The sequence below is a fragment of the Columba livia genome, chromosome 3 (assembly GCF_036013475.1).
Source record: "Columba livia isolate bColLiv1 breed racing homer chromosome 3, bColLiv1.pat.W.v2, whole genome shotgun sequence".
In the NCBI taxonomy this organism is placed as follows: domain Eukaryota; kingdom Metazoa; phylum Chordata; class Aves; order Columbiformes; family Columbidae; genus Columba; species Columba livia.
Window position 1 is genome coordinate 105,223,858 of NC_088604.1, and position 268,789 is coordinate 105,492,646.

Below are 268,789 nucleotides of genomic sequence, written 5' to 3' on the forward strand. Positions count from 1 at the left end.
CTGCAGGCAGCCTGCCACACGGGAGGCCCTGAGGCGCGCCAGGCCCTGTGCCGGCAGCGGGGAGAGGGAGGGCGGGCAAACACGGAGGCGCGGCAGGGAGGGCTCGGGCAGAACCTCCGCGGCCGCGGTTCGGGCTGCCCGGCGGGCACGGCCAGCACCCGAACCACCCAAGTGCCGCTCACGTGCCCCCGCGGCGGCGGGCAGCGCGTGCCGGGGGGCGGGCCCGCGGGGTGGCCACGCCCCAGGGGCGGAGCGTTCGGGGGCGGATTTGGCGCGCGCTGGCGGCGGGCCGCGCTTCCCGCCGTGGCCATGTCGCGCCAGAGCACCCTGCACCGCTTCTTCACCAAGGCCTCCCCGGCACCGCCGCGGGCGGCAGCGGCACCGGCACCCGCCCCGCCGCAGGCCGGCGCGGGGACCCGCCGCTGTGCTCCTGGGGAGCAGAATGGCCGCGAGGCCGCCACCATTTCCCCCGGCCCGGCGAGCAACGGCACACCGAGCGGCGGCGCGCCGGGCGGAGCCGCGGCCCGGCGCACGGGGGTGGCGGAGAAGGGCGGACAGGCCGGCGGGGCCCGAAGGTGACGGGCGGGGGGAGACGAGGCCGCGGGGGGCGGGGCGGGAGCGGCAGCGCGCGCGGGCCGCGAGGAGGGGGCGGGGCGGGCGGAACCCGCGGGGCGCCGGTGTCGCCCCGTTCCCGCCCCCGGGTGTCAGCGGCCTTCCCGACGCGGGGGGCGGGTTGCGGCGAGCCCCGCGCTGCTGGCCGCCTCAGGGCGGGAGCGGGGGTGCCTGAGCCCCCACCGGGGTAACGCCGGCACGGGTGAGAGGGGTTCTGAGATGTGGTTTTTCCCGTTCTGACACCCCGGATTGCCCCGTTGTGTTCTGTGTCGTGGGGGTAGGGGTTTGAACCCCCAGTGGAGGGGGTGTCGGCGATGGTTTGGCTGCAGCCCACGGGGGTGCAGAATGTGGGGGTGGCTGGGCTGAAACCTCGGGGGAGGAGGAGACAGCAAGTGAAAGCTGCATCAGGTGCTTTACACTGGTGACAGAGTGTTTATTTGTTAATTTATTTTGTGTAGCTTTAGGGTTTTTTGCAATCTGTCCCTTTTCCTTTAGGTGCCATGTTGAGAATTAGTCTGTACAGGAAAACTTGCCTTAGTTATGTAGGTTGACTATTCTTAGTCGTTGTGGTTGGAAGAGACCCTCAAGATCATCGAGTCCAGCCATAACCTAACTCTGGCTCTAAGCCATGTCCCTAAGAACCTCATCTGTGTGTCCCTTAAACACCTCCAGGGATGGTGATTCAGTCATTTCCCTGGGCAGCCTGTTCCAGTGCCTGACAACCCTTTCCATGGAGAAGTTTGTCCTAATACCCAATCTAAACTTCCTCTGGTACAACTTGAGGCCATTTCCTCTCATCCTGTCACTTGCTACTTGGGAGAAGAGCCCAACCCCCTCCATGCTGCAACCTCCTTTCAGGTAGTTGCAGACAGCGATAAGGTCTCCCCTCAGCCTCCTTTTCTCCAGGCTGAACAGCCCCAGTTCCCTCAGCCGCTCCTCATCACACTTGTGCTCCAGGCCCCTCACCAGCTTCATTGCCCTTCTCTGAACTCTCTCCAGCACCTCAAGTACTTATAATATGCAGTCTGCAATCTTTTAGTTACCATCTGGTTGGACCCAGTTACTCTCTCTCCCTCCATTAAGAAATCAATGAAGAATCTCTTTATACCTGGATCTAGGTGGCACTGCTGGGGCAGGAGGTTGGGACAAAATGAACTTCAGAGCTCCCTTCCAAGCTCAGCCAGTCTTCTGTGACTATAAAACTCTGTGGGGACCCAGTAGAACTTGGATTAAACATTGTTCAAGAGAAGTGTTGATTGTGGTAGAGGAGGACTGTGTAATCCAGGATGCTCCACCTAGGAGCCTTCCTTCAGAAGCAGGGAGCAGTTATGCTTACGAAGAGAGCTATTCTAAATGTTCATGTTCCTTAAATTGCACACCTGTTGTCTTTGCAGTGTCTCCTGTGAGTATTCACCTGGTGACCTGGTCTGGGCCAAGATGGAAGGTTATCCTTGGTGGCCATGTCTCATTTACAACCATCCGACTGAAAGAACAATCATCAGAGGAAAAGGGAAATCCACTCGTGTCCACGTACAGTTTTTTGATGACAGCCCTACCAGGGGCTGGGTCAGTATTAAATATCTGAAGCCATATAAAGGTAAGAGAATGTTAATAAAACTTTTTGAAATGGAAATATGCCACTTGTTTTGGAAGAATAGGCATGGAGTATAGGGTATGCTATTCTCCATAGTGAAAAGCAGCAAAACAGAGACTAGCATTGAGTGGGGAAGCATGTTTGGTATTGAGGGTTACAGGTGTGTTAGTGGTTATGCAGTTCTTTAAACATAAAATACTAAGCTCTCTTGTTTATTAGATTAGAACACAAACCTAAAGCTTGCTTATGTTTTAGAGTTTTTTCCTTCATTTTTCTCATCAGTATAAAAATACCTAAAACATAAATCCACTATTTCAATTTTAGCCCTGATACCTTTAAAATATTAGGAATGTCAGCCCCAGGTTTTAAGCAGGTATTTAGGAACTGCAGTTTGTCCAGAATCAAAAGACTTGGCACAGGATGTTGGATAACACCACAGCAGAATTCATTTTAGTTATTTCTTTTAAACAATGCAGTACATTTTGATTAATAAAATGTATGACATGAGAATTCAGAGCTCTTGTTAGGGTCGTGCTTGTAGTTACAGAGCAGGGTTGGTGTTTATCTTGAAGACATGACTTGACTAACTAATGAAAACCAAACGTAATCAAGAATTAAAACAACATTTTGCATAACATATCTCAGTTTACTAATAGTTATGATCTGGTTTCTATTCATTGTATAATGTCACTGTTGCTGGAAACTGTAAATCATTGTCTGTACACTGCCAGGTGTAAATCATGTTGCTGAAAGCTGTCTTGTTAGACAAACAAGTATTTTGGTTCTAATATGGTATTTTTGATACACTGTAGGATTTGCTTATGATGTCAGTGAAACAACTGAATTTAAACAGTTTCTTCCCTTTTACAAGTTTGAGTTCCGTCTCGGGATCGTGTAGTTATCTTGTTTTGGCTTCTTTATACTTCAGTGTACTGCACTTAAGCCAGTTAGTTTTAAATTAAAAGGGTAATATTATTACCATAAGCATTAGGATAATTTTGTGCAGGTTTATATGGTTTATATGTATCTTTCCTGAAGGTATTTTTAAAAGAATCAGGTATATTTTAGCAGCTTGCAGTTGTACTTAGAGGCAAATACAGGTAAGGAGAATCGATCTGTTTACTAAAGAAAACTGAAAAAAAAAAAAAAGTATTTAAAATGTTTAAGCACAGAAACAAGGAATGTGGTTAAGAAAATGTGTTAAGAATGTGGTAAGAAAATGGAGAAGCTTCTTACATTGTGTTATTTTTTTAACTGAGTGAGTATGGAGAGTGCAGGGCTCTAGCAGTGAGCGTGCAAGCAGTGTTACATACCAGTTGGTTAAGTGAATATACACGTGTTGCACACTTGAGTATGCAGTTAAATTATACGATGAGATTTTTCTCCTTCCATTGTTAAATTGTCAACATTAAATGCAAAATATTTTTAGATTGTCTCAGCGCATTTGCGAAACTAAGGTGGAGATCTGGTTTGTTAACGTGTTGCACTTGTGCTGTGGAAGCAGCTACTTGTAACTCTGTGCTTTGCTACTGCCAGCTCAGGGCAATGAATGTGAGGAAGAATTCCGTTTGGCTTGTTTCTGCGGTAGTGGGCAACCCACAAGTCGTCTGCCTTTTGTCTGCTGCTGACTTGGAGCTGAAGGTTCAGTTCCAAGCAGCTTGTGGAGGGATTCACAGGAGCAGGTGTAAGGACCTGTCAAGCAGATCGTGCTGTAGCATGCAGACAGCTAAACTTAGAAGAGAGAAAAAGGGATCACCCTTCCCCATCTACAGCATCCTCTTATCTCCCCCTGCTTTCTTTCCCCAAGCTGAAGATTATTCCATTTTTATTCCATTCCGTTATTCCATTATTATTCTATTTACTTTTTGAGCATGGCATTAAGGTGAATCTCAGCACCTTTGGGGATCCTTTCTAGAAAATCAGTCTGTAAGTTGGTTGGCTTTGGTTTCATCTTTGTTTACAGGTAGTGGAAGGAGGAACTGCGTTGCTCAAGGGATACAAAAGAGGATGAGGGAATGGTGAGGTTATTTATAGTGGGCTTTGCTTGATACCTTGCGGAGTCGGGGTAAATTGCCAGCGTGATTAATGGCCAGCTAATTGGCGTTGGGTGTGGAGGCTGTTCTGCGCTTACAGGAGCAGTGTGAGTGGCCAGCAGAGCTTTAGCCAAGAAGTTTGTGTCACAGATGACTGATTCCCATAACTGGAAGATAACTTTACGGTTGAACTTACCTGTTGTTACTAAAATAGCCAAGTGTTCTCAGGTCTGCTGCACTGCTAGTGTAGAGTGTTGCTTTTCCATAGTGACTATAGTTAGTGTGAGGGTGTTTAGAGTTTAGCTCAGAAGTATTCAGATGTGGTAATGAGTTACAGAAATAGAAGCAATTCTTCAAGTGTTCATGTCCTAGGTGGGCATTTAATTTGTGAGTGTTGAGACTTTCTCTCAGGGTAGTTTATCAGGCTGAATGAGTGATGGGTTGCTATATTTAAGATGTGGTGGGAATAACTGATAACAACACAGAATGTTAGGTGATTATACTAGATGTCTGAATACATTTAAAAGTGAAGTATGAACCCCAACTAAAGGACTGACTAAATACTAGACTAACTTCAGTTTCTGACCAGTTATTTGCGGTTTTACAGGTTCATCAGATGGGGAGACGCTGAAGGGAGGTATGTTTTATAGCACAAAGCCTGAAATCAAAAAAGCCATGGTGCTAGCAGATGATGCAATGAGTAAAGATAAGACTCAGCGGCTTGAACTGGCAGTATGCAATGAACCATCAGACACTGAGGAGGAGGAAGAAGTGGAGGTAAAATTTTTACTACTTGCTGTCATTTTCAGAAATAGTGCTAGAACTCAAGCTCTCTCTTGCTGATAAGCATGGAATATCCTGCAGTTCTCTGGTACAGTCATCACAGCTCTTTTAATCGTGCATGCATATGTATCCCTTTGTCTTTTTTTTTTTTGTACTGCTTCTGTGTTGTTTGGTCATACACTGGTCTCTTACTTTTTCTAGTTGGAAAGACAAGTCTAGTTTCTCTGGTGTTCTGTATAGTAAGGACTGACCTCAGAAATTACCTACTTTCTCTAATATGTATACCATCTCTTCATTGATTACTCCTGGTTAGCCCAGGTGTCCCACTTACTTGCTCATAAAATAATCTTTTTTCTGGTGCATCTTTTTATCTTCTCTATCTGCTATTTGTATTCCAAGTTCCCCCTGGTTCTTAATCTGGAGCTTTCATTTGTTGTAATGTCTACATTTCTAACTTTCTGAGTGCCTGTCTTAAGGTGTTAAATTGGATTTTTGGAGCCTGCTCTCATCTTGTAGAACAGCACTAAAATACAAGTTCTTGTACTGTTAACGCTAACCTGTTGGGCAGGTAACTAAAATGAGATCTTTTATTCTATTGTATTCACGTATTGTGAAGGATTCAAATATTATTTCATAGCACCACGTGCATTGGAAGAGATTCCTTTGGAAAGGAATGGCGCGAGGAAGCAGTCAGTGGGACAGTTGTTTTCCTTGTCTCCTGTCGCCATGGCCCATTTGCTCTTTGTCCAGTGTGATGTTGCCCTGAGGGACAAGTGCCACTCCAAGCATGGTGTCATGTTTGTGGCAACAGGACGGTGGGTGCCAGCACTTCGTACTCATTGCAGCCCCTCCGCTGCTGTTTCTCTCCAGCACTGGTGCTGCAGTTCTTCAAGTTTCAGGCTGAAAAGACAAATACTGGAGTTTTGTTTCTTTCTCCTACACGTGTGTGATGTTCTTGAAGGTTACTATAAGTTAGTATGGTGTAGGTGGAAATAGGTAGTTAAAAAAAAAGAGGGAGAGGGGCAGGGGACAAAACTCACATAGGCTAGTACTAAACAGGCTGCAAAACGCAGTCACATTTCTGACATAGGTCAGCAGGAAAAAAAAATTGCAGCACAGAGCTTATGGAGGCGTTTCTCTTTTGTGCTGAATTTCTTGTACCATATTCCTTCTGTCTAGTTTAAATGTTTTGTTCATCAGTATCACTTATGCAAAGTAATGAATGAGGCTGTAAAGAATACAAAGAGGATTAATTATGCCACTGGCTCACTCGCTGGTAGCAGTTCATTACCCAGAAATAAAGTATTTGAAAGTAAACAGAATTGGCTGTGGCTCTGTTGTCTCTTGCTTGAAGCAGAATAGCTACTGCGTTATTGCAGTTTTTGCACTTCTTTTTGCAGCAGTGATACTTTGTTTTGTAGCCAGAATTTCCTAAAGGTAAAATTATTTCTCTTTCCAGCAGATGAGTGAAAGCGCATCAGGCAACAGCGATGACTGCAATAGCGAGGAGGACGTGAAGAGCAATAAGCGAGTCACGAACAGGGAAAGTGCCATAAAAGCCAAAAGAAGAAGAGTGTTGGATTCTGACAGCGATCACGATGGCTCTGATGCGGAGTTCAAGCCTGATGTGAAAGAAGCAGCAAGCAGTGAGGAAGCTAGTAGTGGGGTGGATGAAAATGAATCTACCAACACAGAGACAGATGAAGAGAGTGTCGCCGAAAGTCCTGTAAAAGTCCCTTCAAAACGAAAGAGAAGAGAGATAAACAAGCCCGCTAAAAGGAGTAGCTTAGAAAATGAACGCTCTGAAACGCTCAAGAGAGCAGCACCAGTTTCTTTGGAAGCCAAGTCTAAGCTGACATCATTTGCAGCGCCTGAAAGTTTTGAATCTCAAGCAAATGCTTGCAGTGGAGGCAGCAGTGGCTTTGCCGTGTGGGAACACGAAAAGCTCGAGTGGCTGCAGGAGGGGAAAAAGAAGGATGCACACAGGAGACGGCAGAATGACCCTGCTTATGACCCGGGTACTCTGTACGTACCTGAGGACTATCTCAACAAGTGTACACCAGGAATGCGGAGGTGGTGGCAGCTGAAAAGCCAAAACTTCGACGCTGTGATTTGCTACAAAGTTGGAAAGTTCTATGAGTTGTATCATATGGATGCAGTCATTGGCGTAAATGAGTTGGGCCTGATCTTCATGAAGGGTACTTGGGCTCATTCAGGTTTTCCAGAAACTGCGTTTGGCAGGTTCTCGGATGTTCTAGTGCAGAAAGGCTACAAGGTAGCCCGTGTTGAGCAAACAGAAACTCCCGAAATGATGGAAGCGCGCTGCAAGTCAGCGGCCCACCCAACAAAATTTGACAAGGTTGTACGCCGAGAAATATGCAGAATCATCACCAAAGGAACTCAGACTTACAGCATTCTGGACTGTGATCCCTCCGAGAACCATAGCAAATACCTTCTGTGCGTTAAGGAAAAAGAAGAGTCCTCTGGACAGCGTGTTTATGGGGTCTGCTTTGTTGACACGTCGGTGGGGAAGTTTTATGTCGGCCAGTTCTCAGACGACCGGCACTGTTCGAGGTTTAGGACATTAGTAGCACATTACACTCCTGTGCAGGTGCTGTATGAGAAGGGGAACCTGTCTGTGGACACGCAGAAGATACTGAAGGGCTCACTTGTTTCCTGCTTTCAGGAAGGACTGATCTCTGGTTCCCAGTTCTGGAATGCATCTAAAACACTAAAAGTCCTTCTCGAAGAAGAATATTTCAAGGAGAAACAGAACTCTGAAAATGGATGTTCTCTGCCCCCCGTCATCAAATCTCTGACTTCAGAGAGTGACTCGCTGGGATTAACTCCTGGTGAAAACAGTGAATTAGCTTTGTCGGCTCTTGGGGGTTGTGTCTTCTATCTCAAAAAATGTCTGATTGATCAGGAGCTGTTATCGCTGGCAAACTTCAAGGAGTACGTCCCCGTGGATATCGATACTGCCAAAACCATTAGTTCCCGTAGTTTCTTTGTCAAAACTGACCAGCGGATGGTGCTGGATGGAGTCACCCTGATGAACTTGGAAGTCCTGCAGAACGGGACCAACGGAACCACAGAAGGAACTTTACTGGAAAGGATTGACTCGTGTTGTACGCCGTTTGGGAAGCGACTGCTGAAACAGTGGCTCTGCGCTCCGCTTTGTAACCCTAAATCCATCAACGATCGTTTAGATGCTGTTGAGGACCTTCTGGCGGTGCCACATAAAATGTCTGAAGTTAGTGAGCACCTGAAGAAACTTCCTGACCTCGAAAGGCTGCTCAGCAAAATCCATAGTATTGGATCGCCACTTAAAAGTCAGAACCATCCTGACAGCAGGGCCATCTTTTACGAAGAAATCAAATACAGCAAGAAAAAAATTGCTGACTTTTTGTCTGCGCTGGAGGGGTTTAAAGTAATGAATGAAATTGTCGATGTCATGGAAGAAGTTGCCAGTGACTTCAAATCTGAAGTCCTCAAGCAGCTGGTCACCCGTAAAGCCAAAAATCCAGACGGCCGCTTCCCAGATTTGAGCGCAGAGCTTAAAAGATGGGATACTGCTTTTGATCATAACCAGGCTCGAAAGACAGGAGTGATTACTCCAAAGGCGGGTTTTGACCCTGATTATGATAAAGCACTACAGGATATTAAAGCTGTTGAGGAAGATCTTCACAAGTACCTGGACAAGCAACGCAAACTGCTTGGGTTCAAATCCGTGCTGTACTGGGGGGCAGGCAAAAACAGATACCAAATGGAAATACCGGAAAGTGTAATATCACGTAACCTGCCTGAGGAATACGAGTTGAAGTCAAGCAGGAAGGGGTATAAACGTTACTGGACCAAGGAGATCGAGAGGATGCTGGCTGCAATGGTGAACGCCGAGGAGCGCAGAGATGCAGCACTCAAAGACTGTATGAGGCGTTTGTTCTACAACTTCGACCAAAACAGCAAGGACTGGCAGACGGCTGTGGAATGCATTGCTGTGTTAGGTGAGAGGTTTTCTTCTTTTTGACATACAGTAAAGATACCCTTGCATAGTAAATTATGAAATCTCATCTGGATAAGCAAATAAGGCTCGTTGCGAGCTCTTAATTTGTAGTTTAAAAACTCCAGTTGTGATAACAGCGTTGATAATTGACAGTGATCACTTGTTTCCTTCCTGTTGGTAAATGGCAGAAGAGTCGCTGGGTCTTGATGTTTGCGAGCTCTTTCTTCGTTCCTGCCGTGTGATTTGTGGGTGTGCAGCTGAGTGTTTCCCACAGTTCAGCATAGCCTGGGTGGGTCTCTCACTGCCTCCCGGATTCTCGCATAAAGATTAGCAGCTTTTTATTAAATGAAAGCAGTGATGCAGGGTGGAGGTGTGAAAATCTAACCTGCTAGTCATCTCCTTTCCACCTGAGTGCTTTCTCAGCAGCCTTTAAAAACAATAAAGTGATCATTTTCACTGCATTGAAGGAAGTAATCTAGTAGGAAGACTTCCCCAAATCTTCCTTAAATTTCTGGGGTAGAACAGTCTCTTTATTCCCTTCTCAGGACCAGCGTACTCTGGCACTGTGACTTTTCCTTTGTTCCGGGGACAAATGAGAGCGCGCTCTGAGTGCCCGCGGGGCAGACAAGGGAGGACAGGCGGGCCGTGATTTTCACTAGGAACTGATTTTCCGAGGGAGCTGGGAGGGCTGGGAAGCCCTTACATGAGCCCACCACCCTGATGCCAGCTGAGAGGGCTCAGCTGTAATACGCGTACATAAAGGCTCTAAAATCGCATAACATGGTCTCATTTTGTAGGTAATCGGTTTAGATCCTTAGAGCGAGGCTAATGGAGGGAGGGAGTGCTGCTGCTTTCTGCTAGGCCAAAGGAATTTTAATATTTAGATAAATTCATTCTGGCAACTTTCAAGCAGTATTATGATTCTTAACAAAGTCATTCACTGTCAGAAAGGCTGATTTCCTCTTGTTCCAAATTAAAAAAAAATGCAATAAAGTATTATATACATGTACATTAAAAAATAGCTTTTGGAGTAAAACAATGCAGATTTTAAAGACCTTTAAACTGTAGAGAGGAGGATTTTTAACCCAACATCAGTAGAAATCTGGAAGGAATGAGGAAAGACATTGTGAATATCTGCACCTTTTGTTTGTTCTTCCGGAGTAGTACTTGGATGTTTTCCTTAACAGGAAAATGGAATGGAAATAGAAAATTGTGTTCACAAAAATGCTGTTTGATGAGTAAACGCGTTCCAGTGAATGAATATAAAAAGGTGAAAGCGTCGCTTACTGGAATTTCTCTTAATCTTATAGATGTCTTGATGTCCCTTGCTAACTACAGTCAAGATGGTGATGGACCACTGTGCCGACCTGTAATTCTGCTGCCTGTGGATAGTGCTCCTCCCTTCCTGGAACTTAAAAACTCACGCCATCCGTGCATTACAAAAACTTTCTTTGGGGACGATTTTATTCCTAATGACATCGTGATAGGCAGCAAAGATGAAGAAAGCGGTAGTGAAGCTTCCTGTGTGCTCGTAACTGGCCCGAATATGGGCGGCAAATCTACACTCATGAGACAGGTGATTGACCATCTATGTAAGATCAGATGTTCCAGAGCATCTCTGTGTTTTGCATACGGGAATTACGTGACTGGCTGTAAATGTTAAAGCAGGTCGCAGCAGTGGCCTTCAGGGTGTGCAGCACTGCACAGCAACTACACTGTAAAGACAAAATGTAATCTGGTAGAAAATGCCCATGTCTGGATAGGAGATTTTCTGCTTTTGCTTGTTTTAGTGAGGAACAGATTGTATTTCTCTTATGAGAGATAGTTGGGAAAAAGGGGTAGAGCATCTTATCCAGGGCTTGGCATCATCTGGGAAAAGATGCTTCTGCAGGTCAAACAAGATGAAAATAGCAAGAGGGAGTTTGCTGTGGTAACTGGTGTGTTGAAGCTTTCAGAGTAGGTCAGTCCTACTCGAGACTGTGATGCTGCGGCCTGGAGCTGCTGAAACAGCATGAAGCTTTATGTACTCTAGTCTTTGTTTTAGGGGAAATGAAGTTCCATTCCCTCGTTCTGTGTGTGGAACTGAAGCTCCAAGCACGTAGTAAATATTTACATGTTTTTACTGTTTGTTCCGCAGGCTGGTCTACTGGTTATAATGGCTCAACTGGGATGCTACGTACCTGCTGAAGTCTGCAGGCTTACGCCGATTGACAGAGTATTTACCAGGCTTGGCGCCTCAGACAGAATTATGTCAGGTGAGTTTCTGAAATCCAGCCGTCCAAAGCGCTGTTGCCACTGAGGGAGTTTTTGTTGCTTCGAGTGTCAGGTCGGAGAGGGACGGTCTGCTGATTTCTCAGGGAGAGCTTTGTTGTCTCTCATTGTTCAAACAGGATATGCTTGATTTGTTCGATATGCTTGTACTCCACTATTTCTGACAGACACACAGGATTACTTTTTAATGAATTTTAACATTAAAAGCCTGCCTTCCAGCTGGATGCAAGTCTGAGGAATATCTCTTCGGATATTGTACAGCTGATTGTGTATCTTCTTGCAAGTGCTCTGGAATAGGACACGGGTGGCTGTTGCAGAGTTGTTTTTGTACCTTCTCGCAAGGACCAGAGCGTCCTTGTTTCAATCGCAACCCCCACCTCATGTCTGAAATCCGATTTCTTCAGAGGGGCAGGCTTCCTTCTTGGAAGCAGTAGTTGAATTTTTGGAGTATTTTATGTATTCCGTGGAGAGGAAGACAGAAGTGGAGGATGACACAACTGAAATGGGAAAGTCTGCCTGCCATGGGAGGCAAAGTGTCATGGGACTAGAAAAACAAAGTGGTTTTTGGTGTGAAGAAGAGTAGTATCACAACTCATTTAGGGAGGGTACAGATTTTTTGTTGTCTTTCTGCTGGAAAATGTGGGTCAGTGGATATGAAAGGAATCAAGTCGACTGAACTTGTTGCACAGAAGGAATTTGGAAATGAATCATTCTGAGTTCTTAATTTAAAAAAATACTTACACTTCCCCAAATCAAGGCTTCTCTTTGCAGCTAGAGAATTTCATTAAGGCTTTCTTTGCCCAGCTATCTTCCATTTAGTTTAAGTACAAAAGTCCTAAGAGTGGAAGAGCACTAAGGTGCTTATGGTAGAAATAAAAACTCCCCTTTCTGCAGGGTAGAGGTGGTCTAGAAAAAGGCAGCGTTTCCAGGTTTTATTTTTTCTATCAGCTGAGAGTTGTTCTTTTCCAAATATCTGCACAAATGTTTTAACATTTCACATCACGAGGCTGAATGCTGCACAGCAGAACGAGCTTTGAAATATGTTCTTGATACAGCAGTTTCCACACTGTGTAGAAATGAAGACACAGTGGAAGTTGTTCCATGGCAGGAATTTTGTAATGGATGTCAACAGGACTTTCGTGAAGTAAATTTTAAGTAATATAGTTTTTAAATTGCCTGTGACATTTTAGGGGTTTATTTTCTGAAGTGAATAGATGGTTATTCCCAAACATTGTTGAAAACTTCTCCAATCCTGGAAATATCTTTAAATAAATAGAGGAAAAACAGGCTTGCTGGACACTGCTTAATAGTTCACGCTGAAAAAACTTGTTAGAGCACAGCAGTGCTCGTGCAGCGTGAGTACAGGCAGTAAATACTTGTATCCTCTGAAATTACATTAATTGCTGCTGCATGTGATTATTTGGAATGAGCCCTACAAAGAACTAGTAAATCTGGACTTCATACGTGTTTATTTATCACATGCAAGGGTCTGAATAATCGTGTACTTCTGCTTGTAAGCTGCTAAAAACCAATTTCAGGTCTAAATTTCAGGCGTTGTGTTATCTGGGTTGCTGGGAATCCTGTGAGATGTTCAGTCCTCATCAGCAGTATATTTCATTATACTTAAGTAGAGTACATATGAGCACAGCCTTAATTATCTGAATAATTAATTACCTTATGACATCAACAACCAAACCAATAAGTCCAGTGTCTTGGGTTTTTTTAAAAGATGTTCTGTTTGCTTTTTCATACGGAAAAGCTGCACACCTTAGGCCTGCGTTTAAGAGACAGGGCAAAAGATTTCTCCCCGTCTTGTCCCCTTTGTGCCCCGGGTTTTGTCCAGCAGGTACATCTCACCAGTGCTATTCCAAGTAGACACATAAGGTGGCCCTGAAATTATTTCCTCAATTGGTTGTACTTGTGTCCATGTCTGTATTATTAAGCAACCAAACCCTGCCTTTTCTAGCAAATGGAACCTCACTGCTTCCATGCTGTAAAGAAGCTTTATATTTTGTTCATTGCTGTCAAGCTTCATTTTTAGCATGGCTCTTTTTTCTTTTAAAGGTGAAAGTACCTTCTTCGTGGAGCTGAGTGAGACTTCCAGCATTCTCCAGCATGCAACAGAGCACTCCCTTGTTCTTGTGGATGAACTGGGTAACGAGCCTGTTTTGTAATAGATGGAAATTAAATTTCAGATTCAAGACTAGGTGTTGGGTTGTCCAAATGGCAACCAAGTACACAGGGGTAACTTTATCTTAAAATGTTTCTAATGTTTGACTGGTTAGTATACGTAAATCTCGCTAAAGCAGGGGTGTCAAAATCATTTTCCCTGGGGGCCACAACAGCCTCGTGGTTGCCTTCAAAGGGCCAAATGTAATTTTAGGACTGTATAAATGCAGTAGTTACATCCATACAGTCCTAAAATTACATTCGGCCCTTTGAAGGCAGCTGTGAGGCTGATGTGGCCCCTGGAGAAAATGAATTTGACACCCCTGCTCTAACCCATGTATTTTTTAGGTGCCCTGGCAACTAATACAGTACCCACCCCACCCCCAATCATTAATAGCCTATTTCTAGCAGAGTTTTCCTGCTCTACTTTGCATAATTACTTGCAGCAAACCAGTAGCAAGTCCCAAGAGAGCAGAAATGTGTGGGTTTGTGGGTTTGTGTTGTGTCTTTCCCTGCGGTGCAGAAGTGTGATTGTCAGAAGGCAAATACTGATGTCGCTTCGCCCTGGGGCTGGTGGCTCTGGTTCCTCACTGCTGTGTGTCAATCTTCCATGTACCAAGCAGGGAGAAACACCAACAATCCACATTGACACACAGCAAGCAATGCATTGCATTTGTCTTTTGCTTCCCAATTTCTCCTCCAGGCAGAGGCACAGCTACTTTTGATGGAACAGCTATAGCGAGCGCAGTTGTGAAAGAACTCGCGGAGCGAATCCGGTGCCGGACTCTGTTCTCCACGCATTACCACTCGCTGGTGGAGGATTACTCGCACAACGGGGCTGTGCGCCTGGGACACATGGTGTGTATAAGCTGTAACGCACAGGATTTGTCCTTGTGGCTGGCGGAGCTCCTGCTGCGTGTTCTTTTCTGCACTCTGCTGCCCAGTCACAGAGGCATCCTGAGAAAAGAATGTGATGTTTCTCCATGCATTTGTAAGTAAGCAGTACATACCCTAACTCGTAACTTATGCTTTCTAGGCATGCATGGTTGAAAACGAGAGTGAAGATCCCAGCCAGGAAACAATTACGTTCCTGTATAAGTTTATTGAAGGAGCGTGTCCAAAGAGCTATGGCTTCAATGCAGCAAGGCTGGCTGATATTCCAGAGGAGGTTATTCAGAAGGGGCACAGAAAAGCAAAAGAGTTTGAAAAAGCAACCATTTCACTGAGAATATTTAGGTAAGGCCTTGGTTTTTCCATTTTTAACTTGCACGTTGCTCACCAGGCATCCATTTTAAAGTTTGGGCAGTGGCTTTTGCTCGTAGTCTCCCCAGCAGAGGGGGAAGTTAAAACTGCTTTTGTGAATATCAGACACACCTCACAAGCAGTGAGGGAGAGAAGTACCAAAGCCTGACTCTAAGATGGCAGATTTAATCAGTAAGGTGGTATTTTAAGCCTTGGGTCACTTCACCGTGCTAGTCTCTAGTGCTGAGAGCTCAATGGGTAGAGAGGTGCTAGGCTAGCTGAGCCAAGCAGAGGGAATGTGTGAAGAAGCCCAATGCTACTGGGGGTGCTGGAGGGTGTCACAGTCGTACTGGAGGCCCTGGCTGCTGCCCCATCAGGCAGTGACAGCTCCTGGCAGCTTCTACCCCGTGCACAAAATGGCATCTCTGAAGCTGTGCAAGAACAGGAAGGTTGGGCTTTGCTGACTTCGTTATTTCCCTTAGGTATCTGTGCCAGGTGGTGGATGGTGCAGCGAGGGACGCAAACGCTGTTCAGAAACTCACCGCTATGATCAACCATCTTTAAGAACACAAGTGTTTTTGTACTGGCGGTTTCTCAAAAAGGTGGTATCAGACAACGTTATGATCTAATAAACTTTATTTTTTTAAAAATGACCATTTTTCCATTGTCTTTCCTAGGAAATTAAACCCTTTAATTCTTACCTACCCTCTACATAATGGTTATTGAGTACTCCACAATATATTAAGTCTAGATGTTATGGTACATGCATACACTTTCAGGCTGTTGATTACCCACTGTCACCAATACACATAAATGGAAAAAAGCTATGAAACTGTATAGGGCTGTATATATACTTGTCTCAGCTTCATTAGAGCAGGAAATTGCTGTGATTTCCAGCAGGTTACATAAGTAATGTCCAGACTGTTCAAAAAAAACTATGAACAGAGTAAAGTACAAGACTGTTTTGAGGAGACTTTCTACTGTGTACTTTAAAACATAGTAAAATTTCATTCACAAAACTTAGTTACATGGGTACTTTGTTTTATAGTGCATTAGAGTCTAGGAAGTCTCATTAAAACACTCGCTTTTTTTGTTAGGGTGGTTTGAGTACAGACTATTGCTGGGGCAGGGAAGGAGATTATTCTAACTTCAGAGGACACCAGAAAAATTGCTGGATATAATTTAAGATTAGTGTTTTCTCTTTCATAGAAAGAACGTACATACTGGGACATGAGTACAGTTACAGCAAGTCTAGGTGTGCTAACAAAACAGGACACATTCAAGTACAATAAGATTTTTTTTGCTTGAAATTAGAAACAAACTACATGAGATTAAAGCATTAAAATCATATTTCTCAATCTGAATAAATGTTAAAAAAAATCAAAAGAAATGCAGAAGTGCTAGCTCACATTTTTTACCATGTTACAAAAGCAATTGGTACCCATGTCCATAAAGGCAGCAACAAAGAATGCTGCTCGTCTACAGAATAGTACTACTGCAAATTGGACTGCGTTTCAATGCTACTTGTAAAAACACCAGCTTTCAGAAGTTGGTATCTGTACAAAATTGCAGCTTATTTTTCTTCACTTCTGTCCCTTCAAAGTCTTTGTTTACACAGTAATGCTAAAACGCCCAGTTCTGTTATCCTGAGTCAACATATTGCCACTTTCTTTTTTGGTAGGTTGAGCTCCATAGTGTCAACACCTCACACATCCGCTTTAATACAGTCTCTTTCTGCAGAAATGGGCAAGTATAACTTCCTCCAAAAAAAAAGTTAACAGTTATGATATTAGAATGGCAGGACTTTCTTTCTGAAAGGAATTCAGTTGTGCTGCAATGTATTAGATTCTATAGGTGGAGCAGAGTCATATAGTGTATCTGTATCATGTGTAGGTTCTCCAGCAAGCGTACAGGGGTTAGACAGTGTTCCAGCACCACAGTCACAGAAAAACCTAGGACGAAAGAAAAGCTCTTTAGTCTCTGCTTTACTTGTGTTATCAAAACCACTCAAGATACTGCTTTGAAACGTACCTATCATGTCTAATGAATTCTACGTCATGTCCTTGATGGCACTTCTTGATGCAGTTCACGCATATGGCATTGCGGTCTGTGGTGTTACAGGTGTGACACCTGAGGTAAAACGCATCACATTAGGCACAAATCAGAAACTGATGCGCTGAGTGAAGTGCTCGGGGAAAGCGTGGGGGAAAAAGACCACCACGGAAAGGATGTGTGCAAAACACGAGAACTTGGTAATTGTACATGAACTAGGATTTCACAGCACACTTTCGCTGCTTGTTTCAAAAAAGCAGCTCTGCTGTGTAATCCCTCAGGTTCAGAGTAACAACAGATTTCCCTCAAGCCCACCGTAAATTCCAGACAATGGGAACTTGTTTAATCCCCTTCTGCTGCAGCTGAGGAAGGGCACACATTTGTGTGTTAACAGACAGGATAGGAAAACTGTTTTAGGGGTCTTGCTAAAAAGAAAAACCGTGTTTGTTTGAAAGCACTGCTGTAGGCGACAGAAAATAACCTGTTACCTGTAGAAGTCATGCATCGGATAGCTGGTGTAACTGGATATCTTGTATAAACACTGGCCTCTACTGACAGCTTTTTCTATGGCATCTTGATTGTTCATTATTTTGTTATCTGTTCGGGAAAGAAAAAAAAGCCAAGAACTGATCACACCTGGATCAGTGACTTTTTATTTCTTGAGGTGGTAAAGCAGAGAGCCCTCCCCACGGCTTTTTAAGAGCTAAACCTATTAGGAACAGTTCTATGCCTGCACTTTAGTTCTGGCATTTAGGCATATCAAATCCTCAGAGCCAGAGGACAAGGCAGATGCCCAGACAGCGCAGTGCACTCAGACCAGAGACTGTTCCTCTTTGCATGTGCATAAAATACCCGATCAATGTTTAAATACTCTTTGTGAACTGGTTTTTGAATAGATGGTTAGAGAAACAAGCCTGTCTCTTGGGCTTACGTTTTCTTTTGAGAAGTTTGAAACCCAATGTTTGAAAGCCTCTTGCCTACCGTTAGGACTTTTACACACCCCTCCCGAGGCAGAAAAGCCCATCTCTTCCCCCTGGGGAGTTTAAGGCACCTTCCACCACAACAGAAGTGGGCATTAGGTCTGACCCCCTCCAGCATTTAAAAGGTGTATCCAAGCCACAGCAAATTTGATAACCCTCTCCTGCTATTCAGCTACTGGATCGTCTGTCGAGTCCCAAAGCGCACCTCAAACTGGTTTTGTCTGCACCCAGCAGCATCACACAGACTGACCCAGGAGCTGTGAAGCGCAGAGCCAGGGCTTGTGTTATCAGTGGTGTAAAGAACTATCCAGGTAAAGGCAAACACATGCAGCCAAAACCTCTGCAAACCAAACCTTTTTCTTCTAGGATAACCTGCCAGAGCTGTCTGGCGTTCACAACCATCACTCCAACCTCCTCCAAGAGGATCCTGTTGAGGATCCTGTTTCATGCATACTCCCTTACCAGATGTGGGCATTTTATGCATCTAAACTGTTCCTATTTTCTGAAAAAGTGGGATTGTGGATATGCAATGCTTTTACATCCCAAAAGCCAAGTGAGGCATGTTTCTTTACTGGACACTTGTTTTCAGATATGTGACAAGACTTTCCATTATACTGACTTAGAACTGGAATTCAAGATGGGCCAAAGACCAGTACCCAGTTCAGGAAAAATTCTGAGACAAAAGAGCTACTAGTTACAGAGCTGAAATATGACAGGAACACCTGAAGTTACCTTTGAAAGTGTCTGCCTTTAAAAAAAAAAAAAAAAAACAAACTAAAATAGCTTAGCCTTCAGCTGAAACTCTTAGTTACACTTCAGCTTAAGGTGGTAGCAAATCTGAGCCAAAAATGGAAAAAAGTGGTATGATAAACCCATAAAGCAGCATCAAATAAGAAAAAAATGTAAAGTGAACAAACACAACCAATAAGGGCTCCGGCTCACCTTTCATCGTGACATTGACACCAGATGCTAGAAATAAACCTCCAAAGCGGTTGTTGAAAATCTGATTGCCTTCTAATGTTGCAGTCGCATGATTTGTTATTTCAATGCCTTTATTGGGAAAGAAAAAGGGGAGGGAGAAGGGAGAGTTAAAGCCTTAGTGATTGTGCAGTTGTACCTTTCTCATGAACTATAGTTTGTTTATTTTTTTAAACCATCATAAACTCAGGAGAAAAAAGGAAAATGGCATCGCTAGGAACTGCGCTGTAATTTGCTATAAAACTGAAGTCCAAATACTTCTGTGGAATCCTTTCAAAGAGCCACAGCTGGCATGCATGGCTTCTGGCAGTAGCAATATACTACTGGTTTATCTGATAACAAACCAGTACTATGATGAGGTATTTTCAAGGGGGATATGATTTTTGAGTGCTTAAAGGTGTCATCTTTACGTATACTTGGAAGTTCTTGTGCACATACCTTACCCTTTTTAAAATATCTTTTTAAAATGTTCTCAAGATGGGCACCTAAAATTCATTTCTTTAAACCTCAGCTTTTATCAGTAACCCGTGTCTTCCAAGTCATTTGTCCAGGGCTGCTCTTGACAGCAACCCATCCTTCCCCCCCAACACACTGAAACAACACCTTTAGAGGCTCTTCTCAGAAAACTTGCTTCTTCTGAAAGAAAGACGGGAGAAAACTCAAGAATGCAAGTTTAGTTGAAATGGGATGGAATGCAAGTTGGATGGAACTGCAATCATGAAACAGTAAATTGCACAAAAATCACTATTAAGCATTCTTTATCTCTTTTGGAATAAGAAATGCTCATCTTAATAATTTTTCAAGTTTGTGGAGTGAGAAAGTTTAACTTGAGATGCAATCCAAATCTCTCTAGTGTATCTGCTCTGCTTTCTAGGTTTTAAAGCAGTGATAAAATATTCAAACCATCATCCAGCATATCAACTATAAATATGTCCTAGACAGCTTTATCTATTACTTCTAAAATAAAATAATTAAGAAGCATTTCAGAGAAAAATGAGAAGGCAGAATATGTGTTGTTTCTCAACACGTTATAGTAATTCCAGAGACTGCTGTAAAGATTCTGGCTACAGTTCTGAATTCTTAAATGATTTCTAGAATACACTGAAGGATGTCTAAATACTGTGGGGTAAAGAAACTCAGAGTTAGCTTTGTGAAGAGCCTACTCTAAGCTCTAACACTTCAAAATTCGATTTAAGCAACACAAACCTGCAGCAAATCCATCAAATATTCGATTTTTCCTTAGCACAGGGTGGCTGTTGGTGCTGATAAGAACACCGGCTTGAGCATTCCTGAAGATATCATTCTCTTCCAGAAGACCTAAGACAGACCAAACACAACACGTCAGCTTGTTCACATTTCTTGCCTGTAACCATTCTGTTAAATATTTTCAAAAAATCTCATGTATCGTCATCCTTCTAACTCCCTTAATTCGGCAAACACCCACCCATATCACTGAAGTTTAAAGTCATTCTCAGTGCATAATCACGTAAGCGTATTTTTTCAGTATAGAAAACAGAATTTGGGATTGTAGGTACCATTACAGAAACCTCAAGTTTTATTTTTGAGGAAACACTAAGTCTTTCCATTTTCCAACCTTTTCCTCAATTTTTCTAACATCTTTCTGTTCTCACCTTCTAAAACAAGCAGCCTGCCAAAGAAAAGCTTAACTTGCATTTTTGTTACTGCTAGACAGGATTACTTTAAAATGCTTAACTTAAAGCTCATTTCCCGCAAGTGATTATCTACAAAATATCAGAAGCTGGTATCAGGACATGCGACAGTTGGGACTCCAGAGGAAGAATCCTTCTAAATTTACAAGTGCACAAGAGATTCCTTAAAGACCTGTCTTCTTTTCCCCTAAATCTGAGACACCAGCAGAACCTGAACTGTTGAGATGCACGATTTTGGCTATACGACTTGAATTCAATACTGTCTTTCAGTCCAAAGGCAAAGCTTACAAAAGCAGATGGGATAAATGGACTGTCCTAAGCAGCAATCTAACAGTCTTAGATGAGATTATAATTACCTCTCTGCCTCCCACGGAGTTCAGCATTACTGATCTAATTAAGGCTAAAAAGCATCGCTGTATGTTTGTTATAACTACTTTATTACTTCAAAAGACAAGATCTAGGTTTCTAAAGAGCACTTTGAAAAGGACACTGCTTAATCTGAAATTAAACCCTTATCCAGAGTATTCAGTATATGCCAGTAAGGGAAAAAACTACCTCTTCCCCCATTAAATATACAGATGCCTCCATCTCTTCCATCATGGATTTTATTTCTTCTTAGTGTAGGATTACTGTCTGTTTTAATCCATACACCAGCCATTGCATTATCAAAAATTTCATTGTCTTCTATAAATCCAAGCCCTAAAATTGAAGGAAGGGTGGAAAAAAATAAAATCAAAAAAGGATAATAAATGGGAAAAGATAATATAGCAGAACATAAACAATTCTGGATAAACGTGTAAAAACCAAACCTACCAGAATTATAAACAAGAATACCACCATTCTGACCACCCCAGATCTTGTTGCGTCTAATTTTGGGGTTGCTTCCAGTTCTAGAGAGAAACGCAAGCAAATAAGTAATTTAAAAGTTTACTATCTCCCAAGGCCAAACATTTAAAACACCTCTACCTCTTACTAAAATACAGTTATTTCCAAACAGGCAAACAGATTTTAGGTTTACAGACTCCAAGGACCACAGATTCCAGTCACTATCCAGGCTGCATTAGTAAAGCCTTCCTTGTAAGTTGAAGCAGGGGATATTCAGACATACTGGATTTCAAAAAAAAGGTATTTTTAGAAATAAAATGACAGGAACAGTTAAGAGAGACATAAAAGAGCACAAAAGCAGCTATGTCTGTTTTGACATAAAATCAGAATATGTTTTACCTTATCTGAACCCCCGAGTACATGTGATTATAGATGTCGTTGTCTTCCAACACACCATGTCCATTGTCGTAAAAATAAACTCCGACCTAACAAGTGAAGAATTAAATTATTAGTTCCAAAACCACAGAAGAACTTCCTTCTTTATGGCCCCCTTGTAACCACAGAGCAAAACTCACCTGTTTCCCACTGTGTATTCTGTTTCTCCTCAAGACTGGAGTGCTCCCTGTTGTCACCCAGACTCCAGCCAAAGTATTGCTGTAAACTTCATTTTCCTCGATCACACCTTGTCCTTTCTCATGCTAAATACAGACAATTTAAGAGTTGAGAAAACCTGCTACCTGTCAATACTGTACATCCAGCCCTCCCCAACACAGCTTCCTTACTGTGGCAAAGTAATTTTTTTCTATTTGAGTAAACACTTTCAGAGGTGTTGTTTGTCCGTTTTAATAACAACACATGGTGATTTTGAATGTTTGCCATGAAATGAAGGACCAGTCCGCATGTAAATCGCTGCATTGCAAGGCTCTGCAGCAGTATTTGCACATCTCTGCTGGCTGCTGGTGGCCGAGGCGCCTCCGCAGTGCCAGGCGAGCAGGTGAAAGCTGCGGCACCCAACCCTGCCCGCCAGACTGACAAAAACCCAGCACGCCTCTTCACTAACTCTCTTTACCATGTGTTTGTGCTTAAAGATAAAGCAACTGTGTTCTTGATCAGGGTAAGCTGTTCTGGTTAGATTTACAGAATGAACTGATGAAGCTGCACGCTCGCAGCATCAGCTGAACCTTAGGTGAATTTTGGCAGAAAGATATGCAAGTATTTCTCAAAATCTAATGCTGGTTAAGGGAACCTGACAGCTCTTTCAGTTCAATTAGCAGAGCCCTTGCGCATGCTGGAAACTGCGTTTTATTCCTCACTTTTACAATACACAACTGTACGGCAATTGTAAATCATCCTGAAAGCAAAGAACAAAAAATTTCTGAGGTAAGTGGTAAACACAGCACACTCCAAAAAAAGCTGAACAAATTACTAACTTTTAAACATAATGACAAACTACTACGAAACATAAACCTTTAAGAAGTTTTTCTCCAAGAAATGGTGAAATTCTATCTTCTATCCCATTTTACATTTTTTACTCTCTAACAGAAATAATTTAGCGACATTCCTAAGAGACTTAATATTTTAAATATCAGCACCAGCTTCAGTCTATAACAATTAACCTAGCTTATAACATAAGAAATGCAGTCATTGTAAGTACAATTAAATATTTTACATAGAGTGGCCTTTTCCAACGTTTATATGAAAAGAAAATAAGTTTGCGTGCCTGTTTGTGGGTAATACTCACCACATAAATTCCACCATGTTGGCCATCATGAATCTTGTTGTGTCTAACTATGGGACAGCTGTTTGTTCGAATCTGTATTCCTGCTAATGCATTACCTGTTAACAAAAATGTTATTTAATACAACTTAAATACACATTTTACTCTGAATTCAAGATGCAATAAGCAAATTAGCTTACCATAAATGTCATTTCCTTCAATAAGGCCTCTTCCATCGCCAAAGATATAAACACCACCTTGATTCCCATTAAAAATTGCATTGCCCCTAAGAAACAGAAGTATCCACATTACAAAATTATTATAATACACTGTGCAATCCTATATGTTTATGTAGTGTCTAGGACTGTACCATATTCAGATTTAAAAATAAAGAATTTATGTTCCGTCGCTCTGAGAAATACATACTTCCAAGTATACAGGCAAATTAAAAATACAGTTCAACGGAACACAGAGAGCAACTTCATTTTTACATAGACAGGAGCATTTACAGTTCATTATAAAAAAATGAAATAAAATTGCACTTCTCCCATCCCCATCAAATCTCTTCTTCTAAGTAATAAAATATCAATGAGGAAAATGATACCTTATTGTTGGGTCACTGTTTGAGGTAATCCAAACACCTGCAAAATTGTTTGCATAGATTTTGTTCTCTATGAATTGTCCTCTTCCTTTTTCATGAACGTAGATTCCTCCAGTCTGGCCGTGATGGATTTCACACCGAACTACTGTAGGATTGGCATATGCTTTCACTTCAAAACCTGCTATCCTGTTTCTGTGTATGTTGCAGCTTTCAAAATAACCCTTAAGACACAAAAACATTCAGTTTACTGTAAAAGTCCTTTTTAAAGTGAAAGTTATGCCCCTACCTTCCCTCCCCTCTCAACAGAAACCTCATTTAAAAGGAAACAGTACCAAAACTGGCAATATAGAACTTACATAGCTAATTAAAACAGCTACTGATGCTACGTGATTTTTTTTCCTCCTGGAGTTGTAGTGGCAGAGCGAACCCGCCCCGGGGGATGGGGCTGTCCAGCCTGGCTGAGACGTGAAGCCAGAGACAAAAGAAACTAAAGGAGCACCACTAGAAGGTAACAATGAGTGAGCAATCGCCGGACACACGCGTGCAGAGCGCGTGGACAGTACACGCAGCCCATCACGTTATTGTATAGCACGAGTTACAACCAATCACATTGTTGTAAGGCGCGTGGACAGGGCAGCTTTGCTATAAAGCTAGCCCGGTCCGACAATAAAGCGAACTCTGTGAACATCACATTGGTGTGTCAGGTTCCGTGTCTCGCATGGAAAAAGCAACATTTTGGTGACCCCGACGATATACTTCGTATCAAAGCAAGATCGTTCGGAGGTGAAGACGGGAAGAATGTCACCTGGTGGGCGACCCCAGCCCAGCGCTGGAAGAGAAGCAGAAAGTAGGCCTATGGAGAAGCAGGTGGCGTAGGAAACACGGCATCCGTGGAAGAACAAATAATAATGAGGAGTATTCTGCAGCTGGCTGCACGAACAGGAAGGTATTTTGAAAAAGACGCGCTAAAGCCTCTGCTCCGATTCGCCCAGAGGAAGGGGTGCGTCCGTTCGACGGACGAGTTTTTTTCTGCCGGTACACGGGAGGACATAGGGACCGAACTATAGGAAGCGGTCACAAGGGGGAGCCGCGGGGCTTGCGACCTCGCCGGACCCTGGCGGGAGGTCAGGCAGGTGATGCAGAAGTCTCAGAGGAGCCGGAGGTGTGTGCCGTCCCCCGGAGCCGCCCCCCCTCTGAGGGCTCTGAAAAATCGATACCGCTGGTATGTCCCGGATCAGATTTGGATTTCTGGGGCGGAGAGCAAATTATACCTTCTGCATCCTTTGAGCCATCGCCTGCCTCCGACGACGAACGGCAGCGACCAGCAAGTTTCAACAAGCCAGGACAAATTAATCCAGCTGAAGTGCCGCTGCCGGAGGACCAGGACTCTTCTCAGTGGCAAACAATGATAGGACAAGGGGTAATGGGATCAAGCTGGAACACAAGAGGTTCCGCTTAAATTTGAGAAGAAACTTCTTCTCAGTAAGGGTAACAGAGCACTGGAACAGGCTGCCCAGGGAGGTTGTGGAGTCTCCTTCTCTGGAGACATTCAAAACCCACCTGGACATGTTCCTGTGTGACCTCACCTAGGCGTTCCTGCTCCAGCAGGGGGATTGGACTAGATGACCTTTTGAGGTCCCTTCCAATCCCAAACATACTGTGATACTGTGACCCGATGGAGCACGAGAACACAGCACCGCAGAATCGCCCTGACTTCCAGGAGGAGACCCACGTGCAGACCCCGAAGGACTTACTGAGACGGCAGGAGAGCCAGATGCAAGAAGTTCTAAATGCTATGAAGCGACTAGGTGGTGGTAACAGTAAAAGTTCTCAGTTAATAGCATATAAAAAGGCATCAGATGCGATTAAGGACGGGCTGGAGGCAACTGGCACGGAATGTGAAAAACGGGGAAAACAGGAAAGGGAGGGGGCGGAATTAGACCTCACTCCTGAGGAGCTCCGTATTAAAAGGGAGCGAATACAAAAATGGGATAGACAATGTGTTGAAGATGGGACGTGGTCTGTAAGAGAGGCAGATGAATATTTTTGAGATCGCAATATGGAAAAGGGCTGGAGACTGGGTTAGCTCGGTTTGCAAACACGTGTCGACTTACTGATCCACAGGGAAACACAAGAGAATTGTATAGCAGTGATAGTAATGATAATTTGGGTGCTGCCCCTGTGCATCAGGGTAGAGATATTCCTCGAGATCATTCTTATAATGCAGGGCAACATTGGCAAGGGGTAATCAGAGATGCAACCATTGAAGGGATCATGTTACCTGGTAGTATTACAGCAATGCCAGTGCACATAGATAATAGAGGACAAAGGCAGTGGTCGCCCTTTGATTGGAAAACCGTTAAGCAATGGCAAAGTGCAGTTATGCAATATGGTATGGATAATAAGCACGTGATGCAGCTAATTAATTCATTTTTCAAGGGGCAAGTACTAACTCCAACAGATATTAAGGCACTGATGGAGTTATTGCTTCCTCCAACAGGATATTTGCTGTTCTTGGACAAGTGGCAGCGGAAGGTGGAATTGGCAGTGTTAGAAAATGTTCATTTACCAGCTGATGATCCATTGCGATTAGCCAGCATGGACCAATTACTGGGTCGTGGGCACTATGCGGATGGTGCCACTCAGGCAGCACTTCATCCAAGGATGTTGCAGCAAACACAAGGTCTTGCTCTGGCAGCAGTGAAAGAGTTGCCAAATATAGGTAACCCTGTGCCACCCTATTCTACAATAAAGCAGGATCCTGGGGAACCATATATGAAGTTTGTGGACTGTTTAAAAGAAGCTATAGATGCCTCTCCTAACCTGACTCCAGAGGCAAAAGCTGCTGTGGGAAAAGATCTGGGCATGATGAATGCAAACACCCAATGCCAACAGATTAGCCAGTTTGGGAAAAACTGTTTCTCTAGCAGAGATGGTGGAAGCTTGCACACGGGTACCAATTACGCAACAGGAGGGAGAAAAGGCAAAAATACATGCTCAAGCCCACGCTGCGGCCTCGGCTGCAGCAATTAAGCCTGCAATGAAAGGCCGAAGTCCTTCTTCTTGTGGCCTAGCATGTTTTACTTGCGGACAGACAGGACATCTTAAAAGAAACTGCCCTCAATATGCTTAGCAGCATTACAAAAATGGCATAACTGCCCAGTTAATCTGGTAGCAGATTCTCTTTATGTTGTGGGAGTTGTACAAAGAATACATAGAGCTCTTTTGCAGCAAGTTTCCAATTCCTTGTTGTTTGAAGCATTGTTAGATTTGTGGAACGTGTTAGATTATAGGACAGCGCCAATATTTATAATGCATATAAAAAGCCATACTAACATACCAGGTGGTCTGGTTGAGGGAAACAACATTATAGACAAACTTGTGGCAGTAACAGATATATCTCCTTTTTAACAAGCCAGACAAGCTCACAAATTCTTTCATCAATCCTCAGCATCACTGCGAAAACAGTTTGCACTTACCAAGGAACAAGCCCGAGCCATTAGTGCACCTTGTCCTGATTGTGCCCGCATAGTGCCTCTCCAACAAAAAGGAGTAAACCCTCGGGGCTTGCAGCCAGGTCAGTTATGGCAAACTGATATTACTGAATTTGCACCATTTGACCGACAAAAGTACATTAATGTGTCCACAGATACCTGTTCAGGACTGCTGTGGGCTACAGCTTTGACCTCAGCAAATGCAAAAGTGGTAAAACATCATTTATTACAAGCTTTTGCTGTCATGGGTGTCCCTACACAAATCAAAACAGATAATGGTCCTGCATACCGCTCTGACAGACTTGCAACCTTCCTCGTCCAGTGGAAGGTACAACACCTGTTTGGAGTCCCTTATAATTCTATCGGCCAGGCAATTATTGAGTGTGCACACCGCACACTGAAAAATCTTTTGTCTGTTTTGAAAAAACAAGGGAGAATTGGTGTGAGCCCAGAAGAGGTATTGATGAAGGCATTGTATCTGCTGAACTGGCTTAATCCTAAAAGTGAAACTTAAATGGAACCGGTTGTTATGCACCATATCAAAAATGACAAAGATTTTTCCGAAAACGTGCCTAAGGTTAGTGTGTTTAATCCGACAACACAACAATGGGAGGTCCTATGTCACTAATAACCTGGGGAAGGGGATATGCTTGTGTTTCTACAAGTAATCACAAAAATTTGTGGATCCCAGCAAAGTGGGTGAGACCTTGGCTAGCTAACAGAGAAGAAACCGACTGCAATGATGACAACCCTTAACCTCAGAGGTGTTATCACTTTTAACAATGGATGTAGCCAATGTTGAGAATACCACTCTGTAAAAGAGCAGCAATTTTTTGTTATTGGCCATGGTCACAATTATGAAGAGTTTGATTGTATGTGTTGTTTGAACTTAAAAGATAAAAAGATAAAAGATTTGCAGAACAAGAAAATAACAGAAGATGTTGGGTTGGGGGGATGGGGTTGTCGCCAGCCTGGCTGAGAGGTGAAGCCAGAGACAAAAGAAACTAACGGAGCACCACTAGAAGGTAACAATGAGTGAGCAATCGCCGGACACACGCGTGCAGAGCGCGTGGACAGTACACGCAGCCCATCACGTTATTGTATAGCACAAGTTACAACCAATCACGTTGTTGTAAGGCGCGTGGACAGAGCAGCTTTGCTATAAAGCTAGCCCGGTCCGACAATAAAGCGAACTCTGTGAACATCACATTGGTGTGTCAGGTTCCGTGTCTCGCATGGAAAAAGCAACATCAAGTAAAATATTTTCAAAGACACTGTTTGCATCACTATTCATCACTACCCATGGAATTAAAAACAAAAAAAGGTAACTCTGGATACAGCACCTCAAAGAGGACTGAATATCAGGTTTCCTCAGCAGCTCCTAAGGATCAGCCCACAGGTCCAACAGAAAAAGGACAGTGCTACGGAGAAGACTAGCTACTTTCAGATACAGAATCACATATATTTGGTAAGAATATGATTTATTTAGGAAGAAGTGTCCTAAATTTCTTGGGAATAACTAGTCAAAATAAATACATATTGACATAAAGATGTGGGAGACAAGTAACTTTTCCAGGGCAGGACTGGTCTGAGCAGCGAAGTGGCAAACTTTTTTCCCCCTCCCCTTTTTTTAAAATGAGGTACACTTCCATTTAGGCACTGCAATAGTAATAGCAGGCCTACAATAAAACAGTATTTAAACGAATGCTTTATAAATAGCATAGCTATGGAGGAAAACAAACAAACCAACCAGCAAACCCATCCCAGGCAACCTCCTTCTGTTACGCCAACAAGCACTTGGGTAGCAGCACGAAGAACTGATCCACCTGAAAATTCATCTGGCAAAGGGGTTGTTTTCTGCCCAATGATTTATCTGATCCAGTTCATTCAAGAGCCATGCAAAGAAATTGCATCAGTTCTTGCAGAGCATTTTTCTGACAGAGTTTTAGAATGTTTTGATACTAAAATTCAACCTAATGCTTTGAGGTGAACTTTAATGGCATTACATGCCCATTTTGTCAAACTAGAAGAACAGAAACCAGACTGAGAGGATGCATCTCTTACTGGAGATGGAAGACAATCACCAAGTGATGTTTGTTACTTTGTAGAAAGCTTGAATGCAAGGCTCTGGAAAGCTCTAACCCAGCCTGTCCCAGCTGCAGAAGGGAAAACTGAAAACAGAGCACAGGACGCTGAGAGCAGGACTCTGCTGCTGACAAGCCACCAAAATTGCGCTGTCCCTTATGTCCACGAACGCACCGTTGAAAGATAACGTGAACCAATCTTGGTTCTTCCTTTTCACTTGGATCTCTCTCTGCACTCTGCAAAGCCATCTATAGCGTGAACAATCTATATGATTGCAGCTATAGTTTTAGCAGCATCAGTGCTTGTCATGCGTAAGATTGTTTAATGACCTGATACATTTATACAGCTAAAACATTCGGCGCAAAAGGAAAGGGCCTAAACTTTCACTCATCTTTGTCACCCTCAAAGGCATCTCCTCCAAACGCTGTTTTTTCTGCAGCCACCTAAGGTAGTTACTTAGTCTTGCTAATCATGAGACTTGTTTTACTTGCAGAAAGCACAATTCCTCCTACTGCTCAGTGTAACACAAGACCTACTACCAAGAATACTTCAGTCCTGGAGTTTCTACTACCTACTGCATGGAAATTACTCAAGCTATTGCCAAGCTAGGTAGAAAGCACGCTGTTTCACTGTTGTGTTACTTACGTGCTGTGAATTGCTAAAGGACTTAAAACACTTTGATTACAAAAATGCAAAAAATATCTACAGTTCAATAAGGAAATCAAGACAGCACACACTTCTCCCTACTTGGAGGATCGCAGCCAGGAAAAGCACTGCGTTGGTTAAACATTCTCCAAAAAAGTGATCAGTGCACACAGCCTGGCTCCCCAGGCCCTTTTGGGTGAAAAACAGAAGAGTCAAATGGAAAAAGACTACTTTTGTAAATACTCAGAATATATTTCAAGGATTTTGGATTAGCCTTCTTCAGAGTAAGCTAAGATGTCTTCAGAGATCTCAAGGAAGCTACACACCAACAAACAGGGGAATGTAAAGGAGATCTCCTCAGAAATACACCTTCATGCCAACAGGCAGTCTTCAGGACTTCTTATCCTAAAAGGAAACACTTTTTTCCTCATCTTCACTTAAAATGAAGCCATAAGAGAAACTTATGTAAGATGACAATTTGGCACAAAGTAAAGCTTAATCCTCTTCAAGGAATACATAATTTAAATTAAAATACTATTATACATGGCCTGGTATCTTCACACATTACAACTACAGAAACATGGCAAAGGAAAAGAAGTATTTCAGATGCACTTCATCACAGCCCTTTCAGATGCCATGTAGAAGCTGCAAACCAGCAGAGCCTTTATCATGTGGTCAGCAGCATCTTTGTGAGCTTCAGCAAGCACCGTTATTCAGTAGTAAGGAAATTTTGGCACAAATACTTTTAATTCTTGAAAACAATACTATATACTGTCCAACTTTAAAACTTGCTTGGAAATGAAGTGAAAGAGAAGTGTCCTTCACTTCTGCTTGCTGTTCCAGTGTATATACACAATATGCAACTTCAGAGAGGAACAGAAGAGGTACCTGCAGATGAACTGTACTTTGCCCACTATGTCCTAGAATCCCATAACATCACTTGATGGCAGGGTACAAGTGTCATTTCTTCAAATGCCGAAAATGAAGCCTTCAAAATGATTGCTCTTCTACCTTCTTGAAAAAAGTAGGCCCACTGATTCAGAAGAAACTGAGAATTTGTTGTAAGCTTCTGTGAAGAAAGTGCTCCCCAAAAGGAGGAGAAGAAAAACAAATACTCTGCATCTTGGATTCCTTTATAAGGCTGACTGCTGGGTCAGAAAGTCAAGGCCATCTGCTAGGTAAGATCCTATAATATTCAATATTCATAAAGAGAAACTGCATTAAAAAGTCCAGTCCACCTCAAGCAGAGAAAGCTTAAGCTGAACTGCTGACTTTGAGCTGATGCAGTTAAACCCAGCCTATTTCTGCACTTGGTTGAGATGCTGTAATTATTAAACTGAATTCAGTTAAACCAAGAGAACTGCTGTTTGTCAGAAAGACGTGCTCTTCCACAGTCCTGAGCATTTCCCAGACTGCCTATTTCCTACACCATTCTCTGTCGAAACCAACAACTTCTTCGGCCTAAATTCACCCCCAAAGGGAGAAGGGCTGAATTTATCTGTCTCCCAGACAATCCTTGGTATCTTCTCCAGTCACCACAGCTGCTCCCCTTCAAAAGGCATGGTTGTTCCTTTCAACTATGTGATTTTTTTTTTAGTGATGAACTTATGGATCCAGCAAATCACATATGGGCTCAGACAACATTTTCTTCTTGTAAAGTTAACAAATATTTCGTTAACAAGGAAATAACAATGAAACTGTGTTTCTAAGAATAGATTTAAATCATCTATTATCCATCAGGCCCAGTAATAGTGTTTGTAAAGCCAAAGGCTACTGCCTCCTCCAGGTATAACCAGTAACACAATCAGAAACAGCCTGTTCCTAACACTTGTGTCTAACAGCACAGACAACCTGCAACTCTCAAGCTCTGTACATCTGTCAGGCAGCTCAAGACCAGATCCTTCATGAAGACTCTGTCAGGCAACTATTAAGGTCAGGAAGTTTCAAATATTCCACCTCTGCACAGAGGGATTGTGTTATATCGCCTCCACCTCCTTCTAAGAAGGATTTTCAAGTGTGCTGGGTATTTTACTTGTGGTTTTTGATGGTTTCTGGCTGTAATTCATCAACTAGAAGAAGAACCTGGAAGATGCAGCATCTAGGAGTGCCAGGACTACCTTGTAAGAAAAAGAGGTCACTGTGAGTAAGAAAGGAAGTAGGAATAAGGGATGTGCATGGAAAAAAATACTACAATCTTACACAAAAATACTAAGGAGATTCTAAATATCCTAGCAGTAGCCTTCTGCTTGAAAAATCCTAAATCACAGAATCACAGAATATCAGGGACTAGAAGTGACCTCAAAAGATCATCCAGTCCAATCCCCCACTGGAGCAGGAACACCCAGATGAGGTTACACAGGAAGGTGTCCAGGTGGGTTTTGAATGTCTCCAGAGAAAGAGACTCCACAACCCCCCTGGGCAGCCTGTTCCAGTGCTCTGTTACCCTCACTGAGAAGAAGTTTCTTCTCAAATTTAAATGGAACCTCTTGTGTTTCAGTTTGTACCCATTGCCCCTTGTCCTATCATTGGTTGTCACAGAGAAGAGCCTGGCTCCCTCCTCGTGACACTCACCCTTAACATATTTATAAACATTAATGAGGTCACCCCTCAGTCTCCTCTTCTCCAAGCTAAAGAGCCCCAGCTCCCTCAGCCTTTCCTCATAAGGGAGATGCTCCACTCCCTTCATCATCTTTGTTGCCCTGCGCTGGACTCTCTCCAGCAGTTCCCTGTGCTGCTTGAACTGAGGGGCCCAGAACTGGACACAAATACTAAGAAGCAGCTCTATACACCAAAAGTATCTGAACTACCAGGCAAAACATTAGCTGTGGGCACAAGGTGACAGTTACAGTAAGTGTGGGCAAGAACACACGCTACAGCCTGTTGAGATCTGAACAGAGACAGTAAACGTGAACAAACACCACAGCAATGGTAGTGTTGGTGTTTCCACACGCTACTTTGTGTACAGAAAAAACTAATGCCACGACAAAGAAGGGTTCCTGCACAGCTGGACAAGCTCAGAGGACTTCTTAACACATCAAGACTAATTCAGGGTTCTTTCTTCATTTTATCTAGTTATCTAATCTAACAAATACTGCTTAGAAACAGATTAGGGTTAAAATTTGTAACTGATGGGATCTTGTTCACTGCTTCTCTTCTCAGAGGAATTTTTCTTCCACGTATTTCTAAAAGGGCTTCTTTCCCTTCTCGGTCTCAAAGATCACACCATTACAGAAACACAGAGGTATTTCACGTATTTCTTGAACAATACACGTATTTAAAAAAACCCCACGTATATATAGATATATATACAGAGAGAGAGCGAGAGCGAGCAAGAATTGTGCAACCTTTAAAAATTCCTAAATATTGATATTTGTATTCCCAGCAAGGCAAGAGGAGACTAAGATATAAAGAAATGAACTGCTAAAGAGTTTCTTTCTCTGTACCGACTTAAATAATAAGTGTGCCTGACAGCATCAAAAAAATTATGTGTATAAAAATTTGCCTACCAAAGCCTGGAATGGTCTTTATTTGAGAATTCTTGGATTTTATAAGAATCAAAATGCAACATAAAGAAAACCACACTCAAGATGCAGAATACTTTTTAGCGCAAAGGAAAAAATTGCTATTGCAGCAGAAGGCCAACTGAGGTTTTTACGTTGTCTGTATAAAACCTGGAATAAGCTTCATTTCTATTTTTTGGACTGTATATACACACTTCTTGAAAATTATCTGATTTGTAGTATTCAAAAGACTGAGCTGCCAACCAGCCACCATCATCCAACTGAGACACATGCTACTATAATCTTCTTTCATCAAAAAGAAAAAATAAGCAATTGTGCTACATTTCTTATTTGGGAGCAAGGAAAATGAAGACTTATCGCTAGATCTCAGCTTTAAACTGTAAAATTATGTTTATTCTGACAGTAAATCAGAACTGTGGTTTGCATACAGCTACTAAATAAAATTTATGACAAATGTCTGGTAACTCATCTCAGGCAAGTGACGAGAGCGGTCAGCATAAGGCACGAGGGCTGCCAATGCCACGCTGCATTTTTAATGCCTGCTTGTCAAACATTTGGCACAAACACTATGGTAAATGTCAGAATATCGCCAGTTCAGAAGTAAGAGGTTAAGTTTCTACAAGTATCAAAACACAAAGAACATTCTGAGAGCATGAAACTGAAAAACAAAGTACTCTTGAACCTTTCAGAGCCAGCACAGAAGCCCACGGGAAAAGAACGTGTAGGGTTGGAATTCAGCACTGGAATGTACTTATCCCACTTCACAGTCATAAGCAATGGAAAAAAAAAAAACCCAACCAACCAGACAACACACCCCCAAAAACAACAGAAGGGAAATGAGAGAAGTGAACAAAGAAAATACATTGATTTGTTTAGGTATTTATGATTTGTGTCACTGGAAGAGTATGTGAATATTGCCAATGTGGTCATTTCATCAACTCTATTACTGGCATGATACACAACAGAGGATGCTGCCAAAAGCAGACTTAGAGATGGAAGGGGAAAAGTCTTTCAAAGGAGTTTATGACTAAGAAACATCTTAATAATATTTGCAGCTGAAATAAATATTATTCACATGTTCTCTTTAATGTGCTAGAGTTTCCTTTAAAGAGAAAATAAAAAATTGTTTCTCTTTCATTTTGCTTGTAATATCACACTGGTCAGAGCATTGGAACAGGCATTCCACCAGTAAGAAAACAGATCAAATTCATTTGAAATATATCAAGTATATAAAGAATTCAGAGTCTTTTTTTTTTTGCTAGTATTTCAATACTCATATTTAATATTTTTACTCCAGTACTTAAACAAGAAGCAGCTCTTAGCCATGATTTCCAACTAACCCTCAAGCCCACAAACAGACATCTCTCCTCCAGGAGTTATTAAAGCACTTCTCCTTTACCAGCTTTTCTCCAGCTGAAATCACTTCATTACATGTTTCTGAGCCTGTTTAAGTCTTGGAGGGATGCATGGATATACACACCCACTGAAGATTAGGAGTGTTTATACAATATGTTAATACAGCTTAACTGAGGCAGTGGCAGTGTCTAAACAGATAATACAAAACAAAGACATAACATTTTAAAGTTTGTCACCATTCTTTGCAAAATGGACAAACAACTACATGTCTAGAGAATAAAAAAATGACATAAGAAAATTTGTCAGAAAAATGCTGGAAGGGCTGGTATAATCTTGGCCAACACAGAACCAATATGCTCCTCAGGATGTAACTAAGAGCAGAGAAGAGGCACCAAAGAGATCAGAAGGCCACCACGTTTGACTTCCCAGTGGCAAGAAGATTTTGTGCCAGCAGCAAAAAATCACAGCACTCCACGACCTGTTTAGCACCCACTGAGACCAACTGCACATGCAACAGCTGCAACCAGCACTGCGCTGCTGTCTGACCCCACAGCTCCCCGCACCCGGGCTGGGAAGGAGAAAGGCCTCACTTGTTTCTGTCCACAGTGGATGTTCTGGTAACGCTGGTTCCAGGCTACCAACACCATTCAGTTTAGAACTAAAGCATCAGAACAAGAACTAGAAAGGGAAAGAAGGCACCTAAGCAAAACGGAAACAAGATCCAGAATTCGGTGAGCCTAAAAACACCCAGTCAGGGATCAAAATACAGATCTTCAAAACTACCTGCTTCTCTTCTTCCTCTTGCCCATGACAAATCATGGATTTCTTTTTTCCTGAGAGCTTGCTACATTATACATTAGCTATAATTGCATCAATCATTCATCAAAATTATGGAAATTTATTTCCCCAAGGAAATGTCTTCTTATGAGACATTATTATTTTATTCAGGCATCTGAGACCCAGCCAACAGTACCCCAACACATCACACACAGTGTAGAAAATCCTCATGTAGAACTTCAGTAGGATAGATAAAGCAATTTAGTGTCTGAATTAATAAACATTTTATTTAGGAATAAGACTCCTTTAAAATGTTGGACTATAGGTTCCTTGTAGCAAGCACTAAATGAGTAACTTAAATTGATTTCTATTGTAGCCAGATCTCTGAACATTCTGAATCTGGGATGGTGGCGGTGACAGCAAGACAAAATACATGAGGGATATGGGAAGAAACAGTGGATCCGAAGGTCAGAAGATAACGTGAGACAAATAAAATGAGAAAACAGAGGTCCAGTCTACACCCAAGCTATGTCTGCAAAAGCGGGACTTGGGACTTATTTATCTGTCTCAGCTAGTCAAAGCCCTTAGTGTTTAACGTCTGCCTTTTAAAAATTATTTTTGCAAGCATTATTTATCTTTCTCAAAGACTAAATAAGATCTACCAGCAAAACTGCTACTTAGGTGATAAAAGACATCTACTTACAAAAAGCATGTGTGGATAAAACACACCGGGTCTAATTCTGGTCTTCTTGCCAAATAACAGCCCTAGCACATCTTTAGCCATAGCCAGGCCAGAGGTGTGTCAGGCAGTAAGGTTAGAACAAAAATGTATGGAGGGGAATATGCACTGGTATCCACAGTACATGACGTGTGCACCAGGCTGGCTGACCTCATTCCTCAGCAGCCTTCTGAAATCAATCCCATCCCAGCCAGGTTTGCATTACAGCAGCAGCACAGCACCAGAGAAGAGGCTCCTGTTATCTACAGAACCTTTAAAAATGCAACCCCCAAAGCAACTGACTATATAGTTTGTTATTCCATGTCACCAAAGTTATAGGCAATGCATGCCCTGCAGTATCCAACACCTATGGCAAGATGATCAAGTTCTGTGATACCCTGTGAAGGCAAGAAGGAATGGGAAATCACTTTGATTTTGAACATCACACTTGATCTGACAGTAAGCAGCATTAACTTCAGCACCCCTTCGTTTGACATTTAGGTAACCATACTCAGATCACATTTTGTACTTTTTTGGTGTGTATAATTTTAAGATTGACTAGAAGAAGACTCTTCATTTTGCCAGCTGGGTGAGGGGAATTGGGACTTTGCCACTCAAGCAGGAAAAACAGTGATGCGGCACTTCTTGGAAGACATGCAGAATATTTTGTTAAAATAAATAACCAAATAATATTTTTTTATTTCAGTGGCAAAAATCCACCCTGTTTACTTCAAGGACTACGCATGCTTATTACTCACTACTTCACATGAAGTTATCACCTTCATGCCACAGAAGCAAACAGTTTTGTGAAAGAAGGCCTAAATTCTACAATGAAATTCTGTGTTAAAATTACACAACTGCAGGCTAGGAAAGTCCTCTTCCCAGAGAAGATGGACATACCCTGTTTCAGATATTTAACATTAAAATAAGACTGATTAAATCTGCACAGAGCATTTTATTTAATTCTTAAATCTTCTAGCATCTTGTTTTATGTTCTGTTTCAAATGAATAAGAATGAGGTGACAGTGTAAATGTAAGCCTACCATTTAGATCCTATTTCAAGATGTATTTTGTCACTGCAACATAATTCAATGTAACAGGCTGCCAATCAACTGCAAAAAGCTTGCTTAAACCCCTTTTAGCTAAAATTGTCTTTAAAGTGAAGTTGCCCACTGAGGGGCAAGAGAAGAATAGTAGGCATACTTTTAAAATATCTGTTCACGTGTAAAAACATGTATTTTTTTTAACATTTCTTCAATGATGGGCAAAACTTTAACTATGCAACACCTGTATTTCTTTCTTCAGAAGAAAACATATACATTACCATGCCATGGTCAAAAGTGAAAACACCAACATCACGTCCATGGTGAATGTGATTCCGTCTGATAATGGGATTTCCATGGTTTTTAACCCAAATCCCTGCTAATGCATTATTGGAGATCTCGTTGTCCTCATATATTCCCTGGGAAATAAAAATGTAAATTAAGATGGGAATCAAGAACAGTAAACATTTTTATTAAAGGAAAGAAATTGATATTAAAAAAAATACCTGTGCATGGTCTGTAATATAAAGTCCAACGTTTTCACAGTCGCTGATGTTACAGTGTTTAATAGTAGGACAAGCTCCCTGGCCACTAACACATACTGCAGAGCCAACTGGAAGAAAACAGTACAGTTACCATAGCTTCAAAGCATCGCGTATTTATAAATAGTCTGGCAGTGCTCTTGCAGGAAAAGTTACCGTGAACTGATATTTAAAAAAGATTCAGAGCTCACAGTGCCAACCCATTGCAAGCCACAGGCAGAAAAAGACTAATGCCATCATTTTGCAGATTTAAAAATAAATAAATAAAGAATGAATCTCTCTGCCAAGGTTATGCAGCTGCATGTGATTGCCAGAATAGACAATAGTTTATATAATAATTCATGCTTATGAAAGTTTTCACTCATTTACTTTCCTATGTTAGGTCCACTGCATGCTGACTGTCCACAACAGACAAAAAACAACGGAAATATTAAAAAATTCTATGCTAATTATTGCCGTATTTTACTTCCCTTTAAACTTTCATAACCCAGTACTTTGAAGAGTCCAAACAAATCGTAACTTCACGGCAGACAAAGACACACTAACTAAAGATGAGCAGGAGACCGGCAGCACAATCTCGAGTACAGAATTCCACATCAGAAACGAACAGGTCTGTTCCCAACTGCATTACAAAGCTCCGTGCTCTGGCTCCTTGGATGATTTCAGCTCCCACACCATTGCCCCAAAACACAAACACTATTCAGGCAGCTGGGACTCAAACTGCTCAGGACCCCAACAGGCCAGCTCCATTCCCTGAACTCCACGAAAAACAAAAATGTGAGATTCTGAGGTCACCACAAACCAATGACAGATCCACAGTGATTTCAGAGGGTGAGACCTCACCTCAGGTTATCTGCCCTTTGTAACGCACACCCTCCCCGCAATCAAACATCACTACACGAGCAAGCCAGCACACGCTCTGTCAGTAAGCTTTCATATTACCTTCTAGCGTAATACCACAAAGACTATACTTCAATAATTCATAGACTCATTTACAGAGCTTTTATTTTTTTAATCCTAAAGAAATTATTTTAATTGTCTAGTCTGACCTTATGAATAATACAGGCTATAATAATTCCCTGAATTAATTCTTGCTTCAATTCTAGTAGCAGGAACTTCAGCACCTATCTTTTAGAAACACATTTAATTTTAATTTGAATATTTCCAACAAGTGAGAAACCACCATACAGCTTGTTAGCTGGTTACAGAGTTGTCACCCTGTTAATTTACACTTTAATTTCTCATCTGAATGTCTCCAGCTTTAGCACCCAGCTACTGGTTCTCTTTATACCAGCGTATGCCATACCCAACGCATGCACGCATTCAGTACAAGCAATTTACTCCTTCAGTCTCCTTTTGATAAAGTAACAAGTTGCAGCCAGTATGTTTTTCCATTACAACTGAATTTTTCTGCTTTATCTTCTATGACTTCTAATTGAACTGTTTCTATATTTTCAACATGTTGCTATGGACACGAGGAAAAAGTACTTTATTCTGGAGCAGGAGGAAGCAGAGGTGTAACACAGCCTCTCTACTTCTGCTCAATATTCCCACAAGTATAACTAAGGATCGCATTAGTTCTTTTGGCCACTCGACTACACAAGGCCTCATGTTTAGATGTTTACCCATAGTGACTAAGCCTTTCCTAGAAATCCAGCCTCCCAGGAGATAGGTTTATCACGTAAACTAGGAACCAAAGTGAGTTGTGTGTATAACTTCATACCTGTTCACACTACTGTGAATATTATTTGAGAGCCCATCTTCCAAAAAGGGCAGAGCAACCCATCCTCCTGGTTGCTGATAATATCCTCACATCTACAAGTTTCATTAATATGCATATTGCTTTTTTTCTGCAAATCATTGATAAAGTGGCTTAAAGTCAAAAAGCCATCTTTGAAATAGCCACAAAAAAGCTGTTTATAATTAGCTTGCAGGTTATTTTTCATCTGTGTGTGCTCTGGTAATTCTGTAAGATTCTAATGTTTTAAGGCACTGTAGGCTGAAGTCAAATATTTTTTCAAGAGTCTGTGATTTATATTAGGACTGCTACCTTCTTTTAGTCAAAGGAAGTAATAAAAAATGCTAACAGTGTGATGCAACCATTTTAGCTCTCTGTAAATACACACTAATTTGCTTCAATCATAAATTTTAAATTCCTGATTGACCAAACCCCCACATTTACCACCTCATTGATCTACCCAGGATCAATAGCCAGTACTGCTTGCCATACTTCATCCTGTTTACTCTGTTGCCCCCCTCCCCAGGGCCATACACCATCTCAAACAGGTTTCAAGTTACTGTTGATACACAATAGGAGCCCAAAAGATTTCTTGGCCAGTTCTTTTTAAACTCCTGCATGATTTTAGAATGTCTATTTTTACAGCTGTTTAACCTCATCCATGGTTACTGTCAGGAGTGGAACGTATTTCATTTTCCCTCTAGGGTATGAGCACATTTATCATTCCTGCCTATTCTCATTAAATATGGAACAAAAATTACACAACACTTTGCCATTCAAATTCTTCCATATCTATGATGGATCAGCATCACTGCTGAAACTCCTTTTGTTCCCCAAGTTAAGACACAATCACTGTCTTTTCTAGACAGATGTTATATCTTGTCTTGTTTTTCAAGTTCTCTTGCAGGGTGGTGCTGGCACTTATTGGGGTGCTTGTATTTTTGTGGGGGGAGGGGGAGAGTTTCCCACAGTTTCCTATGATTCCTAGTTTTCTATTTATATTAACTGTTAATAGCTTCTCATTTCTTATATTTCATAGCTGCCTTCACTCCCCTTTCCTCTACCTCTTCTGGTAACACTAAGGATTTTTGGGATCCCAGTGTGATGTTCTAAAAGCATAACTATCACATTTTGCATATTTAAATGAAAGTAATTTTATTCTGATTCACTTCACTGGCCTTCATTATCGATTGTGTGAAATTGGTCATTTTTGAGCACCAAGCATGTGTATTACTGGTTAAGGCTTTATTTGTTTACTCAGAATATAATGATTGCACACACTTATGCAATACTTTAAAAAGGCACATTTCCAATGCACTTACTGTTTCATCTATCAAGGTGCAGACTAATACAGATTTCCTCTACAATGTATGCAATAGAAGCTCCAGACTCAGGATCTTGCCATTTAAACTTTATTTTAAAATATTTCAAAGATGCTTTGGATTGGCAGCAGGAGACTTCCAGCTTAAATCACTAGCACTTACATAGCTCCCACCTTTACATATTATATACATTAAGAACTTTACATATGACATAATGTAGAAATATGCTTTAATGCAATTAGGAGTTCTAAAGAAAGGGTATCAAGCATGTTCTAGGAGAGAGATTTTGAATGCTTTATGGAACAATATTTCAGAGATGTCATTGACTTGGAAACACTAAATGCCTTTTCTGGCAGACTGCCACTCTTCTTCCCTTTTTACACACACTCAGGATTTCCTGAGGTTACAGCAAGGCTTGGTAGGATTTAAAAAGTCAATAAAAATTAATAATCAATAAGTGATGATAGTACAGCCTACATACAGCCTCCAAAATCAACCAGAAATTTTAACTTTGGAGAAAGAGAAGCAACAATACAATGCAGCAAAACCACAGAAATCCAGAGTATTTAAAGGAAAAAGTACCAAATCCTCAGAAACAGTCTTTCATAATTAAAAGTAGTAATGAAAAAAGTTTAAGCTTAATTTTAATAAACAACTTTCACTCACCAAAACATCAAGACCTTACTAGCTTATCTACAAGCACCTTTCAATATGAAGCCATGAAGCACTTCAAACTGCTTTTACAACCAAGCTGAACGTGGTCCAAGAAATTAATCTAACTCCTCTCAGTTGTTACCACAGTCCCCAATATTGGTAATATGTTGGTATATAGAAACTTCAAGAACAAATTTTCTTCATTTATTTCAGTGTCTCAGTATTTAGCATTAAACAAAGAAGCCTAGATACTGAGAGCAGTTACCTGTCCCTTTGTTCCTCTTTTTTTCATTTTTAACACTTCCACACATTAGCTGATATGTCTCCAATAAAACAGATGGTGATGTGAAGCATAGAGCTGCCTTGACCAAAAGTGAAGTTGTGTTTTATAGTCTGACACCTCTGAGAAGGAGCAGATCTTCCTCTACAAGGCACAGACAAGGAATCCTTCCACTGTTCTTATTACATTTCCCTGCAGAATTCCCTCCTCCATAGTTAATACCTGAAAAGTGTAGTTTGTCTAGCTGAAGATCTTGTTTCCTCACCTTAATACTGAGCTGAGCAACCTTTACACGCAGCCTGCTGTAAAGATCCATTCTGTTTCACTAGCTGAACTTAGGTACATGAAGTTCATACTGCCATTTCCACGCTAAGGCTCAATACCTTAATTCTCCAGCACCTCTCTTCTGACACGCCAACTCCATTTCATCTGCTTGTGTTCAAACACATTAAACTCGCCATGTTTTGTGCCGGTGAGCTGTCACGTCTTCCTGCCAACAACTGAATTACCATTCATGTTCTCACTTTCACTGCCTCTGACCCTTTCCTTCCAGAATCCAGATTACCAGTGTTTCCCAAATCAGGCAGTATAATTTGCTCCTTATTTCTGACGGTGAAATGAGACTAACTTTCCACACTATGCATTTCTTCTGACTGTATAGCTAAGAATTCATACTTTGAGTATGTCAAATCACTCCACTCTTGACAGGAAAGTGAACTTAGCTTAGCAGTTACAGCTCATGACTGTTTTAATGCCATCAATCCCAACACTGCATCTTGTAATGAACCTAATGTAGAAGTCCCATGTGTGCCCCCTTCAAATACATTCTCCCGCAACTACAACTATATAGATGAAAACCAGGTAAGTTTATATAAACTTTCACTTTTCAGGTTTTAAACTAACTGCCCGGAAAGTCCAAACTGATTCAACCAAGAGACCCTTGGTTATCACAAGGGCCTTGTACACAAAGATATCATTGTAATAATGCCATTTCAAAGCACTAAGGCTTGCAGACCTGTATTATACACCTGCATCAAATATGAAATATGGCAATATTGATAATAAATTTGTGTGCTGCCTCCATGTATCCTGGTTAGTTTAGTAACTTTAAACAGTGTTAATTTCAAACAATAAAAAGCCCACTAACCCGTACAAGTACTTCGAATAATACAGTGATCTATAATTGGACTGCAGTTCACGGTAATCTCTAAGCAGTGATGTGCATTGTGGTGCTGAGCAGATTTGTCATCAGGGTTGAACTGAAAAAGGAAGACAACACAGAAATGCAGTATTTATATAATTGCTTAGGCATTAACATGAGATTAAAAGCTCTGCTCAAGTTTGAGTTTCTTACCCTGATTGTCATATATCCAACATAGGCATCTTCAGAACCCTCCATAAAAACGAAGGTGGAATCTCTAGTGTTTTCTATTATAACTTTATCTGCTACTTTTCCAGGTGCTGTAAAGAAGACATTTAATAAGTCTTAGTTTATGCAGCTGAAAAAAAACTTACAGAATTATCTTCACAGTAACAAAGGAAAATGAACACACTTCTTTACACATAGTCTTTATGTCAAGAATCTTAAAACAGACAAAGAAACTAGTCTTTAACTAAGCCAATCTTGCACCAATTGAATATCTAGCACCAATGAGAAAAATCTTGACTTGTACAGAGCTAGTTTTTGACTAATACTTATTACAAACTGAATGAACAGTTTAAATACAGATTCCAGTCGAGACACTGAAATTCTGTTACTCAGTACAATTTATTTTGGTGTTCTAAACCCTTTTATTAAAGGTAAATACATAAATTCCATCCCTAATTCAAACCAATTTAAACACTTTCTTAGTAATGTGCTCGTGACCTACAAGTAACCTCCCCACACTTCTCAAATGTAAGATTCATAGTTTTGAACTGATGTCTTCATTAATCTTTAGAAGAAAATGCTTTAAGATTGGATTGAACTATCCTTCTTAAAGTATGTACAGAAGGTTTCAAAATGGTTCATCTGCAAGTTGTCATAACCTGCAGTTTGATTTCCCGTGTTACAAGCAAGGCTCTGCTCTATCCTTCATCCTTAGTCGGAGGGAAGGAGATGTCTACATTGGCCTGGCAACAGCCAGCAGAGGGAGCACAAGTTAGCAACAGGTTTACATGGGTATAAATTCAACAATACTCATTCGCAAGCCAGATAGTTTGATTCAAAACTGCATTTAAAATACGCAAGCCAGAAGAGGCCTTCCTCAATTTGTGAAATATAGATACGGAAGTTTCATGTACTATAGCAGATAGCTTAGCTTACCTGACAGCAATTTCAAACCATTCCCAACTCCAGACACACAAATGTGACCAGGTATTTGCCCTAAATTCTGTATTTTATTGAAGAGCCTACACACAGGATTTCTCAGGAGCAGATCTTTTTCTGTTGTCTTTTGACACCAGTACAGACAAGCGGTATCTCCTGTTCTTTATCACTCAGGTAGAAAGGTGCCAGGCAGAACGAAGCAAGATTTACATCATTATCCAGCTTGTTCTGACTATCTAAAAGCCAGATCTCTGCTCTCATTACTGCAGAGCTGCATATATTTTAAGGTAGTCTAGCTTTTCTTCATACCCCTATCAACTCAATACTAGATAATAACTAAAAGAGGCTTTGATGAGGACATAGGTATTTTTCTGTGGCCTGGTAACGTTTCTATATAATTCACTGTTTTTCACCATGGTGCAAATGCACTGGCACTCACACTTCAGCATCTGAGAAAACAAAAAACAGCACCACAGGATTGCAGGTGAGCCAAAACCAGAAAATAAATGGATCACTTAACACAAAATGAAAATGAAAAATAAATGAATATCAGAATTGTGTTCTCCTCTTAGGGAGACAAAGAAAAAAACTGCACTTCACACTGGATGCTCTGAAACACTATCAAACACAGCGGAGAGTTTTGTGGAGCTGTGTGCTTGGAGGTGTTTGCCATGACTTGGATGATGTTCTCCTGTTCTCCACACGGGAGTTACTCTACAGGTCTCCAAGGCTGGGAGGTCCCAGGATGCCCATTATGGAACATGTCAATTACTAAGACCACTGCACTTAGATCCCCCCTAAGAAAAGACAAGAGAGGGAAGGGAACCTGCTCAAGTATTGTTTTCATTCTAAACGCATCACTGAAATTCTCTGCAACATCCATTCCACTTTTGGCTTAAACCACTTTAGAAGAGAGACACCAGTATAAGAAATGGAACAGGGCCACTGGTTTTGTAATCAAGCAAACCATAGCCCTCAAGAACAAGAATTTGCTGAAGTCTAAGGGAGTCATGGTCCATGGGACATGAATTCATGCCCAATTTAAGGACCAAGATGAGACCATTTAGAAATAATTAGACAGAAAGTCTACCATAAGGATCTGCCTAAAGAATTAAACGTTATCTGGATATTGCTGCAGAATTCTTTTGTTCCTCAAAAGGAACAGAACAATTTCACTTTTCAGTACATTAATAGAAAAATAACTAGAAATAATTGTGACCCTAGTTCAATCGTATCAGGCAAAAAAATGCAGAGGTCCTTTTAGATCTTGCAGTCTTTAAAATCTGCTAAGAACACAGCTCTAGACTAGTCTAAAGTATAATTTTCAATTCAAAGACACAGAATTGTTATCTAAGGAAGAGTTCAGACATGCTAAAGTTCTCTTGCACTCAAAAGTAAAAAAATACCCAGTTTTTCTACCCTTAAAATTACTTTTTTTTTTTTAACAGATTTTTTTTTCTTCATTGGAAAATCCTTTGATAATCCTTTTTTCACTTACTTGCACATTACTTAAGTGGAAAATAAAGGGAAAAAGTGAAAACTGTATCTCCTAAAATAAAGAAAAAAATCCCAACGTATTTAGTGAAGATTCTGAGATCAGGACACATGTCTGTACAACTGCTGAAACTCAGCCATTAAGATGAGAGAATTCAGGTCCTGAACGAGAAGAGTTCTCCGTGGAAGGCTTGTGTTTCTGTAGTAATCTGACACCCCCCTCCTCAATCCTGGAAAATTGAATTATTTTAAGAAATTCATAGGTATTTCTGTACACCGAACCAGATGTATCCATCTCCCTACAGTACATCAACTCTTGCTTCTTACTTGACATTTCAGACAAGCCACAGTACTAATAATACCTCCCAAGGCTTCCTTCTTAACCTGACTCCTTCCCCTAGATGTAAGGAAACAAATTTAAAAAACCCAAAATGAAACAGAACTAACCTAGAATGCCAGATATTATTATGTAAGAATATTTTGCTTCTATGAGAAAGCAGAATCTTCGTGAAAGCTCAAGGTATGTAAAGCTGTGTTTCTAATAATGCTGTGCTACTTCAGAAGTCAGCAGAAAAAACTATTAAAGAAATTGGAGTAGAATTGCAGAGAGATTTGGTGCTGCCTTAATCCTGCCATTTTGAAAAGCATGCCAGACTGAGCAGAGAAGAGGTAGTTCTCCAAGGCTTAGTGGTTCACTTTAATTTGTTTTCTTTTCCAGACAAATGAAAATTGACTCTCTCTACAATGTCACTGACCATTCAGTGGAGAAAGTCTGAGGAAGTGAAGAAACAGCAGTGCCAGAAACCAAAATATAAATACATCTAGCATTTCTGGATTCTTCTCAGAGCTTTTGTTCCCCAAGACAGATATTTTGTTACAAAAATACACAAAACAGATCCTTTGCTTTTAAAGAACTGTAGTTAACTTTTTTCTGAGTAACTTAGGTTAATTCCAGTAGAAGGGAAAGCAGAGGGACTTTCAGAACTTAAAAGGAGCCAGAGAACATGTACAAGTTTAACCAGATATTGAAGTTGTCATCTCATGAAACTTAGGACAGTGCTGATCCAGCTTCTCCTAGATTTTAAACACTTTATTAATATGTACTGGCATTTTTACTGCCATCTATCTGAAACAGAACTCAGAGGTATTTTGTTATTTGCCTGAAGCCATGTCTGCATTAGCAGGCACTGCAGCAAAACATGAGTGGTACAACAGAGTGAAACAATGCTGAGGATCAGAGATCCACACCATGTATATTGCAGGATAGGGAGCATAGAAGAGACTGATTTTGGACTAGTCCTAGCCTGGTCCCTCAGACTGAACACACACCAACTACTACAGTGCAGTAAGAGTATTCCAGGAACATATCTGTCAGTCTCATCCAAAAGGAATCCAGTTTGTGCTCCAAAACCTCTCCAACAACACAAACCAAAGCGCTGTTAAGCGGGGATGTTTAGGATGTCAGCTTCAGAAATGCAGTCACAAACCAACAAACTAACGTACCAACACACATGCATCTCGCAGATCTGCAGGGACAAGTTTTAAGGCTAACACTGGAATAATGTGACTGCATTGGTCCAAACCACTCTCACTGCCAAGGCTGTAAAACCCAGGCAAGAAGTGCAAGAACAGGTTAATCACTCAAGAACAGAACAGCTGGTACACAGAACAAATAGATACTTGAACAGAGGGACTTTTTCCAAAAACCAAACAAAAAGCACAATCAGCCCAGACTGGCAGTATCTCAGAAAAATCATCAGAAGCAGACAGTTCACTTCTGGGTCACCGCAGGAACAAGATGTCTGAGACATCTTAACCAAGATCTCTACCAGGCATTAACACAGGCTAAATTCTTCCCATTCTCTCCTGCTACAGGGGATTAGCATGCTCACAGTGGGGGCAGGAAAAGCAAACAGTTCCACAAGCACCACAATTTGCAGCCAGGTATATTACTTTATATTAACTTTCTAAAGCTTTCCTATTCTGAAAGTCGTCTTCTCCATAAAGGTTCTCCTTTACAGGAACAGCTGGGAGACAAACAGAGAAAGAACCTCCAGCCTCAGAATCTTTCTGCTGGATGCTCTCATTTACTTCCTCATGATGGAATTACAATGCTGACAAAAATGGGACAGATACTAATTTGGGCTTGCTCCCGCTGCTGGATTCTACTCTGGAGATAGGTTATATATAAACAAATTTTATAAGAACCACCTGAAAATTTCAACTGCAGTCCTGTAACTGAATATGCTTTCTGACAAATTTGATTTTTTTCTTCTAACAAAATAAAAAGATAAATAAGTTATTCCAAGAACTAACAAAGCAGACAACGGTACTTCAGTCTGAAGCATCAGCTGTTTTTTAGTTAGTGCCACTTGTACAGAAAACACTTACTTAATAGGCTGCTGAAGGAAGACAGGCATTTATACTGAATATTTAGTACACCAGAATATCTTTGTAATTAAGGTAGCAATTAACACAGGTCATACTTTAAGACAAAGATGCTCTCAGTTTAAATACCTGCACCGATCATGGTGATTGGAGATTCTATATATATCCATTCATCTGTATATATACCAGAGTGAACAAAGATAAGTCCATCAAAATGAGCTTCTTGAACTCCACCAAGAGCGTCCTCAATGGTATCGTAATACTAGAAGAAAAGGGACAAGTTTAGAGAGAAATAATCATGCAGATATATATCCTTAAGAACTGCTTTAGAAACATACCAACATATTTTCTCTTCCTTTATATCTTGCAGGATTACTGTAGAAGTGTTCAGCAAAACCTGGCTTGACATGTGCTCCTTTGTACTGAAACAAGGAAAAAAGTTTATGATAAGCTTGCAGATAGGTGGATCTGAAAGCGTACACACAAATCCCCTAATTAGCAAGCCATTTGCTGATACTGGTTTGTTCCAGGAACTAAGGATCATATTCTGATCTCCCATATGAGGCACCCAATTTGAAATGGCAACACCTAAAAACATCTGAGGCTAAGAGAGTGATCAACTAAACCAAGAGGCTAACCTACAGCCAGAAGCCTCTAAACTGACTGAAAAGCCTCATATACCTTACACACTCCCCACAAAGGATGTTTTTTTTATTTTCCAGCAGCTTGCCACAAAACAAACTGCATTTATATGGTGAAGAAAACAGAATCCTTTATCTTCACATGCGAGTACTGAACAAAAAAGCCAAATCAAGTATTTGTCCTCAACAAGCTTCAGAATTTCATCAACCAATTGCACACAGCATTGTAAAAAACACTGACCTTGGTATCTATTTCTCTTACTTTTGTTTTTCAAATATCATGCCCAGCCATTCTTAGAATACCTTTGATGCTTTGGATTAGAGGTTCAATTACTTGTGTAGCTCCAGTCACATCAGCTGAAATGGTGATATCAATATATACTGTTTGGTTTACTAGAGGAGTATGCATATGAAATCTGACAACTGATATGCACACTACCTTAACATATGATGAAAACAATATATTTCAAGTTTATTTGTGAGTCACAGGCCATTACTATCTCTCTCACGGAATTTCAGGAATGCAAAAAACATGAGGAAAGCCCAAGACAAGAGCCAAATGCTCAAGCACTCCTCTTTCCCATGATGTGTCTGCCTAAGGTGGACAACAAAACAGGACATAACATCACATCCCTCTCTGTTGTGTAACACAACGCAAAGATGTCTCCCCACCTCCTCAGTCCTGTCATCTTATTTAAAGTCTAAAACCAAAATTACTACTGTCAGCCACATTTCAGAAGTTGAGGTTTTTACTGTTATAAACCATCTTTAAATTGGAATATAAATGAATAATACTGTTACCAGTTGCTGAAAGCTTTCTTTCCAGGGATTTGGATGTTCATATTCTTCTGGATTAATCTGATAAAATTTACCAGGTTCGGGATGCATCATTGGACGAGTGTACTCAAATACTTCCATATACAATCTTTTCCTGAGCAGTGGCAAGTAGAAAATAAAATTAATGTATTTCTGACTATTCTTCCATTTTAATGTAACACACCCAATGTTGAAAACTGGGGTTTTTCCAACAGTATTTTCCAGTCTGTGACAGTAAATTTGACCAAGATCAGTACCAACCACTTTAAAACATTTCCAAAACAATTTTTCTGTTGAACTGACTTCTGTGTTTTTCCAAGAATAATTTTGACACATTTCACAATCCAAGCAAGAGAGTTCTCAACATGTAACTTCCATGAAGACATTCAAGCTTCTACTTACACTGTTTGTGGAATCAAAGTGTAATTCTACATTAACTATGGCATTACCTTAACACTTAGGAAGCTAGTAGCATAAGAACAACAAAACTTCAGACAAAGTGTCCCACCAGCTCTTCCCCACCTTGCCAAAAAAATGCTGAAAAATGCATTCAGAGAACAAATTATGTACTGTATTTCCAAAAGAGTTACTCAGTGGACAGATTACAGTGCCTTAAAAAGAAGAAAACAGCACATGAAGCACACAATTGGATTCTTTTGATTAGTGTCAGAAAACAAATAATTGCAGTGTCTGAGCCTGCTGATACTAAGCCCAGACTTACATGACGGCACTGAATCTCGGCACTGGGCACTGGTGAGGCCTCACCTTGAATCCTGTGTTGAGTTTTGGGCCCCTCATCATAAGAGGCACATTTAAGTACTACAGAGAGTGCAGAGGAGGGTGATGAAGCTGGTGAGGGGTCTGGAGCACAAGTGTGATGAGGAACAGTTGAGGGAACTGGGGCTGTTCAGCCTGGAGAAAAGGAGGCTGAGGGGAGACCTTATCGCTGTCTGCAACTACCTGAAAGGAGGTTGTAGCATGGAGGGGGGTGGGCTCTTCTCCCAAGTAGCAAGTGATAGGACAAGAGAAAATGGTCTCAAGGGGAGGTTTAGACTGGATATTAGGACAAACTTCTTCACAGAAAGGGTTATCAGGCACTGGAACTCCACACTGGTGGAGTCACCATCCTTGGAGATGTTTAAAAGGCATCTAGATGTGGTTCTTAAGGACATGGTTTAGTGCTCGAGTTAGGTTAGGTTATGGTTGGACTCGATGATCATGAGGGTCTATTCCAATCAAAATGATCCTATGAATCTCAGTTGTTGCAATTCATCTGACAAGACATCCCCAAAACTGTCTTTAGGACAGGAAAAAACCACATTTTTGTCATGTTATACTTAATTTTCTTTTAGTCTTAATCTCTATTAAAAAAAAAAATAATAAATCAAAACACACAAACAAAAACAGCCTAAGAAACACATGTTATTTTTTCCTTTATGAAGTAATGCAAATTTAGATCCCATTTATCCAAGCTCTCAATAACCCTGGGTAGGGTGGATTCACATGGAGGAAAACAGCCTCAGTATCCAACCATTAAACAAAACAAATAAAAATCAAGCCAAACCAACAACAACAAAATCAAACCTGTTAGTAACTCTAGACAAAATTTGCATTTAACGTTAAGAAATTTGTTTCTTCTTTTGCACAAAGGAACACAATCCCCAAAGAAGTGTGAAAAAGGTTAAAGTGGGGAAGAAGGAAAGGAATGGCTACTAAAGGAGTACCTCATTGATTTTTAAACTAGCAATCATTTAACTGGTATCTCTACTACTACAGAATCAAAAGTTTTACTATTTAACAGATATAATCAGAGATTTGTAAGTAACAAGTAATGCTTAAATAAACCATGCATATTAAAATACAATTGGTTTTAATTCAACTAAACGGCAGCCAACATTTCAATTTTTCTATTGTACTGGCATCTTGTGCAGCACATCTAATATTTCTCATGATAACAAGGAATAGCTTTTCACTTACCACAAAATTGGATCATTAGCCAGTTCACTGAAGCGTTTACACACACAAGCTGCTCTACAGAGATCCTGCTCCAGCAGGTAGGAAAAGATCTTCAGAACCACTTCATCTGGCAGCTTCTCCTGAAGATATTGTTCTGCAGGTGCTGCTATCAAACAGTAATCTATATCAGATTATTGACATACTTAACCAGCCCAAATTGTGACTAAAATAGATCGCCAGCTTGTCACTTGAAAGATTCGCATTTAAAATACCAATGAATTCAGAGAAGGTTTGTTTGGTTTGGTGGTTTCTTTGGTTGTTTTTTGTTTGGTTTTGTTCTTTTGTTTTATTTGGGCTTTTTTAAAGTACATTTCATCTAAATATAAAGGAAAAAAAAGTGGTAAATGGTTGACTCTGGAGTCAGGTAGAAGCTACAGACTTCAAGCATTCTTTCAAACTTTTTAGTTCACATCTCTTTTGTTGGAGGAATATACAACGTACATACAATTTACAATTGCAATTGTATATACAATATACATAAAATTTACAATTGCAGATATTAAGTAGGCTACTGCACGTGTTCCAGATACCCTGGCTCCACACTGCTATTGGCTTCATTGCGGTTCAATTAAGCCTCATAATAATAATCCAGTCCCAAAGTCAAAATCTCTGCAAATGTTTTCAAACACAAAAGAATTTACTCAGAAATAGTCACTGCCTGGAAAAACTACTAGTAAAGCTTCCTTGTTCTTCCACAATGAACACATTAGGAAAAAGGACATCTGGGATGCAGGAAATCAGTAGCCAGCAGCAATTTCAAAGTCTCCTCCTTCCACTTACTCCCATTTACGCTCTTCCTTTTAAAATGAAAAGGAATCTAAGCCAGAAGAAGTGTTAGCCTTGCCAGATGTCGTATTTCTTGAGAGAGATTGGAGAAAGAGACATTCCCCTGTCGCTGTGTGGAGATGCGAGTGCACTGGGTCAAACCCCTGCTCTGGGGCCCGTGCGCACCCTACATGTGACAGTTATTTGGGAAACCCCATCTGCAGGTTGTGCTCTCACGAGCCCCCTCTGCAGCAGGTATCTTCACCCACGGGAGTTCTGTTTGCACAGCTTGCTTGCTTGGTTATTGCCTTCAGGATCCTTTCTCAGGCAGAAACATAAAGAATAGCTTCCAAGTGTAGAGGATTTGTATATGCAAGGCATTAAAAGCTCCTGCTGCATTCACTACACAATTACATGCATGCAATGCCCCTTGCATTATTCATTTTTTCCTAGAACATTTGAACCTAGGGAGCAATAGGATCGTGATTCTGGCTATTACAGGAAGACTACTAAAGTGACCCTTAGAAAGATGAACTACTAAATTTGATGGAATAACATCCTGAAAAATAGTCTTCCCTGGGCAAAGCAGCACAAATAGCTACATTATTTCCAGCTAAAAGAGAGAAGTGGAGAACTGTGGCTTTTACAAAGATGCTAAAAACTGTGGTCTACAAACTGTATCACCAGAACCTGTGTGCAAAGAGAGAACTGATTAAAGCTGTTTTTCCAGGGTGTCATACTTCTATCTGTGGTCAGACCAGTTAGAAGAAATTCTGAAATATTACTGACTTTGCAGTGACTTTCCCTGAACCTGTTCCTTGTTGCACCACTGTACGAATATCACCTCGGTGATTCACAAATGCTGATTTTCTCTAAGATGCCAGGAGGGCATTTATACAACTGATGGCTGCTTTTAAGAGTAACACAGATTAGTCATAAATTATAGCTACTTGCCACTTCATTCCAACAACAATCCATGCTGTACAAAAACAACAAGTCTCGCCATTCCACATATCCATAGCTATTTGTTCCTAAACTATCCTTTAGGTTGACAGCACTGATCATGTACAGAACAGAATTTTTGTCCTCAACTTTACCGATCCTCCTCTAAACTACTTTTTTTATGGATCAGCTTCTTGTAGTTCTTTGCAAGGTACAGAAGTGTGAGCACAGGCACAGGAAGGAGATTGGAATGAAGGTTCAGAAGCTGGGCAAAACAGTTCATTTTTAATGCCAGATTAAGAAACTATTAAAAAAAAACCAACCAAACAGAACCTAACAAAAACCCCCAAAAAACAACCACCACCCACAACATAAAACCAAAACAAACTAAAACATAAACAAAACAAACCCACCCCCCAAAAAACCCACACGAAAAGCATACAAACAAAAAAACCTCACACACACCCAGAACCACAAAATCTTACAAGCCAGGCTGAAGCCAGTAAGTTATGAGATCTGGTGAAAAGCAAGGAAAACATCTGGAAGGGCCTTATGCTCAAGAGGCCTTTGGGGAGCACAAAGCGTGGGGAGCATATACCAGTATTCTATAAGGTGAGCACTGCTGGGCATCACCAGAAAACGTTACATGCACCATCAGTGCTATTTTTTAAAAAGGTCCTTTTCCATAAAGGTTCTTTCCTGTCTGTCAGGCAAGCAGTAGCAATTAATTCTACAGTCCTAATTACCCTTGAAATGTATCACAGGTTAATTGGACGCTGCTTTTGAATTAATATTTTTCTGGTAGCTTTCCAGTAAAACGCAGAGATACAGTCTCCTACTGTCTTTCCAAGCCAAAACGCCACATTGTGAACGCAAGGCAGTAAATTGTCATAAGCCTTCCATGACCTGGCTTCCCCTTTTAACACACAACCCCCGAGGCATACAATTCGATCTTATTCCCAAGACAATCAGTTACTTCCCTAAACAACCTGCAGAATTTTTTCTTCCTTTAAGTTTATGTATGTTAAGACCTTGACTAATATTTTACTGAAGAGGGAAGTTCATCAGCACAAGGCCTCCCATTGCTCAACAGTTCACACTCTGATTTTCTTCCCTAGGCCCCATCTCAAAATGAAAATTCAAATCCAGGTGCATTTCCTTAATGCAAGCGGCAGGAACCAATTTGAAAGTGACAGAAAACTTCTTGCAATTAAGAAAAAGGATGATTTTACAGGTGTTTGCTATCCTCACCCACCTTTAGCCATAATTCTGTAGAAGTGAGAGATTTAATTTAAATTGCCCTTCTACTCAATTACAAAGAAGGGGTTGATTTAAGATTTCTCCACTCAAATCACTGATTCAGTGATTACTAGATGGAATTTTCTAGTATAATTTGAAAAAGATAATTCACTTCTTAATGTAAAGACTTCAATATCTCTGGGTCCAAGAGAGAACTCCATGGTTTTGTTTTATAAATTCACACTTCACATTTTGGGTATCTTCTCGTAATCTGTCAGAGCAAGGATACATTCAATATGTTGTTCTTCCCAGTAGACAAAAAACAAGCTAAAGCAGTTTAAGAGGTTTGTCTGGCAAACCAGAAACATTTGTGTGCTGCTACTCCCAACAGTTTTACACCTATTGAAAAAGTGAAGGTTCAGTGCAAAACACATTCTCTTATGAAAAAAAAAAAAAGAGAATTTTTTAAATAAGTGTTAAAAATAGACAAGAATAAAAATAAAGTACAAGAGGTCATCACCAATCTTTATCTTTGCCCTAGCACAAGTTGACAGTTGAACTATTTATAATTTTAGTGAAGTGTTAACTTACTAGACAACTGAAAACTAGAAACACAGCTGGTTAAGTCATTCTGTTTCCACAGGATATGGGTGAAGATAATTCGGTTTCAATTTTGATCGTTTAGCAGATAGAAACTAGTATTGTAATACCAACACAAAGGGCAGGGAAAGCTGCCTGAAAGTGAATTTCCTTCTTTGTACAAAGCCCAAGAATGCCGTCACATGAATCCCAAACTGTAAATTACGTCTTGTATGGATACCATTTTTGTCCTTTTTAGTGAAGAAGATATAGACAAATAGCTTTTGCTCTGTAAGGAAGAACTTAGTAAAAATATTTTCTTGCTAAGAAGTAGAAATATGTCAGAAAACACAGCATGCAGTGTTCTTGGAAAGATATCTTACAAAATCAGTAAGAAAAGACAAAAATAAATTTTAAAAGGCACCGAGTTCTGTGAACTATGAGCAGTACATGTACCTAATGTACAGAATGATGGACTGATCCAGCAAACTAGAGTCACAGGAATCTACTGCAACTCCAGAGTTCAGTCAAAGAAATAAATCACTTGTCTCTGAACTGAAGGCTTCTGAAGATGGTTAAAAATGAGCAAGAACTGCCCAGTATACAACGGATATGCAAATGTAGTAATCTTAAAGCAAGAGAGGAAAAAACCTACACGGTAATAAACAAAAAGGAAGACTACGTCAAACGATTAAAACCCTGGATTAAATTATGTGAGTGGACAAGTGGTACTAAAGAATGTGAATATCCCAATAAGAAGCAGCACACACAGTTAAGGTAATGTAAGGAAATATATTAAATTTAAATATTTCTGTAAATCAATAAATACTATATCGGTATAGAATACCGATTTGGACTAATAAAACTTGGACTAATAAAATCTAAGAGCTGTAAATGTTTTCCACAGATGTTAAACAAATACTGAATTCGTAGGCTGAAGTAATTTGTCACATAAGCAACACAGCTCCATCATACCTTTTTCTTACACGAATTTTTGGTTCCTTCATTTTTTGTATTCCACTGAAGGGTTTAAGTGAAAAATTATTTACATATTTTCTCTAATGTTTTGCTTTCCCATCAAGATTCTTGTATATTCATTAACCTTTTTTGTCTCAGGATTGAACAACTCATTGTCCATTGTGAAGACCACTGGTGGACAGGGTTGCAAATAACAGAAAGAGACATGTCAATATGTCAAAATCTTGATGTGTTCTGTTTGATAATAGCTGAGACTGATGTTTTTTCCCCTTACAATTTCAAATAACAACTCTCTCTCAGCAACAGTAATTCTGAACTAAGTATTAAAATAAGGAACAGTCTTCTGTTTTTTCAGCTACTGGCTGCACTCCAGTTGAAACTCTAATTGACTGGCATTTCTCCTTTCATCTCCACCAAATTTTCCTCAAATCAGAGCCCATACAAGAAGGAATGGTCCTCCCCCAAGACATCTTCCTGTGTTTTTAGTCATCCACACTTCTAAAATAAACAGCTATATGTTCCAGATGACAACATACTGTCTCCACTGATGACATTCCAGAAAGTCTCATGGTTACAACTCAGTGAGAAGAGCTATCATTATCTATGCCAGCAAAAACCAGGAAGAAAAAAAAAATCTCACTGCAATCAATACTTGTACAAATTTAGAGGAATATCTCAAACTCAATGAGGAAACTAAAAATAACCATCATCCATACTGGAAAAGAGATTAACAGAAAATGAGTTGAGAAGGACACTCCCTTGTTAAGACTGCGACTGGTTTGAATACAATCCTTAGGAGTACAATTATAAAATCATTGTTTACAATTCCTCTGGTAATTCCATGCTGGAGAAGCTTCCACAATCCCCATACTTTCCGCACATGGGCACAAGAATGTAACAAAAGGAATGCACAGTGAAAGTGTGGAGAATTCTTTTGGAAGTTACTGTTGTTCATACATAATCTTTAGTACAGTACTCAGTAGATACCTTCACTAAAGCAAGGAGGTGGGTAAAAGTGTAACAAAGAGCATACTAGAAGTAAATGACCTTGAAGAAAAACTAGGAACTGGCAAGACAAACAGAGTCTATGACAAGACGATTTTGCACAAGGCTTCAGATATCAAATCAGGAAATGAAACTGGAAGCAGAATGACACAGGTTTATGTTCAGCTGGTTCTGGCTACTGCAAGGATACAAATCTGAGGTTAACTGATTCTCAAACAGCTGCTGAAATTAAGAGCTAATCAAAGGCAGGGGGTGTGCAAGTGGTGGAGGACACAATAGAACAGAGGGGCAAGAGACAGAGCACTTGAAAGATAAAACTCACGCTATGGAAAAGATGAGCAAACAGAAAGAGTAGACTTCAACAGAAACAACAAAAATGGACGAAAGTTTTACGCCAGCTGCTCAGTTTTAATTCACAATATTAAGAGAGACACAGACTGGGAAGAAAAAGAAAAAAAAAGGAAAGAAAATAAAAAAGTTACAAGAAAAGCAACATAAACCACATAAATGGGAGTTGGCAAGCACCAGTGTTGATTTTACAGGAAAAAGTGACAGCGGATCTGGAACTAGAGAGCGTGTCATGAGACAGAAAGGGGTAAAAGCAGAGAGCCTGAAAAGTGACGTAGAGGAAAGAACAAGCAGGATATACGCGCCTATATATGCGTGTGTATGCGCACATAGGCATATATATCTACAAATAAAGACACACACAATATATATATTATATATAATGTGTATATAATTATCATATACACATGTATTGCATGTATGTCTTTATTATACAATGTACGTATACTGTATATGTGTGTGAAATAGATGTACATATGCATGTAGGCACACGTATTTTTTACTTCTGAACACACACAAACTATGTCCCTCTCTCCACAACAAAGTGCTATAATGGCATACCAAAACTACCTCTACACAGATACTGGAACAACACATCAGTGTGAGAAATGCTAAATAAGCCCAGTCAGAGTGCTGCACCACTGCGGCATGACCACTGCTAACAGTAACTTGGATACAACTACACAGCACTTTGAGGAGAATAAAAACAAAAACAACACTAAAAAAAAAAACCCACACCAAATGAACATCCTGCAGTGAAGCAGGCAGACTAAAGGACCAGACTCTAAAAATCAGATTAAAATCATGCTTCCAGTTCTGAAGTTCAGAACAAGTTTGCAGTTCTTTTTAACTACTGTTTCTTAGTAGGAGAACAGACAGCAAAAATATGTTTGGGGGTGGTGTGTGGGGTTGTGTGCGAAGTCAAAATGTCTCGACCTCTTCTCCCCCACCTTCTTTTTTGTAGAAAAAGTTATTACCTGATAAATCCTGGGATTTTCCAGATACTCTGGCACGTTTAGCTCGGTGACCAAAGTTTTCAGTAGCTGAAGTAGAGGCACCCTTTAATGAAATACATAAGAATTAGTTTGGTCATTAGGTAACTTACGAAATGAATTAGCTTCCTATTCTTGAAACAGTAGGGTTTATTTTACAATTAAAAACAAACACATGAAAGTTACCTCCATACTGCTCTTTGTAGGGCAAGCTGTTCTTTTAGGAAGAAGAGTTTTTCTGCGAAGTTGGTATGGACTATTTTGTGCACCAGGACCTGACTCTTCTGCAACCATATCTGCAGGTACATCATCATCTGTCAAGAAAAAAGGAAATTTGCTAATTAGAACTGTAGTTTGGTTTTATACCACAAAAATACTACACAAATTTTCTGATAAATACACTCAGTCAAGAGACTGGGGAAGAAGTGCTCGAGTACAGTGAACTTTTAGTGAAACATCAGAATATACCCAGAAATACATAAAATTACATGAGAAAGTACATAGTAATTAACTTAGGTTTCTCTATATGTACACAGGAGCTATACCAAAAGCTGCGTTAAAAAAAAAATACATACACACACATATCTAGGCTTTCAGTTTCTCTGCAAGCACCATATTCACTGTGCTAACTCCAGCATCTTATTGCTTCAAATTTTTCACCTAATGCTATCAGCATGACGATGAACACTGAAGTTTCAATTATTAACCAGATGCTATCAAGAAGTCCTTTAGTAAACACAGCATTTAGTACAAAACTCAAGGCACAATTTTCCCAAGACATTTCAGCAATAGCCCAGGCCAGCATACAAATCTTCTGCAGAATGGAGGTAACTTTAAATACACATTCTGTTTGCCCAAATTATACTTAGAAAAACGTACATTCTGTCCCTGCTCTTAAAAAAAAGTGCAGAAAGTTTGTGAGTATAATTTTTAAAGGTTTTAATTCAAAAACTGATTTCAGTTTCAATTTTCCATGTTCATATATTCCTGGAACATGCTCAAAATAAGCAAGGAATAACTACATATCACTGCATGCCCTACAACTAGCACAACATAAAGTCACAAGAATTTTTAAGAATTCAGAACAAAAACCATCTAGAAAATAAATTAAAGCCCAGCTCTACTTAAGTAAAAGGTATACTTTTGCAGATGGTCGACTGTGAGAAGAGAATTTTGTGCTCCCTTTTCATTTTAACTGCTTTTTCACTTTTAAACTGAGTAAAACATGATGTAAAAGCGATAGCCAGAAAAGCAACACTGTAGAGTAAGCAGTTCTCCTGAATATATTAGGGTAAAGAAAGACCAATGTCAAAAAAACCCAATCTACCCTTCAAATATTAAACCAGCCTGTTCAAAATAGAAAGAAAAGCAATTTTTAAAGTTCTAAAGACTTCCTTACATTTCAAGATCTTAATGTCTTGATTTTCTTAAGTTTTAAGTTTTTTCCTGACATGAATTACAAAACATTGCATTTATATAGGATTATGCACGTGATCATAGCACAAGCTGCTATATCACTGACAGCTAACCAATAAAATTCTGAAGAAAAAGCTAGTTCAGTGCTGTCCTGCTCTTCTCTGGTTCTAATTTTTCCTCCACCTTGGCAGATACTTAAAAATGGCAAACAGTGCCATGTATCATCAACAGATCACAACACTGCCAGGCCACCTAAATAGAGGGCAGAACTGGCAAAAAGATGAAGTTAGCTGGAGGAATGTATGCAACCTCACACAGCTCAGGGCAACCAGAAGAGCCTAATCAGCTGGCTAATGCACTTGCACACTAACCCTGCAAGAAACACCTCCATGCAGAGCCTTTAGCCAGCCCGGCAGCCAACCCAGCCCAGCCACAAGGAGGGGCCAAGGACCACACCACTGGGAAGAACCATCACCCTTTTTGCAGCAGCAGTTTTTGAGGACAGGAGTGAACCGTGAAACTTCTACCAAAAAAAACACCACTTTTTTAAAACAACAGAGCAACCTCCCTAACTTCAGCTAAAAGCTACCTCACCACACCTGGAATATTGTGTCCAGTTCTAGAGCCCTCAGTTCAAGCAGCACATGGAACTGCTGGAGAGAGTCCAGCGCAGGGCAACAAAGATGATGAAGGGAGTGGAGCATCTCCCTTATGAGGAAAGGCTGAGGGAGCTGGGGCTGTTTAGCTTGGAGAAGAGGAGACTGAGGGGTGACCTCATTAATGTTTATAAATACATAAAGGGTGAGTGTCACAAGGACGGAGCCAGGCTCTTCTCAGTGACAGCCAATGATAAGACAAGGGGCAATGGGTACAAACTGAAACACAAAAGGTTGCACTTAAATTTGAGAAGAAACTTCTTCACTGTGAGGGTGACAGACACTGGAACAGGCTGCCCAGGGGGGCTGTGGAGTCTCCTTCTCTGGAGACATTCAAAACCTGCCTGGACACCTTCCTGTGTAACCTCATCTGGGTGTTCCTGCTCCACCGGGGGGACTAGACTTGATCTTTTGAGGTCCCTTCCAATCCCTAACATTCTGTGATTCTCACTCTTCCCCTCTCTGTCTGCTACTTGCATGACACACCTCACCAGCATCCGAGCACTTCTGTACCTGTGAACACTAAGTATTCATGCATGACGCAAAAAACCTCAAGGACATGGACAGACTAACTTCAGTGCATTTCCCTGTGAAGAAGCATCCAGCCCAGCGCTGGCATCGCATGCCTGCACAAGGTTATAGACCCCAGAGCAGACCCACTGCACGCTCATAATGCAGTCACCTAGTTTTACCTGTTTCTTTCAATCTCCGATCGAAAATACCCTACCAATTCAAGAAGGTATCGGAAGGTGGAAGAGTTAAGCTGCTGTGGGTGTTCCCAGCCTTCCCTCGCATGGCAGAGCAGGACAGGAGCTGCAGGTCTGAGGTGTCCCTGCCAGGAGGGGCTCAGGCACCAGCAGCCGGGCTTTCTCATAACAAAACACACTGCCACATGTAACTACTCAGCACTCCTTTCTCTTTAAGGTCTGCTACAGTAATTATTATTTCTGTTGCTAATATCCCCCAGAAACATGCTACTCAGGGATTTCTGAATGTCTTGCCTTAATCCTGCTCACCTATTTTGCACTGAAGATCCAAAATGACTGCCAGAATGGCAGGGGTTTTTTTTGCCCCTGTTCTGGATGGTCAGTACAGTAGTTCAAGATTGCCACATGGAACACAGCAAAAGCATAATAGGCAAAGAAAGCTGGGGAAAAAAAGGGAAAAAAGCACAGCATTTTGATCCCTTGGTAGGCAATGAGAAGGGCCAAGACAAACCCCAATCAGGTCCTTAGAAGTAAACCCATGGAAGCCACTAAGGATAAAACATATCACTGCTGGAAAGAGAAGGCAGAAGCCTGTGGGGGGAAACAGAAGTAAAGGTCAGTTTGGCTGAAACGCTGAAAGACTAACTAAGCAGAAAATAAATGCATTCACTTTCTTGCAGTAGATCTAGGAAGATGGCAGGAGTCCTGCTCAAAGATCACTTTTCTAGCACAGATGACATTAAGGGATATGCATGTATTCCCTCAGATTCACAGCAGGTATCAGTCAAATTTAAGATCTTCCTTTTTTCCATCCGAGCAGTAAGGAAGATGAGAGAATGGCACCAGGGGAAAGCAGGAACCCAGGCAGCACACGGGAAGCAGAAGGTGCCCAGGGCGCTGCTGAGCAAAGCGGGCCCGGAGGCACCGGTGCATGGGGAACAGGTCACGACAGCGGCTGACGTACCATAAGAGCAGCTCGCAGAGAGGCCTTCAGGAACCAAGAGCCTCCAGTGCGGCCTTGCCAACAACCTACTAACTGCACACAGGTAACTCGCTAGCTCTAGTATAACCAGAGGCCAGCAAGCCACATCGCTTCCTTCTCACCAACAGTTCTGCCACACTCCTGAGGGGCTGGCCAGCTGCTCCGTGGGTTTTTGACATTTCAGGAGCAATAACAACTGATACTATTTTTCCAAAGTAGCCTGTGTAGTTGCTGTCAAGTGTGATCTGTTACACAAGTAACCTCGGTGCTTGTTTTCTGCCCTCCACATGCTCCATTTAGCTCTCAACAGGCTAAACCAGCTACAGTGCCAGCTTTCAGGTAAAAGCTTCTCAGAAAACAGTATTTACTGAAGACTCATGTTACCCTTCCCAGAGCAATCAACATGACAACACTCATAATACAGACTGGGTACCGTTTCTTGAGCTGTTTTTTGAAAATCTTCCTCTAAACAAAACAAAACACACTCATGTAACAGACACATGCCTGCTTTAAAGCAGAAAAATGGATTTTAAAAACACAGAACCTCAGTGCCTCCAAAATATTTTGAAAAACCCTATTTTAAAGCACAACAGCATCAGTTACTGCATCTAATAACATAAACAGCATTTAATAACATTTGTTGATGGTACAAGCATAGAAGCCAAAAAATTTGGGGGAGCGTGTGTCTGTGTAATATTAATACTCTAATACAAACACCTGCTGAAATGACTGCCAGATGATACCACTGTTTTAACCAACACAATATACTTGCAGTTTTTAAGATACTAAATTACAATGAGTCGATTCTCAAATAACCATTTACCTGAATATTTTACACCAGCTACATATTAAGATAAAATATTTTCAAATAAAAGAATGTTTACTGAAAATTAAAAACCTTAGTGACACTGACAGGTCAAAAATCTAAATTAAGTTTAAAAAGTGCCTAAATCTGATAGTTGAAAATGGCTCATGACAACTGAACCATACAACTACAAGCTTTACCTCTCACAAAGTCAAGACCACCAGTAAAAGCACAAATATTTCCAGAAGAGGATCAAAAAATTAATCCACCACTCCATCAACTGCTATAATCAAGCCTATCTTGCGTTTCCATAAGCGCTATGAAGTGTGTACATTAAAGAGTACCCAATTAACTTATTTTATTTCATACACATATTGTAGTTTATTTAAAAAAAAATACACAAATTACTTCTAGATAAAGTTTATTGAGTCTGTACCATCTTCATTAGAAACACACATGCATATAGTTTCATGTCCACATAGTATTTCCAGAATTTGTCTTAATATTAAGAACTGTTGTGAAGACAGTTAAGGCTGACATAAAACCTTTTTTTAAACAAATGGAAGTAGGTCCTAGAAGAACACTTCTAAAAAATAAAGTTAACCCACGCTGAAGCTATTTGAATGAAGTGATGATTCATCTTGCCTATGAAACAAATTTCAACAGTAACAAGAGTTCATCACTGATTATCTTAATTAGAACTGGTGCAATTTTGGAATGAAATAAACAACTATTAAGACAAAAAAAAAACAACAAACCACCACACCCTACTGTCCATCTTCAAAATTAGAAGAAAATCAGAGAAATGCAACTAAAATGTGAACTGATAAAGCTCCATTGCTTTGGGTAGAGTGAACCTTGCCTAATATCTGGCAAAACATGGATAAGGCACATTGCCAGCCCGTGACATGACAGCTCCAACTACCACACTGCTGGACTAGTTTAGAATCACCATGGAAAAGAAAAGACAACACAAGCCTCAGGTAGCAGAAAAGGAAGCTACACACAAGAGAGAGAGATATAAAGGCAAAATAACTTGTAGAACAGAAATACAAGGCAGGAGTTCTGTATTTGCAGGTACAATAACTGCAAAACCATGAACATCTCAGTAACAAATTGTCAAACCAAAAAGCTAGAACACACCCACCCATTTTTCTTTAAAAGGCAAAAACCCTGGGAATGAGCTGTTAAATAAATCTAAGTATCAACAGTGTGACTGACACTCATCCTATGTCCTTGCAAACACTCTCGACAAGTGTCTAACACTCCAAAGCAGATACAGTACCAAAATCTGAAAGATACCAAGTATAGAAATGATACATTCTACTGCAGAGTATAGAAATGATACATTCTACTTCCTATCTCAGCTTCTTCTGGGGTGAAAAAAATGCAGCTCTTCCTCACTGCTTCAGAGTAGCATTTCAGGGCTGGTTTAAATTATGAATGGCAGGCTGCTTTTGAAACAGACACCATTTTGCTTTGAGAGCTACCTGAATATCTTTGTGAAAGCCACTAGCTATGAATTCCCACCACCACAAAAAACAAAAGGCAACACCAACAAAAGACCCCTACCAAACAAAACCAAACAACTCAAAAACAGAGAAAAATGACATGCAGAGTTCACCGAGCCCAGATCCAACGCATCCTAAAGACGAGAGCATTCTGGTAGTATTTCACTGTCAAATTCCACTTCTTCAAAGGGGACTTCAAAACAAACAAACAGAAACAGTAGGCATATATAGAGCAATTGCCTTCATTCTATGTTTAATATTAAAAAAAAATAAATTATATTAGAATAAGAATTAGCTGCAAATTCATCTACTACTAACACAAAGAGACTTTAATAAAAACTGTAATATATTTTACTTATCATTATGGAAAGAAACCCTGCAGTATTTTCCAAGCAATATCCAAAGCAGCTTGACTCGCAGAGATAAAATCTACGAGGAGGTATTTTTCTAAGGTTCTGATGGCACAGGTCAATGAGAAGGATTGATCTCTGACAGGAGTCAGTGCTGTTGGGAACTGGAAGAGACCCAGCCAGAAAGATTCAGAGACAGATCTCCAGTCAGAGCAGCAGGCTTTCGGCTTGGAAAAGGGACAGACCTGACATTAAAAATGTACGCTTCCCTAAAGACTACAGAAAGATCAGACTTACTGAGCACCATATGGAATAAAGAGATTCTGCCTTCTGGGAAGCAACAACTAGACACAATAACCATTACTGACTGCTATTTAAAATACACATACAATTTCTTACTGATAATAAACCAAAGATATATAACAATATGCAAGCGTATTGAAATTTGAAACAGTTTGATAAACAAAAAGTATGTGGAATACTTAGAATTTTTCCTGTATGGAAATTATTTCTTAAATTGAGAGAGTAAAAAAAAAATAGTTTATGTTTCAAACTAAAAGTCTTGGTACTTACACAGAGCAAAATAAAAAACACACCACCCCACACCCCACCTTTTTGGAATTTACATCCTAAGCTTTTAAACATTGATTAATGAGACAGCTTCTTACTCTTTGGAAATAGGTCGTGCAGTCACGATGGCCTAAAAAGAATAAGAATAGATCAGATGCTCATCTCCATCTGTATTTGCTCAAAAGCTCATGTTAGTTTTAGAAGACACTTAAATATATTTTCTACAAGCAGAAAAGCAACTACTACTTCTATCTACACAGCTTTTCTTAAGGCTCAGATTATTTTTTGTGTTCCTCACAAATTTAACAGAAATTAACTTATCTAAGAATCTTTTCTCCTCCTCAGCTCATCATGAAGCCCACTACAAAAATCCTTCTTACATAGGTTACTTAAATCAAACAAGAGAAAAAAAACAAACCACCCCCTCAAAGGTCTATTATGTCAAGTAGCACCCTCAAAATACTGCATACTAAATACAGGCAGAAATTTGAGTTCTTAGACCTGGCACAAAGCAGACAGAAAGGAGACAACTGGGAAGGATAAACTGCCTGCAAAGTCCAAAACTTGTCCCCAACTATTTTTCTTTAAAAGTTATCAACAGCCACAAACAGCTGCTCACATCTCTGAACCTTGTTCACTAGGGAGTTCATAGTCTAGAACTATCTAGTACAAACCCCATGTGTGAACACTAGTTAAAAAGCTCTCCAAGTACTATGAAGAACATTTTCCTTTCCAGAAGCCAGGAGCAAAAAATTATAACCAGGATTTGATGAAAAATTCTATTTCCACAACCACCTCCCCAGAAAAGGTATTTAACACCAGGACTGAATTAAGAAAAAAATACATTAACACGCACATTTTTATTAAACATACAGAATAACTGTGCAAATACCTGCTGCTTGAGCTACCTGATAACTCATTTTGGAGAGTGAAGGAAAACTCTTTCTTAAAACAAGGAGCTCTAATAATCAGTGCAAGCAGGTTTCAAACAATATACCAACAAAAGAGTATGAAGATATATTTTTCCTTTGGTATTTTTTTAAATTATGCTGTTTTCCCAAACTGATGATAAATGTATTACAGCATCATCTATAACATTCAGCAAACTAATAAACAAATCTCAAGGTGGCTGCTTTGGAAGTATTTTATTAAGAGAATTTCCCTTCTTGCTTAAGAGGCAGCTTTACTTTGCTCTGACAAGCTTTCATTGAGAAAGGACAAGGATCCCTTTTTGGGTGCATTCTCATTAATAAAGCAATACTTCCAAAGCTGTGGCCTTCCTGCATGGTCCCTTGACGCTACAGGGAAAAAGCTCACCATGTAGATTTTAAAGGTTTGGGAATATACAGTGCCTTTCCTCTGTGGTGCCTTTCCTCAATAGATTCCTGAGAGATAAAGAAAATAGACTTGATTACTACAGTCTGATTTTTTTTTTCCTGTTTTGACTATTAACTCAAGTTTCCAATTAGGACCAATTTAATTAAAATTTCTACCTGGTCAAATTGCTTCATTTGTTAGAGCAGTCAAGTTACCAGTCTCAAAGCTTATCCCCCTGTTTGGCTGAAATACAGCAACTTTCATCTCACTAGAAAAGCATAGCTAGCAACAACAATAAACACACAGCAAAAGAGGTTCAAGTATTCCCGTTTTATTCTATATCAGAATTGACCAGAAAGACGTCTCTCATCAACAACCACACTATAATTTCAGTCAGTACTTCGGGGTGCCTGAACACAGGCAAGAATGCAACCCTGTCACCACACCCTTGGAGCTACTGCGATGGGGAAGAAAAAATTAAAAAAAAAAAAAAAGAAAAACAACACACACCAAAAAACCCCAAACCCCTTCCTTCTCTTTTTCCCTACAAAATGCTCACCTTACCAGGAGATGGTATCTTAGATGGTGTCGAGGGTTAAGATTGCGGGGTGACAATAAAACCCTCGACAGATAATTGGCGCCCAACGTGGGGCACGAGAAAGGGGTAAATTTGAAGATTTTTGACTTTTCTACTGCTCTGATGTACCTTTCAGTTTTCTTGGCACGGTGCCAACTCAGAGTTGTGATACTCACGCATCCGTTTGCTTTGAATATTACTTAGTTGTATTAAGGCAAAGTGAATTACACTGATTTAAAGATGTTATGGCATAAGTTGTATCAGTTATTTTCTACATTGTGCTCACTGATTCCATATCTGTGTTGGGCCTTCTTTTTAAATCGAAGTATTCATTATATAACAACAAGGAACTGATGACAATGGTCATGATGATATTGTGTGGTTTGTCACTCGTTTATTTCATTATACTGCAGCTGCTAATGAATTTCTACTCTCTTCTGCTTTACCTTGAAAAGCCTCCAGGAGAAATTAAAGAGCAGTGTGGCTCTGTGTTTGCTAATTGGTCGAGCGAATCTTTAGAAAGGCTGAGTAACAATACTTTTGTTTTTTTGCTAGGACAGTTTGCAAATGTTTTAGAGAACTTTGAATATCCTTGGAGTTTTGATAGAACTGTGATGGTGTTATCTGGTTTGCTGAATGTGTGTCAGTTTGTGCTTCTGTTAAGAGAAATGGCGTTCAACAGGAGGTTTGCGTCTCTTTGTTGTCCTGAGATTTGCGGTGTGTCTTCGGAAGCTTTAGCAAAAAGCACTCCGAGCCGCTCGAGAAAGAGCAAAACAGCAAAAGCTGCCGCTGCAGCCACTGCCCCCACAACGGCGGCTTCGCAGGCTGAAGCTACAGCTCCTCCGCAGAGTTCCTCTGCCAAGGTCGCTGCAGATAACATTACTTCTCCAGCCTCAAAGGCTAACAAGGCAGCCCCCGCTTCTTCACACACTGGGCACTGTTGTTGCTGTAACCACTGTGACAGTCATTCAGACTCTGGAAATGAATCAAATGATGGTGAACCCATATCAGCATCAGTTGACGGTTGTACGACAGTCACTAGAAAGACTACCCGTGCAGCAGATGATGGCACAGGGCCAACATCAACCCAAGGGGCACCATCAGGACAGGGAGGAGATGAAGTGACCACCACTCGGTCCTTTTCTCCAGGTGAGCTGAGAGATCTGCTAAAAGACTTTAGTCGTCATGAAGGCAAGAATATTTTAACCTGGCTGCTCCGATGCTGGGACAATGGGGCAGAAACAATTGAATTGGAAGGTGGTGAAGCCAGGCAGCTGGGATCTCTGTCAAGAGATTCCACCATTGATAGGGCAATTTCAAGAGAGGCTAATGCCACTAGTCTCTGGACCCGACTCCTGGCAGCTATGAAAGTAAGATTTCCGTACCAGGAAGATTGTATATCCAAGTTAGGGAAATGGAATACTATGGAGAGAGGTATTCAGTTCCTGAGAGAATTAGCTGTGCGAGAGATCATCTATTTTGGATCAGACAACCAACAGGGGACAGACCCAGACAGAATCAATTATACACGACCTCTGTGGCGCAGATTTGTACAAAGTGCACCCCCTGCATATGCTAAGTCATTGGCAGGAATGGTCTGGTCAGCTGGAGGTGTACAAGATATTACTGAAGTGATTGAGCAACCCCGGAACTTTGAGGACAGCCTTGCTGGTTCTCTATGGGCTTGTGTCTCTGCTGTAGAGAAACTGTGTGAAAAATCTGATGACCGGTTTGAAAAGATTGCAAGAAATCAAAGAACTCAGAGAAGACACATACCATTCACGACCTGCACAAACCTATGTTTCAGCTATTAGGAAAAGGCGTTTCCAATCTCAAGAGAGGACAGAGGCAGCCCACAAAAAGAGGTTCACTGTGGTTCTTCCTACATGAGCAGGGAGAAAACATGAATTAGTGGCATGGAAGGCCTACCTCAGAACTTCAAGAACGAGTACGTGAGATAAAAGGAAAAACTCCTAGGAAGGTGGCTGCTCCAGTTTACAAAAGGAGCAGAAGAGACTCTGATGCTCTCGAAGGAACCTCTAATTCACACCCAGAGACTGTGCAAAACAGAAATTAGAGGTGCCCTGCCTCCAACCAGGTGGAGGAAAGGGATAACAGAGTTTATTGGACTGTACAAATACAATGGCCTGGTACAACACTCCCCCAGGAGTACAAAGCTTTAGTGGACACTGGTGCACAGTGCACAATAATTCCTTCTAATTATAAAGGAACGCCATCCATCAATATTGTTGGAGTGACTGGGGGATCCCAGGAACTGACTGTTGTAGAGGCTGAAACGAGCCTAACTGGAAAAAACTGGCAAAAGCATCCCATTGTGACTGGTCCAGATGCTCCGTGCATCCTTGGCATAGACTACCTCAGGAGAGGGTATTTTAAAGACCCAAAAGGGTATAGGTGGGCATTTGGTATAGCAGCTGTGGACACTGAGAAAATTGAACAGCTGTCTGATTTGCCTGGTCTTTCAGATGATCCTTCTGTTGTAGGACTGCTGATGGTTGACGATCAGCAGGTGCCAATTGCTACCACAGCAGTGCATCGCCGACAATATCGCACCAACCGAGACTCTTTGATTCCTATCCAGAAGTTGATCTGTCAATTGGAAAGCCAGGGTGTGATCAGTAAGACTCGCTCACCTTTTAACAGCCCAATCTGGCCAGTGCGTAAGTCTAGTGACGAGTGGAGACTAACTGTAGACTATCGTGGCCTGAATGAAGTTACGCCACCACTGAGTGCTGCTGTGCCTGACATGCTAGAACTGCAATTTGAACTGGAGTCAAAGGCAGCTAAGTGGTATGCTACCACTGACATTGCTAATGCATTTTTCTCTATTCCTGTAGCAGCAGAGTGCAGGCCGCAGTTTGCTTTCACCTGGAGGGGCATCCAGTACACGTGGAATCGCTTGCCCCAGGGGTGGAAACACAGTCCTACCATCTGCCATGGACTGATCCAGACCACGCTGGAGCAAGGTAAAGCTCCAGAACACTTGCAATATATTGATGACATCATCGTATGGGGCGACACAGCGAAAGAAGTCTTCGAGAAAGGTGAGAGAATAATTCAGATTCTTTTGGATGCTGGTTTTGCCATAAAACGAAGCAAGGTCAAGGGACCTGCATGAGAGATCCAGTTTTTAGGAATAAAATGGCAAGATGGCCGTTGTCAGATCCCAATGGATGTGATCAACAAAATTGCAGCAATGTCTCCACCTACTAATAAAAAGGAGACACAGACTTTCTTGGGCGTTGTAGGTTTTTGGAGAATGCATATTCCTGACTACAGCCAGATTGTGAGCCCTCTCTATCGAGTGACTCGTAAAAAGAACCAGTTTGAGTGGGGCCCTGAACAACGACAAGCCTTTGAACAAATTAAGCGTGAGATAACTCATGCGGTGGCCCTTGGACCAGTTCGGACTGGACTAGATGTTAAAAATGTGCTCTACACCGCAGCCGGAGATAATGGACTTACCTGGAGCCTCTGGCAGAAAGCACCAGGAGAAACCCGAGGTCGACCCTTAGGTTTTTGGGAGTCGAGGATACAAAGGATCTGAGGCCAACTATACTCCAACTGAAAAAGAGATACTAGCAGCATACGAAGGAGTTCGAGCTGCTTCAGAAGTGATCGGTACTGAAGCACAGCTCCTCCTGGCACCTCGACTGCCGGTGCTGAGCTGGATGTTCAAAGGGATGGTTCCCTCTCCACATCATGCAACCAAAGTTACGTGGAGTAAATGGATTGCATTGATCACGCAACGAGCTCGAATTGGAAATCCCAATTGCCCAGGGATCTTAGAAGTGATTACAGACTGGCCAGAAAGCAAAGACTTTGGGATGTCTCCAGATGAGGAGGAAGTAACACGTGCTGAAGAAGCACCACCGTGTAATAATCTTTCAGAGACTGATAAGCAGTATGCACTGTTCATAGATGGATCCTGTCGTCTTGTAGGAAAACATCGAAGGTGGAAAGCTGCTGTGTGGAGTCCCACACGACAAGTTACAGAAGCCACTGAAGGACAAGGTGAATCTAGTCAATTTGCAGAAGTGAAAGCCATCCAGATGGCTTTGGACATTGCTGAACGAGAGAAGTGGCCAATACTTTATCTCTACACTGACTCATGGATGGTAGCAAATGCCTTGTGGGGGTGGCTACAGCAATGGAAGAAAAGCAACTGGCAGCGCAGAGGTAAACCCATTTGGGCTGCCACACTGTGGCAAGACATTGCTGCTCGGCTAGAGAGCCTGCCTGTGAAAGTTCGTCATGTAGATGCTCATGTGCCTAAAAGTCGAGCCACCGAGGAACATCTAAACAACCAACAAGCAGACCAAGCTGCTAAGATTAAAGTAGCTGAGGTGGACTTGGACTGGCAACATAAAGGTGAACTTTTCCTAGCTCGGTGGGCCCATGATGCTTCAGGGCATCAAGGTAGAGATGCAACATATAAATGGGCTTGCAATCAAGGGGTTGGTTTAACTATGGACACTTTCACAGGTTATTCATGAATGTGAGACTTGCGCTGAAATCAAACAAGTGAAACGGTTAAAGCCTGTATGGTATGGGGGGTGATGGTTAAAGTATAAATATGGAGAAGCTTGGCAGGTTGATTATATTACACTTCCACAAACACGTCAAGGTAAGCGTTATGTACTTACAATGGTGGAAGCAACCACTGGATGGTTGGAATCATATGCCGTACCTCATGCTACAGCCTGAAATACTATCTTGGGCCTTGAAAAGCAAGTCCTTTGGCGACACGGTACGCCAGAAAGAATTGAATCAGACAACAGTACTCATTTCAAAAACAGTATTATAGACAATTGGGCCAAAGAACATGGTATTGAGTGGGTATATCATATTCCATATCATGCACCAGCCTCTGGGAAAATTGAAAGGTACAATGGTTTGCTAAAAACTACACTAAAGGCACTTGGTGGTGGAACCTTTAAAAACTGGGATTCACATTTAGCAAAAGCCACTTGGTTGGTCAACACCAGGGGATCAACCAATCGAGCCGGGCCTGCCCAATCAGAAATTCTACGGACTGTAGAAGGAGATAAAGTCCCTGTAGTACACATGAAAAACATGTTAGGAAAGGCAGTCTGGGTTACTCCTGCCTCAGGCAAAGGCAAGCCCATTCGCGGGATTGTTTTTGCCCAGGGACCTGGCAGCACCTGGTGGGTGATGCTTAAGGATGGAGAAGTTCAGTGTGTACCTCAAGGGGATTTGAGTTTAGGTGAAAATATTCAATACTGAACTGCAGGATGTGAATTGCCATACTAACAGTATTTAATAAGTGTTTTTCAGATTAAAACAGTGATGATGAAACCAGAGCTAGCTTCTTCGAGTGGCGCCTGACAACTTCTTCGAAGTTGATGTCTTTAACCCACAAACAGTGGTCATGAGATGCACTTGTACCATTTTTCCTGCCCTGGGAGACTGTCATGACAAAATGAACTTAATGAACCTTTTAAAGGATGGTCCACTGACTAATTACTCCAGTGTATATATGTACATATGTATATATATAGTAGTAGTGATTAATTAGACTGTATTGATAGATTGTATTGATAAGGTTTAAGTATTCAGTGAATGGCATATTATAAGGGGTGGAATGTCCTGGTTTTGTTAAAAACAAGTTTCTCTTTCAGTGAATTTTACCTGTCAGCTAAAGCCTTCATATTAACTGTGTTTTCCTGGAGAACCAGACACATGTTTTGGTAAACCTAGCAATGGAACACAAACTTATTGATAAGCACGGATGGACATCTCGCAAGAGGGGCAACGAGAAACAAGTGACCAAGAAACTGACCAACTGTGTATAACATTCCATTCACGTGAATACTTCTTATAAAAGTGCAAGATCACGAGGATCTCGTCGCTTTTTCCCTTTTCCCTTATGGCCGACATTAGGAGAGGACCTTGAGAGTTGTCCCTGCGAACTGAGGCCTAGTGACAGACTGAATCCAGCTCCGGTTGGCTGCAGAGTCCAATCCAGGACTCTGGTTGCCGGCTCTGCAGTTGCTGAGACTTTCAAGATTGGTTTTGTATATTTTGTATTATTTTCTCTATTCTTATTAGTAGCATTAGTAAAACATTTTTAATTTTTCCAACTCTCTTCTCTCTGTCCTTCTTTCCCTCCTGATCGCCTGTGGAAAGGGGGAAGAGGGAGGGGCAAAAAGGGGGAAGTAGGGGGGAGAGAGGGTTAACAACCTGCCAGGGTTTTATTGTCACCCCGCAATCTTAACCCTCGACAGATCGGAAGAAATTATAGAATCTCCAGTAGCAACACCAAAGTGACCAGAACACATGCACTCTGGTGGCACAGAAGTTTGTTGAACCAAGCAGTCATCAGCATTAAATAAAACCAACCAAAACCAACCAACAACAACCCAACAAACAAACACAAAGAAACAACAAAAAAAGCCCCTTCCCCCAATAGAAAACTTGCCTCCCTGAACCATGCTGTTCATAAAGCATCTGGCCATTGAAAGGATGAACAGCAGCTTCCAAAACTTACATACTGGGTAGAGGGTAGGCTCTGGTTGGGGTCAGCAGGGACAATTAAGTGAATCAGTTTTATAGGATGGTCATTAAGACAAACCAGTATGTCCATGTTTTCCAACAGCCTGGCTCAGGCTAGATAACATTTTTCTGAGAAAAATGCCATAACTAGCACATGTAAAATAAATGTATTTGTGAGGACAAGTTATTTCTAATAAGCAGAGAATAGCTGAGCTAAAAGCAGAAAAGCCTTCATTCCTTATTAGAGAAAGTCTGGATATTCTTGATACCCATAAACGCCAAAAAGAATGAATCAGAAGTTTGTAAATTCCTGGTTTTATTAACTTCTGGTGATAATTCTTTCCAACCTAATCTCATCCTGCAGGAGTAACTGCTTTTAGTGCTGCTGAAACAAAAGAATGAGCTTGACTCTTAATTTTTACTCTGTTTGAGTTTATGCTGTCTTCAAAAAAAAAAAAAAAAAAGAGGGAAACCCACAGTATAGCCATGAGTAAATTCAGTGAGAACACAAAGACTTCACTTAACACATTTTACACTTCACATTTTCTATGTCCCGTAACCGATCTATTTGCAGATTTTCTGGGATGAGTGTGAAGCCAAGAGAAACCCTGCACAGGGAAACACGGCTCCCCATGAAAGGGCAGGAAAAATTATATGCAATGAAATAATTCACATAGCTACAAGTCTCATTATGACTATTGGAACTATTCAAGCATAACTCCCGTAAAACATAATCTCAGGGCACAATCATTTCACCAAATTTTCAGGAAATGAAGGCCTCCTCCAGATTCCTCTGCCACAAGACACATCTGCAGAGCACTGTTGTAACACAGGCAGAAAAAAAGCCCATGTTATCTCATGCTACTAAGAGTAGTAGCAGATTTGGAGATACTTGCCATGCAAAGCCATCTGCCTTGTACGGACTCCACATCAGAAGTGACTGGCATCTATCAATACATTGGCCCAGCTGGAATAGAGTTATGTCAAGGAGCAGTTTTGATATACTAAACTAGGAATTTCTTAAGGTTCTTTAGAATTAAAAGAGTTTCTGAAATGTCTATTATGACAAGGGAAGGCAGTCACAGATCTGTATTGCAGTGGCAAAAAACCTAAGGAAAAAAAGCAACCAAGACAGTCCTTTCTGTGTGCTGGGGGGAAGGGGGGCACAGTCAGTATTGTTTACACCTAGAAATAAGCAAGAGGATGAAAAAATACATTAATAGTACTTTAAAACTTACTAAGTTTGGCTGCCATTCTTCCTACTCTGTATCCTACTATTATGTTACATCAGAAGAGGAAAAAATTAGTAATCAAGAGCCAGTAACGATCAACTTAAGCACTTCATATGATTGAGTGTAACTGTAGAAAAACAGGGCCACCAAGAAAACCTCAGTTTGAGTCTTGACTTCTTATAAATCCCAGATAACACTTTGATGCAGCCTTCAAACACAATACCAGCCAACAGACTACAAAGAATAGTTTTCTGGAACAACCCCTACTGGTAAAGATGGGCAAACACATCCGGTACCCAAGTTTCCAAGTCATGTTCAGCTGCAGTGGCAGTTCACCCAAATCATAGTCCGGGAAGAAGCAGAGGGACACTGAACGGTCCACAGGCAAAAAGCCAGAACTTGTAACTTTGACAGATAGCTGGGAGGAAAAAAACAAACCACTTATAGTTAATAATACCATTTTGGATATCCAGCAGCATGTTACTAGAAAAAGGTATCTGTGTGAACTGCAAAAGGTGAAATATTAATTCTGCTACCTCTTTTGGCTATTTCCCCTATTTTACTATTACAGTGATATGAAAGATACACACTACTTTCTCCTCCTGTGCAAGTACTACAATCAACACTTACATAAGTATTTCAAGTGTTACAGCTGAAATTAAAAAAACAGCCCCCCCACAAAGACATGAAATACCATTGTACAAACAGCATAACCAGCAACATTATACTGAAAACCTAAATATACTGGGGGGGAGGGGGAGACACAGGACCAACAGGATGGGAATCATTAAATCTCCCCAAATTATTGTTCTTTTATTCAAAGGCAGACCCCCACTACAGTATATAGTAATTTTTAACCTGACTTTCAGCAAGGCTACTCAATAATTATGCTAGAAACATGCACACACACAAAAACAGAAAGCACACATTTATTATACTTGGATTAGTCAAAAGTATGTTGTTTCTAATGTATTTTGTAATAAGGCTGAATTTTACAAGACTAACTGTTGCAAGGTTTGCATGCACCAAGTCAGACTTAACATCACTGTTTCTATTATTCTATTACTTGAATTACATACTCCAAAGTGCCTGACAAGAGCAGGAAAGCATGGCTCTGTTTAACTTCAGGAAAATGACTGTGAGAAAACAGCATGTGGAGCTAGAGTAAAGCCAAGCATCGTCAGGGTGCGGGAGGAAAATGCTTTGTTACTCATTACTTATTTGACACCATATATTAGAACGTGTTATTAAGAAAACAGTCAAATGATAAAACACCAGTGTAGCAAGTAAATTCTGATTCAAATCTGAATGTGTTAGAAGCTAACAGAAAAATAAAAAACTGCTATCAACACCAAATACTGTAGTACTAAGGGCCAACAGCCTACCTAAACCTGAGCTGCTTGGAGAAAGAAAGCGTAATCACTATAATAGAGAACAACTACCCATACTCAATCCTTCTGCTCTGGGAGATAACTCTAAATAGGTTTTCTGCCAAGTTTTACAATATTAATAGATGATACAAATACAAATTGGAAGAACATAATTGTTTTCCACTGCCAACATGTGTTACAAAACAACCATCAGGAAAGCTGGAAACAAGGATTTGTGTTATACGTTCAAGAAAACAGCAGAACATGGAGGACATACTGTTCTTCCCTGCCCTGTAGAGTGAGGATCTCCTACGCACCCCAGTCCAGCAGTTACTGCCCTTGGACATCTGAAGGGGAAAAAGATAATTATATCCTGATTTTTTTATTAGAAAACCAAACGGCATACTTTTGATAAATTAATCCAAGTTTCTACTCTTATTGTTTGCTTTCTCTCCTACAGATATCAAAAAAAAAAATAGATTGAGAAGAGAGTACTGAAAGGTGTCAACATTCCTCATGGCAGATGCCTCACAGGGAGGTTCCCCTCCGTCTCACAACTAGGGTTAACTCCCCCTCTCCTCCTCATATTCCCAAGAAGCCTACACACTTTGATCCTGTCCCTTTTTGTAGTTATTAATGTTGACAAAAAGTTAAACAAATACAGAATAGAAATGCAGCTGTTTGCACATGCATAGCTGTCCAGGCATTCTTCTACACACAATTTTGATATATATACAGAAATAGAAGAGTCACATGTGTACTGCCCTGCAACAGTTCCAAACATGCCCATCCACCAGAAACAATAAACAACTGTCATTTAGCCAAACTAATTTTATTTAGTACATCAGACCAGGTCAGTTGCAATACTTTGGTGGAGAAGGGCTGCCACTTCATAGTATTAATTTATTGTGGTTTTTAGGTCATCTCACTATATCCTTAAAAGGTTGCAGGAATAAAGAGCATTAACATTAAGAAGGAACATGATATTACAAACAAGACCATTATCTCTTCTGGAGAAGAAACTGCTCAAATATTATTTAAAATAAAAACAAAGACTTCTTTGGCCCAAAACACTGCAAAACCTAGGTTACAGCTCTTGGGGAAAAAAAAAAAGCATTTTAGCACTGCAAGGATATTATTTTTAAAAAAAGTTTCCACCTGAACTTAAAGAGACTTTATTTTTACTGTGAGAGTGACTGAGCACTGGCACACATTGCCCAGAGTTTGTGGAGTCTCCACACTCTGAGCCCTTTCCAAAGCAGCCACGGCTTTGCTAATATGGCTAATTTGAGTTAAAACAAGTTAATAGGTAAAAGATGAGCTCAAAAGGCTGTTCCGTCCACTTTCGAAGAATGACCCAAGCTAGAATTCCAGACTCCCCATATAGTCAGCAAAGGGAGAAGGTACATCAGAGAATGATTCCTCTATTGCTTGACTCCAGTAAAAACTCTTCCACTCCCTGCTCAACACACCAAGTCTTCAAGTCTCTAGATTTCACATTACATAGCCTCATTAGTACAATGTCTAATACAACTGTTTTTATCCAAGTAATGCTTTGTCATAAAACACGCATTTGTCCTATATTAGCATCTCAAGAACCCTGAGCCCATTTTCACTCTGAGAACTCCACGCATCCAAAAATCACAGACATTGTGACATTAGGACAGGAAAACAGACCATAGTATTTTTAACCATACACATGTAAAACTACACAGCTTTACATATCTTACACAGCTACGTAAAAATACATATTTTCTACACTGACAAGTGTTACTATGTTAAGCAAATGAAGAATCTGTATCAAAATATATTTTGTCAGCAAGAAACCTCTTACGAAGGAATAAGAATAATATTTTAGGTTAAACAAAACAGCAACTTAAAGACCTCATTAAAAGTACTAAAATACGACCTGTTAGAAGTGTTCTGCAGTTACAGAAACTGCTTCTCTTAGATTCCCATAACATACACATTACCTCATTACTTCCCAACTGTTAGACTCGGCCTCATTTCATCATCTTCCTGTTCCAGAGGTTTGAAGGGGAAAAAAGACACCATTACCAAGCATTTTGACCAGGAGTTAGGTTGTAAAATATCATAGATACTTCTACACACTTGACCAGGTAAGGAAAACATCATCAAGTCTTTAAAAACACACTGTGTTTATTTAATGACAAACAGCAACTGATGAGGTATTTGTAACAAAAACCAATTTTAGAGCAGTAGCAACCCTTTTTACAAAACTGAATGCTGATGAGTAAATGAGTAACGCAGAAATAAACTGCTGCTTGACTGTGTGATCTCATTTACACTGCTCAAACTTGGCTATAAGAAGAGCTTTGATTACAGAAGTATAGGAAAAGATTTATCCCTTACCACTAGAACTGAGAAAGAAATCAAGACAAAGTCCAAGACATCCAACAGATCTTCCTTAAGACATCCAACTGAGACAACCTAGCCAGCTCTGCTCCTGCCATTCTCTTCCCATCCCATTTCAAGCTCTTCCAGCCACTTCTGTCTGTGCCAGAATGGATTATGTCCTCGGCTTACAAGTATCACCTTCTTAAGGGTGATCTTCAAAATATCATCTTTCCTCCCTGCAATGAAATACCTACACTACTACTGTAGACCATCTTTGTACAAAGCCATTAATATCCTCCTGGTACAAGAAGAGATAATCCATTCTTTTCCATATTATTGTTACAGACTCTTAATGTTTAAAAAAAAAAAACACACATAAAAAATCCCACACCAAGAAGTGGGAACTGTACCAATTCATGATTTCAGGGATCTTCGTAACTGTAAACTGAACTCTGCTAGTCACGCTAGCTGAACACACTGAAAAACTCACCTGCTAGAAAAGATCACACCAGCTAGAAAGCCAGAGGAATAATATATTCAACCTCCTATACCTTCACTCTAAATTACAGTCAATTTGCTAAAAGTGCAGCCACACACACTCTCCCTTACAAACTGTGTTCTCAAACTAATGAATCTACAGGCTGCACTAAGATGGTTACATAACATCAGCAAATCAAATTTATTTTCCTGGCCCTATTTTCTGTCAGTCTTTGCAATCATCACCTTAGTTTCAGTTTCCTCCATCAAGTCATCCTATCATAGTTTCACCTGTTCTGAACTTCCCCATCTGATATACCTGTAAACTACTCAATTGTTCAGCTTATTAATTTGCAGTAGCACCTGGAGACACAGCCAAGTTAGTCACTTCAAACACTTAGAGCAGGGGTGGAAAACCCCAGACTGAAGAGCTCGTGGACATGGTTGCAAGCAAGACTAGAGCAGGAGGAGCAAGACACAAAAAGTAATCATGTTGAGTTTGTTTTTACACAGGCTTATACTTGCATCTTAACTGTGCAGTGTTTGGGGGTTACATGAACAATGTTCACATCACCCTCTTCCTGCTGCCTTGCTTACAGCCACCTCTTCTCCTCATTGATCACCTGGGATGATGGCCACATAGTTTAAGAACTCTGCCCTCAAAGACTTGCTTGAAACTGATGGAGCCAATTCAGAACAGCTGCTGCCATCTCGAGATACTCTACCCGATTCATGAGCACATAATTAATGTCTTCCAAGAGTAGGCCGGGAGGGTTTAAAAGACATTGCTGCTCATATTCTTTCAACTGCTGTTTCTTTCAGACATCACTGCTATACAGCAGGGGTAGAAAAAGTGTTTTCTATGAACTCGTTTGAATTCAAATACCACTGAAAACCAATAGTGACAATAAAGTAGTATCTAGCAAGCTATAGTTCCCAATGTGAGATCTCAATTATTTTAGCTTGTTCTAGCACAGGAGATCGATTCAGTACCAAAGTCCTCCATTTCATTAACCACATTTATCCCATGCTTTTCTTGACTGAGCTTCTAAACTACAGAGTCACACTTGTCACTGTGCAATTGAAACTTTGATATAATGGCCACTTTTCCCTCTACTCTAAAGACAGCAAAAGCATCTTGATGTCATACAAGCATGTATTTGCTTCTGAAACATAGCACCCCCAAAAGGTATTTGGGCAGCAGTGAACCTCGTGAGGAAAATGCACAGCCTATGGCTTCTCTATGCTCCCAAGCCAAGTGCTGGATAAGCAGGCATTACCCAAGCCCTGTGAAACTCAGGTTTCCAGCCAGCAAGGCTACAAGGCAGGCTACTTTGAAAAAGAGATTACACCTTGAAGAGCCCTGTCGTTGTACAGAAGCCAGCTGAAAATATTCCCCCCCCCCCCCCGCAAATGTCAGAACATATGCCACCATTGATCACTAACAAGTAAAGAGCATGAAGAAATTTTGATGCATCAGTCAAGCCATGACTGAAGAACTATGAAGCCTGACATCAAATCAGGCTCCTATCTTTGAGGTATAATACTTAACAGTCATTGAATTATTTCATGCCAGTGCTGTGTGGATTTCTGGTACTAGCACAAGACACGAAACAGGCCAGAGCCTAAACTATGATGGAATGGATCTTCATTTGCCCTTGACAGGCACAATGGACACCAGTAGCAGACAGATGCACTACACCATCTACATTTCTACATGGGAAAATACTATGGCAGTTGGAAGTGCCCAGTTATAACCAGAAATTAACAAGTAAACAAAACTGAGACATCACCATGGAGATTTATTTCCACTAACAGACACCTCCCTGATATGTTTTCAAAATATAAAAATATATCTCCAGAAGAAAAAAAGTCCAACTTTTTAGTCTCAGACGACTTATAGGAGGTTCTGTCTTTGGTGGAAGACCTGTGTCACAAAATAAGAGCTACACATGCGTGCATACAGATACCAGATATTAAAAAAGAAAGGATCTTAAATACTGAGAAGAGTCAGAGCCTGCTTCATTCTGCTTCTGTCCTGTCACCTTTCCTGCATATTTTGATCTGGGAGAACTTCAGTGCTTCAGGGAACACTGGTGAATGCCAGCAATTCATCCCAAATCCAGTACTAACCACCACTTCTAGACACGAGAGGTTTTTATTGCCCATCTAGCATCTTTACCTCAAAGAAAGCTTCTCTAGAGTGTCTAAGTCTTCCTAGAGGACAACCTTTAATGCAAAGAACCTACAGACTGATGACACTACCTTTTACGCAGCTGCTCCGTATGCCACATCCAGCTTCTCGGCAGACCCATGCCTGCCATGGGATAGTGACAGCATAGAGTGCAACCTTAGCACAATGGATGGCAGTAAGTTTAAATTGTACACATGCAAAACATACAGGACACTGTCCATTTGGAAGCATAAAAAGCACCCATTACACAAGTACATTCATCCAATCCGTTATATTTGAAGTGCAAGCACAGCCACAAATAAATTTAGTATCCCTAAATACTCAAAAGAAAATAATCCTTCATGAGCTGTTCTAAAAGTCACGAGCATTCAAAACGTTTTCAGCAAGTAAAACATATTTTGTGCACTCAACTTAAAGTATGCCACATGGGTCACAAGCACAGTTAAATCTAGCCTACTAATTAAGTGGATGTTTTCCTCCACTGAACTGAAATACACAATACTTGTCAACTATTAATTATATTCCATCCAGAAAAGCATCCGTAGATCTCTGTTGTTTGTTTTTCCACTAGCAAATCCGGGATATTCTAAGTGTTCAAATATGTATCAAGGATATTTCACAAGTACATTGAGCTTTGCCATGTCTCCCCCTGTACTTTGGTCGAGTATGTGGATATTAGCCATCTTTGTTATATTCATGCTCAACATAGCCACAAAAATTGTCTCAAGATGTATTCTAAGCAACTGTCAGACTGAGTTCTTGAAACGTTTATTCTCAAGCTATGGCTAATTTACAAAACAAACTGTACACATTCTATAGACAGAAAAAACAAGCATTATATATTAAAAATGCCAGTGTATTTATTGAAGTAACTTGTTCACATGTAATTTTTATGACTATTTTACATAGGATACAGATTTTAAGAATAATTCTTTAAAATATTAACTTTCAGCATGCATCATATCTCACCATTCTGAAGTTAATTCCAAAATTTTCTACAGCAATCTTTACTCTTCTTCCTCCACATGTATAAATATCCATCCTATATCCAGATGCTATAAATATGTTAGCTTTCTGGTGTTTAGTTGATTACTGGGTTTTTCGTTCCTACCGATATACTAGTTTTTGAAGTTGGGAACAAGTATTTCTTCTAAGAACTTCCTACTTCTATTAAGAGGGGATGGCTAGTATCAATTTACCAAGAACCATAAATTCCTTTCCAGAAGACACTCTATTTTTTTGCAACATGAAAACCAAAGAATTCCACCATCATCTCACCTCTTCCCCATTTTCTTCATCGTTCGCTTACTTTCTCCTCCCATACCCAAGCAGAAAGCTGTGAGAAGCAACCTGTCCTTTGTTTTAGAAACCTGAAATATTTTTCCATCTGATCTTTGAATAATGGACCAGTACAAATTTACTAATACATGTAAGATTAGATAATGAAAAGCTTCTGTAAAATCTGATGTTTCAACGTTTTGGATTACAAATTTCACTTGCAGAAAAAGCCACAGAAGGCAGCAAAGGAGGATTCCAAACCTATACATCTGTATATGAAGTGACCAGCCACAGAGGCCAATTCCCAAATATTTCAAAAAGTTTAAGGAATAAAGTACAAATAGGAAGAGGAAGCCTTCACAGCACAATTCTCCAGCAGATGGTACCTCTTTAAAAACAACTTGCTTTTATCATCATTTAGGCAAAGAAATAAACACACTCCAGACTACATCCATCCATTTCTAAGATTCTCTCCCTTCAATTTCTTCTTGTGGAAGCTTGATATATTTAGGCTTCACCCACCCATCAGTACCAACCAATATAAAACACTGCTAAGATCTCCTCTGCCTTTTCCTCTTCAAACAACTGCATTTTCATCTTTGTGCCCCAGTAGGATTCACCCAACCACTGAGTAACCTCCACCTTTTGACCATGAAGCAGGCTTCTCCAAGTGAGGTCAAGATTCCTACATTTGAATGTTCAGTTTTAAGGAACAGAAGAAGCTGCAGGACAAGACACTGGCCCTGAGTCAGGACACTTACCTGCACTTGATTCTCTACTCCTGCCATTCTTAATTGCAAAACTATAAACCCCTCCTCCCCCTGCAGTCACCAACTAGTCTCTGTAGAATGGGGATACTGTGTTTTTTCAGCAAAAAAGTCATCTGCCTCACTTGCATGGAGTATTCAAAGTTTTGAGTTTCCAAATATCCTCATCCTCCTACTTTTTATTATCTCAGTGTGCACACACAGCACATGAAAAATAAGACAGTTATAACAATAAAGACTACAAAACCAAATACAATAGCATGTGGGGGAATATGAAATAAGAGAGAGACCATCCAAGTAAGCAACCCAATACAGCCAAGGGAATCCATCACCAAGCTGAGTGCTGTGACGTTTCTTCTCCCACTGAGGAGCAAGTGAGAACTAAACTCTTGTGCAAGACTAATACCAGATAGAAGGTGGAAATGGGAAAAAAAAAAAAAGACACCACAAAACAGTAACCATTCAGAGTTTTAATAATAATACTAATATTAAAAAGTTGGACCTCTACACCTTACAGAAATAAAGTTCTATAACGAAGAAAAAAATACCACTTTTCTTTGTTCAGTACACACTCCACTTCTCCTCAATAGGGGACAGAAGGAATCACTCAATACAAACTTATGCATTTATGATTTCTAGTAACTTCTCCTGTAGTTTCAACTGAAGAAACTGCTATCCATACCTTCTTCATAACACCAACCCTTCCACCCCCAAAGAAAGACCTCCATTGGTACTAGGTAACAGCTGTATGTCATACTAGTGTATGACATATAGCAACATATGACATGGGCAATATAGCAGTCCAACAAAAAAAAGTACATATATAGGCACCATGTATGAAAAATAGTCCACAAGCAATTCTAGGCCTTGCATACAGGCAAGAAGCTACAGCTTCTTTAGGTAATATATACCTATTACTTTTAATTAACTTATAGAAAAGCAATTCATATATATTGGGGCTCCAATCTGGTACTAAGTAAAGCGTATGGCAATAAAATATTAGATACTTTCTGGATCAAGTGCACTAGTCAAATGCAGTTACCAGAATGAGAAAAATTAAACATTAAACATTTATAACAACCTAGAGTGGGAGAGTAAAAGTCATATTTAGAGCTCAAACTAGATTTACTGTCAGGCAGTAAACTGTTGAATACATATAATTAAGCATAAACAAAACAGTATTATGCTAACAAGACTTTAAGAGCAGCAGTTAGGTAAAAGACTAAAACTATCTTTCATTGCAGCAAACTCTTCTACATTGCAAGGGTGAGAACCATTTACGCTATACATGGTGCCATCTATTAGTCAAAATGTCAGTATTCCTACAAAGTGAAGAGCTGTGAGATAACGTAACAGGTTTTGAAAAAATCGTTAATCTCACTTGAGAGCTAGAGCCCTCAAACTTAAAGTAAAACAAAAGTAGTCACACGTATTTCTAAACAAAATCCAGTTTGGCTACTTCAGCTTAGATTTTCAGGCAAAAGAAAAAAGCATTTTTAAAACGTCTTTTGTGTTCTTTAGAAAACAAATGAGAAGTTTTCTTTTAATGAAAGAGTAATGGATTGTGGCTGAAGATCTGCAAACCTTCAGCTCTGACAGTATTGTGAATGGAAGATAATCATACAAAGAGAAAACTTCTAGAACCAACATAGCAACAAAGTTGCCAACGACACAAGTGCCAAAAAAAGATCTGGTTTGGTGCCCTTAGTGGACAAACACAGAGCTGCAGGCATCTTGAGTAAAGAGCAGTTCAAAATGAATTTTCATCTCCTAGAAAGCCAAACATTACTGCAAACTAGTTGCTCACTGCAAATACAGAAGAGTTCTGGATTCCCAAAGGAAAGATAAAAAGAAGTGGAGAAAAGAGTGGTACCAACATCACATTCTCCCCACTCACCAACACAAATTACACTGGAGACAGGACACCGATGTGTATTAAAACATAAGCTACAAATCATTAAAAAATAATAATAATAATAATAATAATAATAATACCAGGACTCCACAGCCTCTCCCCGCTGCACTGAGACAGCCTCAGGCAGAACACAATGGTTAAAAACATACAGTTGCCTCTAACGTATCTATTAGGAAGCATGGTGCCTAAGATCAAAATCGAGGCATGGACTTAAACATCTCAAAATACAGACAACATCAGGCAAAACCTTTATCAAAAATAATTACACTGCAAGTAATTTTAGAGTGCCGCTGAACTTCATTTTGCCAGTATAAATGAGTACAATAGTTCGTCAGTGCCCTTCCTGGTACTTAGAATTGTTAACTTTTTATTCCAAGTCATTATATTTTTTTAAGTCAAATGTATTTTTCAGATTGGAAAGTACAGAGAACTAAATATAATTTCCTGGAAATCTGAAGCAATTATTAAAGACAAATGCTTCCACTACATCTGAAAGCAAAAAAAAAAAAGTTTCCCATGACAAATTTGCTTTCACCTAGCTAATAACATAATTTAGTAGCACAGTTCTACAGAAGTTTTTAATTCCAGACTGTTCTCTGAGCTACATGAAGCAATGAGATACTTCAGACATGTCCTACTGCATGCTCATAAGACTCCAAAATTAACAGTCTGGGGGGGCCTACCAATTACTTCTAAACACTGGAAAGGCACAACAGTGAGACAGGTTCTGACACCCAACCAGTGCAGCAGCACAAAGTGAATATGTTGCACATATTCCCTTTAATGGTCTCTGGTCTACTGTATGTGCTAGAAAAATAGGGAGAAGTGGACAGAGTACATGTATGCCACTACCAATCATTACTATAAAGGTCCTCTTAGAGCAGCTAGCAGGAGGTTTAAAGCAGAGCAGAATATCATCTGCACCAGACCAGATTAGGATAGACAACTAAGAATCTGTTATGAAAGTTATGCTGTTTTCTATCCCAAACATGGTTGTACAGGATAAACAAGCAATAGCAGCTAGACTCCTGCAAGAGCCAATGTAAAATGCTACCCTGGGCTCCCTAAGACTTACTGAAACCAGTGAACTATCAACATTCCTGGTCTTGGTGAGAGAAAAAAAGAAAACCACAACCCCCCCCACAAAATTGTCAACCAATGAAACAAACAGAGAGGTAATAACACCCCTTCTTCCGATAAAAATATTCAGGCATTTGAAACTAAAAGCCATATATTGTTTGACTGCCAACTGCAATGTTTTCTCCAACTACTTGTTTTCCCAACAATTACCTTTCATAAACACATGTAGTCTTCCTCAGATAAAATTATGTTAGTATTTTTTAATCTCTCTGCTCACAGCAATGTGTCTATAGGATCAATACCATTAATAGTTCCCATGTCCTTACTCAGAAGCCTGTAAGACAAAGTTTCTAAAGAACTAGTAAAGTCCAAGTGTTTGAATCTTCTACATGATCCTTTCTGTAGGTTGATTCTCAATGCATTTCTTTCAGTGTTTGTGCTTTCACAATGTAACACTGCATTTTAGTAAAAATGTATTATTTTCTTGTGCCATATGTACAGTTCAATGCACCCACATGCACACCGATGGCTTCACAACTGTCACATTCTTGTTATGTCTCAAAACCACAAGAAATACTCTATAAGGACACAGAATGCAAGTTATACAAACGTAATTTATTCTCACAGAAATGCCCACTGTTCCTCTTGGGATTTTTTAAGTTAATTACACAAACAATTAAGGCAAGCCCTACTCTCTTCCTTACCCATAAAAAAGGGCTCTGACACGCAGTAGCAAATTAAAATTAAAAAAAAATAATAATAATAAAACCACAAACAAACAAAACACCCAACAAAGCCTGCCAGCTGAAGCAAGCCTCAACCCTGCCAGCTGCCCCTTAGAATACAAGTTGTTGCCCCAATGACAGATGGCCACACAGCTCACACGGCAATTCAAGAGCAGCTCCAGTTTTCAGCCCAGCATAATTAAGCCAGACAACTGCAATTCCCATTTACCTTAATATGCTGCCCTGAAAGATTAAAGCACCACCACAACCATATTTTGAGACATTCACTGATCCATGCCTTGAACAGAGATCAGCTGGGAGCACAGGACAAACGACAATTGAGAGCAACAACTCACAGTTCAACCAGTTTTTATCCTGGGAGAAGCTGAGCGCTAGAGTAAATCCAGAAAGAAGACAGGCACTGTACTAAGAGAGACTGTATAGTTCAAAACTAGACTATACCACAGGAACCCACAACCCAAGAGCATAATGTTCAAATCTATGCTTTGCCACAGATGTAGTTCCACGATAAAGTTAAACCAATTTAAGAGTACAATACTGCCAGAAAGCAGAATGCAGACCTTTTTCCATCAGCTCCCTCACACAGTGGCCAGTGATTGCACACGTCCACTGTCACCAAAACCAGAGGAAGAAAGAACCAAAGCACCACAGAGAAAATCCCTTTTGGTGGCCATCTGCAATTACACTGCTTAAACCAATGGCGAAACCATGCCTGCAGACTTCCGTGGTGACTTTGGGCAAATTACGTCATTTCTTCACACTTCCATTTCCCACAAGTGAAGTCAGAACAGTGGTACTTCACTACATGCCAGGTGTGCAATAAGAACAGCTACAGACATGACAAGGCCTACAAGACACAAGAGTACCGCAAACATATCCAAATTAGTAAAATAATGGGGATCCTTTACCAGTACCTGAAATTACTCTAAGTCATCAGTAGAATCACTGTAAGAAAGGGTGTGATAAGAGACATTTCCCCACATTTACTGCAACCCCAACACAAGACCTTCAGACAGAGGGGAAGGATTAAAGCTGAGTGCACCAATTAGCATCTTTTTATATTACTGAATGCTTCATCAGCTCTTTCCCAAGTAAGTTCTCAGCACATACAAAAAAAAAAAAGGATTTCTGTGAAGAGATCAGTAAACTGGGAACCTTCTGGACTAGAAATTGCCCTTTAGCCTCACTGCACCCCCTGCATTATATTTATAATACTAGAAATACTGAAACAGGAAACAACCACTTAATTACTCCTCTCACTTTAAAGAGTTAAATACGCACACATACATTTGAGTCTGTTCTTAACTTTTTTCAGTGCCTTTTTTCTGTTATTTATTTAATTTAAACCCTAAGATCATTAAGTCTTTTACAGACTCTCGCTAACAGACATTTTATCTAGTTGGGGAGAAAGGTTAAGAGAAAGGCTAGGTTAAGACAAAGGACTACTTGGGAATTTTGTCTCAACATATGTGAGAAGTATCTGATGGGGGGGAGGAAGAGGCATGCCTTGGGAGGAAATGTATCACTCATCTATATTAATACAAAAGGAGCAGTTTGGGTTTTTTTTAACTGATCTACAAAACCAACACAAGCAGGATTTGTGGATACCAAGTTCTCAAGTCTTGCTATTCTGATCTGTCTCTCTTTGCCCCTTTCTCAAACCATGTTTTTATTTCACAAACTAGAGGAATTAAAATTCATTCTCTGTAGTATGTTTGGCCACTTCTGCAGTAATAAAGAAGTTGAGGGCAAGACTATATATCCCAGATATCTTACATAAGAAAACTTAACCAGGCTCCCAGCAAATATAATGCATACTTACTATTTATATTACTGAAAAGTATAACCTTTCTGCCAACAGCACTCTACACACAAATGTTAACAAAAATCATAGTGAATGTTTTAACACACAGTATATACACATAATTTTAGTGACTAGATCTGCATCAAAATATCATAAAGACACTAAAATACACCACTTCAGTTTGTCTTACTATTTAAAATCTGTTCATTAAACTTGCTCATTATGAAAGTGGTAATTATTTCCACCACTCAAGTGACAGAAGCAGTTGAAAATTTCTGCCTTGCCCAGCCATTACAGAGCTACTTCAACAGACCCTCTGTTTGCTAATAGTGGTAGTCCAGAGGCATGGTGGAGGTCCAGCCTCGCTGCCAAAGAAACATTGGGATGGCACCCAAAGCGTATTTAGTCTGAAAAAAAAAAATAAATTAAAAAAAAAAATCATCACTGTGCCCAGCTCCCTAGGATTTCAGAACGCTCAGTGTTTCAGCTACTGTTCTTGATTTCACAGAACTGTTCTAAACATGAAATGTTTAGAACATTTCTAAACCTTACACAAAACAAAAAAAAAACAACACACACACACACAGACTCCACAAGACTGGCAGTTCATATTCATGTTTGTGATCTCGTGAAAACTGAAATAAATGGGGAAAAAAATAAAAGTCTGTTGGGATTTACCCAAGAACATGATAATGAATCCATTCTGACAGCATCAGTGGATGGCTGGTAATGCTCGGTAGGCCTTTCAAATAGAGAAGTGAAAAATAAATATTTTTCCATATACTACCTATAACTTGCACTGTATTAATCACTGTAAGAGCAACCCACAGCAGAGCGCACACCCAAGTCTTTAGTTTCTTAAAAGAGTTATCCAGAAAAACACGGGCTGAAAAATTCAAAAGGTGAATGTGAAAACTGATTTGAACCTGGACTACCACAAAACAGCCATATAGAAAATTTCAAATAAAATCTTGTTGAAAATTTATTTTTCCATTCTTCTTTTTCCCACATTATCCACATTTGTACAAATAATCTAGCACTTCCTTTAAATTCACTTTTTATTTTCAGCCCAATTATGGAAGCTATAGCTAATAGCTATACTGGAGCAAGAAGCCCCTAAAATATAAAGCACTTATTCCAACATCAGCACGACCAATACATTTTCCTTTAAAATTATATATTAAGGTTATTTTGTCTATAACAGAAAATAAGAATAATTTCACCTTTTTTTTTAATACCAGAGAAGAAAAAGAATAGGTTTAGACAAGACAGAGCTGTCAGAAAACACTATTTCCTGTTAACACTTCTAATGTTAACAAGCTCAGATGTTCAAATGTTACTTAGACAAAATGGGAAATCCAGCATCACATCGACATGTACAATGACAACTTTATCTTCAGAACAGAGCTTCATTAGACACTCCCTAAACCTCCTCAGGTATGCCTCTTTCAGTTCCTTAAACCTTTTAAAGGTAAAATTTAACAATGGCAAGCATGCATACTGATACTGTCAAGTGTATCAACAGATTATTGATCACGAGCTGCTGATTGATGCGCGCCTGCTCCTAAGAAATTTGGAAAGATATGAACGGGTCTAAACTCATTATCAAAGGCCACCTGAAGTCATTCTGCTATTATCTATTTTCACACCCATTCTTCTTCTAATCATCCAGACAGCAACAGCAGCCCAAATCGTTTATCTCCTGCTTCCCCACTGATGTGCTTAGTTAGCCAAATGACTGCACAACTTGTTTTGAAGGAGGTTCTCTCAACAAACAATCTGAAGCACATGCCTTAAAGGCTCAATTACTATATGGCTTTATAAAGAGTTAAAAATGGAGCCAGAGAGGATGCTCCAAATGGATTGGAATAAAATGGTTCCTCTGTGATGAAAAAACCCACTACCCATTTTCATATACTTCAATGATGCTAGACCTTCAGTCTTGCGACATCCAAGGTCATAAAGGATGGAGCTCAGCTATCTCCTATCCCTACCCGTGATCTTGACTTGGGCAGTTGCAGTCAACACAGATCAAAATGGAGCAAGTGAAATTCTAGACTACACTCCCGTTTACTTTGAGTAACTGGTCTTCAAATTATTATTGAAGAAGGTGAAGGGGCAAAACCTTTTTGCCAAAAGAAGATGGTCACAGATCTTACCATCTTTAGAGAAAGGTGAATTGTTGCCAAAGACTAATACAACAACCATCTAAACAAAGTTGCTGTCATTCCTCCTTAAAGACAGCAACAACTTAAGGAAATAACAAACATTAATTTGAACAGCTACTATACACAATTTAAACTGATGACCCAACAGCATTTGGGTCATCTTTCTGGTCTCCTGCTTTCCCAATAGCCAGGAAAGGCTTACTTAGCCAAAAAAACATCCATTTTGTCCTCAGCTCTTAGAAAAAAATGATTCAAATTGGAAGTTTTCCTTAGCTTTCAAAGGATAAAGTTTTTTCTGAAGGTATGTTGACAAACTTTACAACTATTGTTTCTCAAAGGACTACAGCAAGTCTGCAGCAAGGCCTATGTCTTAAGAAGACTGAATTCCAAGTTAAAAAGTCACACTTTTTCACTCCCTTTCCCAAGTATAAGAAGTTGGGAACTGTAAATCTTACCCAGTATCTCCTAGAAAGCTCTCACTGGCCAAATAAGAATGAAAAATACGGGGAAAGCTTTATTTATTTGTCATATACACACAGGATCAGTAGTGCAGTAATTAAGTAACCAGGCTCATCTGTGGGAGATGGGGAAATGAGGTAGATTTGAGGGGCAGTTCTGAGTTTCTCTTTGGGAGTCTTAGAAACCCAGTAAGGCAGCAAGACAGGGTGGCAATACCTGACTACTGAAAAGTATTTTTCCAGATGTATTTAAGCAGTATTTTAGACTTTTAATAATTACTGATGAACCAGACTGGATAGCTACATATTTACTGTTGCAAAAAATCAAATTTCAAACAAGAACTAAGCACTAAGAAAAAAAAAAAAAAAAATCAATTGTTTTACTTTTCATGTCATTTCAGATCAAATTCAAATGCCATTTGTGGTCAATGGGAATCTGTCAGGTACCCAGGATTTCAGTGGGCTTTGAATCACAGAATCACATAACATTCAAAAGCATTATTGCAGTTGGAATGATATCAATCACCAAGCATCTTCTGAAAGAACTCAAAGTAAAGCCTACTTCTTTAAAAACAAGAAAGAAGTATACCAATACACTGTGAAACAAACTACTTATTTGTGATATTTTAAAATGCAGGAGTAAAGCTTTTGTAAATTTTACTGAAGAAAAACAAACACACCTGGTAATTATAACATCTGACTGATTCTTCATGGTAGCATCTTTGTAGTATTCAGTCCTTCAACAAGGCAGGGTCTCAAAACAGCAACAATACAGGAAACACTGGCAAAGTCCTCATATTACTGTTGTATAGATACACCCAAACTAGCTTGGGGACAGAAACTGCCTTATTGTTTTAGCCAAGGCACTCCAGCAGGTCTAACAATCCACATGGAGAAGGGAGTGCCTTGAAAGAGCATAATGAAAGAGGGTCAAGCTAACTCAAATTACCTTCCATTTGCCACAGACTAAGAGCATACACATGAACAATTACTGTGAATCAGATACCACAGATCAGCTGACATATGGTAACCTGTCATCCTACAATAACCTATCCAAATACAAAGATAGCTTGAAATTTAGACGGGCTGTAGAGATACAACTCACCCCTATTCAGAACACAAGAGCCTAAACTCTCCAACCTTTGCTTCTAGATGTCTAAGCTGAAAACAAGCAACAAAAGAGAACCCACAAATCAGAGCCCTTAAGGCAAACAGGCTGTTTCCAAACACTACAAACTGGGATTACCAAAAGGAAATAGTTACTGTAACATGACCTATTCACACTAACCAGTCCTTTGGTATAAAAGCATGCACACAGCATGACGACCATGAGACTGCAAATTCAGCTCTTCTGCTGGTCTGGACAATGGTTATTTAAAACAAGTGTAATAATTTCAAGTAGTCGGTAATTTTGCCTCGCAATGGCAGTTCACAGCAAGATAAAACCCAAACTTTTGCTTCCCAATCTCATTCCCAGGAACATTTGTTTTTCTATGCTGCATTCAGGAGCTAGGAACTGAACAGTGCTTTGGAACATAACAGGACTATCCCCCGCAGTGGCCTACAGCTAGAGCAACCCACATGTACTCTTACTGTTCTCCCCCAGTATTTTCCCAGCCCAATGGCAATGTCTGAGAGGAGGTTTAGTTGATTTTAAAAATCAGTTTTCACTAATAAAACCATCAAACAAACAACCCTAAACCAAACACCTACCAAGGTCAATGAAGCCAAGCAGAACAGAAAAATCTGAGGAAAAACTTTGTATACTTTATCAACATTAGACTGGCACTCACATGACAGAGCTATGCAGCTGAATCAGTTTTTTTGGAACACAGAACCAGTTGCTCAAGAAGATAAACACTACTATTATTTTGATATCAGAATGCTAGTAATATCCGTATGTATTGGAACAATATTTCTATACACTTTTGCTGAATAAACTAAGTAGAGTCAAGAAAATAAAGCCACTTATCAGAAACAAACGTAGGAGGCTCAGCAACATTCCTAGGCAGAAAAACACTATGCAGTAAGTTTGAGCTCCTAGAACAAAGCTCTGCCTGAACTCTCACATTTATGAGATCAGGAGGGACCTGACAAACCTGGAAATGGAGTGGAAACTGCAGGTTTCTGTTACAACAAACAGTAGGTTTCATTGTACGTATCATAGCACATATCGCAGAATAGAACCACAGCAGCATTTCGACAGCTCCTCTCAAATGGACAGGACCAACACCAGCCACTGCAAGGCTCCAGTCTCACATGACAGACAGCTCAACTAACCTGACCTTGGCTGCAAGGATGATGGGCAGCTCCCCTTCCTTCCTCCCACTCCCAACTGCAGACCTGACGACCACTTCTCTTACACACCCACCAAACTCTGCAGTTAGTTCAAAAAGCTACAGCAGCAGATAACTATTCAGGGTGTTTTGGGGGCTTAGTTTCCGTGGTGATCTGGTTCAGGGAGCTACAAATGCCAATGAAATGCAGGGGATAAGAACCCAAGGCTAAAACCAGGAATAATGGAACGACCCCTTTCTCTGGCAACCAGGCTTCAAAATTAGTTATCATGTCAAAATTCAACTAAAGGAAGTATCTCAGAGCAGAGCATAACAGTCCCTAAAAGCCTACTGAAAGGACTGTATATTTTAGAAATGTTTACTTATTGTTTGTGTCCTCCTGTCTTCTAGGTATGGATGAACAACATTTTAAGAATGGGTACCGTACAACCAGCAAAACTTAGTTATTGAGAAGAACCACAATAACTGCCACTCAAGTTATCTTTGAAGAAGTATTCCAGATTCAGAGATTTTAATCATCTCAAAAAAGTTCACTAAACTTTCTAATAGGAAGCACAATTTCAGCGATAGGAGATTCCTCTAAGGTGTTGTTCTTTACTTTAGAATCTACACCCCAATCTTGCTCCCCTCTTTAAAAAAAAAAAAAAAAAGTATTTTAAATCCTTGTGAACATAGCAACATAAAATAAAAGCAGAATTTTGATAGATGTTCTGTGATTTCACTGTATTCTTTAGTTTGCTTTCTCCCCCCCTTCATCAATAAGTGAAGGACTCAGACTAAAATCCTAGGCTGTATTCAGATATTACAGTTTAGTCCCACAAACATTAACAAAAATCACCAAGTACACTTCCCCTTGTATTCAAGAGCTGAACAGAGAAACACCACATAAGCAAGAAACAAACAGAAGTAATTAACAACCAGAAAACATGAGAGGATTAGGTAACGACAAAGTCAACTGAACAAACCTTTCATTTTCTCTGTTTCTCTTAGTTCAGCCATGTTTTCCTCTCTTCTTCCCTTTTATTGTCCACACATTGCACAGTTCTGATGTTCTGATTTACTTTTTCTATACCTCTATTATAATATGTTAGGCTAAATACATTTAACCAGCACAATTTAGAAACTCTTAGAGGCACAGAACACCTCCTCTTCCCAGCAGACCAAACAGTTCACAGCCAAGAGCTGTAAGAGGAAGTTCAAGGGCTGCCACAGGTGACCCACGTTACAACACACCTGGTGCATACTCACTCCCTTCACAGAAGCAACTCAGAGTAGAGGATGGGCCAAACGAGTTGTCCTTGATTCAGTGGCCTCCCCAATGACACTGCTGTGCACGTCCAGAGTTAAGCGTCCTTACTGGGCCAAATAAACACAGAGGCATAGCAGGCACCCTGCATGTGCACTGCAAATCCAGCCCTTGCCAGGCACACCAGATTTACTGCGCTGGTGAGGAACGGCCGATGGAAAGCAAGCTGCGAGCCTGATGTTCCCAGGCAGCTGCTGTGCTGACAAAGCATTCACAGTGCTCCAATTCTATACATGTATCATTAAATCCTCCATATCCAGTGCACAAAATGTTTGTTACACTTAATGCCCTGCACACCTGCAGTAAATGCCTGACACACGTTGGACGGCTTCGGCCTAGTCCATGACTGTGATGCTCACGGGAGGCACCAGAGCCAGAGGGGGACACAGAACATAAACTTTCCCCAAAGCAGAAAGATAGCAAACAGACCAATGTAGGACACTTCATTACCTCTTTACTTAAACCATTGGGCTGTGTTACAAGTTCTTAAAACACAAAAACTAAATTAAAAAAAAAAAAAAAGGGTATTTCTGGAAAACTATAACAGATGTTAATAGCCTTATAAATGATCAAACTTATGGGCAATGAACATTACTGTGTATACCAAGAACAAATACACTTGATTTTGATCTCTCCAAATCAGATAGAAAGCTTTAGCATAAATTTAAGCACTTGTCCTACATGAAGGACAACAAGACATACCCAGACTCTCCTTTGTACTCTATGATACAGTATCGGGCTTTGGAAAACACAAGTTGGAAGTACCAAATTTATAGATTCTAAACTTTTACCTGTAAGATATGCTTTGTAAACTTTTCAATGCAGAAACAAGGATTACATATCCAGATGTAAATATATCTTTTGCCAGCCTAGGACCCTCTTTTAAGGAATATGAAAAAGCCTGAATTAGACTTCTTCCACCTGGAGCAACTGATGCCTGTCTTCTTGACTTCTTGCCATAAGGGATGATCCTACAAAAACTGAAACCAATTTAGGTATTCTGATGCAAGTCTGGGCATTTGCTTCAGAATAAGAGTCATTTAATTCAGTTACTGCTATGACCCAGCACACACCAATATAAGGCCTTTGGTGCACATATTAAAAAAAAAAATAATAATCACACACATGCACTTGAAATACAGCCAAATAAAGACTCCTTAGCTTTCCTGAGATACTTATCTCAACATTAGAGAATTCAGGCTTTGCGAGCACAAAATCAACTGGAGCTTAGTTTCTACATGTCTGTGTCCTACACAGCCTAACCTACTCTTTTCCCCAGTACTTCAAGTCCTCATGTCCCCTATACAGACAAATGACTAATTCAATTACCTTGTGTGCTGACAGGCCAGCTGGTTGCTGCTTCTTGGCATGGGTAGAGAGGGTAAGTTATAAATGTCTTTCCCTCATTGTCTTCTTCCTCTGCGCAGCCAACAATTTCCACAAAACTTAAGAACTTCACACCCCTTTGTCAAATCTCTTTGAAATAAGCTAACACTTTCAGAAGTTTCCAAGTGACAGACAGACTGTATGTGTCCGTATGTCTTGTTTTCTTTGGAAAATAAATGGGGGGGCAAGGGGTGAGCAAATTTGCAAGGTAGGTTTACAGGTTATATTTATTAAATATGTCTCAACTCCAAAAGTATTGACCCAGCTTAACCCAGTCTACACCAGAGCTGCCAGAGTCCCACCACACCCACAAGCATTCAGTGTTATCCCTTCCCTTCTACTGGTGCTTGTGCCAAAAATCAACCTAGGAGAGAAAAAAAAAAGCAGCTAGCGTTTGGCGCAGGCAGCTCCGGAGCCAGCTCACTGCCTTGTCACATGGACACTGCTACCACGCAAAAGGAACGCGCAGGTTTGTGACAGACGCAGCTGCCATGGTGCTACACATTTGGTACTTAACAGCAGACAGGATCCTACCCTAAAAGCACTTAATACTGGACCAAAAAGCCCAGAACCTCACCAGTACCATACCCAGTAATGTGCTGATGTTATAAAGAAACACATATGCACTAATGTAGCTATTATTTTGAGAACAGAAAAAAGAAAAAAAAAAAAAAAATCAGGTGTGACAGCTCTGAGGTCAACAATTTTAGCTGCATTTTGGACTTTTTTTTTTTCAATAAGTGTTTAACCTTGTCTTCTTAAAACCGGTACTATAGCAAACACAGGAATATTCAAACACAGACATCATCCAGTCCAGACTTCCTTTTGGGTAGACCATTGTCCTAAAGAAAATGAAAGGACCCATCTATTCTGTATCCTTCACGCAGAATTCCAAAACCACAGAATAAACCACTGGCAACCCCACTGGTGAAAGGGGACGGATCAGGAGGGAGAAGGTAAAACAGAAGGAGCATAGTACAGCCAGAGTGGCTAATTTAGATGGAGGGAGGTGTGAACAGCAGAACATAAGGCAAAACATCTTGGGAAGTATATCCTGATGACATCTTATTTTGGCTGTACAACACAGTGAGTTTGGGGAAGAAAAATTTTATCTGCAATCATTTATGATTTCCCACACTAATCAGAGTATAAGTACATAAGCATTGTTTATCAATGTATAATATAGGTAGCATAATCATGCACTCATTAGATCTATTCATATTACATATATAAAATATATTAAAGCAAGAATTGCTTCACAGTATAAAACACAGCTTTGTGTGATTTTAAAACCCTTACAAGGAACCTTTGATGGAAGATTCTTATAAAATCAGTTTTTCCTAGTGATCTGTTTTAATAACAGGAGTCAAAACTTAATTTTTACCCAGTGGTGAAAATGTAACAGCTGTTACACGGTTGCAAACACTGCCTACTTACGCAGCATTAAATAATAAATAAAGCTCAAGACCTTGTACGCGTTTTACTAAGCAATCTACTTTAATGATATGAAAGAATAAGTTCCGAAGATTAACTGTGCTACACTATCAACACTGCTCCATGATATTTGTACTTATAAGTACTGTGCTGTAATATGAAGAAGGAAAGAAATTAATAATAGCAAAGAATAATTTTAATTTAATCACAGCTGCACTCATGTTATCCAGTAACAATTTTTAAAAACAAATTTAATCTAAGTTTAACAGAAACCCTTTCATAATAACTTACACAGCTTCTCTTGTAAAGCCTTTTTTAAGATGACCTACATTGCTTGGGAATAAAGGTGAAAAAAGTCCCCACTGACTTGCATGGCATAGTCTAACCCTAGTATATTAGCTTATAATTTCATAGTGTTATTCATCATCCTTTAGAGTAACAGCCCTGCACAAAGTGATCAATGTCACAAGTAAAACTGGCATTAGCTTCCCAAAATAGTGGATCAGACCTTGCAAGTTCTGAGACAGGAATAGGAACTGCACCAGAGATACTCCAAATGTAGATACAACACTAATAACAAAAGACCCTAATGCTGTTGATACATTTTTGGGCCGAGCACAACTGACCTTCAAAAATGCAAGAAAAAAGCTAGCAGTGATCTATATGGAACAGTAATTTCAGCAAACTGTGGAACTTGATTTTGTTACAATTCTATCACCACTGACTGGTAAACAGCAATGAACAATCTAAAAAAATTAAAATGTAGGTGAATGTAGAGTTCCACAGAAAGTCAGAGTAATACAAATAAATCACAGCCTCATATTTTAACAGGAAAACTTTCTGCCTGTGTCTTTAGCAAATTAATAACATATGAACAATTTGAGACAAGCAGTCCAATGTAAAACTGAATAATCACAGCATTTAATCCATAAGCGCACCTTTCCAGATGCCTTTTAGTAGTTATATTTTCATCTGTTTAAAAGAAAAAGTAAACCATGGGGTTGAAAAAAAATCCATATTCTGCATATGAAACATGATGAAAATCCTCAGTGCATGTAATTGAGATGAGGAAGTTATTTTCCTTGGTTTTTGTTGTTTGTTTGTTTTTTGTTTTGTTTTTAAATATCAGTATACCAGAGAAGTCATTTTAATTATATAATTACTGAAGATTTTGGAAGGTTTACACAAGACCCATAATTGGGCATAAGACATCACATCCTCTAGTTATATACACAGCAATCTGGTCTGGGTAACATTCTTTGCTCTGACCAATGTGTGCGGGGGGGGGGGGGAAGGAAGGGGAGGGAGGGAGGAGGATTGAAGAATTAAAAATACTTCCTCAGACTAAATTTTCTTTACTTGGTTTGCTTAAAAAGCTTTGATTGCATAAAACACACTAAAATATTTATCATTATGCATCTCCGTAGTTAAAATACCTCATTCTCGATGTGATATCCTAGATACTCAAACAAAAGACATTCAGATGACAATGAAGGCTTTTTTTTTATTTTAAGAAGACATTTGTACATCTAAAACTGCACCACAGATCAGTCTCCTTTATCATGCCAGAGTTGTGACAGCCAACGCATAAAAAATTAAAATCCAATCCACCAGATAAGACATGCAAAATGTCTCCTCCAATCCCACCCCCATCTCGCCCTCAAAAAAAAGAAAAGCCAGCCCTGCACATACGGAGCACACGCACACTCGCACCCCGAGAGCCACCATCGGGGCGACAGTGCCAGGGCTGGGGGACCGCCACCCCCTCTCCCCCCGGACCCCAGCACCAGCGACCCCGCTCCGGGCTCCAAGAGGGGAGGAATAATCCCACCTCGCCGCTTCGCCAGCCCCTCAGACAATGGTGCTTTCCCCCATTAGCTCCGAATTGTCAACATTTTTGCGCTAGGCCCCGGCCCCGGCGGCGCGGGCGGACCCGCCGGGCAGGGCTGAGGCGCGGGGGGCCGGAGCCCCCGTTCCACTGCGGCCGGCTCGGGGCCGCCGGGTGCCGCGGCGGGAGGGGGCGCGGGGAGAAAAGGGGGCGGTGTGGCTGAGGTAAATAAATGGCCGATCAGCCACGGCCCGCGCCCCCCCGCCGGGCGCTGTAACCGAAGCCCAGGAGCCGAACTGCGCAGCAAACATTGCGCGGCGGGGGCTCGGCGAGACCCGGGCCGCCGCCCCCGGACACCATTTCGCCCACGGTAGCGGGGAAGGTGTCGGCGCAAGTTGCCCAGCACCGGCGCCCCCCCGCCCCGCAACCCCCGGGCGGCGCTCCCCCCGCACCCCGCGGCTCTCCCGCGTCACCTCTCCCGCGTCACCTCTCCCCTCCGCCGGCCCGGGGGCCCAGCCCGCAGCTCCCCGCGGGGAGGCACCGGCCTCCCCGGGCGAAGGCGGCTCGCCTCCCCGCAGCCCCCGGGGACGGGGCGAAAGGCTCGGGGGCCATTCGACCCGCTCCGTTCCGAGGGGCTGGCGGCGATCTGCTCCCCCCTCCCCAGCGGGCGTGGGAGCGCGGCCGGGGAAGGGGCCGAGCCCCCGCCTCCCTCCCGTTCGGCAGCAGGGCAGCAGCCCCGAGCCGGGGCAGAGCCCAAGCCAAACAAAGCGCGGCCTGAGCGGGAGCCAAGGGTGAAGCAGCCTGGGCTTTTCCTGCCGGTGCCCAGCCGGGCGCGGCGAGGCCCAGCGCCGCCGAGCCCCGCGCAGGCCCCCGATCGGCGCGGCGGCGCTCGGCTTACCCCGATCCCCGGCGGCGGCGGCGGCGTTGTTCCTCTCCTGCTGCTGCTGCACCGGGCGCGGCCTGGACACTCGCCTGGGTCTCCTGTTGGCGGCTCGGACCGAGTTCATTTGCCGACTCGTGTGGGTGGCGGGAGGGGAGGGGGGGAATCCTCCGGCAACCGATGCCTCGTCGGGGAGGAGGGAGAAAGAGGGAGCCCCGGGGCGGCCGCCTCGCAGCAGCGGGCAGCAGGGAAGGAGGGGGGGTCTCCAGGCGCGGGTCCCGCCGCCGCTGCTGCCGGCTCGCTCGAGAGGCGGAGGAGCCGCCAGCCGCTGCCTCTCCCGAGCGCTGGCTGTGGGGGACGATCGCGCCGCGGGCCCCCTCCCCGACCCCCCCGAAAAGCCCTCTCTTAAAGGAGCCCCGCGGTCCTGCTCGTCTCAAGCCCGTCGCTGCTCCGTGGCAGGAGGAGCCATTGACACTGCCAGAGACACACACTCACGGGGAGGCAGCTGCTAGAGGCCGTGCTCCGCCAATCGCCGCCTCCCACACAGGCGGCTGGCAGCCGCGCGGCCAATCCCCGCGCCTCTTGTATGGGGCGCGGGGTGGGGAGGGGCGGGCGAGCGGCTCGGCGCGGGGTGGGGTGGCGGAGCGCGATATAAGGGCCGGGGAGGCGTGTGGCGGCGGCTGCGTGGGGCGGTGCGAGCGGCCATGGTGGGGCTGGTGCTCTGCTCGGTGGGCGCCGTTGCAGCGTGAGGAGACGGCGCGGGCGCCGGACCTGAGGCGGGCGGTGGCGGGCGCGGGCTCTGTGAGGGCAGCCCGGGTGCGTGTCGCTGCCTGCCTGCACCTCAGCTGCTGCTGGGGCCTTGGTGGAGCCTTCCTGTGGGGAGCGCGGCGGGACTGGGAGCGTGAGGGACCCGAGGGCCCGCAGCCCTTTGCTGAGGCTGGATGTGCCACGGGAGGGAAGGAGGTAACATCTGCTGGAAGTGCCTGGCGGTGTGACCGAGGGCCCTGGTCACACTGCCTTGGCTGTGGGCTCAGCCGTGGGGCGGTCTGGGCTGGAGGTGCCGTTTTCTTTAGGTTTCCATGTGCTGTCTCATTTTCTGACTGGTTGGTAACAGCTTTTTCACTCAGGGAACGTATATGTTCCTCGGTTAGCATGTGCACTTGGGCTTGTGTTACACTTTACTACTGCGTCGATATGCTGTTTATCTTGGGCTGGCAGTTTAGACAATGGATGTGGCTTCTTCTTCATCATATTTGCCACGTTGGTATTCAGCTGGTGGGCTGAGAGAAAAAAATAATCTAATTTAGTTGTGCTTTTTTTCCTTTTCAGAAATCACTCAGTAAAGTGCATGGTAAAATCCAACAAATAAGGAAGATACCTTCTCTTTGCAGGGTTGCTCAGGGATCTGCTTTTAACACTGCAAAGGTGGGTTTGTGTGTAGTCCTACTTAAATTAAGCACTTGGAGTCTGCAGGACTAGGGCCCTTGTCTGTGCCTGAAAAGCAGAAGTGAATTATCTGGTATAAAGTGTAAATAAATGGTTGTAATTAAAAACATGTTAGGCAGAAGCTTGTTCAAAGCTGACAAGTGAAGGTATAATATAACTGTAGGAAATGACAGCTTTAAATAAGCCTTAAAAATGTGTATACTTGTGTTTCTAAAATAAATGACAGTGAAATTGTACTTTTAAGTTCATATCAGACCAGAAAAAATGTATGACAACTCTTATAGTACCTGTTAAGGAGTATTTCTTAGTATTTTGTTGCCGTGAGGAAGGATTGGAGAAACAGTGGCGAATTGTTTTCCGTGCCTAAGAAAAATAATTCTTGCTACTTTCTCTAACAGTAAGGGAAGAAATAATGAAGCTAAGCTCTTGTGAAAAGAATTTCACAGAGAAAGAGAATAAACGTCACTGCTTTTGGGGCTGTGCTCTCATTCTCTTATAATGGTTACCAGGTTAGTGTATAAAACACTCAGGAGAGCTACACAATATACGTGTATATCTTAAAAATACATTTTCCTTCTGATAGCATTGTGCAACTGCTTTAACTTTTTAATGGAAAGAATGACCATACATAAGAACTGTGCCAAGCTTACTGTTTCATGTATAGGGATTTTGACATTTTACAAAGCTATAGTCTTTAAAGTATAGTATTTTAATAGTCTAACTGCTTTTCTGTTTGACAGTTCTAGTTGTGGCCTGCTCACCAACATATAGCCAATGAATTCTTAGCATCACATGGTTACCTTAAATTGCTCAGTATTGGTGTACTCCAAACTTCTAGCACTGTCTAAATCTTTGAAAACCTGTGCAAGGGTCAAGACAGATGACAGGCTAGTTTTCACCTAAAGCATATAAGAATCTAAAGCTTCTGATATTAGAATAAATCTTTGTTGAAAACTTAAATCAGAGCAGGCTTTAGACTTTCTTAAAGTCTTGAACTAACTGGAAAACAAATTATGTCTTGGCCAAAATATGCTTTTTGTAATTGACTTCTTAAGGTGGTAACTTGTGTTAGGAATGTGATTATGGGAGCCTGGCAAAACTTACTGTAAATGGGGAAAAATGTGTAAGCATTTCCAATATGTAGTCTCACTGACTTAACCAAAATATGTTTAGACCCTGTAGGCTGATTAGGACAAATTTATGAAGTTACTAAATAGAGAAATAGTTACAGTGCTCTTGTCTGTGCTTTGGAAGGCCAGATATTAGCCTGAAAACTTGTAAAAACAGTTTTGACTAGAACTCTGTATCTCCTCTCATAACGATATTAAATCTATCCTATCTGATTTGTGACAATGGGACTTGATCACTGTAATTTCAGTTTTGTAAGTAATTTTTTTAAATGTTGTACTTAGCTATCCTGTGCCTCCATTGCCACTGTATAGCCCAAGAGGAAAAAACACTTTTCTGTGATGAAAGTGACACTGGAAGTCCAAAGTAATATTAAGGCTTTGTTATATTGGCCACAGTGGAGATGCTTTAAGCTGTCCTGTATGGTGTACTAATAAACCATTTCTGAATGTGAGTGTAATTTATACTGGCAAGATATTCTTGCCTTTGTCAAGGCAGCTTTTTATTTAAATTGGGAAGAGAGGGAATGGAAAGTGGAACCTAACTGTACTGTCATTTTTTTGCATAATTGTCCACAATATAAATGCCTGCTAGACTGGTTATGTTGGCCACAAATCACCTTTTGGTGACCCATGAACAACTTCACATTATGAACAGAAAGGCATAAGACCTGGGTGAAGAGTTTACTTGGAGCATTTACAGCATAAGACATTTGGGCAGAGTTGTCAGTGCTAGATCGCTGTGTGAGACTTCACTTCTTCTAAGCTGCACCACGTTCCAAATGTATATGTATTTAAATGTTAATAATATTTGGTTCTCCATATGTATGTGAAGAGTTGGGTGCTACTTTGAAGAGATTACCTTCCTTTCTGCATGGAGGAAGGGATGCCACAAAGTGCTTAGTGATAATAACAGTAACTTGTTAATTATGTGTTAACATAGAGCTTTGTAGCTAATGAGACAGCTTCACAGAGAGAAGTAGTGCAAGCTGTAGTGATGGAAATTCTGTTTGTGAGGGTGATGTGGAGAAATGGAAGAGTGACTTAGATTCAGCTGACTTGTACTGAAATGAAAACAGTTAAAACAGCCTGAAGATCTGATCAAGGTAATGGAACAGCTGAGTATTTGTTTTCTAGACTCTCAGAGAATAGATTAGAAACTAGAGATGGTGCAGCCATAGAATAAGCAGGATTGGGAAATGGGTGTGGGGCGGTGTAAGACTGTGAAGTCAGCAAGGCTGATTCAGGCCAGGGTGATCTGCGGGAGTCACTACTGTTGTAGTCCCTTACAATGCACACATCCACCAGCCACCTGAAAAGCCTTGCTTCAGAGACTGTTAGAAATACTTTGAACACGGGACAGATTCGGTTAAGTTATGATCCTTACTTGCCCTGAGGTTGTGTGTGTTGCCATAACAGTTGATCAAAACAAGTCTGGGATAATAGATTTTAATGAATGGTGATCTGTGGGTTACTTCTAAGGGGTTCCCAAAAGATAAGAACAGATTTCAGCATGTATTGAAAGGCCTAAAGCTCTATTGAAAAATTGTTCAGAAACTGCAAATTGGGGGGGGTGGGGGAACAAGCACACCACTAAGTGACTGGATTGTGCATTTTCCATTTAATTGCAGTATTCTCACTAGCTTTTGCTTCCTGATGTTTGTGAGAGAGCAAGAAACACTTTGAGAACACTGTTGCAGTTTGTCACACAAAGCCCACTGCAGAGCCTTTAGCTACAGCTCATGGATTTGAGGGAGAAACACAAGAAGTCAGGTTTTTATTGTGCTTTTTAATCAGTTCAAATGGCTTTGCAAAGGAGCCACATGTCTAACCCTCTCCTTACAGATGAAAGTAAAGCAAAAAGGGCTGAAATGACTTGTCCAAGAGCATTTACAAGTTATTAACAGGGCCAGGAATAGAACCCATGGTACAGGAGTCCTTATCTAAGGGTTTCTCTACAGTGTCATATTACTGCTTTGAGAAGCATAAGACTTTTGCCTATTATTTCTGTCTCATAAGCTGTTAATATATCCCTGGACTAAAAATACTGCGTTGAAGATTTTGGACTAACCTGGTGTGGACTACTGACTCGAAATTCTTTAAACCTAGAGGGTAGTTTCTTACAAGCTTGGAAGCCTTTCAGAAATGGTGATACCTAGAACTGGTTAAACCTGCTTGCTCTGGCAGCTCAAAAATATTAATGCTGTTTTATTGCATTTTATCTGTCAATTCCTCTGAGTTGTATTTTATGTCCCATGTAATGCAGCTTAAATCTGCCCGCTCTTATAGAAAAAGACTCTGAAATCTGCCCTCCATTTACCTGGAATCCACAACTACTGAAATGTAGCTTGATGTTAGCTTTTCTTAGGGGGTTGCCTTCTGGGTCAATGTGGCTGGGATGTTTTGTGTTGCTGTACCAACCAGGTTTCTGCAGGAAGAAGAGACCTTGCAGTGGGGAAATGTGTGTTGTTTCCAATAAACTCATGTGACTGTTGCAATATGTTTATCTAATGTGTTAATTTTGATTCTGCCCTAACAAAAGCTCTTGGAAAGACTGAATGGCACTTCAGTTCTCATTAATTTTGTTAATAAAAGTAACTGCTGAGAAAAACTCTGAAGGCATTATCTACCAGCTGTGCTGGTAGAAACTTCATAACCAGATAGATATCTAGAATCATAGAATGTCCTGAGTTGGTAGGGACCCACAAGGATTATCAAGTCTGACTCCTGTCCCTGCCTATGACAACCCCACAGTTCATACCATGTGTGTGATGTTGTTGTCCAGTCTCTTCTGGAACACTGTCAGGCTTGGGGTTGTGACACCTCCCTGGGGAGCCTGTTCCAGTGCTCCACCACCCTCTGGGGGAAGAACCTTTTCCTGATGTCCAACCTAAACCTCCTTTGCCACATATTCCTGCCATCCCCTTGGGTTCTGTCATTGGTTGCTAAAGAGAAGAGTTTGTCATGTGTCCCTTGTGAGGAAGCTGTAGCTGCCATGAAGTCTCCTACAGGCTGAACAAACCCAGTGACTTTTGCTGCTCCTCATATGGCTTCCCCTCCAAACTTTTCCCAACTTCATAGCCTTCCTCTGGACACTCTCTAGTAGCTTAATACTTTTTTTTTTTGATCCTGTGTCACCTGGAGCTGCACATAGGGCTCCAGGTGAGGCTGTACCTGTGCAGAGAATATATGTATTGCTTGCCTTCTGGATTTTTTTGGGAAGTATTTTCAGGGAAGGGAGGAAGGGGTTGTGAAGCTCTTTTCATCTGAGGGATATCAACTGGTAGGAAAAGCACCCACGAGCAAGGAGAGAGCCATGGGGTAGGGGGCTGCTCCTGCAGAGCTCCAGGTGCTGGTCTCTGGCAGGTCTCACATGGGGACCAAGCCCTTGGCCTGTGGGGGGTCAGAAGCAGGTAGCACACTGCTTTGTGCAGCTTGATGTGCTGTATATGGGAGAACGTGGGAAATGGCCTCAGTAGGTATTCTTGTGTCAATGAAATTTTGAGAAAATGATATGTTCAATCCCAGCTTTAAATTGGGATTCTGGATCTCAGTGAGAAAGGAGCAGCAGCCTATACTAGAGATGAAGCCTGTATGACAATTTTAAGGTAGCATTGAGGCAGAGATCACAGAATCAACTGGGTTGGAAAAGACCTCAGAGATCGTCAAGTCCAACCCTTGGTCCAACTCTAGTCCGTTTATTGATCATGGCACTAAGGACCATGTCCAATCTCAGCTTAAAAACCTCCAGGGACAGCGAGTCCACCACCTCCCTGGGCAGGCCATTCCAATGCCTGACCACTCTCTCTGTAAAGAATTTCCTTCTAATATCCAGCCTAAATTTCCCCTGGCAGAGTTTAAGCCCATGCCCCCTTGTCCTGTTGCTAACTGCCTGGGAGAAGAGACCAATCCCCACCTGGCTATAACTTCCCTTCAGGTAGTTACAGAGAGTGATGAGGTCACCTCTAAGCCTCCTCTTCTCCAGACTAAACAACCCCAGCTCCCTCAGCCTCTCCCCATAGGTCTTATGTTCAAGTTCTTCACCAGTCGTGTTGCTCTTCTCTGGACCCGCTCCAGCGCTTCAATGTCTTTCCTGAACTGAGGGGCCCAGAACTGAACACAATACTCCAGGTGTGGCCTTCCCAATGCAGAGTACAGGGGAAGGATCACTTCCCTTGTCCTGCTGACCATGCTATTTTTGATACAGGACAGGATACCGTTGGCCTTCTTGGCCACCTGGGCACACTGCTGGCTCATGTTGAGCTTCCTGTCAATTAGTACCCCCAGGTCCCTTTCTGTCTGACTGCTCTCCAGCCACTCTGCGCCCAGCCTGTAGCGCTGCAGGGGGTTGATGTGACCAAAGTGCAGGACCCGGCACTTGGCCTTATTGAACTTCATCCCATTGGAATCAGCCCATTTTTCCAGTCTACCCAGATCCCTCTGCAGAGCCCTCCTGCCTTCCAGCAGGTCGACACTCCCTCCCAACTTGGTGTCATCAGCAAATTTGCTGATGATGGTCTCAATCCCCTCATCTAAATCATCAATAAAGATGTTAAACAGGACTGGACCCAACACTGACCCCTGGGGAACACCACTAGTGACTGGCCGCCAGCTGGATGCAGCCCCATTCACCAGCACTCTCTGGGCCCGGCCCTCCAGCCAGTTCTTAACCCAGCGTAGAGTACACTTGTCCAAGCCATGGGCTACCAGCTTTTGCAGGAGTATATTATGGGAGACAGTGTCAAAGGCCTTGCTGAAGTCCAGATAGACCACATCCAGGGCTTTCCCTCATCTACCAGGTGAGTCACCTGATCATAAATGGAGATCAGGTTGGTCAGACAGGACCTGCCCCTCCTAAACCCATGCTGGCTGGGTCTGATCCCTTGTCCATCCTGAAGGTGCTGTGTGATTCCGTTCAGGATGATCTGCTCCATAACCCTGCCAGGCACCGAGGTCAGGCTGACAGGCCTGTAGTTGCCAGGGTCAGCTTTGCAGCCCTTTTTGTGGACTGGGGTAACATTGGCCAATTTCCAATCATATGGGACCTCTCCAGTGAGCCAGGACTGTTGGAAGATGATGGAGAGCGGCTTGGCAAGTTCTTCTGCTAGCTCCCTCATCACCCTAGGATGGATCTCATCTGGTCCCATAGACTTGTGAGGATCCAGATGGCTCAGTAAATCACCAACTATTTCCTCCTGGAATACAAGGGGCCTATTTGGCTTCCTATCTCTGTCAACCACCTCCAGAGATGAGTTGTCCTGAGGGCCACCTGTCTTACTGGTAAAAACTGAGGCAAAGTAGGTATTAAGTACCTCAGCTTTCTCCTCATCTTTGTTAACTATATTTCCCTCAGAGTCCAACAGAGAATGGAGGTTTTCCTTGGCCCTCCTTTTGTTATTAACATATTTGAAGAAGGACTTTTTATTATCCCTGACAGAATTGGCCAAATTAAATTCAAATTTTTTTTCTGATTTTTTTTCTGCATGATCTAGCTATTTCCATAAATTCTTCATAAGTAGCCAGCCCTTTTTTCCACAGTCGGTAAAGTCTCTTTTTATTTCTGATTTCATTCAGGATCTCCCTGTTTAGCGAAGCCGGTTGTCTTCCCCGCCGGCTAGCCTTTCGGCACACTGGTATAGCCTGTTCCTGTGCACTCAAAACCTCCTGCTTGAAGCATGTCCAACCCTCCTGGGCCCCCTTGTTTTTAAGCATTGTTTCCCAGGGTATGCTCTGAACTAGACTTCTGAATAGGCAAAAATCTGCCCTCCGGAAGTCCAGCGTAGAGGTTTTGTTAATGGTTCTCCCTGCATCTCTGAGTATTGAAAATTCTATTATTTCATGGTTGCTATGCCCCAGGCGGCCTCCAACCACTACATCTCCCACCAGCCCTTCTCTGTTTGTAAACAGTAGGTCCAGCGGGGTCTTGCCCCTGATGAAGGAAATTGTCCTCTATACACTCTAGGAACTTCCTAGACTGCCTCTTCTGTGCAGTATTGAGCTCCCAGCAGATATCTGGCAGGTTAAAGTCACCCACAAGAACAAGGGCCGTCAATTTTGAGACATCTGCCAGCTGCTTGTAGAATAATTCATCTCCTTCATCGTCCTGGTTGGGCGGTCTATAACACACACCCACGAGGATGTCAGCCTTGTTGAACTTCCCTCTGATTCTGGTCCACAGGCACTCAACCTTGTCACTGCTGACCTCAAGTTTAACAGAGTCGAGTGACTCTCTAACATATAAAGCCACCCCTCCACCTCTCCTACCCTGCCTATCTTTTCTGAAGAGCTTGTAGCCACACATAGCAGCACTCCAGTCATATGAGTCATCCCACCATGTTTCTGTGATGGCAACTATGTCATAGGTTTCCTGCTGCATGATGGCTTCCAGCTCCTCTTGTTTGTTGCCCATACTGCATGCATTAGTGTACATGCACTTCAAGTAGGCTGCTGATTTCCCTCTTAATTCGGGCTTTCCATCCTTAGGCTGATCTTTGGAGAGCCCAGTTTCAATCCCTTCCCCCTTCAAACCTAGTTTAAAGCCCTCCTGATCAGCCCTGCCAACTTATGGGCTATAGTCCTCTTGCTCTCCCTAGAAGGATGAAGCCCATCTGATTTGAGGAGACTAGGTACCATGGAGTTTGCCTCATGGTCAAAAAACCCAAAATTTTGATGGTGACACCAATCCTTAAGCCACCTGTTGATGAGATGGGCTTTTCTACTCCTCTCTTTATTTAGCTCCTCATCCATCCCAGATAGCACAGGAACTGAGGCAAATATCACTTGTGCTCCCGTCCCATGAACTGACCGACCCAGTGCTTTAAAGTCTTTTTTAATCATCTTGGTACTTCTTCTGTTGATGTCCTCGCTGCCAGCTTGGACTGCTAACAGGGGATAGTAGTCTGAGGGCTGAAGTAGCTCCGGAAGTCTTCTAATGTCCCTCACCCTGGCCCCAGGAAGGCAGCAGACCTCCCTGTGGGATGGGTCTGGGCGACATATAGGGCCCTCTGTTCCCCTCAGAAGAGAGTCACCAACTACTACCACTCTTCTTTTTCTTTTTCTTCTTACAGCTGCAGTTGTAACCCTTTTTGTACATGAGGTCCATCCAGGGGGCTCTCCAGGTGGATCTTCTTGGCTGTTCTCTGCCTGATTTTTAGGGTCCAGGGCCTCATATCTATTTGTTAAGGACACCAAGGGTGGTGATGGGGTTCGAGAGAGGGTTCTTTTACCTCTCCGATCAGGGACCTGTTTCCATTCCCCCCCATCAATTAGATCTGCTCTATCTGCCTTATGGCAGGAGGGACAAGGCTTTGCCATCTCCTGTTGCACACCCTTAGGAGTCAAAAGAGTTTGACCCCACCAGTCAATTTCTTCTTCACTCTCCCTAATGCTCCTTAGTCTCTCCACCTCTTCCTTAAGCTCTGCCACTAGGCACAGTAAGTCATTGACCTGGTCACATTGTACACAGGTGCCTCCCATACCATTCTCTGGTACTAATGCCAGGCACAGACACTCTGCGCAGCCAGAAGCCTGGGTGGCTGCATCCTTCTTGGCAGGTAGTGTCTGTGTAGACACACTCTTTGTATTAACGGCAGCAACAGCTTTCCTTTTTCTAGAAACCATTGCTACCCTTAGTTAAATTGGGGACACGAAAACAAAATGAAACCCTGGGCAAACTCACCTACAAGAGCTAGTTGTGTCCAGTCTACCTGCCCTGCCACACCCCAGTCTGTGTCACCAGCAACAAGTGAGAGGTCTAACAGCGAGGAGTGACAGAACCTCTGAGCCCCGCTGCACGAGCAGCCCCAGTCGCTGCTGCAGCGCCGTGTGGGTGGTGCTCACCCGCCCCACAAGCACGTCCACCTCCCAGCGCCTGGTGGGCTCCCGGAGGCTTTTTCAAAGCAAGAGGGAGGGGTGTGACCCCCGTCACCGTGGTAACGGCCGCGCCACGTCAGCCCGTTCCGCAAGGGCTGCCGGGGACTCCCGGGTAGCGGAATTGAAAACGCGGTCAGAAACCTTTACCTTTACCTTCTTTACCTTTACCTTCTCTTTACCTTCTCTTACCTCTGTAAGAGGTAAGTCTCTTTACCTTCTCTTACCTCTGTAGCTTCGAGATTTCGCTCCCGGCTCCGGCCGAGCTGGCTGCAGTCAGCTGATCCGAGATGTCACTGTGCAGGCCAGCGTACAGCTCCTCCTGTATTGAGGAGCATGATGTGGCACATGTGAAGGCAGAACTGTCTCAAGCATCCAAGTCTACGTTTTCAGCCTTGTTTTTCTGGTGACACCCACTGTCCTCCACTGAAGTCTCTCACCTTGGTCCTTTGGATTACACCGACTTGAAATGTTTCAGATAGTCTGAACTGATACAAAGGTTCTGTGCTAAAAGTAATTAAAATATGTTGGGGTACAAGTCACATTATTTTATGGGTGGCCTGTCCAAATAGTATGGTTCTCCTGAACAATCTGTCTAAATACTGGTGCTGAGAAATATTTTGACTCAGTTGTTTTCATTCTTTCAAGGTTTGCTTCTCACGACTCCTTTTCAAATGTGTATACACAGATTAAAAAAGCATGGACTACACTTTTTACTCGTAGCTCCTCTCAAGTTGTGGCTCAGATTTAAGATTTCCTTAGATCTTGCTGTTTCTAGTTTCAAGTTTGTCTTGGACTCAATTTTTATTTGTTGGAGTCTACTTGTATTTTGCTCATTGCATCAGCAATGTGACCATATGACAAGTTCTGTCTTCAGAGCTGGGGTTTCCTGCCCCCAGATATGACATGCATGTTGTTTACATTTCTTTGGAGAGGATACAGCCTGAACAAATCTTCCAATGTGATGAACTGAGTCAGGCCCCAAATGAGGAACGTTTACAAGAAGTATCTCCAATACCATGAACTGGAAAAATCAATCATTTTATTCCAGGTAGCTGGAGTTGTATGAGAGCCTGCCTCCAGATTTAGGGGGGAAAAAAAAAAAAAGGCTTATTTAGGGAATTTTTTGCTGGTTTGGAGGATTGTTCTCCCCAAAAAATCCTATCAGTAAGATTCTGAGCTCCCTTTTTTCACAAAGCACTAATGCTACCTGATGCTTATCCAAGACAGGCCTAGAGTGGCAAGAGCAGTTAAGGACGCTACTTCATCTTCATTATGAGCAGCTAAATCCGAAATGAGCACTGGAAATCCCAGTCTTCAGTTTTAATGTGTCAAAATGTTGGCAGCATTGTAGAGCATCCAAAGGGTGATTGTTAAACGGGATTTTGGTATGTCTGTACACCTCAGCAGAGGATCAGCAGCAAGAAGAAATATCTCTTCCAGTCCTGGAGACAAGAAACTGCAGGTGTCTGTAGTCTTGCCACCAGCATGTGAATACATGTGGTACAATTGCTTTCGCTTCAAATCTCGAGAGCAGGTGGGTGTGGGTGCTATTGGTATTATCTGACTGGTTTACCTTATCAAAACCTGATTTTGTTTAGTGGCGGGAACAAGTGCTTCGTGCTAAAAAGGGAGAATGTGAGCAACGCTAGATTTTCACTTTGCTGCCTGGTAGACCGATGTAATTTTAAATATCCTGCTCCAAAACTGTATCCTTTTCTACAGAGTTATTTAAATATAGAGAGGTTGTGAAATCAGTTCCCATGAATCCACCCAGAACAAAAAAAAAAAAAGTATAGCATGTCGTATGTGTACGTATTGCCAGTTTGCTGCTTCTTGAGGCTGGGCAGCTAGAGTCGAGTCTACATCCTTTTTCTCCATCTCGCACTCTCAGTCGGATGTCTCGATCATGGCTAATCTGATGAGTGGGGGGAAAAGCTCTAGTTATCCTTGTGACTGAAAGATATTTCTCCAGAAAGGGTTTTTGAATGTCCTAAACCGTGTTTCGCAGTTAAGGTCTAAACTATCATTGTCGTTAAGAAGCAATCCATTCTTCACAGGCCTCTCTTTGCTGCCCCTGCCCCGTCCCCTGTTCTGTCAACCAGCATTTATGCAGCAGCACAGTTAGGCAGATCAAGGAGGTAATCCGACTGAAAACTAATCCAGCTGAAAGCGCAGCTATTTTTCAGGCACATGTGCAAGCGTTAGTGCAGAGAAGTGTTGGGAAAGGATGGCCCCTGTGTGGTGAAGGAAGTGTGTGCACAGAGTGGCTTTCTGTGGTCCTGGCAGCATGCCTGTAGCAATTCCTGGGCCTTTGGCTGAAAGTCACCTTTAACGAGATACATTTTACTGGAATGCTCTCAGACATAGCTGCTCTCCTGTAGGATGTCTTTGAGTGGCTGCTGAAGCACCACATTATATTTCTTGATTAAGCTATCTGGTTAAGGAGGTGGCGGCACGTGCTTAAAAGATGACCAGTACAGACATTAAGCTATGTAATGATTTTAAGCAGTATATTTCTCTTCGTTGCCACGTGGTGGTGATGTTGATTGTTGCCCTCAAGGAGCTGTGGACTTCCACTGCTGAGAGTAAGTGGCAGGTAAGTTGGCAAGGGATGTCTTGCAGGTCAATACCTATGATTTTTTCCAGTGCTGCATGTTTTTTCCAGTTATCCGCATGGTGGGGACATTTGTGCTCTTATTTGTATTCCGTTTTACATGTCAACATTTCTATACCCCTGCAGGGCTAGCTTATCAACATCAGAAAGTATTTTGCTAAGAATAACTTTGACAAAACATAATGGAGTTTCAGAGTAGTGTGCTGCAGGTATCTGTGTTTGAATCCTTGCTCAGCTGTCATCCTAAATTATTCTAGAACCAGAAGGTTTTCCTGTCCCATCTTTACCACATCAGTCAAAGGTTTGGTTGTGATCTTTTTGTCTTCCCAATGACCCTGTTTCTCTGGTGTGATCTGAACTGAGTCCTCTTGCCCTCAGTGGGTCAGCTCTCACCTTCTCCAAACATACTATTCTTGATGCCTTTCTCCATGGTGTTGCTGGTGGAAGCATCGCCCTTTAGGACTTTGAGTAAAGGTTGTTTTGCGTGTAACAATGATTTGTTTCACTCTCAGGGTGACAATCTTTGTAATGAGTCTTGAATGTTTATTTGCCACTAACTAGCTAATCTGGAGATGATGGGTATTCTTGCGAAGGCGAGTGGTGGAGTGGAAGGTTACATCCCTGGAAGACTCAAAGATTTTTGCAGTTGAAGGAAATTGAGTGCTTGCATTGCTTCCTTAGCAGAGCGTGTGGTATATGCCCTATAGGTGTGTGTGTTCTCCAGTCTTGACTATATGTGACCCAGCATGTGAACATAAGTACCAAAAGATACATGACCTTTTCATTATGCAAAGGACATAAAAAGAGGAATTCAGCCAAATTAACTGATAAAGAATAACCACTGTATATGGAAAATGCTCTCCTCTCTCTCAGTTGCCTATAACAAATGTCTCCGGATCTCATAAGTTTTATACTGACAAGTAGAGATGAAGGAGAGATCATCTGTTCAGAAGAATGTATGTGGAAATTAGATCACTAGCACTGTAAAGTCCTCTATGGTGACTGTTGGTGATGAGTATCAGTGTGATCTAGGCCTTGAAGAAATTTATATAGTGTAGATAAATACATATTCACTGTAAGGACAGCTTACAAAACAACTGGTTTAAATATGTTAAATAAAGTCTGCTTTTCCTTCACTTGTCTAAGCCCAGTGCTACAAACTCAGATTTACTGAGTCACTGAAAGTCTTACATCTTCTCATTCCTCAGCTTAAGTTTTTATGGTTTTCTTCACAGCAAAGCAGAGGAGGAAAATGGAAAATCAAGATTATAATGTATTTTCAAGTCTCAGCCAAGATGGAAGGAGAACTTGAGTAAGACAAGACTAGTCTAATGCCTGTTAGGAACGGCATAAAGGGAAGTGATGTGACTATGCTGTTTTGTGTATACAGGTTATTGGCACTCACTGCAAGTGCGTGTTTGAGATAGGTAGACTACCTGTTGCTCTTGAAGTTCATAAATGTTCAACCTTTATTGTTTGTTTTGTAATCTCCATTTCCTAACAGCTGATCTTTGTCTTCCTTTTTTATCGAACTGGTGATCTTATTACTGTGCGTGATTAAATGGATGACTTTGTCTTGGAATGCTGCTTGGTGAAACCAGGAACATTTTGATGCAAGTTGTGTGGGGGTTTGTTGTTGTTGTGTTTTTGTTTTGTTTTTATTTTATTTACATTTGCATAGATAGCATTACTTCTGTGAACCACTTTCAGTATGGACTAGCATAGTATCTGTTCACAACAAAAATTGGAGTTGGACGTTTTACTTCACTTTTTTCAAGTGATATGTGATTCAGAAAACAACTGAGAAGAAGGAAAAACATCAATCCAGATTTCTTTTATATAAACTCTGTTCCAAATGATGTTAGTTCAGCAGTGAATATTCAGCAGTGCTCGGCTGTGGAACATGCAGAGCAATTTTGGATAGCTCTGAATATGTTTGGGTGGACAGTAGACCAGCTACCACAATCGTGGAGGTTCCACAGCCTGCATGAGCATCTTGACAGCTGACTACGTTCTTTTGCAAGGCACTGTGTTGGACTATGTATATGTAATGTTTCAATATGCAACCTGTGAGGTGTGGGAGAAAGAAGCTAGCAATCTGATTTATGAGTCAAAATTTTTGGAGGTGTGGGAGAGCAGCTGGTGAAGGAACATAAAAAAAATTGAAGATTGGGGAATGGAATGTTTGAGGTTGGTTTTAATTGGAATCATCCTGTTCATCACTCATAATGAGAGATACAGGAGGAAAAATATCCATTACTATAGCACACTCAAAAAATAAATACTTGTATTATACTTAGTGAGCAATTCTGACTGACCTACCTAATATGATTGAATTGAAATACAGACATTAATGGAACAATAAGTTTATTTTCCTTATTGTAGTGTGTGAGAAAGATACAACTGGCATGATATTTATCCCTAATCTGCATGCCATCTAATGCTTTTTGTCTAAAATTTGTACTACTGCTAATTCAGTATTAAACTTAGCAATTGTCTCTAGCCAAAAAAAGGATAAAGCAATAAAACCCAATCCTTTCTGCCATGAACACTAGCATCCTTGTGCCTCACCCCCTACAAAAGTAAAAAGACGGCACTTGTATTGTGGCTTGAAAGAGCAGCTGTTGTAAAACGGGGAAGGAAGCTGATTGATGACTTTGAGAGCTCAGGGTTGAAGCTGCTTCTGGTTTTGGGGGGACCACATTCTTGCCAAGGAGCCACTGAACTTCGCTGCTCGTCTTCTCCTACATGTGATGCTGTGACCTGATGGGACAGGGCTGCGCTGCCCATGGCTGCGCTGGTCGTGTCGAGCGGCCTGTGCTCTCATCCCTTCCAGCAGCGCAGCCTGACTGAAGTGACCGATGCTGTTACTTCACATGGTACTGGAAATTAGATTAGAATCTGATGCTCCTGGATCTGTTTAATTAGCTGGCAGTGTCTTTAAAATACTTCTGGGAGCGTTTGGACTGTGGTGTGGAACATGCGTCGTTTTCTAAGGCTTAAACCTTACTAAATGAAGTGAAACAGTCCGATCCTTCCACATGGCAAGGGGGAATGTCTAAGAGATTTAAATTCATATTGTTCTATGGTTTAGAACTTAATAAATATCAGGATAAGAGTGCATGAGTAACCCTTTTATCCCCCAGTTGATACAAATTACTTTCTCACAGTACATGAACGTCTCTGTGTAGACTGTAGCTCTCTCTGTGCCAATTTTTTCTGACTAAAAAACATGGAAAGAGATGTTCCAGGGTAAGTAATTTGAATTACTATCAAGCTGCCAGATGTCTTACATAAAAATAGTGGTAGGGAAAAGAAAACTTTTAATTGATTGCTTTACTTTTCTAAAATACATGGTAAGGCAGTTTTGACATTATTCCATTCAGGTCATCAAATTCATATAAGCTACTGTACTCCAATGTAAGACATACATTTTAGAAGAATGAAAAGGGCAGGAAGTTTGAATGATGCATGAATATAAATTTACTCATCTTTTACATAATGTCTTCTTGAGGTGCTGACGTTTTCAGTACATTAATTGTTCATAATTAATACTCTTGCATAAAACATTTCAAAGGTGATTTTTTGAGGCCAAGGAATGACTAAAAAGTTATTCACTAAAGAACAGTCAATAATCTGTATCCAAAAGGAGACTCACAGGGTGTGAAATAAACTGATGTAACAGGCAAGAAGTTTGCTTATTTACAAGAATCTGCCCTTTTACAGGTTCGATGCCCTAAAACAAGCTACAGAATCGTGGTTGGTTGATGCAGAGGCAAAATCATTATGTTCTAATCATTTGCTATTGAAGACAACAAAGAAAACGACTTTGGGTAAAATATCCATATCTGTAGTAGCAGAAGTCCAAGAGGTAGTTACCTCTGCTGAAGGTAATATGCCATTGCTTTTGTGCAATGATGAAAAATACTAATCAGTAAATATACGGTATGTTTAAAGAATATACTTCAAAATAAGGAAAATAAACTAGTTGATCTATCAGACTGCTTCCAGGCAGTAGTTTTTAAACAACTTGTCATATATTTCTTGGCTGTTACAGCCTTGCATAAGAGCTTTTCCTGGTTCATAAGGAAAATTAATGTGAAATCAATAATGGTATTAAACATTCACCAAGCATTTGCCATCCAGAGAAAGTCCCACTTTCAGAGTGTCACTAGTGCAACAGGCAGAGTGGGAAAAACACTCAGACTTGACCTTAATGGTAAACAAAAGAGAGTGCAGATGGGAAGTACAGTGAAGAAAGACGCTTTCAAAAGCAACCAGAAGGAAGACCTGCCTGCTCCTCCACGAGAGCAAACCTCTAAACAGAGCATCAGCTTGCAGAAGTCCTTTGCTCGAAGATGTCTAGATATTATGCTGACTTTCAGCTGAAGGATGCTAACTGACATGAACAGCAAAAAAAAAATCCCATGATGGTGAAAACACCAACAGCAATACAATAAAGTAAACTTTCTGTAGTATATCACAACCCTATGACCTTCTGGACTTCAGACAAGGAAGAGAAAGTGTTTGCTGCTTCAGGTTGCTTTGTTCTACTGTCCCGGAAAACCTGGGATCATTGTGGAAATGGGAAGAAACAAGCCGTATAATTTAATTTGTTTGGCAGTTTGTATTTTAACAGAAGCACAAAGAGGAGCACTAGAGTATGTGGTGCTCTTGTGGCTGTCTATGCGCTTAGGCCTCCGCTAAAGAGGATGCCTTGTAGACATAAGTTGTACAAGTTTATACAACTGTAATTACCTGCACTTGCCACATTCGATTGGTGAAAATAAATAGGATTTGTCAGTATTCCCTCGCCCTTCTTCCCCAAAGCAATGCAGAGCTGTTTTCCCACCTCTTTCACAGGGTTGTTTGGAGGCAGCAGAAGAGACAGCATGTGGGGTTTGGGGTGTCGTGGTCTGTCTGGATGGCCTGAGCTGCTGCACCCAGGAGTGAGGTTCAGAGAGCTCGCTCAGTGTTGTCTCCAGACACCCATGCCCGCGTTGGCTCAGTAGCATTCAAACGTATTTTTAAAATGTGCTAGTTTATTACTCATGATGATTTCTGGTTGTGGGGGCTCCTATGTCTCACACTTTCCCAAGCTTTTCTCTGAACTTCAGAGTTAGAAATTAGTTTTTAGGTTAAAATTCAGATTCACATGGAAGCACCTGACTCTGGAAGCTGTGGCTTCAACCAGCAGATAGAAGGTTCATGATGAAATTGGCAGGACTGTAGTGCTCTAAGCACTTTCGGAGACATATGCTGCTTTTCCTACTGCTGGAAGTAGTCCCACAGATGTCTCATGATTATTCACTTGAGTCATGGTTGCAGTTTTTGGTGGTTTGCATTCCCAGATTCCTACACTGCATATTTACGGTGTTTAAAGTGAAAATTCTAATAGAAGACCTGCCTGTTTTAAAACATAGAGGGTATGTTTTACCAAAACCCAATGTTTTGAATTTAAACTAAATTGCCTCTTGACTTACAACAATATTTGGTCAAAATGAGATGTCTCAAAGGACAAAGAGACAAAAAAAAAAGGGGGGGGCATGGCACACTGCTGTTAAAAGTTTTGTATTTGTTTTTCTTCCTCTTGTGGTTTTCACCAGTGCTATGGTTGTGGTGTCAGTCACTAGGTGGTGCTCTCCTACATGGTCTTCTCCACTCTTGTCTCCAGGGTGTGAGCACGGCCCAGGCTGGGAAACTTTCAGCTGGAGTTTATTCTGGAAGGAAAGTATGGGAGTTTTAAAGCTAGACAGCAACATCTTTCACCCATTTGGACTGGAGTGAATTTTTAAAGTTGCTCTATGGAGCCTGGGTATTGTTTTTTGGCTGAGACTCCTGAAACGAGAGATTGTCTGTGTGCCATTTCTGACCATCTCTGCTCCCAGGTTAATGTATTCTGTAAGAAACGTGGTAGCGCTAAGCCTGTACTTACAAGCAGTTTAGACCTGTGCTGCAAGGCTTTAATATCTAACGTATCAATGCAATAACAGAGTATTTTTATCCCCAGGTGGGATTTTACTGTTAAACAACTGAATTTATTATATTTATTTGTATATGCTGTACCATGAACAGATGTTAGGCAACCTGAGAAAAATTAGTTTTCCTTCATTAGCTTTGTCTTTTTAAAATTGCATTTCAGATTCATTCCATCAGACTTTATATATACATATATATATATATATAGGAGAGCAAATTATGTCCGCAACAGTCTTTTACAGAGTTCAAAACTCTTAGATATGTCCTGATAAGAGAGATTTAAAGACTCATTGAATACTAGAGATGGTCTGAAAATGGTAAACGTTTCTCAGTGTTTTCTCCAAACTTTCCACAGAGCTTCTGGAACATTTGAATAAACTGACTCTAAGTCAGTCCAGTTTTGAGGCAAGGAAAGTTGTTTTCTCTTTCCTCACTTGTAGTATTTTTACAAGAAGTGAGCGCAAGATCATGCAGATGGAAGGGGGGAAAAAAGTGTAAAGGAATTGCAACATCAAAATCTTTAAAACTGCATTATTAGTTTGAAAAATGAAAACGTTAATTTTGTAGCTTCTGTGTCTGAATTTTAGGAAGTAATTTAAAAATACCGTTTTAGTTTTTTATAATGCTGCATTTATTCAAAGAAGGCTGAGAATGAAAAATATTTATAAGCTCTACTAAGCGTTTTCATATGGAATCTATTTTCAGCCACATACCAGAAAATGTCTTTGTTATTTTTTTGAATGAGACCCTAATCTTGGAATGACTTTTCATTTATCAGAGCCTTTTAAGTCTGCTATTGTGTTTCCAGTCAGATCCTTTCAACTCGCTTCTTTTTTCCTGTGTCAGCCTCACCACAGGGCAAAGTTCACAGTTATTTTCCACAGGCACAAGGATTTCCCCTCTCAGGGGTGCACTTGGACTTTAATGCCATGGAAGCCAAGCACAAATTAATGCCAGCTCTCATAGTTTGCGATAAAGTTTCTTGTAGTATATTATATTTAATAGTGAAACCTACGATTTGCAACTTAACTTGTTAGCAATTCAGAGGCCTTTGTTTCTTGTGCTGTTTAGTCAGATGAAATGGCTTAGAGGTTTTTTGCATCACTGGTAATGGCATTTGTCTCAGTGTTGGTATTTTTATTAAATGTTATGTTGGTGTTTTTGCTAAGCTTCCCACTTCGACAATAATTTAATAATGTTAAAATACCGCTTTATAGAAAGGAAAAAAAAAATTCTGGTATTTGTAGCTGGGAAGTTGGAAAACATGAGTGCAGTGAGCCAAAAATAACCCCAAAGAAAAATAACCAACTCCTCTTAAAATTTCACCATTTTTCCATTTTGGGGGATTAACAATATTGTAGCATTTAGATTCTGTGAAATATATCTATTTTAACTTGTTCCAGGGTGTTCACGTTTATTTCTATGTATTTTATAAGCAAGAAATAGTGGAAATTCTATCAAGGGATTAAAAAAAAGGCACAAACCCCGTTTTTTCTCCCGATTCACTGTTACAGATTTTGTGACTCTTGGTAGCAATGACAATTTGCGTTCATATCCTTGATTGAAATTCCACCTCCCCGTCCTTGTGCAGCGAGGATGTGCCAGTTGCCAGCCCGGCTGCCGTCTCCTGGCCTCCTGCGCCCGAAAGGAGCTTTTAATTTGTCTTTGCCATCCCTTCAGGTGAGAAATTGATCTTCAGACTGTAGTTCCTTGTATCAAGTGTGCTTTTGTGTTTCTCACTGGACATCTGTTGCCTTCAGCTGGAGCTGTTTGCCTGTGGCAAATGACTGCCTGGAACAGGAGAGAATCAAGTGCGCATAGATAAAAAAATCATAGAATCATTTTGATTAGAAAAGACCTTTAATATCATTGAGTCCAACCATTAACCCAATACTGCCAAGTTCACCACTAAAAAAAAAAGACAAAGCTATTCTGGTTAAGCATACCATGGGCTCAAATTGCTCAGTAATGTTTTACCAGGTACCTGGTAACCTATGCTACCTATCAGAGGCCAATAAACATTTGCATCACAAAATGAAAGGATGGGCAAGAAATCTGGGGATTTCGTGCAAGTTTTGTTTTGAAAGAGCCATGCTCGTCAGTGTCGGGTCTCTGGAAGAGCGTCCCCAAAGCAGGAGTGTCAATCAGCTGGGGTTGGAGAGGCGGCTGCTGGCACAGGCTGGCACTGGCCACCATCCAGCCCAGCGCCTCGTTCTGCTTTTCCTTCTGACATTGAGATGTGACCTTTGGCTGATTCCCTTCACATCTCTCCACACTCTGGTCTCCTCCTACCCTTTGATTGCTTTGTCTCGTTAGAGCCGAGTTCCCTGGCAGGGCCGGGCTGCCAGCTCCGTCTTGTGAGGTGTTTGCAAAGCGCCCAGCACAATAGGACTGATCTTGGGTAAGATCTCTAGGCACTGCTGTACTACCAGTAATTGTTACTATTAAAAACAAACACAACCAGTTGTAATAGAGTGTGGAAAGGGGAATAGCTTGGCATTGTTAATGTCATGTTTAAAGAGCAAAAGTTCCATTTGTGTTATTACCTGTCATCCTCTGGAGAACTGTAAGCGTCTCCCTCAATAAGGATCCAGTTTCTGCCCTTACCCTATATAACCTCATCAGTTTCAAAACAAGATTTAATATCATTAGAGAAAACAGGCATTAAATCAAGGGATTTTGTCCAAGGAATTCAGGTTGTCTTTACTTATTTTTGTAAGCATGTAGCATCAAAGGATCATTGAGAAACTTACCCTGACCAGCCTTTCTTTCCAGCTCTCTCAGGTCCAGGCTGTATCACCAGCCCTTTTGCCTGTGCTGCTTTCCGTTCCACTAAGCGGTGAGTACAAGATACTCCTTTAGGAACAACCCCACATAAAAAGGAAGTGTCTTCATGACATGACATGTATGTTGGCATTTAACCTCCTTGCTGTAGCACCTCTGTAGCTGCACTCTCCTGTCATATAGATGTGTTCCAGGCATAAAAGCTGAAGACATAAGCATTTGATCTTTATTGAAGAGTAGGATGAATGAAAGATGTTCAAAACAAACCTGAGGTTTTTTTTCAGAGGGCCATAATTTGTGAGATAATGTCAGATATAAAGCAAAATTCTGAAATTTGCAATGGGAATATTTCAGGTGAAATGTTTTCTTCTGAACCTGAGAGAAAGACAGAGGAATGATACCAGCTGATTTCTTGTCCATAGATCAGCTGTCAGAATAAGCAGATAATACTTTCTTAATGGCATCCAAAATAGAGATCCTCCAGATCAATCTGCACAACCCCTGTAAAAATAACCAGCGAAAAAGATAATTTTGGAGTAGTTAAGCATTTGAGAGGCGTACAGTGACAAAATGCAAGATAGGAGAGAGCTCTCAGAGATTAACTAGTACAGAACATTTATTCTGCCATTTCTTTGATCATTTTCCTTCTACTCTCCTCCCTCTTCCTTTCATTTTTTATAACACATATGCCAAGAACTCTGTTTCCAAGGAGCCAATTTAGACAGAGGTCGAGCATATACCTAAGGGAGCAGCCTTTGGTAAGTCAAATAGGAACATATAGGTAGAACTAGAAATGAGTGGCACAGGCTGAACATGCCTGTATAACTGAAAGGTTTTATGCATTCAGTCCCACAGATGCAGCATGGCAACACGGATGTGACATATTGCTTATTTAGGGGGATGTGCCAGAAATTGTGAGGTGCAGATCAGTGAAAGTCTTGTGAAAGAAAATCAGACCAAATGGAGTCTTGTCTAATGTTTTTAATTAACTTAGAACTCAATAACTTGTTTCCAGAAAGGAGTGCTTGCGGGAATGGAGGCACTTGGATACAAAACCATCTTCCAAACCATTTGGAATTCACTCTGATAAGAATGATTTTTGACTAAGCTTTATTTCCAGATAAATTTTAAAGCAAGATACCAGGCAATACAAACCTGTATGAACTGAAAATAAAGAGGAAAATCCTACAGGTTTCCAATAACTATATATTGTAATGGTCGGTCCAGTTACTACAATATCTGAGCATCTCAGTCTTTAATGTGTGTAGCTTCAAAACTTGCATAAAACTAAAATTGATTTTAAAGGTCAAAATCAGCTTATTGAAAACCACTCAGAGTGTGAGAACCCATTCCTAAGAAGAATTTGCCTACATAAAACAGGTAAAGATATTTTGCAATATGCTGTTTTTTTCTGATGTTTTTAATTTATAAAATATATCTTTCCCAGGCATACAACCAGCACAAAACCAAATATAAAATTCACATAATAAGCTGATAAAAAAAAGCAGAACATCTTCCATGACCCTTCAATCTGCCAGTTCTTATATTTTTCACCCACTTACGCTGTTCTCAATACATCTTTTTGCCTAGGGAAAAATGCAGGATTTATAATGTACCAAGAGAGCAAAAATCTCAGTCCTTGCCACACTAAGGTAAAAGTTTCAAGTAAAAGGATCATCTTCCAACACATTCTTATCTGTATTTATTTTAACCTAATCTACTCAGATTTTATATATTTTTAGATTATCTTCGTCATCATAGTATTTGCCTCCCACAGCCCACATATGGGAAGAAATACTCTTGTATATGGTTGGTGGATATTTGGGAACAAATGGGAGTCCAAGAGGAATAAGCCTGAATGGCTAATGGCATCTTTAACACTTGCAAGCATTTGCTCAGGATGCATCAAGATCTGATCTTGCATCGGGAAGGTCCGCACCTTGAGTGCTAGTGAATGATAAATGAGGAGCAAAATGCACGTGGGTTTTCAGTTCCCCTAAAGCTATAGTGGAAACTTTGAGCTGATCTTACATGTTATCATGGGATCACTGCAGCGAGGGTCAGGGAGGGAGACAGGCAGGTTATGTGATACAAGCTCAATTTACTTAGGTGTTTAATAAAGTAAGGACAAGGAACATTTGTAGCTTGGCTGCAGAGATGCCTGTGAAGCAGCTATGGTGATGCTCAGCAGCAGGGGAGGACTCTGCTCAGTCCCGCTCACAGAATGGGCTACATGGAAAAGTTATGTCCAGTTAGCACAAGAGGGAGAGATCTAAAATGCAAATCCACAGGAAATTTCTTTGTTCATGGAATAATTTCTAGGCCTTGCATGTTATTTGCATGCAGATACTGGAGTGAACGTATGTTGCCTTTTTAGTAGTGTGCACAGGTCTATGAAAGAAGCAGCTCTATCCAGTCATTTGCTTAATGAAACCTGAAAAAAAGACGAGGTTGAGCTCTATAATGGCATGCTGACAAGCAATATAGTATTTGTCTTTTAATCCTCTTCAGGTGTCTAATTTGGTGCTTCCCCTATTAACTTTCTTGTTTCTTTCTGTGCAGTACATCAGAAGCCACTGTACCTTTTGTCATAATATTTCCATTTTATGAAAGGGCAGAGGGAGCAGAAAGTAACTACAAGATAGTTCAAAATCTTTCATCTTCATTTCTAAATCCTGTAATTTCTTTAAAGTACACACTCTCTTTCTTTCTTGCCACCAGAAACAAGAACTTATTTGAATGTCAAACAGGGCCTTAGTAAATCCCACAAGATAATCATAGCAGCAGCTGTCCAAATTAGTTTCTATAAATAATTCTATATGATCTTTAGGTTTTTAAGTGCTAACTCAAGAGTCTGCCTTTTACTTCCTCTCACACACTCATTTGAAAACAGCGATGTTAATTTACTAGCTAAGGTCTTTTAAGTGCTTCACCTTAGGCTCAGATTGTGACACTGAACACTGAGGTCCTCCAATGTGCCAAATGAATTGAAGCACATAACCCTGAGGAGTGAGGCACTCCTGAGGAGATACTATTGCAGTCATTATGTTGGTGGTATAAATATTTGGAAATGTCTCGGAAATAATGTTAGCATTTGGCAAAGGTTGGCACCTCTAAAATGGTGGTTACTAAATAGTTTTCTGCTTTACTAACTTGGTTCATCAAAGTACGTGTCTTAAGGGTTTATTACCTTTCCTAATGAAGCGCTGAGTACATGCAGTGTTTTTCCTAAACTCTACCCTTTAAAAGTCTCTCATACAAAGAAGGGCAAATGACAGTACATTGAAGTTTTGTTGCTTTGACTTCTAACATCTGTGTGCTCTTTCCAGCACTAGCAGATGCTTATACCTCCCTTTTGAGCATAAAAGAAGTCTGAGGGTATTCTAAATTTGAATTGCTTTATTCGCACATACATACCAGTCGCAAAATGGGGATGTGCAGCCAGCATGCAAGGCAGTTCCTTCGTCTAGGAATCCTTGCCCAGCATCTCTGCCTGGTTCCCAAGAGACGACTCTTAACACCAGAACTGATTTTACAAGAGTCAAGGCAGACAGCCAATTTTCAGGCTGTTCACGTTGCCTCCTCTTCTGAGTCTGCCAAGGCACAAAGTCCTTGCGTAACCTGAAGGCTGAACAGCAAGACAGCAGGTCTCTCTAAGAGATGAAAACCTGCTTGCACACTGTAAAGGTAACATCAGAAGACTTTGTAGCCATGCTATTTTACATGGTGATGCTTCCCATATCGATACGCTCGCTCAGCTGTTAACGGAAAAAGTTAATGGCAAAGCTTTGGAGCTTCACTTTCAACCAGCATTTCTGCATTTGGCTTCTTATCCAAATTATTTGTGTCTGCAAAACAAAGATGGGGATCAGCTTTCTCATAGTACATTGATACTGATTCCATTGATACGGTTTCCATTTATCTTTAAAAAGTTTTCAGTGTGTTTAGTGACAGGCTTGTTCTCAACACTTTGCATTCCCAGCCTGATCACTTACACATACAGGGACATTTTTACTTCGTGAACCTCATTTTTCTTCCATCAATTACTGTCACTTCATGCTGATGTCTTGTAGGGCATCCCTCAAGTGTACTGTGTTTCATACATGCTTTTCTCGGAAGAAAATACAGAATTTTTTGTAGTATTAATAGCTCAGAGCTGGCTGTCTCTAGTTCTACTGCACCTTTTCCCTTTAATTGTTTCAGATTTGCAAGTAGGATACCACTAGTAACATGGGAAGGCTGCAGTCACTGCCAGCCTGTTCTCAGCGCTGCCTACGGACTGATGCAAATTGGCACATTTAAAGCCCAGGCAGACAGCAGCTGTGTAATCCAGTGGCATTTCCTTCTAAGATGTTCTGCACAGAAGCGGAGCTTGAAAGGAGCACGAAATGAAGTAACAGTTTGGGGAGCCATCCAATTCCAGCCCCAGAGGCAACATTACACTAAGCAATAAAGCTTGTTCGTATCTACAGAAAGAATAAGACAGTCCTGACTTGCCAGCTCTGTCTCTACAGCAAGGCAGGTGCCTGCAGACCTGCTTCCCCCACCAGCTATATCAGGGACCTCTTTGACCACGCTGCAATTCCCTTTCAGTGCACACTCCAGGTTTTCTTTTCCATGGAAACCGGGACACTGTCGAAGGAGGAGGATGGGAGAGATGCTGTGTACCTTATTTCAACCCGACATGGCATTAGGACATGAGCAGAAAAATCCACCACAGCCAGACACAGCTCTTATTTTTTTTTTCCCCAGCTTGCAAGGTATCCAATAGTTTCAGGCAGTCAGACAGTGTCTGATGTGAAAAACAAGCTCAAAAAGTCTCAAAGCATCCATTTCATACAGAATAGTACCTACTAGACTTGGGGGAAATGGAGACTTGAAGCAAGTCGCTGTTGCAAAGTGACAGACAGTTACATAGCTTCAAGGTAGCAATGCCTCCCATCTTATTCCAGCACAATTTTTCACTGGGTTTTGAAAAAGGCAGAGTGAACAATAGTCATTCTGTAGCAGTAAACACTGGTATGTATTGTGCTGGCACATCAGTATTGGGAGGCTGATTTATGCGTGATTTAATTCCTGAGATCCCAGTGGGATTTTTTTGGACTATTCCATTTCAATAACCATAGACCTGCTTCTAAATATCCCATTAAAACCATGTTTTTGATCAAAAATGCAGTTTCTGCCACATGAACAACTCTAACACACCAACAACTCTTTCACTGGGAGTTGTAAAAGTCCTTTGGTGCATTGAGCAAACCCAAAAGGTGGAAAGCTGAGTTGCTTCCCTGTGAGGCCAGCAGAGAGCTGCCCCCACCACCCTCCAGCTTTCCTGTCCCAAATCCGGCTCCTCTTGCAAAATGGGCTTTTCTAGCGGGGCTGGGGCGAGCAGCCCGCTGTATGCGATGTGTGGCAGTGACATTTCAGAAGGTGGGAGGCCAGACTGGAGAGGAGACATAGAAACCCAAGCCACAGCTCTCAGGGCATACGGTTTCCCTGCACAGCGAGATGTAGAATAACTTTGAGTTGTCTCAAAATAAACAGCTGAAGGATTTTTCTTTCCCACCTCCCTTTTACATCACACAGGTATTCTTCTCTTTACCAGTATCTTCAGGCTTTTGGTTCTTCTACACAACTACAGTCTGTTCTGCTTCTGGAAAAAATTGAGGAAAGGAATTGCAAATGGAAAATACATCCCCTTGTTTCTATCTACCTCTTCCCACACATTCTTTGGTGGAGAAAAAAAAAAGTGCAGATCTTAGATCTCCTTTTCTTGAAGCCCAGATTGCTTCTCTTAATGCTTTCACTGGTGATTTCAGCTACACTTTTTTGTTCTAGAAGAAATAAACCACGTCACATTTAAGAGGCACAAATTGTTGCTTCCATTTTGTCAAAAAGGCTGGGCTCTGTCCAGCTTTAGAAATACACTCAGATCTGCCAAGTATTGTCAAACATTACCTTCCTGTAACAAGAAATATTAATACTTTATTGGATTAATGAGAAAGAGGAAAAGCAACCATTCAAATGCTTTCTATAAGGGAGAGGGTTCTGTATTTTCTTGGGTGCAGACATGGGGGAGGAGGAATATGGAAAGACAGAAGAAAAAAGCAGACAGGAATACCCAGCTGAGGGCCAATCTGTGTTTGTAATTGGTATCAGATTCTGCCAGTCTTACTCGTGTAGTGCAATCCCTATTGATTTCTGGAGGTTCCTCACAGGGTAAGCTAATGTTTAACATAAATAAGGGTTACTGAATCTTGTCCTTGAGAAGCAGGGGGTCAGGAAGCTGTTGTCAATTCAACTGCTGTACTCCTGACTGGCAAGCCTGCTTGGTTCAGGGTTAATTAACTGATTCCTTAGAGTAGAAGTGTTGTGGAAGAGCATGATCATTATGATCTATATTCATTCTAATATGAAGCATTTCAACTCTGCCTCCATCTTGTCTTACAGAAAGTGATCTGGTGAAGAAGGATGACAAGTCTTTGCAAAATGATCTTGGATTCTGCCAGGTACTCGTAGTTTAAGTTGTAGAGCAGTGCAAGATCAGACACAGCGTGAAAGGCAATAATGCACACATTCTTTATTCCAGACTATTTTATAAGCTTGCATGATACAAAACCTCATCATTACTAGGCAGCTTGCTCACTTTGCCTGTCATCCTCTGCTACCTAAGCCCATCCCAGTGTGCAGGAAAGAAACGTTGATTTGGATTCTGCCATGGTGCTCTGCATCTTAATAACACCCTGGAGTGACTGGCACAGAGTCCAGATTTTGTGGGTGGATCCAGTCTCGCTGCTAGGAGGCAATGTTGCAGAGAGGGGCTACAGCTGCGGTCCCAGAAGGGATCTGGCTACTGTCTACGTATTCTTCCACTGTGTCTCACAGTGCTTGAAGATGCTAATTTGTTCACATTTTCCTCTGTTCATTAATGCTTTCTGTCCTTAAAAATTCAGCTTTTTAAAACAGTAATGTGTGTTGTCTATGTGAAAGATTAATCACAAGGAGGTGACTGAGGTGGGAAAGCTTTTCCAGAGAGGTTCCACTTGTTAGTCACTCTGAATGGCAGCTTCCATTTAGGTCCCTAAGCTTTTGGAAGTGACATTTAGTCTGACATGTGCCAGCCACCCAATCTACCTAGCTCTGCAAAGTGCAAATATTAACATAAATGCATATTAAGATACTGAGTGTTATCTCTTTAACTGAAATAGAGAGTAGGTGTTCCAGCAGAGGCAATAAAATAGCATTGATTTACACTGGCTCAAGGATTTGGCCCATTATCAATTCTTTATACACTTTTTAGAGGAGCTGCAAACCAGGTCGTAAAAGCTTTTTCTGGAGCATGGCAAGTAATTCTATGTTTGGGCTGACTAGTGGTAATATTGGGGAATCTTTCTCAGAAATTGTTTTGCAGGGTAGCTGATTCCTCAGGTAAAAGCTACTTATTGAGGTCAATCCTCCATCCTAGGCCTGCCCTCAGGTACATTCTCCTTCTCTCAGTGATCTCTGAGCAGATTTTGAAAAACAGCTCTGGTGATCCAGGATATCTGTGTGTCTGACCAGCCTGTCTTTTGAAGGAGGTTGTGGACCAGCTGCATCCATGCTATGCCGAGCAGAGCCCCTGGCAGCAGCCCTGCGCCTGCCTCCCAGTGTGCGCTCAGTACTGGGGCCAGTTCTGTTTAATCTCTTTATCGATGATCTGGACAAGGGGATCGAGTTGCACCCTCAGTAAGTTTGCAGATGACACCAGGTTGGGTGGGAATGTTAATCTGCTGGGTGATAGGAAGGCTCTACAGAGGGATCTGGACCAGCTGGATCCATGAGTTGGGGCCAGTTGTGTGAGGTTCAACAAGGCCAAGTGCCGGGTCCTGCATTTGGGTCACAACAACCCCGGGCAGCACTACAGGCTCAGGGAAGAGTGGCTGGAAAGTGCCTGGCAGAGAGGGATCTGGGGGTGTTGATTGACAGCAGCTGAACATGAGCCAGCAGTGTGGCCAGGTGGCCAAAAAGGCCAACAGCATCCTGGCTTGTATCAGGAATAGCAGGACTAGGGCAGCAGTTGTCCCCCTCTGCACAGCACTGGTGAGGCCCCACCTCGAATCCTGTGCTGAGTTTTGGGACCCTCACTACAGGAAAGACATTGAGGTGCTGGAGAGAGTTCAGAGAAGGGCAGCAAAGCTGGTGAGGGGTTTGGAGCACAAGTCTGATGAGGAGCAGCTGAGGGAACTGGGGCTGTTCAGCCTGGAGAAAAGGAGGCTGAGGGGAGACCTTATCGCTGTCTGCAACTACCTGAAAGGAGGTTGCAGCATGGAGGGTGTTGGTCTCTTCTCCCAAGTAGCAAGTGATAGGATGAGAAAAAATGGCCTCGAGTTGTGCCAGAGGAGGTTTAGATTGGAAAAACTAGGAAAAATTTCTTCATGAAAAGGGTTGTCAGGAATTGGAACAGGTTGCCCATGGTTGAGTCACCATCCCCGGAGGCATTTAAAAGCCATGTAGATGAGGTTCTTAAGGCCATGTTTTAGTGGCAGTGTTAGGTTAATGGTTGGACTTGATGATCTTGAGAATCTCTTCCAACCAAAATGATTCTATAGTTCTATGAAAAGGTACAGAAATTGCTCCAGTACTTTCTGAAAAACTCTGGTGTTACTGCACAAATGCAAAGCAATGGCAATGCACATGAAATAATGCTAATACTTCCACGAGAATGTCAAGCTTCTTGCTGAAGGGTGATGCCCCTTCTCTGCACCCGCAGCACACTGGGGTAAGGGCCCTGTGCTGAGCACCCCGTGTGCTGTGGTTGCTCCAGCAGCTCCCGTGTGGCTCCTGCAGCACTGTCAACAGTATCATTCTGGTGTCTGTATTTGTATAAAAAGCTGATTTTTGTCTATAGCATAATTTGATCACGGTTTTCTTGGGCATTTTTTCCTCTCTAAGTATGCTGTAAGTACATCTGCACGTATTCATATGTTGAGATAAAATTACTGGCGGTGCTCATCTCCCCCTGTGCCACTGCTGCTACCTTCGGTAAATGCTGAAAGCCCATGTACAGACACAGATGCGTGCGCACAGCACCTGATCCTGCTCCCTAATTATTTTTAGCCCAATTCCCTGAGTTGTTTTGCTTCCTGCTGATGAATGGAAAACTGTAGTAGTGCTGTTTCATTTCGCCAGGCTCTAAAGTGTAGAAATCATGACAAATTTGAGATTGAGATTAGATCGGTAGTTACACCTCCTTTTTGAATTAGCCAGCCACAGGATCTGTGGAGACAAGGGAGGGGAATAAGATTTTACCATGGCAAGATCTGGACGTTCTTTCTTGTCTATTCTTTCATGTCCATCTGTTCTGCCTGAGAGTTAACCCTTTTGTGATGTTATTTACAACTGCCCTGACTATGCTACATCAATGGTTTCCCTGACCTTGCCTCAATGATTATGCAACAGAGCGTTGTAAATTATCTTGTCACCCGAATTTCCATTTAGGCGAGTATAATCAGTTCCTTGTAAGGACCCAGGCCTGGCGTACAGAAACAAAAATTCTACTGCATAATAATGAGTGCAGTGCACTATTAGGGATGAAAAAGCCTCTCTGCCATATGGAAAACTACCACATACGGGTGTTTGGAACCTGAGCATCATTAACTTGTGAAAGAGCTTAGCAGTCTTTGGCAAAAAGGTGGTAAAGTGTAAAATATTGGTTTTAGCTGCATTATGAAATGCAGAGTGCCCCGTCTTTTATTTAAGGCAGTATCAAGTCTCTCTGTGCCTTGCTGCAGTGCTGCTTGGCAGTGCTGCCATCGCTGCTTGGCAATGCTCTTGCAGGATACATTTTGCAGGGAGCGTTCTTCGCCTTATTGGCTCTCTGATCAATGTGGCTTGCAGTCTAGTTTTTTCTACACCCATGGCAGTGAAACATGTAATGCTAGTTCCTTGCAATGCGTCAAAGGAGTGAAGAGGAGCAACTGCATTCTCCTTGCTACAAGAAAATCATAATATGGAGGTGAGGAATCAAACAGCCACGTGTCTGCAGGTGAGTATGTGCACACATGTGCATACTGATTTCTTCAAGGAGATGTATCCTCGCTTGGCTCTGCTCGCTGGGCTGCAGGAGATGTGAAAGGGTTTGGCTATGATAGTGATGGTTGCGTCCAGCGAGCTAGAATCAATGTAAGATGTAGCATGTTTGCCAGTGCCAGATATATTCTCATGTTTGTTCCACTTCAGGTCAAAGTTACACTTTCCCTTCTTGTATCTCAGAATGATGGAAAATGTCCCTCCCATAAAACAACCCTTCGTTGTGTCTCTAGACCAACTCATCAGCTACTTCCCATTTTTTTCCATTTCTTTCTCCAAAACCTTGAATGTAAAACCTTGGGATGCTGAATTATTATTACTGTATATGAGTGAATCACACTACTTTGTCTTACTCCAAAGCTTTTACAATTAGTCCCCAAGCAGAGTACTTTCTCTTCTCCCTCTCCATAGTAACAGGGGAACTGTTATTTTGGTATATTTGTTAGCAATGTAGTTAGTATTCACTGAATAAACTCAGAAAGCCATATTTCACATAGAATAATTATGAATATGTATTTACTTGAATAAGCTGTTGATTTTGCATGAACTCTGCACACTGTTTCTTAGGCAAATGTGCTAATGATCGATGTGTGAAAATTTACTTTATTTTGGGCTTGTCAGACTTACTAACATAGTGATCCAAATCAAGAAAATTATTTCCTTAAGCCTACAGAACCATAACAATTCCAGGAGTATTCCAGGGGAGCTGATTACTGATACATCAAACCCTTCTCTATTGATACGATGACTTTGCAGCAATATTTTCAAATAAAATTTATTTTGCTGTTTTCTCTTGGCACTGGTATTCAATCAAGTCCTCATAGCTGTATTAGCTGTACCAGGAAACCAGTTTCATTATGATCCTTTCACATGGTCTCTGTGACAACCACTGTGGACAACGTGGAGGGCAAAGATGCCGATGGGCAGGGAAATGGGCAGTGCGATCAGGCAATGGCTACCGCAGCAGGCAATGGGGAGCAGTGGGTGTCATTTACCTGGACTTTAACAAGGCTTTTGACAGTCTCAGTACTACCCTGGGTGCTGAGCTGGAGACATGAGGACTGAGCAGGAGAATGACAAGATGAATGGAAAACTGGCTGGACCACAGGCCTCAAGGAATAGTGTGCAAGCAGGTCAAACTACTGAGTGGCCACTAGTGGTGTTCCTCAGGGGTCACTGCTGAGTTTGATATTGTTTAATGTCTTCATTAAACCTGGGCAATGGAATAGGATGGACCTCCACCAAGGTCACTGATGACCCAAAATTGGGGGAACAGTCAATACCCTGAAGGGCAAGGCATTGAAGAAGGATCTCAATAGGCTGGAGAAATGGGTTGGCAGAAGCTTCATGACTTTCAACAAAGGCAAATGCAAAGTCTTGCACCTGCTTTGACCTCAGCAGGCTGGAGAGTTAGGTGGGGAAAAATTTAATGAAATATAAAAAGGGCATGTGTGGAGTCTTGCATCTGGGCAGGAACAATCCCAGGTTCCAGTATAAGTTGGGGAATGACCTGCTGGAGAGCAGTGTAGGGGAAAGGGACCTGGGGGTCCTGGTGAACAGCAGGATGACCATGAGCTAGCACTGTGCCCTTGTGGCCAGGAAGTGTGTTAGAAGGGGGGTGGTTAGTAGGTCAAGAGAGGTTCTCCTTCCCCTCTACTCTGACCTGGTGAGACCACATCTGGAATATTGTGTCCAGTTCTGGGCCCCTCAGTTCAAGAAGGACAGGGAACTGCTGGAGAGAGTCCAGCACAGGGCAACAAAAATGATGGAGTGGAGCATCTCCCTTATGAGGAAAGGCTGAGGGAGCTGGGTCTCTTTAGCTTGGAGAAGAGGAGACTGAGGGGTGACATCATTAATGTTTATAAATATGTAAAGGGTGAATGTCATGAGGATGGAGCCAGGCTCTTCTCAGTGACAACCAATGATAGGACAAGGGGTAATGGGTACAAACTGGAACACAGAAGGTTCCACTTAAATATGAGAAGAAACTTCTTCATGGTGAGGGTGACAGAGCACTGGAACAGGCTGCCCAGGGGGGTTGTGGAGTCTCCTACCCTAGAGACATTAAAAGCCCGCCTGGACACCTTCCTGTGTAACCTTGTCTGGGTGTTCCTGCTCCAGCGGGGGGATTGGACTGGATGATCTATTGAGGTCCCTTCTAATCCCTGACATTCTGTGATTCTGTAATACTGCAACAGCACAGGCTGGAGTCCAGCTGGCTAGAAAGCAGCTTTGAAGGGAAGGCCCAGGGGCCTTGAGAAGGAGTCAGCAGTGTGGCCTCTTGGACAAGACAGCCAACAGCATAACTGGCTGTCTTAGCAAGAGTGCAGCCAGCAGCTCAGGGAAAGGGATTCCTCTCCCCTACTCAGGACAGACATAGTGACACCATAGTGACTCTGCAGGGCTTTGGCTAGTTTGGGCTCCCACTACTAGGAGGACATGGACATTTTTACACTGAGGGTGGTCAGACACTGGAAAAGGTTGCCCAAAGAAACTGTCCCCTCCCTAGAAGTGTTCAGGGTCAGGTTGGATGAGGCTCTGAGCAACCTGGTCTAGCGGAAGGTGTCCCTGCCCTTGTCAGGGGGGTTGGAACTAGATGATCTTTTAGGTTCCTTCCAACTCAAACCGTTCTGTGATTCTATGATCCTATACAGCAGCAAGTGCAGCAATAGCCATCAGGATGCTCAGGAAGCTGGAGCATGTGAAGTACGAGGACAGGCTGAGAAGATTGAGATTGAGAAGATTGTTCATCCTGGAGAAGAGGTGGCTAAGGGTGTATCTTATTGTTATCTGCAACTACCTAATAAGTGGTTATAGAGAAGATGGAGCCAGACTCTTCCTGGGGTTGCACAGCAAAAGAGCAAGGAGCAGTGAATACCAGCTGTAGCAAGATAAATCCCGGTTAGGTATAAGGAGAAGAGCTTTGCCGTGGAGGTAATCAATCACTAGAACAGGTGCTCAGAAAGGCTGTAGACTGTCCATGCTTGAATATATGCAAAACCTACCTGGGTGAGGCCCTGAGTCACCTCATCTTGCTTCAAAGCTGACCCTATTTTGAGGAGTATGGACCAGAGACATGAAAGCTCCCTTCCAGCTCGTTTTATGGTCAGCTTATGGCAAAGACTTGTAGTGAATTTTGCACTTGGAAAAGTACTCCTTTTATCTGTATTTTTGATATATTTCATTTCACAGTAAATTCCACCAGAAAGGCATCCAAAGAATGGGAGTTTTGCCAAAGAAGTGAGTGCTGAGACTAAATTGTATCATGACAGTCTGGCTATGAATATATAATTGTATCACTCTAAAAACTGACTGGTTCCATACCTACAGGTCTCTGTAGCCGAACATGAAACACCTGCTTTTAGGGATTAAAACCTTCCGGTGCTTTAATCTACAAGTTGCCCTTCATTGTCCAGCCACATGTGCTGGCTCCATGTCCCCAGCCTGTCTGACTGCACTCAATAGGCTTTGCAACCCCACATATGTGTGAAGATGTGTGATTGCTCTTCAACACAACTGTCGAAGAGCCAAACATACAACCTAAGTGTCTCCTGCATCTCTTGTGGATAGAGGAGCGTGCAGAGAAGTTCCAAGCTGACCTGAGTTTGAGTCAAGGGGAATTGTGTCATTGATATCAATGACAGCAAGATTTCACAGTTCCCCTCCTTTAAACATGTGCATACCAATCCTAGAGGCAATGTTTAATGCCAAATATAAGCTAGGTAAATAGATTTCACAAAAACACTAATTGTTTTTTGTGTTTTTATGTTTCAAGATGTGAATGGGACATTGCTTGCAAACTGAATTTAGTAGTTAATTCCTGATGATGAACCAGAAACAACCATTTTGATCTGAGTTTGTATATGAAACAATATGCTTTGCACTTTGCTTGGGCATTTCAGTGGTTGGGCATCTATTCTTCTAATTCTCTGCTTGATGTGCTCAGTGAAGCATGCACAGAAAAGTCCTACAAACTGTATAAGAAGCTTTCTTAAGCATCCAGAGCACATTTTAATTTCTGCATGTATGGAAAATAAATGTATAAGAAGAATTAAACCTGGGGCTAGCTGCACAGTATAAGATTTTTCAGTATTGCTCTGCTAATGTAACTGATTGAGTACAAGATGTGTTGCTTGCCATTTCCTGGAATAAAAAAATGAGCTATTGAGTCTTAATGCACCATTCCCATTATGGTTATAAAACACTGAATCAAGTCTTTCTTTAAAAAAAAAAAAAAACCAACCCACTTGGAATTGAACAGTTCAACAGAATTAATAATGATTCCAGATGGGCCTGTGTTTGGCACCAAGAAGTGTGTGAAAGAAAACATTTTCAACCAGAAGTTTGAATGATTTATGAAAGTTCTTGAGAGATTTTTCACTAGTGAAGATGCCCTTTCAACCTCTGCACATTTGGAGCTCACAAAGGAAGTGACACTCACCGAGTGAAAATCTTGGCATTGGTGAAACACACCCATATGTTCACAAGCAGAAGTGCCTGAAACAGTGCAATTAAAAGCCCTGGCAAAGCCAGGTTCTCAACATGCTCTCTGTGCCTTATTTACCTATTAATAAAAGAGGAAGAGCAGGTCCTCACCTTGAAAAGGCACTGAAAATAGGAAATCTTTTGTGATTGTGGGGTAAATAGATATCACGGTACTGATACTTATAGCAATATGTTGAGAATAAAAGCAGCTTCTTTCCTTAGAGAGAAGACACTGGGCCAAAAAGAGAGAGGTCTATGTTTGACAACAATTATTTTAGTATCTAATGTTGGGCAGACTTGGGACTACTGGAAATAGCAAAAAACAGAGTTACAAGCTCTTATCCAAAAGAGAACATTATCTTACTCCACTAATTGTCTCCCTTTTCCATAGCACCCCTGTTAAAACCACAAAGTATTTAGTAGACATTTAGCTTTCTTAAATGCAAGTCAGCAGCTGGAGTTAGGAAATGTGGTCAATCAGCCTCTTTACTGGTCACCATGATTCATGGATTATATTAAACAGAGGAACAAGGAAACAGATTACACACACTTAATGTGTTACATTAAATCAATTATTAATAGACAGCTGAGTATCTTATTGTCTTGTACTCTGTTACGAACTTATGAGAATGATGGACAGCAAAGCAGAAGCTGATAGATTGCCCCAAATCACTTTCTTACCAATTATAGTTTTAGCCTAGTGTCAGTTAATGGAAATTACTGAATTTTGCATCCTGCCTCTTCTGTGATTTACAACCCATACCTCGACCAAGACTTTAGGGAGGATGCCTTTTGCAGGGGGAGTGAAAATGACAACATATGGCTTCTGTCTCGTATTACATCCATTTGTAACCTGCAGATTTACCTTGTTATTTTCCTAGAAAGCCCAAGAGACCACCTGATACAGCTAGCTCCAAATGCCACAGAACCTTTCTCCCTGCCAAATTCCCACCTTTTATTCCAGTGTCCCTTTATTCTACCACCTTAACAGTTTCTGTCTGCTAATGTCACAGTCTTTCTTTGCACATAAGACTGCCCAATTATTCATAACTTCTGGGCCCAGGTTCAACAAGTCTGTTTAGAGATGATAGTTGCTTTGCACACATAACTTGCTTTCGTATCAGTGGTCCTGAGGCATATATCAAGTTCCTGAGAGCTCATCCTTTTTGATGAATAAATGGCATTCTTATTTACCTGTTTTTAAGTGTTAACAAATGGTTCTACAGGCAAATACTTGGATTCTGGTACTTCCTAGAGCCCTCGTGTGCTGACAGTCGCATGGCTTTATCCTGTAAGTGTCATGATCCTTGCTGTAATTTAAAGGCAGATGCAGCATGATTGGGAATTTCATTCATTAATTCAAATTAATTCACAAATGAATGAAAATAACCGAGAGTGAGTCCTTGATGCTTCATTTTTAGTTCCAGTTTGGTATATAAGCAATATATCTCTACCTTTTACTAACTGTAAATTTAAGAAGCCTCAAAACTGCTTCCTTTCACTTTCTGAATTTTCACGGCCTTCAGTTCTTTACCCTTTACTGCTGTGTGACCTTGGGAAAACAAAACAAAACAACAAGAAAGCAGACAAATGATAAAAGCACAAAGCCAAACAACCTTGCAGCCCGCATGTTGGATGTCCAAGGTTTTCCTTTTAGTCCCTGTGCACCGAGGCAGGTTCTGACACCCCACACACCCCATAGCACAGGGGCTGTGCTCGCTGCTCTCTTCTGCCTTGAGAGCTACAGCCACAGGCAGCGCTGCCCCGGCACCCCAGCAGGAACCCATCCCTTTTGAAAGGGTTTACAGGGATGATCTCCTCCTTCTTATTCTTCTTTGTTTTGTGCTCTTTTGCAGAAGAGGTTGGTAGCGAATCAGATCACGCGCTTTTTCTTCTCTCTGCCTTCTTCAGCAGCCTCGGTAGAAGCGTATTATGTTGTTCATAGCTTTGTAACTTTTCCGTTCATTCAGCATGTTCACATGAATCTGAGTTTCTAGTGTTTAAACCAAAACTCATCCAAGTGAATGGAAAAATTTCTAATTCCCTCAATTTCTGGGCCTCATAAACTTGGCTTGTTTCTCCGAAGCTTTGCGCCTTTCCTATAATCATTTATAACTTTGTGAAGTTGGTGGGGAAGTTTTTATAAATGTTGCCCAAATGGAATATCAGGGTTTCACACCCCCTCTGCACAGCTATAAATGAGCTAGAAAACCCAGAAAATCTGTTGTGCTGAATAAAATAACACTAATGGTTTGGAGTTCATGTTGGGCTTTAGGCAGGCAAAGCAAAGCACAAGCAACCCTGCCTGGGAAATGTAGGGAGAAAAGCCAAACCTCATAAACATTTCCTTTCAAGGAAAATAGGTTTTGAAACAATGTAAATAAAGACATTACCAAAAACATGTTTTTCTTCTAGGAAATGGCTATCTAGGATGGAGGGTTTTTTCCATTTAGGAAATAAAGAAGTCCGTGAAAAAGCTATCAAAATCTATCAGAAGCAAAGCTGTCTGGACAAAAATAGGAACAATCAAATGAAAAATAACCTTTTTTTTTTTTTTTTTTAGGATTGTGGGAGCCGTCTGTGAAATATTTTGTGTTTTAAAGATCTCATTATCTGACAAAAGATCGGTTTCAACAGAGAAATTTCAACCTATTCTTTTTGTTTTACATGCTTGTGCAAAATATTTTGTATTTGAAGGAACGACTTGGAAAAACACAACCTCGCTGCTCGGCCTTGCTCAGAGACACAGCCTTCCTGACAGAGCCCATGAAAAGCTGTGAGGTGAGACTCGAATCTCACAAGACCCTATGGCAGGCTGGGTTGTTTCTTGCTTGCTGGGTTATAACGCAACCTGCAGGTCTGTGTGTGCATGGGGTTGTTTCATTTTCAGGATATATCCTTTGCAACACCTTGCGAGCAGCTTTTAGCTGTTCCTTACTGACTGGAAAGGAAGGGTCAGTTCCCAGCCTGCTCCTTGGCTATGGGCTCTATCAAATCTTTGTTGCAATACCCTAGAGCAGAAATTAGAATGAGGTGGGAGGCTCCACTTCTAATGCAGATCCTGGGGTGCTAAATGACTACCTGGGCATGCAGGCACACAACACCTGGGTTAAAGGAAAAACTACAAGCCCAAACTGGTTGTTTATCAATAGATTTTTTCTTCCTAAAAATGCAAATTTGCTGCAGTACCACATGTATTTCTGATGTGCCAGAAAAAGGTGTTTGAATGAACTGTCAGATTATAAAACCCACTAGAAAGTGAAGCTCACTTCTGCTTTCCCAGTTGCCTAGGTGATTAACATGAAATAAACACAGTTCTTCCTATGTCTATTCTTAAATCTTTCAGACAAAGAGTTTTTTGAGTTTGTGCCGCAAGACGTGAAGGTGTTTCAACAGCCAGATTTCACAAGAGCCAGGCCCTCCTTTCCCTTTCCTTGTATCGAATTTCTGCTCTGAAGGTCACCTCATCCCAGCTGAGCACCCTCCAAACTGTGTTTGGGCCAGGAGGGGGAACTTGTCCCTGGCAGCAACGGAGTCCGGCAGGGTGTGTGCCTGGATGTGAAGTTGCCACCGGTTAAAAATACCGAGTCATACAGAATTATCTTTAGTGCCATTAACACCCCGTAAGCAAAAGGTGGTTGTCGGTGAGAAAGAGCAGATTGCTGGGCTGGAAATCAGAATACCAGGCTTCTGCCTCTGGCGTCCAGCTGTGCAACCCTGAGCTAAGCAGCTCGTTTCTAACTCCCCCGCTACGTTTCCTCTGTAGTCTCTATTTGTAGGGTAAGTCCTTTGTGGCAGGGATGGTCCCTCGCTGTGTGTTTGTACAGCGCATGGCACAATAGGCCACGATCTCTGTTGATGGTTCCTGAATACAGAGCCTTCAGACAAGACTCCTGGTGCAGAAATTGCCACGTGAGGTGGCTTTAGAAAACCTGGTTCTGCTGTGTGCTTTCCCTTCTTCCCTTCTGAGGATCTCAGGCTGTTGGTAAGTGGGTATCAACGCGAGTCGAAGAAATGCTGTTGCCTTGTTTGCAACTCAGGAAAGAGAAGTACAGAAGTGTGGAACGGGTTTCGCCAGCTTACAGAGCAAACAGGCTTTGTTGTTTTTTTCCCCTCTCTCCCCCAGTTCAGTAATACAAAGACAAAACATTTTGAAAAAGAAAAACATTCCCAGTATATCTTCAAGGTTTCACCTCCTGCTTCCTCTCCCTTTTCCTGGGCTGTCAGAAGCCAGCACATCTGCAAGTATGTGCTTCTCTTGATGTCCTCACTTTCCCCCTGCTTCTCTACTGACCTCTGCAAGCTCTCCAGGGATTATCAGAGCAAACCTTAGCCAGGCAAAAAGGACAGCCATTGAACTTGTGTGTCATGCCTACTCCATCCTGAGGCTATAGACATCTGCATCCACCTAGGCCTATTTATCCATAAATTAGGCGTATTTTTGTGGGACTTGAACATCCACACATTGATAGTAATTTATTTTTTTTTTAAATTTTGCATGGTTTTAACTTGGCAGCAAAAGAACGTCATCACTCTTCATTTAACCTTGCAGCTCCATGGTAGAAGAGTCAAATTAGAACAGCATCTATTTTAAGGGCAAACAAATCAAGGTAATGGATTATGGTGCAACCTGTCTGACTCCTACAGAATTCAGAAGTAAGGTGGAGGGATGGAGCTCGCACGACTCAGGTCAGAGCAGCCCATCACCTGAGGGCTGCCCAGGAGGGGAAACCACCCTCCTTTGGGCCAAAACCTTCCCATTACCCCGCACAGTGAAACGGAGAGCTGCCTTTTCCGTTTTGTGCATTGTGCACAAATTTGGAGCTGCTTCAAAAAAGAAGTTTAGGGGGAAAAACAACAACAAAAAAGAAGTTATTTCAGACATGTTTCCTGGGTTGTTGTTTGTTTTTGGTGTTTTCAGCAGAAGTCAATGCCACCAAGCAAAGGCAGCCCTGGCTGCGGCAAGCTGTTTCCCTGGCTGGCAGGGACACCTAGTGGGTAGGGCAACGTGTGCCGGGGAGGCAGGAGAAACACTCTCCCTTGACTTCCCACCAAGAGAAATATTTCATTTTCTGAGTCACGCTTGTGCCTACCTGACGCTTATGTTCCCCATAGGTCTATGTCCAAACCTCCTTCAAGGAATAGTCATGGTAATGTGAGAAGGTGATCTGAATGGTGTTACCTAAACTACTGCTAACAGGGAGGGCTGCCAGCCTTGCTATGGAGTGATTTATTCTTTTGAAGCCTGTTACAGTCATAATAACACCTACACTGGCTATATGTGAGAGCTGACTCGGTGGTGGCATGATTCATCTCTGTCTGCAGTTACGTGTTTCATGGGGTGTTGCGTCGGGGCCACTTCTATTGAATTGCAGACACCTACAAAATGACATTTCCTCCTGCTCTTAGTAGGATGGCTTAGGCACAAAAAGCAGCAGGAAACTTGAAAGGAAGAGAAAGGCAGTGTGACCATCCGCCCCCTCAAAACCAGCAGGGCTGTTCCATGGCAGGGCCGGACCCAAAATCTGTCCTGCGTCCTCATTGCTCGTGGCACAAGCCAGGCTTTGCTGGTCCTGTCCCTCAAGCTGTTTCCCAGATTGTCTCCTTGATTGTCTTAACGAAGGTTTTTATGGGAAGAGGTTGTTGACTAATTTCTTTGTTTCCATCGCAGAGCTATGGACAGCCTTTTTCCTGGCCTCTTCCCAAGCACCTGTCTGAGAGGACTGGCATGCGGATGCTATGTTCCAGATCCACAGTGTCCCTAAAATCCTCCAACCCGTGCCAGAAACAGTTGTTACATGTGAGAGATCTCATGCAGGGAAGAACCAAGCCCTTCTATAAGCATGTGATTTTTGTTGTTGTTGTTTAGGATAAATACTTTTCCTCTGCAAACTATAAAGTCTGGAGGCTGCGCAGGAGCATCCTCCATCTCTCCCTCTGGGGATACAGGCCCTTAAGAGGTTCTTACACATAAACATTTAACATGAACTGCAGCCCCTGAATCAGAAACATATCATCGAAATAGCAGGAAGCAGTTATGCTCTGGACATTTTGAAATCCTCCTCTTCTGCTCTAATTATGTGCTAGCAGTAAAACTGACAGAGTTATGGTTATTAAGTCCTTTTATTTTTTTTCACTTTTTACCAGGAATTCTATCTTATGATTAATAGGTGCTTGCATCATTTCTGTCCTATGTGCTATATTAAGGAGCATCTACATCATCAGCAAATATTTTTGTTGTGCTGATACTGCACACAAAGTCAAACTCAAAGGTAGAGTGCTGCCTTTTTTGGGTTTTTTTGGTCCTTTTTTTTCCCCTTGGGCTTTCAGCATAGATGAGGTGGCTTATTCCTCATCAATTCCTTCACTGAAGAAGGAGAGCTAATTTTCGTTTAATGAAATCAATACATATAAAGGAGGGGTAAAAATTATTCATTTCTGACACAGTTGCATTGACACAGTTTTGTAGCAGGACATAAACATCTGTAGTCTCAATACTGACGATGGGAAGAAACAGTAGATACTATATTTAAAAAGGTTTTTGATACTAATAACCTGAGTTCTTACATATAAACTAGCAAAATGCAGTTTATGCAAAATTATCAGTGTGTATACAAATAGATGAAAAAACTCTCACAGTATTATTGCAAATGACTCAATGTCAAACTGAAAGTAGATTTCAAGAGTATTCTGAACGGATGTGCAGAGATCTTCAGGACTGATTTTAGTCAATATTTTTATTAGTGATTTGGAGGATAAATATAGAGTACGCTTATAAAATTTGCTTAGTCTGGCAGGCAGGATCAGAATGCAAAATGATAAATTGAAGAGCTGGTCTCAGATCGACAAGATGCAGTTCACTAATTACAAGTATCAAGCACTACACTGCAAAGGGAAATATCAAATGCATAAATACAAAATGGGAAATAATCAGCTCAGCATCAATATGAGAAAATGATCTTGTGTGTATAGTGGTTCATAAATTAAATGTGACTCAACAATGTGATTATGCTGCAAAAATTGCTAATCCCACCTGGAGTTCTGTTAATAGAAGTGTTGTGTGTGAAAGAGGAGAGATTGTGCAGGCATCAGCCTGAATGCCTGCAGATCCTTAGTTACAGCCTGAGCACCCAAGTAGATCACGCTGCCCGTCACCTTCCAGATCTTCCATCCCATTTGGGCAACATGCACAGCTCAGAGGAAGCTCACAGGGACCCTCAAGAGGACCACACGTGCTTCTGCAGATATGCTGGCTCCTGCAGCCTTGGTCTGAAGCAAAGGAGAACCAGACAAACCCTGGACTGATGTTTCACTTGCAGATGTACCTCAGTTCAAAGGGGGAAGGAAGGAGGGAAGGAAGGAAGGAAGGGAGGAAGGAAGGAAGGAGGGAAGGAAGGAAGGAAGGAAGGAAGGAAGGAAGGAAGGAAGGAAGGAAGAAAGGAAGGGAGGAAGGAAGGAAGAAGGAGGGAAGGAAGGAAGGAAGGAAGGAAGGAAGGAAGGAAGGAAGGAGGGAAGGAAGGAAGGAAGGAAGGAAGGAAGGAAGGAAGGGAGGAAGGAAGGAAGAAGGAGGGAAGGAAGGAAGGAAGGAAGGAAGGAAGGAAGGAAGGAAGGAAGGAAGGAAGGAAGGAAGGAAGGAAGGAAGGAAGGAAGGAAGGAAGGAAGGGAGGAAGGAAGGAAGGAGGGAAGGAAGGAGGGAAGGAGGGAAGGAGGGAAGGAAGGAAGGAAGGAAGGAAGGAAGGAAGGAAGGAAGGTTCATTTTTTTAATCACAGTGAAGTTTTTGAAGGTTTTTCTTCTGTGTGTGTGTTACTTTTTTTTTTTTCTTTCTTTTTAAATCATCCAGGATTTAATACTACACAGAACCATCTCCATGGCTGCTGCCAGGCAACACACCAAGATTTAGAGTCCTCCTGTCCTGACTTTTACAGACCTAACGGCAGGAGGGGTCACCTGCCAAAAACGAATATATATGTTCCAGAAAGCATAAGCGGATCACCTAAAAACTGTGGGGGTTTGGGTTGTTGCACCCAAAAAGCCCGAGGCCTACCACTAGATGGCAAACTTTAATTTTTAAATTCTGTACCTGCCCGCCCGGAACCATGTCCTGGCTGGGGCTGGGGCTCAGGCCCAAGGCCATGGTCCTGCCACACACCATTAGGGCCATCATGAGCCTTCCAGCCACCCTGCTTCTTCTCGGACACCAACCATCCCAAAATTTCTGTGGAACCATCCTGCTTGCACACACAAAATATCCATGAGATGCTTCCCCACATACCACTTTCCCCAAAGCAGGGAACCAGTAGCTCTCCTGGGTTTTTTTCTCTATTTGGAGGCTTCTGGTGATGCCTCGAGCCAGGACATGGGGGACAGAGACCCAGGTGGTTGTTCAGTCAGGCTTGGGTGAGGAAGGGATGGGGATGGGCTCTGCTGGGTAGGTCTCACCTGCAGCTGGACGTAGCTCAAAGTACCACTACCTGTTCTCCTACAGCCCCGTTTTTTCTCCCTCTCTTGGCCAGGGGCCAGGAATGGGCTTGCTGGAGAGCAGGGGTGCTTTTCAAGGCTCAGGACATTTTATAGGGTGGGAAAAAGTCTTTTCTGCTCTTCTCTCCCTGATGGTTAACTCAGAAAGCATTAAGAGATAAGCTAAGGAAGTGACTCTACTGAACTTGGTCTTCTCCAGATCTTTATTGATCCTCATGAAAATGGGCACAAACTGCAAGTCGTGGTTGTGCTAGCACTGCAAGTAACTTCAGGCCTTGGTGGTCCTTGCTGGTCCTTGCTGTATTGTGAGAAGCACATAAAGCACATAAAGTTGTATGTGTATTTTAGGAAACTTTAAAAATATTGCCTAATTCCATCTTCATTTTCCTATGAATTTAACAAAATTATTCATCTTCCGCATCAACTATGTGTGTTACCTTATTTTAATCACTTTATTTATGCTGGTGAGAAGAGATATCTCAGTGGATAATGGGAAACTCAACTCCAAGTCTGAGATATATGCTTCCCTCTATAGAAATAAACCGTTAGGTCATGTCTCTCTATGGAAATAAGCCATTAGGTCATGTGTCTCATACACAGGTCTTAGATTATGAGCAATACCACTTCTAACATGGCGACTCAAGATGCTTCAATGGGATCAATCACATTTCCTTCACAAATAGAGGCATCTATTCTGTGTAGCAATCCCAGGAAGAGCATTTCGTCACCATAGCAGACAATGCTTTTGTGACAAAGCATGGTGGTTAACACGGCAACTTCTGCAAACCCTCAAGGGTTTTCTTTGTATCTGCCATTCGTGGCAGTCCTTCCAGATCTTTTAAATGTCTTACTTACTAAGTCATTCAATACCCAGCAGCTGTCCTCTCATACAAAACCTCTTGCAGAATTTTGCAATGTGTTATGCAAAATATTGCTTGCTTCTACTGATTTGTTGTATTTTAAATTGTATAGAGTGCATGTAATGTGAGATATATTCTTCATCATCTAAATTTTAATTGTTTTTCAGTCGCCTGGTCCTACATCCAGTGTCATTAGCTGCAGGCAAAATCAGATACATTCCGTCCAGCTGATGAAGAGCTGGCTCCTCACCATGATCTTTGGAGTCTTCATTTTGAAGCCCAAACTTCCCAAAGTAGGCAAGGATCTCCCCTGACTCCACACAGCAGGGTTAATCACCTCATTTCAAAGTAATCTCCTGAAACAACCAACAGGTTCTTTACCAACAAAAGCAACATTTCCTGACTAGAATTTAGGTTTTGCAGGAAGGTGAGGAGTTCAAAATACCCCGGGGCTGAGTAAAGGATTTCTGCCCCCAACATCTTGGTGAAGCCCTTCACCTGAGTCATGGGCTGGTACATGACGTTCAGAATAAGGTTCCTGCCACCCTTTTGCCTTCTAAGGGATGGGGATATGTGGTTCCTCTAGCTTTTTCTGCAAATGGCTGCCCAGACTCATCTTTCCCAGGGTTTGATTTAAATGTCACATCTCCGGTAACAGAGACAAACTAAGCTCAGATTCCTCCTTCTTTCTCCCCTCATCTTGGGAACCATAAGCTTCATCACAGGTATTTTCTCTCTTCTCCTGCCACTTTGTCAGGACTGGGCAGAGATGTGTGATACTAGTGATACTTCTCATTAAGGTGGAAATTCAGTTTTAAATAACACAAAAGTAAAGCAAATAACAAAGCTTTTTCCAAAGTCTTGTTTCCTTGGTGGTTTCTTGCATCAGTACCTTCCAGTAACAAGAATCACATAGAAGTGAAAAGATCAATTTAGAGTCAAACAACACATAAGTAATACATTAGTATGTATTACTTCCTGCAGGCATAAGCTGAAAACTAGAAAGAAAGATTTGGTATCAACATGTATATTCATTTTTAAGAGAGGAGGGCTAGCTTTGGAAAGGGTGAGGCTATATCTCCTTTGTTTTCAATGTGAGGAAAGCATCAGGTAACTGCCCAAGGGCAGGGACTTGGTTTGTTTTAATACAGTCTCAATCACTGCACTTACCAGTAGTCAGAATGAGCACGAAGGAGTCACGCGAGCTACTTGCAGTAGCGCAGGACTTGCAGCAACCTGGGACACGATGCCTATACATTTTAACACCAGGGAAAAAAAATCATTGGGATGTTAACAATCCTCTAATGTCAAAAAAGCGTTCACTGTGGGTGAAGGAACTCTCGTGTAAGGGGTGAGCATTCCCACCCACTCAGTCAGCAACATACCAATGTGATGGGCATGCTCAGCAGCTCTGAGCAGTCAAAAATATTGAGGAGTGGGAAACTATTCAGACTGTCTTCTTACACATGGGGAAGGAAAAAAAGATCACAAGCCAGTTTTGAAAATATCCTTTCCAAGTTAATGATAATCACCTTCTGCGCAAGGAGAGGACACCTGAAATGTTATCTGTCCATTAGACACTACAACCTGGAAGAGCATAGCTTGAGCAATGAAAAACTATCCAGGGAAGGACTGGAACATGTTGCATAAGCAGCCAGATACCTGACAGGTCATTCATTGTTACTGAAAGGTGCTACTTATGAGGGACAGAGTGGCTGATGGGGCCAGCTCTGCTGCCTGGACCAGTGGTTGAGGAAAGTCATGGCTCTTTCTCAGTAATTTCTTAGCTCTTGTGGAGTGTGCTGGTTGCAAACTACTTCCTACTGGATAAATGTCTGTGAGGCAAAATCTGCCACCAACAGCACTGAGTGTGTCAGCCAAGGGCAGGCATGGCCTGGTGATTGTGCTGTTTTTCCCCTGTAGTGCTTGTTCCACTATCCTGCGGCTGAAGTTCACTGAACAATGCGTTCATCCCATGGAGGGAGTGCCTGGGTTGCTTCACATGCCAGTCCCTGGAGGTACATGTTGCACCAAGCAGAGTGCCACCAGACATGCAAACATGGTGACAAACCAGTACTCATCCCCCTGCTTAACCATAGGGTTTGGGGGATGACTTTGTCGTTCATCTTATAGAATCATGGAATCATAGAATGTCCTGAGTTGGAAGGGACTCACAAGGATCATCAAGTCCAACTCCTGTCCATGCATATGACAACCCCACAGTTCACACCATGTGTCTGAGGGTGTTGTCCAGTCTCTTCTTGAACACTGTCAGGCCTGGGGCCGTGACACCTCCCTGGGGAGCCTGTTCCAGTGCTCCAGCACCCTCTGGGTGAAGAACCTTTTCCTAATGTCCAACCTAAACCTCCCCTGGCACATCTTCCTGCCATTCCCTAGAGTTCTGTCATTGGTCACCAGACAGAAGAGAACAGATCAGCACCTGCCCTTCCTTCTCCCCTTGTGAGGAAGCTGTAGACCCCAATGAGGTCTCCTCTCAGTCTCCTCTTCTCCAGTCTGAACAAACCAAGTGACTTTAGCCTCTCCTCATACAGCTTCCCATCCAAACCCTTTACCAACTACGTAGCCCTCTTCTGGACACTCTCCAGTAGCTTTATATCTTTTTTATCCTGTGGCACCCAGAACTGCACACAGTGCTCCAGGTGAGGCCGCAGCAGTGCAGAGCAGAGCGGGATAATCAGCTCCCTCGCCCGGATGGCAATGCGGTGCTGTATGCACCCAGGACACGGTTGCCCTCTTGGCTGCCAGGGACACTGCTGGCCCCTGAGAGCTGGGATGGTGTCGCATGGCACCTCCAGCTAAAGCCCACGCTTGGCTGCCACGCGGAGCTCACACCTCTGCCTGTGCTGCCCACCACATGTTTTGGCACACCTGCATGTCGTGTGCCATGTTAGATCGAGGCCTGCGGCCCAACTCTGCAGCTCAGAGCCACTTGTCGCTCAACTTGACATGGGGTAAAGAATTGTTGAAAACAAGACTGGCATTCCCCTGACTTGGCTTCCCTAAGCTCTTTTAATTAACAGCTATCAACTCTTGTGTATTTGGGGCCATCAGCAACACTGAACAAATCCATTGAACCTTTAGGTAAGGCTGTCCAGATCTTTCATGTCTTAATTAACTTCTACAGTTGACCTCAGCAGGTATCATTTAGTAGTGTTCAATTTAACATTTGCAATTGTAGCTTGACAGAAGTTTTTACTTCAAAATTATATTGTTTATTATTTTTTCTCAGATTGCTAAGTAACAGCAGTTTAGTCTTGTGTTATGGTACAGCCCAGTTGCCTGTTGCCCTACATATTATGCAAACAAATACCCAGGGTAATATAAACCCAGATATATTAAAAAAAGAGAAAAGAGTACCGGATGGAGAAAAGGGGAATAATCCTTTGATTTTTTTTTTTTGTGCTTATTCAGAACAAAGCAATGTTTTAAGCTTACAAAAATTTTAATTTTTCATGAAAGGGATTTCATTTTTTCATGTGTTCTTTCTGAAACATCTTAGAGATACTTTTATTTTCATTAACTATTTAATATCAGTCTCCTGAGATGGTGAGGAAGAAAAAGAAATCAAAACAGTAATATTGGTAATTGTTTCAAAGGGCTGTGTTAGTATTCCAACCATTCCCTTTATGCAGCAGGGTAGTAAATAAAATGTACTTTGAAAGAAGAGCTGGCTTTATAAAAAAGATTAATTGCTGATGCAAAAAGTGCATGGGATTTAGGATTAGTCAGGAAGGCAATAAAAATCCTTTACAATTAATTTTCAGTTTTTAACTTTATACATCCCCATCATGAGTCTATAAAAATGCAACATTCTTAATTATTTTCCCATGTCATGTGCTAGGCATAATATATTGAATTTTCAAAAGATTTTTTTTTTTTAATAGTGCTGTTGAATTCCCCCTCCCCAGTTAGCAGTACTATGTACAGCACGGACCAGGGAAGGTTGGGTTTTGATCTCACACTGGTACAAAGCAGGAGTTAATCCATGGAGTCGGTTGTGTGACAATGTGAGAAAACGGTTGGGAGAACAGAGTAAAGGCTTCTTTTTCTAGGAAGACTCATGGAAGAGCATATAGCTAGCTATTTTCCTGGAGAGAAGCTTCAGAGCCTTCCACATGCTTAGTTTAATGATTTTTTAAAAAATACACTGAAGTGAAAAAAAATAAAGATGAAAAAAAAAAAAGATGTTTCTAATTCTGGTTGTTTCAAGCGGTATTCTTAAGGTTGAGTACAAAACAAACCATACATAAATAGTAGAAAACAGTCTGCATCTTGTTGCCATGACAATGCCCTACTTATAGCACATTAAGCTGATTCATGTCTTTTCTCACCTCACTGTTAATAAATTATGGTGGCTGATGAGAACTAAGCCAGCTGGAAGAGCTAGTGAATGCAAGCAGCAAATTAATTTGCCACTTAATCGCGGTGTCCTTTAGGGGAATTACCCTCTACATAGCAAATAACATCTTACTGTATGTAAAATGGTAGGAATAGGTTGAAATAGCTAATCTTTGTTTTCTCAGCAATACTGATGTTCCCCAGCTTTTTGCTGTACCAGCAAGGGCTGGTGCAGCCCTGCTTCTGCTGTAGGCATCTGCATCGACCCCAGTGGGTGGTGGGTGAGCCTTGCACAGACTCCTTCACTCCATCAGAGAAGATTACAAGAATCAGCCTTTGAAACACTGATTCCTCAAGTTTGGCTCATGTTTTGCCATTTAAAGTGTAGGATGTTTGGCCAACAACTTCTGAAACATGTCACCGGCACCTTTATTTAAACTGATGCACCCTGCCTACATGTGCAGAGTCACAATAGGGACATCATTACTCAGCTGATGGGTCAATGGGGTTTATGCAGGTCACAGTGCAAGAGTTTGGGTGAAAGTGGGCATTTGTCAATGGTGATCAGAATTTAGGCTTCTTAATGTATATTCATGATGGAAAAGATTTTCTCCTTTATTCTATAGGGAGATATTCAACAATGGTAACGGTAGAACTGAATAAACACTGTACAGCTCATAATAGCAGCCTTTAATAGAAACCAGCCATACTTCATGCAAACCCTTGTCTCGATATTCAGTGAAGTCAATAAACTCTAATAGCTGAGTCTGGAGCTCTGTATTGGAGAATTTTCTAAGTCACAAGTGTAAGACCCTTCAAAAATAGCAAATGGTTGCGCTTGGGGCTTGAAACCTGAGATGTGAACTGAATTCTACTTATAAATATTCTGTGATCTTCAAGTATTTGCTCAAGTGAAGGAGCTTGATTGTTTTCCCTACTTTTTTGTCTGCTGACTTTTTGCATTCTTCTTCAATGGTTTCAGTTTTCTCCCAGCTGTAAATCAAAAGGAAATTTTCTTTGGCTTTGCACTTTGGTTTGAGTTAACTTAAGAAACATTACCTGAGCAGTGTCACCTGAGAAAGCCAAATTAAATAGTCACTCAAAATAGCTTGGCTAAGTGAAGCCTTCCTCCTTTTGATTCCTAATTTCATCCATTTATTCCAATGGCATGAAAAATCACTATAGGCTGGCACCTGCTCAGGTATCAAAAAGCTGCTGAAATAGACTTTCTCTTTGTCAGAAAAGTTTCCAACAGGCAATGGTGTATTGTTCTGAATTTAGGAACATTTACAGACATTTCAACAATTCTCATTGCATTGGAGAAGTTGTCAGTAACAGCTTTCTGGTGAATAATACGATGATAAAAAACAAGCTTTGGATATCCAGACTTAATAGCAACATAACAGATCCACGATATCCCTTGTGTTGTGGTTTAACCCCAGCCGGCAATTAAGTACCACCCAGCCACTCACTCACTCCCCTACAGTGAAGAAAGGGTAAAAGTGAGAAAATTCACGGGTTGAGATGAAGACAGTTTATTAAGTAAAGCAAAAGCTACACATGCAAACAAAGTAGAACAAGAATTTCATTCACTGCTTCCCTTGGGCAGCCAGGTGTTCAGCCATCGCCAGGAAAGCCGGGGTCCATCATGTGTAACAGTTACTTGGGAATACAAATGCCGTCACTCTGGACTTCTCCCCCTTCCTTCTTCTTCCTCCAGCTTTTTATCATGTGGTGTGGAGTATTCCTTTGGCCAGTTTGGGTCAGCTGTCCTGGCTGTGCCACCTCCCAGCTTCTTGTCCACCCCCAGCCTTCTCCTGAAAAGTCCTTGACTTGGTATAAACATTGCTTGGCAACAAACAAAACATCAGTGTATTATCAACATTCTTCTCTTCTAAATCCAAAACACAGCACTATACCAGCTACTAGAAAGAAAATTAAGTCTATCCCAGCTGAAACCAGGACAATATCCAGCCCATATTCTATACAATTTATGTCATGGTCAGGTCTCACATTATTCAATGCCTTTTAATTACCCACCACAACCCTTCCCATCCTTTGATACAATACACAGATATAATTCCCTTGGTCTATGGATCACCCATGTGAAGTGTCTAAAATGTCCATAAATGTCCACAAAGGTGTATTGAGTTCATTTAGTCCATGACTTTGGGCTCCATCGGTGATGGTGGTCACTCAGGACAGGAGAGGTGGTGTGCTGGGTGGAGTTACTAGGCACCAAAGCCAGCTTAGGTCTAGTCACTGTTGCACTTGCACTGCTTCTTGTAAGGCTTGTCCTCCGTTAGTTCAGGTGGTTCCTGCTATGCTAATTCCTAAAACATGTGGCTCAAACCATGGGTTACAACAATTTTATGGTATATCCATTACAATCTCCACCCCTGCTCCCTTTGGGCCAGTTTATGGGGTTTAACTTTTCAGTGAACTCCTGGCTAGCAACAAGGGGTTTCTGCAACAAGATGGCCTGCAGGGGGATCTGGACAAATTGGAGAACTGGGCAATCAACAGCCGCATGAAGTTCAACAAGGGTAAGTGCTGGATTTTGCACCTGGGACACGGCAACCCTGGCTTAACATACAGACTGGGGGATGAGAGGCTGGAAAACAGCTCCATACCGAGGGATCTGGCGGTTCTGGTCAACGGCAAGTTGAACATGATCCAACAGTGTCCCTGGCAGCCAAGAGGGCAACCATGTCCTGGGTGCATCCAGCACAGCATTGCCAGCCGGGCAGGGAGGTGATTGTCCTGCTCTGCTCTGCACTGGTGCGGCCTCACCTGGAGCTCTGTGTGCAGTTCTGGGTGACACAGGATAAAAAGGATATAAAGCTACTGGAGAGTGTCCAGAAGAGGGCTATGAAGTTAGTAAAGGGTTTGGATGGGAAGCCATATGATGAGCAGCTAAAGTCACTTGGTTTGTTCAGCCTGGAGGAGACTGAGGGGAGACCTCATGGCGGCTACAGCTTTCTCACAAGGCGAGGAGGAAGGGCAGGCACTGATCTCTTCTCTCTGGTGACCAATGACAGAACCCAAGGAAATGTCAGGAAGATGTGCCAGGGGAAGTTCAGGTTGGACATTAGGAAAAGGTTCTTCCCCCAGAGGGTGCTGGAGCACTGGAACAGGCTCCCCAGGGAGGTGTCACAGCCCCAAGCCTGACAATATTCAAGAAGAGACTGGACAACACCCTCAGACACATGGTGTGAACTGTGGGGTTGTCATATGCAGGGACAGGAGTTGGACTTGATGATCCTTGTGGGTTCCTTTGAACTCGGGACATTCTATGATACTCTGATTCTATAGTAATTCCCATAACATGCAACACAAATCCTGGCTTTAAGTTTACTCCCGATTTCTCTGCCTCCTCCCTTCCTGGAGTGGCACAGGGTGATGGGGAATGGGGGTTGCGGTCACTTCATCACCCATTGTCTCTGCCGCTCCTTCCTCCTCGGGGAGAGGACTACTCATACTCTTCCCTTGCACCATCTTCCCTCTTCCCTCATCCATGAACTTCTCCAGCGAATTCTTCCCACAGGCTGCAGTTCTTCATGAGCTGCTCCAGCATGGGTCCCTTCCATGGGGTGCAGTCCTTTGGGCAACCACCTACTCCAGCATGGAGTCCTCCCTAGGATGCAGGTGGATCTCTGCTCCACCATGGACCTTCGTGGGCTGCAGGGGGACAGCCAGCCTCACAATGGTCTGCACCATGGTCTGCAGGGGAATCTCTGCTCCAGCACCTGGAGCACCTCCTCCTCCTCCTTCTACACTGACCTTGCTGTCTGCATGGCTGTTTTGACTTGAGTTCATGTTGGAGTTCCAGCCTGTCCAGTACGGCAGCACAGAAGCAGCAGCGATGCCCTGGCCATCTGCCAGCCCACTCGCTGTTATCAGGATGTTCCTAGGCACAGCAGATTAAGATGATAAGCAGCACAGTAGTTCAGCAAGCAGCAAAAGCAAAAACCAGCCACTAACGAGCACAAGACTCTAACAGTGAGACAAAGAAGCCCCATGGCAAGTACAGGAGCCTGCCAATTAATAGCTAAACAGCAATAACAGCTATAAATTTGATCTAGCACATTCCAGTCAAACCTGTCATTGTCTCAAACCCTTCAAGCTCCATGTTGGTCATGAGAGCTGCAAAACTCATTGTCCTTCTCATCATAGAAGGTGTATCACCTATAAACACTGCCCAGAAGTTCCAGCTGCATGTTGTTTTCATCAAATACATGTCATAAATAAATTTTTTTAATTGCCTTGGGACTTGAATTTCTTGAGAGCAAATAGCTCCTAGGAAGCTTGACATTACTCCCTTATGCTTACAGACAGCGATGAGGAAATGAGTAAAGTCTTCAACGTCATTACTTCCTTCTAGTGCTCCAGAAAATGCAACCAGCTTTCTCATATTTTCCTGAAGCTGCTCTCAGAGTTGTCTTGAGCATGGCATTATCATCTCAGGCAAGCTGAAGTGACCGAATACAACATTCTTGCTGGGTATAAAAAGTTTGTGATCTTCAATTTGCAACTATAGTGAGCTCATTTTTGTCAAATGGCTTTCTCTGAAAGTGGTCTCCAGGGTTGTCACAGAGTTGCCTCAGTGTTTGTCTTTTGATGGTCCCCACAAATGTGGACTCACCCCCAAATGACACTGTTTTACTCTCCCACAAGAGCACTAATTTGTCCTCAGATGAGGTATCGGGTTTGGTTCCTGTCTGTATTGCTGGCTGTTTCTTTTCTGCAGAGGAAGGTGAGGGCACACAGAGGGAGCAGGAATTTGCCCTGCAGGAGCCCTGGGCTGAAATCCCTCATTCTCCATACCCAGCGTCCATGTGAGGATGCCATCTCCATGTGTGTATTCCCCTTTGCTTCCTCCTTGTCAGTCCTTTCTGGTTCTGCAGTTTTCCTCAGCAAAGCTCAGCCAAGAAGATCCCAAATGTACCTACTCCTGGCACCACCCCCCGCCCCAGGCCCCGCTACATTAATTCACATTGAAAGGGAGGAAACAGATGTACTCCAGCTCTATGTCTTCTCAGTGAAATGATGGTTGGAGTGCACATTGTTTTTTCCCTCCACAGTGCTCAGAAACAGAATCTCTTCTGCCTTATATGTACCTACACATACATGCAAACTGGGACATGATTAAAAGTTACTTAATCTTCTGGGTTTTCATCCATAAATTGCTGAATATGCTCTCTAAGAGGCATTTGGAGAAGATCCACTAGATTATGCTGGGGATCTGAAGAGGTGAATCCCCCCGCCCCCCTAAAATTTTCATTTTCTTCATCACGTAATAGCTCTGCTTTGTTTAGGATAGGAGCATTGGCAGTCTGCTGCCACACAGCACAGCTGGAGAGCCAGAGCCGGCAGGTGCTGACAGCTCCATGGGGACGGATCCCACCAGCATCAATAGGCTTGGCCTCTTAGTGTCTAGACGCTCCTTCCCATCCTTTCACAGCAGGAAAATAGCCTAAATGATTGTATGGATTTAGCAATTCTAAAGTCTGTCTATGCACCTCAGCTAAAGGCTTTTGAGCTATGAGGAAGACGTGTGCACACAGTAAGAACTCTTGCTTTATTCAGCGTGCAATCCTAAACTCTGTCTTGTTCGGTTTCTGTAATGCTCCTGTGCCCATCAGCTCCACAGCAGTGTTAACTTTTCTTTTATGCCGCACCAGCAGATTGGATCCTGGTGAAGAGGATGGATTGCTCCAAAATGCCCTTTTTCTGTCTTTAATAGAAAAGACCTGGGGATATCTGAAAGATCTTGGTCAACGGAGCAAGAAGGATCAGCAGCTTTAAGGCTACAAAGCTGAAATTTCTAGATTGTAATCTCAAGACACAATACAAAATTTTATACTGAAGATTTTTACCTAAGGTGAATTTATTGCCAGTTATTCTGTTTGCTTACTCTGGATGATGGAAAAAATAACATGTGAGTGCTGCAGGAATATTGCATTCAGATATGCTTAAGATTTTCTGAAAATTGCAAAAACCAATGTGAAGCTGATTTCCAGCCTCTTAAACATGGTCTTGCAGTGGACAATTAAGAAACTACGAATTAATCTGTACCCTACTTTTACATTTCCCTCCGCTGTTTTGCCTTATGATATGAGTATTGATGATCCAAAGTGGCAGCAAACATGAAACCAAACCCCAAATCTTACAGAAGAGAAATTCATGCTACCTTCTCTCCCCCACTACCATCATCTACCCCACCCTGCCAGAACATCACCAGCTACACGTTGGCTAAAATCTCTCTCCTCCAGCTCATTGGGGTGGGTTTATACCAGCTGACTGAGCCTCTTGTGCAGTTTGGTGTGGACGGACGTCTGTGGATTTCAAGGGCTGGAGCTGAAGAAAAATGGCAAGCTGTTTCCATGTTTCCTTTTGATTATTTTCCCTACCCAAAAATGTGGGAGGAGAGTTGGTTACTTATTTTTGGGTTACTTCTAGAGCAGGTACTGGGCAGCTTCTGAGAAAGGGGATGTGCCAGCAAATGTCTATGTAGCTTCTGCTGGAACCTTTTTATGGTGGGGTGGAAAAAGCAATGGCAGAGAGGGTTTTGTAATGCAAATGGATTGTATTTTGGAGCAGATGTTTCCTTCTGCATGTGTTGGGGAAAAACAAGCCAAGCCAACCAATCAAAACACCCTAAAAAAACACCCCAACAAAAATTAAAAACTCCAACCCATGAGTGTAAAGGAACACAGCCTCCAAAATCTGCCATTACCTTCCTGCCTTACTGAGAATGCTGTTGGTTTGAATGAAGAGATGTCCTGTTTAGTGCATCTTGGATGTCTGGGAAGTTTTTCCTACTCTCCTCCTGCAAGCTCTTGTCTGCATGTGCCTCTGAAAGAGGGGGCATTGGGCTGAGAATCTTTATAGATCAGCTTGCAATCTTCTTTGGCTGTTTCAGTAAATAATAGATGGAAATCATGAAAGGCAAAGCAAGAATCAAGGCATTCAGCTGAATGACACTTAACACAGGGATATCTGAGTTATCATAAAGGCTTGTTCTAAAAAGCATTATATATAGAAAAGCTTTTTTTTCTGGGTTATTCTAGTTCATCTTCATCATAATGATTCTCCCTTTCAGTTTCTATTTTATGTATTGCTATTTTAAATTAAAATGAAACCATTCTGTACTTTAAGATTGCAGAACAAGATTTACGGCTGCTATGTTTTGGCTTTCCCTCATTTCCTACAATACAGCTACGTACAGTGATATCAGCTTATGGTCTGACATCTTGTGTAGTTTTCTTAAAGGAAATTACTTTTAAAAGTCCCAAAAAACTCTAAGTTTAAACACAGCAGCAGAAAAAAAAAAGTTTTATAAATTTTGCTAGGCCCCCACAGCATCTTGAGAGCAGCTCAGAACTCATGAGACTGTTTTTAATATATTAGAGCTCTTTTTATTTTGTCTGGGTTTTTAAGACCTTTGGATACATTTGGGTCATTACTTCAAGCCTTGTTCTGCAACTGTGAGGGCTAAAAGCTTATCTTTTGGAATAAAATTGGAATTTTTGGGTCATCACTTCAAAACACAATTTACTGTAAGATGTGTGATATAATTGTGAGAGATGCCAATTCTTCAGGTGTTCTCCCAAAGTGTGTTTTTACAGCAACCTCCCCTGCATTGGAGGTTTTTTAATTATTATTTATTTAAGCCAGTCTTTTTTAAAAAATTTATTTTCATCTGTTGCTTTTGAACACAGCACACGTGTGCTGTGACCACTGTAAATTTCATAAGGAACTGGGAATAAATATTTCCAGACTTAACAAGAATTGTTAGTTGTATTGACACCTCACCTCCCTTCCCAGGGGCTATATGGTCTTTCCCAAATCCTTGCCACATGTGACTGATCCAAACGCTACGTAATCCTTTTGATGCAGTTGGGTTCATTTTGAATCAGGAAAGCATTTTGTGTGCTTTTAACCTCCATACTGCAAGCCACACCTGTAGGGGGCTGCTAATCTAATTTTGATTCACAGTGGTGGCAACAAGCAGGTCACTTATGGAGTTAATGTCAGCTGCTCCACTAATTACTGTAGGAAAGTGATCCCATCATCCTGGATGAATATGTCTAACTCCAACCTACAAAGCACTTTCAGTGCACTAATTTTGTTAATGCTCCATTACTGTTTCATTTGAGCTGTGTAGTCCATCTCCCAAAGTGAGGCAGTAAATCCCCAACCAGTTCCAGAGCTGGGAAAATGTACAGACAAAATTATTATTGATTACATTATTGAGCATTGTTTTCTCTAGGGCTTGGTTAATTTCGACAGATCTTCCTTGGTAACTCTTAGCTTGTAGTAGCCTTAATCCTCCACTCTGCCTTGAAAGGAGTTATATGCCAAAAAAAGTTGTGAACATGGATCTGATTTCTCTGCTCCTTAGATACTGAAACATAAAATATTAATTTTAAGTTACACTATTGCAATACCTTAAAACTTATCAGGGTCTTGTAAAACATGACAATGGCAGGCTGTAGCAATATCCTCAAGCATAGAAGAAGAGGAAGATCTTGAAACAACTGGGTGGGTATCCTTGGCTTTGAGAACCTGTGAACAGTGTGCTGCTGTGGCACAGAAAGCCAACGGAATGCTGGGCTGCATCAACAAGGGCATCACCAGCAGAGACAAAGAAGTCATTATCCCACTCTACTCAGCACTTGTCAGGCCACACCTGGAACGTGGTTTGGTTTTGGTCCCTGCTATACAAAAAAGATGTGGGCAGGCTGGAGAGGGTCCAGAAAAGGGCCGCAAAAATGATCAAAGGGCTGGGCAGCTGCCATAAGAGGAGAGGCTGAGAGAACTGGGCTTGTTTAGCCTTGAGAAAAGAAGGTTTAGGAGACATGTCATCACCATTTTCCAGTATTTAAAGGGTGGCTACAAAGAAGATGGAGACTCCATTTTCACATGGAAAAGACAAGGGGCAGTGGGTACAAGTTACTCCTGAGGGGATTCTGATGGGACACGAGCGAAGTTTTTCACTATAAGAAAAATCAGCCATCGGAATAACCTCCTCAGAGAAGTGGCGGATTCCCCAACATGGGACACGTTTAAAATTCGTCTGGACAGGGTTCTGGGCCATCTTGTCTGGACCTTGCTTTTGCAAAGACAGTTTGGACCAGATGATCCTTGAGGTCTTTTCCAGCCTGGTATTCCATGACTCTGTGATCTTGAAGTTTTCGTATGAAAAGCTCCACAACAGCTTCAGCCCATGAGAAATAACCTGGGCACAACTGAGTGCTGTGCTACAGTGAATGTCATGAGAATAACAGATGTAATTCTGTGCTGTCTTCCACCCAAGGTCCCCGCTAAAGCCATAGGCATGTGCAAAGTGTCTTTTCTTCCTTAGTTTAAAAGGCCTCAATTTTCTTCTGATTGAAGTGAGGATATTTGCACTGGTGTCTTCGGAGTTTTCTTAAGCTTCTTCCAATCATCCTCGCTGTCATTTCTCCTGAAGCTCACAAATATGTCTCCTTCAGGATATACAAATTATTTCAGAATTTATTGGTGAGCAAAACGCTTTTGAAGAGTGGAAGAAAATGTCTTATTTTGGGAGCTGCTGGCTGTTTTCTTTCGGAAAGGAGCTGTGTGCTCTAAAGGAGATATTTTCACAGTGACAGATTAATAAAAATGCTGAGGGGTCTGAGCTTCCTCTGGCATTCCTTGTTCACTTCTCAGCTGAATGGCAAAGACTCTTCAAAAACTTCATAAAAGTTATAAGTGAAAGGCAATGCAAAAACCCGTTGAGCAGTTACCTTCTCCAGCGCCAGCAGTGCTGAGATTGTCAGGCAGCTGAAACTCACTGTAGGTTGCGAACTATCAAGGGCTGGATGATGGTAGTTCTGGCAGGAGCATCCAGTGACTGTCACCCCTGCTGTCCCATGGGTGCTGTAGTGCTGGGCGCTGTTTGCCTGATACTCCTTCTGGGCCCCATCCCCAGGACCTCTGTTAGCTGAAAATCCCTGCACTGAGTCTTATGGAGTTCCTGCCTAAATGTTCATTCCAGGCTGCTTTTATCTTTCTGTTCCTTCTCTTTTAAATATATGAACTATATAAAAGTATAATATATTATGATATCATGATTTAATCATATTGCATATGCTACAGTGAGCAGAACCTATTGCTTAGACCACACTTATTCAATACATATTTACAGCCGTGTTTCTTCAGCCTTTTTTAAGTTTTAAAACTTTTGCTATGAACTTAACTTGTTCTGCTTCTAAAAAGAGGTTAAATATAAAAAACTGCTGTCTGAGTGGAACAATTATGTCAATGCTTAGGAACCAATGAAGTGAATGGTTATAGATGATGCTGGAATTTAGCCTTAATAACTAGACATGCTGTCAGTGTACACTAACATACTATATAATGGGTATATTTATACAAATACAGTTAAAATGTCTTGTGTGAGAAGGTGAGTTAGTGTCAGAATAAATACCGTAATATGGTAATATGTCTTGTTTTGCAATACTTTATTATATATAACACAAGGTGTTTACTGTCTCCCATAACTGGAGTGTGATTGATGCCTATCAATCTATATCTCTGTTTCCCATGTGGATCACCATGATAGACATATTTCCACGAGCCAAGCAGATCTCATTCCTTCAAAGAGACGGGCTAACGCTCAGAGCACGGCACGCAGCTGTGCCCCCTCTCGCCAGACAAGAGCTCGTACCTTTATTTCCCGCTGTTTCACAAGGCTGCCTTGGCTCAGCTCCGCTGGCTCTCGCTGCCGGGTTGTCTTCTGGCAGATGGGCGATTACCATAACGAGGAGCCAGCCTGTGGTGGCCGCTGTGCACACCTCCCGGTGTAACCAAGCACAGCCCAGCTGTGTAGCTAAGCACGTGAAAGCAGCATTCGTCTTCCCGATGACATGGGGTCTGACCTTTCGAAAAGAAACCTGGTGGTGTCGCTCGGAGCAGATGGCGAACAGGAGCTTGGTAAAATGTTTGCAATGTCATTTTTTGAAAGTCCCGTCAGGCTTTTCGTGGGCTGGAGCAGTGGCACCAGGATGTCACCGCTTCTCTTCATTCAGAAGGTGAGCTGCTACTAAGGGCAGCATACGCCTTACGTGGGGTGGAAAATTGCCAGCATTGCTTTGTGACTTCCTGAGCTTAACAAATAATATAGGTGAAATATAGACTATCATCTTCCATAACACAGTGTGAGCTTTGTCATCGTACATGGCCAATTTATCCAGCAAAACATGAAATGTTCAAAGCATGGGGGGTTCTCCGGGTGCACTCAGGCAAGATGCTGCATGTGTGGATTACTCACTGCTTGTGGGACAACTGCAAATGAGTCTGATAAACTCACACTTGTCAGGAGTTCAGTCATTCTCATGAGCCGCTTAAATCCATTGCATTGTATGGATCAAATTTGACCTGATTGAAGAATGAAATGCATTTGTTGTTCTGCTTCATTTTTCAGAGGGAGGTGGTGAACATGTTCAAACAGAAAGTGGGTGGCACTGTAGGATCTGTTGGGGAATCTCCCTGCAGGACTCCTGCCACAGTATGAAACTGTTGCTATGAAAAATGCTCTATCAACCGTTGTATCACCCATACCTATCCATGAGCACTTCTGTGCGTAGCTGAGGTGGGTCCTGGTTGCACCAGAGCTTACTTGAATAAATGGTGGCATGGCTGATTTAGGGAGGGGATGGGACTTTCTCTGCTCTGAAGGAAAGGGGCTGGGAGGGACAGTGGAAGTTTAGATCAACAGAAGTTATAAGAGGAGTGTTTAGACATGTTTTGGGGGAAGGCTGAAACCTGTGGGAAGCTTGCATTGGTTTCACGTTGCTGGGGGAACTAAGCCAGGTGAGAGAAAACAAGCTGTGTGCTAGTGGCCACCCCACTTGACATCTCTAGATCTTGTGAATTACCAGAGATAGCATGGCCTTGCACTTTGGATGTTTGTTCTTCTGCTAGTGCTCTCTGAGCTTGCACTGGTTTTCCAGTTGTGTGATCTGATTTGGGTGTTCATTTTCACCTAACATATTGCTCCCTCTTTCAGCCACCTCAAATACTTTGTATTATCACTTCTACCAGTAATTTTACAGCAACTTCTCCTGGTAATCTGCTGGATTCCTGGAAATCTTGACTCCTATGCAAACAAGAGTGCCCCCCAGCAAAATATGTGAGATACTGAGGAGAAGCCAAGAAAAATCATGAGGTAGCTGTTGTCATCTGTAACTATTAACTGGTTGTTTTATTTCTCAAGGGATGTAACAAGACCATCTTTACCTGAGATATCTACACAGCACATCTATGTGTTTCATCATGGCAACCTGAAGTCACATAGGGATGTACCCCTTTCTCTCTTCCCCTGAACATAAAGAGACATCAGAGATGGCAAAGGGATCCCTGCTACCCAACAGGTATTCCTTCCCTTTGATGGCTCCCTGGCACTGGCCCAGATCAGATATACCCGTGGTTGTAAAAATATGAATGAAAAGAAACTTAACAGCACACGGCAATAATAACTCCGAATTACTATACCTCCATGAAGAGTAGGATAAAGGGTGACTGACTGTTTTGGGTACAGCACCCGGCTTCTGCAGCAGTGGGAATGGGATCATTATTGAGTGAATCACACATCCCCAGTGAATATAGATGGATCCATCCTGATGGATGGCGTGGGCATCCAGGGAAATTTATTCTCTTCAGAGTCTCTGAGCCTCACTCCCGTAGCAAAAGCACCTTCCTGGTGATGGTGCTTCTGCCAGCTGCATCTTCAGTGGGGACAGTTAGGGTACCCCAAGAAGCAGCAAGGTGTGCCAGGGACTTTGCCTCCCCTATGCCTCACATGCCCCCAAGCCTGCACCCAAACCACTGCGTTCCCCTTGCAGCGCCTGTCTGCCCTGTATCTGCTGTTCTCTGCTCTGTCTGGCATCACTTGGCTCCTTTGCAGTAGTGGGATATCTGGCCCTAAAACTTCAAGCATTAAAAAGCCACTGGAACACTTAAAATAAAGCACAGGAACACCATGCTTGCCAGACTAGCTGCTTTTTCCTGTTCAGTTCTCCATCACAAGTTCTGTTGCGTGCATTTAGGGAAGAGCTGTTTGTGTCTTCAGCATTAATTGTGCCTGTTTAACACCATTTTTATGTCACTCAATTAACTCAACAAATTCTTGTCCTTAAAATGAGTTGGCCGTAGTGGGGTCTGCTGGTGTGCAGACCTGCTGGCAATGGGCACCGCTGGGAGCTGCTGCTGCTTGGAGTGATGTAGGCAGCCGGCTGCATGTGATCACTTGCAAGTGATCATTTTTGCTAATTAAATATAAGGCGTTCAGGCTGATCATTAGGTTTCATCTGATCACAAAGCAGGCTGTTATTAATCCCTTATCAATGTAGTGCTTTCGATTGAAATCTGCCTCTTTTTATGTCTCTCCCCCCTCTGCCCTTTTCCTTACTGGACATAACAGACAATGGAAGGGATAGGGCCAAACTGGTCTTCTGCAGACAAGAAGCTAATTGTCTAAAAACAACACGTCATTCAAGACCATGGGAGACTGAGGACAGTGGCAGGGGCATGAATATACAAAAGTGCCTACTGTTAAGGCCACAGCTTTAAGTGTTTAAATTCAAATCACATTCCCATTTTAGGTTCAAATTTATAGCAAGAACCCACACACAAGGGTTCTAGTGTTTTATATAAATTTTATCCAACTTCTCAGGGTTTTACTGATGGCAGCACATCAGAGCTGAGTGCAAGGGAGACTTGCTTTCCTTGCTGTATGAAATAAAAATATTGAAGTAGGTTATTTTGGTTTGGTTTGGTTTTATGTGCTATGTGTTAGTAAATAGAGCAGCCTGTCATATCTAGGCTTTGGTTTTCCAATTGTGAGCTTAGTCCTTGGCTCAAAACGCTATTGTTCTTGGACCTTTGCCTTGAGCTGAAGGGCTCAGATGTGAGGAGGAAGAGGAGGAACCAAGCTAAAAATAAAGTGAAACAAAATGCTGTTTAATGCTATGGAGTAGATAATGATTTCCTAGATGTCTCAGTAGTCCTGTCCTTGCATGCAGTGTGAGTTGGCACAGTTTGCTTTCACATGCAAGAGGTGAATATCTGTATCACCTACTGCCTTCCTAATATTTTGCTCTGAGCTCTAACAGTGTTTGCTCATGCTGGTCACAGCAACAGTGAGAGAAACGGGCTCCACTTTACCTTATTTGTCAAGCAAATAGCATTTGCATCACAGACGTAACAGGCAGGTCAAGTTCCTATTCTTCACTCCTTTGTGTGTCCCCCTCTGCCCTGGTGAGGCTTCATCTGTAGTACTGTGTCCAGTTCTGGGCTCCCCAGTTTAAAGAGGACAAGGAATTACTGGAGAGAGTCCACTGGAGGGCTATGTACATGACTAGGGGTCTGGAGCATCTTTCTTCTGAGGAAAGGGTTGCGTCTGTTCAGCCTGGAGAAGAGAAGGCTGAGAGGGGATCTTATTTATGCCTATAAATATCTGAAGGGTAGGTGGCAAGAGGATGGGACCAGACTCTTTTCAGTGGTGCCCAATGACGTGATGAGGGGCAACAGGCACAGACTGAAGCACAGGAGGTTCCATCTGAATATGAGGAGAAACTTCTTTATTTTGAGGGTGCCAGAGCACTGGAACAAGCTGCCCAGAGAGGTTGTGGAGTCTCCTTCTCTGGAGACATTCAAAACCCACCTGGACACCTTCCTGTGTGATCTGCTCTGGGTGAGCCTGCTTTAGTAGGTGGGTTGTACTGGATGATCTCCAGAGGTCACTTCCAACACCAACCATTGTGTGATTTTGTGTCTGTCAGTGTGACCCCGCAGTGCCCACTCTTGCCATGTCCCTGTACCAATGGGAGATGCGGAGCGCCACATGAGCTTTTTGGTAAAGACTGAGGCACACAATACCTGTGCTTACACAAGTACTCTCTGTCCAGAACAATACCTGGCAAAAGCATTCTCTGCCTCCATTTATTTACTCACCTCTGCACCTGGGCATCCCATGAACCAGTGGAGGCTGCAGATGTAAGATGGTGAGGGAGGGATTTCTGCACCAAGGGCTGTGGCACTCACTGCAACAAGACTTTGTGCACGCAGGAGCTGAGCAGATGTTAGATTGCTTATGAGAACAATGAGAATATCCCCAATTACATCAGATGAGCTGTAAACTGGACACAAGGCAACTGCCAATAGTCAGGGTTTTGAAGAAAGCTTCATTTGGGCAGGACATGCCCTTCTTGCCTGTTCTAGGGATTGAGTACATGCCATTAAACTCTTTGCTATTAAACCCTGTCGGTGCTGAGTACAAGGCTAAAAATGTAGGATTTACTCAGCACACAAATTGCCCTGTTGCAACATAGATGCCAGATAGGTAGGTAAAATGCACAGACATCCAAATATTTTCCTTGAAAATTACTCAGCTGAGGTTATCTTTGACCAGCATCTGCTACCATGTGGCTGAGGAAAGGTCACAGAGGCCGCATCCTCTGCCTCTCCAGCCATGTTCCTCTTGCACTGATAAAGCATTCCTGCAGCTTTGCAAATTCAAAGAAACAGATAAAGAGTTTCCCTCAGAGATGTGTTTTCAGTCAGATTGTTGTGAGTAGTTTATGTGCAGTATCAAGAGCATGGCTCAATTTATTAAAATATTTGAACAAGCAGAATATCAGAGCCATTTAAAGTTTGGGTTTAGAGTCTCAGTGACGAGGCACAGTGCATTTTTAGACAATTTAGAGACCTGTTAACAGTATTTCTCTGTACAAGTAAGACACACAGCACTGATGATGCCTCTGTGGTCCTTTCCCTACAAATAATGCTTGTGCTTGTGAAGTGGGTCAGTTGCTGTCTCCTGAGGATCTGACCAGGGTATCTACATGGAAAATTCCCAGGTGTGGCATCCAAGTTCATGTATATTATTAGCACACCCTGTTTCTTCTTTTAGGGCAGCTAATTGAGACGCTGCGGCAAAGCTGCCTTTTCCTGAATCCCTAAAACCTTGGAAGTCCCTTTCCCTTTGCAGCAGTAATTGATGAAGTGTAGTCAGATTGCTTCTGAGAGCACTGTGTTACTAAAAATGAGGCACTTGAGTACGGATTTTGTGAGCTGGAATGATGGTAAAGGGCACACAGGCAAGTTCCTTGTGCAGAAACCTCAGGCTGGGCACAACTGCCCTGTTTTGCTTTCACGGATAAAATATGGGTCTGCTTCAAGTATCTTGGTCTGAAGTCCTCCTCATGACCAGGAGAAAGGCTTGTGCACCCAAAGAGATGGGTAATTTTCTTTCTGCATGAGTGATTGCTTTAATAAAAATACAATCTCTTCTTACAAACTTTGTCTCAGTGGAGAAAACGCAACAGTAGTTTTATTGCCATGCAGGTGGGTAGGGTGCAGGAATTGTCCATCTGCCTCCCAGTCCTCTGTCTGTGTTTTGTCTCTCTATGAAATGGATGATGAAGAAAAGACACCTGAAATGACCCTTACCACTGTTTTTTTTTCAACAATTAAGGCTTTTTTTCCTCCCTTTCTGGGGCATTTCATACCTCACTAACTACTAAACCTTCAACCACTTTTCTCCACTCAGCTGCTGTGCATTTCATCCGTGCTGGTGCCAGCAAAGGGCTGCTGGCCTGATGGGGTTCACGTGTCAGTTCCCTCCCTGCTGGATGCGCAGGTCGTGGGAACAGGGTTGTTTGCCCGTGGCCTGGGACAACTCTCCAAAGACTTGTCTGGATGCGGGATGAGGATACGGCTCATGCACCAGCCTTCCTGCCCGCCGCCGTCAAGTTGTGACTCCCTCTTCCATCCCACCACCATAGGAGAGGTGGCTTTTGGTAAGTGCTAACCTTATCATTTGAGGGATTTGGAAAAAAATAGAGGAAAACAGCAGCAAGCCAGGCTGGCAGTGCCATCTGTGCTGAAGGCTTGCCACACCTCACCAGCTGGGGCTGTGCTACAACCTGCAGCCACTGACTGCTGGAGAAACTTGTGAGCTCCGGCTTCAATATTAAAGGGAGCAAATTACTATTAGAAAGAAAAATCCTGTATCAAGCCAATCTCAAAGCCAAAACAGGAATGATGATGGGACATGGTAGTACGTGTTGAGCTTGGGTGAGCTGGACATGAGACAGCAAAGCTGAACAGATGGGAGTCAGGAACGATGCATTCTTTGTGCCAGCTGAAGGTCTTGCCTTACCCCTGGAAATGGAAAGGACAGCTCCATCTAACTCAAGTCTGCAAGATGTGACTCTTGAAAAACAAAGGCAGCAGGCTTCATTCCATCTGTGGTGTAGCTCAGTGGCTTCATTGCGCTCCTGGAGGTCCAGCATGGGTGAAGTTGATTCCTTGTTTAAAACTTTCTCCTTACCACCAAAAATAAATAAATCCCAGTTTCAAATGTAGTGATACTCATGTTCCAATTCTGTCTCCTCAAAGTGGCTGTTTATTTTTTTAAAAAATGATTTTGTCATCATTCTACTTGCTCACCTTTCTCATGGGATCAAATCCAACGACTTCCTCTGGTTTTATTACTGAGTGCTGTTACAGAAGGTGATTAAGGGTTTTTTAACTGGCAGCTACAGAAGTATTGCTTTCATCACAGAAAATGTATGATAGATATCAAGAACACTTTCAAACAGTTGTTTATCTTGTTTGATTTGTGTGGCACAACTCATGTAATAACATATTTGCAAATTACATTAATTATGACATTCCCTGTGTTATCGAAACAGAAAGAAGAGTTTTCAAGAGTATAACAGCAGCAATTTTTCACGTCCCATACTTTGCAGTGTTTAAACCAATTATCACGTCAGTAAAAACATGAAAAACAGTTTCACTGTTACAGTCATTACTGAGAATACATGGTTGTATTTGTTGAAAATGTGCTAGCTACCTTAACACACATCTTAGTGAATGCCAAAAGAATTTACTTAAAAGAATCTTGTATTTTTCGAGTGACTGCAGTGTTACTAATAACTGCAGTGGTGATAAACAAGTGCTCTTGCTTCTGTGGTCATGGCCTAAATTCTGCCTTCAAGATGAATATCTGAATTTGCTACTGTTGTTTTATACAGATTTTAAACTTGTATTGTCATAAATGTGAATAAGATTTGGCTTAGCAGCTGGGAAAACATATTTAAAGCTGGCGAGAAATTAATATGAATAAGAGGATGCGTGAGGAGCAGTTTAATACTGCTGGGAGCAGAAAGATCAGTCTTCTTCAGTTAACACAAGCCGTACATTTGCATCCACATCTTAAGATGGGGACCCAAAAGCCACTAGAGGCTACTGTACAGAAAATGTTGTTGGTAGGATTTTGTCAGCAAAGATCACAGTACAGAGAGAGCCTGTGGTGTTAAAACTAGTGGTGTTTAGCTCTCTTCCTAGAGAGCTAAAATTCCCCAATTAATGTCATTAATGTGGTAAAAAGACTCTATGCTTCTATGAGTTGTGCATGTATTGGGGGCTATTTTACCAGCATTACCCCAGCAGTGGGAGAACCTTCTGTTTGTCCTCATAGCTCAGTGCAGGAGCCCATCACTGCGTCTGCTGCATCACCCTCTGAGAGGGCTGGATGAGTGGGAAGAAGCAAAGAGCAAAGTGCTCACAGCAAGAGTGCTGAGCAGCGTTACACCATGGGGCATCTGTTTGCTCTCGGCATGTTCAGCTCCAGGGAAGGTTTTAGCCTTTCAGTCCCAAGCTCTGACTAGTAATGAGAAAGGAAAGCTCTCAGTCTGCAGTTTCACCGATACTTTAATCTGGCATCCTTTGCCGCCAAGTAGGGCGGTCCCAGTGCTCTCCTGCCTCTTGCTCTTCTTGCCCCTGTGTTTCACAGCAGTTGCATGGTCAAGTCTACATGGGACCCAATCTTGATCAAAGGTGACTATTTGCTCTCTGCCTTTATATAGGCTGCATTCTTTGCTGCGTTAAATTAATCCTGAGAAACTTTAAAACTGGGAGAAGCCCCACCATACAGGTTCCCATCCAGCCCTACTACCCAGCACACGTGCCACACCAGAGGCTTGTTTGGAAGGGTGGCTTTGACCGTGGGTGGGAATCTTCACCGGAGCAGCCTGAAGGTGGCTGGATGGAGCTGCTGTGCAGTCGCATAACTTGAGAGAAAATTTGCCTGCTTTCAGCCTGCAACACAATGATAAATGCAATTAAGCATGAAGTCTTGTTTTAGTTATAAAATGTAATGAAAAACTACTATAGATGTCTTTCAGGAGTCTTACTGGCCTCTGTTGTGCTTAATAAAGTTCTTAAATGATCCTCTGCCTTGTTTTGGTTTAATTCTCATGGGAAAAGTTCACCTTTTCAGTTTCTTGTAACTCATTGAATGCTGACTGCATACACATACGCAGGCACGTCGCAAGAAGAGCCAGAGGCCACAAATGCATTTGCAAAGAGCAAGTTCTATTTTAGTTACCTCTCTACTGGGGGATCTCCAAAGCCACACCTGAGCTCCCAGGCAGAGGTGACGCCAGCGGGGACGCAGGCACTGGTCAGTTCAGCCCTGCTGGAAGATCACCGGGCCTGCTGAGCTCACCTGCATTTCAAGGCTTCAGGCAGGTGCAGCCTCCTGCTCTTTCTCACAACAAAGCAGGAATCTCAGACATAGTGATAAGGTGCCTGGGGTTTCTCACAGGCCTATGTTATCTAACATAGAGGTTCTACTCATCAAGCACACAAGGTCAGTAAAACAATTAGTGTGATGTATGTGCTTTTTCTACAGACAGGTGCAAGTCACTTGAGCGTATTTACATTTAACTAACGTCCTCACCAAACCTTCTGCTATATCCCCATGCCCTGACAGAGAGCACAATGTTGTACAAGACCCAGGAAAAGACAGCAGGAGAATTCAGAAGAAATGTAACACAGAATATCCCCCCACAGTAGCCAGAAAGCAGCCATAAGGGACAAATTCACGGGACTTGCACCAGCCTGTTGTTTTCTGGTTAAACAAAATTGAGCTAATTTACACCAAGGACTAAACTCTGTTTCCACTGAGTCTAACTGCAGTTTCCATTTGCCCTCAAATTCAGCACCTTGGATTCTTATGCATGATATCCCCTGAAGATGAGGGCAGCCAGATAACTCACAGCAAGGTCAGCCTTATTTTCTTTTGTGACCCAGCCTGTCGTTTCAGGGTGGCACTGAGAAGGGTGTTGATGCTGATGCGGTTGTGCTGGCACAGCGATGCTGCCGTCCTGCACCACACTGTGGGCTGAACGCAGGCCTGATGCACGTCGATAGTGTTGATGTTACGCCTGATTTGTCACATGCGAGTAACTCTGCCCTGCCCATCCTCACATCAGTACAGTCCCTCAGAGTGACATTTCTGGACTCTTTATTTCATTTTATTGCCCGTGGAAGGAGTAAACAAAGGAAGCTGGGAGACAGGTGTGCAGCAAAAATTTCACTTTCTTCTCGGGTCAGGAGGTGAGACCTGCAGACTAGGTGATCTTTTGAGGTCCCTTCCAATCCCTAACATTCTGTGATTCTGGGTTGCCCATACCCAGCCTGACTGCTGTCGTGTGCTCTCAGAAACACAATTTCTATATTTTCAAAAAGGAAGGGTGAAGGTGCTTGGCTCGAGGGAAGAACCTGGCTGTCCGGTGGATGGGAACTTGAGTGCCAAAGAGAGGAATGATGTTAGCTGGCCACCTTGCTGGCTGCTAGGTTTCTTCCCGGGCACGTGGGTGGCCCAGCACAGCAGAGCACGAGGCGCTGACCTGGCCTCCTTGTGCATGACAAGGGTGTGCGTTTGTGGCACTGGGAGGGGACGTGCCCCAAAGTGCTGCAAGGCAGTGCTGCGTGCAGATGTGGCAAAAGCCAACAAAAGCCTGAGTCGGTATAATCCCTTACCTCTCATCACCCCACTTCTTAACAGACACCTTGCTTTTTGATTACAGGGAGTAATGAATAAATACATTTATATTTTATACACTTATGTATTATAAAGCAACAACAGCTCTAGGGACTTCCTGAAAATCTCAAAATGTGATGTAAAAACAAGCAAAAGGGCAACTCCAGTGGTTAAAAGCTCAGATCTGTTCTTTGAACTTTTGCCTCATTTTTTTAAAAAAGTCATCAGCTGTGATTGCATCCAGTTTGAGATCATTGCCATGATTAAGTTTAACTAAAGTGTATTTAATTTAAACCTTGAAAAGCTTTTTCATATTGTTGCTCCGTGCCAATATTCATGTATGACAGCATATCACTTACATGCAGTTCTGCCTTTTGGTGGTGACTCGCTCAGTGCCTGCTAGCTCAGCCATACTTTGAAAATCCAAGATATGCTCTTGCAAGTAGGTTGCAGCAAATGCCAATACAATGATTACATAAGGCAGAGCAATCTGCTGTCATGCATGGCTGCAGTTTTGTGAAATACCACATCACACGTGTCCTCACACATGCCAATATGTTTTTACGGCATACTGTGGATTGATTTTTCTGTGCCCTTATCAATCTATTCCATGATTATCTCAGTTTGAGGTGGTGATGCAAAATGGACAGGACTTTGATCCGTGCTTCCTGGCCATTTGACTGGCAAATTTAGCTCCTGCTTCCCCAAACTGGAGCCACCTTTAAGCAGTCGCTGGGTCCCAGCAGCTTCCAGCCCTGACTGCTGTGGTGTTCGCTTTCGGGAAGCTGTTAAAAACAATGAATACCGCTACAGCTGACTTGAGAGTCGGAAACATTTGGTATGGTAATAAAAATGCTCGTGGCAGAACAGTAGCAGCTAACTTAATAGATAATTTGCTTTATTCTCACTGAGCAGTATCTACACATTTCTTTGGAAAGTGGGTGCAGAGCTGAAGCAAGTGATATTATTCCCTTCCTGCCTCATATAAAGCTGACACAGAAATCAGCAAGGAAGCATGCACATAAAGGTGTGATGCTATTGATTAGCTGATCAAAATACCATTTGGATCTAGCAGAAAATGAAACACAAGTATTTTTTATATATATATTTGAAATAATCAAACAAATGTATAGACAAAGTAAATTACTTACTGTAAAAATCTCCATATAAGCAGGTCACCATGTCTAGGTAAGGCTGCAAACAAAGTTAACTGAAAAAACTTATTGCTTCTCTTCCTCAGATTTACTGCCACCTTGAATTAGTATTCCTCATGGTAACTGCTTGTCAAGCACAAGGCCAATAAATAACGCGGATGGTGTAAACACAGCTATGTGATCAGGAAGTTAAAAATGGCTGGGCAATGCCTTTTGTGGTGTCTTTCCGTTTCTCAGATGTAGAGATTTCCCTACTCACAAACTCTAAGTTATCTTTACGAGGCTGTGTTGGCTCAGCCAACAGTTCACCTCTGTTCTGCAGATTTTAGCCACATGAATAATTGCCAGTTCCGCTTTCCTGTTGCCACTGATTTTCAAAAGGGAGCGGGCACGATCAAGAGTATCGAGCCTTACTATTGTTATTGCTAAACCAAATGAGAGTAAAGTTGAAAAAGCTCTTGAATGGCCTCCTGGAAGCCAGTGTTTAACTCCTGGTGTTGGGATGAGAAATGTAGATTTTTCTACACCCTGGGAAGCGTCCAATATTAGTCTGCATCAGAAACAGAGTTGTTGAACAGTCTGGACTTTGAGATCAAGCCAGAAGACTAATTCCTATGTTCCTGCCACAGCATCCTTCCTCCTGGAACTGGAAGCTGAGCCAAAAAACCCCTAAGCAGCGTGTCTGGTCTTTGCTGTCAGCTGCCAGGGCCTTGGGTGCACCCACTGCCCTGCTCCTGGGACCCCCATGTGCCCCATCCCTCTCTGCTCCTCATTCGACAGCCAGATGTCCCCATCCGGTCATGGGGCCACCTCTCCCCTCACTAAGCTGCTTCCTGGCATGGCCTTGTCAGCGGCTTTCAGGGGCAGAACATAGCTCCTGAATGGTGATGCACAGGCAGAAGCTGTCCCGTGCTGCCTCTAAAGAAGAGAAGTTATTGCATTTCATTCCTTAATGGCTTAATCTTCAAAATAGTAGGGTCTAGAGCAACACTTGTGCCTTCTCATGTGGATCCTGGGCAACATGAAGTGGTTTGCTGGAGATAGACTTGGATGGATTGCCTTATTGGTGGCTCATACCTTTGAGTATAGAAACAGTGAATAATAGCAAAAATAATTTTTAGCTTTATTCCACTGAATTTTTGCTTAAACATTAAGTAAATTCATCATCTTAAGTAATTAGAAGTGATCTTTCAAAGTTAACAGAGCAAGATTACTTCTTTTTGGTAGATGTACTTACAGATTTGTGAACAGCTGTACACAAGAGCCTAATCCTACTTTAATTGTAATTTTACTTGTGCAATGTTTCTTTAGGTTAGAAGTTACACAAAACAAACTTGGTTTGTCTAACCTTTCATGGGTCCCCAGAATAAACAAATAAACCCTTAGGCAAGGGGTAGCAGTTTCTGTGTTTCATCCTGATTCATTGGAACTCCAAAATTCAAATTGTACTAAACGAGGGAAAAACAGCAGCATGGTTTCACACTGCCTCAGAGATGTCAGTGTAGTAACCTTTATTTGTTCCACTTGATGGCCTCATTCTGTGTTTCTAAATCAAATCTGATTTGAGCACAATGCTGGTTCAGACAGAATTAAATGTGGGTGTTGTTCATCATGATAATTCATTAATTAGCACTTGCATTTCTCTCAGTCAGCTGAGTTTGTCTCAGGTTTTTCTCTCTGCTACACCAAAGGGGTCAGAAGAACTGATATCAAGTATGGTGTTCTAACGTGAAACATTGATGGTTTTGTGCATTTGATTTTGTTTCTTATCACATTTCTCATGATGTTCCCATCTCCCCACTACCTCTCTCTGGACTCATCCGCATGGTCTGGAGGCTTTCCTCCACCCCCAGGTTTTGACCAAAGCAGCTGTGATGAGTAGAGGACTTGGGCTCTCTGAAGGAACACAAACAATGCAGTTTTGTTAATGCAATGTCTTTTAGGTATGTGTTAAATATAAAGAGACAGATCCTCAGCTATGGAAGAGGCTATCCTCATGTACATGCCAAAATGTATGAGTCCTCTGGACAGCTGGAATCAGGTCCACGCAGAAATCCCTGCCAGCTGCTTCACAGATGTGCCTGTTGGAAGTACTTATATTTTGGGAATCTAATGAAGTCCTACTCTCTTTGCCCAGGGCAGAGCCCCTCCAGTGCACTGTTGTACCAAACTCTGTTGATTACTTTGCAAATAATAGAAATCCAAAAGATTTCTGGTGATAAAGTGCAATGATCTGCGGATGTGAATAGTTGGTGCGTGCCTCAGAGCCTGATTTTGATCTAAGTTACACTGCTGTAAATCCGGAGTGACTGAAAAGATGAAGAGAGATACGACAGAGGAAGGAGGCAGAGAAGCAAGGAGCAGGCAGAGCATGCAGCTTTGCCATCAGGATTTCTGGTAAAAGTGCAGATGCTTTGCAGAATGGAGTCATGGTGGTGGTCACTTCTCTGCAGATGAGTTACGATGGATTTTACAGCAATTGCTCCTGTGCCAGGGGATAAAGACCTCTAAAAGGCTCTCCAGTAACCATCCTGGGAGCCCAAGCTCAAGCCGACTGGGAGAAAAGGTGCTGGAGCCGGGACTCCTCTCTGGTCGCTTCTGCCTCCTTGGAAGAGGCAGAGAAATCTCCCCACATGGTGCTGGCAGAGACAGTCCCTGTTGCACACAGGCAATAGGTGTGCAGAAGGCGCTTTTGACTTTGTACGCCCAACCAAACACATTATCACAGACTCCAGAAAGGAAAGAAATCACTCTGGAGCAAATTGTCTCATCCTAGACCAAGCAAGATGCCCAGAAAAGTCCTAGAAAGTTTACTCAAATGAGGATGACCGTGATTGAGCGCAGCCATTTCGCGCTACTCTTCTTCACCTTATACCTCCAGATACTCTAACCTGAACATAGCCACCTCTTTTCCTTGGCCCCGTGCACGCCTACAACAAAGTAGGTTTATGTTTAATATTTAGATATAATCTTACAGTTAAATTATAGATACATAAATATACATATATATTTACACATAAAATATATGTGTGCACACATTGTGCATAAATAAATATATCTCTACACGTACGATAATCTAAACTTCAAAAGAAGAAAAAGAATTAAAGGTGGAATACAATCAGTAACTGATATGAGGATATTGCTGAATAGATAGGACAGCCCAGCTCAGGAGCATCAGCTTTGGTATTTTGAGTGGCGTATAGAGAAAATTTCTTGCAATGATTAAAGAGTTGTAAACTGCTGCTGAGTGGCAACCAATGCTACATGCAAACGCGGAAATTGCTTGTTAAGTGTAATGCTCAGTGATAAGTGTTTTGATTAGTCATTTTAGGGAAGTCTGATATATGGCAGGAGTGAGATTGAAAGAATGTTAATTCCACCTTGCATCATCTCAAGCCTTGGGTCTGGTGAGAGACAGAGAAAACCTTTCTCTCCTGCATAGCTTTTAGACAATTCTGAATTATTTGGGGGTTTACAGGTGGAAGAAAGATCAAGACATTGAGGTTATTAAAGCCTGTGAATGCCAGAGTGCAGAACCACCCTGTTGGCAGGTGCAGGTATGGAGAACTCACTAGTAGCTCTCCAAAACTGGGCAGGCAGCTTCACTGGCTGAACTGTAACCTTAGACAGGTAAAACGAAATGAAATCCTGGTTGTAAAAAATGATTTTTTTCCCAAGGAGGTAGGTACAACTCTTGTTGTGAAACTATTTTTTATGAAGATAACGGACATAAGATGGGAAGGCCTGCCTCTGAGGAGGGACAGCTCAGGAAGCCAGCTTGCCAGAGCACAGCATTGGATCTTCCTTCTCAGCACCAACTCTGTGCGAACCAGCCTCTTAAAACTGGTTTTGTCTGTGGACTATGGACTGGGGGAGAGTCTGTTTCTCCCCTCACCCTGACCCCTCTTCCACACTGGATTCAGGTTTGGGGATCCACACTGTTCATTTAGTCTGTTGTCCTCCTGCCTCATCAGGCATATCGCAGTTATCACATGCAGTTGCAGTAATGATCTCTAATTGAATTCTCTTCCCCGCCCCTCGGCCCCAGGTTCATACAAGGACAAAACATTTCATTTTTTAAAAGTATGAATGAAAAGTAAGTAGCAGAATATGGGGAGTATGCATCACTAATTCCTGATGTTTTAATGAACTTGATGGTCTCATCCCTCCACCGAGCAGCTCCAGTCAAAGCAGCCAACTTAAGGCAATGCCAGGCTCATAACTGAACCTCATACAATTATTTCTGCTGGTTCTCTCCACTGCACATTCTACACAGATTGTGCTCATTGAACAAAGCAAGGAGTTTAAGGACTGTCTGACTACTCACCAACATTTTGCCTTCCACAAATGAGAGGCAATGATAATAACCTAGGGAAGGAGAGGGAGAACTATGTGAAAGTCTGAAATTGTCCCTGTGTGGCTGAATGGGGAATGAGGCTGAAGAAGTAGCTGCAGGAAGGAAGACAAATGGAGGACAAGAGGACAGAGACACAGAAGTGGCAGGGACTGATAGAGAAGGATGGACCAGGAAAGAGAGTGAAGGGTGAGATGCACAACAGCAACATGCATGGCACAGCTGGAGCCAAAGCCGAGCCTGGCTTTGATGCTCAGCGGCCTGAAGAACCTCTCTTTCAAAGTGTCGCTTTGCTGTCGTTCAAACTTTGAAGTGTCTCTTTTGTTATCAGGGTTTCGAGTTGAAATAAATGTGCAGAGTGAAATCTGGTAACATTATTTTGCTCCTATTCTTTGGTTCCTGACTAAAATCAGTTTTAGATGGGGATCAGGACATTTTCTAGATATATGTGCCCAGACACACATGACCTTGCACAGAATTGCTTTCTATCTTTTTCATGTTCAGCCCATCCATCATTTTAGTGGCATTTTAACAGTTTGTAAATTCCCACTCACATTTGGAAACATCCCTAGGGAGCTTACATCCACCACTCACATTGGATGCCATGGTGATATGTGTCTAAGAGGCACAACGCTGTACAACGCTGTGCTACATGGAGACCCACCAGCCCTGCTCGAGCTGCATGAGGTGCCAAAAATACCCAGCTGAAGATCTAGAGATGCCACTTGAGCATCACAAGGGCCATTCCCCAGCAGGACATGTTAACCTGTGTAGAGGTCTATGCCACCAGTCCAAAAGGCTGCTGTTATTAGCATTGACTACCTCAGGTATACAGCAGATCTGTGATCGACATGTTTCATGTTGACAAGCCAGCTGTTGGTGCTTTGATAGTGAAGCAGATTAAATCCTCGATAATCCATAAGAGATGGGTATTGTGAATGTGCCTAAAAGGACTGGCTTCACCACAAAAGTCTTCCAGGGCCATTAGTGGCATAAGGTTTGCTGGCCGCGATGAGTATATTAATATATCAACCAAACGAAATGCTGTGTGATCATTATGCTGCCCTTAATCAACTGGAAGGCACCTTCCTGAATGCCACAGAGAAATGCACCAGCTGGTGTTGAGTAGTCTTTCTTCTCTCCAGGTAAGACCGTACTCAACGGGACATCTGAGTCCAAGCTTATTTTCCAGGGCCACATCCATCTCCTGCTCTCACTCATGAGATTATACTCAGTATCAGGGCATTGAGGAGAACGAGTTTTATCCCATAGCTGAAAGTTTCAACACAATTGATTCTTCAGCCCAGCACATCCTCCTCTGGCAACGAAAGGATGAAAGAGTATTTTTTGTCAACAGAATAAAGATTATTATTTCAATCACTCTCCTCTCTCATGCCTTTTATACTCTGAGTGACGACAACATCATAGGTTCATACTTTTACCTTCTTGGTCCGCCTTCATTTCATTTCTACATAACAGCCACTCAGAAACAGCTAGCAGGAGCCATGCCACCCTCCAGACACACAGTGATAAGGATTTCAGAGTTCATTAACTGAAAAAGAAAGTTTAGCAAAAATGTGGTTTTGGCTGTCAGAGACAGTGCAGCAACCAGACACAAGGCCTTTGACCATTATCTTTCTGACATTTCTAGCCAGGAAGCCTGTTTGAAATCCTTGACTGGAACAGGCTGTGAGTTTTCCAGCTTGGTATTGGAATATCATCCATGTGAGAATTACTTTTCCTAGCTTGCCTGAAAAGTTCATTGAGAATTGGTTTGCAGGTATCAAACCAGCCATTGCTATCTGCCTCGTATGACAATCACCTATCTTGAGTTTCTCTTGCATGAAGAGATTATCAAACAACTTCATTCAGGAATGGAGGGAGATTCATACAAAGGGTAACTTAGCTGCAGCTCCAGGCTGCAAACCCATGATTATCAATGCACCTGGAGTATCTAACCGTATGGGGCTCAGAGAGAGAGGATCAGGAACTCAACACTGCTCTCCTTATGGGCTTTTATCATATCATGAAGTCACTGGAACTGATAACTTGGACTGCCCGGGTAAACACTTTAATAACAGTGATGGCATAACTCTATGGCAATCTCTTGACATCAAAGTGTTGCACAAAGAGCTTCATGTATGACATATGTATATAAGAAATGTCTATAAGAAATATATGCTCCTGCTTGCCCCATCCATAATCCCACTCCTTGTCTTGATTTCTTTTCTTTCCCCTTTATATATTTTTGCAAACACTTTGAAATTCATAAGAATGACATGCCAGTTCAATGTGCAATCTTTCTGCCCTGTCTGGAATCCCTTGAATTATGGTATATAGGCAATGAAGGAGGAGAAACAGGAGAGCCAAGGAGCTATGCACATGTCTGAACTATGCCCTTGCTGCCATGAGTCCCCATCACTGCCATTTCCATTGCCCCTGTCTCTTGTCTGAAAACTAACTCATCCAACACCAAAAGCTGCATATGGAGACTGGTGGTACTTTCTTCTCCCTTGTCTGGGCGGAACCTGTTCGTTTGCTTTTGCACTACACACATAGACGAAGGGAGTTGGCAGGCTGATTGTTGCCACCGTTTGTCTTGTGCTAGGTGTTCTTTGGTTTGCAAATGTTCTGTGCAAAAGGGGATGTTCAGAAGGCATCTCCTAAAGCTGTCCTCCAAGCAACAACCTTGGAAAGCATGTGTGTTCCTTTTGCTGTTGGGCTGAACATTAGGATGACATCACCTCAGGCTCACTGGCCTGTGTAAGTCGAGTCCAAAAACATCGGACAGAAGAGCCACAGCTCATCTGCACTGTTCCTAATTCAGCCCAAAATATGATGGCAGGATGAAAGGAAAGCTCTTCAGGTATTATTTCAGAGTTGCTGTACCCCAGCCCATCACCGTGCACTTTTAAGATGCTCTTCAGCTTTCGGTCACTCCCTCTATCAACCTACCTATCTGTTAGAGAAAATTATAATAACCAGCTGCCTCAGATGGTGTTTCAAAGCTAAGCACTTGCAAGTGCTTGGAGATGTTTGGATTAATGATAGGCTAAAAAAAAAAAAAAAAAGCTGATATGGGAAGTAAAGCTTATAATGTGCAGTAAGACAAGGGGCTAGGTTTCAGGTTTTTCACTGGGCTTTATTTAAATCATACCTTTTCTTTTGAATAATAATGTAAAACCATTAAACCTTTATTACTGAGAGGCACCATAATGAGCATATTCATTGCCATCAAAACAGTTTATTGTAAAAATACTCAAGTTCTCTTTAAACTGCGAAGTTCTTAGTTAGATATTCAGCCCCAGATCAGAACTTGAACTATTGCCATTTGCCTTAAAATTTTAAGAATCGGCATAAAAATAAACCACAAATAAGTTCAAGTACTGCAGAATACACAGACACAAGAAGTTGAAAGTCAATTGTTAAACAAGCAAGTACTCTCCTAATCATAACAAAAAGAGAGCGCCATAACACAAGGTGAAAATAACCAGACAGCAAACAGAACACACCATTGATTTAGTCCTTCATTATCTAGGGTAGCTTTTAATGGACGAACCTGTGTGTGTGTCATTGCTCTTATCTCTCCAAAGGCAGTATGCACACACTGTAAAAATCAGTCTCTTCATTTTCTGCTTGAAAAGATCATTGCAAAAAAAAAAAAGTGTCAGGGAGTGGAGGTCATGCTGATTTATTGGCAATTAAACCTGCAGGATTTCTGCACTCCTTTCAAAACAAAGTATCTCTGGGTAATTCAGCCTGGCAGATTACATAGTGGGCTATCTACTGAAAGGCATGAATCTTTTTGTTTGTGCACAACAGAAACAATTGACTTGGTCTTATTGAGGAAATTGCTGCTGGTTTCTGTAAGGTATTTGTATTACCCATGATGAGGGAGGTAAGTTATCTCTTCAAAATGTAAGATTCTTTCCAATAGTAAAAATGCTGGTTTTATTCCTCATTCATTGTTGAGGATACCAAGTCTACAGATAAACTTCTTCCCACTTAACTGTAAATAGATGACAGTGCTAAATATATATTCTAAATGCATTGCTAAGGAAGACCACATTTGCTTTTCTCCATGGTTGGTTTACCCATAGTTGAGTAGGTACTTCTGCACGAGCTTTCAAGCATTGGCCTGGTCTCTTTGTGATGATTTTCCAGCTGTATCATTTAGAAGTTGGAAAAAAAATGTCACCCTCAAGTGACATAGCTGAACTGGCAAAATGTTCACTCTTCTGTTTTGCCAGATCTATCTCATGCAGGTTTGGTCTTATAGCATTTACTGAGCTAGCATAAGCTATACCAAACAACCAGATGCAAGTACGATTAATATTCCCCACCCAAAGTGTTTCCCAGTGTTGCAATAACATCAAACTCTTTCTAACTCAGATACTTCCTTATGTCTGTAAACAGTTTTGGATATCCAATGGTGTTGTCTTAATGTTTCAACGGTGATTCAACAGGTATATTTCCATTCTTGGACATTCAGCATGTGTTGCAGAAGGAATACTGCAATGAGCACTGAACATCTTTCCAATCAGTCATTGGATGGTTGGGAAAGCACCTAATTATTGATTTTGCCAGATAATATTGCCCCTAAGGTTTCCTTTATAGTCACCTGCTTGTCTGATCTCTGGATCTATATTGCAGAGATACTCAGTAAGGAAGAGTGGACCTCAGGAGAAGTTAACAGATCCTCAGTCTTAGGAGGAGCTGTTAAGGAGGAAATTTAAAAAAGCAGAGAGTGTATTCAGTCCCTAAAATGAGGGACTTTGGACTTGTCTGTATAGAGCTACAACCAGATCTGAACAAGAAATTCAGCACTGGCTCCCATTTAGGATGTAGCAAGAGATGAGAGAGAGCAAGGATGGTGGGAGAAGAAATCACGCACTGCACAGTTTTGCTGGTGGCTTTGCCCAGGGCGAGGGAAGAGATCAAATGTTAGGCTAGATTGGTGGCAGGAGAGAGCAAAGCGAGAGACATTCCCAGACAGAAAGCCCAAGCAGAAAGCTACGGTGTGGGAGCTGTGTAGGCAGACACACCAACCTGGAGAAGGAGGAAGTCCCTTTGAAGTTATTACTTCAAACAAGCTTCCAATGCAAATCGGAGATGCCGCTTGCAAAGAGAGGTCCCAGGAGAAGCAGGTGTCCAACAAGTGCCTGACCAGCATTGCATGGCATCCCTGTGCAGAAACAAAGCTTAACCAGATCCCATGAACAGAGCTCTGTTTTGTTTTGCCTCTAGAGGAGACAACACCATTCCTGGGTGGTTTAACTTGACAAACTCTTCTTATGACAGCTTCGCGCAGAGTGACATGCCAGCTGTAGGTCACGACACAAATTGCTGAGGCACTATGAAGCCCAGCATGACCGTTCACATGTGTGGCAGAAATCCCATCACAGTAAACTGGGGTTCACTGGGTCTCGTATCACATGTCCCCCAGCACTTGCCATTCTGCTTTTTAGCAGTTCCTTTTTTGCCCATCCTTACTCTCTGTGCTCTAGGTGTGACCGAAGAGCACTGATCATGTGTTATACTTCAGATGACAGGATGGGTGACTGGCTTGGCTGAGGAGGTGCTTTCATGGCTCTGGGTGGCATGGGTCGCATCCAGCTGACAAAAGCCCTCAGAGAGTCCCTGCTGTGCCCTCTCCTCTCAGGAGAGGAAGACTGCAGCTGCTGGGCAGCAGGTTTTGTCTTCCCAGTGGGTCTATCCTACACATAACAGCTCTGGATTACCATCTTCTCTGCCTGGGGAAAGACTTATGCCACAATGCATGTATAAAAGCCATCTACCACCTACATCTCGGGTTGAAATAAGAGAGGTCTGAGGATTTTGACCCTGCCATGAGAGAGGTGGAAGGGCCTCTTTTCTGCCCAGAGCACAAAAAAACCCAACCCAAACTGCTTCTTTTTTAATTTGTTTGTTTGTTTGCTTGCATTTCACCACCTGTGGTGAGCACAAGTCACCCAGAGCCGTGACTGGGCCCTGAAGGGAAGAGGACAGCCATCCTCTGGCAGATCCTGTGCAGGAACCAGGAGAGAGAGCTGAAGCAATGAGAGTGGCCTCAGCAAAGCAGACATGGCGTGTCCTTGATCAGGCAGGACCTTCATGGGCAGCCCTGGAGCCATGCCAGGAGACACCAGCAGCCTCTGCTGCATCTGTCTTGGCTCTGAGCAGGAGGTGACAAGGGTAAGGTGGAGGGCATCTCCTGCCACATCCTCAGCACCTGCTTCCACTCTGCAGCCTGTGTTCCCCACACCTCCTGCCTTGGGGGACTGCAGAGGTGCTGCACAGACATCCTGGGGAGCCATGTGAGGACCTGTGGTGTAGCACCATGACTAATGTCTGTCCTATTTTAAAGGTATGTGTTGGGAAATAGCACCACATCCTTGTCGTGTTTGTTGGATGAGTTCTGCTTTGCATGGTTGCTATTTTGCTGTAGATTTCCTTCAGTAGCTCTGGTGCTTGTCCTGCCTGCAGTGGAAAGCTGAGATGGAGTGAGAGGGAAATCAAGGTCTGGGCTTGGTCTGCTGGCATCTGCAGCCCTCCATTATCTTGTGGGACAGGGTAAGTTGCAGGAAAGAATGGTTTAATGCCTTCAATTCAAAATTTGGGGACAAGCAGAGTTCTGGAATTTTACACAAAGCAGCCTGGCAGAGTATCCTCCACACCGTGGCTCTCCAGCTTCTCAGAGGTGAGCAAACACGCAGCAGGATAACACTGGTGGCTTTGGCTCTGTCTGGTGCCATTGCTTCCAGCCCTCCACCACCTGCTCCCTCCTGCTTTCACAAGTCACGTGCAGGATTTAGGAGGCAAACTGGATCATGGCAAAGAAGCAGGGATCAAACTCCACATGGACACTGAACAGAGACAAACACAGGTTCTGTGATTATCCGGCAGCTGCCTGGGCACTAAGCAAAGGCGCTCTGATGCTGGCTGAGGCCGCGAGCTGGGATTCAGTACAGGCAGGGACAGGCAGAGCAAGAAAATATCATGAGAGGTGTCACTACCTCCATGATGACACAAAAAGGCCCGTGGAGGAGGGCTGTCCCTGTCGGTTCATGAAGGGAGTATGCCCTTCTCTCTGGCTGTGTGTTTGGTGGGGAGCAGCAGAGCCTGGAGCCCTGGCGTGCCCCAGCTCCTGTATGAGCTGCAGACACTGACCCAGGCTGCTGCTGAAGACAGGGTAGAAACAAAGCATTGCCCTGAGGTGCAAATGGAGCTCCAGCAGCAACGTGCTGGTTTTTGTAGGGCTGCTGGTGGGAACACGAACACCCTTGAGGAGTGACCCCACACCATCACTGTAGTGCTAGGGATGGTGCATCATGTATCTGTGACACATGCCTGCCCTGTACCTGGTACCTGGCCTGGCAATGCCCAGTCAAAATTTTCTGTGCCCCAGCTGAGCTGCGTCAGCTCTGTGTCCTCCAACACTGCACGGACAAGCTGCTGCAGAATTGCAACTGTACATGCACCTCTAGAAGACATAATTCTGCCTCTGGCACGCTACTGAGATGAGTGTGATATGAGGAAGAAAGCTGAAACCTGTCTAGGGATCGTGCTGGGCTTTCTTTGGCCTCACTTGGCCCCCTTCCCAAATCCACTGCTGCAGCCACCAGTCATTCCACAGGCAGCACAATAGTGAAGGCAACTCTGGTTGATGTTGGAGGTGAAGAACCTGATGCAGAAAGCACTCCAGAAAGCTTCAAATCTTGGTTACTGCCTTTGACACATAGTTGCTGGATTTTTAACAACATAGTATGATTTAAAGTAAAAAAAAACTACTGTGAGCATGTTGAGGAGTAGAAAGGACCAAGGAAGATAAAGGTGACATTTTTCAGGAGGTATAGAAACATTTTATTTCATTTGTTACACCCTGGTTTAAATAAAATACCCATTCAAAGGTCTTATTTTTATTTCCACAAGGGGTGGCAAATTCGGGGCACTTTCAGCTTTTATCTGTTTAGGTTTTGTTTCATTCAGGTTTTTTCTTTCTTCCACTAAAATATAAAGGGTGAGAGGGCGTACACTCTTACTAAAACTCAGCTTGTGTGTTTAAAGGATAAATGGAAAAATCTGTGAGCAGCTCCGATTTAAAGGCCAGGGTGTAATGCAACAGATATCATGGTCTGTGGCCCACACCAAACCTTTCACGTAATAAACTGAAGCCGAAGGGATCCCAGATTCAAACATCTCTCTTTCAGGTTGCAGCCCAGCTGGGCAAAAGGCAAAGCAACACACCCTGATTCCAAGAGGCAAACAACGCTGGGTTCAGCCTCATTCCTCCTCTTTCCTCCTCCCTTGTAAGCCGCCGAGGTGTGGTAGCAATCAAGGCAACCTGCAGTGCACGCTATCTGGAGGTGGAGGGATGGGAATTTAGGCAAAAGAGCCTCTTACAGGCAAAGCATAGCAGTGCTAGCAGTGCTAGGTCTGGTTTTAATGGTTTGGGAATGGAGGGTGCTTTCAGCATTAGATTGCTTTAGTAATACATAATTAATATAAGTGCACTTCCATTGTCCGCCAAGAGGGTGGGAAGGCCCTGTCTGACTTCTGAAGCTGTAAAAAGAAAAGGTTGAATGAATCGTAATGGGAATTAAGTAGGAGCAAAATGAAAGTTGCTGAGAACAATTTATCCTGGTCAAAACTGTGCGGTTGGACTCTGTTTCTGAAGCCCATGGTGCTTCATGGTGCAGTAGAAGGAGCCTGTATGTGCTGGGCTGAGCCTCCAGGCCGCTGGATTCCATCCTCTGCCCTTGGGAGAAGATTCTGCCTGCTATAATCCTGGGCTTAATTCATCCTCAGACTTAAAAAAAACAAGAGCCTGTTATGTGAATTTCAATTTTTTTTTAAAAAAAGCAACAACTGGTTCCTGCTAACGTGGAGTGGGGGAATTTCCTTGAAACACGTTCCCATCCTCCCTTATAAGTAGAATTACTGCAATGCATCACGAGGCAGGCGAAAACTGAGCGTCCTTCAGAAGGCAAGGAAACCTTGGAAAGGTGAATAAACTTTTTTTCAGCAGCAGATCAGCCGCAGAACAACATTTCCCCCTGCGAGCAACTTCCCAAGGTTCTCTTTATTGTGTTGTAAAACTGCAAGTGTACGCAGGACTGTAAAACCCCGCTAAGCAAACAGCAAAGTTCTCGCCCTGAAAAGCTCAAAGCTGAAGGCACAAGTGGAGGACAACGCGCTACGAGGCAAGGCAAACACGGCGGCAGCTTCATCTTTGTTAAGAGGACAAAAAAAAATAATAAAGAAGGTTTAATGTCATGGGAGAAATGAGAAAAAAAAATAGGCAAAATACACCAGCGCACGATGTGCGATGGGAGAGGAAAGGGAAGTGAAACTAAAAGGAGGGTTTATATTTTTAAACTTGGGTTTTTTGGGGGGGTGCTGTGGGGGGAATGGAAAGTTTTCGCAGCAGGTGAGGATGCTCGGGAGGGATGAGGAGCCTGGGCGCCGCTCCCAGCCCCGCTGCTCCGGCGGCCCCGGGGTGGCGGCGTTTCCCGGCGGGGCGGGGCGGGGCGGGGCGGGCCGGGGGGCGGCACCGGCGGCGGAGCGGGGGGCGGGTTGTTCCCGGTTGCCATGGGGAGGCGGGGAGGGCGGTGCCGCCGCCGCTGCGCAGGGAGCAGCTGCTCCCTGACACATCCCCCCGCTGCCATATTGTGTCCGCGCTGCCGGCCGCACGGCTTCATGACCGCGGTGAGTGGAGTCGGCGGCCCCCCTCCCCACGCTTGTTTTTGTTGCTTTCTTCCGTTTCTTTTTTTTGTTTAGTTTTTGGGGTTTTAGAGGTTTTGAGGGGTTGGGGTTTTTTGTTTCTAGCGCTCTGGAAAGGTTTCATGAGGGAATGGAAAGCGCGGGGAGCGGCGCGGCGGGTCTGGCTGGTGCTGGGGGGGGGTGGCTGGTGCCCCACTCGGGGATGCTGCGCCCCACGCGTGGAGGGGGAGAAGCGACCCGCCCCCTCCCCCCGCACGGGGACAACGCGCGGTGGCGGCGCTTCCTCTTCAACCAGTGTCGGGGACGACGCGGGGGCGGCGGAGGGGGGCGCACGGTGCGTGGGGACCCCCCCACGCGGCGGCCGTGCCGGGAGCGGGGACCCTCCCACCCCCCAACTCCTCCTGTCGGCGCGGCTCCGCGGAGCGTCCGTCTGTCCGTCCGTCTGTCCATCCGCGGGTTTTACGCGGGTGACCTCCCGCGGCAGCGCAGGCCCGCGCTTCTCAAGCGCCTCCCGCGGGGGTGATGGAGCCGGGGTCTGCCCGGGGCACAGACCCGGCAGCGCGGCCCCGCCGTGCCCCTGGTCTCCGCGTCACCCCCACAAAACCCCGAAGCGGTTTATTTAGATAGTCACCCTTTTGGCGTTACTCCCGTGCGCCCCGTTGTCCCCGAAACAGATAGGAAGCCCCCAAGGATGTGCGAGGCGTGTGTGGTTTGTAGAGGTGAGGGGAGAGCAGGAGAGGTGTTACGGGGTCCCGCGTTTTGAGGTAAAACTCTGGAAACTACTCATGAGGTGCTCGAGGTGAGGCTGGGATCTGCACGTGGCCCTTCCGAGTTTTCTGGCTTTTGGGGTTTTTTTGGTGGAGTTGGGTGGTGAAGCGCAGTGGTGGCTGAGGAGCAGCATCCTACTGCCTGCCCCAACTACTTCTGCTCGGACACACAAGTATTCTGGCTCTCCTAGTTTAGGTGGGAGTGGGAACGGGCTTTTCTTTGTAAAGATTTGGATTCTGACAAGGCCTGAACGAAGAGTAAAGAGGTAAAAAAACTAAAACCAGAAAATAAGGAGTAACCTTGAGCAGGGCTCAATAAACTAATCTCCCGCCTTGGTGACTACCTAGGGGTGGACATTAAGTGCAAAACATGAAGTTGAAAATGCTGGATTAGGTTTGACTTGAATGCTGTGAAAGTCACTTGGTTAGGTTCATGGCTAACTTGTGAAGTCAAGATGTTTATATATCTATATATCTGTATCTATCTATATATACATGCACAGACACTCTTTCTCCAAATCTTGTTACTGGTGGACTTGCATTTACATGGACTTTGGTAACAGGTCAGTTGTAATATACCGATGCGCAAATCAATTCACTTCTGTTTTGTTTCTTGGTTTGGAGTCTTTGCTACATCTTAGAAGTCTGTTGTGGTGCTACATCTGTGCAAGATACATTAAGTTAGACTTATGTCAGAAAACTTGAACTTGTTTGCAGTTGTTTTTCTTTTCTTGGCAGGTGCTAACTCACATTTCCCAAGCTCTGCAGAAGATAGCTGGATGCATCAGCTCTGAACTGAAAACTATGTAGTAGCAATTAACACGGCACAGAGCTTGAGCCGATGAATTTAGCTGAGTGCCAGGGTATGTTATTTCGGAGCCTGGCCATGTGCTGCCACAGCAGTTTGGCTTCTGCTAGGGGCACGCTTGTGTCCAGCTGCGTGACTTGGGTTTTGTAGAAATAGAGAGGAGGTGGTAATTCTTGCTTTGTATATTCGAGTTGCCTGAAATATGTGTAGTACTTTTCTGTGCTCTTCATGTTTTTTCCTGCCACCCCCCCATATGCCCACCCCCAACGAGCAGTGCTGCTGCACACAGTGTTTACGTTTGCAGAGCATGGTGGAGATGCTGTGTTGGCTCTACATGTAGTGCTATCCTGGGGAGCAGGGGGCTGGAAGGAGCTGGGGACACTGACTCCACATTGCTTCACATGTGTGGTCTTGAGTGCTCTTGAGAACATTACTGGAATGAAACTCGGCTGATGTCTTCGTTGTCAGCATCTTGACCAGAGAATGAAGTTGTGACCCGTTTGGGTGCTGCTGCCGAGGCTGTACAGGAGTTCCACAGGGATTGCTCAGCTCAGAAGTAAGGTTTTTTTCTTTTTTTTTTGTTTTGTTTTGTTTTACCCAAAAGGAACACCAATCAAGGAGCATGCTGCCTCAACAGCTGCAACCACCACAGGTTTTCTGCTTGAGGAGCCTTCCCATGTCCGCTGGGGAGCTCAGGATGGAAGGCACCAGTGTTCCCAGCAACTATCAGTGTCAGGACATGCCAGTCCAGTAACAGAACAGATACAGGGATATGTAGTGGTCCTGTTGGACTAGAAAAAGGACTGCCTGGTGAGCTGCTGTAGTGACTGGGAAAGAAGGCAGAGGCTTAAGGCCATGTGAAGCCCATTTTTACCATCTCTTTTAACCATAGGCTCTGCCTGCTCAATGCATTTGGCTTGGAAACCTGATGCGTTGAGCAAAGCCAAACTTTTTTGATGAAGGAGATAGTTTGGCACTTGAAGATGCTGTGCATGGATTTGGTTTAAACTGATGAGTAAGTGATGCAGTTCTTGCATGGAAGCATTGGTTCCCATAAAAATGGTGGAAGTTTTGATGCTGGTTTCACTAGGTTGTAATTCCACCTTCCTCCCACGTTGTCATTCCTTGGCTTCTCATTGTTGGGGTTAAAAGGAGCTGGTATTTATGGCAGGAAATATCCTAGGTGCACAGAAGATCTTTTCCAAATAAAAGTTCATGTTACCTTATCAGAATGAGCTGGACAGCGGGATTATAGCCGTTGGGGTGTCAAAAAGTAGGAATGTTGGCAGGAGGGATGGTGTGCCTGCAGCCACCACTGCTGTGCATCTCTTACATCATTCATTCAACAGGGTGGTCTTACTGCACCACCGTGGTGCAAAATGAGCTATGTCAAATACACCTTTCCTTTCCTGGCTGTAAATCAATGAAAAGCAGCCTTTAGTCCCTACAAGTAAAGGCTGTCTGCGATATGGATGCATGCTCACTACTTTTTAGTACAGGTGTGAATTCTGTCCATTTTATTCCATTTGGCTCCTTGAGTTTTCTTTTTATGACTGTTGTGGTTCCTTCCCCTCCTGCTAATGAGATGTATTGTGTGTAAGCTCGTATATAGGATGTCACTGTATTGATTGTAACTTTTTTGAGGGAAGTAGATGGAGGCAGCGAGTGCCTCATCCTCGCATATGTGCCTCACCCCTTGACAACCGAAGTGGTGTTGGGCAACTTCCTGCGCTGAGATGCTGTTGTCAGCGGCGCTGGGTGACTCACGTCAGCACGCGGCTCCGTCTCTCGACAAGTGCATGCTTGCAGGCTGCAAACCTCGTCCGCATCCCAGCACAGCAACCGAGAGGGTCGGTTTGGGTGCGTGCGATATGCCTCTTACCAGATCAGCCTCCAAAGAAAATACCCAGAAGTAAAACAAGAAAACCCTGAGATGCTGCTTCAGTTTTTTTTCTGGCTGGACCTTAACGTGTGATACGTGTTTATTCGTTCCCTGTCATATTACACGTGCCTTCTGACTTAGTGCGTGCTCTGTGATGATGAACTCTTCATCCCGTGCTCACCGTCCTGGGTCAAAGCACACAGCAGTGCTCCCGGTTACGGCTGCAGAAGCACGAGGTTTGGGTCACACTCGCTTTTGGAGAGCGCCGCTGGGTGCTCCGCAGTGCTGAGTGCCTGGAGATCTGCACAGTCGGCAAGCGGGAAGACTGGCTGTTGTGTCTGGGGTGGAAACACCCATCTTACCAAATGGTTGCTCACACACCAGGACCATTTTAAGAGAAGCCTGGAATTTGTGCAAATAAGAAGATTTGTACCAAAAGACAACTATCTGGATTTTTTTTTTATTATTATTTTTTTTATTTTTATTTTTTTTTTTTTTTCCCCCTAATATGTTCAATTTTTTTTCTTTTATGTTTAACTCAACGTGGAGCTCCCTACTTTTTTCTCAAAGGTTAGGGTGTGTTAGAGTCTCCGTTAAATTGGCTGCTGCAGAAATCACCCCCCACTGCTGCTCTTCTGCACACTCTGCAAGGGTTACACTGTAAGTTGGGCATATTTTCACCCAGTTCCCCCTAGCAGGAAATCCTAATATGATTTACTCAGGTCAGCAGGACCTGTGTGTGTTGGCTGCCTTGCGGGATGGCGGTTGTGGTCAAAGGTGTTTGATGCTGCTTCTCTGGACTTGCTGATGGGGTGGGTTTGAAATGCAGGGCTGGGCTGAGATCAGGTCTGCAGCCTCCAGCTGCAGCACTTGTGGCCGTGTGCGAGCCTTCCCCTACAGCTGGTGACAAACTTGGTCTTTGCGTTACAGCCACAGACCCACACGCCTGGACGTGCCTTTGGACAGCATCATTAGGTACCTTTGACTTCATCGTCGTGACCGTATTTTCCACCTGTTAAGCACTGGGTGGGTGTGATGTGGGTGACGCTGCTCGATCCTCCTGTTATTTTACTGACGCATCTGGGTGTCCCACCGGTGTGCGTCGTATGAATTGCCATTGCATGTTTATTGTGGACTTCGTGATGTGTGACTGGATGTAGTCACAAAGCCCATCTCCTGGAGCAGTTTGTCTTAATATCATGCTCAGGCTTTGTTTCTTCTCTCGGATTATTTTCAGTGCATTCCTGTCTCACTGGTTTGTAGCTACTTTTAGTTTCCCAGTTCACGTGCAGTCCACTGGTTACTTCCTTTTTAACACTCTTGCTGCATTACATTGTGCTTAGATTTGGGGCAAGTGTATGGTTGCTTAAAAGCTAATGGCTGGGTGTGGAGAAATCTCATCAACTGGAAAACTTGTGCAAAGTAGAGCTGAGTGACTGGAAGCTGGGAAACTTGCTGCCAAGCAGCAGCCAGTCGTCCTTCATCCTCTGGTGTGTGAGGACCATCACCAGACCAGTTATCAGCCAGTTTGTTTTGGTTTAGGGATGTTGAGAAGTCAGAAGTATGAGCTGGTAAGCTTTTGAACTTTTGACCATGCCATATGAGAAGTGTCAGATGGCATCTTGGACTTGGGCGGTCTAGTTTTGCTAGCATGGGTGCCTTTCCTCTGTGTTTAGAGAAACTGGTATCTTCTGAAGGTGTACCTCAACATACAGACCCTGTATGATTAAACTGGGCAATTTTTCTATACGAGAAACCTGCTTGGTCCAGTTGTCCTAGCGTGCAGCCATCATATAGGAGAAAATATAATTTTATGCTACAACCATTATAAGCAGAGGGATGATTCTGATATACAGTAGTTGGGAAACAGAAAGCCAAGTTCAGCAGTTGCGGAGTAAAATTAAGAGCGAATTGGCCGTGGAGGCTCAGCAGGGTGCAGAGCATCGCTTTGCCATGCCAGGGACTCTGGAGCAAAACTCGTGCTTCGGAAGCAGGAGCTGGGAAACAGGGATCGGTGGCAGCTTTGTGGTCACAGAGTTGTGCTGGTAATGTGGCGGTGGCTTTGTGCCACAGCTGCGATGGTGCTTTTGAACTGAATCTTGCAGAAGGGTCACTTGGGGTGAAGCTTCAAATTTTTGGTTTTCAGCTGGAAATAGGGAGTTCTGGTACTTTAAGGCTGAAGAAGGCAGAAAAGCTGGATGGAAATGATAGCACTGTGTTTTCTAGTGTTGGTAAATTGGTACTGACACCAGCTGAAATGTAACTATATTCACTTCCATTTCAAGATGATGGTGGGGAAACATGTGAGAGAGTTACCCTGGAAAGGGAATTAGCATCAGAATTATTTTGCAAGGCATTTGCTCAAATGGCTTACTTGTGAACATATTAATAGCTTACATTTTTTTGCATTTTAGTCCATTTAGCAAGCAATGTACTGAATTTGAGGACATGATCCAAACTCATCTTTTGAAAAGCTGCTACTAGCAGTAAAGCATTTTTCCATTTTTTACCTCCCTTTCTGTGACACCAAGGGTTTCTCTTAACAGTTTAGATTTTGCTGCTGGATTTATTTTTTTCCCTTTTCACTTCCCAATTTCTCAGTTACACTGTTTTCATGTGCATGTTTTAAATCTGAGGCACAGGGAAGCCTGTCCAACAGTGACTGCAGCCTTTGGAAAGGCTTCACGACTGCAAAGTCCCTGCAGACAGTGCTGGAATGAACGGCCCGGAGCCTCTGGGCCAAGCACAGGGTCTGATTTGGGGCCTGGGCCTGTTTGTGACTTGATGTATTATTTTCGTTTCAGACATTTATTTCAATCACAAAACCCACTTGTTTGTGTATATATGTACTTCAAAAAACAAAAAAAACCAAACTTTTTTCATAAAATTTAGATCTCCAATGAAATCTCTCTCTCACTCTCTGACCTTCCCTGGGCTATGCTAAGGGTTTAATCCCTTCCCTTTTTAAATTTTGCAAAGTTTCTTAACTTTTCCGTATAACTGGACCTTCTAATTGGTGTTCATTACCTTTTTTTCTTTTTTTTGTCTTCCTGCCTTTAATTAGATCAGAGGGTGTGGGAGAATATTGACATTAAAGGGGTATTGAAGTGGGAGAGGCTTGGAAGTATTTCAGCAAATACCTGAAAACACTCTCTTACCCTTTGAGCCTACTGATGCCAAGGTTAAAAAGAAACCCTTGAGCTTACTTATGACCCTTACGGCTCGTCTCGTCCTTGTTTTTGTTGTTGTTTTGGGGTTTTTTTTTGTTCATTTGTTTGTTTTTGGTTGTGTGGGTTTGTTTGGTTTGGGGTTTTTTTTTGTTGTTGTCGTTTGTTTTTGTGGGTTTTTGTTTTTTGTTTTCAGGGTGGCTTCAAGAAGTCGGTAACCACATTTTAATGTTGTTTATTTTTTTAAAAAACAATTATTTTTAATTTCCCCCCCTTTGCAAGCCCAGAGGAGCGGGAAGGGCCCTGCCTGCCATGGGTGCTGCCCCAGGGGAGCATCTCCGGTGCCTTTCGTGGTGGGGGGTGCAGCTGCCAGCTCTTCTCTGCAGACAACAGGTCCTGGCTTGCTGACATTTATGGCCGAGAGGTGGTTTTGTCCCTGGGAGACTGTAATGCTTTTAGTTGTCTTGGATACGTGACATCATATACTGTTGTAATCGAATAGAGGCCTTTTGCAGGGCTGGCAGGGGGCTTTTGGGCTGACCTCCAGCCCACCGAGCCGCCCGCGTGAGGTGGGCAGGGGCTGGGGCAGGGCAGCCTGAGACAACGGAGATGAGGGACAGGGAAAGGTTAAACTAATGGGGGGAGAAATGGTCTGGTGTCATGCTCTTAATGCTCTGGGTCAAGCGGATGTGGTGCTTTTCATCAATGGGTTTTTACTACTTAAGCCAAGATTTTTATTGTTGCTCTTGTCTCTAATGCACAAAAACTTGTAGATGGTCTTGTGCCATGTGCATGTTGGCTTGAAAGTTCATCCTAAACCTGTATAGGTGAGCAGTGACAGTCATTTATTTGTGTTTTAACAACACAATGCCTACATTGTTGTATTTAAATCAGGACTGTCCCTGCTGTCAATATGCTTCCCATAAATGCAAGGGAATATGAAAAATCAATAGAAGAGTTTGCTATTGGTTTAGTTGTTTGCATGCAGAAGCATGTACTGATCTTTTTAAATACTCTCTCAGAGCCTGTATATGTTGGTGCTAAAGTTGCAGAGTACGCAAGCGGCCCAGTTCTGTACCTAAGGCCAGTGTGCCCCAAGCTTGTTGCAGAGAGGGCAGTTGCAAAGCTGCTCTCATTAACGTGTGATATGGCTAAAAATATATTCTCTTGGATTGAAATAATGTTCTACTCCTTAGAAAATGCATGGTGACATTTGGGAGGGGTGCAATTTTTTTATTTTTTTACGTCTGGAAGTAAATGACGGCACTGTTAGCAGGTTCCAGGTCTCCCCACTGCTAGCAGAGGTGACCTAGTTGCTTGGCTGGTCCTACAGAAATAAATAGGTTGTAGAGGGGGTTGTCCTAACCTGGGGCACTGATGTTGTGCAGATGACAAATGGCACCTTTCGTCTGACACCGCATAGAGTGAAAAAGGGTCAAGCAGCAACTCTGCTCACGTACTAATTTGGCACAGACAAGGCTGTGCCATCTTTTTAACAAGAAGGCTGAATTCTTTCTTGCCAGGTAGGTGAGTCCAGGCATGGTGACTGTAGTACTAAAATAGTGGCTATACACCATCACCTGCAGTGCTGCTGGTTTTGTAAATCATCACTTTTAGTGGGATGGAGGTGTCTGCTGCAGCTTTTTCCCCTGGACCTGCCCCAGCAGACTTGCAGCGTTGTTACTCAGTTGGCCTGGGTTAAAGCAGCTTTGTCTTCATGAAATGCCGACGCACCAAAGCACTCCTTTCTGTGGCAAAACATAGACGTGCTCAAGGTCTTCTGTCAAAATAAAGTTGTAGCTGGGGGTGTGCAAACCTGGTTTAACCCCAGATGTGCTCTGCTAGCCTGAGGACCTTGCAGCCCTCGTAACTGTTCATAAATTTAGCTCTTCAGTGAGTTTGAAAGAAGATTGCAAAAAATCTTGTCTTGCGGTGTTGAATCTCTTTCTCTGATCTGTGAGGGCTTCTCTGAACCTGATTGCCACCTGAATACAGCTCCAGCCTTAATCAGCCCCCTTGGACCTGAGCTGTTCTGTCTGGGTAGCAAGTGGCCTGGAAGAACAGGACTTCACTGGGCTTTGGGTGCTGGACCAGTGTTTATTGGAAGGGCGCTCCTCTCCTGGCTGTTCCATGCACTCTTGAGCGATGCCAAAAATCACAAGACGGCTGGAATGAAGGTTGTCTCTCTTGCCTCACTTCTGATGCACCCGAACTTTTATGTGAGTACTGTCATTTGATTTTGCAGCCTTTTAATCTTCTTACCCAAGAATCATAGTCCTCTGTCTATAATTACCATGCAAAATAACATGGACCTCTGCTGCAGTACTTTGTGTTTGAGGAGTAGGTGTGTTGGTTAGCTCTTCGTTTGAAGGTGTTTGCAGGAGATGGATGCTTCAGTTCCTTAGGATTTGGGTGCATGATGCTTTTAGGCTTTGAATACTTCGACTATCAGTTGCAGGTGCTAATACTAATTAACAGCAGCGTGCTGTGTTACTGTGTACTTATTGGTATGGCAAGGCTCATGGGACAGAGCATAAACTGTTGCACATTTTTCAGAGGTGTGCTTAAAGCATGTTATTTCTGCATTTGCGTAGCTGGAGGTTGCCTTTCGGCCCTGGTTGCGGGGCTGGGACTGTCCCCAGGGGAACTGCAGCGAGTCTCTGGGCGTTCCAGGCGCCAGCCAGAGAGACGGGTTAAATGGTTGCCATCTGCCATCCTCCTTGGGTCAGAAGTGGCTCGGGGAGAGCTGTAGGAGGGCAACAGGGAGTGCGTCTCCACAGCTGAGCAAGTGCGTGTCCTTTGGAGATGGTTTTCTTGCAAGGCTTCTGCTGTCCCTAGAATAGTTGAAGAGGTGGGGAAGGTGCCAGTAAAGGAGTGAAAGATACATTTCATTGAGTGGCCTTAAAATGCTCCTTTGTGCTTTTAACTTTGTCTTTCTGCTAAGTTTCCCTCTCCCCTTCCCTGTTTCAGATGAGCTTGGGTAGGAGCACTGTGGAGAGCAGGTCCTGGGGCCTACCTCTGACCTTGTTTGCATCAGCCCTACTAGCTGATAACAGTGAGAAACATTAGGAAAAAATCTGAGCATCCAAGTGTATACTGTTTTATTGTGGTATTGCATGGGAGAGCTTCTCCTGTGGTCTTCTCAGTCTGCTCTCCTTGCTCTTCCAGTGGTGTTCCTATTGGAACATCTGCTGGTGTCCCTGACCACAAGACCCTGCTATAGCTTACAGCCATGATGGCTTTGGTGAGTCACATAACTCTTCTATAAAATATTAAACCCAAATACTGGGAGTGGTAATCTTGAAAATGACAGGTTGAAAGCTGTGTTCTCACAGTCCCACCTGCTTATAGCCAGGAAAAGCACACATGGAGAAAAAGAAATTGTGAGTTTTGGATGTCATTTGCGTGAATGAAGAGGGGCTTTGGAGACCGTGCAAGCTGATTTTTTGAGTGTCTTCAGATAGACTCTGTTGGTACTGCTGTACCTCCCCACCAGGCTGCTACTGGCAGAAAGCAGTGCGGTCTCAGCTGAATAGATAGGGATGGTCTTATGGGCTGCGTGGCCCTTGTGGGCTTGAGAAGTGAGGGGATCCTGTGGTCCACATGGCTCTTGGATGCTTGAGAGGCGAGGAGATCCTGTGGTCCCTGCAGCCCTTGGGTGCTTGAGAGGCGAGACAGGCATTAAGGTGTCTGTTGATGACCCCATCTGTGGAGTGAGTACCCCTTGGAGTTGTGCTGGTTGATCTTTGCCTACGGGAAGGGTGAGACTTGATGGCTTTGCAGCCCTTTGTGGTAAGAAGGCTGCCAGCATTGGTATCTGCTTCAGACCGATGCAGCAGAACTCCAGACTAAGCTGGACAGAATCAGATGTTACAATATTATGAGATCAAGCAAAGCAAGGGTAGGTTAGTGTGGTATAAAGCATATTATGCCATTGGGGCTGAGGTGGTGCTGCCCAGGAACACTGGCAATCTCCAGAAAACCAGCTCCAAAGTTACCAGTTGATGGTCCTTGATGTTACCACTCACTACTGCCGTCCTAATGGAGTTAAGTATTGCTTAATTAAAATAACTGCTGTTTATATATTTAAATTATCCCTGCTGCAGCATTCAGTTTAGACCACTGGAGAACACCCTTTGAAAAATGCAGTAGTTACAGAACCGTGATTTTAATTTTTGTCTTATTTCTTAGGTTATAATAGTTTAATAATGGCCTTTATAGCTTTCTAGAAAAAACATTTTCATTTCTGCTGATGCGTTCATGTAGAAGATGTGCAACATGGTGGACTAGGCACTAAGAAGGTAATATGAGACGTGGATTTTTTTAAATGCATCTATCAAGAGAAATATGGCACTAACCTACATTATTTACTGCAAGTGTATTGCTTTCATTTTTTTTTAAAGTAGGGTATTAATTCTAATGATTCTCTGCTAACATATAATAGTGTGCAAACAAATAGCGCATTGACACCACAAAGCCTACCTGATTTTAAGTGCCAGTTTAATAAATTAATGTGGTTTTCTTTCCTCTATATTTTGAGAAGACTGTAAGCGTGCCCAGGCCATATTTGAGTTGTAAAACAGACTTCATTGCCCCATTTCACCAAAGGAATAAATATAGTGACCTAATACTTGCATGTGTTTATGTGCGCATGTGCATTTTGTTGGTCTACTGTGTTGACTGAAGATTTGCAAAGGGATATTTCATGCAACATGAACTGAGTGTTAAAATTATTAATGCATGGCTAAGAGGTGTAAGCTAGTATGCAGCTGGCAAAAGAGGCACTGAACAAAGAGGTGGAGTTAATCGTTAAAAGGAAAATGGTGCAACTCATGTTGCAGCAGATTTGGGGTTTTTCTCACTGTATTGATTTTATAACTAGCTCTTAGTTTTTTGTTTTTTTTAATTTCAGAAAGGGTTGAAGAAGTGACATGAGCATATGTATATATTGCCGTGTTTAAAAGCCAGCAATCACTGACTGCTAATATAAATCTGCTCTGGTGGCTTGGGGGAGAAATAAATTGTAGGGAGAGCAAGGCTATTTTTGACCAGCTATTTGAGCAGTTCGCTTTATTTATTTATTTTTAAATAACTGAGCTGGTAGTTAACCATGCCCATCCCTGCACTTATATAGGAAACTTGGGGATGGTTTCCAGCACTAGTACTAGGAAGCAGAGGTAGAGGTGTTACTGTCAATGCAGCTTTGCACTTGCTGGTGTGAAAGCATATAAGCAGATGAAGGGAGAAGTAGTTTCTGGTGTGAAACCCAGTCTGTTTTCTGGAGGAGTATCCTGGTTTTGGCTGGGATAGAGTTAATTTTCTTTCTAGTAGCTGTATTTTGGATTTAGTGTGAGAAGAATGTTGATAATACACTGATGTGTTGGTTGTTGTAAGGACTTCTTTAGCTTCCCATGCTGTAGGAGGTGCACAAGAAGCTGGGAGAGAGCAAAGCCAGGACAGCTGACCCAAGCTGGCACAGGGGTATCCCTTACTGTACGATGTCATGCTCAGTGTATATATGGGAGTTAGACGGAGGTAAATGCCACTGCTCGGGAATGAACAGATTATCAGTGCCATGGGCACTGAGCAATTGCATTGTGCATCACTTGGTTTGTATATTCTGTTGTTATTATGTCTTCCTTTGCTGTCCTATTGAACTGTTCTTATCTCAACTCAGTTGTTTGTTTTGTTTTGTTTTTTCCCATTCCCTCCCCCGTCCCACTTGAGGAGGGGAGTGAGCAAGTGGCTGTGTAGTCCTGTTTGCTGGTTGGGGTTAAACCATGAGAGGGAGGCACAAATTCTGGACCCCACACCCGCCTGGAATCAGGCAGGGGCTGGCAGGGCTCTGGCTCCTGCTGGGGAGCATAATATGGTTGTATCCTGTTGCCTTTCTATGTCACCGCATCATGCCTCCATCGCACACATTGCTCCCCTTCTCCAAAATAAGTAGGCTGGGGAAATACACCTCCAGACAGGCAGGGCAGTGTAGTTACAGGGACACAGTGAGGCTGTTGGGTTGGAGCCAGCTGTCGGTGTGCTTTTGTAGGTGGAACAGCCAGAAGGTGTACGCAAGCTGGCCAACTCCTTGCCTTCACTTTGTAGAAGATGCAAGTGCACAAAACCATGTGTTTACTAAAATCGGTTGTAAGGAAATATCCAGTAACTGCATAGAGCTGTCTGGTGAGATATGGTGTGGAAACTGTCCTAGTCTTGCAATTGCGCTCTTGGAGTAGGAACTGGAGCATGAAACCAGAATGATAGCACATGTACAGGGACACAGAACTGTGGTGGGCTGTGGATTTTTAAAAATTTTTAACTTTATTTTTTTTAGTGGGCGATTTTACAGTTAATACAAACCTCAGCTTTGCTGGTAAACTGCATCCATAGTTGGAGTGCCGTATGTTTATAGTAGGCTGGTATAGCCCCTGTATGTATAGATGTACACACCACATCTTTAGAGGGGTCTTGTTGGCCTGTACTTGTGGTACAGTTATGTTGGCCAAAGCTGTAGGTGCAGTGAAGCTCCAACATGGTCACACCAGCAGAAAAACAGCTGTTAGCATAATGTAGTTTGATAGATGACGTCTTTGAAAACTCTGAGTAAGAAGATGCCTTTTGGTAGTGTAATGCCTCTAAAGCATAGGTAGCCTGTTGGATCTGGCATTCTGGGTGGCAGCTTTTAGTAGCTATAATTATATATTTTTATATATATATATACATAAATTGAGAACTGTTAATAAAAGAGAGCTCAGCTCTGCCTGGCTTTGCTCTCGCTGCTAACAAGAACTCTGTGCCTGCGTGTCTCTGTCTGCGTCCCGGTGTGTGTCGTTTCTAGTCGCCGCAGATGGGCTGGCCAGATCTTTCCCTGGTGGGAGCAGGGGGGCAGTTCTTGGGAATGACGGTGACTTGTAGAGTGTTGTAAAGACTTCATTTGTGCTGAAGCCACAAATTCACTTTATGCTGATTCAAGTTCTGCAACTTATTTTTTCACTCTTTGGGCACCAAAGGCAAACACACCTAAATAGGGTCAAATTACAATACAATAACTGCAGAGTTAATGTGAGAGCTGAATGGATCAGATTCTACCTGTTAAGGTCTTTTTTCAGATTTCAGATGTTGACGTCAAAATAGCCGTTATTTCTGTGTCCTAATTGACATTTCAAGATAGATACAGCAGTTTCCAAGTCCTTACCATATGTTCTGGTTATAGAATCACAGAACAGTTCAGATTGGAAGGGACCTTCAAAGGTCATCTAGTCCAACCCCCTGCAATGAGCAAGAGAGTCCCAGTCAGCCTGGCCTTGAATGTCTCCAGGGATGGGGCATCTACCACCTCTTTGGGCAACCTGGGCCAGTGTTTTACCAGTTATAAACCAGGGGGAGTTATCATGTGCTCCTGAGATTACCAGGGGGCTGGTGTTGGACCCTGGCTCTCATCTGTGACTACAGTATTCTTGCACAGCATGGGGATGGTATAAACCTGTAGTTGGGTTTGGTGGGCTGCCATTGAACATGATTTTGAAGGTTTGCATTGATTTCTGACTGTGTCCTTTGTTGCAGACCGATAAAGCTAAATGGGTCCAGTCACTGGAATGACTCCGGATAAGAAAGCTGAAACGCCAGGAACAGAAAAAGCTGCAGGACTACGGCAGTGTCATGGGATGGGAAGCTTGCCCGATGCAGGTGATGCCGGCAGGCCAAAGGCCACTGTGGTGGACAGAGATTCAGCAGATGACGAGCTCACAAACTTGAACTGGCTGCATGAAAGTACTAACCTTCTAACAAACTTCAGCCTTGGAAGTGAAGGTCTTCCGATCGTTAGCCCCTTGTATGACATTGAGGGCGACAGCGTGCCATCCTTCTCACCGTCCTGCTACCAGAACCCCGAAAAGACATCATCCACTTCCAAACCCCCTTACTCTTTCAGCCTTCTCATTTACATGGCAATCGAGCATTCCCCCAACAAGAGCTTGCCAGTCAAAGAAATCTACAGCTGGATCCTGGAGCGCTTCCCCTACTTTGCCACGGCACCCACCGGCTGGAAGAACTCGGTCCGACACAACCTCTCCTTGAACAAGTGTTTCCGGAAAGTGGAGAGAAGCCATGGCAAGGTGAGACCTGGCGGGAGGGAGGTGGATTAAGGTTGAAGTTCAGGGGAAAATGGAGAAGACTCTGTGGTTCTGAAGGATTTTCTTTTCTTTTTTCTTTCCCCCCTTTCCCTTCATGTCCTCTAACACTTCATCTGCAGCTGGTTTGGAAATGCCACTTCTGACAAATCACAGGATGACAAAAGTCTCTCGATTTTCTTGAGTACTGACCTGGGTAGAGCCAGCTGTGCTGCATCCTTTTTAAAGCTGGCTGATCTGATTTGCAAAGGACACAGTTTCCACTTACTTGTGATTTTGTTAACCCTCAATACCCACCTGAAACTTTAGACATCTGTCTTAGGATGTCTTTTTGCTGAAGCTTCTTAAATTGATGCTCTCTCTATTTTCCCATACTGAAATTTCAGGGTGTGTTCCTCCTTCCCTGCTTTTCCAGTGCAGGTGTTGCCCATTTGGGTGCAGATGTGGCCTTCTGCAGGGCGCCCTTGCTTACAGGCACACTGTCTGTACGTGGCTGAGTGTTTCTCAGTCTAATAGCTGTCTGGAATATTAAACTGACTCTTTCTTTCACTTGTGATCTTCTTTTACACTTAGCACAGCTCTAGCTTTCCAATTACACTTAATTCCTGCATTTAATATACTGTGTTGCTTTAACGTCTGTCATAACATAGCAGCATGTGTCTCTGCATGGTGCAGACACAAGCTTAACTTCTTAAAGTCAAAGATACTATTTTCTGTACAAATTCTTTCTTCTTCTGACTCCTATGATTTTATCAGTGACTTCTTTCCTCCCTCTCTCTTTTCTCATCCTATTCCTTAAAGAGCCGTCTCTGGCTTAAATAAACCAACAAACCACATACCAAAAGTCAGCAAACAAATCCTGGACCCCTGTGCTTGGAGATCAGCCTAAGTGGTAACAGGCTTGTTATCAGAAATGCGTGCGATGCTTGGCGTGCTTGACAGCTTTTCGCTGTAGAGAGGGGTCCTGGAGCTGCATGGGCATTGGGAAGGGCTGCCTTGTCCTGTTCGGACTGAACATCACCACTTCTCACTATCCCTGCTTTTACAATGAATTGTTAGGGTCTTGTTTTCCCAAGTAGCAGCTTTGCCCTGAATAAAAAAAAAAAAAAAAAAAAAAAGACTTTTTACTGCTGTGTGGCAATGCCAGAAACTCCCCCATAGCTGAGACCTGCTGAGTGCTAGGATGGCTTTTAATGTGGCTCCAGGGGACCAAGATGCTGCAAGCTGTGTGAAGGATACTGACCTGAGCAGCAACCACAAGCTGCTGCAGATGGTCAAGATCCCCTTGAAGGACTGGGTATCTCTTTCCAAGAAAGGAGACATGAGTTTCAGAACAATTGGGGCAGGGAAGGGAAATCTAGAATCATAGAATGTCCCGGTTTGAAAGGGACCCACAAGGGTCATGGATCCAACTCCTGTCCCGGCATGTGACAACCCCACAGTTCACACCATGTGTCTGAGGGTGTTGTCCAGTCTCTTCTTGAACACTGTCAGGCTTGGGGCCGTGACACCTCCCTGGGGAGCCTGTTCCAGTGCTCCAGCACCCTCTGGGGGAAGAACCTTTTCCTAATGTCCAACCTAAACCTCCCCGACACATGTTCCTGCCATTCCCTCGGGTTCTGTCACTAGTTGCCAGAGGCAAGAGATCGGTGCCTGCCCGTCCACCTCCCCTTGTGAGGAAGCTGTAGCCGCCATGAGGTCTCCCCTTGGTCTCCTCCAGAATCCTAAACCTGTGTACGAGTTCCTGCTGTCTGTGGATCTGCCCTGTAATGCCCAGCCGTTTCCAGCCTGGAAACCCTCACCGCTAAGCAGTTATCAGCCAAACCTTGTGTCCTGGTATTTGGGCAGCAGGAGCTCGAGAATGTCTGGTCCTCTCCTCACCCTGCTGACTCCGCCAGTGTTGCTGGGCTTGGAGTGGTTGAAGGAAAGCTAAAGGATGGCTTGCTGCTCGATGTGACGCCTGTGGTAGGAAAGACAAAACATAAAGTAGGTACCACCACTACCAGTAAGGTGATGCTGATATGCTCTGTCATTATTTTCACAAGGCTCTGAAGACTGCACATCTCTCTTAAGTCTTAAAAACAGAAACTGCATTTACCAAAAAAAAACCCAAAACACCACACCAAAAAAGCCCCTCCTGAAACTTTGCCGAAGCTTTCTCATTTCCGGCACATAGTAGTTAAATCTTACTTAGAAAAGGACCAGGTGAGGGCACTGCTCCAATTTTTCCTGCGAAGTAAGTCTGACATATGCAGACTCCTCAGGGCATGACTGGAATGCTGCAGACCCCTTTGGACGAGCTCCTCATGTGTCACTTGCAGTGAGCGGCTGGAGTTTGCAAGCTTGTCTTGCTGATTGTGCTGCCTGTAACCGTGCACTAGCAAAGCCCTGGGTGCTTCTCTGAGAGGCCAAGATAATTTTGTATTTTCTTCCTTTTTTCTTTGTTAGTGGCTGTGTACACATACGCAGGCACGTCGCAAGAAGAGCCAGAGGCCACGAATGCATTGCAAAGAGCAAGTTTTATTTTAGTTACCTCTCTGCTGGGGGATCTCCGAAGTAGCACCTGAGCTCCCAGGCAGAGGTGACACCAGTGGGGACGCAGGCGCTGGTCAGTTCAGCCCTGCTGGAAGATCACCGGTCCTGCTGAGCTCACCTGTATTTCAAGGCTTCAGGCAGGTGCAGCCTCCTGCTCTTTCTGTTGTGAACAAAGCAGGAATCTCAGACATAGTGATAAGGTGCCTGGGGTTTCTCACAGGCCTATGTTATCTATCTAACACAGAGGTTCTACTCATCAAGCACACAAGGTCAGTAAAACAATTAGTGTGATGTATGTGCTTTTTCTACAGACAGGTGCAAGTCACTTGAACATATTTACATTTAACTAGCCTCCTCGCCAAATCTTCTGCTATATTCCCATACAGTGGCATCTTAATTGTGTCTTGAAGACAGCTTTTTTCTATCCAGAGTGCCCGTGGAAGCAGAGCTTCTTATGACATTGTTTCATGAGGAGCATGTTTTGTTTTGTAATATCAGGGTAAGAAGGGTTTTAAAGCCTTTCAAGTGAATCTGGGCTCTCGTATTAGAAGAGTGTGCAAGTCTGACAGGAGGGGAGAGTCTGTGCCCCCCCCATCCCAGGGCAGGCTGTATTCTGATACCTCCCTGGCTATTGGTGGCGGCTGTCAGCTACAAAGTCATGCCTTGGAGGTCTGGCAGCAAAACTAGGAAGAGTCCTTCCTCGTGTTTGTCATAATGCTAATATTTTGGTTTGGACTTCATGTTTCAAAGTGAATCTCCTCATTTTTACCTCCCCCACCACTTACCACATGAGCAGGCACTGCAGGGCAGTTTTGGGACTCATGAACTGGATTAATTTTGGCAGGCGCTAACCTGGAAGAGGTGCTGCAGGAGTGTGCTTGCTGTGCCCTCACTGTGCCCAGACGTTGTCCACAAGACCCTGCTGTAGCAGATGTGAAGAAACCTCTCAGGCACATGCCGGTGATCCCCCAGCACCAGCTCTCTCACTCTGCAGAGCCAGTTCCACCAAGCTGCATCTCATGGTGGCGCAGACGTAGCTGCGGATGGTTGTTCTGTTTGCACGTATGTTCGTATCAGCCAGATAAATACCTTTGCTTTGCCTGTCCAGCAGGCTGTGGGTGTTCAGAAGTCTACGATGGCATTCAGAGCTTGAAGGGAGGCTGTCCTTGCTTGGATCACTGAAAAATATTTTATGTTGTGTTTTTCCTATAATGAGTTGAAGAGTGCTGAGGGGAAAGTAACTGCTTTGAGATGTCTCATGAACCAGCACTTCAGTTGAGAGGAGGAACTTCTCATGCCATGGAAACAGGATGTATGTACGTCAAATCTCTGCCCTACTAAAATATACATTACCTCTTCTGTATGCACATATTGTGCTGCTGCCGTATTTAAGTGGTTTGTCAAGGTGTACCCCAGGTGATAGACTCACAGGCTGAAATACCCTTTATTAGAGTTGCAGTTGAGCTCATGTCTGTAGTTACCCAGACAAATGAGATTTTGATGGTTCTCTAGCAATGGTGGATGAGAGCTGCAACTGATGAACAGTAAGGAGACAGTGCTGGAGCTGGTACCTGGGACACCTGCTTGACTTCCAGCATACCTGCTGTGGCCATGGTGCTCCTGAAGATGAGGTGTGATTGTGTGCTAGTGATCCTCAGAAGTTACAGCCAATGGTCTTTGCATCTTAAGCACTGTCACGCAGCTTGGAGTCAGGTGAAGAGAGGTCTACAGTGGGATGTGGTTTTATTTGAGGGAGTGGTGTCTGATACATAGCTGGGGAGGATCTGGAATTAAAAGTGGTTTGGAGTTGGAAGTCCTGAAGAGTCCCCCTGCTCTTTGTTAGACTTGTTTTTACAGCTGTGGGTTTGGGGATTTTTTATTAATACCACTGGGGAGAAAAGGTGCGAGGAGGCTGGAGCAGTGTCCATGTCAAGCATCAATTTGGCAATCCACTGCTCAAATGGATGTGGCCCTGCCACTGTCTCCTCTGGTGGCTGGGGGAACAGGGCTTGAATATGTGCAAAAGGTCTCCCTTCCTTTTTGGTAGGTATGTGTTTTAGGTTATTTTTTTTTTCCTTCCTTTAGGTTTTTTTTTTGGTCTGTTTTGTTTTGTTCTGTGAAGAGATGGTGGTAAACAATCTTTGTGGCTGTTCAAATATCCAGACAAAGAGCAGGTCCCCTCTATAAGCCTGTGGAGATGGGAGAGAGATGCCTATTATCTGATAAACTTCTTGGTGAATGTATGATATACCTTCGTGGACACAGACAATATTTTCCAGTGGTTGACCTAGCTCAAGTAAAAGCAGCTGGTGAGAGCTGCCCAAACCCAATGGAGCCTCTGCCCAGGGCTGTAGCTCATGGGGGGCTTTCTGCAGTGTGGAGATGGGTGCCCACCTCTGCAGCAACCCTGAGCCACCAGTACTGGCTGATTCCATTCACTTCAGTTGCTCCTTGGGCTTTCCTCGCTGGTCTGGTCATACCCAGTGGTTGTACTTCACTGCTGGCAGGGCAGGGACCACTGCAGGTTGGTGGTGAAGGTAAAGGACAAGTCTGCACCATGATGGGCATCTTGTTTCCAACACAGGTTGCTGTAGTCAAGCCCCAGAATGCTGGGGGCTGGAAACTTACTGTCTTTACAAAATAGCCCCAGTGCTTCAAAACACAGGAATTATTTTCTTTCCCAGTTTCCTTTATTTGACTAGATAAAATCCTACAAGTCAAATTAGAAATGTGAAGAAAAAGATGATAGACAAAAAAAAAATCATCTTGGAACAGTTTAACTGTCAGTTCATTTTGAGATGAAGATTCAAAATGGCCTGGTGGCTGCTCCACGCTGGCTCTGGAGGGCTGTTTCTGTACATGTTAAATAGAAGTTATATGTACATTTCAGCTAACACTTCAACAGTTGCCCCGCTGTTGATGTGAAATATTGACCTCCAGAGGCAGTTTAGCATTTTGGATCATCTAGGCTTTGTCTTTGCTAGGAGAAATGGCAGAGTGTTTTGTTGTTGCTGTAGTTAGACTGCTGTTTTGTTTTAAAGCTGGATGTGTCAGTGTTCTGTGGGGTTTTCAGCTCCAGTTGTGCACAGCATTCTCCTAAAGCATGGCACGGACTTTGGACCTGTGTTGACTTCCCTCTGTGTGTCTTTGCTCATCAGCAGATGTGAGTGCAGGGGTGCACAGGAACAGCCCCATGGCCATATCATCTCTTTTGCTCAGTGTCTCCGTTTAGTACAAATAATGGTGGGCAGGAGCGTGATTTTGCTTTACACCTAACCTAATCTTACTGCACAATGAAGTACCCACCCAAAATCACTGTATTATATTATCAGGGCTGCAGGCTGGTGGGAAGATGAAAGAGGGGAACCTAACCCCATTCCAGCCCACAGTTGAACCCAATTAGGTGTCAAGTGGATATGCTTGTCCTAAGTAGTAGATAAAAGGGTATAGAGCAGTGGTGTGTTATTTAGGAGAGTTCCCACTGCTCCCTGAGTACAAGAGCCTCAAAGCTACTGAAGTGGGGGAAAAAAGGCAGAGCTGGGCAGGGTTGGGATGCTGGGGAAAGGGTTGGGATCCAGCAGAGGTGCAGGGAAGATATTAGGGTGTTTGTCATTGAGATGATGATGGAACCTGTTGGGAGGATACCCCCTGTAAGTGCCTAGCCAGCTATGTCGCCCCACTAGCCACCAACAGTGAAGCAACTGTCTGTTTAATTAAATATAAGCTTCTTGACAGGTATCTTAAAGGCTGTGCTCAGTTTTAGCATGAAAAGTTTAGTATAAGAAAGCTTCAGGTTAAAAAAAAAAACCAACACAACTGAGAGATGCTGCAGCTCAGAGACACCTGTATGAAGGACAGTAGCTTCAACTAAAATTACAGAGCAGCATCTTTCTTTCTCAGCTGGAGCTCTCCCTGGTTTGATTTTTCACTATTGAGAGCAAATTATTTCCTCTTTTCAGGAAAAGTCCTGTGACTTAAACAGGACCACAGACTTACATGCTTTTTGGGTCCTCTTCTGTCTTAAATAGGTCATGGAGTATCCATCCGTAAAATGGTATTGATACCCCCTTGATACTGTCTGGAGGAGGCCATCTGGCTTCTGTGGGCTCGCAGGAGGTGCTCCATGAAGCTTGGGGTTTTGCTCTTGAGACTTCTCCTCAAAAAGTCCTATAGAAAGGTCTTCCCATTCAGGTGTAGAGCTGCCCCATCCTTCTGCCATGGGCACGATCACCCTGTAACATCTGTTTTCCCCCAAAAAAATCTAGCCCTTCTGCCTGTAGAGCTGTTAGCTGGAATATCAGGTCAGTGATTATAGAATTGTTTTAACTTCCTATTTAATTTTCCGCTTTATGCTCCAAGAACTAACAGGCTTGAAAAACAGGGTTTTTAAATTTATATAGTATGTGAAGAAACCCTTGAGAAGAGCAGGAGATGCTTTATCTTGTTGAACTTTTGGCATATCAAATTTAATATCAAGAATGACTAGCACAGTGGTGCTTACATTGTTATGTGCATGAAAAAATATATTAATTAGGTTTTCAGATTTTGAAAAAGTGGGAATAATCCTTCTTGTAGCTGAGCATCTGGAAAGTTGCTTTGATGGGGTGGTGTAAAGTTAAATTAGTATGTGGCCATATCTAAGCAAAGGGAAAGGTGCTTTGGTTTCTTACTTAGAAACCTGTTAATCAAAAGACTGCTGATCAATTCATTGATGCCTGGATGGATCCTTAAAATCACAGCTGTATTTACCAAGTGTTTAAATAAGGTTTACAGCTTTCAGTGGATGAGCATGAATGGAGGTGCTATCCCAAGCTGCAAGACGGGTGTTTCCATACGGTATAACAGGGGTCCAGGCACCATGCGCTCAGTTTTGGAGCATCCACTTTTTGTGCAGGTGATGTACACCAGCTATATGGCGGTCGATGCCTACGTCGTTGCATTTTGTTGCTTCTTGGGAATACTGAATTAGAAATGACTGCAACACCCTTTTCCCTGGATTTTCTAATTTGCACTACTTCTTCCTTGCAGGTGAATGGAAAAGGTTCGTTATGGTGTGTTGACCCAGAATATAAACCTATTCTTGTGCAAGCACTGAAAAAGCAGCCTTTTCCCTCAGCACTTGCGTTTTATACTCCACCAGCATCACCATCAAGGTAGGTGAATTTCCTCATCGGAGCGTGGTGCGGGGTTACGTTCCTCCACCAAGCAGAGGAAATGCCCGGGTGGATGCTGACGCCTTGTTACCAGCTGCCACCCGAGAGAAGAATTTGAGTGGCGCTGAGGTGAGACCGGCTAGACGAGGTGGGAGACGTAATGAGCTCAGGCTTCCCAGACAGCAGATCTGGGGTTCCTGCCCCAGTCATCTTTGTAACTGGGAGAGGTTAAAAGAAAGAGGTCAGGGCTGTGCTGGGTGCTTACTGGTGAGCTGCATTTCTCTGGGGAGAAGGCAGCCCCAGGAACTGGAGCAAAATCATTCAGGCACTGGGACTGATGTGGGGTGGCTGGTGCTGCTAGCTTGGACTGGGGTGCGTGTCTTCTCTAAGTCAGTCACCTGTTTATAAAGTATGTGTGTTCCATGCTGTTGTCAAAAACAATTAACTTTTCTACAACCTGAAGTGCTGAGAGAGGTGGGTCTAAGAGCGGGGTGTTTTTCTCTGAGGCTGTTAAAAGCATTTTGCAGCAGGGATGGGAATAACAGCCTTTACCATAAACACACTCTGAGGTGGAGCAAGACTTCTGAAATCAAGGCTTCCTCATCTGACACATTTTAATATTGGGCAAGAGATTTTGGGAGAATTTGAAGTCAACGTCATGCTTTCTCAGTAGAGGAAGAGGAAGGGCAGCTGGGTCAGCCTACAGAGGCAGGATGGTGAGGAGGACAGAAAGCAGAGAGGAATGCATTGCTGTTGGTGAGCTCAGTTGTTAGGAAGGCATGTGGCCGGTTTAGCTAGTTCAGCAGAGAATTTGGGTGAGATAAGAGATAATTAAGGTCTCTGTACATTGCCCTATGCCTTAACTTTACTGCGAGGAGTTTCCTTAACAAACAGGAGGAACTGGGGTTACTGGAGCAGGATGTAGAACAGATAGCATTAAGCAGACATTTCTAAGGGTCCAACAGGACGCTGACCCTGGGAGCTGGCACCCTGGTGCAAGCCTTCGCTGTCTGGCAGCAGCTGATGGTTTGTTCGGCGTGGGCTCTTCCAGTTGGGCTTGTAAGCTGCGAGATGTAAGAGTCATGTCTGACCTTCCAGCTGTCTTGAGCCATAAAGGGTCATCTTGGGTCTGAATGAGCCAGGCACAAGTGTGCTGTTTTCCAGCTTCCCCTGGAACAGGAGTGTTACTAAAATAACCCTGAAGTATTTAAGAAATAGTCAAATCGGAAAGAGAAGGCTGATGTTATTGTCAGGCTTTGTTTTGTGGGAACAAAGACTCTGGAAACTACTGTAATTGGTCTCAAGATGATAATGTTTTGACAGGCATTAATGTTTCTCTGTAAGGGCACAGACTTCTGCTTTTTTGGTATAACTCGAGTGAAGATGTGGTCCTTGAAAGCTTTGTTGACACTGTGTCTGTGTTAACACAGTCAAACTTGAAAATTTAGAGAATACGGATGGGAAGGGACCTCTGGATGTTGTCTGTCCAGCTAGAGGAACAGAGGGCCAAGACAGACTCAGCCTAGGGTAGGTTGTTAAGAGCCTTGACCAGTTAAGCATTTAATGTCTCCAAGGTCTTGAAGATTAGTCTGATGATACAAGCATTGAAGTCTGATTTACTTAGCTTGTTTAAATACAACATACTGAAATAAGGTGTAGGGAAGGAGAGATTTTATCTGAAGGCTAAAGTACTTGCAACATCAGGACTTTTATTTGAAGCTGTTTTTCTTGGTAACTTTTTTCCTTCACTGAAGGACTAGTCACACTTGCCAACAATCACAATTACAAGGAAATCCTGGTCCTAATGAAGCCACATGGCAAAATTCCCACTGACTCTAATATGTGAAGGATTTTGCAGTGCTTGTATTTATGAGGACAACAAAATAAAACAAGCGTTTTAAGACACCTGACTTCTTCCTAGTGGAAGCTAGTGTATTTTCCTTTAATAATAAAATATTTGTACAACTTTCATATGCAGAAAAACAGATTTTTTTTTTTTTGTCCCCTTCCATGTTTAAAAATTCTTGGATTAGATTTAAATTCTGGCCTAATTCTGGGGAAGGGGCCCCAAGGGGCTGCCTTGTGTGTGGAGAGAAAGAGAACGCCCAGAGAGTACAGCTGGAGGGAGGCTGGAAGGACTGTCCAAATTTATCTACAGAGCAATGCTAGAATTTGACTGCGAGAGTCTCTGAATTTTTCTAGTGTTCATAATTATTTTACAACGCATTTGCCATGAATATACCTATAATTCAGCAGGGTTTTTAAATTTAAAGTGTTACTTTGAGCAGAAACTATCCAAAGCGGTAATCTGTGTCTGATTACGCTGAAATTTGTATTATTGTAAATGATTGGCATCACTGGTGCATTTTATTCCTGCACAGCTTATTTAACAAGTCGGTGCAAGGCCCTTAGCTGCATTCTGCTTCTCGTGTTATACTACATGTACTATATCCCTGGGCTGAGAGGATGGCCAGGGTCCTCATCTTGTAAATACCTTATGCATAGCTTTTCTTAATCAATACTAAGCATTAATTTGCTGTAGGAAAGCTCTGTGTGGATATGATTCTTAAAGCATCTGAGCTCAGCCAAAAGTATGCAGGTGTTTAGCATCTCTTTGTACAATTTACCTGCAAACTGCAGAACCAGCCCTGTTGGGGTGGGTGCATTGCTTTCCTTGTGATTTTTTTAATTTCTTTTTTTTTTCCCCTGATTTTTGGATCTGTTACCTTCGCACTCCATCACCCCTACAAGAAAACATACCGGACAGTGAACTCAGGTTTTGCACACGTTCATGTTCAGCTGCACTGGATCCTTTCCCTTTGTTTAGCACACTGGGAAACGCTTGAATACTACTCTCCTTTTCAGTAGCTTTGGTTACCAGCGCCAGGCAGGCTGCAGTGCTGCAAGAGCTCCTTACGTAGCTCGGGTGATGCATTTCAAGCCACCTTGCTTCAAGATTATTATTATTATTATTATTATTATTATTATTATTATTATTATTATTATTATTATTATTTCTTCTCCTGTATTGTCCCGGCCCTTGGAGGTGTTGCCAATGGCTGGCTGAGTTTGGATATAATGATGGCAAGTTGTAGCAGTGAGAGTACTGAAGGGACATCCCTCACTAACAGCTATGCAGAGCAGCTGGTCTCGGGGCTGTCGAGGTGTGTGCAGCCGCAGCACCAGCCAGTGACAAATATTTTCTTCAAAATGCAACTTAAAGAATGAAGATGTTAGTTTTAAAAAGGTATCTTGAAAACTGAACTAATTGTTTGGGTTTCAGTTAATGATCTAGACAAGTAACTAAAAAAATTAAGCACTTAGCAGCTTTTTGATTTTTGTGGGGATTTGTGGCTGTGCCTTATTTTGGAAAATAATGCTGCCAAATCTGGTAAATATAAAAGGTAAATGCACCTTAATTATATAAATCACCCCGTTAATCTCATAAGGTTGCTGTTAAAGGTTGGGCTTGAAAATTCCGCTTAACACCCTTTGAATTCTTCCAGTGACACTATAAAATATGCACATTGATTGCTGTGTTTCATGCAATTTTAATTGTTGTGTACTGTTTCTATTGTATTTATTTCTAACTGCATGCTAGTATATTTATAGTTAACTGAGTAATTAGGACTGAATATGTAGCAGAAAACCCTGTGAAAGTTTTAACTTGCCCACTATGCTGTAAGGTATTAAGCAGTACTTCACCAGGTACAAAGCCGATCTGATAACGCAAAAAAGCAGACAGCATCGCCAAAACAGCCCGGCTCCAGATAACTTCAGAATGAGCAGATATCTTGGTTTGGTTTCTTTTTGTTCTTCCTCAGCTTTTTGCACGACACTATCTTTTGTTTTTGTTAATCTCCCACCACCGTTTCCAGGAGCAGATGATCACAACCGGCCCTCACCTGTTCTGTTGCTCCTGGGCTCTCAGCATTCCTGTATAAGCTAATGTTTTGTTCATATGTAGGTTTTACTTAGTATAAAAAAAAATACATATATTCATTAAATTCCAGCCTTTAGGCGGGTACATAAAATCTGTAGAAGTTATCTTTTGCCAACGAGACTTTTGCTTAGTGTGTGTTTGGAGATGTTTTCACATCCATTGGCTTATAGTGCTACATAAACCATCAGCCAATGTGTCAAGCCATCTGCTGAGGGCAATAGAAATTGCTTGCCCACCAAACTGTGGTGGTTGGGTCGGTTTTGGTTTTGCTTTTCTGTGATCGTAGTATTGTGTTTACTGTACTTTGTACAAATAATTTATTTAATTAGGGCTTGACTTTGACGTGTTGAATTTCTTTTCAGTAGGTCAGCATCCCCTCACTATCTCACTTCAGTCCTTCAGCAGAATCATGGCCGATCTCTCAAAGGTAAACATTTAATTTTCTTTCGCTCTGCTCCCTGGGTTTTAGTCACAAGCATGTACTGAAACCCAGCTGATGATGTGTACGGACCTGCTCTGAAGAGTCTGCTAGATTATGATAACAACTGTTGTAGTAGAATGCATGCTCATTATGTTAGCCACAAGTGTATTAAGTTAAAGCCAGAAGGTGAATTTCAAGATCTAGCACAGGCCATCTAGTTCTGCCAGCAAGGTATTAGCAGACACATCACTCCCAAATATGACCTAGTTAAGAATGAATAGTTCAGTAGAAAACAAACCTGAAAGCCACATATCTCTACAGTAGTTTTGTTGCTAACCAAGAACTGAGAACAAAAGGCAGCAAACTTTAATGTATAAAACCTGGGGATGTGGCCACAGAAGTGCTTTAAAGTTGGTTGTTTGATACAAGTGGGTGGGAAAGCACGACAGGGGAATGTGGAACGGCAGGTGTACTTTGGATGAGTATTTCACAGGTGTGTGTTACTTTTCACTCCTCACCAAAAAGTTGGGCACGAGCTGATGTTTCTGCCAATGTTGTTTTGCAGGAAGACCTAAGTTTTGGATATTAACTCAGTAAACAGAAGATCCTCATGATGTCTGTTTAGTTTAAGGTATCACCTTAAAAATTGAAAAACGTTCATTTTAACTCCTTGGATAGAGGAATAAGATGGCTTTAATATATGGACTCCAAGTACAGGTCTTGATGCTGCAGGCTGCAGTGCCACTCCTCAACCAAGTTTGTATCCTTCTGCATTTCCTGCACTAGTAACGAAGTGCAGAAGAAAACAAGTCATGTCCACAACCACAAGCTTTTATGTTGTATAAATGGTATTTAACTGTAGTCAAAGAAAAAGCTTGGATTGGACAGAGTCATGCTTAGGATATTACTGTGGGTGGATGATCTCTTCCAACCGTGGCAGGAACTCAGTAGCACAACACATTTCCCCTTCTAGCAAGTTGACCATAGGTGTCCGTAGATGATGCTTCGGACGGTGTTTGTCCCTCCTGGTTGTCCCTGCGGTAGCTGGCACCGCTCTTCAGGCAGCTGTCGGCACTTGCAAACCTGCCCAAGGGGTCGGATTGGCGCCGGCAGCAGCGTGTGAGCTGGGCAGGAGATGTCGACGTAGCTACGCTGGTGCTTTTGTAGCAGGGACAACCCTGAAGTTGTGTTGCTACTGAGAAAGAATGCAGGTTTTGGGGGGTTGTTTTGCTGTTTATTTTTCAGGGAATCCCTGCTGAAGTGCAGCATCGCTTGTCTTTCTGGTGTCCCCTTCCTCTGCCTACTGGGATATACCCACTCTTACAGGTTTTAACGAGCGTTGGGGTAACAAGGACTTGGCCACGGTTCTGTCCTAGGGATTTCTACTTTTGCTTTCCATGGTGAAAAATGGCCAGACAGATTGAGATTTTTTTTTTTTAAAAGTGTATTTAAGATAGAAATCTGTTTCTCATTGACAGTCAAATGCAAATAGAAGTAGCAACAGCTGTTGAACAGAAGATAGTTATTTCATTTTCCCCTATGTGCTTTTTAAAAAGTTTTCTTCATTTTAAAACATGTAAGTGGGCCTTGGTAGCAGGAGGGAGCTAGACACCATGCTGAGATACCACAGCATTTCTTTAGAAGCCTGTTGAGCACAGGTCTTCTACCTCAGCAATAAAGCTTAAGCCACTGAAGGCTTATCCTCATCAAAGATAATAATTTTTTTGGAAGTGCTGAAAAGTGAATCGTGCTCATTTTTTAAAGGGCTGATCCCAAGAAAAAGCAAGCATATGTTAATTTGTAGTGGTGGAGTATTGCTAAAGCTCTTTCAATAGGATAACCAAGGGCCACCGACAAAGCAGGGCTTCAGCAGCACAGCGGACATCCAGCTCTCCGGTGTTGCGAGTGCAGTGGGCTGCTGAGGTGAGAGGGTTTCTTGTAGTTTTTGGCCACAAACCAGAAACATTGGTTAGGCAGCAAAGCCAAGGGTTTTTTAAAAGACCAAGCAGCTGCCTGGTAATTGCCATGCATCCAGATGGAGGTTTTCTGGTGGTACCCGGGTAGCCAGGCAGTGTCCTGGTGAAGGAGGTTTCCTTGGGAAGACCCAGGATTCTCAGGTCTTGTTAGAGAACACAAGAAATGCCCCTCCTCTTAATGATTTTGCTGGTGTGTCCTGTGGCAGGTTTGGAGATTTTGCCGTTCTGATGCTGTTCCAAGTTGCTACACTGCGGGTGCTGAAATAACAACGTGTATCTGCTGTCATTTAATTTCTGCATCTTGGTGAAGATGTTCGGCATCTCCCTGGCATTAGAGGAAAGCCATTAATGTTCCTGGGGTCATACAGGGCAGCTGTTGTTCAGGTGAAAGAATTCCTTGTAATAAGGTGCCTCCTCAGCCATTCTGCTGGGGAAGCATAAATTTGGGAATACTGCTCTGTCGAGGACAGCGATTGCAGATGAAGCCAAAGCACATTAATGGTGATGCAGAGCACTGCTAAGAACTTGCTACATAGGTGTCTCTCCTCTTTCTTTGGGAGTACTAACATGCAGAAATGCGATTTGCATTCTGTAGTAATTTTGTGTTGCATTAATGCCTTCAATTCCTTGTCATTTTAACAAGGTGGTACTTACATACCAACATCATATATTTGAATAAAATGTCTGTGATAGCAAGAAAGGAATGGGAATATTTCACTTTCTGATTATGGTAGTGGAGGAAAGTAACTCCTCGTCCTTTTGTGTTTTATCAGTTGGATACATATGACTTGTAAATTCAGGAGCCTTATTGCTGACAAAAAAAAAAGACAAAATGGGATAAAATAAAATAATTTAATGAGTGCAATGCGGTAGACCTTAAAGTGTACTGCTTTTAAAGTGATAGAAAGTGAAAACACAAGGAGGATGTGTACGTTTTTTAACCTGTGTTGGAAACAGCAGCTCAGTTCCATGTTGGTACAACATTCCCAAGCTGATGTCATTATACTAATATTTCTCCTTGACCAAGACGAAGTTAGGGACAATTATAGAGTCGTAGAATTGTTTAGGTTGGGAAAGACCTTTAAGATCACGGAGTCCAACCATTAACCTAATACTGCCAAGTCCAGCACTAAACCATGTCCCTAAGCACCACATCTACACATCTTTTAAACAGCTCCAGGGATGGTCACTCAGCCACTTCCATGGGCAGCCTGTTCCAGTACCTAACAACTGACAACCCTTTCATGAAGAAATTTCTCTTAATATCCAAATTATATAAGATAAGGAAGCCAAACTGATGATTCTACAGTCCCTTTCCCAGTACTAACCCTAACATAGTTAATGCATATGATAGAAGCTGGATGGAGGGAGGGGAAGAAATGCTATAAAAAATGACATTGCTGATGTTTCGCTTCAGCAATTCTCACCCTGGTTCCAGTTCGGCAGGACTGAGAGCCCGTTCTGCTCGCTGCCGGCACCTTCCATGCATTGTCTTCCAGCCCTGCTTCTCCACTCATCACTCATACGTACATACATATGTACCCCTCAGATGTGATCTTTTGCTCTGAGACATGAAGGTTCTTGTGGAAGCTCACCATAGCTTTGCTCCTCTTTTGCCTGGTTAGTCCACTATATATATATATATATCTGTCTTACGTATTTCTCTCCTGTGTCAGGAGAGGGATATATAGCCTATATCTCCATCATCCATAGCTGAAGTGAGCAAAGGAATACTTTGGATTCCCTGTTTTTTTAAAGTGCATGAGCATGTCCTGAAATGAGCGGGGAAGGTGTGGTTTTTTCTTTTCCTTTTCACCTGGTTCTGGTTGGAAACGTCATTCCTTGCCATAATATCCTCAAAGTGCCCTGTTTGAGATGCAAGTAGTCCAGTCTGTGTGGCAAAGGATGGAGTTTTACAGCAGCACTTGTCACTGTAGTTAAAAGTGCCACCATTCACCTAAATCTTTTAAAGTGCCTATTTATTATTTAGATCCTCATGCTTTCTAGAGCAGTGCCCTTTCCCCACTCGTCTTCTCAATTTCTTCCATTTGGCTTGTTGTTAGTGTGAAAAATACTGCTGGAGGAGAGAAGTGTGCTGAATTAGTGCTGTGTTAATGAGCGTATTCGCTCCTCAGCCTCTTCACATAACCAGGGTATGAAGCTGCTGAGATGCTTTACTGTGGCATATGCATAATCTTTCTCTCTCAGCTGGTACGAACAAAAGCCACTTGTTGATAAGTATAGCAGCAGCATCGTCGTATGAATGTCTAATTAATAATGTTGCTGATTCTTGGCTTCAGCTTTGGTAAGTTCAGTGTGAGAATTCAGCCTTTGAAAAATCAGGTTTTGAATATCATAGTTAAGATATGAGACTGTTCTATGACTGTATTGTACTGTAGAAGAGTCATGCTCTGTCTAAATTCATCCATTCCCCCCCCAGCTCTTTATTGTAGGCCAATATATGCAGATAGATATTCTTTGTATGTTCTAGGGACCTAATTTTGTCAGGCTTACCTGAGATCTAACGTTTTGCTACTTCTCCTTCACAGAATCCGACATTGATGCTGCTACTGCAATGATGCTGTTAAATACTTCCATTCAACAAGGGATGTTGGACTGTAAGCATAAGCCATTTACTCTGTTTTTCTTCTCTGTGTACTAGCTAAATGTTTTTTCTGTAAAGTTTCAGGAAGTGAGTATGGTCTGGTTTCCAAATAGTAAGAGCAGTCAAGAAGACATTCTAGTTTGATTATTCTTTGTGCTAGCATCACCGAATTCTATAGAACCACCTTCCCCCCACCCCCTGCCCCCAGTTAATTTTGGTTTTTTTGTTCTGCAAAGTTCTTCCCCTGCCCTCTTTGCGTTAGATGGTAAGAAGACATTCTTGGCTACTTCTGCTTCTCCAGCTCTTACTTGTGATCAGTTGAAGGCTTTTGTCCTCTGTGCACGATAGTAAATGTGCAAAAGATACTATGACTCTGAAATGCTTGTGTTCAGCTTACTTTGCAGTCAGCCAGCCGCAGCATGCTCATTTTGCAGGTGAACTTATTGAAGCATTTGCTTACTGACTTATCTTGTCCTTAATAGGTGAGAAACCTCAGCCTCTGAAGGCACCTAAGAAGAGGAGTTATGGCAGCGCATTCAATCCTCCCAGTTCCATAAATTTGCAAGAAAATGATTCTGCAGCCAACAATATCGATCCGAAGGAGGATCACAACTACAGTGCCAGCAGCATGGGTTCCCAGCGCTGTGCATCTCGGTCCAGCGTGTCTTCCTTGTCCTCCCTTGATGAGGTGTATGAATTTATCTCCAAGACCAGCCATGACGGAAGCGATGGCAGCGAAGGATTTCACAGCGAAGTGGATACAGATGTTGACTATGAAGATGATCCTCTTGGAGACAGTGGCTATGCATCACAACCTTGTGTAGATACCTCTGAGGGATGTCAGCCGAACAAAGCGTTTGAGGAGTTACGTCAAGAAATCGATGAGGAATTGAAAGAAGCGGCAGGGTCTCTGCTCCACCTTGCTGGCATCCAAACGTGTTTGAGTTCCTTAATAAGTACTGCAAAGACCCACTGTCACAAGCAAAGGAAAAAATAGTATGTTTGTCAGTGTTGAATATATACATATATTTTTTTTAATTGTGGCAATACTCTTCTACTTTTACCCTTCACAAGGGAGATCAAAGCCATAAGAGGACTCATTACTTTTTTATTTTTGGCGCTAACTATAATTTAGCCATTTATTTTTAAATCACTGCCTAAAAAAGAAAAATAATCTTCTCAGATTAGAAGAGATGCATGACTTGTGAAAACCTGAAAGCATACTCCTTAATGATCTCTTTTATTTTTTTTTTTTCTTTTTAATAGTTTATTTTTTTTTCTAGAGATACGTTTATTCAGATGCACATTGTGGATCGTATTTACGTCTCTGCTGGCCCCATCTGCAGAGGAGACTCTTGCCCTGTCTAAGGGCTCTGACTTCCATGTAAAGGATTAAAAAGGAGGAGAAAAAAGAAAAGGGGGGAAGAAAAGGGTTCTGGCCTTGCTTGCCTCCTCCCACTCATCCTCTCTTCGCTCTTCTGAGACAGGTCCTGTGGAAGCGCTGGTGAAGCAGCTCTGAGTGGCTGCAGCTCTCAGCCCATCTGACACAGCAGCAGAAAACCTGTAGCACTCCAGGAGCTGCTTTCAGCAAGATGCGAAGTGCTGCCTGAAGAGTAGGGATTGGGGTTAGCTGAGGTGGGTACCACCCACAGCTTTCTCTTTTTAACTCCTTCCCCCAAATCTGCTGTGTGCAGGTCAGATCCCTGAAGGAAATCTTTTTTTTTTTTCCTTTTTTTTCCCATCTTGAGACAAATTGTCTTTTTTTTTTTGGGTGGTGTGTGTCCTTTTCATGCAGATGCACAACGTGCATACACGCACCTTGGATGTAGCCAACAGTGAAACTTGCCAAGTTTGATGTTGTCCTTGTGTTATCTTTGTGTTATGACTACTGTTGAACACGTAGTAGCTGTGCAGTCCTGCAACATCTGCCCTTCTGCCCCACTACACCAATTCAGGGGAAGAAAGGACCCAACAATTTGATGGTGCTGACAACATGGACGAGGTGGAGGCTTTAAGTGGCCAAGGTGATGAATGATGGCTGAAAAGGGAACATCTTACCCCATCATCTGAGAGACAGAATAGAATAGCTTCCTTTTGGATCAGTGAACCCTAAATTGCTTTGGGGGTTTTTGCCCCTTCCACCCATCGCTCGGGTTTCTGTGGGTGTGGTTTTTTATTTTTGGTTGGGTTTTTGGTTTGGTTTGTTTTTTTTGGTCACCTGGGCTGTCCATACCTTTTGTTTCTCATCACTGTGCCTTGTGCTTTGTGAGTCCTCTGTCAGCCTCCTGCCACATAGAGGGCATCTAGCGAGCAAGGCTTCAGCCCATGGATGTGCATCGGAGCTCAGGAGGACCTCTCTGTTCTGGGAAGAAACTCCTTCACAATTCATTTTTGCAATAAAATAATCTCTTGGTAGTTCCCAGACATCCTTTGGCCAAAAATGTTTTAGTGGTATGGTGACGTTTTTTCCCCTATTGTGTTTTGTTTGTTATTGGTGGTTGTTTGTTTGTTTTTAATCTTTTAAAATCAGTGGTAATTGCTTACATCTTCTTAGATTTTTTTATTTTTTTTTTTTAATTTTCTGATCAAAAATGGCTAAGCAGTTCTGTTGGACTGGGTTTTAACAGTACTGTAAGTATAAGGATGCCTTAAGTATGTTGCAGAATCTTATACAGCTATCAAAGGTCATCTTTTCCTGTTCCCAAAAGGTAGCAGGATGTGCCATAGATGTTCTCCCTAGCACGTGAAGCTGGTGCTTCCGGCAGGCGTTGGGCTAGCTGGTTGAAAATTAGGAGCAGAGCCACCTAGGAAACCAATACCCACTGTCTGGGTTGTTGAAAAACAGTGTTGGATCCAGCCAAAAGTTAACCTTTCCCTAATGGGGCATTTTTTCTGGCTATTTGGAGGCCTTTCTTAGATCAGTGTGGTGGTTTGTTTTGTTTTGTTTTTAAATTATTTGTCAGTCTCTTCACGAATACTGCCATAAACCGTCTACCAATGCATGAACACAGCCGTGCTGCTGAAGGTCTGTTGCTCTGAGGGCCTGTCCCAGTGCCTCTTGAAGACAACGCTGGTGCTCCCGCTGACTCAATGGCTGTTGGATCAAGCCTGAAGTATTTCAGGTTCTTTGCGTTTTGGAATTTAAAGCCAATATTATTGTTTTTGAAAGCACAAACACTAGGAAAAAAAAAAAGAGTTGCATTTTTTTGTTTTTCAATTACTTCAGTTTTAAGAATGTTTTATTTCTTGAAAGGGAAGAAAAATACTCTGCTGCATTCCTGCTTTGTGTGAACACCCGTTAGCCTACACCTGCAACAGGGCAACGTGTGTGCAGACGTGTGTGTCTTCTGGATATCACAAGTTGTGCATTAGCCGATTAGATCTGATATCACATGTGTTACTGATGGAAAGTAGGGATAAAACTCGCTATCTAAAGGAAAAATGAAGTACCAACGCAGCGGTTCTTAGGATTTGGGGGTGTGGAGATGTGAATGCTTGGTGGAACTCAAGGGTTGGCTTTTGTACCTTGATGGAAAACTGCAAAGGATTTGTTGATTTTAGTGTTGATGGGAAAACAAGGATTCAGGTACAGAGGAATGGGGTGAGCCGTGCGGGATGCTGCTGGGCGCTGCGGTCCCAGCCGCACGCTGGTGAAGAGGGGTGCTGCCTGGCTCCTGCTGAAGGTGGTTGCAGCTTTTCTGTAGCTTCCAGTGAAAGCCGGATCAAGGGCCAAGTACTCTGGAAACTGCGGTTGTATTCAGCTCCATGCTTTGGTTTGGTTCTGAATTACTTGCTTGCCCCAGATAAAATTTAAGAAGGTTAATACTTACTGGTAGTGTGGCTGTGCTACTGTTAACCTTGAAGCTGGTGATAATGACTTCAGCATTTCTGAAGGGATGGGGTTGGGATGCTAACAGTGTGTTTAATTACCATATGAAACAAGCAATAAAACCATACTAATCAGAAGTGTGCAGTGAAAGCTGCATCCAACCTTACGGCGCTCAGCCTGGGAGGACTGGAACCGTGGAAGGGGGAAGTGGAGCCACGCTCTCCACGCTTTGCTGCCTTCCCTGTCCCATTGCGAAGGAGAAGGCAGCTGATCCGTGCTCCTGACCCGTTCCACCACGTTGTCCCATGCCTCTGCCCGTGCGGTTTGGGAGGCAAAGGCTTCCAGCTCAGTTTTAGAGCTCCCCTGGTAGTGGGAGAAGAGCTGCCCTTCCTTTCGCTTACGTACCTAGCATTGGGTTTGGGTTGTTTTGCCACCTCAGTTAGAGACCCTGGTGTATATAGTATAAATGGAATATAATTAAAAGTTATTTTGATTGTTGGGTTTTGGTTTTTTGTTCAGTTTTTGTTTTTTAAGTGACATATGTAAAACGTTCATGCCAACAGTTGACTCAGATATATTTTGGCAAGAAAAGTATTAATGACCACATTCAGTTCTTTAAATACAGTGAAGAAGTGTATGAGACTCGTGTACAAGGGAGGCTGCTCTGTTCAGATAAATCTGATGTGAGTACTGTACGAACCTGTATTGGCCTTTCAGATTCCCATACTAAATTACTGCTTTTGTAAAGGTCACATCAATTGTTTTACAATCCGACTGTAAAGTCGAAGTTGTAGGGTTTGCAACTTTTCATCAGCCTGAAAGTAAATACAAGCTTTAGTTAAAGTACACTCGTACACATTAATAATGGTGTAGTCAAAATATTTATTGAAAAGGTAGAATATTTTAAATGTTGCACCTGCCATTATATCTTAAAGCACATTCTTCACACCTAACTGCCAGTGCCATTATCAAGTCTGTTTTATAAATGTACATTTCTTCAAACTAAAAAGTGCATAATTAAAAGTATTATGTTACTGCCATATAGTGATATAAAACATTTTATAATTGCCAATTCATTGTAACTATTATTTATTTAAAAGTGAATTGTAAGAATGCTTTCTGATCAAATGAACCAGAGTTGTTTTTAAACCGTTCCCGTTAGCTTGTTTCTAATGTAGCATAAGCAATGTCCTTGGGTTTGTTTAGAATAATTTTGCCAGTAGGTGACCAATTCTAACCCTTTTTCCTCCAGTTTAGTCCTTTACCCCTTTTAAAGACGATTTACAGAAGTTTAGTTTTTTGTATGCTAATCTCTGTTAATTAAAATGTTTATAAAGTTTATTTTTACCAAAGAGATGCAATTCATTATGACAAAATGTTGCAGAATAAAACTTTGTTTTATAACATTTGTGACTTTTCTGCCCACATTTTTCATTCAGATGATCAAAGGGGCTTTTCTAAAATAAACAGCATTGCAAACAAGAAAGGACTGTGTTCTCTCTTTATCTACAGACCCTGGTCTCAGGTGGTGCGCCAAGTCCCCAACCTTGCCATTTAAATCTCTTCCACAAGACTGGGCTAGTGTTAAAAGCTAAATATGTAATTCGTTGTAGGTCTCCGCTTGGTTAAGACTTGCATGCGTGTGCATGTCATCTGTACAATAACAGAACCCTATCAATCCGTTGTACAGTTTGGTTACCATCAGGTTCACCCGTAGCTGGCCCATAATATTTGAACAGCATCTTACTAAGGCAAGATTTCACCCTTTAACCTGGAAGCTAAGCTATATTTTGACACCTTGGAAATTGCTGAGATACTGCTTCATATCATTTGCCGCCTTGTGCAAAGATTTGTTTAAACAGAAATAACTTGAATATTTTCCTGATGAAAGATCTGTGGTGACTTACAGTTCTGTATTCATATCATTATGGCTAAGTTGCTTCTATGACACTCAAAAAGATCAACAGCATTGTACAGGGCAGGTAATTTTACAAGCGTGTCCCTGGATAAAGCTGCATAGGTCTTGTTTGGTATTTTTTCAGTATTTACTTTTGTTTAGATATGATTTATGGCGTCTGTTGGGTCTTTATACATCAGGCCTTACGGGAAGCACAGTGGTGGGACCACCCCTCTCTTCTTCAGCAGCAGATAAATACTCGCCCTCCCGCTTCCCACGTGCACCCCTTGCTGTGCCCGAGCAGCGTCCCCTCCAGTGCACACACACGTGCCCTTCCCGTGCCCAGGAGGCAGAACTACCACAGCGGGAAACGATACGACATGATGTTTATCTCTCTTAAGAGCGGACATTGATCCGTCTCTTCTAATTTTTTTTTAGCCTACTAGTATCACTGTGTTAAGTTTCTTCTGTAGGATCTGATGGAAATACAGTTCCTTTCGCAGTGCTTGAAGTGATACAGTAGATTTTAACAAAGGCATGCCTTCATCACCATATCAAATAATATTTAAATCACAAATTATAGAATACATATGTACTATAAATATATTTGATTTAGTGTTCGTCTTAACATACTGATAAGAGAACAACTGCTCTAATGAGTTCAGACAAAATCACAGCTATGTATCATATCTTAATGATATCTTTCTAATTGTTATCCATTATATCATGCCAAGAAAGCCTTAAGTTCATTGTTAAATTTTCCGAGAGTGTTTTCCTCTGTGACAGCTTTGCTGGGAACCCCGCTCTGTATGGAGCCACAACTCCCAAAATAAAGCATTAACTAAAGCAATTATCTGCTCACACCAGCTGTATTTTAAGGACATTTGTTGAGGAAATACTTATTTTGTGAAGATGGCTGTCTAAATTTGACACAGAATATGGCTATACTTTCACAGATCTTGAGTTTCCAGATACCACTCTTTAAGCTTAGTTTGAGTAGTCTGAAGAAATATATGAGCCGGTGTGCTTGGAGGTAATGAATCACATATCGGTATTAGTCCAGCAATGTTCCTGTGAACTTTCCCAGCATATTTGGACACAGAAACTCTCAGCCCTGTTTTCACCTGCAAAAGATGGATTTGCACCTGAGAAAGCGAAGCAATATCACCCCCTCCCCAAATGCTGAGTCTTCAGATCAGCTGGGTTCCTTGTTCTCCCTTCTCTTCCCAAGGCCCTCCTGAAGGTTCCTGCAGCTCTCAACTACTTACAGCTAAAGCAAGATTATTAACTGCCCTCTGCCAGTGTTAGTTTAAACAGCTCTTCGTTAAACATCAGTGTTTGTTTTCCTATCGCATCGTACAAAAGCGATCGTTTCACTCCTTAGGCTCTTGACTTGTTAAACAAACCAAGATGATTTGGTTTCCGTTTAGAAGACATGATCTTCGTTCCTCTTAACCACTTTTCTGTACATTGATTCCAGTTTGAATTCGGCCTGTTGGCATGTGCATGAGGAGAGCTTTTTGTAACGTGGCCTTCATACCCTCCCTGCCTTGGCAGCACCACTCTTGCCTGCTTGTCCTAGGTTTGTCATGGCCTTCACCATGCTCGCATACAGTTGACTAATCCTGTTATTATCTAATATGTCCACCTCTTCGTTATCTTCTGTCACTGTAAAACCGTGAGGAGCCAGTCAGCAGAAAGAGTTGGTAGTTTGTGACCTGGAACTGGATTTAATGAGATCTGTCCTGATCCTGACTCTTTGTGATCGCTCCTGGTAACCTTCCTGCTCACCAGGAATTCCCTTTCAGCACAGCCTGTCTGAATAAAGGAAGAAGGACAAGATTTATCAGCCGTGATATGTATTCCATCAATGCAAGTTGCAGTTCAGCTCAGCAGTTCAGTGGTTTACCTACAGGACTGTTTCTGTTTAAAACGGTGGGGACAGATCAAAGGTGTCTTTGCCTCGTGTCTGGATAGGAGATGCTACATTTGCCATCGTCACACCTCATGTGAGTCATCAGAATGTCCACCCACAATGAAGTTCTCATCTGCTCTCTTTCAATGTTCAGAGAAGAACATCTAGTTTCTTTAAACTAGGTATGTCTAGCTGAGTGTTGCTTTTATGCTGGGCACCATAATCTCCATTACCGTAGCACATTGACTTCCCAAGCCCTAATGGGCAGTACACTAGATCAGACTGAGTCCCTAATTTCTGTGTCCATTCCAAAGACGCTGGTAGCAGTTAAGCACTTGCGTACTTTCATGTCTAGAAAGGCAGGATGGTCCCTATTAGACTGACCTCAGGAGCGCTGATGTGCTCCTGTGCTTTGCAGTTGGCCGGCAGGTGTTCAGACAAATCTCTGTAGTTGCCTGTATCAACCAGCATCACTTGTAAAAATAGATTTCATGCCTTAAAGGCTTTTTTTAAAAAAATTAATTAACTTGGTGTCTTGGTTTCTTATTAACATCCAGTAGGTTCCCAGTCGTTTTAAATGCTAAAATTAGCTCAGCAAACTACATTTTCAGTTATTTTCAGTAAGGGTACATTTTATTCTCTCATAAGCTTTGTGCATGTTTTCTGAACTGCTGGTGGAGGTTTGCATGCTCTGAATACACAGTTGGACCTCCACAAATCACTGGCTTTTTTCTTTTCTTTTGGCTCTCAGTAATTTGCAAAGATTAAACATCCACCTGTTGAGTCTGACCACGGTGTGCTGGCTGAAATGACCTGCTGTTTTGCAGAGGTGTAGGCAGAGCCGAGCCATTTCAAAAGAAAAGATGTTCCCTTAAATCTCCGAGTGGCTACACAAACCTGGGTATTAACTCGAGTGCGATCGTCTTGTATGCCACCTTAAAAAAATGATGCTGCCGTGTGGCATGATGTCACCTTGACCCAATCATAACCCATTTTCTGTCAGCATAACGTTAACTCCCCAGAGAAGCATCCGCTGAGTGACAGCAGCATCCCATGCAGCCGTTGCTAGGCGACAAGATTCGGCTTTCAGCAGGATCTAATTTTAAAGTATTTAACCCTAGATCTGTCAAGGCTCATTATTTCCGATGTGGTTGTTAATCCCTACTTGTTGGTGTCCAACTTCGCAGATACCCTGTTTCTGGTAGCGTTGCTGGTTTATTTATATGTAGTGGCTCATAACAAGGAGAAGCGTAAGCACCCTGGGTCAATCGCGATACCAAATTTCATTTTAGTGCTGATCTATTAATGGAAATATGGGATGCAATTAGAGGTGGAAAAGAGTGCTTTGTCATTCTGTGAGTCTTCCTTTCTTTGCTGGCTCGTGCCAGTGGCTTGCACCTATTTTCTCTCTAAGAAATGCTGTTTTTCCAGTGAATGAATGTGTATGGAAGGGTGGCTGACAATAAAAATTAAGCATCAGTTTTTAGTAATGTTATGTGTTCTCTTCTATCTGAATTTCATCTAGGTTAAGAAGCTTTTGTCTTCTTATCTAAAACCATTCCAATAAACTGCTGTCATTTTGAAATTAAGGATTGCTCTTTTTACACTGAAAAACTTCAACTCTTTTAAAATATTACACAGAATATTTATCATGAAGTTCCAGTGAGTATTTTTTTTAATAGTTTGCTACATTTAATTCCTTTCTAAAGTGTAGAGGCCTGGAAGCCTACTCCCATATTTAAAAAAAAAAAAACAAAAAACCTGACCAACTGTGTCATTCCGTGATTATTTACTACACATCCCTGTATGTGCACTCAGGTTCACTGCTACTCTTAAAGGTATGTGATATTTCACTCAGCTGCCATGATGCTGCTTTTACTGGTCAGTATCATAACCACACACAAAAACAACCACCAACCACTGAGAAACGACCAACGCCCCACCCCTCAACGTAGTAAAACACAAAGAAAAAAAATTAGACAATACATATTTTTAAAAATGCTTATACAGTCCATCTCAGCCTCGTAATCCTCCCTAAGATTATCCCTCCTTCCATTGTCCAGATTCAAAACCGACACTGCTTTGCTCCTCATGCTGTTTCTCCTTTCCAGTTCATACAAATCCACAAAGACAAACCTGTCTCCTCCAAAGCATTTTTCCCAGCAGACAATTTGATTGTAATACTCCCCCGCTGCCTTTCGATCCTCCCAGGGCATCCCCCCTTCCACTGCTTCAAGTTCACATTTCCCATCTCTGGGCTTGTGATGTACAAGTAACAGTTTATCGCCCCCTCCTTCTCCATGGCATGTTGTGCCTTCTCCCTGTGCTGTTGGTGAGGAACCCTGCCCCACATCTCCTCCATGCCTCTTCTTTTTCCATGACAGTCTTTATGCACCAAAGACCAGGCTTTAGCTCATTCCAAAAGTGCAAATTGTTTCTGAAGGTGCCACAAGCTTTTTAAAAAATAGTTAAAAAAAAAAACAAACAACAAAAACTTCATTAACAGGAGCAATTCTGATTAAAATGTTTGCAAACCTACTGGTAAATCTTCCAGATCTCTCTCCTTTCTCCACTCATGTGTCTGTCTCTGGAGATCTGAGAAAACTAAGACAAACCCATGCCGTCTTTGCTGCAGGTACCAGCTCCTGGTTTGCTGATGTTACTCACAAAGGCTTGCAGGTCTGTGTCCGCACCTGGTGTACGTGAAAGAGCATCCACTTCTCGCTGTACAGTCTTCATAATGCTCCTTCTCAATTCAGTCTTTTTCTCTATGAAACGAACATTTTGTCTCTCTGGAATTAAAGTACATGGATTTTATGCTTCTTTCTCCACCAAACATGGAAGACTCCAGACTCTGAGCGCAGGTAGTCTCAGCTGGGCCGTGTTTCTCAGCTATGGGCCCTGCAAACATAAAGGAAAGCAGGAAACAAGGCTGTAGAAGATGTGCAGACCTTCAATAAAAGATGGCAGAGCTAGGGAAGAGGTTTCATCTTCCTGGAAGAGAGGGAATTCTGCATTCAGAAGAAAAAACAAAACAAAACATAAACCTTTTCAGCTGTAAGTTTTGCTGTTTTATAGAGTGGACTAGATGATCTTTCGAGGTCCCTTCCAATCCTGACATTCTGTGAATGTCACGAAGGGTTTGTTGTGAAGACACAGAAATTGCTCCTGTTGCACCAAGCGCCAGTATGTGTTGTACCTGAGCTGAACCTGAGCTGCCAAGTCAACTCTCAATTATTACAGGCAGCTGCCTGCTCAGTTTTTCCATTTTCTCGTTCTCAGCAACTTATTTTTACACAAAAGCACCACTCCCCTGGCCACACACACACCCTATAGATGACTCAAGCTATTTATCCTATGGGCTGGGAAGGGACGCGAGAGACAGAGAGACTTGTTTTAATTTCTATTTTTAAATGTCACAGAAACACTGAAATTATCATAATGAAGATTACAAATAATTAAAAGAAACTGTTCTGTGAAGTGCATATCTGTACATGCATATACATTTTTTTGAGTACTTGGCAATTTAAAAAAATCAGCAGAACAACTGGGTTTCGAAAGAGGTGAAAGGTTATACATAATGAACAGTTTGTTACAGTCACCATGAGAAATAACAAGCGCATATCGCGAGTACATATCCTGCTGTTCATACTTGCCGTTGCTAAGATAACAGAAACAAAACACCGGTTTAGGGTGTTTGCAGCTTCCGAGGATGTGGTTTATGCATTGCTGGTGATAGTCTGCTGACTATGGCTCCCTTCCAATCATTTTTTATTATTTTTCCGGATCGTAGAAACCCTTTTTGTTGTGAATACTTGTAAGCATGTGATGACAATGAAGTTTGTTTTCCCAAAGCACAGAAAACATCCTGGATTATTCAAAATATATTCCTTGTTTGTTTCTCTACTTGCACCTATTCACAGAGTATGTGAGTACAAGTTCTGTCTAACTGGGTAGAAGGGACGGCACTGTTTGGGCAGGGAAGGGAGAATAAAAGAGCTCGAAAACAGAACACATTGAAACAATCACGGTAATTCTTAAATAAATTACTTGTCTTGAGACAGTATCTAAAATTCAACACCCATTATGCTAGCTGTTAGGTACAAACATAAGAAAAGGACAGGTTCTGTTCCCATGTGTACCCCTGGCTCTTTGTTCTTCCCCATGAAAGCCAACAAAGACAAGCAAAAATGCTGTGATCCTTGTAAGATATTTCCTTGCTCAACACATCATGTTTTTCTTGCATTAAGCTCTGCTGCCGTAACGTGTACTAAGATCACGTGGATGGATTTGCAGAAGGTATTATTTTGGGGGTTCTGTGGCAACCACCCCATGCCGCTCGGCATTTCAGTCAGTTGAACTCTTCTCGCTCTGAACTTCTGGTGACAGGATCAGCCTCTGCGGTGACACGCGGAGTTGCTGACACGGAAGCATTACGACACCACGCTGCAGCAACTCGCATTGTGCGCCTCTCCAGCGCAGCGCTTGGACAGACTTGCTCTCTAGGGAGAGATGAGCTTTAGGGAAGCGCTTGCGAGGAAACAGCGCAATACAGACATTTTTGTTCACAGCTGAAAGCAGGGGAAGTAGCACTGCAGCTGCAATGACAAATCAAAAGGATTAATCTGAGAACTTCCTATGACTAAGTAAAAAAAAAACAAACAACCAAACCAACAACAAAACCAAACATAAGCCACATAACTTTATTACCTGTATGTCTGGGGAACTTTGACTCAAGCTGTTCACCAAGTACCATCATGGAATGGTGATAAATCATATTATATGCTCCTAACATTATAGGGACTCCAGGATCCATGAAACTAAGAGGCAGGACAACTTTAAAATACGAGAAGCTGGCCTGATGCTTTAAATACATTGAAACAGGGCTGTTCTGATGAGCCTAAAAATCCTGCAGGCAGCTCTCGGCCTTACAGTCCTTAAGTGGGAAAAGCACCCATTTTTTATTCCCTCCGTCCACTTGTGTTTTAAGAAACTGGCATTACCTCCTATGATAAATGCCCTGTACAATGTATATGTAGATCTTGCCATTCTGGATGGATGCAGGCAAATAAATTCTCCGTTCCCCCATCCTGAATGCTGGCTGTCCAGTCAGAAACACCGCTGTGGTCCGTGGGAGAGCAATTCATCCTGCTCCAGCTAGGCGCTGTAATTCCCTCAGCTCCCTTTCCCAGCTTTCAGCTGTGAGACCTCTCTGCAGCATTTACTGCGCCAGATACAAGGAGAAAATTTTATCACAAAAGCATCTTTGAACGCAGCACAAACTGGGAGTACTGTATTTTGCAAAGTATGTTCAAAGCATTTCAAGCTAATATTTCATGAAAGTCATATCCTGGAAAATGCAAACCTAAAAATACAGGCTTAGAATAACTGTAAAGGTTTTTAATAATTTTTCAGTAGAAATTTTACTGCACTGTCATGTGAGGACATACCATGCAAGGTATGTTGCCTGTTAACCCTGATGTGCTGAACACCAACTGCAAACTCCATTTACTTTGCTAAGGGCTTCTGCAGGGAACAAAAAACGGAGTAGAAGAGGTAGCCCATCATGGCTCTAATATTAAAATCTAGAGCTGCCTTATTTCTTATTCCAGTATTGCTACTTAAGCTCTTTTGGTCATGCAGAACAGCAGCAAGACCATTTAGATGAACAGTGACAAGATGTGTTTTGCTTTTTTCCCTTTTTAAATTTCCTAAAAATGTGCAGTCTCTGTTCTTGGCAAAATGGATCAGTGACATCTCCTCCAACATTAAGACTTCCTGTGGAGACAGAAACATATTTAATTATCTGGCCACCATATCATATTTAGTGCTTGCCAACTCCATTACTGTGACAAGCAAAATAATAGCGCGCACCATCGAAGCCTCAAGACTAAGGAATAGGATTAGTTCCTGTTACAGTCACCTACTATCTCCTCCTAAAGGGAAACAAAGAGAAAAGAAGGTAAGGAAATGATGATTTAGCATCTCTAGCAGTACCCACTCCTGAGGAAAGGCTATGGAGACACCATGCTTAAATCAAGTGGAAAAAATGATACCATGAAAACCGAACAAAAATAATAATGTGCTGTTGCATGTCTATCCTAGACCAGGAAGCCCTTAACCTGCAAATCACCGGATGCTCAGCATATACTGCTGAAGTATCATCACATTTTTGCTTTATTATTTTTTTCTTTCCTCATGTTTCCAGTCATTTTCAGACACAAAATCCTGCATTTGCTGGATGTCTGGCAGGACCAAACACACCTACTATGATGTCTTCATGTTCTGCTTAAAGAGCGCTGCTGGTATATACGCATTTAAATGTTTGGCAAATCCGAGGATAGAGAAGAACAGGACAATCAAGAGCACGGTCCGAGCAATCTCTGAAGGACGATGCCTGAGTGGTGAGGCTGAAAGCAGGTTCTGAAACAAAGGAGCCTGCAGGCTGGAGGCAGCACAGCAGCCCCCCGGAACCACCGGGTGCAGATACTCAGAATGACCCCCAAGCCTGTGGAGCTCGAGTTTGCACCGCGGGCCCGGCGGGAACACACGGCTCACCCGCGTCCCCTCCGCCAGGATAACGGCGGGGAAGGCCGAACGCAGCAGGAAGCGACAGACGCTGCCACCGACTAATCCCATCCCTGCCACTCGCTGCAAACCATGAGGAACCACCTCGCCGCCTTTTGTTTCACTTATTCACCGGTGGATCCGCCCCCACACACGGGCCGCGGGACCGGCCGGGCCCCTGCTGACCCCCCCCGGCGCCGCCTCCGCACGCCCGGAGCCGCAGGCCCGAGCGCGGGGCGCCCCCTAGCGACAGCCCTGACTAGGCCGGGGGCCGCGGCCCCGGCGCTCTGCCCGGGCAGGGACGGCTCCGGCGCAGCACCCGCCGCTGTCCGCGTCGCGATCCGCGACGTGAGCACCCCGGCCGCCGCCCCCGGGCTCCCCGGCCGCCCCCGCTCGGCCGGACGCTGCTCCGAGCGCGGCCGATGCTTTTTGAGCGGCGCGGGGCCCCGTAGGCTCCAGGCCGCGCGGGGCCCGGCGGCTGTTACTATGGCAACGGAGGCGGCTGCGCTCCCCGTCACGTGGTACGGCCCGCCCCCTCTCGCGGCCCCGCTCACCCCCGTGCCGCCATCTTGGAAGTTGCGTCAAGATGGTGGCGCCGGCGACTTAAGCTCCGCCCCCCCGACCATGTGGGTGGTCTCGTAGCGTCATCACGCTCCCGCCGCCTGAACCCGGAAGTGCGTCGTCCCTTGGCGGGCGTGCGGGGCCGGGGCCCGGGCCCGCGTCCGCCCCGAGCTGGCGGGGCCATGGCGGCCGCCGCGGAGCTGCAGGGGAAGTACCAGAAGCTGGCTCAGGAGTACTCCAAGGTACCAGGCGCCAGAGCCCGTCCCCGATGCTCCGCGAGCGGCGGCCTCCGCCCCCAGCCGGTGCCGCCCCCTCCAGCCGCTCCCTGCGCGCGGGCTCGGGCCGTTACGCGCCCAACAGCCGCTCTGAGGGGAGGGACCTTCCCGCCCGGGTGCGGGTTGGCGGGGCCGGAGCCCTCCAGCCGGAGCGGGGCTGCTCAGGGCTGGAACGCAGCTCTGTGTGGTAGCGCTAAGTGCGGGGGCCCGAGGCTGCCTGCTCTGGGGCGAGGTGGGGGCGGATTTGGCCAGCAGAGGAGCTGCGGGCTCGCCGGTGCCGGGGGAGCACAGCGCTGCCCAGTGCCGGCTGAGCAGCAAAGCGGCCTCGTCTGCAAAGCACCGAGTAGGACGGCGGGCTCAGCTATGGCAGGGAAGCCAAGCTATCAGTGCTTGCCCTTCCTGCTCCACTTCCCAGCCAGGCGTGGGGCTCTTGTTCTGGTATCCCACTCATGGACTCTGAGTTTGCTTTGTCTGGTGGGTGTAGGAGTCGAGCGGTACTTGCAGTGGTGTTGCAGTGTCCTGGGAGCGAGGACACTCGATTTCATACTTGCCTCATGTCTGTTCCCAGTCTTCTGCAGCTGCCCTGGGTGACTTTGCTTCCCGTTTCTGGTGCTGCTTAACAGAGTATTTGTGAACACTTCTGGCCCATAGCAGAGAATGTCTTTCTAAGGTGCTTGAGGTGACTTTTTAAATGGTGGAGACCTGATTAACACAGAACTGTTCATTCTTGTTTCTTCACTAAAAGGAAGAGGAAACTGATGGTCTTGAATGGCATAATTCTTCAACGACCTTGGTAAAGAAAGCCAGCACTTTGGTTTTGTGTAGCCCAGCATCAAAGTGTTTGGCAAAAGGCACTTGACTGTATTTGACACCTTTCTCTAAATTACAGACTGATGTATTTTTAAATACTGTTGTCCTTGGAACTGCTATAAAAAAAAACTGTGCAGAATCTAAATTGTTCACAGATATATTTTTTTTTAATGCTTGCACAAAATCATTTTAAGAAAGCAGAATTCACTTTGAGGCTTTGTAGGTCACAGAGTTCATATTTCATGTTGCTTTCTACAGTGGCTCTGCTGTACCTTGGCTCAGGATAAGGTAATTGAGGGACTTTATTTGATTCCTGAATGAAATTTTGAGATGTGGGCTTTTGATTATAGCTTGTGAAAGTTCTAGCTGCTGGATCCTCTTTCTTTTAGTATCATGGTGTCTAAAGCCTTTCTTTGAACTTCCGCCTTGCAACTTGAAGCTGGTGGTGTTTCTTGGATTCTTCATGGGAACTATTTCTGGGCTTCATCCCGCTCCTTGTGCAACAACTTCAGGGCATTGTCGATTTGTGGATAAATTTCCTATTTCTGTAAATGATCAGTTGTTCAATTGGCTGTTTGTGTGCAGGTAGAAATGGAGACTAGCACTGGGAAACTATTTGCCTGTTCACTTAATCATGTTGTGGAAGCCAAAGGCAGAGGTAGACACTCAAGGAGTGCCAAGGGACGTACCTGCGAAAGGATTGTGTTCTCCCTTAGTTTATGGCACAGTCCAGAAGATGGATGTGTATTTTCAGAGTCTTCTTTGCCTCAGGTTTCAGCTTCTGTCTCTCTTGCACAACCCTGAAGGAAGTAATGGTCAAAAGGCTCTTTCAACTTGTGACAGCCTTTGATGGGTCACCCTTCAGCTTGGCTATCTCAGTGCAACACGACTGAGCTAGATTATTCACTGCATTTGACACGTTCCTGCGTTAGTAGCTGTGGAGGAAAAAAAGGCATAGAAGACCACTGCTTTTTCTTGCTTTGAAGTCTTTCTGTGGTGCTCTTGCAAGTTTCTTCTCTTGCCTTTGTGATGCCTGAGCAGCACAGTGGGAATACTGCAGAGCGAAGCCTGTGCTTAGTAATGTCAACTGACTTTTGACCTTTCAAATATATTCAGTCATCAGACTGAAAAGATTAGCCGTTGCTGTTTTACAATGAATCTCGCCTTTTATGCGCCTGCCAGAGGTATTCCCAAACACTATACAAACCCTTTTAATTTATATCTGCAACAGCTGGACTCAAGCATGTCAAATGAATACAGACTGCCCTTGAAGAAACCAGGATTGAAGGAATGAGAAGATGGAACTGTTGGTATCCTCATTGCTGCAGGGTATAGGTACTCTGTGAAGTGACTGGGAAATAGATTTCTTGAGTATCACTTTCCACCACAGGGATTTTAGCTCAGATTTGTGATAAGTAAGATAAGTAAGTCCTAGAGGGCTTTTTCTTCTGTGCTGTGTTTTTTCCTGAAGTGTTTGTCAAGCTGTTCTCTCTAGATTATCTGTTGCTACTGGTAATGAGTATTTTTGAATTGGAATATAATTAAGCTCTTCTGGAATTGACACAGATTTTGACTTTGTTGTGAGCCGTGCTTATGTTCCAGGACCTGTCATGAACAGTTTTGGGGAGAAGAGAGGAGAAACAGAAATAGTACTGAATATGGGCAAGAACTTGATCAGTCAAGGAAGAAATTGCAACTTTTCCATATTAGTTCAATGTTCTTCAAACCTTAACTATATTTGAGTAACTGATATTCCAAGATTTTATTGAGAAAGAATTATCTTCTATTTTACCAAAATATTCAGATAGTAAAGCACCTTCTTGTTTCTTGGCAGTTTAGGATATGAATTGGATAATTTTTTCAACCTGGTACCACTACTGTCTACCTCAGCAGAATACTTTGCAAAGCATACGCAACTGATGCTCTCATGAGAGAATATGATGCACATATTTCTTTGTCTTGCATTGTTATTTGCATTTTCTATTTTTCAGCTTCGAGCTCAGAACCAAGTACTGAAAAAAGGGGTTGTGGATGAACAAGCGAACTCTGCTTCTCTGAAGGTAATCTCTAAAACCTGCTCATGTCAGATGTATTAAGCTGTCACAAAACAGGTAAATGTGAGGGGTAAATGGGAATACTTTTAAATCAAAGTATTGCAATTAAAACAATGAGGAAGGAGCCTGATTTAGTAAAAGAATGTCTGTTCTGCAACTAGTTTTCATTGTTCTCTGCAGGTTTTTACTTTTTAAAAGTGGAAGGTTGCTTCTTCGTTAATAACTTATAGAATGAAGCACCTGCTTGAGTGTGATCTGTGGGCAGCTCAAGGAAGTGAAATCTGTGTTTTAGTTAAAAAGCAATACTTTTTACTTCTTCAGTGTTCAAATAGTGAAGAAAGCAATTTTTAATGTGTTTTTTTTAAAATGTAATACTTCTTATTAAAAGCATGCGTTGAAAGTAAGCGTGAAATTTTAAAATTAAACTTTTTGGTCATTCAGGAGCAACTGAAGATGAAGGATCAATCACTGAGGAAACTGCAACAAGAAATGGACAGCTTGACCTTTCGAAATCAGCAGCTTGCCAAGCGAGTGGAGTTACTTCAGGATGAACTTGCATTAAGTGAAACAAGGGGCAAGAAGAACAAAGTATGTGCTAAAGGCAAAAAAAATCTTGCTTAGCAGATGTCTGTAGTTACACTTATACAGTCCTAAAATTACATTCAGCTCTTTGAAGGCAACTGTGAGGTTTATGTGGCCCTTGGTGAAAATGAGTTTGACTCTCCTGCTGTAGGGCCTTAACTGTATGTAAATTGTATTGAACACACCCCCACTAAATTTCATGTCACCCTTACTTCAGAGACTTGCCATTGAGAGACCATGTAAATCACGTCTAAAACTATATAGACTAAAGTTCAGAAAACTGTTTAGATTAAGATTGGGATAGATTACCTGTGTTACACTGCAATCCTTCTAGAAGGAGGAGAAGATATGCCTGTATCTCAGGTGTTCATAGGCTGACATCAAATGCGGAGATAGCTTAGCTGTCCCAAACACTTGACGTTCACTGTTAAGTTTAAATGTAAACAGTCTTCATTTTGATTGATGATGGTGCTACCTTTGTTCAGCAGTGTGGGATTTGCTGGTGGTCTCTTGGGTCTTTTGGATGAAATGGCTGGCAAATGAGGAAACAGTTGGCAGAGAGATATCTGCATTCTCAGGGTAGTTGGTGGACAGTGAAGACCGTGTGTTTTCCAGTGCCACCTCATGCCGCAGCCCACTGTGGGATAGTGGTTATTCCTGGTCCCTGCTGAGACCAGACCAGTTTACACCTGAACACTTGGTGGGAGCAGATGTGCCTTAAGCACAGCTGCCAAAACAAATAAGCCTGTGTGTGTGTAGGGCTTCATATTACGGGCTGCATGGAATCATGCAAGATTCAAATGATGTCAAATGGGCACCTGCCCCTACAAGCAATTTCCTGTGTGTGTGGGTGTGATGCCTGAGCAGAGGCTTTCCTGAGTCCTTATTGAGTTAGTGTTCTACCACTCCACTGTAACAACAGTGTGAAGGAAAATGTGCTGCTTTTAGGCTCATGCTGTGTGCAATATCACAGAATCACGGAATGTTAAGGATTGGAATATGTGTAGCTTTGGATATATTAATCAATGTAAGAAAGAGATATACTCATCTCTATTGAGAGTTTGCAATGGTAAGTGCTTTCATATGCTTGGACATGGGCTTTGGGATACCTGCAAAGATTTGGAGATAATGAATGCATTTTATTTTCTTTTAGAAAAGTGCAGAATCCTCATCTCAGTTGAGTCAAGAGCAGAAAAGTGTCTTCAATGAAGATCTTCAGAAGAAGATAGAAGAGAATGAACGACTACATATACTTGTGAGTGAAACTTTTCTTAGCCTTTCTTTTTAGTTGAGAAAACTGGTCACATTAAGAAAGATAGAGAAAAGAAAATGCCATCTGAAAACTAGTGAGTTTTGAAGCTTAGTTGTATGCAAAATGGTAGATTAGATCAGGTAACTTGTTTATAAAGATGTTCACTGGACAAATGAGAAAGTATTTTGACTTTAGGTTCTTAAGACAGCATGTGGAATAACTTGCATAATATGTGTTTTCTCATTTAGGTTTTTAACTTCTGGTGATGCTTAGCCACCTTACTGAAAATAGCCATATAGTTGGTACTGGGTTGAAATTTTTTAGTTCACTGTTTCAAAATTGCCTTAAAGCTTGAAATATTTCCTGCAAGTTGTGATAATTAAGTCTGGAGTTACTTTACTGAAATGGAATGCATTTTACTTCAGTTTAGAAAACCTGAGAAAAATCTATGGCTCAAGTTTAATTTTTTAGGTGTATACTATTAATGAGCAATATATTTAAGGAATGCTTGGTACTACAAAACTTTAATAAATACAGTGTGCTTTTTCCCTTGAATCTTTTCTATGTAAATACCATCATAAAATGTGTATTTATATGAGAAATAGTACTTATTATTTATCTGGACTAGCTAATTGGTATAACTCATACGACTAGATTGTGTAGTAAAATGAAGCTTTCATATGAACTCTGCTTCTCTTCTTTTAGTTCTTTGAAGCAGATGAGCAACACAAACGTTTAGAAGCGGAGCTGAGAACTAGACTTGAGGTTTTGGAAACTGATGCTGCCCAGCATCAAGCTGTGGTAGACAGTTTAACAAGGAAATACACGGATACCATAGAAAAGCTGCAGAATGATAAAGCCAAATTAGAAGTAAGGAATTTTCCTCTTACTTGCAAGTTTGAAAAGTTCTGAAATGAAATATCTTGCTATGTCAGTACTTACATTGTGAGATTATCTTCTTGCATAAAGATCAAGTCTCAGACACTAGAAAGAGAAGCTAAGGACTGTAGGCTTCGAACTGAAGAATGGTAAGTGTTTTTATTTAATATAATGACAAATTCATTTAAAGAAATAAATGCTGTAAAAGATTAACTGGTTTATTTTTAGAGAATAATACCTTAAAAACACAAAACAAAACCACAACACCTTGAAACTCAAAATTCTGGACAACAGCACATAAACATCAAGACTGCAGGTTAGACTTCTTTTCCTTCTGCTGAGTGTGTAACTAGACAATCAATTCCACAGATTCAACTTTCAGTAAGAGCAGTTATCTCAAACTCTTTTGAATAGCTGTGAAGGTGATGAAAGCTTGAAGAATTTATTTGTAATGGATTTCTAGAAAAAGTAAAGAAACTACTGAACTTGTATGAAGCAAAGATTTGTGAGATTTTTATGAACTGCTTTTAAAAATGAAGCTTCAGTAAGATATACTGAGACAACTGGCTGGAAAGAATTTCAAAAAATCCCCCTCCACTCCAAAGGCTTCTTGAGCAATCGCTTTTGCCTCAGGTATAACAAGCTCAGCTAGAATATTTGAAAGTTTGTACTGAGGGATTGTATTGTTAGTTTTGGAATAGCTTCATTATCTTGAAGACACATTGTAGAAAATAGGAAGAAATTGAGGACTGTGGGCCAAACCAAATTATGGTGCACTTCCCTGAAGTTCATTATTAAGGTGCATTTTTTTAAAGATATATGTGCAGTATAGATATTTAATGGATAAAATGCATAGTGAATGATCAGATGAGTTCCTTCTTTCAAATGGTAACCTTGGAGCATATATTTTAGCTATTTTGGTAGATGTGAAGATACTTGAATTCCAATTACTCTCTTCTAATACAGGTCAGGGTTTCACTAAGAATGACTTGCAAAAGAGGATGAAAGCTGTGGTTTGCTGCTGTTTTGCTTTTTTTGTGGGGTTTGAAAAACAGTATAGTCTTGATCTGCTGGTGTTCAGAGCTTGTCCATCATGTTCTATGACGACTGAGTAGTTACTGTAAGAAATTGTCCCTACTGTCTTAAGAAGGGAGGCTTCTAAAAAATACTAAAGCCTGACACTATTTTAAATACTGAAATCGGTATCTAATGCACACGTGACAGAAGGTGTCTTTGAGAGCACTGCTCTTCTGTTTTCCCTACTCTTTCAAGGGAAGGGATCCATTTGTCTCCAACACCCATACTTTATTTGGGAAAGCCAGGGGATATGAGACTTGACAGTCTGCATGCCTTGAAAATTAAAGGACAGAATGTAAAACAAAACATATCACGCTGCTTGTTTGCCATTCCTTTATAGTACAGAAAGAAAACATAATCCATACTTTTGCAGTTTGTCTGTGAGTTTATTTTCTATCATGCCAAATGCTACTGTGGTTCATGCTGTACGGTTTCTATGCAATTTTGGAGCTGCTGTACAAGATAAATCTTTGTTAATGTGTGTGAGCTACTTATTGGCCAGTTTCTTCATATCCTACTTGTCTATTTTTGATTACTTTTCCTTGTTAGTCCTGATGAATTTCCATTTATCAGTGTTTTTATAAAAAGGGAAAAAACTGTCACTTTGACACCTTCCCCCACCCTCTGCTATATGAGCAGGAGTTCTAGATGTCAAACAGGAAGCAAAACAGTGAAGAATTTGGGGGCCTAAGTTGGGTAAGGTGTGGAATTTGGTCTGAATCAATATGCAGGAATCTTTGACGTATATACATGTATAATGCTGGAGTATGTTACTATTAATCTTAATAATCTATACTAATGATATTGGTAATCTTAATAACTAAGGCTCACATCTATGTACACAATCAAATGCAAGTGAAGCAGATCTAGAGAAAAATCTATTTTGAATGCGTCAGAAACGTAATCGCCAAGTCTTGTTGGAATGAGCCGTGTCATACCAGGGTTCAGATATGGGGGTTTCAAAGGCTTGTGAGGTATTTCTAATAGTGATGTGACATAGTTAACTGAGTTATCAACAACTTACTGCTTGCATATTGGAATACTGCATTGGATATCTTGTAACTATTTTAAAGGCCCTTTTGCGTTCCCATTCAAATTCCAGTAGAAAATATTACTTTCATGTAGCTTTTACAGTAATTGCAGAACTGGAAAATAATGTAAAGATTAACTCTGAAGTCAGTTTAGCTTCTCAATGGAATTTAGCAAATACAACAGTTTATGGCATCTTTCACTGCATTTCCTAGGGATTAAAATACTGTGCCATGTATTAAATAAAGGAGGAAAAGTTATTCCTGTTGTCCTAATTTGATCTAACTTCTAGGAGATAGATACCTGTATACTCAATGGATGCCTATGGTGAGCTGGGATATTGGTGATACAGGTGAAATTTTAAAGGTTTACAATATATGTGTGTGTGTGTGGTTTTTTGTTTTGTCTTTTTGTTATTTAGCCAGCAACAGTTAAAGAATCTTCAAGCAGCTTTGGGCAGTAGACTGGAAGAATCTCTATGCATAATCAATGAAAAAGTACCTTCTAATGACACAAGTATGTATTGCCTTGGTTTCTTGTTTAATTTTGGGTACCCATCTGGAGGAAGTACTCGTTATGAATTAAAATGTATTAGCTGTAAGAAATATTGGACATCTGAACAGACTCCTGGAGGTAATTGTAATAAATATTCATAAGACTCATCATAATCTCATCTAGCGATCTTAAAATTTCAAGTTTTTAGATAAATAGTTCTCTCTAATGAAAATTAAAACTTTTAAAAGCTTTTGAGTAATTTGCCACTTGTCTTGCTTAGTGTTGATAGAATATTGTAAAGGATGAAGGAACGCTGTCAATTTACTGTTTTCTTCATGAAGATTTCCTTAGTTACTCATCTCAGACTATTATTTTTTGACAGGATGTATTAAAGAATTACAGTAAGATGGGGATAAACTAGTGGCTGCAGAGGTGTTGACTTTGAGGCATTGCATCAGTAATGGTCTGCACTTATTATTAGTGGGAAGTCTGCCAGCGTGGCTCATGTCTGGTCAGAGGACACTCAGCCTAGTTCTTACCTGTGGTTTGTCTCAAACTTTTTCGTCTTTTCGCAGGGGGGAGGGGAAACCTTTGAATTTTGGGGACCTTTGCCTGAAGCAACCTTTTTTCCTTGCCTTTTTTTTTTTCCCTCTGCTTCCTTTCCAACAGTTACTAGATAAACCGAAGCGCAGCAGACACTAGAAGTTCGGAGTGCTCAGCCTGTGCGTTGCTTTGGTGCAAGAGTTGGTTAGTTTGTGCCAGATCAGTGCTGCATGCTGTCTGTTTTTGTAAACAGCTTGAACACAAGGCTGTACTGGGCCAGGCAGCAGTCTGTACTCTCCTGCAGTGAGACTGGGAGGACCTGGAATAGTGAAAAAAGACTGAAAGTAGTGAAGAAGGAGCAGAGGAGTGAAAACGGGCTGTTGAATTTCCAGTGGGTTTTATTCGCAGCTTTTGCATTTTTCCTTCTGTTTAAAACTTGGTGGCAGTGTTTCGAATAGCCTTAGGTTCTCTGAAAGCTGATCTGTTGTGTACTGCAGGAATAAGCCTTCTGAGTTCTCCACTGGGTTGGCAATGCAGTGAGTCTCAGCTTAGAAACACCAGATCATTTTTTCTTTAGGATATGTTGACTCTCATACAGCATGTTATGCATAGGTGTTGGTGCCTGGAGTTGATATCCTTTTAACTTCCTTCCTCTCACAAAGATCATTTTGCCTGGCATCTCTTTGCCTATTTCTGCTTCTCTGGCTTCTTCAGCTCTTCTTCTTTTTTTTTTTTTTACAGGTAGTTATCATTGTAGTGAGAACTTCACAGATAAATTATCTGCTCACTCAGCTGCCATAGCATTATGTTTTCACTTGTGTAGAAAACACTACAAATGTTGGATGGCTCCTTAGTGGTAGAAGAATGAAAGTCAGGAAGTGTCTGTTGTGGATTGCAACTGTCTTGCTGTAGGCTCTGTAATTGATTTTAAGTGTTAACTAGCAGCTGGCTTCAGTTCCAGTAACAGTCAAATGACTTGTTGTCTGCTAAGCATGATTTTGAGAATAGAAAGATAAAAGCTTTCTGAAGCACTTACCACAAGTAAGAATCAGTAATTTTGGACAGAGTTTTTTGTTCTGAATGCAACTACATCTTCCCATGTGTTAATTGCTGAATGTGAATGATATAAAAGGAATTAGAAACTGTTAATTTCTTTTGTGTTCAAATTTTAAACTGAAGTGGTAATTATTCCATTTAATTGAGAATGGATGTGATTACTTTTAAACCTATAAGACTTTGTAACCTGTTCTCTAGGTGCAAATATCCCTCTACCTCTTTAAAACTTGTGCCTGTTTGTAGTTGAATAATCATTCTGGTTGCTCTGTAACCAGAATAGAATGCTGAAATGTGTGGAGAGTACATCCTCGTCTAAATGATCAATAAACCAAGTACACACAGGAGCTTTATTTAAAAGAAAAAAAAAGAAAAAAGGCAAACCATTAAAAAATATATTAATCTTATTTGGCAGTCCCTGGAATGTAACTGAAATTTGAAGATCATCTTGAATGCTTTAAGGTTGTTTTTTTTTTTTTTAAGGGTTTTTTTTTTTTAAAAGATGAATACTGTTCTTTTACGCAAGAGGATTCTGCTATTAGCTATCAAATTCAGGGTGTTCAGATGGTTAAATTTGACTTAGGATCTGAGGCAAGTATGGAAGTGCTTTCTCTTCACCTGGTCACAGTAACGATTCTTAAGCAAGGATGTAAGGATGTTCAGGTGTACTTTACTGAAGCCAGTTGTTTGTATCTTTTTAGTTAATATTATTTTAACTGTAATATTACTGCAATGAAATTTTGTGTTTAAGAAAGTCATGATTTAACAATAACTGTGTTTTAAAAGCAAAATTTAGTAAGTGCATTTAACTCAGTTTTTGTCCTGTAGGATCTAATCAATACAATGCTCTGAATGTACCATTGCACAACAGAAGATATCAGGTAAGCACTTTTTATGGCTATGTATGCAAAGATGCAACTTTCTGCACAGGTATTCAATAAAACCAATAATTTTAGTGGCCTGAAATGGCAGAAGATAGGCTATCTCACACCTATCATAATATTCCAAGGAAATTCTGTTCCCAAAGCCTCACTGGTTGTATGAAATACAAACATACTTTGTTCGTCATAGGAAAACATGCCCTTCTGTGTGGCATTGTCGCTTATTCATAAACTTTAAAAATTAAGTTAAAGATAATTACTGCTATGTATTTCAGGCTGAGCTAGTAAAAAGAAATCATTGTTAGCAATTTTTTGTATCCAACCATAGAATTTTTTCAAATTTAAATAGGTGCATGTCCAATATAATGATTTTATAACTGTCTTTACAGCTGAAGTTACGAGATCTCGCTGGCCAGGCGCTGGCTTTTGTTCAAGAACTTGTAACAGCTCTTTTGAACTTCCATACGTACACTGAGCAGAGGGTACAGATCTTTCCCATTGATTCTGCAACAGACACCATATCGCCATTAAATCAAAAGGTAAAGCTTACAGATTTCAGCTACAAGTATATTTAGTTATCTAGACTTTTGTGAGTGAATAATCTTAGTCATGCAGACTTCTGCAGCTTTTACTGGGATGCTATGAGTGTGTTCCTGAGAGGCAGCCTCTCCTGCATGAGAAGTCTTTTCTGTTGGGTGAATTCTCTGAATGTGGGTGAAGGTACGTTGCTGCAGAGAATCCTTTTCCCCTGTGCCTCAAGACTTTGCTTTTTAAGTGCTAAATTAAAGTACATTTGTCAAAAATTCAGCTGGCTTATTTTAAAATACACAAATATTGCACTGCTAAATAGATGCTTGTTTTAGTTAATGCACTGGGGCATGGGAGGTGTTGACACAGAAGATCTTGTGTTTAAAGTGTTTGATAGTAATTTGAAATAAACTGGAGGCAGAGTAGGCTTATGAAGGAGAGAACTTGGACTCTGCTCCCTTGTCAAAAAACAACTTTATAATCTGATTTTGGGCTTTTTGTGTGAAGACCTTTCCTGTAAGTTTTCTGAAGCTTCAAGTTTATAAAGCATGTGGAAATTATTATGAGAAACCTGACCTGTCTCTTTCTGTGCAACTCTATGGGAAGACTTTTCTGAGAGTATCATTCATTGCTGTTAAGCTGCATCTTTTGACTTCCTATGCCATGAAGCATGGAAAAGAACTTTGTACACACAGATTTTTGTGGGGTTGCATATATGTGTGCTCTGCGATAAAATTGCTTTAACATCAGAATTGTTGACTTCATAGTGTAAGTGGACTGATGTGCATTTAAATTGCTGGATGACAGTATCTTCTGATTTAGACTATAATTTCAATTCATTAGTTTGTAGGGTGAGACTTAAGCTACTGAGAGGGACATGATTTGCATTCATCAGATGGCTGCAATGCATGTAGTGGCAATATTAACTATCACAAAACTTTCCTGTTGTTGGGAAGACCTTCCTTAATCTCTTTGCAGGCAACAAATTTGCTCGTGAAGGTGTTTATCCACTAGAAAAATCACATTCTATTTACCTTCTCAGTTGTTTCCACTGTTTCAATCAAGAATACGCTTTTAAAGACATTCAGCACAGATCTTAGTTTGAGAATAGTATTTTCTCACTCCTGCCACCAAATGTACTCAAAATGGCATATCCTTCTTGTGAACATTGTTCTGCTTTGTCATCTTCCAAATTCTTTGGGACAGGAACTGTGTCTCCTTGTTTAAGTGGCCCAGTGTGGTGACTGGATTCTACAGACACTACTGCGGCTTATATGAAGGGGATAAAATTAGGTTTCTTAGATGTCACTTGTCACACACTTTTTTTTCTTAATGTCCTAGTTAACACTTCTTTGCTTTTCAGCAGGGAAGTGCTTCCACACAGCTGAAACATGCAACTTAATCAGAACTGTAGTTTGATTCCCCTTTTGACTCTGATTCAGTAGTTCAGGCTTTGTTTGTTTTCATAATTATGTCTTGTACTCTACCCCATTGTGTACTCATGACCTAACTGCCACAGTGCACGCTGTGTCTTGGGGCTTTTGCCTTGACTTCCCAGCAGTGAAGCATCTCATCACTCACTGAAGCTGCTGTTGCTCCTGTATTTTTGATTAATTTATCTATTTGTTTGGCAAGCATTCTCAGTGTGGTCTTAGCTCCTCCACTGAGTGGTTCAAAAACCTCCCCGTAATGTGGTAGAGAAAATGAGACGAGTGTCACATAGTGGCTTAGCACTCTTGCACTGATTTATTTTTCCCCAACTCCAGGTCTTGTCTGGCGCTTTCGAGCTATTTTCCCCACCAAACCCTCAAACTAGATGTGGACAATTCCCTTCCAGGTTCAAGTATTCCTTTTCTCTTTAAGTATTGGATTGCTGGGTTCTGCTGGGTCTTCAGCATCATGCCAGATAACTCCAGTCCTCTCTCTTGCAACACAAATCGGGAGTGTTCTGCATGTGTTACTTCTTCCTCCTTAGATATAGGAATTTTCCCTAATTCCATCCAGATTTGTGCATGCATGTATGAGAGCTTGGCATCTCTCCTCTTGTTAACACTGTGTTACTGCACTGTAGTAATTCAATAAATTATTAAAATTTCTCACACCTTATTTGCCTGGGACCTTTAGCTACTATTGTGGTATAAATAATGAAAGGTGAAGGTATCTTTCCATGGGGTAAAATAAAAGCCAAGATCACTTTTGATTACCTATGTCAATCTCTGGAAAAAGCTTTTTGTAATACTGTGGTATCAAAATTGAGAGCTGACAGTACTGTTACGTTTTGATTGTAAGAGTAAACACCTTTGTTCTTGGGCATACTTCTTTGAGGGCAAAATCACTCACAGAATTTACTTAAGCAGTTTTTAGCCAAGTCAGTTCTATGAGGCCAAAGTTTTATAATTGCCCAGACCTGTTATAGTTCTTGAACGGAAGAATTCTCAGTTTGATTAGTTACCACTCCATCCTTTGCATTGGCATAGGCATGCTTTGACAGTGTTGAAAACTGGACTGGACACAGATGAAGATTAAAATGTATCTCTTGCGCTCAGTTTTAACTGGGTTTAGTTCTTCAATGCTTTGTACAGCATAGCTGTGTGAATGTTTGTGCTGATGCAGAGGAAAAGGGCTGAGAGGCAAACAATACATGAGAGGAAGGTAGGATAGTTTATTCTGGTGGCTTAATGGTGCATGGAGCTAGTCTTAATTTGATGGAGATGAGCAAGGAATGCAACAATATTTAAACTTAAAAAGCAGGGGTTTGGTGTGCTGTGCATGGCAGTTAAAATGAGAGAGGGTGCTGTGGCAAAGCCCTAGATAGGGTTTTGCCTGGACTTCCATTGTAGTCTTCACTGTTTCTCACTTTCCCTCAAGGTGTGTTTGTGGGTCTTGTAGAGGAGGCTGCTGTACATCACTGAACTGTTGTATCTTGTTAGTGACGTCCTGGGGATCATTTAAAATGACAGGTGCTTTGCTAAAGTGGACTATTCGATTGTTAACTTGAAACAATTTGCAAGAGCCTTCAGCAAGCACCATTTTAAAATCTCTCTGTATTCAGTTTTCACAGTATCTTCATGAAAATGCTTCATATGTTCGCCCTCTGGAGGAAGGAATGCTTCACTTGTTTGAGAGTATTACAGAAGATACTGTGACAGTCCTGGTAAGATTTTATATTTTTAGTATTGAAAAATATTTTCACAGAGCAAAAATGCTTATGTGGTGTTTTTCCTTCTAGGAAACAGCTGTGAAATTGAAGGCCTTCTCAGAACACTTAGCTTCCTACTTGTGCTTTTTAAGAAAGATTCTTCCTTATCAGTTAAAAAGGTACTTTTAATTTGATAGATCAAATTAAAGGGGCACTAAGTGTCAGGTGTGCAGCATTGTCAACATCTACATATGTTTAAAAGGCAGAACTTTTTTTTTTTCCTGCTGGTTTTTGAGCTTTTAGGTTATGAATTTTTTTTTTCAGCTGGGTGTTAGAGTTAAAAATAGGTATTTTAAAGCCTTTTTTCCCCTCTCACAGATGAGAATTTAAGGATAGCTGCACAGATTTTTAATGTTTCCTCATGTTATTGTATAGCATTGGTACTATTCAGGTACAATACACTGAAACTGTTAATTTCTTGAGTCTGTCTGAAGATTATTTATTGTATGGTAAATATAACACTATAGTAAAACTTGCCCAGTTGCACATCCCTTCTGCAGGGAAAATCCTTGTTCCTGAGTGGGTTGAAAGGTTGTGAATTATTAGTGCAAAGGCTTGCTTAAAGAGAGTCTTTGAATTAAGGAAGAAGGGAAAAGCTTATTTTATTCCTTTTTTGTACATGTTCTCCGCTCTTTGGGAAGCAAAAGGTAAATTATACATAGTAGAGGAAAAGGTCTTTAAACTAATGCAATCAATTCCTTGCCATGAGCGTGAACTGTTCCTGGCTTGTGACTGAAGCTCCTAAGAGTGGGGATAGTACATGTACACAGCAATTTTCATATATTGCTAACTTACTCTGATATGTTAACCTTTCTAAAATAAATTCCTAGTCTGTTATTGCTTTGGACTGGGCATGTAGAGAACACTAGTTACCTACTCCAAAACTCATGATCTTGTTTTTTAAAATAAATGCTCACTTTTAAAAAACATAATTCATATATTCCTAGTTTGGAAGAAGAGTGTGAGTCTTCTCTTTGCACAGCTGCTTTGAGAGCTAGAAATATGGATCTACACAGAGACATGAAAAGGCTGACTGCAATCTTTGAGAAGCTACATACATATGTTAGTCTTCTTGCGTTACCAAGTAAGTTTTGGCTCTGTTGGTTACTTTGTGACTGGAAGATATAGTTTTCCTCTCAGATCAGTTTAAAAAAAAAAAAAAAAAAACCCAGACAAACAAAAAAATCCCAAAGAACACCCCACCGCTCCAAAAAAACAAGCACAACCCCTCCATGCTTCTATGATAGAGGAAAACAGGAAACAAGGTTAATGCTCCTCTTTAGGCACAGTCTAAACTGTGGGGCAAGTGAATTCTGCATTATGCTCCAACAGATTGGATGCTTTGATCCAGGCTAGGAGACTTGAGTGTGCTGTGGAGTGTTTGTTTAATGCTCTGCACTCTTCTTTTGGGGTAGACCTGGAAATTACCAAGCAGTCATGGGGTGCCACATTTTAGATAGTCATAGTTAACTGTAGAAGAGAAGAAATTACTGTAGGTTTTTATAGTAAAATTGACAGTATGTCTTTTGTCACCTCTTGATCATCAAATTGCTAATAAACTATATTTTATTACTAATTACTGCTTCCAACTCCTCTTGTTCTATTAAATGACAACTTTCATGGTAATGACTAAATAAAATTAGGTAAAATCTTTGTGTGTGTGTGTGGGAAAACTATATCCAAATGCTTACTATAAATAATATGTGGAAATAGTTATTGTATAGCTACAGGTTATTTCAGTCTTCACCCTTTAGAAGGACGCAGATGGTCCTTCCAACAACAGTGGGCATGTAAATATTTGTGTGTGTAATTACTTTTTGAGACTGAAAGGTTATTTGTAAAATCCAAATGAAATGTAGGGAACTTGAAGTCTCTTACGTGCCTGCTCTGGCAAAATTTAGTATATATATCTAATATTAACAGATTAGTTTACTTAAATTTCCCCTTCCTTTATGATTCTTTAGATCTAAAGATCCTACTCCATGCAATTAATTCTAGTAGGTGGAAATTGGATGATTTTTCAAAGCTAACTTCTTTTCATTTGACGCTGAGTGTTTTTTCTCTTATTTTTTTCTTTTTTTCATCTGTATGGTACTTTAAGGTACAAAACCAACAGGACTTCTTAGGACAAACTACAACATGGTGTTTACAAATATTGCTACAAGTCTTCATGGGTTTCATGACATTTTAAAAGGTGAGAATACAGGAGGAGTGGTATGTTCAAGCTCTGCTTTTTTCTGTTTAACATAGCACAAGTACACTCTTGGTAACAATGTTAATTGTGTAATATTGTGATAAATCTGGTTTGTTTTGCCTTTACAAACTAAGATAATAAGAAACTAATCCTTCTACTTGCTTTGGACATGCATGCATGTTTTTCACTGCTCCATTATGTTGGCTTTGTTCTAAGTTGCTGGAATGTTTAATTGTGCGCTCTAGATCTTCCTGAGCAGTATCACATTAGTTACTGAACTTCAGTGCTTTAGTGGAACCAGCATACTGAATGGAATGCCATTAAATACACATATTTTCCTCTGCTTTTGTACTATTGACATAGTACTTGCCTTAAAAGTGTGGTTTTTTTCTTACAGTTTCTAGGTTTATTACTATTTTTAACATGAATATATAACAAAAGCTTATAAAGAAGCCTGATTTCCTTTTGAAACTTACCATCCTCCTTGAAAATGACTTATCTTCCTTTTATCAGAAATGAACATGTTATGTTTTCAATGAAGTAATGTTTGGTTAAAACTCAGATTTTTAAACCACTGATAATCTCTGTATATCCTAGAATTTCTGTAACGTGTCCATGTAGCTGTTCCCAGGAAGAAAATAATCCATATGTGTCTGTTTTTTTTTAATAATAGGCAGCTGTTTAAACATCAGGCTTTTATAATTTTAAGCAAAATGGTTTTTTATTTCTTCTAGTCTTTTAATAATAATGTCAGTAGCACTGCCCCATTTTGCAGTGTCCCTGTTTTTTAAAAGGTACTATTAGAGGTTTTATTACAAAGTTAAGACACTAAATCAAGAGTTTTGTAATGTAGCTAAGTTTATTAATAAATACCTTCTGCCTCTTAATATAGTTACTATAATTTAAACCCAACGTAACTTATACTTCATCAAAAGAAATAAAGAAAATAGAAGTGAAGTACTGAAGAAAACTGTAAGTAGAATTAAGTTGCTAGCAACAGAAAGGTTATGCTTAACACCTCTCACTCCCCTCCTCCAGAATGCTTGATTTATCACTTCTCCCTTCCCAAACCAAACTAATTTCTGAATGCTTAAGCTTGCCTCAAATTATAATTTCTGGTGGTCATGGCCACTGATATTTTTTTCTGTTCTGTAGCAATCGTACTTTAGTGTAAAATAAGTGAGAAGTGTTCACTTGTCAAATAATTACTTATTTTTAATTAGGCGAAGCTGGGAATGTTTGTTCTTACATGATAAATACTTGAGGTTTTTTAAATTTTGGTGCTCTTGAAATCAATTAGTGTATTTAACCTAGGATGTTTTTGTAAATGACTTTCAGAAAATTCAGTGAAGACTGTTGTGTTGATTTTTGCCTGAAAGGATTTTAGAATATAGGGAGTAGCATTCTGAATTTCTGGTAGTCTCTTAGTTCTGCTCTGACAGAATTAAAATACTCTTCCCTTCTAAGTCATGTAATCTTAAGACTCCGATATTGAACATGACTAAAAATTGTATGTTTTGTGTGCTGATGTAAACGTATGGAAATGGAAAGTATACTTGTGGAATGAAATGCTAGTTCAGTGTGAGCTTGGATCTGCTAAATAGCTATGGTTTTTGGGATACAGACTATAATACTTAAATATACACCTTTATTCTGCCTTATGTAACATGTATAATATCTGTTCCTTGTGATCACAGCTGTCTAAGGTGGTATGCCAAAGAACTAAAAGCATCCAGAATAAACTTCTACACAACTTGCTTAATGAGGAGAAAAGCGTTTGAAGCCCTAAGTCATAAGCTGAATTTGAAAATGGTTGCTTAAACAGACAAAAAAAAAAGTATTTTGATGTAAATGTGTGTTCTTTTTCTAGACATTTCCAAGCACTACAGTCAGAAAGCTACTTTAGAACAAGATGCTCCAACTGCCACACAGAAACTCTTGACTACAAATGACTGTATTTTATCCTCTGTTGTGGCTTTAACTAATGCAGCGGGCAAGGTAATGGATATTTTTGTTTCAATGGGATGCCCTCATTTGTGTGCAGTGGTTGTGGAGTTGGTTTTGTTTGTTTGTTTTTTAACCTTAGTTGAGTGATTTGGAAAATCTAGGTTTATTATTAATAATATATAGTATCAGGTTTGTTCTAAGGTATTTTCAGGCTACAAGATAAAAGCAGCTGAACGGCTAATAAAATAGATACTCTGAAGTGGATGCTTTGGCTTAGTAAGGTCTAAGTTATGTGGAAGACCCTGTAGCTTGTTTGAATTTCTTGTTGTGAAGTCCATTTTCACTAAATAGTGTTTTTTCTCTCGAAAGAATAATTGCTCTCATGAGTTTTTCTGGTCAATTTAATTTGAAAAGTGATTCTTCTTGATGTGTCTAGATTGCCTCGTTCTTTAGCAACAACTTGGATCACTTCACTACTTCGCTGAGCTATGGCCCCAAAGGAGGAACAGAGTTCATCAGCCCTCTTTCAGCTGAGTGTATGCTTCAGTACAAGAAAAAGGCAGTTGCCTACATGAAGTCTTTGAAGAAGGTTTGTTTAGCTAGCATGCTCACACAGAGAAAGCACAATTCAGTTGATAGCTGGTTATGCCGAAGAGAATACAAACTAAGGTTTTTCAGTATTTGGCATGGATTTTCCTCTGAATGAGAATCTGGCTGAGGAAATGGAACCCTTAGAGCAATTACGCTATTGAAAAACTTAGGGAGCGTAGTTGCTCTCACAACTGAGGGCATGTGCCAATTCTGCTATTACCCATTTCTGGTCATTATTTCTGTGCCAAGGAAAAGAGGGTAGCTGCTTATTTAGATTGCCTCTAATATTCACCAGGAGTATGGGGTGAGTTACATCACATTCTTATACCTGCATTCACTGGAAGACAGTTGAGAGCAACAGAGGAAAAAAAGCAGCTGAGAAGGAGAAAATGTGCTGAACCAAAGGATTGAACATTGCCAGATCTTGCTGTTCTCTCCATTAAAATTAACAATTAAGTGATGGTGTAGTTAACAGTTATCATTGTCTGTAAGGTGGACCTTAAGATGCATTTGATCATTAAGTAACACCTGGATTCTTTTGAGCATTTTTTAATCAAGTGTGTATATTCAGGTGGTATTTTATTTTTAACTGTCTGGTACACACTAGATAGATGTTTTTCTTCCCTTCAGTAAAGTTAGGAGGGCAATAAGAAAATAAATGTAGACTACGTATTCTCATGTACTGTGAAACATGTTTTGAGGTTTCTTTTATCCGTCTGCAGCCTTGTGCAGATTCAGTGCCTTATGAAGAGGCTTTGGCTAATCGCAGAGTTCTTCTGAGTTCCACAGAAAGCAGAGAAGGTCTTGCGCAACAGGTATTTTGGTATAAATTTTATTAACGTATATGATAGTGTGTTTTATAAAGCTAAAGTAGTATCAGATAGTCTCCACATATTTATGTGTGGTTTTTTTTATGTATAAATGCATATATTGAAGCTTAAAATTAGACCGTAGGTGTCTTATCTGCAGAGTTTGAAACTGAAACTTGTCAGTCTGGGCTATCCAAGACTTGTTTTCTTGTACCTGCAGAATGTATGTGTAATTATAAGAGATAGGATTATGCCATTGTCTTCATTTATAAATATGAGAAGTTAGGCAATCTTCAATTCAAATAAATGCAAAATAGAGACAAGAATAAGGTATATGATGTATTCACTTCTAATATTATGTGCTGTTTCGAGTGTTTTTGGACTATGCACGATTTATTAGCACTGGTTAAGAACAATTATTTTTCTTCTGAGTTAAAATTTATTAACAGATTAGTTTATCATTCTAGCAGTGTGCATATTTATATATATATGTGTGTGTGTGGTTTATTTCTGGAAGGTGAGGCAAAGGGAGGTTAAATGGTATTCAAAAGGCCTATACAGTTTGCCAAAATAGTTAAGTGAAATAGAACAGCCAGTTGATTAATGCTATAATTTCTTTATTAGCTTGAATGTTCAGACTGTGCTTGAGTCACCATCATTGAACTTTTACAAAAGAAGATTACTTCAGTGTTGTGTGTGTGTAGCCTGTATTCAAAGTGTGCTAGGAAGGATGAGATGAATTTCAACAGAAGTGTGTGTTTTGATTATCAGCTAGTATGATGTTGCCAGTTCTATGATCTGTAACTTTGTGATGCATGTTTCAGGCTAATTAAATAACATGATCAATTTTGCCACATGACTACAGTTAAGTGTACAGCTCAAATCAATAGTTGTTCACCTGTTGCATTATTCATTAGCTCACTGATGTAATGATTTAAAATAATACTGTCTACAGACATTCCCTGTGTGTGACCTTTTTTCTCCCTTGCGTCCAATAACCTGGACTGTAAACTTTCTCCTCCTAAAGGTCCAGCAGAGTTTGGAGAAAATTGCAAAACTTGAACAAGAAAAAGAACACTGGATGTTGGAGGCCCAGCTAGCTAAAATAAAGCTAGAGAAAGAAAACGAAAAACTGAAGAACTCTCTTAGTGGACATTTAACTGAAACTACACAAGAGCGTTCTGTTTTGACAAATGTAGCTGAACAAAAGAAGGAAACCACAGAAAAGAGTCCAAGGGAACTTATTAAAAATACTAGCCTGGTAAGTGAGCTTTTTCCTTCAATAAAGAAAAACCTGCTTTTACAGTAGTAGTACTGTTTGATGAGTGGAACACTAATAATCAAAGCTACTTGACTGTGGCAAAATGCATTCACACGTGAGATTGTTTTGAAATCCTTGTTTTGAAGTAAACTGGAATCTTAAGTTTTTGGTCCTGTATTTGATCTGCTAGGAGCTTGAGAAGGGCTTTTTTGGTCATGATGCTTAATGTAACTCACAGGTCAACATATTGTATAAGTATTTCCCATAAACTTAAATCTCTAGTCCTGTTGAGCTCAGAAAAAAACCTCTTGACTCTATGAAGATATTCTTCCATGGAACTAGTTACTTGCATACACCCCTCTGCTAGAGCGCTGTTGGTGCTTCACACTGAACTGTCAAACAGGAAAGAAGGAAACTCGGAAGGTGCTCAAGAAATCCATGCTGGCTTTCCTTGCTCTTGAACGTGAGAAGTAATGTTTCAATGCACCAATGAGCCACTCAGTTAGTTTCCTGTAATCAAGTAGTTGCATAATCATGAAAGCTAGCTGTATGGTGTTGCTTTTTGTGTACATCATAAAGCAAAGGCTATATTTGCAGACTTGGTATGAGCTTTAATTCTGCTCAAGGCATTAATGTATATTATTTTCTTTGTTTATGTTACAGATTTAATTACTTAAATTTGGTATTAGTTTTAGCTGTTGCAAGATTTTTTTTAATTAAAGTCCTGTGACTGAAACCAAAATGACTTCCAGCTATAGTATCTATTTTTGTAATTCTCACTTAAGCATATTTTTTTCCTTGTTCTAGATTGGAATGTTGGCTATAACTACTGATAATGAAAAGGTAATCACTTTTAAACAATATCAACGTACATCTGGTAAATACTTCAATTCTGGTTCTGTTAAACTTGTTACAGAGGTCTAATTACCAAGAATACCGTCACATAATGGCATGAGTCACCCATGTAGTCTGTGTAGTATAATTTCAAGTTTCTGAAATGCATGTGTTTCTTATCTTTCTTCTTCTGTTTAGTGAACTGTTGTCTTATATTCATGTAAGCAGTTTGGCGCAGTGTGAGCTGTGGTCCAGGTTTGTTCTCTGTAGTTTGAGGAAGGCATTGGTCTGGTTGTACTTCAGTAAGCCTAACTGCATTCCAAGCCTCAGTTCTTACCTCCTGAGGAGGGGCTCAAGCTGCAAAAAAGCCTCTGACTGTAGTGCTTGGTGCTTAACACTTGAGTACAGGCTATCCCAAACCAGAGGTCACAGTGAAAAACTTCAAACCAGCTGCCAGACTAAATGTTAACTCTTTGTTTAGCACTGCTATAGTGTAAGGCTTGACCCAGCAGGAGTTTAGCAGGGTAAGATTCAGCACTTTCCCTTTTCTGACACTGCAGGGAACTGATGCATATTTTAGTTTACTCCCCCTTTTCTTCTGAAGGTATGATTAAAAAGGGGCTGGGAGCCAGATAATAACTGATAGAAGTTCTTAGAAGCTGCTGCATAGTGCTAAACTCAAAGGCAATGACAAGTCATGTGAAAGCTGCCTCTAGTGGGTTACTCTGTAACGTACAGTGAACTGGGGACTTGTTCGTGTTGGTTTTAAACTTCAAATGTCTAAACAAACTTGGGGAATATACAACATAAGAAATAGTTCTGACTGTTGTGAGTTTCTGAAATTTAGTTATGCAAAGGAATTTTTCCTTGTTGGGAAAATCTAGTAAGGTTTTATGTAAGCGAAAGCAGCCTCTTTCTACAGTGGATTTGCATTTTCATCAGAAACTTGTTAAGTAAATCAAGGTAACTTCTTACATCTTCAGTCCGCTCTTTGCCCTTTGAAGTCTGATACTGAGAGTCACCATCAGAGTGACAAACTGCAGAGTGACCTGCTGTAATTTGTCTGAGTTTTGGGGAATTTAATGCTTTCAGCCAGGCCTCAGGAGGGAAGAAGAGAAGTCTGTATAGTGGACAGAAGACAGTATAGTGATGCAAATATTCAGTGTGCTAAAACTAAATATCTTTCTGTTTAAATTTTTGCTTTGCCAGGCTCCAGATGGCGAGTCTCGTGAAGACCTGATAAAAAACCACTATATGGCAAGGATAGCAGAGCTTACATCTCATCTGCAGCTTGCTGACAGCAAATCGGTACACTTTCATGCTGAGGTGAGCATGCAGGCAGTGTTGATACTGAAAAGAGTTAATCCGTTTTTGCTCTTTCCACAGGCAAGCGTTATGACAGTGAGTTTAGGTATATAGAACATAATGTTTCATAAAAATCCCCTCCTGGAATATGTGTTTTGGCTGTGGTCTTGTATGCATAGAACTGGACTTTATGGAAAGTTTTATTTTGTTGTTTTGCTTTGCTTTGTTTTGTTTTTAAATAAATAAATCCTTCGGTAGCCTTGTCTTGTGTGTATTAAGTAGTGCAATGTGTGTCTTGTATAGGTTTGTTCATAGAAGCTGAAGCAGCTGGCTTTAGCTACCAAGCTAATTTTGACTTCATTTTAAAGAGATGCTGACGTCATTAAAAACCATTTGAGTGTGTATTAAGTGATGAAAACGGCTCTCCTCCAAGAAACTGGTTCTCAGGCAGAAGTTACACTTAACTTTGAGAATTAACAAAACAATTCATTGTAGCTATGACTTCCTGTTTTCAATTCACATCATATGTAATTTTTCTTGAAAGTAGCGGCCATTTCAACTTGTGTAATTAGCTGATGTGGAATATACCAAAGCTCCAGGTTGGCAGAGTAAATCCTTTTAAATATTTTATTTTAACAGTATATGACGTAGTACAGAGGAACCATCTTTCTCTGATGTTTGAGCAATGTATGAAGAGAGTTGTTTGTGTTGCTTTTTACTTATTAAATATTTCCTAGTAATTATGTGGAAAACATGATGATATTCAGAAGATTAGCACTATGTAATTCTGTAAAATGAAACAACCATTACATTACCTTTGCATTTAAAAATGTGCACAAGCTCTAGGTGACTTGAAACGTAAGGGTTACAGAAAGATGGAAACATTGAAAGCAACCAGTTAAAGGTGGCACAAGACAATACTCTGGAACTAACTTTCCTTACTTCTGATTGACAGTGTCGAGCACTTGCCAAAAGACTGTCTTTAGCAGAGAAGTCCAAGGAATTGCTCACAGAAGAGTTGAAACTAGCTAGTCAAAACATCAGTAGATTACAGGCAAGTAAAATGTTAAATAATTTTATAGATGCATTTCATAACCGTGTGTTAAGGGGGAGCTGGAGGAGAAAAATCACGTGTGGTCATTGAGTGTGGTTATGCCTGTAGCAGGTCGTTAGTTATGTGATGTAAATCTGTAATGGTCTGTAGAGAAGAGACTTAAATAATACACTTCAAATCCCAGGCATAAAGTTGAAGTGGGACATGCTTGCAATGGAAAGGTTATAGTAGCTAAGTCTGTGTTTTTGCACATTTGATGTCCAGGCTTTTTATGAAAATGTTTTTTCTTACGTTGTGTGGCGGTATGACTGACTTCAGTGGCTTGTTTCCCTCTGCAAGGGGAGGATTACTGTGTGTGCAGCCAGCACTTGCATCTACTCACCAGTTAGATGTGATACCAACAAGGCTGACTACACAACAGTCCATTAAACTTAGAGGTAGGAAAGCGATGAAAGTGCAGTGTCCTAGATGATGCACCAAATTCTTGATTCCTTCCTAGCACCTGGGACTGAAAGTCTTAGAAATGGTAACATGTTTTTTTGAGATGGATAGTTTAAACTTAAGCAAAAATAAGTTTGGGATTATCTTTAAGAAGCTGTTGTTAACAATAGATAGTAAACTCCTATACCAGATGTCCTGTCCCTTTGTCCTTCCCATCTACACAGTTCAGAAAGGAGCCAATAGTAAAATAAAGTATAGATAAATATTCAGTGCTTTCTTTATAGTCAGTTTCTATCTTTATTGCTCACCTGTATGAGATGGTGAGTACCTAAAATGCTTCATACAGTCAGTGAATAGAATGATATATACTTAAAAGAATTGTTCATGAACACAAAGTGCTCTTTTGATTTGTTCAGCATGAGACATGTATCTCCAACTACATATTAAGCTTCCTAAGACAGCAGGTGCACCATTTGTATGTTCAGTAGGCTGTGTAATATTGAATCATAGAATTGTTTAGGTTGGAAGGGCCCTCTGAAAGTAATCTGGTCTCTTCCTTTGGTCAGAGCTGTTGAACTGGAGTTTCCTGTACAGCCAGTTACTCACTTCCGACGCATTGGGCTATTCTTTGATCTGTCCTCGATCATTCAGCTTTCCTGAGCCCCTTTAACTTTCAGGGCAGTTTAACCTGGGATCTTGCCAAGCAGACCTTGAAAAAGCCACCATTTACTCTTCCTAAATCTTGGGTTGCTGCAATTGCTATTCATCTTGCTTGTTTCTCTCAGAATCTTGAATTCCCCTAACTCATGGTTGCTGCAGCCAAGGCTTCCATTGGCTTTCACATCCCTGACCAGCTTTTCCGTATCTGTGAGTAACAAGTCCAGTAAAGAGCCTCTCTTACACCTAGTGATCACTCTTATCAAGAAGTTCTTTACCACACTCATGAGAATGCCCAAGTTGCTTGTGTCCCACCTTACTGCAATTCCAGGAGATGTCAGGGTGGTTAAAATCCCTCACAAGGATCAGGGTCTGGAGGTGTGAGACTTGTGTCTGCTTGTAGCAAATGCCCCCCATATCACCCTTCTTGTTCTCCTCTGATTCCTACCTATGAGATCTTGATTGTTGTCTTCATGTAAAGCGTGGCTTTTCCTCTTCCTGTACTGTCTGTATCCCTTCATTGCTGTGTTCTAGTCGTGCACTCTGTCCCATTGTGTCTGTCTGATGCCAGAGGGGTCAGAGCTCTGTGCTGCACATGGACTGCTGATCCCTTCAGCTTTGTATGCCGTGGATGTTCATGTACGGGTCGTGCTCTAATCCTTCAGGCTTTACTTGTTTCTTGGCTGGAAGCAGTGTTAGAAAACTTGGCTGTTAGTCTTTTATGTAAGTCATAAAAAGCCTGGGAAATGAGACTTTGGGTAAAAGAAAAATAGCTACTGAGTTTATTTTAGTGAGGGGTCATTTTTGGTTTTTCAATGTTTTAGCTTAATTGCACCCACTCAGCTTCAAAAGTGGAGATAGAAATTGGCTGCTTTGCCATCTGTAACTAGTATTCAGTGTTGGCTTTTGTTTTTTTTATTTTTTTTCCCCCTTAGGATGAATTGATGACAACAAAGAGAAGTTATGAGGATCAGTTAAGTATGATGAGTGACCATCTCTGCAGTATGAATGAAACACTAACTAAACAAAGGGAAGAAATTGATACATTAAAGATGACTAGTAAGGTAAGTTCCCCTTTGTTGACTTTAGGCACTGGCTGCAGTTTGGAGGACCGTGGTTTGCCTTTGGCATTCCTACAGTGCTACCCTTTAGCAAACCAATTCACAGGCTATAGCTCTTTTTCTTTCTTGGATAGAAAACTCCAAACCTGGTCCTGCATGCTTCAATGAAGAAAAAATTATTGCAAAACATACATGCAGGAAAGAAGAAACACTTTGGTAGCCCACTTTGAAGCAGTGACAAAGTATACCCTCCGGATGATTGGCACATCTTTATTTTTTAAAAAATTATTTGGTGAAAATAGAAGTATTTTCTAATTCACCTAGTGATCCTGGGTGTTAGTGATTAACTTGTGTCCTTCCTGCACTTTCCTCTTGGTTGCAGCGTACTCTGTTCTTGGCAGCTATTACTTTTCTCTGTTTTGTTTCCATATTCTAGCCTTTTTGTCTCTCATATGTAAGAATGAAGAATTTGCTGCTTGCATTCTTCCATTAACTTAAAATTCACCTTTTTTTTTTTCCTAAGGAAGGAATCTATCCATTTGCCAGAAATAAGTTTTTAACTTCTCGTAATGATTAAAAAAGAATACAGAAGTCTGCTGTTTCAAGTAGCCGGTGCTTAAACCATGGTATATATTATTCTGACAGTTCTATGGAGAAACAGATCTTGTGAAGGCCTCTGCGCTTCACTAGTTTGGCTGTGGAAGTAATGAGCGTCATTCTCTGTAATTGTGGAATGCATGGAAGCAGATGTCACTGAAGGCTTAAAAAAAAAATCCATGTTTTGACTAAAGGCCCCGTGACAATGATTGGTTTTGTTTGTTTAATTTTTTTAGAGTAGACTCTTCCCCTCATGTATATACCTTTTTCCGCAGATGCCTGGGGGTTTTTGACTTGATATTGCAATCTTTAAAACTACTTTTTGGTCTATAACCTCTTATGTTTTCAGAGGGGAGCTCTTGGCTGCATACTGACCATAGCACTGCCTGTTCTTATCAAATGTTTTCTGGAATTTTTCACTTGTCGTGCTGTTAGGACTGAAGTGGTACTCTGGCTGTAAGGAGGTAGTTCAGAATCTCACAACAGTAGACACAGATTTTCAAATGGTACCAGATGTGGGCAGCGGTTTGCTTGCAATCAAACAATGCAGTTGAAGCCATTATCACTTGGACAGAGTTGTTGGTTAGATTAAAAACAAAAGTTATCTTAAGGAAACAGGAACACAGGGAATTGCCAGCAAGTAACTATTGGTCAAATGTTTATTTTAAGCTGCACGTTTGCTCTGTGGGATTGTTGCAACTCAAATGTGAATTGGTTAGCTGTAGAACAAATTCTTTTCTAAACTAGGAGTATTCTGTGTAGACCAAGTTAAAATTAAACTTGTTTTATAGAGCAAAATGAGAGGGTGGGAGATTGATTTTAATTTGAGGCAATTATCCTACAAGGTTTATATTTGAAATATCACTTAAGGGTAAATTATTATTTGACTTGCCTTCACTGCCCTTACAATATTAGTGGTGTTAATACAACTGAGTGTCTTGAGGCAGAACTCAAATGTCTTTTCCACAGGTTTCAACTGAAGTAAGCTACTGTTGTGCTTGTTTGAAATACCTGGTACTTTCCTCTGTAAAGACAGAGGGATTTTCAGAGCAAGGAGTTACCAGCTTCCATTATTAAAAGCCTGTGGACTGCTTATTTTCAGTTTGACTGTTCTTCTTTGATTGGTATAGGCATAAATTATCAGATGTCAGGTTTTGTATGTTGTCTGCCTAAATTTTCTTACCTAAATTATATGTTCTGTTGGCTTATTTCTTGTTGCAGGGGAATTCTAAAAAGAACAAGAATCGATAGTTACAGCTGAGCAACTGTCTTTAAAAGCTGCTGCTGCTGCACCGGATGCAGTCAGTGAACGTTCATTGTCCAGTTCCTGCTTGTGACAGGAAGCAGAGGTCGTATTGGGTCGAGTAAAAATTGATTTGGTGCTGTAAATGGCTTTAAAATATTTACAACTCGTAACGGATACAACAGAACTTCATGTTGGCCCTAAACCAGGAAATACACACTCTGTGGATAATTTATATAGTAATTAACCTTCAGTTTTTACTGTGCACTTTTTAAAACTAGGGTTTAATTTCATGGAATAACTTCAGATTTTGTATATTTTAAAATATGATTATTCATTAACAAATTTGGATCAGTGCAGTAGTTGTCTATTTTTGAGTTATATGTTAAATTGTCAATATGTGTACATTCCTTTACTTGTTAACAACAACCTAAAAATTAATTCTAAGACTTCTTTGGCCATGCAAGCTGTGCAGTTACTGTAAGTGTCTTATTCCTGTTCTCAGCCATTTTGAATTAATTGGAATTGTGGCTTTAAATGATTTCTGTAAATTCACATAACTAAATGGGATCACTGTTTTATTTTAGACTGCAACAGTGGAAAATTTTGCTGCTTGTATTTGGCACTCTGGATTTTGAAGTAAAGAGCACAAATAACTGAGTTGGGTTACTTGTATGAAATTGCTTTAAGCCCTTAGGCATTTTGTTTACACATATGTATAAATATTGGTTGAAATAGCTATTTAAAGCTAGAGGAAATTGTGATCGTAATTTGCCCCGGAAGAGTGAAGCAATCGATGTGTGTAGAATAGATCGGCTTACTGTGCTCTCTTACAGCAAAGAAGAATGTGAAGTACGTAGAAGATTTAAACACCGAATTTGCAAAATGTCTTCATGGCATTAAGTCCTGATGGATTCACTGTGGGGGGGATGCACGTGGCTTTTCCTGTGTTTTGGGAAGTTTGCAAACTTTTAAGATTTTGGGGTTTTTTAAGTGAAGTCTACTACCACCACAAGTTTTCACAGCATTGATTTTGAGATTTTTTTTAATTTACTTGGATGCTGTTCTGCTCCATACGTTACACTGATCTTCGGTTCCATATTTTGCATTGTGGCACTTATTTGTCCCATAAGGGTTTACTCTGATAACAGCTGTGTTGATATGTATTATTAGTATGTAATAATAAAATCAACTACATGAAACAAGCTTGACTTCTTTCTTGATTTTGGTTATACCCAGGTTGTACAAGGTGGTATTGGGGTGAGATTTCAACAGCTGTTCCTGGTGAGGTGAGCTTAAATAATTAAAACCTGTCTAGTTACTCTTAGTGCTTCTCTTTGTTTGAGCCAGGCTGCGTTCCTGTACCTAATGCTGCAGTGTGCAAAGCTGCCTTCTCTGAGGAATTCCATCTTGCGGTGAAGATGCCACTTTATCTTGTGTTAATTCTCTGGATCAAATTGCTGAACTTTTCACTGAAGCTACTTCTCCTAGGTGGCTGCATTCTGAAGAAGCTTTGGCTTATGACATTTTTGAAAGGCCCAACTAAAAATATGCTTTGAAGGTTTAGTGTTTAAAAATGTGCAAGTAAAAAGTTAAATGCATTTGTTATCTCAAACTGTTTTTACAACAGAATATGCCCCCCAACGTAAAAACTGAAATTACTAGAGAATGTGTATGCATTTAGGTACAATTGCAATGTATGTTAGTTTGTCAGCATTTTTTCCTTGCAGTATCTATTTGGAAATAAATTTGGGTGCCCCCTTCACCAATCAGCAGTAAACATGCTCAGGAAGAGGCAATTTTGATCACTCAAACTGCCTTCAGGTTTTCAAGGAAATGTTTTCCAGGCAATTGTAAGCTATCAATATATTAAAATAGAATCTTGAAAAAAAATTAAATCCGTATTTTGGATACTGTTCTAGTAACATTGTGAAGGGGCAAAGTATGTTCCATCTACCTCAGTGGCATTAGAAACTGGAACAAGTGGAAAGGCCCAACCAGCTTGTGCTTAATCTGCTAACCAGGTGGTTCTGAATCAGTTTCTGAATATTTCAAGTGCTCTTAAATATCTAAACTTACTGAACAGTGCTACACTATGAAAAAGCTGAAAGCTGTCTTCAACATTGCAGTGAAGAATTCATCTTTTAGGCAAAGTCTTCCAGAAGGAAGGACCCGAACTACTTTGTCTATATGAAATGTTTTCTGCACACTAATATGGAATGCACGAAATCTGTGCAAAGAAATTGTACTGTTTCTGGAATTAATGTTTGAAAATTCACAGTGTGGATGCTCGGCTTAGTTGATTAATCAGGACGCTAATGACAAACTGTAAGTTAGGAAAATCTTCAGAACAATAGAGTGTAAAACCAGGATTAAAGAAAAATCGTGATGCTAGTTACTTTTTTTAATGGGCAGTTCATTCTGACACACAAGTTTTTAAAGCGTTTTTAGAGGGTTTCATTCATTTCTCCGTAATGCTGGGCACCTCATGAATAATCTCATCCTGATCAATAACTGATCAATTCAGATAACAGCACTATTTGCTATTAATGGTGTTAATAACTGGGTCTTCAAAAATTCTTTCTGACCTTTGCTTTAAACCCATTCTAACGCTTTCAAAGATTGCAAAATGTTTAGCTATCCTGGATTTCTGAAGATACATCTCCAGTAACCATTTTGTGTCTTCAAAATAAATATTTGCTATAACCAAGAATGAATTTAACTTCAAGACTCTTAAGAGCTACTGCTGCATGAGTTTTGGAAGTACCGAAGAAGCACCGAAAATCTTGACTATTTTAAAAAGCCTTAAGGTCTTATAGGTCAGAGGTTTCCCTGCCTGAAATATTAACTTCCTAAACGGGAGTCACAGGCTCACATTGTCATAAGCTGCATAAGGATGTTATCTCATTGCTGTTTGAAAAATGATGTGATTAGTTGAAATTGTTACATACATAACTGTACAACTGTGATTTAAATACTGATCATTGACTTAAAAATGGTGCTGTTTGTGATGTCTTTTGCTAATTCCTTCGGATTAAATCTTAACTGGCTCAACGTTTCAGCATCAAAGCAGCATCACTATCAAGCTGAAACACTTTGCTTTCCCATCTTTGTTGAAATGCATTGGCTATTTATACAGGGTATTTTCCCTTTTTACCAAGCCAGCTTCATTTCTAACTTGTAATCCTGTTGCCCTTTCTATTTTACCTTCCCTCACTGACAGATGAGTTGAATTTTTGGTGGGGAAGGCCTTCGGCACAGCCTCTTTACTCGATGCTGACCCTGTCACTTCAGCAGTGCTCACTGCAACCCCAAAGAACAGATTTGCTCAGACTTGGCATCAGTTGCAAACAGGAAAGGAAATAAACTTTTTATCCACATATCATTAGACTGGAGAAGTTTTTTACTGGCTTGGTTGAGCAATGTGAATGGTTTTTTAAAAAATATAAATCCAGCGTTATATTAAACTTTGGAGAACAAATTGGCCCTATAAACTGGGCAAACCTGTTGTTCTTACATACATACTGTATTAAAGGTAATTTGAGAGCACTGTCTTAGCAACAGCGGGGCCATAATAAAAATAAAGCTTAGTGCGGTAAAAAATGGTAATTGCTACCAGAGGTCTGATGACTTCCTCCCACAAAGGCTAGATGCCACTCTATTAAGGATGTTTGTTCTGTCTTATTCTGCATTTTCTGCTTCTGTTACTACTTCCAGCATTACTCAGCAGTGAATTAAAAACATGTTTGTTTAGAAGGGGCCATGTTTGCCCTAATTCCTGAATGTTTCCTTTAATCAGAGAGTTAGGAACTTGCTTTGTTGTGTCTGCAGAACTGCTGACTTGGTTACAGATGTGGGCAGAAGAGCTTTTGGGGACCTTTATAAACCAAGGCCTGACTGGGGCCATGAAATCCACCCCATGGAAACTTGCCTGGGGGCAGTTCTCGTCGTCTGGCTCCGCTGTTTGCTTCCGCAGCTTGGACATGTCAGTGCTAATTCAGAATCACTTGACTTCTTACAGAAGCTTCCAGTGCAAGCGCTTGTATCGCTGCGGTACCCAGGTTACGCAGCTGAGCCGCAAAATAAGAAGCGCATGATTCTCGTTGGGCTTAATTTGCACGGCAAGCGACTGTGCTAACAGCCCTGGAAGGATTCTACTTTCAGACTTTCTATGCATGAAGCTGTAGAGACAACAGTAGAAATCGTACCTTTTCTGTACTGATTTTAATTCCAATTTTGAACTCTGAAACTTTATAAACCAATGAGGTCTTAACTAATGAAGTAGCCTTTGAAATGCAAGCCTGCTGTGAAAATTATATTTATGGTCTCCCGTAAGCAACACAGCTTGGTCCTGGGAAGAGTTAAAACCACAGAATTAAAGAGTCCAGGCAGGTAATTTGCAGTCACTTTCAGCACTCTGGATTTTTGATGAGTTGACTTGGAAGCCAGGCTGTGGTGGCACGTAGCTTCTTGCAGACTTTCTCTGTATAAAGTTCATGGCTTCCAAAATGAGTGAGAGTGGACCTTAAATCTCTGCATACCCTCCTACCTGCTACAGAAAGAGTCTTCATCCTTGTCTGCCTTCCCACTAAAGCTTCCAGTTTCCTTCCGCTTGGACTTGGAAGGCCTCAACATGTGCCTGAGTAGTAAATGCAGAACACTTTATTCAAGAAAGATTATTTTAATTAAGTTATAAGCTTGAAAAAGCCTGAACTGATAACTTCAGTGCAGTTTCCTTAACTGCAGCCACTGGCCTAAGGAGCAGCTGTAATACTGGAATTGGTGCTGCACCCCTTAGGTGCCTTTTGCTGTCTGACTCTCAAATGGCATTTAGCATATGTGATGTTGGGCACAGCAAATGTTGGCTTTGGGACAGGGGCAGTCAATTTTACCAAAAGCTGCTTTTGACATGTGCAAAGTCTGGTTTATTTGCAGTCCAAACAAGCTGACAAGGACAAGTTTCTTCTGGAGTACCAATCTAGCCCAGGAGGTCAAGACAATTTGAAGGCAGCAAGCACTCAATCTGTCACAAAAAGAGCATGAGTGTGCTAAATTTCTATAATCAATTTATATGTGGTACAGTACTTAAATAGCGAATATACTTAATTTGTGAGGGTTTTTTTTTAACGGCGATAGTACTGAGTGCAAAAATGAATTTACTCAATGAGAGGGAGAGAAGAATTTGACTCTTGCATTTGGGTTTGAATTCTCAGTTAAGACAGACTTTTGCAGAAATTTGTTGCTAAAATAAAAGGTAAAGTAGTAAAGAGTTAAAATAGTTCTAGAAATGAGTGCTCCTCTGCCTCCAATTAAGAACATTTGTTTATAGTGAGATACGAACTGGCAGGTTTAACTTTTGACAAAATACTCATAAACAGTCAACATTATGTAAGAATGGCAATATACTGCAAATCATATTGAGATCAGCATAGTCAGCAATGTAAACTGACTTTGTTAGCATTGTAATATGTTGAATGAGCTTAATAATTGCCTGTAGCAATAAATAATTATGTAAAATATTCTTCAAACTGTATTTACAGTAGAAATAATTTTAATAGTTCTAATTTGTCCTGCATATCCTATTCATTAAAGTCAAATTATATTAAGGGCTTTTAAATTTCAGTATCACCTTTTCAATCTTTTTTCTCTGCTGCTAGAGTTTCTATTGCACGGAATTATTTTGGAGGAAAAGTATAGCAGAGTTTACTGGAGAAGAAGAGTCTTCTTTTGAAAATGTATATACACTTGTCTCAGCAAAGGAAAAATCTGATCGAGTTTTAGACAAACGCTGACCTTGACAAGGGGAGAAGAGAAATTAATACTTCTCCCACTTGAAAACCATTAGACAGGGCTAATGTGGAAGCTAACAGGGCAAAGACTTGTGGAATGTTGTGCAGGAGTACACCAGAGTCTGAAGGACTCATTTTGGAGTATATAGAAAATATTAGAAATTGGGAAGTATTTCTAATTTCCTGCTATTTTGACAAAACAGAAGGTATTGATCCTCTGGCCCCCTCTGCTAAGAGGTTGAGTGTGTCCTGGGAGAAGGCACAGGACTCCCTAGGATGGAATTCCAGAGGGAAGAGGTTGGGATCAGGTTCTGGTACCTCCTGGAGCTCCCCTTGGCCATCCCGGCCTGCAGGCCTCAGGGTGGCAGTACTGAAGAAACACATTTAAAGGAAGAAAAATGGAAATCTAACGATTCACTGGCTTGGAAGTTACAGAATAAATGACGGTGACAAAATTCTGGGCTATCAGAAGAAAAGGCCGCTATCCTTTCTTTCCCCTCTCCTGCCTGTGTAGGAGATCCCCAGATCCTTCATGTGTGAGCTGTTGCTGTCCCTTATGTCACATTGAAAAGGAAATGTGAACAACAGCAGCATTCTGTCAGAAGCTGGTAGGTAGCCCTCAGGTTAAATGTGTTATCAATGTAAAATTCATCGGGAGCATGATTGAAACAACCAGTATCTTGCCTGGTTTGAAATGATAAACACTCATGAACAAAGACCTGGGTAAGTATATTAGGCACTGGATTTTTTCTTTTAATTAAGATGATAAAAATTGAATCTTTTAAACTAAGAATTACTATTTTTTATTTCCTAGTGCAATTCTTATAATGGCATTAAGCTTACAGAGGAATTTATTTCTGGGAAACCTCTATTTACCATTTCTATTGCAAATGAAGACATACATAGCCTGAATAATATTTCCCATGCACAGGGCAAAGAAGCAGGATTGCTTCATTTTCAGAGAAAAGGTGAGAAGACATTTCAGAGATGATAAGTAGGACAAAAGAAAGCAATTTATGAAAGCACATCCCTTCTTATGCTCTTTAAAATACCAGGGAAAGTTCAACATCACAGAAAAGCAGTGGAGCTAAAATGGATGGGGTGCTTTATGAAGGATTTTGGAGGTGTTAGACAAGAAATGGGAGCTCACCACTCAAAGTGAGCTGTCACCACTATCAATTGCTTCTCATGTGGGTAACTAGAGTATCTACAGTCCCTGGTGGCTCTGGTCCATGGCCCTGGGAACACTCTGGAGGCCGTGGTAGGTGGTTTTGCCCTCTTCGTCCTACCCATACCATCTGCTTGTTCTGTCCTTTCGGGAACAGACTTTGTGTATGGTCCTTGCCACCTCTCGGAGGTGCACTCTAGTGTAACAGATAAGAAGGAATTTCTGTTACTTAAGATAATG

The 268,789-nt window shown here is 42.0% G+C and overlaps 5 protein-coding genes across 18 annotated transcripts; 4 read left to right on the top strand and 1 right to left on the bottom strand.

The window, feature by feature from the left end:
• Positions 1-252: 252 nt before the first annotated feature.
• On the top strand, positions 253-15,356 carry MSH6 (mutS homolog 6). 3 transcript variants are annotated; one of them, XM_065058747.1, is made up of 10 exons: positions 255-575; positions 2,007-2,209; positions 4,847-5,016; positions 6,482-9,026; positions 10,336-10,601; positions 11,163-11,280; positions 13,361-13,450; positions 14,169-14,323; positions 14,502-14,701; positions 15,190-15,356. In XM_065058747.1, the coding sequence occupies exons 1-10, from the start codon at positions 310-312 to the stop codon at positions 15,269-15,271; spliced, it is 4,095 nt and encodes a 1,364-aa protein (XP_064914819.1). In that variant the 5' UTR covers positions 255-309; the 3' UTR covers positions 15,272-15,356. The 3 variants fall into 3 exon arrangements, with proteins under 3 accessions (XP_064914820.1, XP_064914819.1, XP_064914818.1); XM_065058746.1 differs by having other exon boundaries at positions 257-575; positions 6,485-9,026; XM_065058748.1 differs by lacking the exon at positions 15,190-15,356 and having other exon boundaries at positions 253-575; positions 14,169-14,325.
• FBXO11 (F-box protein 11) lies at positions 15,326-101,107 on the bottom strand. Of its 2 annotated transcripts, none has more exons than XM_065058749.1 (23): positions 100,641-101,107; positions 58,403-58,530; positions 58,202-58,283; positions 51,330-51,471; positions 49,338-49,467; positions 48,234-48,317; positions 48,025-48,157; positions 43,060-43,166; positions 42,853-42,964; positions 37,676-37,782; positions 37,451-37,588; positions 23,534-23,751; positions 23,130-23,215; positions 22,954-23,048; positions 21,788-21,910; positions 21,612-21,697; positions 21,201-21,277; positions 20,943-21,086; positions 19,924-20,034; positions 18,682-18,789; positions 17,248-17,356; positions 16,739-16,837; positions 15,326-16,659 (listed from the first exon to the last, which is right to left on the bottom strand). In XM_065058749.1, exons 1-23 carry the CDS (start codon positions 100,747-100,749, stop codon positions 16,530-16,532), a joined length of 2,658 nt encoding a protein of 885 aa, XP_064914821.1. In that variant the 5' UTR covers positions 100,750-101,107; the 3' UTR covers positions 15,326-16,529. The 2 variants fall into 2 exon arrangements, with proteins under 2 accessions (XP_064914821.1, XP_064914822.1); XM_065058750.1 differs by having other exon boundaries at positions 51,330-51,474; positions 100,641-101,004.
• LOC135579152 (uncharacterized) lies at positions 100,803-143,001 on the top strand. Of its 5 annotated transcripts, XM_065058753.1 has the most exons (7): positions 101,416-101,585; positions 101,952-102,047; positions 121,175-121,340; positions 122,436-122,499; positions 128,892-128,950; positions 139,692-139,775; positions 142,666-143,001. In XM_065058753.1, exons 3-7 carry the CDS (start codon positions 121,257-121,259, stop codon positions 142,861-142,863), a joined length of 489 nt encoding a protein of 162 aa, XP_064914825.1. In that variant the 5' UTR covers positions 101,416-101,585; positions 101,952-102,047; positions 121,175-121,256; the 3' UTR covers positions 142,864-143,001. The 5 variants fall into 5 exon arrangements, 4 of the variants coding, with proteins under 4 accessions (XP_064914823.1, XP_064914825.1, XP_064914826.1 ...); XM_065058754.1 differs by lacking the exon at positions 142,666-143,001 and having other exon boundaries at positions 139,558-139,703; XM_065058755.1 differs by lacking the exons at positions 139,692-139,775; positions 142,666-143,001 and adding an exon at positions 135,164-135,405.
• Positions 143,002-186,644: 43,643 nt separating this feature from the next.
• FOXN2 (forkhead box N2) lies at positions 186,645-223,487 on the top strand. Of its 4 annotated transcripts, none has more exons than XR_010471669.1 (7): positions 186,655-186,774; positions 200,974-201,524; positions 209,103-209,227; positions 213,533-213,597; positions 215,774-217,187; positions 218,117-218,185; positions 218,655-218,723. XR_010471669.1 is itself a non-coding variant. In XM_065058760.1 (6 exons), exons 2-6 carry the CDS (start codon positions 200,988-200,990, stop codon positions 219,167-219,169), a joined length of 1,311 nt encoding a protein of 436 aa, XP_064914832.1. In that variant the 5' UTR covers positions 186,645-186,774; positions 200,974-200,987; the 3' UTR covers positions 219,170-223,487. The 4 variants fall into 4 exon arrangements, 2 of the variants coding, with proteins under 2 accessions (XP_064914832.1, XP_064914833.1); XR_010471670.1 differs by having other exon boundaries at positions 213,536-213,597; XM_065058760.1 differs by lacking the exon at positions 215,774-217,187 and having other exon boundaries at positions 186,645-186,774; positions 218,655-223,487.
• A 9,524-nt stretch (positions 223,488-233,011) lies between these two features.
• PPP1R21 (protein phosphatase 1 regulatory subunit 21) lies at positions 233,012-262,797 on the top strand. Of its 4 annotated transcripts, none has more exons than XM_065058759.1 (23): positions 233,071-233,183; positions 235,258-235,361; positions 236,018-236,086; positions 236,522-236,668; positions 237,816-237,917; positions 238,620-238,784; positions 238,884-238,942; positions 241,321-241,532; positions 243,819-243,871; positions 244,261-244,410; positions 247,452-247,553; positions 247,629-247,717; positions 248,546-248,682; positions 249,700-249,792; positions 251,663-251,790; positions 252,176-252,328; positions 253,053-253,145; positions 254,167-254,400; positions 255,208-255,243; positions 256,444-256,560; positions 257,495-257,593; positions 259,627-259,755; positions 261,571-262,797. In XM_065058759.1, exons 4-23 carry the CDS (start codon positions 236,534-236,536, stop codon positions 261,598-261,600), a joined length of 2,316 nt encoding a protein of 771 aa, XP_064914831.1. In that variant the 5' UTR covers positions 233,071-233,183; positions 235,258-235,361; positions 236,018-236,086; positions 236,522-236,533; the 3' UTR covers positions 261,601-262,797. The 4 variants fall into 4 exon arrangements, with proteins under 4 accessions (XP_064914828.1, XP_064914829.1, XP_064914831.1 ...); XM_065058758.1 differs by having other exon boundaries at positions 235,258-235,332; XM_065058756.1 differs by lacking the exon at positions 235,258-235,361 and having other exon boundaries at positions 233,012-233,183.
• Positions 262,798-268,789: the final 5,992 nt, after the last annotated feature.

Excerpts from the sequence above, each read along its gene's own strand:
- MSH6 (XM_065058747.1), top strand. The coding sequence starts at position 310 with ATGTCGCGCCAGAGCACCCTGCACCGCTTCTTCACCAAGGCCTCCCCG. Across the intron at positions 576-2,006 it reads CAGGCCGGCGGGGCCCGAAG|TGTCTCCTGTGAGTATTCAC; the intron begins GTGACGGGCGGG and ends TTGTCTTTGCAG. Across the intron at positions 9,027-10,335 it reads GGAATGCATTGCTGTGTTAG|ATGTCTTGATGTCCCTTGCT; the intron begins GTGAGAGGTTTT and ends TTAATCTTATAG.
- FBXO11 (XM_065058750.1), bottom strand. The coding sequence starts at position 100,749 with ATGAACTCGGTCCGAGCCGCCAACAGGAGACCCAGGCGAGTGTCCAGG. Across the intron at positions 37,783-42,852 it reads TATTCGAAGTACTTGTACGG|TTGGCTCTGCAGTATGTGTT; the intron begins GTTAGTGGGCTT and ends GTTTTCTTCCAG. Across the intron at positions 21,911-22,953 it reads AACATGGTGGAATTTATGTG|CATGAGAAAGGACAAGGTGT; the intron begins GTGAGTATTACC and ends GTCTGTATTTAG.
- LOC135579152 (XM_065058751.1), top strand. The coding sequence starts at position 100,803 with ATGCCTCGTCGGGGAGGAGGGAGAAAGAGGGAGCCCCGGGGCGGCCGC. Across the intron at positions 101,586-101,951 it reads GTGCCACGGGAGGGAAGGAG|AAATCACTCAGTAAAGTGCA; the intron begins GTAACATCTGCT and ends TTTCCTTTTCAG.
- FOXN2 (XM_065058760.1), top strand. The coding sequence starts at position 200,988 with ATGGGTCCAGTCACTGGAATGACTCCGGATAAGAAAGCTGAAACGCCA. Across the intron at positions 201,525-209,102 it reads TGGAGAGAAGCCATGGCAAG|GTGAATGGAAAAGGTTCGTT; the intron begins GTGAGACCTGGC and ends TCTTCCTTGCAG. Across the intron at positions 213,598-218,116 it reads TCATGGCCGATCTCTCAAAG|AATCCGACATTGATGCTGCT; the intron begins GTAAACATTTAA and ends TCTCCTTCACAG.
- PPP1R21 (XM_065058756.1), top strand. The coding sequence starts at position 233,124 with ATGGCGGCCGCCGCGGAGCTGCAGGGGAAGTACCAGAAGCTGGCTCAG. Across the intron at positions 256,561-257,494 it reads CGGTACACTTTCATGCTGAG|TGTCGAGCACTTGCCAAAAG; the intron begins GTGAGCATGCAG and ends TCTGATTGACAG. Across the intron at positions 259,756-261,570 it reads CATTAAAGATGACTAGTAAG|GGGAATTCTAAAAAGAACAA; the intron begins GTAAGTTCCCCT and ends TTCTTGTTGCAG.